The sequence below is a fragment of the Eptesicus fuscus genome, chromosome 14 (assembly GCF_027574615.1).
Source record: "Eptesicus fuscus isolate TK198812 chromosome 14, DD_ASM_mEF_20220401, whole genome shotgun sequence".
Classification (NCBI taxonomy): domain Eukaryota; kingdom Metazoa; phylum Chordata; class Mammalia; order Chiroptera; family Vespertilionidae; genus Eptesicus; species Eptesicus fuscus.
The window spans coordinates 21,445,460-21,733,817 of NC_072486.1; the positions used below are offsets into that span (position 1 = coordinate 21,445,460).

The window sequence follows — 288,358 nt, forward strand, 5'->3', positions numbered from 1 at the left end:
ACCAGGGAAAGAAAAATGGCTGGTTGCTGAGAACTGAGAAAGATGGTAATCAAAAAAATTTTATGGAATCCCTAAGCCAAACAGGTGCAAACTGTTCTTGAAATGTCCAGGAAAAGTGTATAGGGCCCAGTACATAGTAGGTCCTTAGTAAATATTTTATGAATCAAAAGTTATGGCCCTACTTCTGCCACAGAAAATGTTACATCATTTCTTTTTAGCTTTTACCTGCAATCCTAGGATATTAGGTGATATATAAATTTATATATGTTGAAATCAGAAAATGGTCTTTCATCTTGTGGCATTGGTTGATTTTAAGTGTTTTCACGTGCACTTGTTCACTTTTGAACTATGCTGGTTTTTCTTTACAAATTTAACTGGAATTCTGTTAAGGTCCTTGAAGAAGACAACAGAGACTAGTAAGGGGATAAAAGACTCAGTTTTCTTTCAGGTCATTCAGATGTACTAACATTTAGGTTACAGATTAAGTTAAGAATTTTAAAAATGTATATTTTAAAGGCCTAACTTTTATATAAAAGTTTAAATTGCTCTAAAAACATACAAATTTCAAATGCAAGCTCCTATTTCATTTTCAACAACTTTATTCAGAACATTTTGCAGATTAAGATTTTACAATTAACATTTTACAATTAGAAATTTTATCTGCTACTACATAAGTTGCAAACTTTTCAAAACACTACAGAAAATCCTTTATTTCTTTGGATTTTTCTGTTCCATGCTGAGCTCCTGAGATATATTTTTTCTTTCAGCTTCATTTTCATCTTCCTGTGAAATAAATTTTAGAAAACATTAAAATATAAACTTTAGGGCATTTTTATCGGGTATACTTAATACATTTTAACTCTATTTCTCTGAAGAATTGACTATTATGATTCTAGTAATCCTAGGGAAAAGGCTATAACAAAATGCAAAAATTATGTAACATTTAAATATTTATATTGGGTGCTGTTTTATACTACACATTGCCTAAAAATTTCTATATTTTTTAAAGTAACTTATTTTATCAACTACCTAAAAATGTCTTTTGAAATCACACCTGCCACTAAAAAGTGTCCTTTTAAAGGGGGTGAGTCAGGTATTTTTACTTCACCATTTGATGAAAAACAATAAATTTAACTTCGGAGACACTATGTGCTCCAAGCATGGCATTTTTGTGTCATCTAGCATACTTTCTTGACAGGTCTGCCAATTTTCCAATTACTTGCACCACCATATGTTATCTGAAGATCAGTCAGCTCTAAAATAGGAAACATGGGCATGACAGACTAGAGAAAGCTTACAATTGTCTCCAGCTTCGATTCTAGGTGGTGGCCTCATAACTCAGAGCGGGTTCCTGTGGAACATGGTGAATAAATGAAGTGACATCACGTCTGGTTCCATAGGAACAAAGTGTTTCTGGTGTTCATTATTAAACGGCGACCTCCAAAGTATAAATAATGAGAGTCTGGAAAAATATTTCATCTCACAATTTGAAACCCATCTCATCATATCTGTTCCTTCAACAATACCCAAGCACAAAGCAGTCTTGCTTTTCTAATATTTTTTTTATTTATTAAGTAAGATCTTTCATTTTTAAAGAAGTAAAAAGCATTGCCTAACTCTTGACTGAGTTAATTAAAGCAGTAGAAATTTCTTAAGTATCTCTAGATAACAGTAATAATATCAGTATCACCAAACGCATCACCCTGTATCTTGTAAAACAAATTTCAATTCAGTTAAATCATTGTTGAGTTTTGCTTAGTAAACTGATCGTATAAACAAATGCAGATCATGGTATACATATTTGTTTTCCATGAAAAACCACACTTTACCTGTAAACATTAAGTTGGAGAAAGCTTCCTTTATATATTTTATCTCTAAATTCAATAGCATTAGTGATTCAGACTTTGTTGACACCAGGAAAGTAGAGAAATTATCAATATTATCAACTAACCCGAATATTAGAGCTATGTAAGGGATGGTGTTTCAAATGTCATCTTGGCAATGTAATTTTAATATATTTCTCTAAGCATAGAAAGCCACTGTAAATATTATGTTCCGTTGACTCTTGAAAACCTCTGAATGAACCAGTAGTTTCCACTTTTAGACAAAAAATTCTAGAGGTTACATTTTAATTACATCATAATAAAAAGTAACTACTAATCTACACTTTCCACTGCCTTCTTCAGACGAGACACTGACAGAAAGTATTAAATCAGCAGGTAAAAGTGGCAAGAAATGTTTGTTAATTAGCACTGAATTCGTCTATATATTCCTCAAGGAAGGGCTTTATCTTTTTTATCATATATTCCTACCATCAAACAGGGCATATATATATATGAAGCCACGGTCTGTAACATCCAAAATGACTGAATGGACGACCGAACACTGGAAGTCAGTCCTGACTGCGGAGGGGGCTGCGGATCAGGCCCAGAGAGAGAAGCAGGGTCTGATCCCCAGCCTCCATGGCAGCTGTTGATCAGCCCTTGCCTCTCTTTCTCTCCGGGCCTCACTAGCAGTGCAGGGCTGGTGATCAGCCCTGTCTCTCTGATCAGGCCCGGAGATAGGCAGAGAAACCGACCAATCAGAACCAAATCTGGGTGAGCTGTGAGGAGCCAATGGCTGCCTAGGAGGCGGAGCTTTTGACGCTGACTGGCATAGAAACTGACCAATCAGAACCTAATTTGGGTGAACTGCGAAGGCAGAATCTAAGGTGGGGGCTGAGGAGGGGTTTTAAGGGCAACAGCTATTTGGTGTAAGGTGTAAGAAAGCAGTTTAATTTTTTAATGACCGGTTTGGCAGTATAGTGCATATGGCTGCCTATCAGTCCAGATATAGGGATTATGTATTTTTGTCTGCCAAGAGCATCTCCTCCTGATGAAAAAGGCTTCCCCCACCCCCATTTAAGCAATCCTATCCTATATAAGCTATCTATACTAATAAAAGGGTAATATGCTAATTAGACCGGGTAGACCGGCCATCTTCTGGATGTCTGACTGACTTCCGGACAAAGCCATGGTGGCGGGGGCCACGGTAGAGGCAGTTAGGGGCGATCAGGCCGGCATGGGAGGGCAGTTGGGGGCAACCAGGTCGGCAGGGGAAGGCAGTTGGGGGTGAGATCAGGCCAGCAGGAGAAGGCAGTTGGGGGCGAGATCAGGCCGGCAGGGGAGGGCAGTTAGGGGCGATGAGGCAGCAGAGGCAGTTAGGGGCAATCAGGCAGGCAGGCAGAGGCAGTTAGGGGCGATCAGGCAAATAGGCAGGTGAGCAGTTAGGAGCCAGTGGTCCCAGATTGCGAGAGGAATGTCTGACTGCCAGTTTAGGCCAAATTCCACAGGGAATCAGGCCTAAACCGGCAGTTGGACATCCCCCAAAGGGTCCCCGATTGGAGAGGGTGCAGGCTGGGCTGAGGAAGCACCCCACCCCCACCCCCACCCCCGTGCACGCATTTCATGCACCGGGACACTAGTTTAATATATAATTGGAGTCCAATGAATGTTTTCTGAGCTATGTGAAACACCAGAGTAAAAATTGAATAAAAGAAAGTTCTGCCTAAACTAATATATAATTTGGAAAAGTGTAATATTCTTTCTTACCCAGTAGTCACACTGCTAGCTTAGAACAGTACTAAAAGCTTTAATAAGCAAAAATGCTTGAAGCAAAATCAGCCAAGATAGCTATTATCAAGTTCATATCCTTTATTATGTACAAGAATGGAGCCGTTATCATGTGGAGTCTACTAACTTCCCACACCAATAAGACTCACTGGTTTAAGAAGCTTGGTTATCCAGTTTTCCTAGCAACCTTCAATGATGCTCTAAGTCAAAATAAGAATGTAAAGGCTTAATAATGTCCCTGAGGGCTAGGAAGTATCTATATGCTTTACTTTCCTATTTAACTAACTTTCTTAATATAATGCCAGTCTTTTTATTGTTAAATTTCTCTGAGTAAGAAAATATGGCTTGTCAATGCACGTCTCTTCTAGCATTGCCTTCTGTTCAGGACAGGTGCAAAATCTGTTGCACACTCTCCTTTATGCTGAAGACATGTCTTAAAATATCTTGCCTTTCTATGCCTTTAAAACAGTTGTCTAAGTAACAAGATCCAATCTCTGTCTTCCTTTGTACAAGGATAGCTGTGACCTGGATGGAAAAAGAATTATGGAGGGGTGGAAAGGCATTTAACCCTTACTGCTAGAGTATAATTCATCATAACTGCTATAGAATCGCATCATGAAAATGATCAAAATAAGAGTAATAGATGAATTAGAGACAATAAAGCTCCAGAAAGGGTGTTAGAGGTTGCTTTGGCTTCTTCTTCTACTTTTTTAAAAAGTGTTTATTTGTGTTTCCAACATTGCAGATCAATTTTTGTTAAGAAAATTGTAACTCGGGGATAATAAAAAACATTAAAATAGTGCAGGCAGCAAATCAAGTGCCACTGACAAATGGCTGAATAATGAATGATAGTGCAAAGAAAGGAAACGATTTTACCAAAAATTCCTTCACTACTGGAATTAAAGGCAGGCAAACATTTCTCTAATAGATGGCAGGGTTATGTCACTCTTTGTTGAGGAAAGACATCTGTTTGTTTCCCAGGGAAAGACCCTTGCCACACGGATCATTTTCTTGGTGACAGCCCTGACAGGTTTGACATGTGTTTCACGAAGTGTTCTGAAGCAGTCAGCAAGAAAATGTATCCTTTGGGGCTGCTGGAAAGTAGACAGATTTACCTCGTAATGTTTAAGCTTGTTAATTCATACTCCAAAAAAAAAGTGTTGATTATAACATCCTTGCAGATCTGCTACTTATGTGTGGAATTTCAAGAATACCCACACATATAACAATAACATTCATAAGGTCAAGTGACTAAATGTGATCCCTTAGCCATCTTGCTCTTTTCACACCATCAGCATTGTTGTAGTGAGAACACTAATTTCTAGGCACGTATGGGCCATGTAATTATGGTCTAATGCAAGCATGTCAAACTCAAAGGCTAACACGGGCCAAATAAACCAGGTTTAAGCTTATGTGGGCCGCAAAAAAACAAAAGCTTCAATTTTCATAGAAACATATGCTGAATACAAAGGGCTGAAATAAGTAAGTAATCGTTAACATAAAATAATAGAACATTTTAATAAAAATTAATATTTTTTCTTGAACATTAAGTTACCAGACGCTGAATAACTGTGAAAATTAATAAGCGTAATGCAAATAAACCTATTTTTCTTGTTCTATGAAAGCGAAATATTTCCTGCTGCTGCGCATACCAAGCAAATCAGTAGAAGACTAATGATGTGGCAATCGGCTGCTAAAATATTCGCTGCTGGTATTAGTGGAGAGAAGTGGTGCGCCTGCGCGTAAGGCATGTAAGGGAAATGAGTGCCACATGTTTATAGTAATCAGGCAGTAGCAAATGTTGTAGTTCATTATTAATAATTATGTATAATAGGATAGTGTAAAAATTCAGTTACAAAATTTTTATTAAAACGTTTCTTACATACCGTTATATTGGCTGGGCAGCAAAAGTATTCCTGTGGGCTGCATGAGGCCCTTGGGCTGCCAATTTGACATGCTTGGTCTAATGCTTCCAGTGATGTGAGACTAAAATAGTTATTCTAACAGAGAAATAAGTAAAAACACTGCCATGTTTATCTACACTAAATCCCTCTTACCACTAAATAAAACTTTCAAGGTTTTGTTTAAAAGTCATTCAGCTTTCACTTGCACCATCAATTTGCAAGAAAAGTGCCCTCTATTTTTCCTTATTTACAAATTTGACTTATTTCTCATGATAGTTCAAAGAATGGAGGCCAATTAATAAAACGTATCCATCCAGCTTTTCCTTTCTCTTAAGGAGGTAACCAACTCCAGACAAATTCCAATTATTTTAGCAGCTGGAATTTCTACAGCTCAGGTAATATTCAGATTCAAATTCCAGCCTTACCCAGTTTGGCTCAGTGGATAGAGTCTTGGCCCAAGGACTGAAGAGTCCCAGGTTCAGTTCTGGTCAAGGGCACACACCTTGGTTGCAGGCTCAAACCCAAGCTCTGGATAGGGTGCGAGCGTGAGGGAGGCAACAATCAATGTTTCTCTCTCTCTGTTTCTGCCCCTCTCTTCCACTCTCTCTCTCTCTAAAAAAAAAAAAAAAAAAAAAAAAAAAAATCAATAGAAAAATATCCTAGGGTGAGGATTAATAAAAAACAAAAGCATTACAGTCCACAAGTACTGATGACTATATTTATCCTGTAGACTGCCAAGTTTTAAATTATTTCTTTTAAGGGTAAAAATTATACAAAGGGATAACTTTCCTCATTGTTTCTTCATATCTTTAAAGATGGCTTTAAGTACATTTAGAGTGGAGAAACCTGTCAAGCACCACTTTAACCAAGTGATGAAGGTAAACCAGTGATCCATATTAACATTAACCTTTTGGTTGGATGAAGGGCAAATGAGAATTATTTGTATTATTTTGGCAACGTTTCTGTAAGTCTAAAATTATTTCAAAACAAAAAGATTAAAAAATAAAAATGGCTACTTAATGAAAGTTTTCTTAATTCAAAGTAAATACAAAATATGCTCAAAGACTTTATGTAGAGAACACCTGAAGCATCTGTAGCCACTACACTGAAATAATACAGCTAAAATAAATATTTTGTGTTCCATCATTCTACTTAAAATTCCTTTCTTGAGTACTTCAAATGTTCATAGAGATTGTTATTAATTTTTATTTTGTCTGGCTTTCATGTACTTTCTTATTTTTCTACTCTGAGCATGGATTACTTTCTCAATCAGAAAACATAAACTTTCTTTTAATAAATCCCTTTATAATTTGTCCATTTGAACTATTTTTGGAAATAAGTAAGCCTAATGGGGGTCTATGTTTTCAAAGAGAATGATGTCAGCTTTTTTTATTTTACTGAATTTGTTATTCACAGCAGACAAAACCACACAGGGATACAGCAGTAAAGTGAAGTGAGAAGATGCAGCTAAACACTACAAGTATTTCTATTTTCTTTAGATTTTAAATATTCCATTGATGACTTAAAGAAGAGTTATTGTAGTTGGATTCAAGTGAATAGTCATAATCATCTGTATGCTTTAATAATAAACCTTTTAAAATTGTTAGTATACGTATATTTTGGTAAAAAATATGTAGACACACTTAATCTGTAGTTATTGTTCCAACCTGTGGTTAACTTTCTTTTGTTCCTTTAAAACACATACCAGATATAATTCACAACAGCTTTTAAGATTGTGCTTTTAATAGAGAAAATATGCTAGTGATGCACAATGAGGAAAAATTTATCTTAATAACTGGAAAAATACGATAATGAAAATGTTTTAGGCAAAATAAGCACGCTCCATGCTTCAGACTAAAATTAATTAGAGTTTTAACGTTGTACAATTCCACCATAATTCTTTAAATAGTACATTTACTTCATAGTAATAAATACTTGGATCATTAAGTAAAGTGCAAAATGCGTGTGATATGCTACATTTAACAACCTTTGGCCTTTTTTTCCGTACTTCTGCATTCAGTTTTCCAATGCATTGAATAAGCAATTGAAGAACACAATTAAATTTCCTGACTTTGCATATTTGAGATTCTTATTTCATTTAATACAAAAAGCAATTAATCTACCATTTTACAACTGAATTCCAACTTTAGTGGGCCATGATAGATACTGAAATGAACTTACAAGAAATGCTTAATTAAATTTATTGTAAAAAAGCGTAAGAGGGTGTGTTTTTTTTCTTATGACAGGAGTTGCATATTTAATTAGAAAGTCTAGGGCTATACTGTAAAATTAAAGTAACTATGGAGGTTCTTAATAAACCTAGTTCAAATACATATGTCATTAAAACAGAATGGAGCTATTTTATACATTTCTATCTTTTTTTTCTCTACTTGATGATTCAAACAAAAGAGAGCTAATCTAAAAATCTCCCTTTATATAATGTTACAAAATCATATCCTTTATTTTAATAGCAAGTAAGATAAAGGGTGATAATGAATTTCCAATTTCATGTATAAAAAGAATACATGAATAATTCTATTTCATTTGTTGACCAATCACTTATCTCTCCCATTAGTGATTCTGGACCAGATCTAGTAGAATAGGTTTGCTTTTTTGAAGTCTTTAGTTCCTCCTGTCGTGTTTTATTTTTTTGTGGTGGCTTTGGTAGCATGGAAATGGGGCAATTAAAAATAAGACTTTGGATTTCCCAAGTATGATTTGGGATCAAGAGGAAATCTCTTTGACCTGGGGAGAAAGACTGTAAGGATTTGCCCAGCCACTTAGGGCGAGTATAGTTACAGTAAAGGAAATGAAGATCAGTGAGAGTGGAAGGTGAGAGTCTGGCACAACAGGTAGGATAAAAGAAAGGAAGTAAAGTGAATGATGGATGGTGTGTTAAGGTAGACTCTTAAGGAGCATAAACCCAATTCTATAAGCTTATAATCTTCCCATAAACATGAAAAAGCACACCTTTTATATAGCATATTTTATTTATTCATTAATATAAGCAATAACCATGGCACTGGAATTGGTATCTTTCCCAGTAATGTATACCTCAATCTAATCATGAAAAAATGACAAATCCAAATTGAGAGATATTCTACAAAATAAATGCAAAGTACTCTTCAAAAGTGTCAAGATCATGAAAGGCATGACTGTTAGAAACTGGAGGAGACACGATGACAAAATGAAATAGGGGGTCCTGGACCTGAAAAAGGACATGTTTGGCAGAATCAGTAAGACCCAAATGAATTCTATCATTTACTTAATAATGCTATACTAAGGTTTAGGACTGATTATTGTTCTATGCTCATATCCTATCTAATAAAAGAGTAATATGCAAATTGACCATACCTCTGATACACCCACAAGCCACGCCCACCAGCCAATCAGGAGCAAGTACGAAAATTAACCCAACCAACATGGCTGCAGCCACGGAGCGAACAGGAGGCTTGGGTTTCCCTGGCAATGGAGGAAGCCAAGCTTCCTGCACACCCTGGCCGGCCCTGGACTCCACTCAAGGCTACAAAGTTTTAATTATAGAAGATAAATAAATCCCAACAAAAATGGTAGCGGCCACGAGCGAGCAGGAGGTTTGGGTTTCCTTGGCAATGGAGGAAGCCAAGCTTCCTGCACACCCTGGCCAGCCCAGGCCTCCGCTCAAGGCTACAAAGTTTCAATTACAGAAGATAAATAAATCCCAACAAAAATGGCTGCGGCCATGGAGTGAGCAGGAGGCTTGGGTTTCCCTGGCGATGGAGGAAGCCAAGTTCCTGGCCTCCGCTCAAGGCTACAAAGTTTCAATTATAGAAGGTAAATAAATCCCAGATACCAGGGCCTCCATTTGGGTCGCTGGGGGGCATGGCCGGCCTGCAAACCACCACAGGCCCCTCGCCCAAGCTGCCCCACGCCCCAAGGGAACCCCCACCCTGATCCAGGACACCCTTCAGGGCAAACCAGCTGGACCCCATCCGTGCACCAGGCCTCTATCCTATCTAATAAAAGAGTAATATGCAAATTGACCATCACTCCAACACCCAAGATGGCTGCCCCCATGTGGACACAAGATGGCCAGAAGGGGAGGGCAATTGGGAGGGACCAGGTCTGCAAGGGAGGGCAGTGGTGGGCGATCAGGCCAGTAGGGGAGGGCAGTTGGGAGGGACCAGGCCTGCAAGGGAGGGCAGTTGGGGGTGATCAAGCCTGCAGGGGAGAGCAGTTAGTGGTGACCAGGCCAGCAGAGGAGGGAAGTTGGGGGTGATTAATATTCTACATAGTGGTCTATGGAATAACAATAATATACCCTTCTACATACTCAAAGGTTAGTATTATGAATATTTAAAATAAATATTTCATAATTATTTGATTAAGATAACCAACATTAAGGACTGTATCTTTCAGAAATAAACTTATGTTTGGAAAGTGAATTTTTAAAACTTTACTCCCAAGTGAACAAATTAAGTTGCCTCAAATATCCCTATTTCAAGCTGAATGCTATTTTTCCCAGAGTGAACCCATTAATCTTCATAGTTTTATTGGAAATAAATTGCTCATTAGACGTCTAAGTAACACATCTCCTATGGCACATTAGTTTTTCATGCATGAAAAAAGTTGACTTTGCTTCAAAAAAATTAAAAATAGTATTTTAGAAAATACCACACTATTATTCTCTAATAATGATATTTCATAATCAGTGTCAAAAATAGCCATATTTCCACATCTTAAATTTATATATTTTCACTTAGAGACTATTTTGCTTTCAAGAAAGATGATTAAATATTTTAAACTGTTTCCTTTAAACTGTTATCATGAAACCATGCATTGGTATATCCTTAAATTATTCAAAAGAGTAGGCCACTTTACTTTGCAAGTCCCAAATGACTTACGAAGCTCCCGATAATGCATTCATTTAACCAATATTTTCTATGAATTTATTATTCTATAAATATGAAATATTTCTCAATATTCCATAATCTTGGCTATAGGAAATTAGAAAAATATTTCATATAGTGTCATTTAAAAATATTTTACATGAAGAAAACATATTCAGAGAGCTATATAAGCCATTTATGCATTCCTATGCTGGACTCCAAAGAATTCTCTTTCCAGTATGACATGTGGACAATTAGGATTGCTCATGATCAATACATTTTAAAGCTTCATATACCTTTCCAAAACAATTCAATGTTTGACCACATTAATGACTTAGTTACACAAAAGGGTCCTAAGTCTATCTTGCAGAACTGATCAAATAATCTCATTTTAGAAGAGTCTAGAATACATTAGTCCCTTGACTAATATTAAACATTTAATTGTTTAAAGATGATCTTAACTTTTTAAGTAAACTCTATTGCTAGAATCCATCCTATGTTCCTCCTACAAAAGTTTATTGAACAATGATTGTGTGTCAGACACTGGGCAAAGTATTAGAAATAATAAAGGTGAATAAAATGTTTTGTTGCCTAGAGGAGCCCATGTTCCAAAAGCGGTTTCAAATCCAACAATGCTGCTCCCCAAAGATTACTTACGAGAATTTGGATAAACACACATACTGCTTTTCATTTTTCAAGTATCCTGACAATAGTCAGGATTTGTTGCATTATATTTCCTAAATCTCGTGAGAATACAGAAATAGTTAAGGACAAAAGGAAGTATTGGGAAAATGTTACAAAAATCACTTTCTGAGCAACATAAAATATTGCCATTACCTTGGGATGACTGCTCTTCAAAGAAGCTCACGTGAGGAGGATTTATTATAAAGGTCCATGGCTTCCTCAATTCTTTGGCAGCTACTAACACAAAAACTTACTTTCCCAGAAAGAAAAAAATAGCCTCTATTTTAAGAAGAAGTTTCATAAGGTCCATGAGGGACTCTTGAGGGCTCTTGGGAATGTTGAGAGTTCAAACTCAAGGCTTAGTATCCTATAACATTGTTAATTTACTGTTTTAATGAAATAGGATTATGGTAGTATTACATATATCTACAGTACACACTACTTTTCATATTCATTAGTATAGGTCACAATGATAAAAACAAAGCACATGATTTCTTATTAGAAAAATAGGTCTTTAAATAGTTTGATTAAATTAAGCATCTACACTAATAAAAGAGAAAGATACAAATTGACTGTACCTTCGCGACACCCACCAGCCAATAACGAGTGAGTATGCAAGTTAACTCAACAAAGATGGTGGGTTAATTTGCATATGCTGGCACCAAGCGGCTGGGGGCAGGGCGTTCCGCACCGCCCCAGCAGATCTGGGCCTCTGGGCAGCGTGGGAAGGCAGAAAGGTGGAAAGGCGGCTCCAGCCAGAGTGAAGGCGGTGCCAGCAGCCAGGGGAAGGAAGGCCCATTCTTGCACGAATCTTCGTGCATTAGGCCTTTAGTATTAATATAAAATTGTAACAAAATTGCTATGAAACTATGATAATTGCTTTAGGACAAGAGTAGTGTTAAAACCAGGAAAAATAAAGTACTTCCATAAAATATAACAAGTGAATCAGCAAGTTTATATTATCATAAAAATAACTTGGAAAAGCTAAATTCTTTCCTGCCTATAGGGAAGTAATTGCCTAATAGGCATTTTGGAGATTTCCTCATTTTCAGTCTATTTAGGTTTATAACAGTGATAATGGTACCATAGTGGTTTTTAAAATAATGTGAATTTTTCAGATATGGAGGCTACATGAACACAATAATTGTTTTTCCTCCTAGATTCTCACTGAAATAGCCAATGGAATTTTTAAAATATAAGAAAGGGAAAGAGAGAACATATGTCTATAATAGTACAGTAATCTAGGGAAGACTCTTACCACATTCACAAAATATCAAGAATATTTGCTGGGACTTATCAAACCAGGTTAGCTCCCTGCTTCTGGTTTTAACAGTACCTTAGGTTCTTCTTCCATAGCTTTTATCTCATGTGTCTCTCTGATAGACTATAAGCATCAAGAGGACAGGGGTTAGACTATAAGCATCAAGAGGACAGCAGTTATATCCTGCCATGAACACCTTATACACCCAGCAACTGTTATTGGTCTTACCCTTATAAGATGCTCAGTAAATATTTGCTAAATGAAGGCAAGAAAGAAAGCTAACAGTGGTAATCTCTAGGAGGGAGGTTAGACTTTTGTTTTCTTTATCTATTTTTCTACTTTTTCCAAATGATCTATAAAGAACATGTATTACTTGCATAAGGAAAACAAAGTAATTAATAGATTTTTAAATGCAGCTCTTAAATTAACCTGCTATTTAATTCCTTACTGAATATACAATAGATAAGTAGCAACATGAAAAAAGTAATAATTAAAATAAATTTATACTGCATGGTTATTTATAAAAAACATTTACACTAAATGAAATTTATATACCTTATTTGTAAATTACTATCGCATATAATCTTCAAAAATTGTTTAAAGCATATTTTAGTATATAGACCATAGTTCCATAAAGTTTTATTTTTCATTGTTGGAAAAGGCAATATCTAGTCAAAGTCAAGAAATGTAAATCTGGATTCCCGAAGCATGTCAAACATTTCTAACATAACTAAAACGCTTTTTATCCCTAATTTTTAAGTAATACAGATCAAATGGTATATTGTTAGCTTGTTTCTATTCTATGCAAATATTAAACTTTGTAAAAAAAAATACAAGCAATACTAAGTCACAGACCACATTTTATGTGTGAGAAGAAAATTAAAATCTAGATTTTTTTTTCAAATTGACAACTTTTATCAATTAGCCATTATGTCATTAGTTTATCACTATATTTATATGGGATAATTTTTTTGAGAATTAAAGTAGAAAACTATGATCTATTAACAAGTATTTTTTATATTTTAGAAGTTTTTTATGATCTTGCATATATAGTGAGAAAACTATGATCTATTAACAAGTACTTTTTTTACTTTAGGAGTTTTATTTATGATCTTGCATATACAGTGAAAATGTGAATAAAAACATTTTTACCATTATTTTTTCCCTATCAAAAATAACAGAATCTTCTTTAAGCCTAGTTTGAGATCCTGATAGGTTAAACTTATCATACTATTTTTAATAAAATAATGCTCCCTTACTTTAATATATGGAAAACACATATCTTTTCCTTTAAGAAGGAAAATGCTGATGTTATCTTGGTTATAAGCTTGCTGCTGAAATGATTTAGGTAGTTTTCTCTCCCATACAATACCAGGATAAGGCCTTTCTTTTCAAGCCATGAATTATAGGTGGTATTTCAAACCTATTTTATCTGAATCTTTCTCAGAAAAATGAGAAAACATAAATATTTATTCTATATAAACAGACACAAGATGTAGATAAAAATGAACCAGTATGTAGTAATGAATAATTGCCATGAGTACAACTATAAAAACACAAAAGGGCATCAATTATTTAAATTTGAGGATTCCTTAGGTTCATAAGAAAATTTTAAAGCTATAATTTTATGTGTTTGGGATTAATTAATTTGCATTGATAATAAATTTAACATTGTTGTCTACAGTACACTTTTGAGAAAACTCAAAACTATTTGTTTTAAAAACTTGTCTAAGAAAGTTTAATGTAAAACTAATAATCAGTAAATCTGCTTAAGCAATTTATTCATTTTATTTTGCTATTTCTGATATTAAATATTCAAAAGGTGGCTACCTAAAATTTTGTAGGCAAACAATTCTCAAATTGAGGAAAATATGCTAGTATTCTTTTTCTTTCATGAAGAAGTACTTTTACAGGAGACTCATGATAAGAAAAAGCAAATATCAAGTAGAAACAGAAATATCACTACTAACATGATAATAAGCATAAAAACTTACAGGTGCTAGAAACAAACAATTTGAAACTAGGTTTAAAAAAATCAAGCACACAGGAGAGGAGGGGTAGAGGTCAACCAAAGGACTTATATGCATGCATATCAGCATAACCCATGGACACAGACAGTAGTGGGGAGAGGGCATGTGCTAGGGGGTGGGAACAGCTGGGGAGAGGTCAGTGGGGAAAAAGGAGGCATGTAATACTTTAAGCAACAAGGAATTTTTTTAAAAAATCAAGCACAAGCATACAGGAGATTCACATACACCACTGATGCAAAATGAAGTTGGTAATATACAAAAATCTGTATATAGATTAAACCTCCTTATGGGAAATATATTTTAAAAAATTATGCTCTTGATGAAACAGACTATTATATAATGCAATGCAAAGAAAAATTTAAAATAACTTATTTTATATCAAAATAAGGAAATATTTATCTACATATGTCAAACAATAAGCCAACATTTCTATGTTGTATAATGATAGAAATTATACAACATAAGGGGAATCTGAGGTTAAAAGGGATTTAACCAGTAATGTACATAAATGAGCACTGGAGATCAGTACAACATGGGGGAAAGACCAATGGGCTTGGAGACAGATTATCTGGGCCCTGGTACTTAATATGGGTCTTGGACAATTTCTTCACAAATCTTCTGAAATTCTAGGTTTCTTTCTCTTTTAAAGTTTTATTTATTTTGGTATTTTACTTTATTTTATTATTTCCATCACCATTTATCCCCCCTAAACCCTCTTCTACCTCCACTCATTCCCTTCCCACAATCACCAGGTTTCTTAACCTCAGATAATCTTGAGAGGATTGAGGTCTAAGAGAATGTAACCAATTGATTTATAAAGTCACTTCTATATTATTTAAATTTTGATTCCAACTACTCCAAATGAATAAGTACACTATTATGAATAAAATTTAAGGTGAAACTGGTATTTTCCTCAAATAACCTTGGGAGAAAAAATTCTCTCCCTGTGTTAACTTTATAATTATAACAAACTGATTTTTTAAGGGAGACATTACTTGTTTTCAGGTAAGTCCAAGCACATAATGCCTATCTACTGACTTCTGTTATTAGCAATAATTAACAACACCAAGGGCATGATTTAAAAGATGCTTAGAAAATACAGTATTCATGTAATCTTTTGTTGAAAAAATTGTGAAATTGTAGTATGCTTTAATTTCATATTAATCCAGAAACAATAGGTTAAAAGAGAGGGGAAAAGTGTCTGTAATCAAATTTATACATGATACAACTGTTCTCAAGAAATCTTTTTTGCCGGTAATAATGATATAAAGAGCTACTATAAATTTTTAGGCATTTCTTATTCTTTGGATTATGAAATATCAAACATACATTCAACAAAATAGCTTGACTTTGCTCATAAGTCAGAATAAATGTGATATTAACAGCACTATTAATAACTATAATTATCATAGCATGTGTTGCCATTCATGGAAGATTTAGTGGCTTTCTGCATATGCTATGCTCTGATCTCCAGAACATGCCTATATAGAATTATCTTTACTAATGAGGAAACTAAAACTGGGAAGGGTTAAGGAATTTGCTCAGAGTGGCACGGCTACTAAGTGCAAGAGTAGGTATTCAAATCCAGATCTGTCTGACTACAAACCTCATGCTTCTCAGGTATATTTCACTTAATTTCAATTTTATATAAATAGACATATAATAAAAGAGGTTACCTTACAGATAATAAGTATAACAGGAAACAATAATGGCTTCTTGACATTTATGTGACAAGGCTGACAGTGTATCAAAAGATATTTCTCAGGAACTAAACATTTCTCAGTGTCAGCAAGTAGTTGGGAATAATTTAAGATAATGCCAAAACGTGCAACCTACTGCCATTCTACTGGCAGGAAGCCCTTCATTTTAACACAAAGTATAGAAATTTCAATTTTATATTATATGAGCCTCTTCCAATCCTATCATTTGAGCATCTTAGCTTCAACTTCTAGTTTCTTTACATATGAGAAGGTTGCTATACTGAGGTATGTATGGAGTCATGTATAAGAATGTGAACAGGGGCATATATAAGGATGTGTGTAGGATGATATGTAGGAGTGTGTAGGGAATTGTGGGTCCCAGTCAGAGATCTTTGAAAGTTACTGCTCCAAATAAATGGCCTGATATGCCAGGTCATCTCCACTACCCTGCTATTATTATGCGGACTTGCTAATCAAAAAGATGTATTAGTACATTATTAGCAATAGTCCATTAAGTATATCCTGTGGAATATTTTACTCAACTCTCATTAATTCTAGAAATATTTACTATGCTTTTTGTATACCTACTATACTTGAAGGGTACCAAAATTACCTATATACATTTCATTTTTGTAATTTATTTCTTTCTTTCAGAGACAAAGCTAAATGCTTGGCACACTCCAAATATTTGTCTTAACTTTTAAAATTGCCTATAAGGTTAGTGTAAAATAGATATTCTTCATTTAAATACAATACAACTTTTTAAAATCCTTTCAATTTGATTTCTAACCAAAGGCTGATGATTTCTATTTGTCTTTAATTTCCTCTCAATATGAAGTTCATCAGAGTGTGACAATTAGTTAACTAATTAGGCAAACTTGATTAAGCTATTTTTCTAGGTCAATATGTAAAGTTACTCAAATTGAGAGCTGTTTGTAAAATTAATGTTCCTCTGTAATGTGCGTGACACTGAGTCATGTATTAAATACTTTCCAAATATCAGAACAAGTGAGAATACATTGAAATTAATAGTGGCTCTAAAAGGTTTAATATAGATGTCTAATTTTAATAGAAAAATATAAATTATTTACTTTTAAACATTTAATCACCTTTATTTATTTTTTGTTTGTTTGTTTTTGTTAATCCTCACCCGAAGATATTTTTCCATTGATTTTTATAGAGAATGGAAGAGAGAAGGAAAGACAGAGAGAGAAACACTGATGTGAGAGAAACACATTGATTGGTTGCCTCCTGCTTGAGCCCTCTGACTAGGGCCCAGGCCACGGAGAAGCCTGCCACCAAGGTACGTGCCCTTGACTGGAAAGGAACCCGGGACCCTTTGGTCCGCAGGCTGATGCTCTATCTATCCACTGAGCCAAATGGGCTAGGGCAAAAATATAAATTATTTAAATATTTTTTTAAAATAAGTCTTATTAGTAAGTCTATAAATTTATAAAATAAATCAATTCTGTTCTAAGGACAAAGTTTACTTTAAATTACTCAAAATTAACTGCTTCCTATTATCAATTCCAGTAGGACTGAAAGAACATATCTAAAAAATTATCTGCTATAAAACAAAATTTTGCTTATGTATATAAATATTAACATGAAAAACAACACATACTTTTTGCATATATCTCTGCTCGCTGAGATTTTTCTAGTAAGAATATCTCCACAGCCTTTGCTTTTATTAAATTTTTTAAAAAATGCATACAAGGACAAAAGTAAAATATTTGTCCCAAAAAACAATACCTTCTTCAAGCTATAAAAACAAGAAATATATAACAACCACATATTTGTGTTTGGGCAGATTACTTGGGTTCCAGAATCACTTGTTACATGGGCTCCAAATTCACATAAAAAGGAGAAAAAAAATTTTAAATAAGATTTTATATTATTCAAGTCAAGGAGTTTAAATTTTACAAACAGTAAACTAAATGAAAATGAGAGCTGAATATAAAAAACAGAAGTCTTCAAGCTGTAAAAATAAGTTCTCTGTCTCCATCAATCACAAAGTGATCCAGTACTTTGTGGATATTTGTAGATTGCTAGCATTTCTGGATTATCACCACAAATGAAATCGCAAATGAAATTGATTATAATGACTGATGCTGGTAACACAAGGGAATCTACTTCTTAATTTAATAGTATGCCCACGGGCTTTGCTTAAAAGTAATTTTTAATACTTACTATGTAATATTAAGAGAAAAAGCAGGATAAAAGTCGTTTATGCCAGTGTTTCTCAACTTTTTTATAAACATCCCCCCCAAGAGTCTTTTTAGAACTTTTTTCCTAAATTCTCCATGAAATTTTAATGCCACATATATACTGTGTATCTGTTTATGTGCTTATGTATACTTGTATATAAAAAGAGTAAAAATAAAGCTCAATTTTTTATTTGACACAGATTATGACTAAATATAATTTAAATCAAAAATTAAAAGCTATTAATATGAACAACTTTATAACCACATTTGCTGAGTAATCGTTAAGGGGAAAATAACCATGCAAAGATTTAAACATAAAGAAGGAAAATGTAATCCATGTTTTGCTTGTGAATGCTGACATGAAATTTCTGAAAACCTGACTTCTTTCATAGTACAGAATACTTTACTATGGTAGTTGCATTATTTGTGGGTCAAAAATGAATAAATATGCTAGAATAAAGAGATAAAACCAGCCAACAAGGCAAAATTGAAGAACTCTAACTCCTTTCGACTTGCACCCTGAGAAAGATTATTTGTAATTAAAATGCTGACAGGACTATTTAGCAGCAGCATGCCACCATGGCAGACAATATATCTGGCACTGTGGAAGCCACAGCAGCTGCTAACTGCACCCAGCCTCACACTACCTTAATATGTGATGGAAAATGAAGGGCTTTAAAATATAAGAAATGCAAACAGAACTGATTTTAGAAAGAAAGGCCAAGAAGCTAGGCTTGAAATAAGATGTTGGAAAATTTAAACTGCTGTTAACAATGTTACTTAAGTGCACCAAAAGCTTACTAATTATTTTTCCTACCATTCCCCACCACCTGTTTTTTTAATGCCAGTTGACTTTAACAAGACAGGTCTGAATGTATCATAAGTTAATTCTTTACCAGTTTTCATATATCATCCTTTACCTTGGTCGGCCAGCTGTAAATTATGCAAGCCATAAATTAGCTTTAAACAAGCTGTGAATCAGGTTAGAACTGGTTTTCGAATTAAAGAGCCTTCAGTATATTACAAGGTGCTGTCATTTTATTACCTCAATCAATTCTGTGTGGCCTGAGGTGGAAGAAAATGAATGCTGTCTTCATTTGCAATGGGTTTATCTCTTACAGCAGGCTCTGGAAACATAACCACAGCAAGGAATTGAGAGCTAAAGTACATTTAACATGACCAATGCAGGAAATTGTTACTCCTTCACAGAGATGGAGTTTCAATGGGGAAAAAAACACACATTTCCAGAGTGTTTTAAAAAGTTATAAAGCCGACATTCTATTAAAATAATTTTAAGTAGTCCTCAAATATGGGAAAGAATAACAACACAATAAATGTGCTATTCTCAGTATTCTGGAAGTAGTAGACATAAATATATATTTCATTTTTATCTTTGTGAAAGCCATTTCATTTCTGTTTCCTGTGGCCATGCAATTAAGTAGAAAAGTGAATTAACTATTAGTTAGGCTTAGCATCATTGTTAACAGACTCTAAAACACAGATAAAATAGCAAAAAATAAATAAATAAATAAATAAATAAATAAATAAATACATAAAAGCAAATAAGGAGGTATTTATTACTGAGGAAATGAGGCACAGAGAGAACAAGTCACCCCCAAGTTTATACAGCTAACTAGACAATTGGATTCTGAGTCTGTATGCTTGTAGAATATTTGACTAAGAGTACAGGAACATTGAGTACATCTAAGAGACTGATTTTTTAGAAAACACTGTTTGTACCAGAAGTAGTAATGAGGAACATCGATGAGAGAAGGCATACAGTCAAGTTTAGAGGCCTTAGAAGGGTAAGTCAAGTGAAGAAAGAGCTGGGTCCCCATGCCAGGAGACAAGGAACTCTGAATGTTCATGTGCAAGTCCTCATCGAACACACAAAGAACACAAAAATACTTTCAGTCTTTTGACAAATTTTGCTTAGAGGAATAAATGTTGCTCTACCTAATCATTCATGTGTATCCTTCTACAACTTTTTACTCATGTTTATGAAAAATGATTTTATACATCTAAATTTGTTTTTAATCACTGAATAGATTTAATGTTAATATACAATATTTCCAAAGTGCTCAATGATAGAATAACAAATGACTATAGAAAGAGCACTGATTAGCGCTACCCTGGTCATTAACTAACTGTGTAACCCTAAGCTTACTTCTCTGGGTATCACTTTCCTTTCTACAAAATAAAGCACTTCGACTATATCAAAAGTTTTTAAATTGTTTAACCCGGTAGTGAAATCAACTTAGTGGAGATTAGTCAGCATTTTTTAATCCAAAAAGAAAAGAACAGAAATTTTAAGCACGGTTTTATTCCATGAAATATTTTAAGTTATACGTAACAAAATATATAGAATAAATCTGATTGAAAAAGTTTGCAAATCACTGGTCTAAATGATATCTCCTCTTCTTCTCATCCTTAACTAATCTTTTGTGTGTCTTTTTTTCATCTTAAGGGATCCAAACAGAACTTCAGTAGTTACAGATTCATGACATAATATTTATAATCCATTATAATATGGTCTCAATCTACTGGTAAACTCCCAATGAATTGGCTTTACTCTTTTGTTAAAAGTTGATTATGTGTGTGTGTGTGTGTGTGTGTGTGTGTATGTATTCCTATTCTGCTTCTGAGCTCTCTATTCTGTTCCAGTGATTTTGATGCCTATTCTTAAATATATATACATATATATATATATATACGTATATATATATATACACATATATATATATGTGTGTATATATATATATATAATAGAGGCCTGGTGCACGAAATTCGTGCACGGGTGCGGTCCTTAGGCCTGGCTGGTGATCAAAATGTGAGCATCTGGCATGGAAGGGCAGGTCCCAGCTGACCTCTGGGCCCTGGGCAGCACCTGGGCCCCCGGGTCCCCACGCACCCCCCTCCACCTGAGTCATGGCGCCCGAATCCCCATGTGAAGATGCGGTGAGCATGGCCAGACATCGCGGGCTGTGGCGCACCATGGGCCCCTGGGCCACCCAGTGGCACCAAATGAAAGCTGGCTGCGCACACCGGCTCCTGTGTGAACCCACAGGGAGCCTGACTGGCCCCTACGGTCCTGGTGGCTGCAACCTGGCTCACCCGAAAGAGGCTGCGGGGATGTGGGGCAGGCTCTTCGCAGGGGCCCGGCACCTGAGCGCCTGCTGCCAGTGCCATGCGGCTCCCTGGTGGTCAGCGCACATCATAGCAAGTAGTCGAACTCCCGGTCTCCCGGTCGAACGGCAGCCCAAGGGGACAATTTGCATATTAGGCATTTATTATATAGAATTTTTTATTTCAAATCAGTTTTATTAATTTGAGAGAGACTCATTTATTGGCTGCCTCCTGCACGTCCCCTACTGGGGGGGTGCGGGTCGAGCCTGCAACCTGGGCACATGCCCTTGGCCGGAATTGAACCTGGAACCCTTTAGTCCACAGGTCGACGCTCTGTCCACTGGCTAGGGCTTTATGCCTGTTCTTTAGCCAATACCACACTGTCTTGATTACTAGAGCTTTATAGTAAGTCTTATAGTCAGATAAGTTTTAGTTTTCCAACTCTGTTCTTCTCCTTCAACATTGTGTTGGCTATTCTGGGAATTTGGACTTTCCATATAAACTTTAGATCAGTTTGTTAATATCCACAAAATAATTTGCTAAGATTCTGATTGGAATTGCACTGAATCTACAGTTCAAGTTGTGACAGTATTGAGTCTTCCTATCTTTGTACATAGAATATTTCTCCATCTAGTTTTGACTTCTTTAATTAGAATTTTATAATTTTCCTCATATAGATCTTACACATATTTTATTAGATTTATAAAATGTGCTAATTAAAATCATATTGTGGTTTTGTAGCCTATTCCAATCGTTCATTGCTGGATTTTAAGAAAGCAATTGACATTTGAATACTAACAAATTCAAAGCTCTGAAACACTTGAACATCACATGAAAATCTATGCAGAGACCTTACACTTTTCACAAAAATTAACTTAAAGTGGAGAAAGTGGCAGCTTCTTACAAAACTAAACATACACTTACCATATGATCCAGTAATCATGCTCATTGCTTTTTCCTAAATAAGTTGAAAACTCATTTATGTCCACATAAAAACCTGTGCATGCATGTTTTTATAGCTGCTTAATTTATAATTGCCAGAACTTGGAAGCTACCAAAATTGTTGTACATACAACAAACTAATTACTCACATACTCTTTCTCTCTCAACTTCAGTAGGTGAATGGATAAATCAACTGTGGCATTCATACATATTGTATGATTCCAACTATATGACATTCTGGGAAAGGCAAAACTGCGGAAACAGCATAAGATCTGTGGTTGCTATGGGATTGGGGGAAGGGACAGAGGGGTAAATAGGTAGAGCACAGTGGACTTTAAGGGCAGTGAAACTATCCTGAATGATACTGCAACGGTGGATACATGACATCACAATTTTTAAAAAACTCACAAAGTATTGTATATCACAAAGAATGAATCCTAATGTACATTATGGACTTCAGTTAATAATAATGTATCAAAATTGGTTCATCAAGTCTAACAAATGTACCACACCAATGCAAGATGTTAATAATGGGGAAAATTGGTGAGGATGTGTGCAGGAATTGGGATATATGAGAACTGTGTACTTTCTACTCACTTTTACTATAAACCTAAAACTCAAAATAAAGTTTATTAAAAATCGAAATTTTAAAACACATGATCAACAATTATTATTAGAACTTAGTGCTTTTCAAGCTATTATGCAGTTCCCCCCATACCAATTATACACATACTCTGTTTTTTATTGTTTAAAGTATTACATATGTCTCTTTTTTCCTCGATGGACCACCCCCCCCCCCCCGTCCGCTCCCACCCCTGCGGGCAAGCTCCCACTGCCCCAGTGTCCATGTCCATTGGTTATGCTAATATGCATGCATACAAGTCCTTTGGTTGATCTCTAAACCCCTCCCCTCTCCTGCCCCTTGTCTCCAAATCTATTTTTGTTCATCAGTTTATGTTGATCATTATATCTCACATATGAGTGACATCATGTGATATTTATCTTTTTCTGACTGGCTTATTTCGCTTAGCATAATGCTCTCCAGTTCCATCCATGCTGTTGCAAATAGCAGTGTAGTATTCCATTGTGTAGATGTACCACAGTTTTTTAATCCACTCATCTGCTGATGGGCACTTAGGCTGTTTCCAAATCTTAGCTATGGTAAATTGTGCTGGTATGAACATAGGGGTGCATATATCCTTTCTGACTGGTGTTTCTGTTTTCTTGGGATATAGTCCTAGAAGTGGGATTACTGGGTCAAATGCAAGTTCCATTTTTAAATTTTTGAGGAAACTCCATACTGTTTTCCACAGTGGCTGCACCAGTCTGCATTCCCACCAGCAGTGCAGGAGGGTTCCTTTTTCTCCACATCCTCTCCAGCACTTACTATACTCATTTTTCTTCAAGGATTCCCCTGTGATGCTTCAAGTACCAGAAAGGCTTATGGAGTATAGTAGCACATGGTAGCATTATACTTTCCTGGCTTCTTAAAGTTAGGTTTAACTATGTACTTTGTAGAATGTAAGCTGCAATGGCATGTGTTAACTTCCACGTATGGTTTTAAAAGTCATTCTGCAATTTGCCATGTTTCCTCCTACAGTGCCTTGGACCTATACTGAAATAAAACTGTCATCAGCTTGGGTCCCCAAGTAATCAAATGTGCAGACTTGCTCTTCCAACCTGTACTGACATGTTACTAGCATGAGAAATCAACAAGTGTTAATCCACCAAAAATTTGGTATTTTGTTTGTTTGTGCTGTATACCCCTGGTAACCTACCATGATTTACATTCCTATCAAACCCGATCTAGTTTTTGTAATCCCATTCCAATGACATATTATTCACAATCTCTTTTTTGATTCTCGGAGCTGAAAACAATGTTCCTAGTCTCTCAATTACCACAGTAGCTTATCTGCATCTTCTAATGACATTTAACACTTTAAACCTTGTATTACAATTATATGTTATACATGTCTTACCTGCCCTTCCAGAATATAAGTTTTTTAATGACCAGATCATGTCTGATTATTTAAGTATACCTCAAGCACCTACTGGAAAATGTGCCATAATTTTTGACTACTATACAGATTTTTACTCAATAAAATGAGGTTCCTACTACAGACATATTAGTAGGCCCATCAAGAAAAAGAAAACACCTACACAAGTAAAAGAGTTACTGTTTCTTCTCAAATTTTATGTACGAAAAATACAAAACAGACATTTTCTTTAGGATTAGTTCTACACACTTCGACAATCCCAATATTCTTCATTCTGGAGAACACAGTTTCTTTTTAATTTAAAACTATATCTCTACTTCAAAGAAACCTACTATAATCAACAGATACTCTTAAATGTTAACAGAAATGCTGAGTGAACTAGACAAATGCTTCTAAGAAAGAATATTTTAAATTTCCTCAAGAGATATTTTCCCATGTCTCTTACTCTCAGTCTTTCCTGCATATTTGGGTCACGGCTGGCAGGCATTTATGTTTCAGACATCACTTGTTATTTCAACAAACAGCCTTGGGCATCTAGGTCAAAAACTAGAACTTATATCCTTCTGTCATTCAGTAAAATAAAGGTTTAAAAAATAATTTCAATAACAACTAACAGGAAACAGGCTAGCAGTGAACTACTAAGAGCAATTTTAACTCTACCTTGAAAAAATTATGTATAATATTCTGGTTCCCTGTTGTCAAGGAAGTATGAGAGAAATGAGAGTTTATAAGCTATCTGGTAAAAAGGATCTAGACATAAAAAGATGAATAACAATACAAAGAAGCATCTACCAAATGCCAAATGAACAATCTAGCAAACAAATGCAAGAGAAATTTATTCCTAAGTACTGTGGAGAAAACCAGGACTTAAGCTGGACATTTAATTTAAAAACAAAAACAAAAACAAGCCTGCTGATATTTGTGAGAGAAGGAAGAGGGAGGAAGTGGAGAGAGAGGGGGAGCGAGCAGCTTGGGGCTATATAGATGGTCTTGGAATTCAGGGATAAAGCCCTGACACCTGTCCCATGGCATGGACAATGGAGAGCTCCTTCCTTGAGTTTTCTAACCTGGAAAGATATGTGAAAAGTCACCTTTCAAAAAGATTGACTTGTAAAAAACTTCTAACGTGGCTTAATGAGAATGGAAACAGATTCTGAAGAGAAAGATTTTTTGGAATAAAGAACAAAAGTAATAAAGAACTGGTTCACTAAAGACTTTTTTTTTCTTCTTCTTCTTCTGAGACAGGGAATAAGAGATTGAGATAGGGAAAGTACAAAGGCTATTTCTCAAGTTGAGAGGAGATAAGATGAGGATATGGCCCCTTTTTCCTCAGTGAAGTAAAAGACGGAGTCCTCTTGATAAATGGGAGTGCTGGAAATAAAGCTGAGACTTGAGATATGTGGCAGAGATTTGAAATAGCTGCTATAAGAAATCTGATAAGGAGCTCACATGATGGCAGTGAGGCCCGGTTTAACTTAGGAGGCATACAGTTGTAGTGAACCTAAGTTCATGGTTTTCTCCAGTTACGTATTTCTAACCAGAAAGAAACAGTTGAGATGAATCAATACAGTGAATCCAGAGAAAGTTGACAAATTGTAATAAAGGACTCTAATGTTTTGTAAAGTGCACACTAAAATGCCAAATCATAGTTTAAAAAAGAAGGAAATGGTTAAGTCAGAAGGAGAAGGATGTCCTGGAGGTCTTGAGAAGAGCTGAGGAACTGGTAGAAAGTATTTGAAAAAGTGGATGTCCTAAAAAAAAAAAAAAAAGATCATGAGTTGAGTCACAGAGAGGATATTTGACATACTCACTTTAGAGGACTCATGGGGTGAGTGAAATTTTCTCTCTCACCCTCTCATAACTGGTCTAAAATTTCTTTTAAAAAAAAGTTATGCACTAATAAAATACTTCAGGAAGTATTTCCTCTGAAGCATTTCAAACCAAAAAATGGTCTAGTAACTCAAAGGGGAAGAAGCCTGAAGAACGAGGAGAGGAGAAACTGGAGAGGAGGGATTTCTTTAGAAGAGGTACGTTAAAGAAAGTCCCTAGATGAGGGGGGTTTTCTGAAAAGAACTCAGAGAGTGTGTGCCCCGGAGGTTGAAGGGCACAGAGACTGGGTGGCGATGCAAGTCTGTCTGGCTTTAGTGACAGAGCAACACAGAGAAAAGCTGCAGGGCTGTGAGGAATGACTGCTCTTCTGAGCTTGCAAGGCAAGGGTTCCCATGTGCTTACTTAGGACAAATGACACCCCGTGGAAGACAGCAAGACTCTGGTTGTCTAGAAAGGTATCCAACCAAAGAGGACAGCCTAGTGGGAATGAGGTGATACCAATCAAAAGGAGGAAAGGAACTTAAGTTCTGAAAATGAGTTATAAGTAACCCACAGGAGAAGGCGTCTCTCACATCAAGGGAACTGCAGGTAGGAAAACCCTAGTAATGACAGACAGCAAGGTGCAAAAGAAGCAGGGACAAGATCAAAGCCCAGGGGGCCCTTCCAAACTCCAGATTTCCCAGCCTGAAGTAGACCTGATGAAGCCCTGACATTAAACTGGGCTAGGTTATGTACTTAAAAGACTAGTAATATCTCAGGGAGACTAAAAAAAAAAAAAAAAAATGAGATATGCCCCAGCGTCATTGGAGAAAAATATCCAACAGGGCTTGTTTAAAGACAGTGAACTGAAAGTATTAAGTTGCTTTTTATTTGCATCTTGAATTCAGGAAAAGTTTTTATTTATATCTGAATAAAAATTGAAGATTAGTCTTTTAAAAATAGGAATCTGGATAGTCATTAAAGCATTTCATACAGAGAATAGATAAGACCACTTCTATTGTCTCCTTTTGTACCCTTTATTTAAAATTAATTTGAATGGTTTTTTGTTAAAGGTGTCAGTTTCAGACTGCAGGATTTGTAGACTGTCATGTCTCCAAATGCTGCTTTCATAAATTCAGGGAAAAATGAGAAAGAGTAGAAAAGAGAACAATTGGGGATTCAGGAACAATCATGAAGACAAAGTTTACCTCACCCAAAAATTAGACACATGAGTAGTAGACTCAGGAGCACAAACAAAGAAGTGAAGACAAGGCAATACTTAATATAGTTTTTATGCTGTAAACACGTTAAAACTTCCACACTGTCACTAAATGTCACAGGGAAAAGGTAGAAAACTGTCTAAATTATATAGCAAGTTACCTGCTTGTAAAAGAGAAAAGAATGCTTTCTAAAAATATCTACTTCATTCACAATCTTAAATAACTTGAAGTGGGGAAAAATTAGTGATAAGTAAACTAATAACTGGGTAATGGAATAAATGTTGAGTTATTAAATTCTGATGTTTTTATATGTTAAACTGCTGTATTAAAATAAAAAAAAAACAATGCTTAATTATCTTATCTTTATGACTTGCTTTAAGCTACTTATATATCTGTGATTTGGAAACAGATCCACAAACACCTGGTAATCTAAATTTAGATACCTGATTTTAGAAGAAACAGAATACTATTCATCTTGAAAAGTTCAGGAAATAATCCAGTCCCTCAGGAACACAAAGGGAACTAATAAAAATGCTCTGATGCAGTCTGAACTTTTCAAAGTGATTCTTAAAAATTTTAACCTCTATAAGCATACTTTAAACAGTTTTCAAACCAGTGAAGCAGATAATCATTTGTAGGCATTATTGAAGGTACATTTAACAAAAAACCAACTTAACTTCAATGAAGGTCTAACACTACAACATAAACCTTTAAGAAACCTTCAGAGAAAACATAAAATAGATTACATCTTAGGTGACCAGAGTTTAAATTTAGCATATGAATATAATTCAAAGGAAAGAAAGGGAACAGTATCATAAGGCTAGAACAACTTGTAGAAGTCTGAAAGCACAAAAGAACCTAGATGGTTGAGCGAGGTCATGGGTGGAAATAGAGTAAAGACAGTTAAATACATGAATTTTTATCTATAAAGGAGGAGGTAACTATTTTTTAACTTTTTATAGGAGAAGTAATTTCATACAAAAGAATTAACCCAAAATGAGTATAAACTGCATTATAATTAGTATCTGGTCCACTGACAAACAAGGTATTGTTTTAAATAAGGGGACTTTCTACTGCAAAAGAATGCTGATATTGAAAAAATGTACAAAATCTTCTAGTTTGTACATAAAGTGGCTGACACTTCACAAATCAGAATATTCTTAAACTGTCTTTGCAAAGAGACTGAATGTGGTTGGTTTTAGTTTCTTTTTACAAAAACAGGTTTTCAAACTTCCCAACTCATGACAATCATTAAGAAGAAATATTTGACTCAGCTAAAATACAGCGCTCGGTGCCTAATAAGAAATTCACTTTTAGATCCCTTTCCCTCACCCTCCCTCCAAGTATAATAGATTAGATTTGGCTGGCTCTACATAACTCATCTATATTGTCAAGTGGCAGCTCTCTTAACACAGATACTTATTTCACTGAATTTTATGAAGAAAAAGCCTTGAGGAGTTATCATCTATCTTCTACTCCTTACAGTAGGACCATCTTTAATCAATCTGTTTGTTTTAAGAATAACCCCCAGTTTTTATTCTCCTATTCATTAGAAAGCCCAAAACAGATCCTTCTTAACAAAAGGTATTTTTCCTTTTCCTAGTGTTTACTTCTAATAGAAAAGTTATCTGAGTTTCTACATTATGGAAATCTAAAATGGCTTCAGGACAAAACCTAATTTGAGAATCTCTTATAACAAAGAAATAGAAATACTTATTTGAATATATGTATAAAAGTAAGTTTCTAAAACATAAGTTCTAAAACCAGGCAGGCGTGGGTTCGAGTCACTGTTGCATCACTTATTAGCTGTGTAATTCTTTTTTTTTAACCCTCAAGAAGGAGATAAAAGACATAAGGACTATCGTGAGGATTAAAAGGGATGATATATTTAAGTGCTTAGATAGTGCTAGCACATAGAGGTACTCAATAAATGTCCATTGTTGTTGTTACTACTATGGCACTTACTTATTTAAAAGTTTTGTTGTGTGGTTGTTTTTTTTTTTGATCCAGCAATTACAATAAGAGTATATGTGTCTGCACAGTACTTAAAAATCTGGTTGGAAAAGAGTATTTAACATGAAAAATTGTTATATATAAAATTACATGAAAAAGGCCATTAAAACAGAATGTATATGATTATAATTTTTAAATGTTTTCAATTCCAGTTGACATGCAGTATTTTAATAGTTTCAGATGTACAACACAGTGATTTCTCTGTATCTATGATTTTGTTTCTGTTTTGTTTGTTCATTTATTTTTTTAGATTCCACATATAAGTGAAATCATAGGTTACTTATCTTAGTCTGATTTATTTCAATTTCACGTAACATAATTCCCTCTAGGTCACCCATGTTGTCACAAATGGCAAGCTTTCACTCATTTCTATGGCTGAGTAATATCCCGTTGTATATATGCACTACCTCTTCTTTATCCATTTGTCTGTCTTTGGATACTTAGGTTGCTTCCATATCTTGGCTGTTATAAATGCTGCAATGAATATAGGAGTGCATATGCTTTTTGAATTAGTGTTTTGGATTTCTTCAATAAATACCCATAAGTAGAATTGCTGGGTCAAATGGGAGTTCTATTTTTAATTTTTTGAGGAAACTCCATACTACTTTCTACAGTGGCTACACCATTCTGCATTCCCACCAGCAGTGCAAGAGGGTTCCTTTTTCTCCACATCGTCCCCAACACTTGTTGTTTGTTGATTTATTGATGATAGCCATTCTGACAGGTGTGAGGTGATATCTCATTGTGGTTTTAATTTGCATTTCCCTGATAATTAGTGATGCTGAGCATCTTTTCATACATCTATTGGCCAGCTGTATGTCTATTGGGAGAAATGTCTCTTCAGGTCCTCTGCCCATTTTTAAATCAAATCTTGTGTGTTAAGTTGCATGAGTTCTTCATAAAATTTTGGATGTTAACACATTATCACATCTATCATTGCTCAATATCTTCTCCCATTCAGTAGACTGTCTTCATTTTGTTAATGGTTTCCTTTGATTAATATGATTGCAATTCTTAAAAAGTAGCTTGCAGTAAAATATACCAAAACATGAGCAGAAATATCATACTTTTAGGTGCTATTATTACATATAATTTTAAATATTTTTATTTTTTGAATTTTTCAATTATTCTACAATGACCATGTATTACATTTATAAACAATTTAAAAACATATACACAAAGTAACTTATTTTTCTGACTCCAAGTTTCTCCAGAGAGGTAGAATCAGAGGAAAGAAGTAAGGAGAAAAATAGTGAGAAGCACTTATATTTTTTTAAAGCCAGATTTTATATAAGGTTATTAGTTCTGTTATATTAAAAATTACTGTTTTGAATTATTACTTTCTAGCTTTAAAGTTAAACAAAACTTACAGTGTGACACCTCAGTTATAGCACATTTAATAATATCTCCAGAATAATATTTCATTTGGAGATCAGTTGATATGTATTCTCCTGCTAAAGTAAATACTAAACTTTGTAGTAAAAAGAGACTATTAGATAATGGAAGTGGCCAACTAGAGCATATGCGTAAATTTATCACTACATTATGTCATAATTAGACCACAGGTTATTTAAGAAGGCAGAAAGTCTCTCTTTTGATGAACATTAACTCAGAGAAAGTAGATGGATCATTAAATCTAAATCCCAAATTTCCTGTCACAAAACTGCTATGGTACTGAGCTTTGGGTATGGATATTGTCACCTGCAGAATGAGAAAAGAAGTCTGTGAAAATAAGCCAGAGAAGCCTATCAGAAAGACAAGAGAAAACCAGGAGAGAACAGGTTCACTAAAGGCAAGAAAAGAGTTTATAAAAAGTGGGAAGTTATCAACAGTGTCAACTACCAAAAGGAGATAGCAAAAAGATGAAGTAGAGTAATGAGGAAGATTTTGTTGTTAATCCTCACCTAAGGATATTTTTTTCCATTTATTTTTAGAGAGAGTGGAAGGAAGGGGTGGGAGTGGAGAGAGAAACATTATCACCAATTTTGAACTTTTCTCTTTGACTTAAAATGCTTGCTTATTTTTAAAAGTATGCCATTTATTAAGTATTGCCATTAAACTTTCCACAAATGAGCAGGCTGAAGCTCACTGAAGTGAAGCTTGCTGAAGGTCACAGCATTATAGTTACTATATGAACCCAGTTTATTTCTTCTGAAAACTCATAATGCTATTCTCTCCATATCATATTGCATACTTCGACTTTCTGAGTATTTGAAATTATTCTATTTCCTTATTCAACAATGTCTCAAATTATAAGAAATTCCATACATTTAATGGCAAATTTTTATGAAAAAAGTATTATCACTTAAAGATATAAACTGCTTATAGATACACATCCGAATTTCAGAAATGTCAAAAATGTTAGTAGTAACATGGTATAACACACTTTCACTATGTCCCCAAAGCCTAGTCTATAATTTCTTATCAATCTTGGTAAGGATTCTATCAGAACATCAAGATTAGAATGCTTAAATGTGTTTAACTTCAGAACTCAATTCTATTAACTATCAGAGTGCATTCTTTGAATTTTCTAGCTTAGATTTGAAGAAGTCTATTTTTTGTTGTAGGCAAAAAGTCCATATTCTTAGTAGGGGCCATTTTTTCTCCAAAATAATAATTAAAAAAAATTTAAGTCACAATATGTAGGTTAATTTTTAACATAATTAATTCTATAAAATGATGAAATAGTTAAACTAAATGTTTAATAAATTAGAAGGAATAAACTAACTATCTACATCTAGCATACATGAAATCTCTCTGTTTTGAAACCAGAATTTGAGTCTTATTCGGGGGGTTACTTTCACAGCTCTGAGAATGCGCTAGCTTATGTCAACTAGGACCATCATTTTGCAATGAACAATGTCTTCTCACACTTTATAGACAAATACTGGAATAACAGTTTACATAATTAATATAGTCTACATTATCTCTGAATTTTTACAATGGCATATTATAAAACCCCATTTTAATATTTCAAATACTGGGTCTTACTAACTTTTGAAAAGAGCTAATGAAATACCTTTCAGCTTAAGTCCATATTCTTAGTGGGGGCCATTTTTTCTCCAAAATAATAAAAACAAAAAAAAATTTAAAACTACAGAATAATATTAAGTTGGTAATTTCTGAAAGCTAACTCTATGTATGGCACCCTAGTGTACTCTGCTTAATTATCTCAGTTGTGATTTAGTTTCTCATCACATATGGCAATCCACAGCATGCTATGGAAACACATCAAGTCCACATGCCATCCAAATTAGAAAACGGCTTGGTTTTTCCAGTTTGTAGTAAGTGTAACTTAATTTAGTTTTTCAATTTTGCATGTTATTAATATAGAAAACATTTGTCTAGTTTTAGAGGTCCCAAATCATTTTCTTTCTCTATGAATATGATGCTGAAATATATAAAAATGTATGTCATAGGCACTGATAAATTTTACAAAGGAAATAAATCATATATTTTAAAAGGTTCTTAAGGAATACCTGATCATAATTTATTGAAGTAAACCAATATGCTTAATATATATTACATAAGCCCCATGAAAACTCTTTTAAGTTACAGAACTAAACACATCAGCATAAATTCTAATTCTATTATAAAGAATAACCATAAATAATCTTTGTTTTGCTGAAAATTGTTACGTGATAAAAATATTACCTAGGGATAGGTTTCAGAAACATGTCTGGGACAATGATATAAGCAACCTCTGTGAGCAGGCTCTTATGACAAATAAATAATAAGTTCAGTTCAGTGTAAAAACATACTCTTAAAAAAAAGCACAGTGGAGTTGTGAATGGCTATTACTTTTCATTGAATTCCCAAATCATGTTGCTAGTCTGAAAGTATCTTACTTCTTTAGGAACTAAGGGCTTAACAGACATACTAGTACAATTTTGCCTGCCAGGGAAAATGCCAGAGTAACGGGCCATAGTTTGAACTTAATCTAGGATAAGGTAGAGCATCATTTGGAGTTTGTGGGTTTTATCACACACAGTAGAAAAGAGGAAATCTAAAGTTTAAATTTTTAATTATAGCCACCATCAAGGAGAACCACCCCAGAGTTTTAATTCTCAGACTTTGAGTAAGTCTACAAACCACAACAGATTTGTTCTATGGGATTGTAATGAAGAGCACTGCACACAACCTTTCTCCAGATTTTTACACGCCTATATCAGTGAAAAGGCCAATCAACACTCAGTAAAGCTTCATGAAGTGCATTGTTGTAAGCCTTACAGCTTGTTACACAAGTCCGAGAAGAATACTGAATTAAGATGGTTAAGTGGTATAAATTTTACCTTTAAATGACTTCTCTGTCAACTGTGCTAAATTCAAAGAATTAAAATTTAACCTAATGTCAGAAAAAATCTGAGAGGCCAAATGAATAGTTAAAATATTACAAAGTCCTTTTCCATGAGTCAGTTATGTGCTTCAAATTTCAAAGGGCCTTAAAGGATAACTCATTTTAATTTTATATTTTTCACAAATCTTCATAATACATAAAATTCAGACATTCAATTTATAATATTTCTAGGGTTGAATTAAATGTGCTTGCTTAATGTATTGTAGCAAATACTCCTTGGAGATTGTTCTGTTCCATTCTTAAAGAGGCAAAATACTCAATGACTATTTTACTTGAAAATAAATATTTATATATGTCATTTCAACATAAGTATATCAGTTATAGGATTCTAGTTCAATGCAGAAAATTTAGAAAATAAAACAGAAATGAAAAAAATATCATACTTCCCTTACTCAGGGATTTTTTAATACAATGATTATCAAAAAGTGCCACTTGTCTCATTTGGCATTTGTAGTTCCAGAAAATCTTCCATAGGAATTTGGATGAGATTTCTATGCATATTTATGACTTATAAAGAGTAGCATACTGGAAAGATCAAATACAAGCAAACCACATGCAGGTCTCCATGCTAAGACAGCTCATCTTGTACTAGTCAGATAATGACCTGTCATGTTTACTTTATGGCTTTTCACAAAACAGAGCTTAAACAAGGATGAAAAGGTAAAATCGTAACTGGCAAAGTCACTGTAAAATATAGGATGTAAATTTAAATTCTCAGTGGCACTTGTGAATATAAATGACTTGGATGAATCACTTTTAAAATAAATATTTATACATGTTCATTAACCATGTCAAAATAAGTTGACTTCATTTTGGGTGTTTCAGCCACAGAAGTTGTTGAGATCTATATTAAGTACTAGAGGCCTGGTGCATGAAAATTCATGCACTGGAGGGGGGATCCCTCAGCCCGGCCTGCCCCCTCTCACAGTCCGGGAGCCCTCAGGGGCAGGAGGTGACCTGGCGATCAGGGGAAGGCGACGCCCCATCATACCTCTGCTGCTGCCACTGCCAGCAGCACAAGCCTTGGTTGGCCCTGGTTACCTGAGCCTTGGGCGGCCCTGGGTGGCTGGGCAGCCACCATCTGAGGCTTGCCTGCACCTCAAGCCAGCCCTGGTCGGCTGGGGGGCTGAGGGGACTGGGGGACTCTGGAGGCAGGCACACGGTGCGGCCAGGCCCGCCTGGGGGCAGGCCCGGTTTTGCCATGCACTTGTCGCCCCGGTGGGGCTGAGGGAACTGGGCACCACCATCTTTGAGGGCATGACAGTCAATTAGCATATTCCCTCCTTATTGGCTGTGGGCGCCGCCATCTTTGCGACCACATGAGGGTCAATTAGCATATTCCCTCTTTATTAGATAGGATACCCTAGAAAAAGACTGAATAGTGAACTGTGCCCTACATCAAAGAACTTGTATGCATATATGCATAACCCCTGGAAACAGACACTAGGGTGGTAAAGGTCTTGGAGCAGGGGCAGGGGCATGCAGGGGCGGGGGTGCGCTAGAAGGGTCAATGGGGGGAAAAGGAGAAATAGGTAATACTTTCACCAATAAAGATTTAGTTTTTTAAAAAGTAAAACCTTTGCCTGAGATTATACTTTTCAATACAACTTTTAAATTTTAAATAATAAACTTTATTAAAATAGGTTAATTTATTACCTAAAAGTCTACCTCATATCTTATATGTAAATATACACTGTAATTTTAAGTGTCAGCTAAAGTTTAATTTGGGTTTTGCATTGTGTGTATTTGTTTTACAATTCTAAAAATGTTAATTTTTAGCTTGAAAACTTTAATAACTGAATTCATAAAATACATAAAACAGTTCTTATTCCTGACTGCTTTTAATTTGAGGAGCTTATAAAAAATATAAACATCCACCCTTACTCCCTATCTCTCTCCTTCCTGAACAATTCAGTCTAAAAGCCATCAAGTTATGGTAAGCAAAGTAGGTATCAATGTAGGGTGGGGGTAAAGGCTGAAAGATATTAGTTTTGTATCAGGGGATTAATCATGTAAGACTATACAGGGTGTCCCAAAAAAATGTATACACAGTGTATATACAATGTTTATTAAAATATATTTCATTTTCAAAATGTAATAGAATCTAGAGCTATCAGCTGTTAAGTATGTGACAGCATTATGTCTAAAAGTACATGTATATACATATGTTACCAAAATGTGTCAGAGACACAAAGTGAGCAAATGCCAATAGATTGGTTCAGTGTAGGGCAAACCTTCAATTTGTAAAAAATACAGTATCTGTGAAGAGCAATAAAAAGAGATATGCCTGTACACACATCTAGTCGTTGGCATTGTCTACTGAGAAGAGCTAGTAGGAACAACATCCCAGTAACAACGAGCACATCTAGTACCCATATCTTGGTTTCTAGATACCATTCTCTATTAAGAGGAACCAGAGTTCCTTGGAGAAATAGTTGGTTCTAGGAGAAGGGGAATGGGAAATGCAAGTTGAGCCTGGAACATTTTTAGTAAGAAAATACTCAAAGACTGCTGATCATGTCAAAAGGACACAAATGCCAAGTTGAAGAGGCAGACATCAGCCTAAAGTGGCTCCCATTCAACAAATCTGGGACAATTTGAACATCAAAATCCTATCTAATAAAAGATTAATATGCAAATTGACCATACCTCCCACACACCCACAAGCCACACCCACCAGCCATTCAGGAGCGAGTATGTAAATTAACCCTACCAACAAGGCTGCAGCCATGGAGCAAGCAGGAGGCTTGGGTTTTCCCGGCAATGGAGGAAGCCAAGCTTCCTGGCCTGCTTTGGCCTTCACTCAAGGCTACAAAGTTTCAATTATAGAAGATAAATAAATCCTAGATACCAGGGCCTCCACTTGGGTCGCCAGCCTGCAAACCACCACAGGCCCCGCGCCCAGGCCACCCCATGCCCCAAGGGAACCCCCACCTTGATCCAGGAGACCCTTCAGGGCAAACCAGCCAGCCCCCACCCATGCACCAGGCCTCTATCCTATCTAATAAAAGAATATGCAAATTGACTGTCACTCCAACACACAAGATGGCTGCCCCCATGTGGACACAAGATGGCCAGCAGGGGAGGGACCAGGTCTGCAAGGGAGGGCAGTTGTGGGTGATCAGGCCAGCAGGGGAGGGAAGTTGGACGGGAACAGGCCTGCAAGGGAGGGCAGTTGGGGGCGATCAAGCCTGCAGGGGAGGGCAGTTAGGGGTGAGGAGGCCAGCATAGGAGGGAAGTTGGGGACCACCGGGCCTAAAGGGAAGGGCAGTTTGGGGGGACCCAGGCCTGCAGGGGAGAGTAGTTGGGGGGCACCAGGCCTGCAGGGGAGGGCAGTTAGGAGTAACCAGGCCTGCAGGGGAGGGCAGTTAGGGGCAATCAGGGGGGCAGGGGAGCAGTTAGGCATCAATCAGGCTGGCAGGGAGTGGTTAGGGGGTGATCAGGCTGGCAGGTAGAAACAGTTAGGGGCAATCAGGAAGGCAGGCAGGCGAGCATTTGGGAGCCTGCAGTCCTGGATTGTGTGAGGGATGTCCGACTGCCTGTTGTGTGAGGCAGTCGGACATCCCTCGCATGGTCCCAGATTGGAGAGGGTGCAGGGTGGGCTGAGGGACATCCCCCCACCCTCATACACTGGGCCTCTAGTAATGAAAATAAAGCCACAGGGGGGGGAAACATAAAATGAAAATTTGATGAGAAAGGGGAAGAGAGTGGAGAAGACTTTCAGATAACTCCTTGATTCAAGTGATTAAAGTTAACATCACCATTTTTGGCTCAAATCAAAATCATGTGTCACCTGATAGAAAGTATACTGCATCACATCAGTGTTATTCTTATCAAAGATATATAACTGCTCTGTAATCTTAAAAAGTGGCAAGATAATAAAAGTCAAAAATTGTCAAAGATTAGAGACTAAAGAAACATGAAAACTAAATGCCACAAGTGATTCTGTACTGGATCCTTTTGCTATAAAGGACATTATTGGACAAATGGCAAAACTTGAATGGGGTCTGAGGATTAAATGGTAATAATGTATCAACATTAATTTTCTGATTTGGGGAGGATATATTTTTGATATATAGGAGGATGAAAACACACTAAGATGTAAAGCAGAGGTGTGACAAATACACTTTCTGAAATATTACTCAAGTACCATTATTAGGACTATGGCCTTCATATATTAAAAATATTTAAATAGCTTTTCAATCACTGGTCAAACAGTTTAGCAAATACAATGCAAGTTTTCTAACAATGTGCCATCCTAATGGATTTCCATTCAGAGTTCAAGACCTACTTAATCCCTAGTAGAGAGGAAGAAACAAAAACAAAAAATACCTTACTCTTTTCAATGGCTACTGGCACTTACTGCATTTACAAAATGTATGGTGCATTCCCAAACTATGTGAAATATGTCCCCTTGCATTTTCAATATTTGTTACTATATCACTTCACAAAGCCACTCTTTGTGTTTAATATAAAGCTACGTATTTATGGTAGTATAGAGCCTTTCAAAAGAATGTATGCAAAAATACATATTTATAAAAGGCAATAAATTATTTTTCAAAAATTGCTTTCCTAATTTGCTTGTTAAGGTTAGGAGGAAACCCTAAACAAAAAAACACATTTAAATAATTGTTTTAGACTACAAAGAGTCCCATAAGAAAACTATTTAAAATATATAGTGTGCCACTATTTGTTCATTTAAATTCAATTTCTGGAAAGCATTTTGAAATTATGTAATAAAACCTTTTGCTGTTAAATATGCTCCCTCTTAAATCTGGGTCTTAATAAAATTAATGGAAAATAATTCTTGATATTGTATAGTTTAAAACCTTGTGCAAAATGTTTTACTTATTAAATAAAATGCATTCTATGTTCTATGTTAATAATTATTGTACAAATATATAATCTTTTAATAAATGTTACTTTATAAAACCTTTAAATATTTTTTCTGTATAACTATTTTTAATAAATAAACATTTACAGATAGCCTCTGTAAATGTCTTAATTCAAATATATTCAATATTTCTGTCAAATGAACCAAAGCATTAAGAGTCTAGCTACTCACACACTTTAAAGAAACACAATAATCTTAAACTGTAGATTACCACCACTTAAGGGTATAATAATGATATACAAAAGACATAACTTTAATAGTTTATTTCATGAAATAAACTATTAAGTGACCTTATTAGAAATGCCATCCTTCCTACTTAGCTAAAATAAATATCAGAAATGAATTTTAGAATATAAAAACTAGTTTAAAAAATACAGATCATATAAACATTCACAATATACTTATTTATGTAAAAATGAGTCATCTACAAAATAAAATTGGATTTTACTGATTTTGCTTTTAGTTAACATTTATACATAACATTTATGACTCACGTCAGAATTTCCCTGCTAGTCCCTACTCCCCAGGCGTGGTAAATTAGCAGAGGGTGACTTTTTTGGCTACCATAGCACTATTTAATATGTTACAGTAATATAGAGAACATACAAAATAGCTAAAATATTTCATAGAAGAAATTTATATAATTTAGTAGAGCTATTTATTTCTTAACTTAAGGGCAATAAAATCACTGTGGCAATATATATATTTTTTAATTGCATTAGACTAAAATGTTAACCCTTCATATTCCAATTCTCTTTAAAGTTAGGAAGCTGATGGTAGATATAGAAAAGCTATCAAAATGAAGGGAAACAATACTTTTCCTTACAGGCTTTCCCCCTTACCTTAGAAGATGAAGAATCACACTCCTGACATATCCATCCATAGCCTGTTTGTTTAGGAGACTTTTTCAAAGGAGGATCCAAACATCCAAAATGGTAGCACAGTCTGCATTCATCACATCTGCAGGGTAAACAGATTTAAGGTATATCTAAATAATATTTTAGAAAGCATCTTTTTCAAAGACAAATAGCAAACAATTGCCCATTTGAACTTTATTATTGTTAATTCTACCTTTAGCTCAAAGATTATTAAATTAATGTTTATGACAAAAACAATCTAAACCTAAAATAATGATAGTAAAAACAAAATATAACAAATGATAAAAAAAAATATCATTCAGAACACTTTGTAATAGAAATGTTAAGGTCATATGAATGAATATATGTGTTTAAAACTAACACAATTTTGAACTTCAAGAATTAATCATTTTCCCATTAGATAGCTTAAAAATATATGATATGATACATATAATTCAAGATTATGAATTCAATTCACTACATTGTGATTATTCTAAAAAATTTTAGAACTCGAAGGAATTCTACAGGCTACATACACCAATTTGTAATCATTCTATACAATTTATATCTCATCACTCTTTCTCCAAGTTAATGTAGAGTATAAACTTTCCAATTTTATAGAATGCTATCACAATCTATAGCAAATAAAAATCATTCTAAGAACTAGATATAATTTTCTCAAAATTTACCTGTCACTTTTTCTCAGTGTATTTGGTTTTCAAAGGGCCTCTAGTACTTTTTAAATCTTATTAATAAATGTTTTGATAGTGTCTTTGCCACCTATGATGTACAAAATCTAAGAAAACTATCATACCTATTCTTCGTTTCAGACAATCTCATCCTGCTGACAATGAAGAAAGATCTGTATTATTTCAGTGTCTTATAAAAATAATTTTTTATCAGTTGGAATAACATGACCAAAATTTAACAACAAATAACAAAGATGTATTCATCTTACAGAAAGACTTATATTCCTCCTTTTCTTTGTGCTCTCTTTTTAAGTAAAAAAAAAAATAAAATACTTTCTCCAAATCAATCTGTCAGATTCTCTTCATATATTGTTTCTCTTACTGATTTAAAACTTTAAAAGTTGAGATATCCACAACTAAGAAACCAAGGGGAAAATTATAGGACCCACATTACTTAAATATATGCTAACTACTAGTTAATAACCTTTCTTAGAAAAAAGGGGAAGCAGCTATTGTTACACACAACACACAAAAACTGATTTTTTTTATCACAATAGGATTATAAATATACATTTATACTAAATATTTCATATAATGCTACAAAACTCAATCTCTCAAAGACCCATTTTAGGAATCAAGAGTTTTCAGAAAAGTTAGCAACTTAGCTAAATTATTCAGGTATAAAGGAGCTTAAAACATGATGTCATAAGCTTATGCATTTCTTCCTCTACAACATTCTCATTATTAGACTCAAGAAATGCAGTTGGGGTGGGGGGAGGGGGTGAGTTTACTGTGATAATTCTAGCTATGGAAAAAAATAAAATCAAATAAGAATAACAGTACTTTATTTACTATGCCAGTATTATAAATGAACCATCCAAAATCACATTTGAAAGCAGTTAAAACTTTTAAATATCTGTGTTCTGACATTAAGAAATAATAGATAATACTAGCTAACATCAAATGTAATACAGACTAAATGACAAACCCACACAATTTTATGTTCTTTCTCCTCAATTCAATTTATTTAACTTTCAATAGTGAAAAATTCAGTTAAGCATATAGATAGTTATGAGAACCTTTAGATTATAAACATTTCTGAGTTTATGAGAATGGAGAAATTTCCAAAGAGCTGAGGCCATATTCCTTAAAGCAAACTAGTATTTCAATCATCTTTGAAAGGGAAATTTTAAGAATCACATTCTTTACTTCAAGAAAATACATTAAACATAATTTACACGCTTTTTGTCATCTCAGGGTCATGAGTATGGGTAACAGATGTTGCTATGTGTCTAACAGTGTGCCAGCCTTTTGTGTTTGGAGTGAGTACCATCAATTTGCTGTTCTGTCTGAATTCTTGTATTCAACATTTTTATGTTTTCAGTGTCCTCGCTTGCTTGAAAAGTTTCAGCCACTGTTTTCTGATATTGTCACTGTATTTGTCTAAGCAACATTTCCCCAACAGTCATTTGTTATGGATTCAGAAACCAGACCACTAACCTCATTAAGACAAATTGACAGTAAAAAGACACAAAAATGAGAATTTCTATTGAGCTAAGTATATGGACACAATTTTCAGTAACTATATTTTTTGCTTAACTTTAGGTTTTTGGGCAATGTTCCTTACAGTTCAGAATGCCAATAATCTGGGCTCTTGATAGGTGAAGGGTTAGGTGTTAATGTCTTCCTAGTTCATATCAAATTACAACATAATTACTGTATATTTACTTTATAACTCTGTCATAATAACTTATAAATTAAGATTTTCATTGTATAATTCGAGTCAAACACCATGATGAATATAAAGGTGAATCTTAATTTATTATTTTTTTACCTTCATGTACGCAGGTGATTCTTGTTGGAATAGCTATGAATTTCCAGCTAATAAACTAAGAACAAGTTTGTTACATTGATATAGTTCCAATTTGTAGATGAATTCAGTTAATAGTAAAATCAAGTTATCTTTCAGCTCAAGAATAAATGCAAAAGGGTAAAGAAAGGTTTATATGCTAGATTTGTTAGAATATAATGTTGAAATGTACGCCATTTGGAAATGACCTAATCCTTACTAATTCTTTCATAGTGACACATTTTAGAATGACTTAGTCTACATGTGGAGCTCTGATGTATTTGTGACGGGGCCCAGAGGTGAGGAAGAATTTGCTTGTCTGAATTAGGGGCGATACTTATCTCAGGTTATAGCTCACTCACCAGTAAATAAAAAACTGCAACTATAAGACTAAATTTAAAAAAGGAGTATTTAATACACTTAGGAACTGCCAAAATCCAGGAGAGGAAAAAATAAGAAATAACTCAATCTTAAAATCATTAGCTCTGTTAATAAATAAATATTCAAATGTAAGCTCTTTCTAGAAATGACTACAATTATTTCCATGAGGAAAAAAATCTGTTTTTTTTTTCTACGTTAGAATATTGAATTGAAGAAATCTTTATGTGCTGATAACAAAAATATACTGAATGACACAGTGAACTTAAGCAGAATTTGCAAGAATATACCACAGACCAATGTAAGAGATATCATTAAGAATCCTAGGAATCAAAGAACAATGTAAATGGTGAAAATAGTAGGTTTCTTATTTCATGCACACACACACCATTTTGTAAACCATAGCAAATTCTGTCAGAACAAATTCTGGCTATGTTACAAATTTATATCATTTTAAAAACTCAAAATTTAGAAACTCATAAAGGCCTGCAATCATTCTGCTACCTAAAAGCAAAGTTGAGTTGAAGTAGTTAGTGATGAAATTATTATTGTTGGTCTTTACCTTTACTTCTTACAAATTCTTGGAAATACATAATTACAGCACATATATAGTACATATTTATCTAAATAAATAGTGAATAAAATGTTTTTAAAATCTTTTGCAAAAGCAGTCATTGACCCACAAAAGCATAGTGACATAACAATATACTTTATTAAATAATGCAAATGTCTATGTAATAAAAACAGACTATTATACCAATAGCACATATGTTGAATAGGAAGGAAATGTCTTAAAATATTCAAAGAGAATATAAAACAAACCTGTAAAGAAATACTATGAAATTTTTAATAAAATGCAAACTAGATGCTTAAAGAAGTATCCTTTAAACATCTAATAAATAATGTACACATTAACACTATAGGGCACTCTAAAATTACAATTTTAAATGAGATTAAATGAATCCCATTTATAAAAGGAAAACTGATTATTTAATTAGATTCTTATTAAATACAATTTCCTTGGCATCAGATTAATAATGGATCCAGATAATAAAGCAGCTATATATATGGCCTTTTACACATTGATTTAACAAAATGCAGTGAGCAAATAAACATATTTCTATATGTATTTAAAATACTTACTTAGCACATGGTTAAGTATAGCACCCTAGACAAAGAAGAGGAAGAAAATGATTTATGTTCATATGTCCTATGATCCATATAACAAGCAATCGATCACGTTTATCTGATTGCTGAGAATATACATACAATTCAAAGAGAGACAACTGATTTATTTCCTCCTGTGCCCAAGAAACAGGCTAAAAACCAATGTTCCAAAGGGTTTCATTAACTCCCCTAATATCCAGTTGATAATTTCACTAGTAGAGTACAATAAATAACTACTTTTTAAACTAACAGAAACAATTAAGTGCATGTCCTATGCATATAATTTGTGGCCAGATGCTAAAATAAATGTCAGGAAGAAACAATATCCCCAACATGTGATTTGAAAAGGAATGTATGTTTTTTTATGATCAAGTTGATCCATAATCAAGCTATTGTTTTATGTCATGAAACATTTTATTTAGATCCCTTCCAGGTCTATATGGAGTAAAATAAAATACTAACTCTAAACATAGATACTATTACATCTGTTCACTTAAAAAAACACACACCCTAAATACTGAGAGAATTCATAGATTGTTTTTTTTACTTTTCCATCATTTCCATGTAAAAATTCTATACAAGTAAGATAAAAAGAATTGGTCTTGAATATTAACATTACTTAAACAAAATCTCACTAGCAGCTTAAACACCTACACAGATCTGTCAACCAGGAGGGAAAGATTCTTTCATTGAATAGTAACCAATTACTGCAATTACTCGTTTTAAAAGATGGAGAAGATGCAGGTCTGTAGCCCATGAGTAAAACGACTTTTAACATAATACAAACATGCACAAAGTTCTGCATTCTACAATATTAGAGTAACATTTAATATCAATAAAGACATTTTTCCTATTATTTTACAATCTTAGTGCAAACCACTTATATAAGCATTTTCTAAACAAAATAACTAGAAAATGTCTTCATAGCATATTTCACAAATATAAGACTAATGTGAAGGCCTTACACATTTTTTTCGTTAATGCCACTATAGACTTTTATCACAGCCAGTAATGAATGAAAGAGTGGTAAGAAAAACAGAACTATTCTTTATACATGAAAGTATATTATTGGAAAAATATATGGATAATTATTGAAATCCTAATTCATATTTAATGATCACTTAAATAACAAGATCACTCCAGTTAGCTACATCTGCACAACCAGGTTACAAGATTAAAGGTGAAACAAAAAAAATGAAACATGAAATCAAAGAATTCATATAAAAATACACAGTGAGGTCAAGTACCTCTTCACAGCATGAGAGAATGATTCAACATTTCCATACCTGAAACACGTCTGCTTTGTTCTTTAATAAACTGATCTCCATCTGCTCATGCCCCTGGAAATGTTTTAGCAGTACAACCTGCTGTGCTCAAGCCCCACATAACTTTGTATTTACCTGTTCATAATTAACTAATTATGCCCTAATCAATAGTGTAGATCTTCATTTTACAATGTAAATCAGATAAATGAGATAATGGCTGGGGGTCAATCTCATTTTATTTACAAAGCCCAGCGTGAACATCCAATTTCATTATATCTTATGTGCCTGAACAGCAGTGAATCTTATCAGCAGACCTGCAGAAAGTCTTAGGGGGAGTGCTGGGAGAAAGAGGTCTACATTTTTATTAAGAATGTATTTGCAAAGCATGTCCATCTCAGAAATATTTTTATGCACAGTCCTTAGTATATGTAAAACTTAACAAAGTGCTGACTCAGATTACGGAAAAAGATTTCTGCCTTCATATGCCATACAGCACTAAAGCTGAATCTCTTATACAACCATCAAAAACTATTTCAGAAAATAAAATTAACAATGTTAATACTTCATTCTGCTGCAGAGAGTCCTTCTAAATTCCTTGAATAGATTTTGGTGAAATATTCATAAAATATGCCCATATTGTGAATCAAGCAAAACAGGGATAACTTGTCAAATAAAGAATATTAAGTGTTTAAAAAGGGGGGGGGGTGTGGAACAAAGGGGAAATCTTTAATAGTCTCAACAATAAAAGATTAAAATTAAAATAAAAAGAGAGTGGTCTCATTAAGCAGTAGAATATAAAACCATGTAAATACGATAATGGGTGTGAATATTCTTATTTTTATGGTCAGTAATCAGCTTTTAATATCATAAATGTAAAGTTAGATAAAAATTCAAGAAACATAATTAACAAAGATATTTAATGATACAGAAATATCATTTCTAAATTTAAGATGGATAAAGTTTAAGGCTAAATTTTGTTTTCATGTTCAAATATAACCCTAATTTCAAATCTTTTTTCAAAAAAAATTAGTGGATTATGGATGAAGATACATGTTTTTTTATTCATTTCTGAATCTAAAATATTGCTTCCCTCATAATAGGTATAAAATAAAATAAACATTTAACTGAATTTATGAAAATGAGGAAATTATATTGTTGTAGATGAAACTACCACAAAGATTTTTATATGGCAGTGGTCGGCAAACTCAGTCAACAGAGCAGCAAACCGCGGCTCGCATGTGGCTCGCAAGCCACAGTTTGCTGACCACTGTATATGGAAACAAATATTTTTTAAAATGTAAGGGCCTTTTAAGGATATTAAAACAACAATCAATGTCAATCACAACACAATGATTCTTTCAAAAATATATACAAATGGTTCTCAAAGGGGTGTCCCTGGCCAGCAGCATCAGCATCACCTGGGGACTTGACAGGAATGCACATTTTGAGGCCTCACTGCAAACCCACTGAATCAGAAACTGATGGGAGCCAGGAGGAGGGAGTAAAGCAGGGAGAAGGAAGAGAAGGAGGGAAATATGGCAGAAATCCTGATGCACTGTTAAGGCTGAGAATCACTACTATATACCTCCATGTCATTCTTCTATTTCAGTCATTTAATTTCCTTTCTGATATTTTATTGTTTTTTCTTTCCCTGTTGCATAACAAACAGCCATAATTTACCTATTGTGCAGTTTTCTCTCACATTGTCTGTGAATTGGTCCATATTTTATTAAGCACCTATTAATATTTCCTTTGAATAGCAACTGGACCATTATGGGAAAAATTAATTGTATACTGTGATAATGTGAAAGCATTTAGGAGATTATCTGGAGAAAGTGTTTTCTACTCTTTTCAGAAGTACTCTTATTCCAAATAGCTGTTTCTAGGACCAATAATTATGACTTATGCAGTTTATGTTTGTAATGGGTGACAAATATTCTTAGGGCTAGCCTATCTACCATTGAAGGCTGCAAGACAGAGAATGATAATGTAGTATTCTGATTAGAACCAAGGTAGAAGGGATTCTGATTAATGGTTATACCAAACCCACAAGGCTTAATGATTTCTAAGGAAATCTAAAATTATCACTAGCAATTTCTCACCATATATCAAAGGAGGGCCAGGATATAACACATTAGCACATTCCCTTAAGAAAATGGCAATGTGTAATTTTTCTTAAAATCAGCTGGAGTCCAGGCAATACTACTAATTATCAACATTAATAAACTTATGTAGTAATAAATAATAAGTCCTTTCTTATTCTTAAAACAAAAGCTTACTGGTTTGCTATAGGTTAGTAATACTTTTCCTCTAAATTATCTTTTGATAATCCTTAATCTCAATTTATATATATATTTTATAAACATATTACTATTAGTAAACATCTTATCCAATAATATGGTTGCTTACTATAACTATAGATTACTAGTAACTTTATATTTACACTTTCTTTTGATTATCTATCACATTGCCTACTCTATTCCTAAAGTTTAAACTATTTTCAGTTGCCACTATACCTGAAAAGATGTCCAAAACCACATTTATAGATCAAGAAATTCCAAGAAGCAAGTTGACAATTTACATGTATATGTGCATTTCATTTTCAGCAAAGAGTCTCTTCTAAATCAGTTCAAGATGGAGTGATGAAATATTCAACAAATTTCTGTAGTTGCCTTAAACCTCGATCATTAAAGCTTGAAGATCAAAATTTAATTCTGTAAACCTCTGGAAAGATAAAGATGTTGATGAAGATCTTTCAGCTGGCGACTTGTATAGTCAATAAGCTTTGTATCTCTCTCCTTATTTCTTAACCTCATCCTTAAGGTTGAAAAAATAAAATTATACTGAATACAGAAAGTTTGTATTATGTCAATAAGGGCTGAATAAATTTGGGCATTATTTAAAAATATCTAGAGATCAACACAGACATACTCTTACTTGTGAGCTTCAAATCTGAAGTTGTAAAAATTTCATGTTAATAATATCAGTGCTTTCACACAATAAGTCAAAACTAGAATACATATGCTTTACAAGTCTTTCACTCCTACTGAATATTATAAATAGAAATAATGTTTAATGTAAGAGTTTATAGTTGTTTCTCAATGTAGCATTTCATATATGAATATATGTATTGAGTTGGATGAAGCAGAATAGCAGACTAATGGAATGCATTGTCTTTCTTGTTAGTTACTGGTAGTGATCAACAACAGTAATAGCACATTGCAGTTAAGTCCCATAGGCTTCCATAGCTCTTCAGTAAGTCCAAATACTGTATATCATCATTTGCCAAAGAAGCAAGAGGAAAAACATTACTTAATAGGACAATTCTGACAAGACATTATCTAGTATTTTTCAACAATGCACATATCAAATATTTCTGATTAGTGCCAAAAAAAAAAAAAAGAAACAGAAAAAAAAATCCACACAGGCAAATTAAATGCCTTGTCAGTCCAGGTAACAAACCAATCAATTACATTCTATCCAAACCTGACAAGCAAAGGCAACTTTTTGCAGTGATAAGCTTATGGGAAGGACAAGATAGCTGTTCTCCTTTACTTTATGTACTCTATTGAGAGTGTTATCCACATTTTTAAAATCACACTTATAAAAGAGGTTTCCAGGATTGCCTCCGAGGATGAGCTGTGGCAGAGTTGGGTCTCATGAAGGGTATCTACACAGTAAAGTGATAAGAAAAGAACATTAACATTTAAAGATCATAGCACTCTGCACTATGTCTTATGAAACATACTAACAACACCACAGTAGATTCAAATAACATATGATCTGGTCCAAAGAGATACATACCCTAAACCTAAATGCCAAGATCTTGTGTAGGGTTCTTACTAGTTAAAATGGAACTAATTTTTCACTTGAAACATTGAGTTGCTTCCTCTTTAATTATTATTACTTTTAGTTGTCAGAATAAGTCTATCTTACTAAGACAAAACAAAAATAAATCTGATGAAGGGTTTGTATTTACATAAGCAAACATGTATTTGCTTAATAAATGTCTTGAAAAAATAGCAGTGTGCTATTTTTTTCATCAAATATGATATTTTAACAATCCTTGAGAAAGCATGTAACTAACTGTGCTGAAAACAAGCACACTTAACCAATATGTACAGGGCTGGTTCTACCCAACTCTAGAGTCTCAGGGAGGAAATTTTCAAGTGATTCTTATTCCCTGTGCCAACACTGCCTTCTATTTAAAAAAAGAAAAAGAAAAAAACTATACCAGAAATGTTTGGTTACAATTATGAAAATCATAACCCTAACTAGCTATTTTAGAGGAGTGTGCAATAAAAACAACAGAGAATACACCATACTGTAAATACCTGGTCACTGATTATAAATGCACCAATTTTAGCCAGATTTTCAAAACTCATACACTTGCATTTATTTCTCAAGACTTACTCTAGTGTTTCTTGAATTGATTTTCCCCTATTAACATATATCCGTTTGCTACCTTTGTTCCTTTATTTTCAGAGAAGAAATTTTAGGTGCTTAGTGATTAGAATATTTTTTTTTACTATGGTAAACATACAAATTTGTCATTTTATTCAGGTATTTATGTTAGTGTAGATGAGGGGAAATTGGCAAGTAGTCACACATCATAGAAAAAGGTCATTTTAATATTTAACTATGAGAGAGATGTGTTTAATGCTTCCAAGTTCCATTGAGAAAAAGAAAGTGAAAAGTGGCACAATCACAGACAAACACAGCACTACTGAGAACAGCTACCATGCTGAGCTGAGTAACCGCCAAAGAAAGCCAAACCAAAGTGTACAAGGAAAAAAGAATATAATGGGAGAGTTTTCAGAGAAATGTCCTTATCCACACCTGAGAAATAGAGTTGAATCCACTTGCTGAATAACAGGGAAATAGATAGGAAAAGTTTAATTCCCTTGTTGAATAGTTACATGTGCTAACTTTTCTCAATGCTTCAGTCTTTCAGTGAGAGCTTTAGGCACATCCTGAATCATATATTCTGAGCATTGCTTTGTCTATAGGTTAAGCACTACCAGGTCAGCACAATGCAAGAGGAAGCAACCACATCATTTACTACAGAAGTGCAATGAACTCTTAATTATAGGCACAAATGATGAAGACTAGCAGACAACATAAAAGATATACGTGTATTTAATTTTGATAGGAATATGAATATACATGCATTGGGTAACAGGAAATCTGCTTTAACCACCAATTAAATATAAGTTGATGTTTAACTTTGAAAAAAATAAATAAAAAGCTATCACTAGTATTCTTCCATCCTAAAATTTCACTTAATATTCCAAATCTCCTTAAAGCCAGAATAAGCAATGTGACTTGGCTGCTGTCATCTTAGGATAAAAGACTTGCGGGCTTGTACTTCAGAGATCAAGTTTTAGCTTTGTCTTCATTCCCTCTGAACCCAGTATGCTTACTTACAAATTAATGCAGAAAAAAAGAAATTAAATAATTTCAAAGGACTTCTCTGATGTATGCACATGTAGTCTGTACCTTATATAGTTGGAATTGCCTGCTAGGAAGAAGCATCTACTTCTTTTCTGCCCACAATGTCAAATATGCTAAAGCAGTCTAGTTGGTGAGGCAGTATGCCTTCAAGAGCATGAGCTACTCAGTTAAGACTGCCTAGACTCACACCAATTCTGCCATTTTTTAATTGTGTGATCAAGGACAAGTAATTCTTCTAATTTTCCTCACCCATAAAGTAGGGATTAAATCAACACCTATCTTATGGGGTGGCTGTGAAGATTACTTGAGATAAAATACAAAAGGCACCAGCACATTGGCCCATAATAAATAAGCACTCGATAAATCTCAGCAACCAATATGAAGAACAGTAGATTTATCAAACACTACAGTAGTGTTCAGTAGAAGGGGAAAAACTATATTCTAATACATAATTTATATAGTATAATTTCAATATATAATTGGAATAATTTCTATTTCATGATGCTTAGTGTCTATGTACCTCAGTTACCTAATCTCCAGTTGATAAAGTCTTTAAAATAATATGTCTAGGTTTAATTATAATTTAAAATATAAGATTGTTATACATTATTACCTAGATATCAAAATCTATCAAGTCCAAAATGTTTATCCAATCTTATTTTCAATTTCTGTTCACCTTTAATTTTATTTCATATGTCCAAAACTATACAAAAATAATACAAATCAAAACCTTGTTACAGGAGGAACAGCTAAAAAAGGATGTTTGATTTTACAAAAAGAAGAAAAATAAGAAAAGAATATACTGCAGGTCATCTAAAAACATTTCGTTCAACATAGTTTCATTATAATGTTGTTAGGATGTGTGGGAACTTAAATCTTGTTTATATCAATTAATCCATGGTAAAATTGGTTTTGCTTTCATTTAAAGTCGCAGAAACTATCCATGGCATTATTGAGGACTTACTGCAATTGGTTTCTAATGCTAGAAGCTTGATTATGCTTGTTTTGTATTACTCCAAGCACTGAAATTATTGAGAGACCTGTCAACTCTCTTGGAGAGAAAAACTGCCCATTGTCAGAACTGCTTCAAGATGGAATATGTTACCTACTTCTATCCCCGGCAGAAGCTCCTTCCTTGTTGTTTAGTAGTGATACTGGGCAGATGGTTCAAGTCTCAGATGCATAATGGAATAACAGAGCCAGAGAGCATTTTCAGGACTGTATATAGTGTTTGTTTTGGCATCTCTTTGAGTTATAAAAGTTACAACATTTTAGAAAAAATGAGGTTGAGACCAAATTTCACAAATGAGAAAATAAATTTAGAAGTAACTTAATTCAAGGTCATTCATCTAGCCCAGTGGTCAGCAAACTGCGGCTCTGTTGACTAATGAGTTTGCCGACCACTGATCTAGCCAGTAACAGAATTGGGGCTACTGTGCAAGTCTTTCCAAACAACTGAATATATAAGTAATCCCTTCTTTAAAAATTAGCAATAGTAACACACTGCAATTAAAAATAATTTTTAAATTACAAAAGCAAATTTTACTAAAAATAAATGAGTGAAATAAGAAACATTTCATTGCTATATGTGCTTGAAATTATGATGTTTACTACTCTAAAATTGTATACTCCAGAAATACCACACTTCACTATGTAATTAATATATACTATGTTCAGGCTTCTGTTTTCTTTAAAGTACTTGTCAATAATTAACTTATTTTTTTTATTTTAAAAATTGAAATGTTAACACATAAGATGAAAATAGTAAGGAGGGTGTTTTTTCTTGAAGGCTGTTTGTTGGGTTCTGTTCTGAAAGAGGTGCATTCAATACCAGTCTTTGCAAGTGACACTCATCGTGATCTCCGCTACTCAAATTAATAATCACTGGGCCTGGTTGCGAAGAATAATGCAAAAAGGATATTCAAGTAGAATCTGCAGATGTTTCGTGATTATTTCTGGTATTACATTTCTCATCGTTCATAACCTGATGGCCATTTATGACAGATACTGGGAGTCACATGGGCCACGATCCAATGAGAATTATCAGGGTGTTTCATTAGCAAGGATCAAATTGATGCCTCACAAAAAGAGAAATCAATGGACACCACCTCAGGATGGTCTTCAATTAAATCTGGACACCTTTGTGCTTTTGGGCCTTTTTAAGGTTTCTTGAGCATTTTTTAAGTAGAAATAAATTCGGGCTTCCAAAAAAAAAAGAAGTTATGAATCATGCAAAGTTATTTAAAGATTTAATGTTTCAAAAGATTTTGAAAGTCAAGGAATGTCACATATTAAATACTAAATTTGTGAGACAGGCTAACCATTCCACACATCTAACAAAATCATCAAATCAACTTAATCATAAAAGAAAAATTACACTAAGTAAACATTTCCTTATTAACCCAAATTTTATCAGAATACCACCTTAATAAGAAAAATTAAGTGGCAGTTTGGCTATTTTCATTATATAAATACAAATATTTTGAAAATTAAACATCTCTTCCCCAATTTTTACTAATAGAAAAGCATTATTTAAATATAACTTTTAAGTAGTTTCCTTCACAAGACCCAGTTTATTTTCTAATTCCCCTTTAGAATCTCTTCTCTTCATGATGTACAATACAGCCTCAGTTTAGGTCTAAAGACATTAATTTAAATAAAGTGACCATAGTTTTTATAAAGCCAGATCTATGGCAAAAGGCCACATTCTTGGTGATAGATATGGCCAAGTAATTTATAAGAACAGTTACGTAAAGCATTTGATTTTAGATTTTAACTGTTCTGTGCTCTAAGACTTCTCTGTTACCCTAAATTGCTTAGTAAATGCTCAAGCCAGCCTTGGAAGGATGGTTATTTGGAAGAAAAAGGAAAGAACAGCTGAGTCCAGTGAAGAATGAAGAAGCAGAGAACATATGGCCTTCTTTGAATATTGGGGAGAATACCAGAGGGCTTTCCACAATGACTGGAGTTCCAATTTTGATCATTTTATCAGGCAAGAGAAAGACCCAGAGGCTGTGGAATTAAAATATATTAGGTCTACAGAATGTGGTTATACATTAGCAATAAAAATAAGGAAAGCCAAGGCAAACAGGTCCAAAGAGGGTGAAGCAGAAGTGAGAAAAACAGAAAGAAGGCAAGAGGAAATAATGAAGCAGCTAAGGTATACAGAACAATGTGGTAGAGAATAGTGAAACAAAAATTGAGAAAGGCCTCAAGGAAGCCACAGGAATGGGACAGAGGGGAAACGGATATCAAGAAATGTTATGATGGAAAATTGTTCCCAAATTATTATGACATTTTTAGTTTTCAAATAATACAGAACGGCCATATGTTTTGGAAATTTTCAACATGATCATTAAAATTGCATGGATAAAAATATATGAAAATACTACAAAATTATATGGATTTAAACATATTTTATATTTTAGAAATTTTTGGTATATATAATTTTATAACAAATAAAAATTTTAAATATATGTTTTCACTTACCTGATTTTATTTTTGTAAAAATAAATGTTATTTTTTAGAACAGTTGTAGATTTACAGAAAAACTGAGCAGGTATACAAAGATTCACAATATACTTCTTCCTTGGAGAAACCAAGATGGCGGCATAAGTAAACACCTGAACAGCTGCCTTGCACAACCACTTCAAAACTACAACTAAAAGACAAAAAGGACATCATCCAGAACTACAGGAAGGCTGGCTGAGTGGAAATTCTACAACTAGAAGGAAAGAGAAAAGCACACTGAGACTCACAGGAGCTGCGCAAGTGCAGAGGTATGGAGGCATGCATGCGAAGAGGGCTGGCAACTGAGTACGCGCTGGCTTTCTCAATCAGGAGGGAGACAAAAGCTCCCAACTGCTCTGAACTCCAGTCCCAGAGGAGACTCTGGGGACCCAGACTCATACGGGGAGAAACTGGACTGTCTGGCAATGGGCTGAACTCGAGGGCGGCTTTCTCTCAGAGGTGCTTGCAGCGATTACCGAGGGACACTGAGACCCAGGGGCCTCTTAGGGCAGGGCTGACGGGAAGCCATTGCTGTTTGCTCTGCCCTGAGACTCCGCCCCATCCAAGCTGAGCGCAGAGGCTTTTGCATATGAATGGCCTGGTCCTTTGAATTCTAAACTTACCTAACAAACTGCAGATGAATCAGTGAGACCCAGAACATCCAAAAGAAGGCCCAAAGCCCCACAGCAGCTTGCATTGCTTCAAAGCTGGGCCTCATCTGGGCACCTCCAAAACCCAAACAAAGGGGAATCTGCAGATCTCTCCGTAGCTCCTGCTGGGTGGCCTCAGGCAGAGGCTAAATTAGCACCTCCTTCGAGATCCAAGAGCCAGTGAACCCAGGGGTCAGAGTGGGACCATCCAGATTACAACTCCTCAGATCCATAAGGGACACACTCAAGGGGCAGACTCAGTGAGCACCAAAGCCCCACTGAAGCAAGTCTTGTCTCATAAGGGTGTCTCCAGCACAGAAGTTCTCCCATTGTAGACACAGCTGATCCTCACAGCCAATTGGCCTGGAGGTCAATTCCTCCCAGTGATACCCAACAACAATCAAGGCTTAACTAAAACAAGACTGTGCACACAGCCCACAAAGGGGTGCACCAAGAGTGTCCACCTCAGGTAACTGGGGAGGCTGAGCCACTGGGCCCTATAGGACACCTAGCACACAAAGCCACTCTATCAACTCAGGGAAGCAGCCAAAATGCGGAGACAAAGAAACAGGTCACACATGAAAGAAATCGAAGCAATCAAACTGGATACCAAGTTCAAAACCATAAGTATAAGGTTACTCAAGGATCTTCATGAGACTTTCAAGGATCCTAGTGAGAATATCAAAGACATAAAAAAGGACCAGTCAGAAATTAAGCATAAACTAACTGAAATAAAGAATAATTTACAGAGATTGAATAGTGCAGTAGAGGATTCCGAGAATCAAATCAACAATTTGGAATATGAGGAAACAAAAAACACCCAATCAGAAGAACAAAAAGAATCCAAAAATATGAAGAAAGTGTAAGAAGCCTCTGGGACAACTTCAAGCTTACCAATATTCGCATCATGAGGGGTCCAGAAGGAGCTGAGCGAGAGAGCAAGATATTGAAAACCAAGATATTAAAGAAATAATGATAGGAAACTTCCCCTACCTGGTGAAATAGACTTTCAAGTCCAATAGGCACCTAATCCCAAACAAGAGGAGCCCAAAGAGGACCACACCAAGACACATCGTAATTAAAATGCCAAGGGCTAAAGACAAAGAGAGAATCTTAAAAGCATCAAGAGAAAAGCATTTAGTTACCTGCAAGGGAGAGCCCATACATCTGTCAGCTGATTTCTCAACAGAAACTTTGCAAGCCAGAAGGGAGTGGCAAGAGATATTCAAGGTGCTGGATAGTAAGGACCTTCAAGCAAGATTACTCTACCCAGCAAAGCTCTCATTTAGAATTGATGGTCAGATAAAGAGTTTCACAATCAAAAAAAAGCTAAAGGAGCTCATCACCACCAAACCAGTATTATATGAAATGTTGAAGAGTATTATTGAAGAACAAAGGAGAAGACAGAGGAAGAGGAAGAAAAAGGAAGAAGGACGAGGAGGAGAAGGAGGAGAGGAGGAGGAGGAAGAGGAGCAGGAGGAGGAGAGGAGGAAGGAGAGGAGGAGGAGGAGGAGAAGAAAAGTAGAAGGAGAAGAAATAAAAATATGAACAATAAAAATGGCAACAAATACATATCTATCAACAATTGAACCTAAAAATCCAAATAAATGAACAAGAAATCTAATGAACAAAATAAACTGGCGAATAAAACAGAATCAGAGGCATGGAAGCATGGAACAGATCGAGGAATTGAAGAGGGAGGGGAGAAGGGGGGGACAGGAAGAGTGAGTATGTCTGTGGGACTTATCCAATCAGTTGAAAGCCTTAAGAACAGAAACTGATTTTCTGGAGAAATAATTACCTATGGACACAGACAGCAGGGTGATAAAGGCCTAGGGTGGGGCAGGAACTAGGTGGAGGAGAGTATGCGGGGGGGGGGGGGGGTAGGGGAGGAGGGGCATCTATAATACTCTCAACAATAAAGATTTTTAAAAAGAAAAGAAAAAATAGGGAAAAATTGATTTTATGATTTCTTTACAAATGAAAGCTTCAAAAGAACAAAGAACCTTTGGTCAGAGTGCTGAATGCTCTACATGAAATTCAACTTCTCTTTTAAAAAAGATCTACATGTAGGCCATATCACAGAAGGTCCTTGATATAATCAGGGAATTTTTCAATTCTTTAATAATTGACACAAATAAGTAACCTGACGAGAGAAATTTGCATCTGGAAGTTTCAGTCAGTTATTGACTGATGTAATTCACTTGGATGGGACTGAATCCCATTGATTTCGTCTCTGGTAGGCCTATCTGCCTTGTGCAGCTGTCTGTGTCCATCTGATTTACTGAGCAATTACAGGGAGTGCCTAACAGTTTCATTCAAGGAAGAACTCCTCCTCCACTTGCGATTATTTAGAGGGAACATACTTAGAGTTACTTTTTCCGTAGTTCAATCTATCAGTTCTCACAGTGCTCAAGTGGCTGCTCTTTGTGAACTAAAACACAGAGTTCTTGGCTTCATGTATTTAAAAAGGACATACACAGAATATATGGACAATTTTACACTAAAGTCAAATCATACAGTTACATTCTTAATAGTATAGTCATGAAGTAATATTCAACCTCTAACTTGTCACTTTTCACCCATAATACTTTTCTCAAGGTTAATTTTCCAGAGTATTCATCTGCAGTTTAAAGGAAAACCATAAAGTATTAAACAATATAGGACCTGTGAAAGAAAGGCTGAAGGAACTGTGTTATTCACTTTTTAATATTTGTTTAAATTTCTTTCTCTTTCACCAAAGAACTAAAGTAAGGGTATAATAAAACAAACTTTTGTTAGATAACAGCATACCCTTGTCTAAGATAGAATTAAATATCATAATAACCAACGTGGGTAAATAAGAAAAGGTATTGTTTTAGAGAGAAATGATAAATCCTGGAATCGATCATTTAGTTTTCAGATAATAATACATGCAAGGAAATAAAGATCACAAGAACCTTTCTAACATGCAAGGTTTTAAAGAGAAAAATCCAGATTTAACAATAAATAAATCTTTTGAAATACATGATAAGGCATGTCACTTATTTGTGTTCTAGTTTCTAATTCCAGTTCCACTAACAAAGTTAGAGTAAATAAAAATTGTATTGATAAAAATAGCAAATGGCCCTAGCCAGGAAGCTCACTTGGTTAGAGCAAAGTCCGGATATGTCAAGGTTGTGGGTTTGATCTCTGGTTAGGGCACATACAAGAAGCAAACAATGAATGCATAAATAAGTGGAACAACAAATTCTCTCTCTCTCAAATCCATAAATAAAATTTAAAATAAAATAAACAATCAAGAGGAGGACTTATAATCTAATTCCAAGTCTAATCTTATCTTAAAGTATTATAGGTCAAGCAATGAAGTAGAAAGTAATCAATGTCATTATTTATATACATATATATTTCTATATTATATATTGAGCTATTGTTATTTGCCAGTATAAAAAAAAACAACCACCAGGCTTAATGACACTGAAAAACTTGCCTATAGACAGCAATTTTATCTGATATCAATAAATTATACATTGTTACCAAAAATTCTTTTCAGAAATTTAAAACAGCCAAACATCAGACCAAGAAGATGTGGGAAATGTATAAAATGAACAGTTTTATATATGAGATATAATATCACTGGTATGCTGGGTGCAGAATTTAAAAAGATATGACTGTGAAGATTAAAGCTTAAGAATTGATCAGCAATTACACTGAAGTGACCAGACTAAATAAAATGTCATAGAATAAAAATATGTGATAAATTCATTTTTTAGAAAGCAAAAACACCTCAATAAAGAGGCAGAGGACATGGAAAGACAACACATGGATGAGAAAATCCAGATGGCAAATCAATATATGTATAAATGTTCCACCTCGTAGGTAGTCACAAAATATAATCAAAATGCCAATTTCTATCCACCAGAATTGTCAAAATCTGTGCTATGATATCATCACATATTTGGGTCTGTTGGGAAATGAAATAACATTATCTATTAAAATGTAAAATACACATATACTCTGTCCTAGCAAACTCACTTTGAATAGAAATCAAACAGAAAAAAAAAGCCCGGCTGGCATGGTTCAGTGGTTGAGCATCAACCTATGAACCAGGAGGTCACGGTTCAATTCCAGGTCAGGGCACATGCCCAGGTTGCGGGCTCAATCCCCGGTGTGGGGCATGCAGGAGGCAGCCAATCAATGATTCTCTCTCATCACTGATGTTTCTATCTCTCTCTGTCTGTCCCTTTCTCTCTGAAATCAATAAAAATATATTTTAAAAATAATATAGTATTAAGGACAGTTTTATCCTTAATATAGGTTTACAGTCAATATTGCTAGTACATAGCTTTGTACTAGTTTTATGTGGGACAACATGATGACTTGATTCCCCATAGAAATGTATCCTGTCAAAGTTAACAGACATTAATCTTTTGGACCTCTGAGTTTATTCCTACTTTATTTTCTTGCATAATCAGCTACACATACAAAGTGACAGTAAAAAGTAGGGTACTACTGAGTTACATGTAGTAGGTGAGGTCTATGTAATTACTAAACAAAACTTTCTTGATTTATTGACATGCCATTTATAACCAGGGGGTTACTAGGAAGAAAAAAAGAGAATGGAGAAAAAATTAACTTTAAAGAAAAATAACATCATTGTGAAGATACAAATAGAAATAAGTGATTTATTTATCTCAGTTAACATACAATGTAAAGAGGGCAAAGCCATGTTCCTACACATATTTTATTTATTTAATTTGAAAACAGATTCATATAATAGAATTCAGTACTTGGTCACTCTTCCCCTACATTCCTATCCTAAGTTTGGCTTCTTTTTAATGAAAAAAAGGAGTCAGCAAAACAAAATGCCACCATTAAATCATTTTGCAACATTTTGTGTCAAAAACGTAATGGGAAATGCACACATCAAGGGAAAGGTTACTGTTCTTCCAGAACATCTTTTCACTTGGTTCATGGCTCATTCTTCTACATAACTGTGCGGGCACTACTGATGGTTTTCTCTCTCGGTTTAATGTGGCATTTGAAGGATTATGGCATTTTCAGAAAACCACAGTGCAGTGATTTTAGTGGTTATCTGGCTGAAAGTGATACTGTGATTGAGAATAAGTGCACTGTTTATGTGCGATGGTAAAAGTCAGCTACCAAGTCATCTCACAATGTCAAACCAATTCTTGATTATGTATTTTCTTAATAATATATGAGATCAGTCTAGAAAGTGAGACAGAATTAGAGGACACTCCTTTTAAGTGAGAGAATGCTTTATGTATAAGTACATTATATTTAACTTTAAATCCTATTGAGTACAGGGCAATAGAAAAAGCTAATTCAGAAACTGATAATCTTAATTCATTTCAGTTTAGGATAAATGTAATTGATCCTTAAAATTGTTTCACAAAAAGGATTACAATGAATTAAAAATTTTAAAAAATTATTAAGAATTAAAATGAAAAGAAACCATATATCATATATGCAAAACAAGTGAATAAATGAGAAATGCTATACATACTCAGCTATCATGTCATCTACAAATATATTTTAGCCTATTTAAAAGCTCAGTAGCCCTGACCGGTTTGGCTCAGTGGATAGAGCGTTGGCCTGCAGACTGAAGGGTCCCAGGTTCGATTCCATTCAAGGGCATGTACCTTGATTGCGGGCACATCCCTAGTAGGGGGTGTGCAGGAGGCAGCTGATCAATGTTTCTCTCTCATCGATGTATCTGACTCTCTATCCCTCTCCCTTCCTCTCTGTAAAAAATCAATAAAGTATGTTTGAAAAAATAAATAAATAAAAGCTCAGTAAATATTTTGTTTTATAGAATTAAGAAGAAAACCAAAAACTTTTCAAAGTAAATTTCTATAAACCATCCCTCACAAACCTACATCTCAATTAGTAAAAAATGAAAAATGACTGTCTAATAATTAACTCACATATTTGTGATAGGCTATGATTTTATAAAATATATAACTGAAATTGAAATTAGAAAAAATATTATGGGCTAAAACAATTAACAGCATTGTTGGTGGGAGATTTGTGCAATAAATTATTCAGAATTCTTTGCACCTCGATACCATTTTTCATTTCCAAATTTCTCTTTTTCAATCCCATCCTTTATAATAAAAGGCTAATATGCAAATTGACTGAATGGAACGACCAGTCGCTATGATGTGCACTGACCAGCAGGGGGCAGACACTCAACCCAAGAGCTGCCCCCTGGTGGTCAGTGTGCTCCCACAGGGGTAGCACCACTCAGCCAGAAGTCCTGAGCCGGGCTCACGGCTGGCGAGTGCAGCGGTGGTGATGGGAGCCTCTCTCACCTCTGCGGCAGCACTGCGAGAGGGCACAGGCCAGGCTGAGGGACTTCCCCCCCTTCCCCAAGTGCACGAATTTCGTGCACTGGGCCTCTAGTCTATATATATAAAAGCCTAAGCGACCAGCTGACTGGCTGGTAGCTATGACATGCACTGACCACCAGAGGGCAGACACTCAATGCAAGAGTGGAAACCACAGGCATGGACACATGGAACAGACTAATGAATCTCAGAGGGAAGGGGGGAGGGGAAGTGCAGGAAGAGATTAACCAAAGATCTTACATGCATACTAGAGGCCCAGTGCATGTATTCATGCTCCAGTGGGGTCCCCCTGCCTGGCCTGTGCCTTCTTGCAATCTGGGACCCCTCGGGGGATGTCGGAGCCAGGCTGAGGGACCCCACTGGTGCACGAATCTATGTACCAGGCCTCTAGTAGTATTATAAAGTCATAGAATATGAAAATTAAAGGGATCTTCAAATCAACTTAATACATTACTTGTGTTATGAATGAAATAACTGATTCCCAGAAAAGTTACCTACATACCTCATGGTGATACAGCCTGTTGTTTAAAATTCCAGCCTTTCAATTTCAGTCCTATGCCCTCCCCATCATTTTCCTGGTTAGGTACTTAAGTTTTCAAGGGAGGCTTACTTTTTGAGCCTATTAAGATAAATATTAAATGTACTATTACTGCCAGAGAGAGAGAGATAGAGAAAGAGAGAGAGAGAGAAAGAGAAAGAGAGAGGAGAGGAAGATTGTCCCTTAACAAGCAAGAAAATTATCATTATGGTTTTCCTAATCAATAACCTCTCCACATACAACAACAATATTCAGTGGGAAATTAGTTATACTAATGACACATACCAACTGGAGAAAATGAAGGAATAAAGTAAAATAAGGAGAAAAATGAGAATGAATAAAGTAAAATAAGGAGGAAAAAAAATTTGATAGCTTCTCTTCTCTATCCTTAATCATAAAATACAAAAGTGAAAGCATTCTATCAAATATCAGTTAACTAAAACACACACACTTTAATACTGAACAAGATCACCTTAAGGTTATGTAATTCTGAGTTTATGTATTTCTGAGGTTTAACTCTCAGAAATGTATACTAAAGTTAAATGTACTTAACAAAGAAAACTCTGGTCCACATGTTTTCATTGGGGAATTCAACAACAATGAAGAAATAATATCAATCTTAAACAAATGCTTTAAGAAAGAAAAAAAAAAAGAGGAGAGAGGAACACTTTCTAAGGCCTTGTAGAAGCCCAGTAAAACCTGATGACAAAACTGGATAAAGACTTTACAAGAAAAGCAATTAACAAAGCAAGACTTTTATGAATAGAAACACAAAGCCCTTATCAAAATATTAGCGAATAAATTCCAAAAATATATAAAAGAGTCCATGCCTCACGATCAGGAGGGATTTATACCAGGATTGTAAGGCCTCCTTTTGTGGGGGGAGGAAGAGCTAGACTAAAACATTACTCTTGCACCTTCCCCAAAACCCCCTTGTTGAGGGAGCGGTCTTAAAGACACTTTTATCCACTGACTCAGTTCTACCTCGTTACCCTTCCCTCTCTTTCCCCCACCTCCAGCAAGATTCTTTTGTTCAGGGCTCTGTCGGCAGAGACATTAATGCCCCATACCTCACCCAATGTCTGCAGTGATCCATTTGACCTTACCAAGTTCTATTTAGTGGGGGAAATGGAACATTTGGAGAGCTAGCAACCATTCCTATTTGGCCTCTTGCTTATGATTCTGTAATAAGTAATTTTAACTGTAACTTTCAATTTGGTTTGACCCCTCAACACGTGGCAGTTCTCAACACTTGCATAAGCAGTTAAAATTTATATTTAGCCCTAGCCAATTTGGCTCAGTGGATAGAGCCTCAGCCTGAGGACCGAAGGGTCCCTGGTTCGATTCTGGTCAAGGGCACGTACCTCAGTTGCAGGCTCCTCCCAGGCCCAGGCTCTGGTAGGGGCTCATGCAGGAGACAACCAATCGATGTGTTTCTCTCACATAGATATTTCTCTCTGTCTTTCCCTCTCTCTTCCACTCTGTCTAAAAATCAATGAAAAAATATCCTCGAGTGAGGATTTTAAAAAAATGTATTTAAAGTTTTCCTATACTACAGCATCAAAAAATGTTAAATACTTTGGAATCCTACCTAATAATAGAGTAATATGCAAATTGATCTACTTTCGCTACACCCACAAGCCACGCCCACCAACCACGCCCACCAGGAAACCGTTGCAGGGACGTTGGGGTGTGGCGGAGCCCAAGGCCGGGAAAGCCTCCGCCCGGAGGCTTTCCAGGCCTTGGGCACCAGCGGGGAGCCTGCACGGATCTCGGGCAACGACCAGGGGGTCGGCTCCTACGATCCCTAGCAGGGACGCTGGGTTCGGCCGAGCCCAAGGCCGGAAAAGCCTGGAGTGGAGGCTTTCCCGGCCTTGGGCACCAGCGGGTAGCCTGCACGCATCGCAGGCAACCACGGGGGCTGGGGTGCAGCAGAGCCAAGGCCGCTGCCCGGGGCCAAGGCCCGACCGTGAAAGAAGGCAGAAGGTGGTGGCGACAGCCAAGGCATGGGTCCCCGGTGCCGGCAGAAAACTGGTGTAGGCAGCCAGGTGAATGAAGGTCTATTGCACGAATCTTCGTGCAAAGGGGCTGCTAGTACATTTAAAAATAGACTTGAAGATTTCTACATGAAAATTACAAAAACACTGATGAGGAAAAGAAAAGGATATCTGAATATATGAATAAACGTAGAAATATACCAGTTTCGTTGATTAGAAGGCAAAATTGTTAAGATGTTAGTGCTCTCCAAATTCACCCATGTATTCAAAACAAAGCTAACCATAACCCAAGTAGGCTTTTTTCAAAATTGTGGTTAGATACATATAACATAAAATTTACCACTTTAACCATTAAGTGGACAGTTCACAGGCATTAAGTAAATTCACAGTTGTGTAACCATCACCTCCATCCATCTCTAAAACTTTTTCATTTTCTCCACCTGAAACTCTGTACCCATTAAACATGAACTACTCAGTCACCCTGTCCTTGGCAACCACCACTCTACTTTGTCTCTATGAATTTGACTATTCCAATTCCCTCATATCAAAGGGAATCATACAATATTTGTTCTTTTATGACTGGCTTATTTCACTCAACATAAGTTCTTCCATGTCATAGCATATATCAGAATTGCCTTCCTTTTTAGGGCTAGATAATATTTCATTGTATGTATTTATCACATTTTGTTTATCTATTCATCCACCAATGGACGATAGGATGCTTCCACCTTTTGGCTACTGCTAATAATGCTGCTATGAACAAGGATATACAATATCTCTTTGAGTCTCTGCTTTCAATTCTTTTGAGTATGTACCCAAAAGTGGAATTGCTAGATCATATGGCAATTCTATTTTTAATTTTTTGAGGACCTGCCATACTGTTTTCCATAGTGGATGCAACATTTTACATTCCCACCACAGTGCAAAAAGGTTCCAATTTGTCTGCATCCTCACCAACACTTATTTTCTGGGTTTCCTTATTTATTTTCATTTTTGTGTTCTAATAACCATTCTAATGGTTTGAGGTGGTTCCCCATTGAATTTCCTTAATGATCATTGATGTTGAACATCTTTTCATGTGTTTATTGGTTATTTCATATCTTCTTTGGAGAAATGTCTATTCAAGTCCTTTGCTAATTTTTAATCAGGTTTTTTTGTTGTTGATGTTGAGTTTTAGTTCTTTATATACTCTTGATAATCCCTTTATATACTCTTGATAATCCTTTATCAGATATATGATTTGCAAATATTTTCTCCTATTTTGTGGGTTACCTTTTCACTTTGTTGTGTCCTTTGCTACACAAAAATGATTCCAATTTATCTATTTTTGTTGTTGCTGCCTGTGCTTTTTTTTCTTCTGGTGTCATACTTTCTTTTATAATGAAAATAGACAAGCTGTTTTTGACACTAATATGGAAATACAAATGATCTGGTATAACAAAAGAGCTTACTCTAGCCACCAACAATCAAGGTAATTGATACATAGTTTAATGGAATAGAATACAAAGTCTAGAAATAGACCCACATTTAAAAAATCAATTTATTTATAAGCAATGTCACCAAAGCAACTTATTGGGGGAAGACAAGTATTTTCCTCAAAGGGTGCTAGAAAACTGGAAAGCCACATGGGATAATAAACAAAGCTTCCTTAACTCTACCTGAGCCCATAAACAAAAATTAATTTCAGATGAATCACATATCTCAATATAGAAGCTAAAATTATAAAGACTAAGAGAGATTGGAAGTCCTTGGGTCTTCTGAAACATCTGATATGCTACTTTATCTCTGCCGTTTTATAAAATTAAATCTAACATAAAAATTAGGAAGATTTAATATCCTCCCAGTGATTCCTTAATGCACCTTCCTATAAAGTGTGTGAGTCACTAACCACCAGGATGGGGCTCTTTGTTCAGTGAGTTGAACAACATAGAGCTATACAAGGATAAGGTGGTTATACTTTCAAAAGAGAAAAGCAAGGTTAGACATACACCAACCTATCTAATAAAAGAGTAATATGCAAATTGACCATCACTCCAAGACACAAGATGGCTGCTCCCATGTGGTCAAAGATGGCTGCCCCCATGTGGACATAAGATGGCCGCCACAAGATGGCCTGCAGGGGAGGCAGTTGTGGGCAGTTAGAGGTGACCAGGCCAGCAGGGGAGGGAAGTTGGGGGGGAGCAGGCTGGTAAGAGAGGGCAGTTGGGGGGGGGGAACCCAGGCCTGCAGGGGAGGGCAGTTGGGGGGGACCCCAGGCCAGAAAAGGGAGGGCAGTTGGGAGGGACCAGGCCTGCAGGGAAGGGCAGTTGGGGGGGACCAGGCCTGCAGGGGAGGGCAGTTGTGGGGTGGGCGGGACCAGCCACAGGGGAGGGCAGTTGTGGGCGATCAGGCAAGCAGGGAGGGCAGTTAGAGGTGACCGGGCTGGCAGAGGAGGGCAGTTGGGGGGGGGCACCAGGCCTGCATGGGATGGCAGTTGTGGGTGATCAGGCCTACAGTGGAGGGCAGTTGGGGGGAACCAGGCCTGCAGTGGAGGACAGTTGGGGGGGGACCCAGGTCTGCAGATTAGGGCAGTTGGAGGGAACCAGGCCTGCAGGAGAGGGCAGTTTTGGATGATCAGGTAAGCAGGGAGGGCAGTTAGGGGTGACCAGGCCAGCAGAGAAGGGCAGATGGGGGAGACCAGTTAGGGGGCACCAGAACTGCAGGGGAAGGCAGTTGGGGGGGGGGGGAACAGGCCTGTAGGAGAGGGCAGTTGGGAGGGACCAGGCCTGCAGTTGAAGGCAGTTGGGGGGGACCCAGGCCTGCAGGTTAGGGCAGTTGGGGGAGACCAGGACTGCAGGAGAGGGCAGTTGTGGGCGATCAGGCAAGCAGGGAGGGCAGTTAGGGGTGACCAGGACAGCAGAGAAGGGCAGTTGGGGGAGACCAGGTCAGCAGGGAGGGCAGTTAGGTGTGACCGGGCCGGCAGAGGAGGGCAGTTGGGGGAGACCAGGCCTGCAGAGGAGGGCAGTTGGGGGGACCAGGCCTGCAGAGGAGGACAATTGGAGGGGATCAGGACTTCAGGGGAGGGCAGTTGGGGGAGACCAGACCAGCAGGGGAGGGCAGTTGCAGGGGACCAGGCCTGTAGGGAAGGGCAGTTGTGGGTGATCAGGCCAGCAGGGAGGGCAGTTTGGGGTGACCAGGCCAGCAGGGGAGGGCAGTTAGGGGTAACCAGGCCGACAGGGGAGGGCAGTTAGGGGCAATCGGGCCAGCCGGGGAGCAGTTAGGCATCTATCAGGCTGGCAGGGTAGTTGTTAGGGGGTGATCCGGCTGGCAGGCAGAAGCGGTTAGGGGCAATTAGGCAGAGGCAGGCGAGCAGTTGGGAGCCAGCAGTTCTGGATTGTGAGAGGGATGGGCAGTCGGACATCCCTCAAATGGTCCCAGATTGGAGAGGGTGCAGGCTGGGCTGAGGGACAATCCCCCCCCCCACCCCCGCGCACGAATTTTGTGCACCAGGCCTCTAGTATATAATAGTAGCCAAACTTGAAGAAAGAGGTATATTACACAGGGTGTCAGGGTGACATGAGGGGTACTTTACACATAAGAAATATTAGAAATCCAAGCTTTAGAAACAATCCTTTAGAATACAGTAATTGCACTATACAATCACTGACTCAGGAATACAAGAATAAACTAAGCAAGACAAAACCCTGAAACCTATCCTTGAAATTGCTCATAGAGTAAAGAATAGAAACAGAAGTTTATCCAGAAATGTCTTTGTGCAGAAAATGTCTGGTTTTAATACATTTGAAATTTATTACAAAACACAAATCATTTTAAAACTTATAATTCTTTATAAGTTTTAACTTTTATGCATCCAAATAATATATATTTGCACCATCACTTCACAAGCATATGATATGCAAATTTTATTAATAATGATTATGTGATAAACTGCACAAGAAACAATAAAGTAACAAGTATATAAATATAAAATTCTATTTGAAGAAATACATCAAATGAGTCTTAATTGATCTTAATAGAGATAAAACTAGGTTTTATCTAGTTTTGTTGTTTTTTAAAATAACAAACCATTTTAAGTGATCTGATGTTCTATGAATACAGTAACTAAAGTTACAACTGATCTTAGCTTCACTCTCTTAATCTAATCAAATTTCTGGGAGAAAAACACCGCTCCAACTATGATCCAGGCAATCTAGAAACCTCTATACAAACTATGGACAAAAGAGGTAATTAAAAATTAAAAATCCGAATAATCAAAGGGACTAACATTTTAAATAAAAATATAATAAATATGAATTGTTGCTGGTACTCCTATTAACTGGTGATATAATCAAATTTGGTTTTAAGTAAAGTACTCATGTTTAAAATGTGAAATAAATAAAAATGGTAATAGCTTTGTTAAGAGACTAAACAGACATCTAATCTTTTAAATAAAATGGTTCAATACCTATATAATTTGCCATATACTCAAATAAGGAGGATAATATGACAGGCATTTAATAGTTTGGATTTAGCTATAAAAGTGATATAGCACCATAGATCATTTCCCCTCCTCTGAGTACTGGCCACAATATAAAATAATATTAAAGACATTAGGTTCTTAGTTGTAGGAAACACTTTTTCTCTCCCACATCTCCCATTAAGAAAATGTGTTGCAATGAGTTTACATAGCTAAGATAAAATTTGAGTTCTGAAATGTTGGTCTTATTCCTAGTGTGATAGTCTGATAAAGATTTATAGAGAAAAAAGGCTCACTATCTTTAAAATCTATCTTTTAAACATCAAATATGTTCAAGGAGAGGAATCATTTCATTTCTATTTTACAATGAAGAATTAACTAACTCATCTCAAATCTGTGTATTTCCTTACCTAATATCCAGAAAAAAATATCCACTATTCTTTAGTCACACAAAAGGAATTCTCCTTCATTAAACTTTTTAAACATCTTCATCAAATACTTATATTTAGTGACCAATTTATTCTAGGAATAAATTATATTAAAATTTTTGGATTAATTCACCAAAGAATAATCACTTACTACTTTATGTGGAGCAATCATGCATTATCAAGTATTTATTTAGTATATGTTTTTTGAACAAGACTGAAATGCAAATCAAGGCTAGAGTTGAAAATTGATTGTCTATTCAACTGCCATTACTGCCCACTCAAAGGCAATTGACTCTTTTTTTTTTTGCTAACAAAACAAAACTTGCAAAGCTATTTAGGTACCTGGAGACCCAAGTGGTTTGTAGGCCTGCCCCTATCCTCTCCCTGGTTGAGAGAGAGAGAGAGAGAGAGAGAGAGAGAGAGAGAGAGAGAGAGAGAGAGACATTGAGATATTGAGATTTTGAAGAGACAGACACTAAATTTATCAGGCACTAGTGATCAGAGTAGAAAAATGGAAAGAAAACAAGTCCTTGAGAACATGATTGCAGTGCTAACCGATCTGACTTCTTGTTATGTGAGATAATAAATCGTAGGTTATTTCAAACACTTTTAGTTAGGTTTTCCATTATCACAGCCCAAAGGTACCTAACTTTACTTGAGAAAAAAGACAAATTAAACTCAACCTGGACAGAAATAGTAATAAACCTAATGGAGCTGTGGCATTTTTAACCGGTTAATAGTTAATCCGCACTATTAACCAGTTAATAATTAATCCGCATTATTAACCGGTTAATAGTTAATCCATATTTTTAACCCATTAATAGTAATCTGCATTTTTAACCGGTTAATAAGTGATCCGCATTTTTAACCGGTTAATAAGTGATCCGCATTTTTAACCGGTTAATGGGTAATCCACATTATTAACCAGTTAACAGGCAATCCACATTATTAACCGGTACACCTAGTAAATGTGCTAGGAACTGTGCAATAAAAACAAATAAGATGACAGACACTAAGTGGGCCCATAACTACCTCCAATAAACAACATCCATCACAAAGAGATAAATACTAAGTAACATAAAGAAATACATATTTTAATTGGAAACTTCCCAGGTAATTTTTAACTAAATTTTAAAAGTAAATGGCAAAAAAAGGAAACACTATTTTCAAGAAGTCCATAAGATGGTGTAAAACCATCTTCTCTTTAAGACTTAGGCAATTTTTACATTTCTTATGTCTAATGGAAATAGTTCAATCTAATCACTTCAGAAGAACGAGTTTCAACAAATTCAATTTTTTTGTCCCACATATTCTAGAATTATATACAAAAACAGAACATGCACATTCTCTGAAAGGTAAAAAAATTAAGCATTTATTATTACTGGAACATATTTACCAAATGGAACCTTTATATCAAAATCCAAGTATAAGTATATGTGTATCCTTTGTATTACTAAATTATATCACTGCTGCACCATTTTATATGGAAAGAATTTACTAACACTCAGCAATTATTAACAGTCCCTAATGGAGCAGAATGTGATTTTTACCATGTACAATAAAGGGAAACACTGAAACACAGAAATTGCTAAATTACTTGCCATAAAAAGACCTAAGGAAAGCTAAAGAGGCAAAACAAAAAATAACAGTTGGAATCTACTATTACAACTGACAAACTAAATGCAATTTCCCAGTAATAGTAAAAAATTATACATGTAAATTGACATATACATATATACAAAGTACCAAAAAAGCAAGGAAAATAATTAAGAAGGAATTTTTATATAGCCTGAATTACATAGAGAAGTGTGGTTTCAAAATCATAGCTGCTAAACAGCAGGTTCTAGTGAATCATATTTGCTTGTTCAAAGAAACTTGAGAAATAAATGTGGTGTATTATAAGAGATTATTAATTAAATTATGACCCAAGAAGTTTAATTTTATGAGAACCTAATAGACATACATATAATAAGTATAATGTAATCCTAACCATGCACTGAAATATATCCTTAGAGAAAATAAAGTCTTAAAATTAATGTTACAAAAAAATTTCATGTGTACATAATATTAAGATGAAACTTAATCATAAATGTGTGGACTTTTTAAAAAATCTGTAAACAATGATGGTGCCAGTTACAAAACAAAAGAGATGTTAAGGGAAATGGCAGATATTAGCTTATACGATTACCTTTTTAAACATATTAAATGCTACATGAATTGTTATTCTTCTTGAACTCAAGAGCAATAGTGATTAAACTCAATGTGTATTTTTTTATTTTCATTTTATGGAGCAACCACATTATAACCATAAAACATTTTATGGCATTTCTTTATATCCAGTTTATTTTGTTCTCAAATACATTAATATATAATATTTATAAAACTTTTTAAATCCTCTTCATTATCTCTTTAAATCCTTTGAAGAAAATCTGTGATGTTAACTTCTTAACAAGGTAAAACCATGGAAGAAGGCTTGTATACCCTTCATTTCTATAGTAACAAAAATATCTTTACCTTCTAAGAAGTCTTTCACAGAATCCCAGACACTGGCATGCTATAATAATGCAATTAGGAATGAAAACTTTATAACAGAAACTAATTAAATAAGTGAGATGAAAAACTAATATTATTCAAAAATATCAAGAATAAAAGAAAAATGGTACCTATTTTTTTAATACAACTAAAATATATATTAAAGAGCTCTTGTTGTAAAGTAGTTTTTTAAATAAAAGTTGTATTTCCTAGATTATTTTTTTAAAATAAAAGTTGTTTTTATTTCCTGGATTATTTTTTTTAAATAAATGATCAAATAAATAAATAAAAAGCTGGTAAAAATATATAGGTCTTATAGTAAAAAGGCCTGAACCTACTAGTTAATAAATAAATACGAGAATAGATATTCCTATAGGTTCAATTAAAAAGGAGATAACCAGCTCTCTATGTTTTAAATGATTGTTTCAAATTGATCATGCACAACAATGCCATCCTCAACCCCAAGGAAATTTCCCCTAGAGTGAATTTTGTCCACTATATAAGATTGTTTTTATGGGGTATTTTTCCCCTTTTGTTTATTTTTTTTTTGTTTTTTGTTTTATTGTTTCATACATCCATTATGTTATGCTTTGCTTGGATTTTTTTTTTTAATAAATTAGAAAATTGCATTGTGGTCAGAATTATTCATGGGTATCTACTATCATTAGTACTACTTTACCCTAAATTTAAATGAGTTTAACCTCAAGGAGAGCTCTCATGACATTCAAGAAACACTGGCCACGTGTTACAGACTTTCTTGACTTTGTTGAAGCACTTTGTATTTTTCACTATAATTTTAATTTTCCCTTTATCTTCCTCAATGACAGTATAAAAAACTCATAAATTCAAAACGTCTTGCCTTTTTATGAGGAATTGAAACAAACAGAAATTATAATTTTAATGACAAATAAATGACATCATTTTGGAAGCAAGTATTTAAAATCATATAATAGTACTAATACATGTTTTATCAATTTACTGCTTTGAAACTTTAATTTCTGGGCCCTCATGTAATTTAATAGACAATTTTGCAAGAAATCAGAAAGGGTTCCCTTGACATACTAAAAGATTATTTATGTCACTGTCCATTGAAAAGGTGATAACTCTTTTAAATGAGGTTTCCTTAGTTCACCCACCTACTCCTCCATCTCACCCAAGGCTTTGAGCAATTTCTTCATCTCAGAAAAAAGAGGCAAATGGCTAAATTTAGAAGTGTCTGGACATCAGGAATAGCAATATCAGCTGAGATTCCTAATTAGCATTATGTCTGCTAAAAAAAAAAAAAAAGTACCAAAACAAAACAAACAACAAAACAAAACAAAAAACAAAGTAAAACCTATCTAGGCCATCTTTTCACCTTTCTTTATTTCACAAGAGAGAAGCATTCAACACATTTGTTTTGATAAACAGTAAAGAACTACTGATGGAGCTCTTATCAATAAAAAGTATCTCTACCTTATCATTATTGCTAATAAACTTTAAGTTCTATAACATGCTAAGAGAACTTAGTAATCTCAGTATTTAATGAGATAAAACAATCTTAGAACAAAGTGTTTCTGTGGCCTCTATAAGCAGAGTATTGTCAACTTCTCTTGTATTCAAAATTCAGATTATCGCTCCTAATTACATCTAACTCCAGAGAATACCCAATGTGTGGCAGGTTTAATAAAAGGTTTTATAAAAGGTCCTGCACTGTGCTTTTCCCCCCATTATATCTGTGATGAGAAAATGATGAAAATGCAGTCTTAAACCCCTAAAGACAAAGGCTCAGAATCCAACTTACCTGACAAGATTTTCATTGTCTCCAGTTCCCTTGCAAGTTGCACATTCAGTTCGTAAATCTTCAGCCTTGGGCTTCTTCTGTAACACAGACTGCCTCTGTCTTCTCTCTCTAGGAACTCTTTCCTGCCATCCCAGGAGAACAATACAAAACATAAAACAAAATCAGGCTACGAGGAAAACAGAAATAATTTTTAGCAAAAAACTAAAGTTTAGACTGTATAAAAAATGCTTAACTTATTCCAACCTCATGTTTTTCTTCATCAGGAATGAAGCTTCGTTTCCGTCCTCTGGTTCTCTAAAGAAAAAAAAGAAATCCACAAAAATATCTAATGTTTAATTAATGATAAAAACATTTTTCTCTGTTAAATGTTACTGCTTAGGTTAAACACTTAGAAAAATAGTATTTCTAATTAATGCTGTATAGCTCTATTGTACTATTTATGTCTCAGGAAAAAAAAAACATGAAAAATTAAACACTTTTAAATAACACAGGTATCTGAGAGGAAGTTATCCAAAATTAGTCTGAATATTTTTTAAATAATTCATATACAATTATGATTTATGCAGAAAATTTAAATTTTCATAACTTATACGACTTCTACAGCTGAAATGCTAAACCTACACTCATACTACATCGACTGTATGCCCATGTATGTGGGTATGCATGCATGTTTGTGCAATATACATAATCAATTTTTAAAAAATATATATTTCTTTACTGATTTCAGAGAGGAAGGGAGAGGGAGAGAGACAGAAACATCAATGATGACAGTATCATTGATTGGCTGCCTCCTGCACACCCCCTACTGGGGATCGAACCCATAACCCGGGCATGTGCCCTTGGCAGGAATCGAACCTGGGACCCTTCAGTCTGCAGGCCGACGCTCTATTCACTGGGCCAAACCGGCTAGGGCAGTGGTCGGCAAAATGCGGCTCGCGAGACACATGCGGCTGGTGAGACACATGCGGTTCGCGAATCATGGTTTGCAGCTCTGCTGACTAATGAGTTTGCCGACCACTGGGCTAGGGCAATAATCAAATTTTTTAAAAGTGGGAGGAAAAGATCTCAGATGTCCCCAAATTCTAGTTAGAATAAAACTAAGTAAAATGTTAAATAAATGACTTATTTTAAATTCATTTACTATGTATTTCAGAACACATTTACCATTTGAAAGACAATATCCAGAGGTTTAAGAGTAATAAAGTATGAACTACAGAAGTATTTACAACCGATATGTTAAAAATCTCCACCCACATAACACAGCCTCTGTGGACCTACAATTCCATGTGCAGATCACTGCTCTCCAGAGAATGGAAGAGAAAGGCGGCACCACTCCCGGAAATTACATTCCCAGATTAGTTACCAAATAATTCTAAAAAGAATTGCTATTCAACATAATACACTGATGTTTTCCTAAAGTACTGTCATTTCTATTCATAATACTGAGTCCCTTGTTATTGTAATATCATGGCTCATTGCATCATTGCATACTATTTAATCTGCCTCTAGATAACCAATACTTGACTAGTCATTTAAAATAAGTAAATTTATAAACTATGTATTCATTTACATTTGTACTGCCAATTAGTACGTTTTAATCACATTATGTAAGGAATTAGGAAGAAAAAGTAAGACGGTATCAGGAAAAGTCTTTAAATGCAGACCCTACATCTATTCTTAATCCAAAAGAAGAGTACTGAGCCTTGCTCCTCAAAATACCATTCATGGCTCATAAGCACTGGCCTTCCCTATGAACTTGTTAGAAATGTAGAGTCCTAATTCTCACTATATACTGAAGTGAAATCTGCCTTTTTAACAAGATCCCCAAGTAAGCCACACTCACATCAAAGTTTGAGAATATTAGCGCAAAAGAGTCCCTAATATTGACAACACTTATCTAAGTTCTAACTAAAACTTTATGCCTATCTCTTTACATATCCATCTTTCCCTTCTGTGACATGCCTATCCTTTATGCTTCAATTTCTGTCCTCCACACAGTTCATCTCCAAACTGGTAAGGTCATGTAATACTCATCTTTCTAAACCAAATTAAACTTAATACAATACGTATTACATAAATTTGTTGGAATAAAATAAATAATAAGTGGTTGGATTGAAACTCATAAATGATTATACTAGAAAATATAAATGATAAAATAATTGTCAAAAGGGTAAATTATTGCCCGGCTGGCATGGCTCAGTGGTTGATCATCAACCTATGAACCAAGAGGTCACAGTTTCATTCCAGGTCAGGGCACATGCCCAGTTGCCGGCTCGATCTCCATGGTGGGATGTGCAGGAGACAGCGATCAATGATTCTCTCTCATCATTGATGTTTCTCTCTCTCTCTCTCTCTCTCTCTCTCTCTCTCTCTCTCTCTGTCTCTCTCTCTCTCTCCCTCTCCCTCCCTCCTTACCTCCCTTCCTCCCTCTTTGAAATCAATTTTTAAAAAGGATAAATTATTATTTCCTTCTCTAATAAGCTATTTTCTTAATTTGCATAATTTTTGTATATAAGGTATTTCAATTAAGGTGACCAGAATAACCAAAATCAAAGGGAAAATATTCAAATTACTCATTTTAGTTCTATAAACATGTTAGAATGCCAGAATGCTCAAAACGCCTTCACACACTGCCATATTTCTTCTCTTCATTCAACCCAACTTTTAGGTAATGAAACAGCAAGTGAATCATTTAGTTTTTGAATCATCTAATCAGTGAAATGATTTTTGAAATATATAGGTGAAAGCTCCAAGTTCACGTTTTCAATTCTTTAGAAGACATACAATTATTACAATTTATAATTCATACTTTAAATCTTCAAGCATCTGGAATAACTCCATCAACTGGAAGTTTTTCATACTCATACTGCAATTAGTATCAAAAGGCACAATAATGCCAATAAATAATCATAACAAATGATGGCATAGTTATACGTCTCTATATTTATAACTTCCTTCTTATATAAATATGTATATATTTAATTAAATGCTATTTTAAAAATGAGTAAGTGTATTTATAAGTATCTAAAACAGTTATTTTACATTAAGTGCATTTATTACTAAATAACAATCATTGCTGTATTCCTGTAGTAATTTTAAATAACTAGCCATAAGCAACAGAAACAATTTCTAGTCAGAAAAATATTATTGTAAGAATATGAAATGACATTGTCTTAGAGCTTTGAAAAAGCAGTCCAGGGAAGTGACTTAATGATCACACAGATGATAATTAACAGAGCTAAACTTCCAATCCAGGTGTCTCAACTCCCATTTCAGTGATTTTTCTTGCATGCCAAATCCAAATTAATAAATTTAATCCCAAATAGGGATAAGCAAAATTATCATGAGAAAAGAAATATCTAACTCTCACTTGAATACTTAAGCTGTAACTTCATAATGCCTAAATGAATTCTTACATTTTGAAACAAATAAGTTAGAGAATTGTACCCAATGAAGAGAAGACCTTCATATCTCAAATTAACACTCTATTCTACCCAATTTGCTATCCTACACAGTACAGTGACTACCATGATCCATTACCAAAGTAAATTATAACAAGCTTCATCAGCATTTATCACATCACTAATATTCACAAAGAAAAAAATATAAGGTGATTTAATCCAAACACAACTCTTGACAATACCAACTCCTCCAAGAAAATGCCGAGAGCTATTGGTTTCTTTCTAGTTTCAATGAAATAGTCATGACAACTCATAATTGCCTCTGATCACAACAGAACATATTTTACACATGGTGCCCCTGAATGAATTAGAAAATGTAAGGGGAGTGAAAAAGTGGGAGAAAATATGCAAAAAAGTAAAAAGAAAAAAAAAAAATCATGTTTGGCTTATCCAACAAATTTCAATTATCAAAGAGCTTGCCCCATCTTAGATGTATAGAAGTATTCAAAACCAGGTGATAATTTTATGATATACATTGAGGCTGACACTATTTTAGAAACAAAATAAAGCAATGGGGTGTAAATAGAATTTTGTTTAACAATTATGTGCTTTAGAACTTAATACAGACACATTATCTAGAAGTTCCAAATGATCTAGAAGGTTCAATTCCAAATTGTGGTTCCTTTTGCAATTATTAAGCTATTAAAAGCAAATGGAAAGTTTGAAACTCACTCCAAATCTTGACACATTACTATTTTTTTTTTTTTGGTTTGTTATATTTTAAGAACTTTATTTGCCTGAAGAACAATTCAACCTGAGCTGCTTATATCACCTGGCTCTTTATCTGTGTATGGTACATTTACTTGAAAACAGGAGGTGATAAAAACATCCACAAAGAGAATGAAATGGTATTAGAATATAATAAAGTATTTTTAGTAGCTTATTCATCTGGAACAAATAATTAAATGTTTCAATAATTTCATTTGGACTAGAAGACATGTAACAAATTTAAATTAATTCTTTAGAACTGGGGTTATTTTAATTTGCAATTGTTTGATGCATGATGATTTTCCCAAGGTTAGAAGGATTCATTTGACAAATAAACTAACTTTAAAGCTAGAAGACAGTACCTCCATATCTTCATCTTTAATATCATAGGATGGGTTTTACACATTTATACGTGCAGTTTTCTCTGTACTTAAATATTTACCTTTTTTATGACAAATCAACATTTACACAAACAACAATTAATAGGTAAGCCATGAGCATGGCCAGTATGGCTCACTGGTTGAGCGTCGATATATGAACCAGGAGTAGGTCATGGTTCGATTCCCAGTCAGGGCACATGCCCAGGTTACAGGCTTGATCCCCAGTGTGGGGTGTGCAGGAGGCAGCAGATCAATGATTCTCTATCATCATTGATGTTTCTATCTCTCCCTCTTCCTTCCTCTCTCTGAAATCAATAAAAATATATTATAAATAAATAAACTATGATGTAGCCAGATAAAATATAAGGAATGACTCACTATGTTAATTTATATATAAATGCTTATTCTTGAGCAAAATTTCAAATTCAATGTTAATTAGGACAAGTAAATCAAACCTTGAAAACCTAGATAAAACCAAATATCTTCAGATTTATACTAAGGACTAAATGCCAGTAGCTATCTGGCAGCTGTTCAAAATGCTTCTATATAAATTATATATATGTGTATGTGTATACATACATACACATATATATAAAGTTTACATATATATTCTAAAAAATAAGTATCTTTTCCAATTATAGAACAATCTATTGAAAACAATCACACATTGTATAAAACTCATGAAATAAGCAATAGAAAAATGTTAGTTACATATATAAACAAGTTTGAACAAACTGCCATCTGTCTCTGTTGGCTGCTGGCATCCAACAGATGGAGTAGTGAGCACCGAAAGTGAGTGTTTTCCCTTCTTATCCATTGGCTGTAGGGTTTATTTTTATCTAATTTGATTTATATTAACAGGGTTAGGAAAATACGTGGAAGAAGCAAAAGAAAATCATGACCAGGTGGGTTAACACTATAAAATAAAACAACTACAAACCTAAAAATATAAACTAAAATATACGTTTTATATAATAGGTAGTCCTGTAAAACCCTTCTCACAGATAATGGTGTATTCAAAATAAATAAAATCCTAAAGCTTTGCTATTCTTTATTCTCTTTATTCCATACTCTTGGAAATAAAGAAAAATGATGGATTTCCAAGAGGCAAAAAAACACAGTAGAAGCCTTTGGGTTCCAAATAAGATTCCGTAACACCCACAATGAATCTCTTCCAAGTGAGCCAAAGTGAGTTAAGTATGGTCCAGTTCCACCACAAAAATTTTGCCAGGATTTCTTCTAAGAATGAGAGACAGAGGTTATATAATCTGTTTAGTGTCTCAAAAGCCACCTTGAGTCTCACAATAGACTCAATAATAACTGATAGCCGAAGCCGGTTTGGCTCAGTGGATAGAGCGTCGGTCTGTGGACTGGAAGGTCCCAGGTTCGATTCCGGTCAAGGGCATGTACATTGGTTGCAGGCACATCCCCAGTAGGGGGCGTGCAGGAGGCAGCTGGTCGATGATTCTCTCTCATCGATGTTTCTAGCTCTCTATCCCTCTCCCTTCCTCTCTGTGAAAAATCAATAAAATATATATAAAAAAAAAAATAATAATAATAATAACTGATATGTAAAGCCTCCAAATAAAACTTTCTTCACAGAACTATAATAATTTAATTAAAACAGTATAAAATAATAAGTAAATTAAGAAAAGGACACAAGACATAGTAACCTTAGTCATTTCAGTAGGGATGAATCCATAAAAAGTGTATGTATAATTAAGTAAAAATTAAATTTAAAAATATATAATAAACATATTCCAGATTTTCAAATTCTTAGGACTTAAGCTCTAACCTTATTAAAAAGGATGCCACTGTGTATCTGTAAAACTAATTTAACAACAAATGTAGTAAGAGTAGACTCTAGGATATTTGATTCTCAAGTGAATACTGCCACTTGGAACAGTCTATGGACTTACACTGTTAAGTAAGGTCAAAAAGAGATTAACCAAGTGTTCAAGTATATTTCTAAATAATGATTTATAGGAAAAGGTACGTCTTGGAAAACAACATGGTTTCAGTCAAAGCTGCTAAAAAGTATTTTGACTTTTTATTGTATTTATTTTCCAAAAAAGGATACATATAAAACAAGAGACAAAATATATGAGACAGGAAGAAAGATCTGACAACTTCAAAGGGAGCAGAAGATGATGCATGTGTGTAAAAGACTATGGAAAGATAGGTCCCAATAAGTCCTTTGGCACTTGTATAAAAGATGAAAAGTTACCACGTGACACAGAATGCAAAGAAAATGAAAAGAAAACCTGAAAGCTTTCAAGTTACATTAAAGTTGTTAGAAAATATGCCCAAAAGTACAAACATCAATTTTAAAGTAACTTCAAAGGGGACATGTGTAAGCTAATTTGTATTTTCTTCAAAAGTAATTTACTTGCCTAAAAGCAAGTGAAAAGCTTCCAAATAAAAAATACAGAGAAAATGTCTAAATAATGGGTACTTAATCGGAAGTATCCCAGACTGCCTTTTACAGTAATTCTCTAGTTTTACCAGTGAAATATGATTAACATACAAGAAGAAAGGGACCAATTTCCTCCTAACAATAAAGGGCTAGAAAAAAAGTCTTCACAGTACAGTGGCTTTAAACGCGTAGCCATGGTGGAAGATGGAAGAATTTATTTGTGAAATACTAAGTACCTGCTGTGAACCAAACCTTGTGGTAGTTCATGGATAAAGAGTGATAAACAGGACAGCTCCTGTCCATGGAGTTTCAGGTCTATGCATCTACACAGATACCAAACAAATAATTACATAAATAATTACTTATAAATATCATAAATACAACGAAGGTGAAATAAAATCACACTGCTCAGATCTTTCAAAATCACAACTACAGTAAAAATTGTTCTTAAATTTAAGAATCAAATTTTAATACCCTTCATAATGATATAAAACTCTACATTCATCTTAAAGATGGATATAGAAAATATGCCTAATAAACAAAATAAATCTCAAAGGAACACATTTCAGTGTCCTCAAGCAGGAATGGAAAAGGAATGAGTTTGGATTAGCAAGAGTATGAAAAAATCAAGGATGGTAGCAAAAGCATTATTAAAATGATTATACAGAGGATCCATATAAGATACTAGAATTTTAAGTGATAGCAATGGGTACCAGGATAAATAGGTTGCTGGGTAACTATGAGAACAAAGATGGCTATTGGACTAGAAATTTAAAGAAGAACCCACAACATCCTGAGCTCAAAGGAATCTTGATTTCTATCAAGGTTACACCTTAAAATTAAAATTAAAAAAATTTATTTCATCTAATCTTCTCTTCCCAATGCAGAAAACCCTTCAAAAAATATCCCTTATAGTCATATAGCTTAAACTATTCCAAAGAACAAGCAGCATGTTCCACTATAAGATAGTTCTAATTGTTGGGCCCAGTTTTACTGTCTGAATTTATCCTAGCATTCATGTAACAAAGATGGGCTGCCTCTTGCATGCCCCCTACAGGGGATCGAGCCTAAAACCCAGGCCTGTGCCCTAACTGGGAATTTAACCAGCAACCCTTTGGTGTAGGGGAGGACACCCAACCAACTGAGCCACACAAGCCAAGGCTAAATTATTAAGATTTAATCCCATTAACATCTTCAAAATTTTGCCAAGATAGTAATGTGAGAGGCTGATGCCATCAAAATGCCTATCATAAAAAAAGTTGTAAGAAAGATGGCTATAGGTTCAGAATTTTTACACTAAATTTTATGCTAAAGTTTCCAATGCTTTTACAAGTGTCTGGCTTGCTGTTACTTTAAAAATGTCAGCTTACTAATACCCAGGCTTTGGGCAATGATAACAGTCAACTAGTAGTCTCTGTGGCTCACCTCAATCTTATGTCTTTTTGCTTCTATGTCAGTACTATCATGTTACCCATTAAGGAATTTAACTATATCTCTCATTATGGACACTGTACTTTCTAATTTACATTATATTTACTTGACAGTCAACTTCCTATCAACTTTCTATTTTCTAGAAGGCATAGAGCATGTCTTCATTTTGGTATTCTAGTCATCATCTGTTGTACAGTGCCTTACATTATTATAGTTCCTCAACAGAAATATTTTTTAAAAAATTAATTTGATCATGTTTCAAGAGTAGGACAAGCAGTCACAAGCAAAGATTACAGAGTATATATAATGACCTGGATTCTCAAGCATCCAATTTTTACTACTTAACATAAAGAACTATTATTCAACTCAGGAATAAATATGACCAAAGCACCCAGACAAAAGATAATTGCCTACAATTTTGACAATTGTGAAGAAAACATAATATAAATCCATGTTTCTATCTATTATAAACAAAAGTTCACCTTCAAGTACTGTCTTCCCTTTACTGGACTCTGAAGGTTTATCCAAGAGGACAAAATACACTAACGATCAAATCAATAAAGCTAAGAATTATGTTGCATGCATCAGAAGTCATGATCTACCCTCTAAGTACTGTGAGATAAAGCTGAAAATTTGCAAAAGCAAAGTACATGAAATAACTGTAAAACTGCTGGAATCTCCAAAGATGTGAAATATAAAACAATTAAGTATTAAAATTAGAATATTATAAAATCATAAAATGGACTATGTGATACTAGACAGTGAGTGCTTCACAATTCAGATAAATAGCAACCTACAAGATCAATGGGGTTACAGCGTTGTTTTGGCTGAATGCCAAAGAAGCAACCTGGAAAGGTGGAAGGAAAAATACACTACTTGAAACTAGTGGAATGGAAGTACGATAATAAAAATTCATAGTTGAAACATGAGAACCACATAACATTTTAATCATTTCAAGAAAAGGTTTTTCTTAATCCAAGTAATATATGAAGTATGGCAGTAATTTTCAACTTTTTCCATCTCATGGCACACATAAACTAGTTACTAAAATTCTGTGGCACACCAAAAAATATACTTTTTGCCAATCTGACAAAAGAAAGAAGTATAATTGTGACTCATTCACACTGCATGGCTATTGTTGTATTGGCTGTTGTCATTTTTTATTTGACAATCTAAAGGAAAAGAGGTCAGTGACCCTGACTAAATAGTTAGGTATTGCATGTTTTAAAAATTCTTGTGGCACACTGGTTGAAAATCGCTGAAGTATGGTGATTGTATATTTGAAGGTGGGCTAGGTATATAAATTAATTCACTGTCCTATAAAAGCTCTCATGCGGGAGAAGAAAAGCAATTCTCCCAGTACAAAAGAAGTTGAATTGTATTATGATAAATGAGATTCTAGTCCCAAAGACTAAACATTTTCATTTCTATAATAAATGAAAAATGTATTAAAAAATTATCCCCAGTTGTTATCAATGCAGAAGTTAAAACTACTAGAGAAAACTACTAGTTTTCTCCAGAATGTATAATTAGACATATGAAATTTATTATTTTATAAAGTGGTATTACTATATCAACTGATGTAGATTCAAAGTATCAGCTCAACCACTAAAAATAAATTATACCAAAGCCAATTTTTTAAATAAACACTGGCAACCGATGGCATAAGTTATAGGAATTGGAAAGGAATTGCTTAATGCAGTCAAAATAAAAGGGACTCTCTCTGCCAAAGTCTCTAATGAGAAAAGTCCTAAACTCATTTGTGTAACTTCTATAAATAGGAAGAGAGAACGAAAGTCACTGGGGTAACAGAAGCTGACGTACCATCTATCACAAGAACCTTTATTTTTAAAGATTTTTTACCTCATTCACGTTACTCCCTTTTAATTAACTTTTTCTAAGAAGAAAAATGAGGGAGAGAAAACCTGTGATTCAGTCATAAATGAATGGCAAACATTGTGAAGGCTCAGCTGGAAGGATATTCAGCAAGCTAGGAAATGAGTTAACCCTCTCTCCATTTTAAATACAGCTGAGCTTATAAAAAGCCCAGGTTCACTTCCTTTGGCTTACACTCAGGTAACATCCTCTTGCTATTTCATCACTCTTCAATTCACTGTCTGCATTCATGCTGTCAGTGATTCATTTAACCACTTTATCAAGAACTCACTGCTTGCCTTGCACAATGCTCAGAGCTGGGACAATATGGACGAAAAAGACAATATCGCAGTCCTCAAAGAGGAAAGAGAAGGGGCGGAGGAAAGGAGTCTGGAAATGTCACTATTCAGGGCACCTACCCATGTGACGACAAGTAAGCACTACATTAGCGACTGCTGAAAACGGAAGTTGGGTGCTAGGCTAGATTGCCTGTGGTCAGTCTGGCACACATCTCCACCACGACCACAGCCACCTTACTTACTCTGAGCCTGGAAATCCCATTTCCCGGAACTCCCTTCCTTGTGTAGTCCCATGTTAGTAAGTAACCTCAGATTTGAGACAGATATGAAAAGTGAAGGTCACTTTTCTCAGGAGGTCATGGGACTCTCCGATGCTTGGCTTTCTCAGATGCCGCAGCCTGTGGACCTTTCCATTAACTTCCACATCGCAGTCCTGGCCAGCTTTGCAGACTTCCCCACAAATTCATTTTTCCACCAGCTCACCAGGGCTCTTCAGGCTGAGATCTTCACTGTCAAGTTCTCTGACCTAATGCCAGCTCTCACCACTTGCTCAAAGCTTCAGGATAAATATTTCATCCACGATTTCTCTGGTGTTCAGCAGAGCTCCCCCAACTATGGTGATAGCTTTCTTAACATCCACATTAGCCCCTAATTCTCCACAGCGACTTTTCATTTTCCTGACCAAACCCTTAGTCACTAAGCTGCTGGAAGTGTGAGGAGCCTCTGATTCTGGCCCAGGAGAAGAGCTAGTTATTTTATCTAGAAAGGCAGCACAATAAAGTAGTTAAAACTAAGTCTGACTTATGACTAAGAAGCTGCATGTTTTTAGACAGTTAGTTATTTAAACTCTTTCTCAGTTTCTCAGCTATAAGGAATTGATATTAGTAACTACTTCATGGGGTAGTTATGACACATGGATTAATACTAAATAACAGATAAAGGTAAATAAAATATGCTTTTCATTTTTATCCTTCTTTAGACTCAGTCCTCCTATTTGTATCCAGTAATAAAAATGGAGAATAATTGGTACTGAAATACCGGAGATGGGGTACTTTCGAGCCAATCTAAGTAGATGATACGGAGTCATGTCTCCAGCGCAGGAAACAATATGTGAAAAAGTTTCTGAAACCAGATCATTCCTCTTTTACTTATAAGTATTTCAATATTTCTGTCTCTTTAATTATTCCCACACTACTTTTCCATATGGCTCATTGATTATTTCTTTCTTATTTTTTGACAAATATAACAACAAAAATATCAGATCATCAAAATTCAAAATACTAGTATGTGGCCTTGTATTAAAGGCAGATTTGAAGCATGTGAATTTGGGTTGGGAGAGGAGATGCTCACAGGAAACTCAAATGAGATTTAATTTTGTTTTAAATTTTTTACAACTAAAAAGTACTTTTATAGTAAAAACTTTAAAAATAATTCTAACATTTGGAATAATAAACTGCCAAAAAATTGGCAATTAATTATTATTGACAAATAATTAAATATAACATTAAAATATGATCAGAGATGAAAAAAAAAAAAAAAAACAAGATGGCAGCCTGTACGTACTGCCTCTCACAACCACACCAAAACTACAACTAAAAGACAAAACGACTATCACCCAGAATCACGGGAAAGCTGGCTGAGTGGAAGTTCTACAACTAGAAGGAAAAAAAAAAGCGCATTGAGACTGTGTAGGACGTGCAGAGCCCCAGAAAAGCAGAGGTACGGAGGCGCGCAAGAAGAGGTCTGGCAACTTGAGGACGCGGCTGTCTTTTTCAAGTGGGAGGGAGACACAAGCTCCCAACTGCTCTGAACTCCAGTTTCCGGCGAGATTCTGGGGACCCAGACTCCTATGGGGAGAAACTGGACTGTCTGGCATCGGGTCGGAAAGTGAGGGTGGCTTTCTCGCAGATGTACGCACAGGAATCATTGTTTACTGCGCTGGGGCACAGGACCCTGGGACACGGAAATGCGGAGACACAGGGAAGGCTGACTGGCAGCCATCGCTGGTTGCCACGCCCTAGTGATTCCCTGAGACCCCGCCCCACCCATATGCAGCTTTTGCATATGAATGGCCTGCCCTACCACAGCTTAACCTAACAAATTTGCAGCTGGGTCAGACAGCTCCAAAACTTTCAAACCCCAAACAAAGAGGAGAAATTTGCAGATCTCCCTGTAGTTCCTGCTGGGTGGCCTCAGACAGTAACTGACTTGCACCTCCTTGAAGATCCAGGAGCCAGTGTACCTAGTGGTCAATGTGAGACGACACCAGATTTCAACTCTTCACATCCATAAGCGACACACTCAAGAGGCAGACTCAGTGAGCACCAAAGTCCCACTGAAGCAAGTCCTGCACCATAAGGGTGTCTCCAGCACAGCTATTCTTCCATTATAGTCACAGCTGATCCTCACAGCCAACTGGCCTGGAGGTCAATTCCTCCCAGTGTACCAACGGCAATCAAGGCTTAACTACAACAAGACTGTGCACACAGCCCACAAAGAGGTGCACCAAGAGTGTCCACCTCAGGTAATTGGGGAGGCTGAGCCACTGGGCCCTATAGGTCAACTACCACACAAAGCCACTCCATCAACACAGGGAAGCAGCCAAAATGTGGAGACAAAGAAACATGTCACGAATAAAAGAAATGGAGGAAAGCAAACTACTGGATATAGAGTTCAAAACCACGGTTATACGGTTACTCAAGAATCTTCTAGAAACCGCCGAGAAACTTAGTGAGACCTCCGAGGAACTTAATGAGACCTTCAAGGATCTTAATGAGAATGCCAAAAAAAATGGAAAGGACCAGTCAGAAATTAAGCATACATTGTCTGAAATAAAGAAAAATATACAGAGATCCAACAGTAGACTAGAGGACCCCCCAAGAATCAAACCAAAGATCTGAAATATGAGGAAGCAAAAAACACCCAACCAGAAGAACAAAAAAAAAAAAGAATAAAAAAATATGAAGATATTGTAAGGAGCCTCTGGGACAACTTCAAGCGTACCAACATCCGAATTATGGGGGTGCCAGAATAAGAGAGAGAGCAAGATATTGAAAACCTATTTGAAGAAATAATGACAGAAAACTTCCCCTACCTGGTGAAAGAAAAAGAGTTACAAGTCCAGGAAGCGCAGAGAACCCCAAACAAAAGAAATCCAAAGAGGACCACACCAAGACACATCATAATTAAAATGCCAAGAGCAAAAGACAAAGAGAGAATCTTAAAAGCACCAAGAGAAAAACAGTTAGTTACCTACAGGGGAGTACCCATACGACTGTCAGCTGACTTCTCAACAGAAACTATGCAGGCCAGAAGGGAGTGGCAAGAAATATTCAAAGTGATGATTAGCAAGAACCTACAACCAAGATTACTCTACACAGCAAAGTTATCATTCAGAACTGAAGGTCAGATAAAGAGCTTCACAGACAAGAAAAAGCTAAAGGAGTTTATCACTGCCAAACCAGTATTATATGAAATGCTGAAGGGTATTCTTTAAGAAGAAGAAGAAGAAGGAAAAAAAGGTAAAGATAAAAATTATGAACAACAAAGTGACAACAAATACATATCTATCAACAAGTGAATCTAAAAATCAAGTGAATAAAAAATCTGATGAACAGAATAAACTGGTGAATATAATAGAATCTGGGGCATAGAAAGGGAGTGGACTGACAATTCTCGGGGGGAAGGGTGCATGAGGGGTGCAGGAAGAGATTGGACAAAAATCTTAAACCTATGGATGAGGACAGTGGTGGGTAAGGGCATGGGGGGGGTGAATCAGGTGAAGGGGAGCTATGGGGGGGAAAAGAGGAACATCTGTAATAATCTGAACAATAAAGATTTATTAAAAATAATAATGAAATAAAATAAAATAAAATATGATCAGAGATTATCTCCATGTTTGTATAAGAAGGGTATTTTCTGCCCTGGCTGGTGTTGCTCAGTGGTTGGAGTACAGACCCATGCGCTGAGGGATCAAGGCACATATCTGGGTTGCAGGTTCAATCCCAGAGATGTTTTTTATTTCTCTCTCTCCCCTTCACTGCCTCCTTACCAAGCTCTCAAAAAAATCTAAGGAAAAAATATCCTCGGATAAGGATTAACAAAAAAAAAAAGAAAGATATTTTCTGAAAGTATAGTATTTTCATTTTTACCCTTAGAAATAGGTCTTTTAACCCATTATTTTTAAACATCTAATCTTTAGTGCTATAATTTTTTTCAAGTAACTTTTCTGGCTAATCTTTTTATCACCTTCAAGTAGAACAAAATCTAAGAGAAAAATGTAATTCTGGGACAACTCACTTTGAAGAGCACCTACATCTTAGGGAATTGGATGTCTCAAAATATATTGTATTCATTCAGGTTTCTACAAATCCTTATTAAGGAAACCAGAGTAAAATGAAATGAAAATTGACTTTCCTCTGTATCCGAATAATAAAAATATAGTAAGGCTTACTGAAGTTCCCCATTGTACTCTCTGGCCATGACAAATGGAAACTGCCCATCAGCAGGAAAAAGTGGATGCCATTCTTCTGGTAGCAGCCTTGTTTGGCACAAAGGAGGCATTGGAGCACAAAGATTGACTCTGTGGGCCCAGCTCTCTTAACAATGATCAAAGCACATGATCAAATCAAAAAGATATTCGTTGCTTAATCAAAAAGCTGAGATTCAATAAGCTAAATGTTTTAGATAAATTGGAGTGACTACTTAGGAAAGAAAAAAAAAATAGGACAGAAAACCATGAACTTTTTCAATTTCACTCAGTACAATAGCACACACTCTTCCCCGCCCCCCCGCCCCCCACAACAGGTTTCATAGTATTCACAATTTCAAGAAAGCAAGAGCAAACCAACATACAACAACAGAAAAAAAAACATCTACTTGTGGCTCATCTATATGCATGCTGTCAGTGTACTTAACTGATTTGCTGCTTCTAAATGTTTTCTTTTCTTTTTGTTTGATTTTTTTTAATGTCAGTTTCCTCAAGGTAGAATACCTTCATGCATTTTATTAACTTCAACACCACTGCACTCAGATTGACAGGAGTGATGCTGATGCTCTTGAGCAAAGCTTGAAAAGGAAAACGGCTCATACTCAAGAGTACAAAGAAAAAGAGTATTGAATCTATATTTAATGTGAATGAACTCAGTTACACGGGACAGTAAGTTGATATGTGCCTGAATTCCTATGACACTATGCTGTGGAAATACACATGAGCATTCTGCTGTCAGATTAGAACACCACATTCCCAACTATGCTACGTAATAACCAAGTATTTTACAACTCTATTTGTACCTCACCTAAATGTTCTACAGACCTCAGTAAAGACATGCGTTCTTAATCGGGCTATCTGGATTCTATTCCTATTTGCTTACTATCTATAAGATGACAGGTTAATTACTCGGGCTTTCTATCCTTAGTATGATTTTGAGTAAAATAGTGGTTATAATAGTTAAATACGAACTTATTTTTTAAAAGGGAATAGAACAAGGAACCAAGATGGCGACATAGGTAAACGCCTATATTGGCTGCCTCCCACAACCACATCAAAATTACAACTAAAATAGAAAACAACAATCATTCAGAACCACCTCAACACTGGCTGAATGGAAGCCCTACAACCAGAGAAGTAAAGAAGAAAGCACATTGAGACTGGCAGGAGGCAGAGAGGTGCAGAATGGGCTGGTCCAGCACCCAAGTGTGTTTTTTTTTTTTAATCTGGAAGGAGATCATCCCTGTGGAGGCTGCCTGTGAGGAACAAGGGGTCCCAGCCCCACACCAGACCCCCAGCTCAGGTTTCCAGAGCTGGAAGGAGAAGTCCCCATAACTCCTGGCCTTAAAAACCAGCAGGGATTGTGGCTCAGTGACACAGAGGCTGCTGGAATCCCAGGTGTCCCTCTTAACCCTTTGCACTCGCTTGCTTTTTTCTCGATTCCTTTATTCTACTCGGGATTTAATTTTTTAAATACCCCAGATTTTACAAAGCGCGGCAGTAGAATAAAAAACTGGAGTTTCTTTTCATACAAACTTATTTATTTGGATTTTTTTATATTTCAAATTATTGATACATTCAAAGAGTAATTTTAATCTCGACATCCGAGTGCAAAAGGTTAAAGGGCCAGTGCACAAACTTACACGGTCCAGCTTTTTCCAAGCTCCAGGTCAGGGGACCCAGACATACTGGGAGGAACTGGATTGTCTGGCACCGGGGCAGGAACTCAGGGGCAGCTTTCTCCCAAAAAGATGTGCTTGCAAGGGTCATTGTTCCTGAGCTAAGACCTCCCCTCTCCCAGGGTTGACTGGCAGCCATAACAGTCTGGAACATACTATTTGTTCAGAACTGGGGATTCCCTGAGACCCCACCCCATCCAATTTGCCGCCCCATCAAGCTATTTGTAGCAGCTTTTCCATATGAATGGCCTGTCCTGGCTCAGGCTTCAGACTTTGCTGAAATCTCTCAAACAAGCTGCAGCTGTGACAGCTCGTCCCAAACCTATCAATAAAAGACCCAAGACCCTGCACTAGCACCAGCCTGCTTGCTTCAGAGCTGGGCCTGGCCTCTGGCACAGCAACTCTCCCACTGTATTTGCAGATGGTTATCAGGTCAACTCCTCCCCAAGAAGCCAATAGCAATCCAGGCTCAACTACAAGACTATGAGCATAGCCCACAGGTCACCTACTGCACAAGGCCACTCTACCAATTCCAGGAAACATAGTGTTCTACCTAATACATAGAAACAAACACAGGGAAGCAGCCAAATTATATAAATATATATATTTATAATATACATTGTATATAAATAGATGTTCAACATCATTAGCATTGAGGGGAATGCAAAATAAAGCGATGATATACTATTTTATATGTATAACATTGAAGAGCACTAAAACAAGTTTGAGAGCAATAGTAACATGTGGCTGGTATGAGTGTAAATTGGTTTGGGAAACATTGGAATTAACTTGCAAAACTGAAGGGGCAAATATCCCATAGTTAAACAAAGCCACATCCTAGTATATACTCTAACTCCTTGTTACCATGCTGCAGGAGACATTTACAAAAATACTTAAATACTTTTTTCTGTTGATAAAAGGAAAAAGACACAAACAGCAAAACTGGCAATCTACAGAACAAAAGATAAAATAAATAATGATCTATTCTTTCAAAAAAGAAAATCACACCTTAGTGAAAATAAATGACCAGCATATATGAATCAAATCAATATATTGTTGGTCAAAGTATCAATAACAGAAGAAAACAGTGTGACTCCATTCGTACAAAATTCAAAACCAGAAAAACGATTTATTATTTATGAATACTTACATTTGGAGTGTAATTTTAAAAAAATAGATGAGAAATATAAATTTGAGGAAGGGGGTGACTTCTGGGCTAAATGGATGGGAATGTGATTACCCAGGAATTCACAGTGGACTCCAAAGGCTTTAGTAATGCTCTATCTTTGAAGTTGCTTGGTATGTTCATTACATTAATAATAGGTGTTCATTATTATTATGCTTTAGGTGGAATATATAAACTATAAATTCTCAGGTATGTACGGTATATTTCATAATGTAAAACAATATGGTCCTAAGAATGACCAATAACAATATACATGTTTCTTTCTTTGCCTCCTACATATATGTTAATCCTTTGTCTTTCTCACCTTTTCAGTTTTGGCCTCAGAATTTTGTAATAATTACGATAATTAGGGAATAAATTACCGTGTTTCTTATTGGAATCTTCTTGGGTTCTGGAGGCATATCCTGTGGAACAAATTTCACTGGTTCCTTAATCTGCCTCCTTGATCGTTTGGTCCCATCTGGTAAAGTTTCCATGGCCATCTCTGCTTCCATGTCACTGCTCCCAGCCTGGTCACATTCTGAGCACTGCCTATATAAAGGAAAAATTTAAGTTCATACCTTTATTTTTACCTCCTAGTGTTAGCATTGGTTTCTATAAATATAAAATTCAGAATATATAAAAACATACATTGTGAAGAATATATAAAAATGCACATTGGTATATGTGACCACAGGGTATACAATGACTATACATACAGAAAGGCATATACATACCAATAAGAATGGCAACAGTGTGTGTGTGTGTGTGTGTGTGTGTGTGTGCGCGCGCGCGCGTGCATATTATCCTACCTAAGAAAATAGTAATATGCAAATTGACCGCACCTTCGCTATGCCCAAGCCACTCCCACCAGCCAAAGCCACACCCGCCAGCCAATCAGGGCGAGTATGCAAATTACCCAACAAAGATGGCGGCTAATTTGCATATGCTGAGAGAGGAAGGAGTGAAGACTGAAGACAAATTAGAAGGAAGAGGGAGGAAAAGCGGAAAGCAATGTGGTTGCCAGAGGGAAAGCCCGGGCGGGGCGGAGCGGGGTGGAACGGGGCGGAGCGGGGCGGGCGGCAGTGGCAAGCGGGTGCAGGCGCGGTGGCCGCAAAGGCAGCGGCAGCAGCAGCGCACGCCGCAACAGCCGCTTGCAGGATATATACTAGTAGCCCATTCCTGCAAATGGGCTACTAGTATATATATATATATATATATATCTTAAAGTAATTCCATGTACCCCTATAAGTGTTATAAGAACATATGTAATAATGCTGCATGTTTAAGTGAAGTAACTAACATAAGAAATTCAACATTAATCAAAAATATTTCCCTTTGGAAATCATGACTTTGCCTTAAGTGACATGTACTGTGATACCTGCAAATCAGTCTTTTATTAACCCTGGCTCTACTTCCATTATAGCAATCATATCCTTTAATCTTAATGGTAAGCCATGATGAGTATACCAACTAAAAAATTCTGTAGAAATCATTTCTAAAAAGTGTTGAAAAAATGAATGGGTCTTTTTATTAGTGATCCATACCATTTATGAAAGAGGAAATATAAACTTACTCATTAAAATAATTTAATGAAGCATTTTTAAAAATATGGGAATGGGGAGAAGATGGCAGAGTAGCATGCAACAGGAATCTGTTTCTCTAGCTGGAATATAACTTCACTAGCCAAATCTAAATGATGTAACTATTTTGGACTCTGGAGTCTATAGAAGACTTGCAACTTCCAGGGAAAGGCTTGCGCAGGCAAACTGCTGTTAATTTCAGTCAACTTCAGCTCTTGCCAAATAGCAGCTAGCCCAATGCCCATCCCAAGCCACATGGCAGGCAGTTGTGCACATATTCCTGCACTACCTTACACACAGTAGTTAGAATCCAAGGTGGGCAAAACAAACCCTGACTTCAAATACTGGGTTCTGTGCTCTGTACTTTTGATCATAGAAGCATGGACAAAGAGGTGGGTGACCTCCCTCTATTATTGCAAGATACTCCCCCTCAGTCTGAAGTGACTTCAAGAACTTAAAAGACTGGCATCTTTTATCCCTCCACCTTCATTTTTCTCTTCTTCCCCTTTTGGGAACCATACATTAAAGACTAGGTCATTCAAAAATAAGAGCAAAATAAAAATTAGAAAGTGACCATGCTTACCTAGGGAAAAGTTCAGGAAAGACATAAGACCATAAGTTTATACCTCAGGCAGAGACAGCCCACTATAATCCTATATAATAAAAGGCTAATATGCAAATTGTCCCCCTCGACCAGGAGTTCGACAGGGGGTGGGGCCGGCTGGCCAACCTCCCGTGTCCCTTCTCCTCCTCCCCATGCTGGGTGAGCTGCCGGATCCCACCCATGCACAAATTCGTGCACCGGGCCTGTAGTAATAAATAATGATAACAAAACAGCAAACCCTGGAGATAGAGGAGAATTTCATTTCCAGAGTTATCACATTATTACATTTAAATATCCAGTTTTTGACCAAAAAAACAAAGCTTACAAAGAAAGGCAAAAGTACAGTCCATTTAAAGAACAAAAACTAAGTAAACAGAAACTGTGTCAGAATACTTGATGGCAGATCTATAAGACAGACTTTAAAACAACTATTATAAAGATGCTCACTAAGCAAAAGGAAGTTTTGGAGAAAGTCTGGAAAACAATGTATGAACAAAATGGAAATATCAATAAAGAGAAAGCCAAAAAAAGCAAAAAGAAATCTGGAGCTGAAAAGTACAATTGAAATGAAAAACTCACTTTTCATGGGAAATAAGGCAGCGTTAAGCAGGCATAAGAATCAGTGGGGATTATCAAGTATGTTGAACACAAAGAAAAAGACTGAAGAAAAGAGTAGAGGCTAAGGGACATGTGTGACATCGGCAGGCGGACCAACATTTGCATTGTGGAAGTCCCAAAAGGAGAAGAGAGAAAGGGACAGAGAGAATGTTTAAAGAAATTACTGAAAACTCAAATTTGATGGAACTACATGAGTATAACTATCTAAGAAGCTCAGTGAACACCAAGTTAGATAAACTCAGAATCCCACACTGAGACATATTATCATTAAATTTTGCAAAGAAAAAAACACAGACTCTTGAAAGCAGAAAGAGAAATTCAGAATCGTCACATAGAATCCTCAATAAGATTATCAGTAGATTTCTTACCAGAAACTTTGGAGGCCAGAAGGCACTGGGTCCATGCTGAAGGAACTTGTCAATGAGGGGATTTAGTCCCCTATGGGCCTCTGGTCTCAGAGGGTAGTGTCATTTATGGGGGTATCCAGCCATTTCTTTCAGTTTAATTTATACAGGGGGTACCTGGGTGGCCCTTCCAAGTAGTTCCTTCTCCCAGACTATTGGGTTGACAGCAGAGTATATATGGGATGGGATAGAATCTAACTGAGGGTTGGCTGAGTCTTGGTTACAGAGTGGCCATTTTTCTGGGATAAACTAAGAAATTGGATATTAATACCTAGGGCCATCATTAAATCACTTCCCATTAAGGGAGCAGGACATCCTGGCATTACCAGGAATTGTTGAGAAACTAAACAATCTTAAAGGTGGCAGCTGAGAGGTGGGTTAAAATATTGTTTTTTAGGCCGCCTGTTTTCCCCCATATTGGTACAAGCCAAGGATGTCAAAGGTCTCATATGTTCTGTTAAGACTGAGTAGGTGACTCTTGTGTCAATTTAAAAATTAACCTTTCACCTGCTATGACGAGTCACCTGGAGTTCTTTTATAGTCACAAGATATCTTTCATATGGAACCATCAGTTGGGCCTTTTTAGTCTTTTTCAGATAGGGCTATTATGGGTTCTGGAGTCCCTCTCTCCCTTTGAAGCTGCAGACAGTCCCTTTCTTAATGTCCTAGCTGGTTGCAAAAAGAGTAAAACCTGGAGGGCTCGGTCCTGAGGAGTGAAGCCAAGGTCCCAGCTTCTGGGGACATTGTTTGCCTCAATGACCCAGCTCTTTCATCTAAAGTTATTCCAGAAACTCTCACCCACTAAAACCAGAGCCTGCAGACAAGTTCCTAACCCCACTTGAGGAGAGAACGATACATCTCCATGTCCATGATCATGGCTTAAGCACCCTGGCCCTGGAGACTAATAAAATGGCTTTCACTTTAGAAACTCACTTAGGATATTTAGTAATACTACTGGCGTTTCGATAAGATATAGCAGTATCTTCTTAAATTCTGGTTTCAAAAGCACATAAATATCAAAAGAAATACAGTCCACTATATTCGAGAAGGGCAGACAGGTATGAGTGTCTCATGACAAACTGACAAAAGAACATTATGAAAATCAATCCTGTATAGTGGTGAGAAAAAATGTAAGATTCCTAATACAATGAAACAGAGGTAGCTTCATGAGATACAACAGTGAGGTAAAAAACATGTTTAATATGTTTGAGAAACACACACAACTTTTTGTATAGACTATCACTTAAGAATTTGGGGTTCATTCTCTTCTAAAACTAGAAAGGTAGTTTGTATTAAAAAAATATCATGTCCATTCCAAAGTTTTTGTGTCCCATATTCTTCCTATATAGAATCAACCTATTAAAATCTTAACATCTGTCTCTCCCTTGGACTAAAATTAAGAAAAGGATAGAACTCAACATAGGTATCATAAACTTTTATCAAACATCTGTAGTGATTCAATATGCCCAGGTTAAGGAAAAAAATAATTAAGAAACATGTCAAATGTTTCTAGATTTGCAAAGAATAGTTTAACTTATATGTAACTAGCACAAATGACAAATACCAGATGTAAAGCCTTCAGTGACACTAATTTAGAAATAAAATAGAAAATTACAAATAAAAGCATGAATATGGAGGCAAATTCTTGATAAATAATTCCATTTCAAAACAAATAAAGCATTTGAGAAATTCTTATAATAAAAGAGAATTATAAACACACTATAGACAGAATTTATGCTTTAAGAATCCACTAAAATACCAAAACAGCCTCCATTAACTTAAAATTCATTTCTCAAAAAAAAAACTATTACTGTGTTATTCATATAATACTATTATAAACATGTATATCAGAAGCATTTTTATCACAAAAACAGAAAACAATAACAATGTGAGGTTATGAATATATTAATTAACTTGGTTGTGATGATTATTTTACAATCAAATCATTGAGTTGTACACCTTAAAGTATATATTCTATTTTTGTCGTTATACCTCAATAGAGTTGAATAAAATACTTATGAAAGTATCAACTTTAAAATGTGCCACACACTTTATTATGAAGCAATATAACATGTCATCTTACACTGTTGAAATGAAGCCAACCCAATTTTAACATCTAAATCCTCTCCATTGTACTTACCAATAACTGTTTTTGGTCTTTCTCGGCATCCTTGTAAGAGGAGGGTCCAGACATCCAAGATGATAATGGAGTTTACAGGTATCACACAGCAAAAGAAGATGCTGATCATGGTTCTTCTTACAAATTCCACAACTTTGAATAGAGGCAGCAAATAAAGTATTAGAATAATAATTATCATAGTAGAACAGTTAATTGATAGCAATTTTTTTTAATTTCAAAATTTTGTACTGATTAACTTATTTCTTTTTGTTGAAGTCAAATATTTTTTCAAAATAAAACTTTGTAATGTCAATAAGTAATTATTAATTCTAAATACTTTTGAGAAAATAGAAAAATAGCATGAGTCTAGTATAAATTTAAATAGTGCTAGAGACAAACCTTTTGGAGCAGGGAATATAGGAGATATTTATTCTCAACATCTTTATCTTAATTTTATCACTTAAAAACCATTTAACATTAGCTATATTTTTCTCTAAAAATGTACATTATTAAACAAAAATTTTAATTTTCTACCTCTCTAAAACTACAAAGGAAGTAACGTTACAAAAAAAAATTCATTTTCTTTCCTACCATTAATTATAAATCTTTCAATGAGCCTCCAACATGTAAATAAGGTACATATATACATGTCTCTTTTCAAAATCAGACTTTGTATCTTAAAAATATACTATATATATTTACTGCAGAGAAAGGGGAATTTTACTATTGGTGTTACTGTTATTTTGGATTTTTGTTTGTTTTTAAGGAATCTAACTTTTCTTGTGCAAAAAGGCAACTACTGAGAGCACATGCACCATGTCCTCAAAATCTAGAGTATATTTATTAATATTGGGAATGTAAAGACTAAGGGAAGAGAATCTAAAAGAGCTATCCATGTGCAGAAGCAGCATGATTTTTGAATTTTTTTAAATAATCCTAGAAAAAAAAAAAAGATCATACACACACAACAACTAACACCACCACCACCACCAGTATTTGGTCTCAAAATTGTTCAGAGTAAAAAAAAAGAAAAGAAAAATCACCTATATAGTCAAAAGTAAAAATTAACTGAAGAGATAAAACTTAAAAGAATACTTCTAATTGAACAAATTTTGTTTGGAAAAAGCTGGATTGAGAATGTGTTAGTCTTCACACAGTACACGAAGACACTAATGGGGCTTTTTCCACATTTCAAGGAAGTTATTTGCTATTACCTATGGAGGGAGCCTTCAAACAGGAATGGAAAATAAATATAAAGATTGATACTGTGGCTATAGCTACTACTTCTGTAAAAGGAAGAGGTTGTAGGCATAGTTATGTATTACATAAGCATATACGCAGGTTACATGAATATTCACATTTGTGTATGTATATATACACACAAATAAATCTAGCATCTTCTAAACTTTTCTCATTTAATCAATTACAATTAAAAAAATCCCAGCCTGTGTCGCTCAGTGGTTGAGCATCTACCTGTGAACCAGGAGGTCACGGTTACATTCCTGGTCAGGGTACATGCCTGGGTTGTGGGCTCCATTCCCAGTAGAGAGTGTGCAGTGGGCAGCCAATCAATGATTCTCTCTCAACATTGATGTTTCTAGCTCTCTCTCTCCCTCTCCCTCCCTTTCTGAAATCAATAAAAATATATTTTTTTAAAAAGATCCTTTGAGCTCTGGCCAGTGTAGCTCAGTGGATAAGAGTATAGGCTTGAGCCCCAAAGGGTTGAGGGTTCGATTTTCAGTCAAGGGCACATACCTGGGTTGCAGGTTCAATCCCAGACACCGGTCAAGGCATGTGCGGGAGGCAACCAATCCATATATCTCTCTCACATCAATGTTTCTCTCTCTTTCTCTCTTCCCCTCCCTCCATCGCTCTGAAAAGTATATCCTCGGGTGAGGATTAACAATAAAAAAAAATCATTTGGGACGGTGAACACAAATACAGTGTACAGATGACATGTTGTGGAATTGTGCACCTATATAATTTTCTTAACCAGTGTCACCCTAATAAATTCAATAAAAAGGGAAAAATGAAAGGAAGGGAGGGAGGGAAGGAGGGAGGGAGGGAGGGAGGGAGGGAGGGAGGGAGGGAGGGAGGGAGGGAGAAGAAAATATTGTAACCTATTAAGGTATGGTAAGAAGTCTTGACTATGTAAAATTACTATAATGGTGGACACTGTAAAATATTAAGCAAAAAAAGAACAACAAAAATACGTCTGGAAACAAAATTATCAAAATTATTAAAGATTAGCTTAAAGAGAGAAAAATGTAGACAGGTTCAAATTTAAAACCTATCTTCATTACCCACCACTGTACAAAGGCAATAATTCAGGATATATATATATATATATATATATATATATATATATAGCCATCAAAACCTAAAAACACATGCAGAACTCTAAAACTTACTCAAGTAAAATAAAAATGCCTATTTATCTAATGTATTGTTTAATTATTTATAAAAATAATCATCTACATTATTTTAAGTCACTTTCCAATTCCTCAAAGAGGACCGTTCATTTCCATAAAGCTTATGCACATATATCCTCAGTTATTTAAAAGATACAAAGAGTCATTTCATTTATCTTATTAAACGAGGAATAAAAATCTCTTCTATCATTACACTTGAAAACATTTTTGATTAAGGTATTAATAAAAATAATTTAAATGCATTTAACTTAAATTCTGGTGTGGACATAATTCATTCTCAAAATACTTGAAGTATTTTGTTACTAAAAAGTATTAGCTTAAAAACACACAATATTAATCTGCCATAATTTCATTACTTGCCTATAAAGTACTGTAGGAAGAATAGATGTCTTTTGTGCGCCTCCTTCTTTTTTACTTGGTTTTCGCTCCTTGGGTGCCCGCAAAATTGCCGGTATGTTCAACTTCTATTGGTTTGAACAAATACAGTTTATTGCAACATTTCCCCCTCTATGCCACTCAAGTCAACTGAAAGTGCTAGGATTGTGAGGGGAAATGTTTTACCAGCTATTACACAGGAAAAAGAATTAAAATGAGTTTTTGTTTCACAGCTACTTCCATCATTTTCAGGGGAACACTAAAACATTATGAAAATTAAACTTCTACTTTAGCTTTAAAAAGTGAAAGACAAAGACAAGCATTTAAGAACATTTAAAAAAAATACACACAGTACATTGACAAAAAGAATATTGAAGCCATTTTTTTCCCTCAATATCCCAACTACACTGGTGCTCCCTAGGTTAATTAGAAAAATTATCTTATTGGACCAAACTCTCCACAAAGTGAATGAGAATCTCTTTGGGTTTCTACTAATCTGTAGTATGCTGGCTTCTCAGACAGCAACCATCTATCAAAGTCATTTCTCAGTGGCCCAGTGGGCCGGCATCTGTTCAACCAACTGGAAAAAAAGTGTCATGCAAGCAGTACAAATGAATTCTACCTCTGCTGTGCATTTTATATTTGCACAAGGAAATCGCAGCTTCTGTTGAAAGTCATTTAATAAATGGAAATGCCCTTTTATAGCAGATTCTTACGAAACTAACTTGCAAATCAAGCCAAAAGATAATGCTAGCTTGGCAAATAAACTAATAATAGGCTTGTACTCAACATTAAATTCTCTAAATATAAAATACAAAACACCAGCCCTGGCCAGGTAGCTCAGTTGGTTAGAGCGTCATTTCATCCTGATATGCCAAGATCATGGGTTCTATCCCCAGTCAGGACACATACAAGAAATGAATGCATGAATAAGTGGAACAACAAAAATCAATGTTTTTCTCTCTCTCAATCAATAAATTTCCTATATAATAAAAGGCTAATATGCAAATCGACCGAACGGCAGAATGACCGGTCACTATGACACACACTGACCACCAGGGGGCAGACGCTCAACACAGGAGCTGCCCCCTGGTGGTCAGTGTGCTCCCACAGGGGGAGCGCCACTCAGCCAGAAGCTGGGCTCACGGCTGGCAAACACAGCGGTGGTGATAAGAGCCTCTCCCACCTCCGCGGCAGCGCTAAGGATATCTGTCAGTTGGACATCACCCAAGGGCTACCGGACTGTGAGAGGGTGCAGGACGAGCTGAGGGGACCCCCCCCTCACACAAGTGCACGATTTTCGTGCACCGGGCCTCTAGTATATATATAAAACTCCATAATCTTCAAAAAATCCATCAACAACCTATTGATAGAAACAAAGGTCAGTTCTGCATAAGCAAGTATTCATTCTCAGCTTTTAAACTGTATTCTTCATTGCTAGAGGCCAGGTGCATGAAATCGTGCACGAGTGGGGTCCCTAGGCCTGTCTGGCAATCAGGGTCGATTAGGGCCGTCTTGCCCAGTCCCGATCGGGGCTGAGCTGATTGGGGCCAGGCTGATTGGGGCCTGCCGGCCAGGGGGAAGGGACCACGGGAGGTTGGCGGGCTGGCCGGGGAGAAGGACCATGGGGGGTTGGCTGGCCATGGGAGGTTGGCTGTGGGAGCGTACTGACCACCAGGGGGCAGCTCCTTCCTTGAGCATCTGCCCCCTGGTGATCAGTGTACGTCAAAGCGACTGGTCGACTGGTCATTCCTGTTGTTCTGGTCATTCGGTCATAACAGTCGCTTAGGCTTTTATATATATAGATAAGCCACATACATCCTATTCACAAATGCATTCCTCAAAACTAGCATGTCACAATACATATCAGTGTGTATTGCTTCCTTAAATAATATGTCTACACACATTGTACGATGAATTTGAGTCTTTGTAAACCTGTGAAATGAGTATAATGAAAAATATATTTTCTTTGAAAATCATTGTTCACAAACAAAACTACTTTCAAAATGAAAGGACCACAGTGAGTCTCCATCATCCTTAAAAAATATAACTGAAATTACTTGAATGAATTCTTAATTTATGAATTATATACACTGTACTTAAAAAAAAAGAACATTCAAAGAAATCCATTTGGCAATGATTCTTCTTTTCAACAAAAGCACAGGCTAAAAATGTTCAAGGGTAAAGTAATTTTAATACCTGCTAAAGGGGAAAAACTATATTTTAAAGTTTCACAAATCATTTCTTACACAGCTCAAAAGCAAATCAATATGAAAATGAATCTCATCTCTCCATTAGCCTTTTAAATTTTACATTTAAAAAATTCTTACATCTATGTTTCTTTCTCTCTCCCTCTTCCTTCCTCTCTCTAAAAAAAAAAAATCAATAAGAAATATTTTTAAAAAAACACAAAACAACAATATAAGAACACGTCAGAAGAAAATATGACAAAGAATTTAAAACTGCTAAATTGAGGTTGGGGGTGAGGAATGTGGTAGGAGTTAACTCATGCTTCAAATCTTAACTTCATTACAATCCCAAGTCACTCGGTTAGAGCAAATGAAAAAATTTTGCAAACGAGACAGCTGTTAAAACAACCAAATTAAGCTACAGGTTCTATGGAGGCAGATTTTAATGCTCTATATGTATTTCAGGCAGAAATCATTATCCAAGAGGATTAGTTGGCCCTAATTAAATAGAATTCTTCCGTTAGCAAAGTAGCAGTTTTATCAGAGATCTGATTTTTGAAAATAAAATGGAGAACAAGAATAGAAGAAGATAGCAAGTGAAAAGAAACTAACCTGCCCTGTAATTCTGCCCAGTAAGGCCCATATTCCTTGTCCTTCACTTCGAAGTTTCCCATTCAGGTTTTGTAGTTCTTCTAAAGATTCACATAGCTACAATGCAATAATTCAAATTAGCAAACCATTAAAATGTAATTTATCAATATCAAAAATATTTATATTTATATTCCATATAGTTTTAATACATTCAAGTCACATACCACTGAGAGATGTATCCAATTAGTTAAGAAGACTCAACAAAATGTAAGCATTTTTCCTAATGACAATGATACCTACATTTATATATTTCTATAGTTTACTATATAATTTCACACACATTTTGCTAATTAATTCTTGTGACTATCAAAAAGCATTTCTACTATATCCCAATGAGAAAACCAAGAAACATAGTGTTTTGTTGACTTGGCCAAGATCATAGAACTAGCAAGAACCCCCAGGTCTCCTGAATCTAATTTCACTATTGTGTGGTTAATTATGGGATATTTCTTCCTACTAATTTTTTATCACTTAAAATGTTACCTAACGATAAGTCAATACCAAATGTTAATGTTACTTACTACCTAACATTTTAGCCACATCTTGCTTTTATATGATCTTTCTTTTTGAGCTCCCTCATCATTAGAATGAGGAGTTAGAATAAAAATTTTAACCGGGAAGTTTTGTTTTGTTTTTTAATCAAAAATAACATTACAATTCAAGATAAAAATAGTTATTTAATAGTAAGTTTCCAAGTTTTCTACAAACTTAGAGAAGTTCCATATTTCAGGGATTAGGAATAAAGAACGGAGTCAGACTGCTTGGTCTCAAACACCACTCTATGACTTGAAGGCCTGCGTGAGCCTACGCAAATTACTTCACCTGTTTAGGAGTTCCCTTCTCTGAAAATGGGCATAATCCACATTATACAGTTGCGTGAGAATTAAATGAACGAATACACGTGAAGTTCTCAAAATTGTGACTGGCACATAACATAGCAAGTGCCCAATAAGTGTTAGAGAAGATAATGAGGGGTGGGAGTTGTAGGAAAGGTAAAACTCCAGAAGAATTTCAAAATGAAAGGTAAGTAGTAATGCTGTAAAAATAACCAAAAAAATCATCAATGAGATCTATTATATTATTTGTCCTGCAGCCAACTTACCTTATTATATTCCACATGAAGCTTTTCTTGTTCATTCTCTAATTTATCCTTTATATTCTTTTGTTCAGCCATGTTTTCCTGAATTTGAATCATGCGCATATTTCTCTCTATTTAAATTAAATATCCAATTTTACTTTAGTAGAAAATAAAAGCTGATATACAAAATACACAAAGGAAGAAGCTAGCCATAGAAATGTCACATGGATAAACCTACATTGTTTAAAACACTTTTAACTCTATTCACAAAGATATGAACCTAGCATTTTACAACAACCCACAGATTATTAGGAAAATAAACATGCTTCTGTTTGATACATGCATCATGACTAATAAATTAAAAATTGACAGCATATCAAATATTTTCATTGAAAATGTGCATGCATCCATGTCTATACTGACCAAAATAATAATTCACAAAGTCAGCAGTGAGAGCAGGTTGCTTATGCTTTCTCCTTCCATCCACACTAGAACTAGTATCTGAATTGTCCACTGGGAAGATATCTGTGCTGATCCCCATTAGTTCTGCTTTCCGCATCAGTTTCCGAATGGCTGAAGCACTGCTAGTGAGTGGTCTGGGCAATTTTTCCCTTGGAACCCAGGCCTGGGGTCTGGTAGATCGAGCTAGTTCTGCTTTGGCACGATACTGCTGAAGCCGGGCATTGATCCTTGCCTATAAAAATATGTATACAAATTTTTAAAGATATTAAAACGGAATGTACTCCTTAAAATTTTTACCTCCATGCTTAGAGAAAGTAAAGATACTTGAATTCCCTATGTCAAGGCAAGTAATAGCTATCCATGGTCCTTGAGGTATACTGGTCCTTAAGATATACTGTATAATTCTTGGGTTACAGTAAATTATGTCTACCCCTAGTAATAACTGTCCTACTCTATGATCAGAGTTGTCATAAATTAATTTCATTAAGCTGAAGTTTTCTCTTCTTAATAACTGCAATAGTGTCCATAAATTTACCTAATTTACACAGAAATACATTTTAAATGATGGGCAAACTGATCAAATCCTTTGCATAAACATCAGAACAGACTGAAAAAGATGTGATGGACATATTGCATGAATAGAATAATTTCTTCTAAGCCATGTTTCTCAGTGTATTTGGAAACATGCTTTATAAATGGATGCTCTGTTGACTAGATGAGGAGCAATATATTTAGCCATAAACTATACTCGCCATTTAACTTAATGACAACCCATTCCTAAGTAACTAACCAAATTTCATCACTATATTTCATATGCCATTGGCAAACACACGTGAGATCTGAAATACATAACCTCAAATAAACATTAGTTTGGCATAAATTCCATACCTGTGCTTCTGGTGATAGCTGCTTCTCTCTTTCTTGTAAAGACATTTTACAGTAAGATTGTAGAGCCAAGTAATTTTTTCTCTTCCACTTTCTATCTAACCTATCTGCATGTTGCTTGCAATAAGCAAAAAATGGATCTGCTATATCCTGTATCAAAAAAACAGGGAAAGAAAGTAAACATTTTTTACTCCAAAAGGTTATAGGAAACCTAACACAAGAGATAATTTTTTAAAAACTCACCAACAGTATTATTTCTAAAATAAATTATAAAAGTAATTTATACACAGAGTGATAAAAACTGCTTCTTTAGAAACTTAATTCTGCATGTCAATGTCAAATTAACAATTTTTTTCTTAAAAGTGCCTTATGGATTTAAAAATACTTAAGTCAACTCTTATGTTGTATATTTAATCCATAAATTAAATATTAAAAGTTCTGTTTAAAATAAATAGGATTTTAATAACCTTAAGTAGAAATTATCACTAAACATCAAAGTTATAGATTAAGATGGTAAAACAGCAATATATTAAGAAAATACAGAACTAGCCAACAAGATAAGTGTGACATGTCCAACTAGCTACCAATGCATGGACAGATTCTACCCAGTACAAAAATGGATTAGGAAGACCAGGCCCTGTCAATAAAACACTTAGGTATCCCCTTTAACTCTTTATATAACCCTAAAACCTCAAATGGAAACACAATGCTCTCATAGCCATCTTTCATAGTACTAGCCTTTCCCCCCCTAATTTAAGGAAAGGAAGGAAGGGAGGGAGGGAGGGGAGGAGGGATAGAAGGGAGGGGAGGGAGGTCGTGTGGAGAGGAAGGAAGGGAGGAAGAAAGAAAGAAAACAACTTACTCTATCAGAAACAGAACTATTTTTTAACTACATAGCCTAAAAAAGTAATCTACGATGTGACTGCTAATGAAATAACAAGACATTGTAAGGAGGAGAAATAAAGATAAGCTACCCATAAAGTTTTTATCTAAGTTATAGTAAAAGGGTCTATTAGTAAGGTGGGGTTTTACAACCCAAAGAGAAATGATAACACTAAAGACAAAAACAAAAAACAAAACACACACAAATAAAAATAGAAAGAGAAATAATAATTAAAAAAGAATCTAAGGTGTCCTTAACATAGAAAAAAACATACAATGTAATTCTATAGGGTGGTATCCACAGATGTCATACTATAATGCTGTGGATAAGGTCACAGAATTAGAAATATAAAACCCTAGATTCAAATTTTAGCTCTATCATTTACTGGTTTTGCAGCTTCACACAAGTTGCTAAACAATTCATTAGTAAAATGGACTTAATAATAACTACTTCATATGGCTATAAAAATAAAATACAAAAATGTAGCTATAAGAGTGGATTCAAACACACACACACATACACACACACACACACACACACACACACACACCTTTTTCATGACATGCTTTAAATCCTGGTGACAGAAAATGCTAAGTGGAAATAAAGATTATATTGAACCTTAGCCACATGTCTAGATCTAAAGTATTATTCTATTGTTTTAAAGTAGGGAAGGTTGAAATTGAATTATCAGGTAGGATTCATGTTTGCATGGGTGAGTTAAGATCAGTCTTCTCTGTTCTAAAAGATATCTGAAAATGAGTAAGTAGCCCAAATAATTTTTGTTCTGTTTTAATCAGTTAATTTTGGATTGAGGGGCAATAAACCCTAATTCTAAAGCTAGGATAACTGAATATTGTTTAGAGAATGAAACAGATATATCAAGCAAATATTAACTACTATAAAAACCACTGCTTTCTAATATCTATTCTCCCCTTTTCTTCAGTTAGTATTAGAACCCTCTGAGTTTTTACTGCATCCATGGCTATCAGGTTGGAAATGCTCTGCTCCAGCCTCCCTGCAGATAGATATAACCATGTGATAAGATCCAGCCAATGAGGTGTGAAATTTCCATGCCCTTGAAAGAAAGCTGCCCACTCTTACTCTCCTTGTTCCTCCTTCCAATGGAGTGGAACCCAGTCAAAGTGGGGATAAACTATCCTGATCATATTATTATGTTATATTATCTCTGGATATCTCCACTGTTGCTTGTGAGAGAATTAAGAAAACAGTATATAACATTTTCATATTGTCATGAAAATAGCTTTAACCTCACAGACCCCTTGATAGAATATTAAGGAGCTTCCAAAACACACTTTTAAAATAACTAATTGCTTAATCTAAAAGCAATAAACTTAGAAGAAAAATTATAGAATTAAAAATAACTGTAAAGAGATAGAAATGCAGATTCTAAAGACAAGATAGTGATTTTATTTAGAGAGTAACAGAGCAAGATTATTACCCAAATACAATTTCAGACTCTCATATAAAACTAGAGGCCTGGTGCATGAAATTCGTGCAGTTGGGGGTGGGGGGTCCCCTCAGCCTGGCCTGCACCCTCTAGCAGTCTGGGAGCCCTGGAAGGATGTCTGACTGACGGCTTAATGGGCCTAAGCCGTCAGTCGGACATCCTTAGCATTGCCACGGAGGCAGGAGAGGCTCCCACCACTGCTGCTGTGCTCACCAGCCGTGAGCCCGGTTTCTGGCTGAGCAGCGCTCCCCCTGTGGGAGCACACTGACCACCAGGGGGCAGCTCCTGCATTGAGTGTCTGCCCCCTGGTAGTCAGCGCACATCATAGTGACCGGTCATTCCACCATTTGGTCATTTGCATATTAGCCTTTTATTATGTAGGATATGCTGACATTTTAATGCTTTAAAACACTTTGGATTATGTTTCATTTCATCTCTTAGACTACCAAAATTTTAACAAGTTTTCCAAGCATCTGACTTGCTTTAAAACTGAAAAAAAACCCATATACTGGTATATTGTTAACTCTTTAAGTTTTAGACCAGTGATCTAGGCAAATCTTTTAAGTTTAATTTATGATGATACCTGATGTAGGATATAACAGTCATGAGAAGCTTGATGAACATATTCATCAACTATAGGTTTAAATAAACCTACCTCTTCTGCTGCTGCCTCCGAAAGCAGGCCTTCCTTCTGGGCGCAAGTCACATGGAAATAGGCTCTGCACATCCCTGCATCACAGCTAATGCAAACTCCAGTTCTAGCAAAACGAGGGTCTTCACAGAAGCTACACTCCTACAATGGAATAACAGGAAAGAGCTCAGAATACAAATATTTCTAGAAGATTGCATTCTCTTACAAAGCATCCACAAAATACAAGTAGTGAACCAATATTATATCAATACAAACAACAGTAGGCAAGCCAAGGGTGTATATGAAAAAAAAATTCTCTATGTGATTCAAATAAACCAAAATTCCACCAACATAATAATGATGATAATATTATTTGAGGGCTTACTATGTGCTAGGCACTATTTTAAGCACTTTGCACATATTAATATCATTGAACAATATTCCACACTAATATGTGAATGAGGTACTATAAGTATTTCCATTTTAGATATGAGAAAACTTTACTATAAATAATGATTTAATGCTAACTGCTATACAAACAGTATGATTACTAACAAGCATCTCTATAGTCAACAATATAAGTAAAAAGCCGTGTAAACTAGTAAGAAAAAACTTTCTATTTTAGACCATCAAAAACATTGTCTCACCTTGGCACCATATTTGGAATAATTCATTTCAGTTAGTGTTACTGGTCGTAATTTGTCAATATCTCCAAAGGCTACTCCAGGAACATAAAGGGCACAAACAATGTGAACCCATCTATAAGGAGAAAACATATGATTTTTCTATCAAGCCCTTTTATAAAATGTCCATGTGGAAAATAGACATAAAATATACACCATCTCGAATAACTACTGAAAGATTTCAAAATCTCAGACATACACCTGAAGAATATGGAACATGTATAGAATGATATTTAGTTACAGAAAGAGTGAATACAATAAGCACTACTTGTCCAGCCGCTCAGCCAAAGCTGAGAGTTAACAACTATAATTGCCTTGCACTTAAAATTCACTACATTTGGCACTTATCTGTTAGTCTTAAATATTTGCACAAAACCATTACTCAAATGAAACAAAACATCATTTTCATAAATGTGAAAAAGTATTCACATTCATTATTGTAAGTACTCTGAGAATTAAGGATACTAATTGAAGAACTGTGAAGTTACTCTACAGTAATTAGGTAAAATTATTCTTGTTACTTTTTTCTAAAGGCTGTTGGATAATCCTCTGAGGACATATTTTAAAACAATTTTTGATATGCATCTTGACTCTCTTCCCAGTAAACTGTACAGAACAGTTATAATAAGATAAGGAGGTCGTATCTCTCTCACTCATCTCTTCACCATACAACCTATGTATTAAAATTTATATCCCCCCACATACAAAATTTTTTTAAAGTCTGAACGATGCTGCAACACTAAACAAAGAATGCTCGAAGTTTCAGTACACTAAAAATAACAAATAAACACAAGTTGATTATAATTCTGTTGTGTGTGTTTTAATTGCTCTAAACCTTTATAAAAAATATTTTTTTTATTGATTTCAGAGAAGAAGAGAGAGGGAGAAATAGAAACATCAATCATGAGAGGCAATTATTGATCGCCTGCCCCCTGCACACCCCTACTAGGGATCGAGCCCACAACCCAGGCATGTGCCCTGACCGGGAATCAAACTGTGACCTCCTGGTTCATAGGTCGAAGCTCAATCACTGAGCAACACTGGCCGGGTTGCTCTGAACTTTCTAAATTATATTACGCTCCATTTCTGTTTGCTTACAACCAAACAAAAGATGGATCACTGGATTTTGAAATTTAAACAGATCTATATCACTTCTGTAAGAAAGAGGGTAAAAATGAGATGGCAAATCTCTCTTAACCTTGTGAATATATTAACAATAAATTCTGCTTTATCACAGCATAAGAGGCTATGGTTGCTACATGGTTCTGTTTTGTGATGCACTATGAGTTTTAAAGAAACAAGACTAAGAATCATTTTATAGAGGTTCTGGGGAAAATAGCTACAAATCTTTAAAAATTATCTTTTTTAGTGGAAAAAAATCCAAAGTTTGGAGATTTTTCTTGATATAGTATTTTAATCCAACCTCCCCAAATGCATCCTGTGGAGTTCAATATAAAGATACACATCTTCGACAAGCAGCTTTCTCAATTTAATTTGCACAGTTCTTTCATGCTCCACTGATGTGTTAAATGCTGCTGTACTCTACAGGAGTTTATCTTTGATAAACCTAACAGCTGGCTGCTTGCTTCAGACTGACCTTCTTAAAATGTCTTAGTACAAGTCACACAAGTACTACAGATACAAACTGCCATTTCAGTATGATTGGCACACAAGTGTATCATTTTCCCCAACCACTCATGAGAGGACACTAACATGAGTCTTTATTAAAATGCATATCAACAAGCTGAGGCAATGTTGGTCCTTATTAATACCTGCTGTGAATAATTTTTTGTTCACTTGTTTAGCTGCACATGCTTTAGAACTTTGTAATTAAGGCAAGTCGAGAAATCAAAAAGGAATAATCTTCCGTGTTACTTTACCATCCATTTTGCTTGGAGCTATGATGACAGATGTCGATTGGGGAAAGGAGCAGAAAACAAGCACCACATAAAACCACCAAAAAACAAAGAGTCAGAATTGTCATTCTAGTATAGAAACTACTACTAGGTTCTTTTAAATTCACATAGTTTAATAAATTAAACTAAGTAGAAAGATGCTTTCTTTCAGAATAGGAACTACATTAATCAATCAAATTTGATTCTTAAATGCCTTGAACTTGCAGTGCCTTTACGACACAGGAAATCCACTTTCAGTATGTTCTTTTCAGTCCTTCATCTATTCCTTCACTAATCAATTACTAAGTATCTATCAGGAACAGAGCACCTCAGGTAGTTTGGAAGTCATAATAATGAATGTGAAGTGCTTGCAGCATAGTGACTAGCACACTATCTCTAGTATGTCTAATATGATCCATAATCAGGTTTATTAAACCACTTAAGACAGAGTAAAATATTCTAAGAAATGAAATAAGAATTTAATGACAAGAATATACTGATGTTTTTCTCACATTCAATCACATCATTTTCTGCGCAGAACTGGTGGCTACCATCAGAAACAAGGAAATAAGTCTAGTTAGTCCATGTGATAGAGGTCCATTTCAAAACCTTTTTTATTCTTTCCCCTGTTTTCCAGGTGAAGCTAAAATACTAAAGGCCTTGTCAAATCTTCCTGGCTTTTTTATTTTCCCCCTTGAATCAAGCTAGTGTTACATCCCTTAAACTTTATCAAGACCTAAAATTTTCATTATAGCCTATAGATGAGTATGGACATAAATAAATTGTCCAAATAGTATAAAAGAACTTTTGCCAGACTGCACGATCAAGGGAGGTGCCTATATATGTAAGGTCCACAGAAATCAATACAGATATCTCTCAGTAAATCTAAATGGTTAAAAAGGCCTCCCTTCTCTTCATTCAGAAACAACTTAACAGTTGCTTTGTGGATTGTCATACCATGAAGAGACAGCTACTTTAAAGTTTTCAATAGAACTTTCAAGTTATTAACAAAACAACAGAAAAATTATCCTCCCTGAAAGGAAGCTCTGTGTTTTCCAAAGTTGCTTCCTTATTCACCACAATTTGCCACCATAAACTTCAACTCTCAGAACTGAAGAGTTACCAGAAAGAATTTAAGAAGCTGATACTCTATAATTACCTTAAAAAGCAGAATAATATTTTTAATGAGAAAGTATTAGCTGCAGCAGCAGCAGCAGCTAAACCAAGGAGGCATTTAATGAGTACTTAATATGTTTCCAAAACTGTATAACTGATTTACATGAATCATCTCATTTCATCTTCTCAAAAGTGCTAAGGAAACTGAGGCACAAAAAGATTAAATAACTTGACTAAAATCACAGTTACTAAGAAAAGACAAAAATCCATATATAGGTAGTCCAACTTGAAAGCACAGTTTAAATGCAGTACTAAGCTTCGTAATTCTAGGCCAAAGTCAGTCCAAACATAAAATAATGCCCATGTCTATGATAGACCACAGACTCATGTTGATACATCAAATCCTTTGTTATATATTTCTTTAGTTTTATATTTTGAATGTGTAATTAGGAAGAAGAGGTAAGAAGTTTAGCCATTTTTTCCTAGACATCAACACAAACAGGGTCCTCCAAGAGTTCATGGTAGAGTATGTCCCAACAATGTTAGATGGCAACATTTCTCTAGAGCAGGCGTCCTCAAACTACGGCCCGCAGGCCACATGTGGGTGTTTTTGCCGTTTTGTTTTTTTACTTCAAAATAAGATATGTGCAGTGTGCATAGGAATTTGTTCATAGTTTTTTTTAAACTGTAGTCCGGCCCTCCAACGGTCTGAGGGACAGTGAACTGGCCCCGTTTAAAAAGTTTGAGGACCCCTGCTATAGAGCCTGTGTACCAATGAAGGCAAAAATGAGAAAAATAAGAAAAATACTTTTTACTTTACTAAAGTAACATTTATTAAATTTAAAATCCTATCCTTTATTTTGGGACAGAATGTATCCTATCCTTTCCAATGCTAAAATATAAGAAATGATGGTGATCACTTATATAGGTTGTTTTATTCTTATTAAAATACTAGCAGCCCAGTGCATGAGATTCGTGCACTTGGGGGGTGAGGGTCCCTCAGCCCGGCCTGCGCCCACTGCCACTGCCCTCGCCAGCCATGAACCCAGCTCAGGGCTTCTGGCTGAGCGGTGCTTCTGCCATGGGAGCACACTGACCACCAGGGGTCAGCTCCTGCGTTGAACGTCTGCCCCCTGGTGGTCAGTGCATGTCACGCTGTTTGGTCGATTTGCATATTAGCCTTTTATTATACAGTAGGTCCTTGGGTTACGTCGGAGATCCGTTCCTACTGTGTAATGTAATGCGATTTTCGACATAAGTCAGAACCCACCTACATAAGCACTTACGTTACTCACATGGAGCACATACACAGCAGTAATGAAAGTGAAACAGTAAAAAAAAATTAAAAGAAAGATAACAATTCCTGACCTTTACTTGTGGTAAATAAATAATAAAAAACATAAAGCACATATGTACATACATCAAAATGACAGAATTTCTTTTTTATATAAATAAATGGGAGATGGCAACATAACCACAAAACGATGTACGAAGTAACCCGAGGACTGCCCGTATAGGACTAGAGGCCCGGTGCATGAGAATTCGTGCACTGAAGAGGGTCCCTCAGCCCAGCCTGCCCCCTCTCACATTCCAGGAGCCCTCAGGGGATGTCCAACTGACGTTTTAGGCCTGCTCTCCATGGGGAGCGGGCCTAAGCCACAGTCTGGCCTCCCTCTGCGGGAGGCGACCAGGCCAATCGGGGGAAGGTGCTGTCCCCATCACCGCGCCGTTGCTGTTGCCTCTGCGGGAGGTGACCAGGCCGATCAGGGGAAGGCACTGCCCCCATCACCCTGCTGCTGCTGCCACTGCCGGCCACCATGGCTGCCAGCCCTCCTCGGCCCTCACAACCGCTGCAGCTTTGTCCAGAAGGATGTCCAGAAAAAGTCCAGTCTATCCAGTCTAATTAGCATATCACCCTTTTATTAGTCTATATACTGAGCCGAAACCGGTTTGGCTCATGGATAGAGCGTCGGTCTGCGGACTGAAAGGTCCCAGGTTCGATTCCGGTCAAGGGCATGTACATTGGCTGCGGGCACATCCCTGGTGGGGGGTGTGCAGGAGGCAGCTGGTCGATGATTCTCTCTCATCGATGTTGCTCTCTGTCCCTCTCCCTTCTTCTCTGTAAAAAATAATAAAATATATTTTAAAAAAAATACTGAAATGCCTTTATGTGGCAAAACACAAAATTGAGCACCTCCTCTTATATGGAGGGGTGAAGGTGGGAGGTGGTTTGGGGGAGTAATCCACAAAATACAAAAGGTTAGGGACTACTCTTACATTCCAGTCACCCATCCCAGATGGTAGTCTCTTGAGAAAAAACATGAGAGAGGTCAACATTATTCTGATGACAACGGCTCAGATGTGATCATAAAGATGAGTGTGCATATAATAGTGAAAAGAACACAGGGCTCTGCCTCTCAACACCAAACCCACCTTTCCATATCAGCTCTGCAGCAATGGACAGAAGCCTTCAGGAAGCATTTCTGCTTTACAGTGAGCATGAAGTTCAGCTTTCTTAGAGGACATGGTCAGAGGAAAGGGCTTCTCAGCAGAGATGGAAGACAGACGGAGGACATCTGCCAGAGCCCTGCCCCAGTCACACGCATCACCCTCAGTGACCTTGCAGGCCTAGCCTGGAGATCACTTTTCTGTGGCCCTCGCAATACAGACACCACATATAGGGCCCCAGCTCCCCCTGCTACCTGTGCTCAGCCATCTGTACTTGCTAAGAAGCAGATTAGTTCTGGCCAAGCCAAACCAGCAAACTACTCTGTCATCCAGTAAGCCGCAACTACACCTTCTCTTTCCACAAGGTCTGAACCCCAGCCTGGGAGAAGGAGTTAATCTTCCAATTTTTAAGAATTCTTTTATATCTGATAGTAACTTTTTTTATCATAGCTTAATAATTCTTTAAATTAAACTTCTTTTAAATCCCTATATGGGTTTTGTGATATATTCTTGGAATAAAAAAGACATGAGTTCAAACTTGACTATTCACCAGCTTGTGGTTTTGAGAAAATTAAAATTATTTAAATGATCTGAGCCTTAGGTACTAAGTCAGAAACTTCATAACTTGCCTCACCATGGAGTTAATATAAGGATTAAATAGAATAAAGGGTATAAAGGCAAATGTAGATATCAAAGCATGGTCTTCCCCCCTTTCCCCCCTGACCCTTAGCCTATTGTTGATTTACTCTATGCCAAGAAGATACAAAAAGGTGATCAAATGAAAGGGTGTAACTCAGAAAACCAGAGTAAAAGAATAGTTAGAAGCAGACACATTATAAAGCACACATATTAACCCAACCTTCCAGCATCTGTCTCCTTGAAAATTCCATCCTGGTTAGGACACAGTTCACAGCTAGGGGAAACACCACATTTACAGGCATCGCAAAACCAAGGTTCAGTGGAGTTTTCAGAAGCTGAACTCATAATAGAGTCACTCTCTCCATCAACTCCATAGCAACCTGGAAAAAAAAAGGATGATTAATCATTTATTTTTTAAACGTATATTTATAAATTCACAAAAGAAAAAGAGAAAGGGAAGTAGAGAACATTCTGAAAAATAGTTTATATAATAATGACATGTATGTCAAAATGCAAAGATGAAATCATTTTTAAAAAATACTTTTTCACCTGCCATAGTATATGCAATAAAAAGGTCATATAAAATAATGCCAAAGAAAAGATTTTAAAGAAACTAGACACCAGTATATAAGATAAGCAAAGTAATCAAAATTCATTAATTTCTTTAATATCATTAAATTGTAGTTGGTAATCATCATCCTCATCACTTCTGTTGAGATATAAATTTTTAAAACGAAATATCATAAAATTAAAAGGAAATACAATTTCCTTCTCGGGAGCAGTTATTATTGATTGTCATCAATAAAAGACACTTTTTCAGTAAAGGCAACAGTAAGCAAAATATTGTATTTAAAGAAAAATCATAAAATAAAAATAGCCAATTTGCTTTCTCAAAGGGTTGTGCAATAATCCAAAGGGGGAATCTATTTTCTTTACAAAATAATGTTCCCTATGAAGCCAATTCTTTCATCTGTATTCACACAAAGAAGGCAATTACCAATCTATATATATAAAAGCATAATATGCTAAGTGTCCAAATGGTCGGTCAACCATTCTGTCGACCGCTCAACCAGTTGCTATGACACACATGGACCACGAGGGGGCAGACACTCTGACCAGGTTAGCTTGCTGCTGGGGTCCAGTGGATCGAAACTGGGTCAGATGGGCCAGGCACACCCTGGGGCCCTCCCGCAAACCTGCTCCGACCAGCAGGTCCCCATTGGCCCTGATATCCAGCCAGGCTGAGGGACCCCACCTGTGCACGAATTCGTGCACCAGGCCTCTAGTTACCAAAATAATAAAGCTCTGAAGGGACTATCCATTTTATTCTTTTCATTCACCAAAATCAAGGTAAATCACAGCAGTTCCCTTTTTTAGAATAAAGCAAAATTTCAATTCTATTTTTTGAAGAATATACTACACACATAGCAAACATTTTCCAGAGGGATTTAACCACCTAGGAACAACCTCCAGAATGAATTCTGAGAGCCTTTCCTAGAAAATTTCTAATTGTAAGTTAGAAGATTGGTATCTTGTAAGCTCAAAAAACAATCAGCAAGTGGATCGGTATTTCTCCATCTTCACTGCCCCTGAAAAATAACCCACACTGTGTAATCACCTTTACAGAGTTCTTCCCTTGACTTTCACCTGCCACTCTCCCATACTTCTTTGCCATACCTGTTGGGATTATTCAGCTCTAGACCAAAGTTATAGCTCTTAATATCCGCTCTAACACATGTTAATTAGTGACTAAATACATTTTTAAATATTTGTTCTTTCTTCCATACAAAATAGAGTTTAAACTGTCATAAAAAAATGTTCATTCTCTTTTACCTATCTAATTCTAAGAATATGCAAAAAGTGCATCTCCAGTATGATCATGGAAAAAGTTTGTTTTATATAGGTAAACATAAAAAAAATTATAGACATAAAATACAGTTCAGATGGATCAATCGTGTTTCAACACAAAAACATAGAATACATATTTCTATGGCTATCTAATTAGGATCAACATCTAAGTAACACACACAATCTACATAAATCATAGTTTAGGAAAAATTACATAAAATGTGTTTACTATTGTTTTGAATTATGCAAGCATATAAACAGTCCAAATAAGTGGAAATTTTCCCCATTCAATATGTCACAAGGGACCAAAAAAGACCTGCAGTTTTCTACGTTCTGGTTATATAACTGGGCAAACTGCATCTCTGAGACTGAATTACCTCATCTGCAGTATATATTTAATTATATCTATCCTAATTATTTCTCAGCATAGAGAGGGAAAAATATAGAAACACAAACGTTCCATTTAAAAACTTAAAACAATTCTTAGTTATTTAACATCCTATCACTAAACATCTGCTTACAAAATCCACTGAAAGATTTTAAAGTCAGTAATACATGGTGTCCCAAAACATGTATAGACACTTTAACAGCTGATAGCTCAATTTTGAAAATAAAGTGTATTTTAATAAGCACTGCCTTTATTCAAAGTGTGTGTATACATTTTTGGGGACACTGTATATTGTTATTTATGAGAAAGGAACTTATACATGATACCTGTCAGAAATAGATCCTAACTTCTTATGGGAGGAATTATTTAGAATCATTTTCAATACAGTTTAAGAATTCTTGTATTATTATGTAATGCAATTCATTAGGGTTGTAAAATACATTAAAGTTTTCTATATGAAAGAAAAATAGGGCTTAGCTTTAAAAAAAGAAAAAAAGAAAGAAAGAAATAGATCCTAAAGCATAAAAGAACCAACTTTCCTACCCAGTAAACACTCTGCACACACTAAGAAATAAAAATGGTCTAGGGCTAAGCTAACAGCAGAATGAAAACTAAACACAAGGGAGGAAAACATCTCTTAGCAGACCTGATCTGATTTAATGCACAGCTACTGAACTGAAGAGTAATTGCTGGTAAGTGCACTACCTAATGCTCTGTCACCCACTGACACAGACCTGACATTTTTCTCCAGACATGGTGCAATCAGTGTATCATGATAACTGACAACACAGTCAGGGGTACCCTAGTATTACAAGTCAGTTACAAGATCGTGTCACAAAGGTGTTTACATTGACAGTTTGGAACCCTTCTATTTCAAAAAGAAAAGAGATTTATCTACATTTAGATGAAGTGAGTCTTCTGAAAACTAATTAGACAGTCATACATTTAAAAGCAACATTTGGAGTACTACCTTTTAGCAAAACTTCAACTTAAAAGTCCCTCTTAATTGTGATTAATTAGGAGTGTTTTTAAAAAGAAGGAGAAGGAGGAAAAGAAGAGGGGGAAAAGAGAAAGGAAATACACCAAAACACTAACTACAGTTGTCTGGATATTAGGACTATTAGAAATGTTTTTTCTTCTCTCTGTTCTCTATTTCCCACATTTATTTAATGCTCATCTATATATAAAAAAGCCTAAGCAACCGTTAAGGCAGAACAACCAGAATGACCGGTCGCTATGATGCACATTGACCACCAGGGGGCAAATGCTCAACGCAGGAGCTGCCCCCTGGTGATCAGTGCGCTCCCCCAGGGGGAGCACCGCTCAGCCAGAAGCCAGGCTCACAGCTGGCGAGCACAACAGTGGCAGCGCTAAGGAGTGGTGAGCCAAGTGGTAAGGAGCGAGCAGGCGGGTGGTAAGGAGCAAGCAGGCAGGTGGTTAGGAGTGAGCAGGTGGGTGGTAAGGAGCAGTGAGCCAAGCAGTAAGGAGCAAGCAGGCGGGTAGTTAGGAGCGAGCAGGTGGGCGGTTAGGAGCGAGCAGGTGGGCAGTTAGGAGTGAGGGGTCCTGGATTGCCAGAGGGTGCAAGTCGGGCTGAGGGACACCCCCCAGCCATGCACAAATTTCATGCATCGGGCCTCTAGTATATTATATTATGACTAGAGGCCCGGTGCACAAAATTTGGACACGGGAGGGGGGTCCCTCAGCCAGTCCTGCGCCCTCGGCGATGTCCGACTGCCGGTTTAGGCCCCTTCCTGGGGATCGGGCCTAAACAAGCAGTCAGACATCCCTCTCACAATCCAGGACACTGCATGCACCAGTGACCATACTTTTCATACAGGTGAAAGGCATCTTGCTGTTGTTTGGGCAGCTACATTTTTTTTTGCCCTGATTATAAAAAGTAGTACATAACATGATCCTTCTGAGGCAGTAGTACCATTTTCCCCATCTTATGGGTGGAAAAACTGAAGCAGAGAGAAGTTAAGTAATTGGCATTGTCTATATACTTAAAAGTGTCAGAATCAGGGCTGACCACAAAATGTGCAAGCCAGAGTCCATGCATGTCACTGCTGCATCATCCTGTTTTTTCAGTGTTAGAGTAACCTTGCCAGGTTTTAATTTTTAAATCTAAGAGACTGTCCCCAATATATAGGGTAGGGTTCCTAGGCCTGGCTGGCGATCAGGACTGATCTGTGGGGCTACCAGCAGGTGGGGCGATTGGGGGGCCCCCACTGGCACCCACCTTGGCTGTCAGCCTGGCGCGGCTCACTGGCCAGCCCTGCTCCCACCGCTGGTCGCCTCCCTCCACAGGGCGACCGGTGGGTGGGTGGGGCGATCGGGGCCCCCTGCTGGCACCTATCTTGGCTGGTGGCCTGGCACTGCTCACCAGCCAGCCCCACCCCACCCCCCAATCGCCACCGCCAGTCGCCTCCTTCTCGGGAGGCAGACACTCAATGCAGGAGCTGCTCCCACTCCTGCATTGAGTGTCTGCCCCCTGGTGGTCAGTGCACATCATAGTGACCGGTTGTTCTGCCATTTGGTCGATTTGCATATTGGGCTTTTATTATATAGGATGGGCAACTTGTTTCTCTCTAAAATAAAGCATTCATTCAAGTGTTCATTTTTAACCATGGGATGTTTAAGGGAGAGTTGCATGGATGAATTACAATATGAAAATCTGTCATTTAAGCATCTGAATTTTTAAAAAGCAAACAAACCTTAGCAACACTAGCTTCCTATTGTGCTTTAGAAAATTTCCCTTTCTCTAGATTAATTAATTTTAGATAAAAATTCACTTAAGGACTTAAAAACTAGTAGAGAAAGATCTACAAATGTGACTGTATAAAAAAGAACATTCTAAACAGTGAAAAATACCACAAAGTGAAAAATACAGGAGAGAGTGGAAAAAATATTTGCAAAGATGGAAAATAATTGTAACATACAGCAGGCAAAGGATTAACACTTCAAAAAGAATTCTAATAAACCAATGAGAAAAAGACAAGTATAACCTATTCAGAAATGACAATAGAAATGTAAAGCAAGTAACAAATTAACATGCAAAAGGCCAGTTGGGGAGGGTTTTCAGTGGTTTGACTCAGGAACTGGACCTGGGCAAGTGGGGGCTTCCCACTCCCTCCCCTGTATTTGGAATGTGTGTTTCCTTGCCCTAGAAGCTGCCCAAGGACACAGGCTTGAGATAAAAATGTGCTGATGAGATGATCTGGACTTGGTATGTGACTGACCGCAGTTAAGGCTTCTAAATGTAAACTTCTAAGGTTCTGGCCAGCAGGTACAGAAAACTACCAGTCTTGGGGCTGCCCACGACAAGCCCCCTATGTTCCTTGGCTTAGTAAACCTGCCATCTTACAATCTGCAGTGATCCTCCTGTTTCTTCAGTGGCTCCCTGCCCTCCAGCTGAAGGGGCCAGTTTCCGATTTCACGGGGGAGGCTCTCCCAGGGTTCTCCTACCTCATTAGCCAGCCCTGTGTTCCCCAACCACTGAGGTGCGAGGACCACTTTACTACACCCTGGAGAGCACATCCAGTCTCACAGCTTTAAATAACATCTGCAGCGGATGAGTCCCAAATTTATATCTCTAGTCCCAACATCTTACCCACACCCAGATAGTTTAAAAACCATACTTATACTATCTACCTGAAAACTTGTTCCTCTCTTGGATCACTGACATGGTCTCCCTAAACTGTCCCCTTGATTCCCACCTTATACGTATCTACTCAACCTCCTGCACCCATAACATTCCAAACACTCCTTGTCTTGCTTTATTATCCTCCAGATCACCACCTAATATCTATTTATTTATTTATTTTTTCATTGTTTGTCTCTCTCACCAAACTTTAAGCTCCATGAAGTCAGCAATTTCTATATCCTGTTTATTTTACACTAGAAGCCGGGTACACGAAATTCGTGCACGGCAGGGGGTTGTCCCTCAGCCCAGCCTGTACCCTCTCCAATCTGGGACTCCTGGAGGGATGTCCGACTGCCCGTTTAGGCCCGATCCCAGTCGGATCAGGCCTAAACGGGCAGTCGGACAGCCCTCTCACAATCCAGGACTGCTGGCTCCCAACTGCTTGCCTGCCTGCCTTCCTGATTGCCCCTAACCGCTTCTGCCTGCCAGCCTGATCACCCCCTAACCACTCTGCTGCCAGCCTGGTTGATGCTTAACTGCTCCCCTGCCAGCCTGTTTGCCCCCAACTTCCCTCCTCTGCCAGCCTGGTCACCCCTAACTGCCCTCTCCTGCAGGGTTGATCACCTCCAACTGCCCTCGCCTGCAAGACTGGTCCCTCTCAACTGCCCTCCCTTGCAGGCCTGGTCCCTCACAACTGCCCTCCCTTGCAGGCCTGGTGCCTCCCAACTGCCCTCTCCTGCTGGCCATCTTGTAGTGGCCATCTTGTGTCCACATGGGGGCAGGATCTTTGACCACATGGGGGCAGCTATATTGTGTGTTACAGTGATGATCAATCTGTATATTACTCTTTTATTAGATAGGATAGAGGCCAAGTGGGGGCCAGCTGGTTTGCCCTGAAGGGTGTCCCGGATCAGGGTGGGGTTCCCTTGGGGCATGGGGCAGCCTGAGCGAGGGACCTGTGGTGGTTTGCAGGCCGGCCATGCTCCCTGGCAACCCAAGCAGAGGCCCTGGTATCTGGAATTTATTTTCCTTCTACAATTGAAACTTTGTAGCCTGGAGCGGAGCCAAGCCTGCTGCTCCCTCGGGGGCGACAGCCATTTCTGTGGCAGTTAATTCACCTTCTACAATTGAAACTTTGTAGCCTTAAGCGGGTGAGCCCGGCCAGGGAGTGCGGAAAGCTTTGCTTCCCCTGTTGCCGCCGGCAACCCTGGCCTGCTCTCTCAAGCTCCATTCTGCTGCCATTTGTTTGAATTTGTTTACCGTCTATAATTGAAACTTTGTAGCTTGAGTGGAGGCTTAGGCCTGCAACAGCTATGGAAAGCTTGGCTTGCTCTGTTTCCTGGGAAACCTTGCTCTCTGTGGCTGTAGCCATCTTGGATGGGGTTAATTTGCATACTCACCCTGATTGGTTGGTGGGCGTGGCTTGGATGGTGGGCATGGCTTATGTAGCGGAGTGATGGTTAATTTGCATATTACCATTTTATTCTCCTACCTCATTAGCCAGCCCTAAGGTTCCCCAACCACTGAGGTGCGTTGGGGAATCTTAGGGCTGGCTAATGAGGTAGGAGACATTAAGAGATGTCTCCTCTTTAAACATTTAGAGAGGATGTGTAAAACCTACAGAAAGCCTAGTACATGATAGGTACTTAACAAACATTACTGAAAAAAAGAATGACTAACAGGAAGAGAAGACATTCCAACAGTGAGCCTTAGCAGCAAGAAAGGGCAGCTTCATATAAAGGCAAGAGGATGGGTTAACAGCACAGGCCCCACAGGCCCCACAGGCCCCACAGGTCCAGCAGACAACCAGAACTATTTGGGAGGAGGGCTGTAATAGCTGTAATACCAGAAAGATAGCTAAGGGCAAGGCCATAGAAATATTGTTTCGTGGAAACCATCGCCCTGATAGAAAAAAAATAATAATAATTTTTAACTGACTGGAAAAAAATAATAATTTTACCACAGAGGGACCTAGAAGGCAACTTCTCAACTAAGTAAAGTAACATCACCAGCCACTGGACAAATCAACATTATATGATACCCTGAGAATACAATGTAACTACTGTGACATTCCTGCCTAAAGCACATAAGCTGAAACTAATCATGAGAAACCATAAAATAAATGTTAAAAAACCATAATAAAGATATTCTAGAAAAGAATTGGGCTGTATTCTTCAAAAATACCAATGGCATGAAACACAAAAACTCAGGATATGTTCTAGATTAAAGGTGCCTAAATAGTCAAGACAACTGAATGCAATCCGGGATCCTGGATTTTATTTTGCTAGAGCTGACATTATTGGGATGATTGCTAAAATGTAAATACAGTCCGTAGATTAGATAATAGCATTCTATCAGGGCTAATTTGCTGACTGATAATTATGTGCTTATGTAAGAAGAGAATGCCCTTTTTCTTAAGAAATACACACTCTGGCTACAGTTTACTCCCTTTGATATTAGAAAAAAATGTTATATGAGGGAGAAAATAAAAGTATAGTAAAATATTACATCTATAAAATCTGAGTGAAGAAATTACGGGAATTCTTTGTATTATAACTTTTCTGTAAGTCAGAAATTACATTAAAATAAAAATTTTAAGTAAAAATATATATATAACAAAGAAGTTTCAAAAATTATAATCAGGAAAAATACTTTATTCTCCTTTCAAGTTCAAAATTAAAAATAACTATGAAAGAAAGCATATTAATCGCTAGTCTTAGATTATAACTTTTTAAACACTGCAATGCATTCTACTGGACTAACTTATTAGACTTTTTCTACATCTGAATTTTATTTAAAAACTAGAAATAAATAATGCCATGAAGAAAAAATATAACACTGACCATCAAAGAAATACTGTGGCTTCCACAGCGTAATATTTAAAAACACATTTAGAGTGGTGAGAGGTTGAAGCAGGTAAAGAAGGTCCAATATGTGATGACAAAAAGACTAAGCTTTGTGTGATGAGCACATAATGTAACATATAGATGATGTATTATAGTATTATACACTTGAAGCTTACATAATCTTATTAACCAGTATCACCCCAGAAATAAAAAATTTTTTAAAACATGTTTAAAGTTAACATAATCTGAAAAATAATACTATCATACTTTAAGTATTCAGTATGTCTTACAACAATTGAAACATCATGAAGAAAGCATATTAATACAGGAAAATCTTAAAAATAGTACAAATGTCAAAGAACTAATTTTACTTTTTTAAATGCAGTGTCAATCAGCCATTTCTAAAAAAGAGAAAAAAACAAAGCAAAATTACCTTCATGAACTGTAATGCCACAATTGTCACACTGAATTATTTCATCAGCATCTTCACTATTATCTCCAAGACAAACACAGCAAATCATAATATGGTCCATTTTTTGAGAACTCCAGTTTTGACTCTTCTCAAGAATCAGCGAGTCCTAATTATTAAAATATATCAGAAAATCACATATTTAAATTAAAAGATAATTTTAATAAATGAAATCCTCACTTAAATTATTTTATGCATTTCCACAATTATGCTGCATTCTCCATTCTTTTAGTAATTTCAGGGTATGCTACATTTGAGAAGTACACATCTTTGTCAAAGAACCCTATAAGTGCTCTCTATTTTTTCACTTCTCTTCAAGTCCCATATACTTTCTCCTTAGGAAATGAAAAAGCAAGCATGCAACTAACAAATCTACATCTGCTTTTCCATTCTGAATTACAGTCTAACCCCTTAAACTAGAAGGGAAAATTAACCCGTAAGTATTTATTCATCCTATACATTGGTTTAAAAAGTATACAACATTAGGCTCTTACTCTTTGGAAACTTATAATTCTAGCTAGGGAAGACAAGACACACATATATTAAACAGGAATAAACCAATTCAAGATAACATGTAAGCAACTATGTATGTGATGGCATAGTTACAGGGGAATATCCTGTATATAATCATTACGTGTACAAGGGGAATTCAGAAGCTCCAGGGTCATCCAACTACTGGATGACAGATACATGAGTTTTCTGCATATACAGGTACAGAAAACCATCTAAAAAAAAGATCCAGGTTGACTAATTGCTAGAAGAGGCAGAGCACTCATATTAGTTTTATGTCAAGAAATATTTAGTGTAAACTGGTAAGATACCTAGCTAATTGTAATGTAAAAGGAGAAAGCTATTAATAGATATTAATAGATAAATATAAAAAGATAAAATTTCAAGAAAGGGTTTGTTTCTTTAATTTAAACCTTCTGCATTATGGATTTAAACTTTAAAGGATAAGTTAACAAAGATAATAATTCTTGTCATATTTCATAGATTGGGCTTAGTGTTACATAATAAAAGGTGGCATTTGAGTCTATATATTTTCACTTAAGAACCTAACCATATTAAGAAACAAAATTAATAAACTAGTTCCATATTCTACATTCATTAAATATAGTTTTCATGTTAATTTTTATATTTTTATATTCTTTAAACTGACTAATATTGAAAGGTAACATGTAGGTTATCATTTCAATAGGAATTTGTAACATTTGAATGACATTTGAATGTCACAATTTGTAACAATCTTTCAATATATTTCTGTATAATAAATGTAAACTTGCAATAGATCTGTAAACAAATCAAGAAAAGAGTGCAAAAAAGGTATGCTATATCTCTTGAGAATTCTAGTACTTTACAATTTTATATTTTTATTCTTTTTGTTATAAAAGCAAAGTGGCTTCGGAGCTTTGGACATAGCAAGCAAGTACAGCTAAAACCTTCCGAAAAAGAAACGTGTTTTACAGTACTTTGGTACAGTGAGCAAAATAAAAATATGCTCAGATTCCATCCCATTAGCCATGCTTCAAATGTAACAGCATTTGACTTAGAGTCAAATGTTGTTTGGTTTCACTTTCATCTCTTATTCAATAGCTGTTTAACCTGAAGCTGCAGTTTTCTCACCTGTAAAATAGGATGATAAAAATAATACCTACCTCATGAGCTTGTTGTGAGAATTAATAACATAATGTATGTTAAAATGTTCCCAAGACATATTAGGTACTCAATAAATGTTCATTCCCATTCTTCTTTCCCCTGTATTTCTTGTAGGTGGGTCAAAAGAGAAACATTGAGATGACCTTTTATTACACAGGGGAAAAGTTATAAGCCTCAATGACCACACCTATTATATACTAGAGGCCCAGTGCACGAAATTCATGTACTTGGTGGTGTGGGGTGGTCCCTCAGCCTGGATTGCGAGAGGGCGCAGGCCAGGCTGAAGGACCCCACCGGTGCACAATCGGGACTGAGGAGGGATGCAGGAGCTTGGCCAGCCGAGGAGGACTACGGGAGGGCTCCAGGGCATGTCCGGCCCATCTCGCTCAGTCCCAATTGGCTGGACCCCAGAAGCAAGCTAACCTACCTGTTGAAGGATCTGCCCCCTGGTGGTCAGTGCACATCATAGCAACTGGTCGACCAATCGACTGTCTATCCACTGGTGTTCAGTGCACATCACAGCGAGCGGTTGAGCAGCCTTAGCATATCATTAGCATATTACGCTTTGATTGGTTGAACGGATGACTGGACAACCGGACACTTAGCACATTAGGCTTTTATTACATAGGATATTCTCCCATGAGGAAGTCCAAAAAGACTTTTTTCTCTGCATCAATTTCAAAAAACTTTTTTCTTAGAATACCACATCTAGGTTTTAAAAATCACAGACTAGGAAAAGACCTAACAACCACTTTGATAACTGAGAGGATACTCAAGTTTATGGGCTGTGACAATATTTCTCTCGTGGAATTATAACTAATCAGGCCTTGAAAAAGATTTATCCTTGTGGGAAACAAGTAAATTTCTATAGATCAGAAAAATTAATATCAACAGGTAGCTCTAATTCCATTACCTTCCTATTTTTCTATTTTGCTCAGGAAAACAGTAAGTGGCGAATTTATAACTCTGCACCAATTTCTCTCTATACATATTATCATTTAGAGCCAGATACAACAAAGTTAACTGGTATCTCTGGCCCTCTGTTCCCCATCAATAGAAAGTCTTACTAGCAATGTAATGAAAAAATGAGAGAAAAATGGGGGGAACGAGCGCCCTAAGATAATACTACCAAATCCAATGGTTAACGGCAGGCAATGCTTCAATGGAAAAATCTGAGTAACAGTTTCATAAAAATTATGGTCCAAGTTGTCCTTAATATATCAAACATGGGTTTAAGCACACTTATAATCAGAATATAAAAGCCAATTTAATATCAATTTTTATCAGCATATTTCTAAAGATGTATATCATTTTTTAAGCTTTTGGACAAAATAGTTAAGCTAGAGTTTTCACCACAAAATATATCATTTGAAAATACAATTTTTACATAAAAATAGAAATTGGGAAGGTTGGTTTGAGTGGCACAAGAGTATCACCTAGAATATAACCTTAATATTATAGAATAATTTAAAGGATTCTAATGGTAACTTTAAGAATAAATGGGACATTACAATAAATCATTTCATTTTCCCCTTGAGATTTAAAATTTATTCCAAAAAATGTTAATATTTCCCAATATTCTCGTGGCTCTAAAATATGTTTAGTGTTCATTTATGTGTATATTCCACATAGATGATTATTAACAATATATAAAAATGGTAAATTCTAAGTTATATGTATTTTTAATAGAAGGAAATTCCAGCACACTACATGTAAAACAGAATTTAAGGAATCTATTGCCTTGAAGAAGAGAAAAGAATTAGTATACCAAAAAGTTTGACTAATAGTTCTTCCTCTGTGTTTTTAAAGAAGGTTAAATTCTTAAAAATCTGAAGTACTTTTGTACAGTGTTATAAATTGAATTTTTAGGCCTTGGAGAAATTTATTTTATTTTGAAATGTGTACAAAGGCAATTGATTAATAACTAAAGAGCCCTAAACATAGTGGCTATTTATAAATTGCAGCAAAATTTTTACATTTTAATTAGCAAATCAGATAATAACTGCCATTTCCTCATATAGCAAGACACTAATATCCATTTAATATGAATTTTTATTTTAAAACAAAAAGAGTAACTTCCATCTGAAAATTTCTATTGATATGATTTTGTCACATATTTACCCAAAGCTCTAGTCTTAAAGTCCTAAAAATGGAAACCAGGCTCTGAAAAGACTACACAGCCCTCCCAAAAAGTATACTTCAGAAAACTAAAAGGCAAGATAACCTTAGTAAATTTCAAAGCTTCAAGATAAAAGTTTGAAAAGACATAACCATATTCTGTAGGGATTGTTCAAATAGCACCAAATTCCAAAACGCCATAATACCAATAACAAAGGCAAGTGCCCCTATGCAGAAAATGCCCAATTCTAGAACAGTGATTCTCAAAATGTGGTCTAGGAACTCTCCTTTAGGGAGGTCCACAAGGTAAAGGCTATTTTCATGATCATACCAAGGTTATGTGACTTTTTCACTCTCGATCATGGGTGCAAGGTAAAATTTTTCACAAGCTACATGACAGGGGATGGCATTACTGATCTGACAATTTATGTTCTTCTGTTAATATCTACATATAACCTACATAAATAAAAACTGGTATCCTCAATAATTTTTTTAAGAGTGTAAAGTGATCCTGAGACCAAAATGTTTGAAAACCACTGTTCTAGAGTATTTCAAAATGTTTGAGAACTGCTCCCCTAGCATATATAGATAATATGTTCAGGCCATTAACAGCCAATAGTTATAAAAGGTCCTGCTCAAAGAAATGTCAAAATTATTAAAGTTCTTGGGTATCATTTACATGACACACAACATCTTTCCCTACAAAGCACTTGACATAGAGCCAAGAAAAAATTCTATATGCTTATAAATTAAATATAATTCTATTAGGCATTTCTAAAGCCACATTTTAGCTATCTCTACTACAAAGTAGTAGTTGAAAACTTAAAGTAAAAGCAGAGAAAAATAAAACTTCCAATATAACCAAATATATACTTAGTAGGGGCCCGGTTCCCCCCTCAGCCCAGTCTGCACCCTTTCCAGTCCGGGTCCACTTTGGGGATGTCCACTACTGGTTTGAGCCCGATCCCCGGGATCGGGCAGTTAGACATCCCTCTCACAATCTGGGACCACTGGCTCCTTACTGCTCACCTGCCTGCCTGCCTGATTGCCCCTAACTGCCCCCACCTGCCAACCTGATCACCCCTAACCGCCTCTGACTGCCAGCCTGATTGCCCCTAACTGCCCCGCCCCCGCTGGCCTGGTCACCCCCACCTGCCCCCCACTGCTGGCCTGGTCGCCCCTCACTGCTCCCCCTGCCGGCCTGGTAGCCCCATGCAGCCTGCTGTTCAGTCGTTTGGTCGTCCCTTGCTAACGCCCCTGCCAGCCTGGTCACCCCACACAGCCTGCTGTTCAGTAGTTTGGTCATCCCTCGCTAACCCCCCTGCTGGCCTTGTTGCCCCACGCAGCCTGCTGGTGAGTCATCCCTCGCTAATCCCCCTGCCAGCCTTGTCGCCCCATGCAGCCTGCTGTTCGGTTGTTACTGCGAGGGTGTTGTGACTAATTTGCATATTACCCTTTTATTAGTATAGATTAACTAATGTATACTTGGCAAGATATAAGTACCTACCTACAATAGCCAGGAAGTTACAAACATTGGCTATAAGGCAACAAGGATTACTTTTAGTCACCTTTTTACAAAATCAAAATCATATGAATAGGAAATTTAGAAGCATAAGATAAAATAATAATCTCAATTGATTCATTTTTATTAAAATTTAATATCTAATTTGAGTAATAGCCTTGGGAAAAACAGTTATCAAGCTTTCAGATAGAATATTATTGAGGGGAAATTAACTTTCTATAAGTTCTACATTTCTGCATAGGGTAGAGCAAAGGGAAAATTAACATAAAACAATAGAAGAGGAACTCATTTATTTACTTAAGAAAAACAAGGCACTTTTCCAAGAAATGTTCTGGAATCTCATTTCTTTGGGACTGATAATCTAAATACATAAAGTCCCATTATTTACCCAAGTCTCTTCTGGGTAAGAAAAAAAAAAAAGTGCATGTGGCCTTTAAATGCATCCTAAAAATAGCCTACAACCTCTTAAGCAATATATAATTTATTACAGATTATTAACAAATGGATAATGTGGCAAATTTCTAAACATATGGTATCTCCACACTGCCTCTATCATCAGCCAGCCTACTTTTGTGAATGTCAGGCTAATAAAAATGAAGGAAGTGATGCTGCCAAAAGCAAACTTATTCAGTAAATACAGATGGAATACTAAGTGATATAAAATAAACTGGATACATACCTAAAAATCAAATATGAATAATTGGATTTTCCATACTTCTATCCCCATAAATTGGCATTGAAAATATGGAATTGCCTGTGCTACAACATTATAAATACAGTATTATACTCCAAATGACAATTTTTCTTTACCTAAAGATAAGAATTAAGATAGCACTTGAGGTAAGCAACATCTTCCTATGAAAGTGGGCACACTAGAAGTTAAAAAATGTTTATAATCTAAAATATAAACTTTGTTTCATCTCTACTGACACATAACCCTTATCAACTACTATATATTATTTGGTTAATAAAATCACCAAAATTATAAATGATACTCAGGATGGAAAATCACTGGTATATAAAATTTGTAATCAAAAGAAATGTAAAAGAACAAATAAAGCATAAAAGGACAAATATTCTACCAGTTTAACCTGTCAATGGTATGAAAAAACAACAAAAATAAGTGCTTGATAAAGTGAACGAAGTGAATTTTCATGACTATAAACACACTAACAAAATGACACTTAATTATTCTAGTTCTACATGTGATGTAACAGATACATCTACATGTGAAAAGACAACTCAATCTTTCTTTTGAAGAAAAACATGTACATAAACACACAGACAAAAAGACACAAATGTATTTGACTGAAGAGTCTTGAATGTTGCATCTTGGGCCCAATGGATATAAACCTAACTTTCAGTAGAACTTCAAGTGGAAGAACTGAATCATTACTGTAGTTTTATGATAAAAAACGTTTGTTTTCATTTCTTTGTAGAGAGAATTTATTCACTAAATACATGTAAACATGTAGCTTAGTTTTACTTCCATACATCTAAAACAAAGATTTGGTGGCCATTCAAATGATGGTGCTACAACTGGTAAAGAAATTAACCTTGAAAATGAATCTCTAAAAGTCTGAGACAATCGTTAAGCTGTGTTGCCCTGCTGAAGTATTCTAAAAGCCTAAACTTTTATGTAGATCTGAATATAACTAAGTTTAAAGAAAGATGACCTTTCTCAGAATCCAACTAGCACAATTTAGTAGTCCTATGAACAATGGGGTGAGAGGATAGAAAGGTGAAAGAAAATCCCTACCATTTCCCAAGTCTATGGGTATAAAAATATTCCTCTACATAGACTGTGAGCTCTTGAGAACGATGATTGTAAGCTCCTTGAGAACGGTGACACAGAGCAGTTACTCAATCAAGGTTGGTTGGCCAAATGAAAAAATGCTATAGTTAGGGAGTTCATTCACTCCTACAACTGTCTATAAATAGGATTTCAAGGAAGCCACTTACTATAAGGAGTAGACTGGTTTAGAGAATTCCCTCTCCCCAAACAGACAGATACCATAAAAATTGGGTTGATCTACCTCGTTGCTCTTGCTTTGAGATAGTGTCAGGCTATCATTGGTCAGTTCCTCATCATCAGCACTGTTTCTGCTAAGAACTTTACTCTTCTTCTTCTTGCAACCCCCTTCACTGGCAGGGCTGCTATGATCTTCTTCATTGCCTTCATCATTGTCATCCTCATCACTCCCACTCCCCTCATCTTCATCATCCTCATTGTCTCCATCACTTCCTTCTTTCTGAGACGCAGATCTTCCCTTTCTCTTTACTGCAGTAGGTCGCCAATCATTGTCATCTTCACTGTCATAGTCATCCATGTCATTCAATTCTTCCATGGATACAAAATCCAAAAGCGGTCGATTTCGACGAAGGTTCCACTTTTTTGGCTCACTGACTTGTTCCTCCGTAGTGGCTGTAGTAGGGACTGAAGGAGATGCGTTCACAGCAGGAGGACTTGTGGCCGGTGCGGTGGCAGCAGCAGAAGCAGCCACATTATCAGATACTGTTGCTTTTTCTTTCTCCTTCTCTCTCTCCTTCTCTTTTTCTTTCTCCTTCTCTTTTTCCTTTTCTTTTTCCTTCTCTTTGTCCTTTTTCTTTCTAGGTCTTTCTCCATTTTCTTCTTCCTTCTTTTCCATTTTAATTAACTGTTTTTCTGATGACAGTATTTCTTCCTCTGCAGAATTTTTAAGTGGTTCTTCTTTTACTTTAATATCTTCATTTAGTTCTTCCTCTAAAATATTTTCTTCAGAATCACTACAGGAACCTTCTCCACTGTCCTTTGAGGGGTCTTCACTTCCATTACCACTCCCTTCAGAATCTGTTGAAAATATGAGAAAAAAAAACCACACATATGTATATACATACACACACACACACACAACGCTGACACAAATGAAACCACCAAAATCTGTGAGTAACTTGCAAAACAATATAAACAAATTTAAGTCAAATGATGGTAGACATTACTAACCTGATTAAATAATAAATCAATGAAGTTGGTGTAATGGTTTTAGTTCAATATAGCATTAATGAAGATGAATATCTGTAACTATAAATTAAAATATGCTATAAAAAGAGGAGCACTATTTTGTCATATAGCACATGCTTTATTTGGTACCCTAAAGGCAATTTTTTTCTAAAAGTAAATGTCATTCTTTATAAATTGGGCATGTGGTTTTAACTTAATGATAATAGAATATGCACCTGCTGTTCTTAGTCTTCTCCCCTTACATCTTCCTTTCATAAACTATATGGACTTATAAACATTGAGTCACATTCAGAACAAGAAAATCATGGCCCAAAATACTTTGTTTAATTGTTTCATGCTTTATCCAGCAAAATTAAGCATAGATATTTATGGTAGTCAACTTGTACCACATTCCTACTACAGCCATCAATTTTAGGAGCACCAAGTACATACAGTAGATGAGAAGAGACAATAGCAATGGCACAGAAAATGGAAGTTACAAGAGAGGTTATCAATTTTCCTGCTTATTAGGATATCAATAAAAGAATCACCTAAACTTTCAAAAATTCTGGACAGTAACTGCTATATCTCCTAGAATGAAGAAATTAATAAATTTTTTAAAAACTAAGCCATCTTGGAAATGAGCAACCACAGTAGTCACTAAAAAGATAGGCAAAGGACATCAAATAGTTCACATAGAACTATAAGGCTTCTAGCAAGTTTCTTCCATTCCTGCCTAGCACAGCCCAGGCACTCTTAAGCCAACACTATTCAGTAACCTTCTAATCGTCTTTATGCTGGATGAAATAAAACCCTAAAATATCTGTAGAGAGGGCCACAGGGAGGAGAAAAAAGGAAGTGGGAAACAAAGCAGTCATAGTTAGATCATAGCCAGCAACAGTAAAACCTGTAGGGTGATGAATATTTTGCACCTATAACCAAGAAAAGGGTAATAATAAATTATGAAAAAGCTTATGTTTCCACATCATTTTAATTTCTGTTAACTCAACCAGCCTTAGCCTCTATAATTAATTGGGCATTAGATGTAAAGAAAGTGTCCATAATAAGTATCTAGTATTTAAAATAGCTCAAAATGCTTTACAAATAGCTGATAAAATTTAAATCCTGCTAATTAAATCACATTTTTTTAAAAAAGACTAACATTTAGCAGATGTTGACTGACCTTATAAAATCACTGTCAGTCCCTAGCTTATCCTGCAGGTACTCATAGCTTATTCAAGACTGTTGTGGAAAAACACTCTCATCCTAAAAATTCTTGCATGGGACATAAAATCGTGTAGGTTAACAATCCCTTGTCTGAAATTTTTGGAGACAGATGTTTCAGAAGTTAGACTTTGTTTTTTAGATTTTAGAAGGGGTAGCGTAGTACATGCACAATATATCACACTAGCACCTGCCCTATAGTCAAACACATCATTTTGCAGTAAAATGTATGAATAGTTATGATTATGATAAATATATATACAACAAATAAACTATCAGTACCAATCAGGTTTTACCATCAAACAATTTATGTCAAACTTAGGAAACACCTCTGGATTTGTGAGCTCCTCAGATTTCAAAATAGTGTGTGGACCCAATTTTCACTCACAAGTAGGTGACTTCTTTCAGTCCAATAGCTCTACAAATCATTAAGAAAACTGTAATTTTTTTAGACCGCTCACAATTAAACCCAACTTACAAAAACAAAACAAACAAAAAAACCTCTGGCAAAAAAGAATCTCTATGCCAACTGACTAAAGAAAATTGGAACATCTTGCAAGCAAGCCAATAATTAAGAGAGCTGGCAGGTGGACAAAAGGTACTTTCTCCTGGGTTAATCTTCTAGAAGCCATTTTAGAAATACTTAGAAAGCACTCCTTAGTTATTTTTACCAATGAAAAATAATAATAGATCCCAACCGGTGTGGCTCAGTGGTTGAGTATCGACCTGTGAACCAGGTTACAGTTTGATTCCTGGTCAGGCACATGCCCAGATTGTGGGCTCAATCTCCAGTGTGGGGCAGCTGATAAGTGAGTGATTCTCTCTCATCATTGATGTTTCTATCTCTCTCTCTCCCTCCCTCTCTGAAATCAATAAAAATATTTTAAAAATAAACAAATAAAGTAACAATAGATTCAAATGTAAGATTAACTGGGGCACAAAGTGGGTATCTGATCAAAATGAGAGGAATTTAACTTTGATATTAGTAAATTTTACAAAACATAAAGAATGTTTATAATTTTGGTTTGGTTGTTGTTGCCAATACCAATCAATTAATTATTTTTCAAAGTAGAGGGAAAGTGATACTTTGATTCTGTTTTTATTCTATAATCACACCTGAATAGAAAGCAATTTTGAAAAACTTAAATGCTTTACATTTGTTAATATATCATTAGAAAAATGTGAGTTTTTTCCACAAATACAAATCCTAATAGCTTACCCAACCCATCATTCTCCGAATATAACATATTAGCCATACTCCAACTGCAGCCATCAGGAATATATCAAATTTTATTTTTCTTTGATCTCTGAAAAATAACATCTTCATCTGATTAGTCATCACTTCTTTTTGGTACATATGCACTTGAGGGATGGAGATAAAAATATTTAGTTACAGTGTAACTTGGCAATAATGAGAATGACAAAATCAGAGTTCTTGGCTGTCTATATTTTTTTAGGCTGCAAAGAAATATTTCATGTTACTATGAATTCAAATAAAGACTCTCTGCCATATTCCAAATCTATCACTCTTACACTCTTCAAAGAAAAAAAGAACAGACTAGAGAAATAATCCAAATACTTGAAATACAGCTAATCTTAGGCATAAGAACCAGATAATTCTAAGCATATAATAAAAATTTTTACACTAGAAAAAACTTTTAAAATTGAAATCCATAATCCCTACTCAGTTAAACAAAAAGTAACCTTTCTCAAACATACTCTATCAAAATCTCTCCAATCAATAGCTATTTCAACTTATAGACAGATTTTTTTGCAGTTACAGAATTTTTAAAAAAATCCTTCAAGAATCCCTTCACAATATTCAATGCTTAAGTTTTCCCCAAGATAAATATCAAACAATAAAACCAAAAATGAAACAGAATGATTTAAATCAGAATTTTATGTTAGCTTTGCAATGTAAAGAATCATCTTTGTGCATCAAATCTAAGTATTTATTCTGTTCATTGATGCAGTCCAACAGTGATTAGTATTATAAATACACACATCAGACAACAGATCACCAGTCTACTGGTTATTGTTATCATCTTGTGACCATTTTGACAAATCCTGTAAAGCACTTTTTAAAAAGCCAATCAGTCAACACAACTCACCCTCTATTTCCAGCTGTGACAATTTTGTCCCACAGAGGACACCTGGCAGTGTCTAGAGAGAATGGTGGCCATGAAAGGTTCAGGGGTAGGGGGTGGTAGGTAGGAAAGATGCTACTAGCATTTAAGTAGAAGATAAGGATGCTACTGAACATCCTATAATACACAGGACATGCCTCCACAACAAAGAAATATTCAACAGAAGATGTCCATAGTGCTGAGTTTAAGAAACCCTGGTCTAGCATATAAGGCCTCAATATGACCTCATTCTACTTTCCCAGGCTCATCTCTTCTATTCTTTTATTCAGTCACGATCCAGGATTAATAAACATTTTCCAACCTCTACACTTTTAACACTTAATGTTTCTCCATCTAGATTTCAGTTTCTAATTTAACTCTTATTTCAATGCCTTCTCTAGATCAATCCATCTAAAGTAGTCCTGTATCCTTTGAAAGACTTAATCTGCATAAGTGATCAAGCACGCTTTGTATCATCTATTCATCATTTTATCTAATTATTCTAATATTATCACTATTGCTTAGTGAATTCACCATAACATCCAGAAAAGTGCTTTGAAACAAAACTACAGATGATCAATGAACATATTTTGATCCACTTAAGCTAAAGTCAAATTAAGCACAAAATATTACTAAACCAAAGTATCAGCCTAACTCTTGCAGCTAAATTACTCTCTGACAATTTCACCTAACTAAACTATGACTTAGGATATAAAGTTAACCTTCTTACTTTGGCCAGAAGGTTAGAGACACGGCATTGATTTATTGTCTTATTTAACAAAGGTAATACATATACTTTTCTTCAAAAATATTTCATTTATATAGCAGATTACTCAATGAATCTATCCTAGCCCTAATCTTAGGTCCAAGTCTCAAATATAACCACTTTAACTAGGCCAAAATATGAAATTGATAATATTTGACAGTTTTATTCCTATAAAACTGGTCATTTTATATAGCTTCACCTAACATTTCTACATATGGTTTTTCTGGTGGTATCACCATAATTCTAATACACTTATATCCCATTTAAGGATTTATTAATTTTAAAATTTATTTATTGGCTCTCAATCAAAAGTGAAAAATTTAGGGGTGGGGTGGGGGGAAGAGATTAACCAAAGAATTTATATGTGTATATGCACTGCCCATGAACACAGGGAAAGGGTAAAGGGCTGGGGGGCAGAGAGAACCAAGTGGTAAGGGGCAAGGGGGAGAAAAGGGAGTGCATTTGTAATAATCTCGGCAATAAAGATAAAAAATAGATAAAGAGCCCTAGCCAGTTTGGCTCAGTGGATAGAGCGTCGGCCTGCAGACTGAAGGGTCCCAGGTTCAATTCCAGCCAAGGGCACATGCCTGGATTTCGGGCTCGATCCCCAGTAAGGGGTGTGCAGGAGGCAGCCGATCAATGATTCTCTCTCATCATTGATGTTTCTATCTCTCTCTTCCTCTCCAAAATCAATAAAAATATATTTTAAAAAATAGATAAATAAAATAATTTTTAAAAAAAAGAGAAAACAAGTGAAAAATTTAGGTCTATTTTCACCTTCAAGGTTAAAGGTAATCTATATTCAGTTCATTATTTTGAATGGTAGAGGCTTATAATTATTGTCAATAATCACTGTCAGATAATTTTTGAACAATATTTATCTTTTTAGATTTTATCATCTGAGAAACACATGAATAAAATTATGTCTATGTGCAGGGGTCTTAAATATAATAATCTTTGTCTATAGAATTTTCGATATTTATTCTTAAAGCCAAACAGAAATATGAAGTTTTGTAGTCAGAATTCAGATTTCAAAATGAAGATCAGAAGAAACTGATGCAGAGAATCAGATAAAAATTGAGGCCAATCAATCTAAGCATTTTAACATTAAGTTCTAAGAAATTCAGGAGTCATTTCTAGAAATTGTTTTTGAAAGAAATGGTTTTTATTTCTCCACTTTCAGTTTAATCTATTCATAGATAGGCTGGGATTCTACAAAGTCAAAATGTTTAAAAAGCAGTGGTAAGTTTAATGTCTTATTTCCTGTAAGAGTCCAGCTATCTCAGGCAGAGAAGATAAACGATGCAAATAGGAATCACTGGTAATCTAGAATAAGCCAACATCTCAGTCATGGGAGACACCAATGCACATAATCCAAGAGCAAAAAATATCAATTTCTACTGACTATGAACTATTTTAAAGAAAATGATTTTCTTATTAACTCTCATTTACAATAACATCAAGAACTACACAGATAAATTTTGACCTTGGGTCACAATTTAATCTCCCCAGAGGTCAAGAAAGTAGGTATTATGACAAGAGGGAACAGAAAGTATACATATTTTTAGTGCTTTTAGAATTTTTTTTTAATTATCAGCTAATAAAACTCATCCTACCACTTACCACAAATAATAGATAATTCCCATTAACTCAGTTTAAAATTTAACAAGATCAGGAATCTCTACTTAGTTTGATACCATAAATTATTTTGAGGAAGTAGTTTCTACCATTAAATTGTTTTAAATGTTATAAAAGAGAAGTGATACCTGTGAATGACTACAACTTAATAAGCAAAAAGAAAAAAAAATTACAAAATCAGAATTTATTGCCAAAAAATAATTATGGAATATTTAAAGAAATTAAGCTTTGGAGTTTTTCCCATAATGGTATTCAACTAAGTAATAATTTCTGAGACCCAACTATTTTTATCACACTTTACAATCTGGACTATGACAAATCAAAATAACATTCTAGTCAAGAATATTCTATCTGCCAAGGTTTCACCAAGAGAACTAAAGTAGATTTGGATTTTACCCCCTTGCCCTTCTTTTTCTTTCCCTTCTTTGGAAGTATCAAGCATCAGTGAATCAACTAAATGGAAGGTAAAAGAGCTGAGAAGGTTATAAAACAAACAAACAAACAAAAATCAAGATAAACTTAACAACTTTTGATTACTGGGAGTGACCTGAATTAGTCACCACAACATCCATGTAGTTTTGGTTTAAGATTATATCCTATCTCTGTTTAATATCTAAGCAGAGAAAAAGACTGTAAATTTTGGAATCAAAAGACATGGATGAGAATCCATTATGGCCTGAGTGACCTCATTCAAGTTCTTTAAATTCAGTTCCCCTATCATCAGAAAATATCTCCTCTCCTAAGTTACTTTAAAAATTAAATGAGATTATGGAAACGGAAAGTTCTCAGTAAAACACAAATGAATTCTGATTATTGATGCTATTAAAAGTAATACTAGTAACATAACCTAACTTCATCCCTTCCTTATCATCCTTAGCAGGAAAAAAAACAAACAGAAAGGAGATAGACTAAGCATAGGAAAGTCTATGGAAGAATACTTAAAATCTGATAGAGGAATGCGCTCTGGCCGGGTAGCTCAGTTGGTTTCAGGTTCCATCTCTGGTCAGGGCACATACAAGAAGCAACCAATGAATGCATAAATAGGTGTAACAACAAATCAATGCTTCTCTCTCTCTCTCTCTCTCTCCCTCTCCTCCCCCCCCCCCCCCAATCAATACATAAATCTTCGAAGTATTTTTAAAACCTGTTAAAAGGATGAAACCGTAAGGGCTTTCATTTCTCACTTTCTTTAAATTTCCACTCAAAGGGGGCAGAAGAATAAGTAATGTTTATTGTTCAAGCGTGTCTTGGTATTTTTCACATATTGAAACATAATTTGTATCCATTTCTCAGATTCCTACAATTAAAATTTTATATGTATCTTTATATGAGCTACAATGAACTGAAGAAGCAAAATATACTCTTCTTTCTGTTTTCCAATTTTGTACAATGTGAATATATGACCTTTTTAAAAAGTTTATTGTTTTTTAAATCACAAAACATTGAGCAAGCATGCATGCTTTATATCTCAGAGATTTTTGAAAGGCCCAAACCTCAAGGTCCAGTGGCTACTATGAAACACAATTTTTTTTCTCTGGTCAGCTTTAGTAAAACTCCCCTCAGAGGGTGCGCCAAGTGATTTGAAAAGAGAAGAACCCTGCTCATGAACAGTTCATGGCTTACATTACTCTCAGGACATTACTCTACCTCGTGATATCTCTCATTTCCCCCCCTCTATGCATACAATAAGCATAAATATATTTTCAAGTAAAGAACAGAGAAAATGTTTTTGCATCTTTGGAAAAAGTCCTCTGGCAGGTTCATTATCTAAGTATCAACAAAAACGGACACAATGATAGGACCTCGTGATAGGATCTTAGAGAAATGTGGGAAATCAAATGTACAAAATAAATGAAGTTTATGTGCTTTAACTTTAAATTGGCATTGTCATCAAAACCAATTCTTAAAAAAAAAAAAAAAAGTCTGAAAATAAACCCAACTTCAGAAAGCTGGGAAAGGGAAGAAACATTTACCTGAAGCATCTCCAACTTTAAAATCACTGTCATCTGAACTATCATAATCGAGAGCTTCTAGCAGAGAAGCTGCCAAAGGCTTCACCTGCCTCCTCTTGGAGCTGCGATCCACTGTTAAGAAAGGAAAAAAAAAAATTATAGCGTCATTCAACATCACACAAAGCACCGGGGAGAGCTGAGGTGCTGAGGGGAGGTGCAGGAGACCTCCAGCTCGGGGTCTTCATTTGATTCCGTTCTCGGCAGGAGGTGTTGGGGAAGGCTGGGGTGGGAACGCGGGCTGGGGAGGGCCGGGAAGCAACGTGGGCAGCTCCAGCCACCGGTCGGCGAAGGCGAAGCCCAGGCTGGCAGGCACTGAAGCTGACCCTCTGGCACATCTTGTGATGTTTCTGCGAGTCGGTCCTAATCCCTCACTTAGACACCGTGACAGTCCACAGAGAGAGCACGCAAGGCCCAGGGAATAAGAGAAGTCGCGATCATGCCCGCGGACCGCGCCGGGGAAGCTTCCACGAAGCGCCCCACCCCCGCCCTGCGGTCCCACCGGCTCCGACTCCTACAAGGGCTGACATGGACCTCGCTCCCCGCGGAGGCCTCCGACACTTACTAAGGAATCCGTGAGGCGGTCGTTTGGAGACCTAGGGAGAGGCTGCGAGAGCCCAGGCAGCGCCGAGGTCGGGGACTGAGACCGCGGGAACCAGTCGGAAGATGCTATTTAAAATCGGCGGTGCCGCCGAGCGGATGGGGCGTCCCGGGTGCAGCCCCGCGGTCCCTTCCCGCACCCCACCCCCTGGCCCGCCCCTTAGTCCTCGCAGAACCGGCCCCAGAAGCTCGAGCTTCCCAGGCGCTCCCCGGGCGCGGGCGCCCTCCGGTCCAGGCAGCGCCGCCAACCTGGCAGCCCTGCGGAGTTAGCTCCCTCGTTAAAACTGTTAGGAAAAAAAAAAAGAAAGAAAGAAAGAAAAACTTTATTAGCCTGCACCAGATGCAACAAAAGACCCAGAATTTGAACAGTCCAAGACCGACTGCCTGAGACAATGGGGAAAGCAACGACCCGGATACAGCTCGGAAGACAAGGAAGTAGAAACACCAAGCAGAGCAAGTCCTGAATGCAGCAGAAGCCGACAGCGCCTGCGCCAAACTCGTCCCGCTCTTCCTCCCCGAGAGGAGCCGAGCGGAGCCGAACGGAGCCCGGAGCGGCCGAGCGCCGTGCGGTAAGGCCACCCAGATCCGGAGTGGCCCCGCCCCCCAAACCCCGAGGCTCCACCTTCAGTCCAAATCTGCAGGGGCCAAGTTTTGTTTCCGGTTTTTCTTTTTAAAGGATTTACTCAGAATACGATTTCCACAAAGGGACGTTTGCTAACTTAAGTTACTATCAAAAAACAATAGCATCTCTTCCACTGCTTCTTCCATAAATTGCATCCCTTCAAATATCTTGGAACGTGGGGAAATGTTATTTCCTGGAAGCGGGTGATGTGAGAATAGCATTGGACCTTGTTTGCTGCTTTGATAATTACAACTCTAACAGAGGGAAAAGCATTCATTTAATTATATTGACTATTGTTAGAATGATTGTGCTTCGGACAGACGTTTCCGCGTAAATAAAATATACACAGTATTTAATTCTGCCAAGAAAAAGAGATAATAAACCTAGGGGGAATATTCCCTTTCACAAGTATATTATGCATTAACTTATGATGTATGTCCAATGAATGTAAAATAGTGCCTTGCATCCAGTTAGAGAATTTATTAAAGTGAAATTTTAATACCAGTAAATTCACTACTAGTATAAAAACATGAGGACAGTATGTACAACCAGACAAGGCAGTCTTCTGTCAATGGATGGTCATTGGTGCCAATTCAATCCCAACAGGAATCCCCAGTTTGGGGTGCAGTGAAGAAAGAAATTTTATTCAGTGCAAACAGCTCAATTGTGATACAGCACAGCTGTGAAACTGCCCAATAGTGTATAGCTCAATTACCAAGCAGCACAGCACAGCTGGGAGGCAGCCCCTGGCGCCAGGCCCATCTCTGGCTAGACAGCTCTGCTCCTGGTTTGCTCCTCTCTGCTCCAGTGAGACATCTTCGTGACATCTTTGGTGTTTGAGCTCAGCCAGGGAAGCACTGTCTTAAGTCTCCGGTGGAAAGGGAAAGTGCACTTTCTCAGAGAGAGGAGAGCTGCTGACATATAGACAGAAGTCCCCACCCCTGGGACTTTTGCAAATGAGGGCTCCAAATCTTCACAGTTTGATTGGCCCAGAAAGCATTGTCCTGATTGGTCAAAATGAAGCTTCTCTGATTGGTCAGTGAAGAATCTGATGGGGGATATAGATGTACAGCTGGATTGGATGTGGAAAGCCTCAGTCCTATTGATTGAAATACTATTTCAGGAACTCCTTTATCAGGGCTGGCTCATATGGCAGGAACACTATGCAGGCAGGCAGTTCATTGCAGGCTTCTCCCTGAAGTGTGGTTTGCATAAGAGGCCCCTATTTAGAAGTGGGCTGCTTGGCTCTGCTTTTAAACTTGAGCCCAGTTCACTACTGGAACCCTTTTCTATGGGTATCTTCTTTCTTAGGGGTCTACACCTTCAACAGTTACAAATGCTATGCTTATTTACCTACAGGTTAGGTACTTTTAAAAACAATATTAAAATGTTAGAATCTGAGCAGTATTTATATTTTTAAAAATGTTTATATATCAAGGCTAGAAAAAGATTTGCATGAAACTGGTACAGTTCATTGGTTTATTCTACAAGTATACATTAATAATGTGGCAATGTTTGTAACATGGGAAAATACAGTGTTATGAAAGACTGTAAATTAAATATGTAGGAATCAAATAATGTAATGCAACAGTGGAGCTTACTTTTTAAAGAAACGTGTTTAATGCTTTTTATAAACTGGAATTACATTATATAACATTAAATTTGAAAAAATATTTATATGGTACATATTTATGTGGTACAATGTATGGGAGGATTACAGAGAGGCTGAACTTTCAGAGAGGTGAGACAGTTGTCTTTTCCTTTTCCAGAGCTTAGGATAGAGTTGAATATATAAACCAGTGAATAAACAGTTGCTGTATATTGTGAAAAGAGCTACCAGAGAGAAAGGACACATGCATACAGAAGAGAAGGCACTCAGAGAAGGCTTCCTGGAGAAAGTTCTATTTAGATCCAGACACAAAGTGTCTGAACTTGCCTGGAGAAGAGAGGAAAGGAGACAAAGGTGTTTCCGACCACGGAGAGGACATGTGCAAACACCCAGGTCTAAGAGAGCATGATTAGTCAGATTCCTCAAAAGTTGGGCTTCCTCTAATGCCCTCAGCACATTGCTCCATAACAGTACTTGTACCAATTATTATTATTTTATACTCACCCAAGGATATCTGCATTGATTTGAGAGAGAGAGGAAGGGAGAAAGAGAGAGAAAGAGAGAAGTGGAGAGAGAGAGAGAGAGAGAGAGAGAGAGAGAGAGAGAGAGAGAGAGAGAGAGAAGAGAGAGAAACATCCATGTAAGAGAGAAACATTGATTGGCTGCTTCCTGAACCCACCCTGACAGGGGATCAAAACTGCAACCTTCCAGTGCACTGCAGGATGCTCCAATCAGCTGAGCAACACCAGCCAGGGCTCTTTGGAGGTAAAGAGATAGGGTGCTTGGAGGAAGTCAAATAAAAGAAATGAAAACAAAAATTGAATTGTCTTACCTGGTTTGAGGGAGAAGATGTAGATCCTGATTAATTTTTTAAGCATCCAGGAAAGTGCAAATCAGTTTATTATAAGTGTAAGGATAAATAGAGCCAAAGACATTGAAGCATGGCAACAGAGTGATGAATTTCAGAGAAAATAGAGGGGGAGGGGTGCAGAAAGAGATTAACCAAAGAACTTATATGCATATATGCATAACCCATGGACACAGACAATAGTGTGGTGAAGGCATATGGAGGGAGCAAGAGTAGGGTGGAAGGGGTCAATGAGGGAAAAAAGAGGGACATCTGTAATGATTTCAACAATAAAGATAATTTTTAAAAAAATCTGTCTAAGGATAGTAGGTCTGGTTCACAAAGGATAATTGAACATATGAATTACCTTTCTACCCTCCCCAAATTTCATTGAAATCACAAATATATAAATAGAAATACAACTATAAAACCATAATACTGCTATACACCTGAGAGGAGTGTCACTAGCAAACTTTTGAGGACTATTGTAGAATTTTAACAGTTTATGGAAGTGGGCTCAAATTGCCAACAAAACTCACCAGACTGAGAAGTTAATAATCTTATCCAAGTGAAAGAGAGAACTCACTGAATGAGTTCTTCCATTAAATTCTCTATATAAAGCTCATATGGGAGATAATGAGACCTGTGAGAAGGGCAGACTTGGACAACAGACTGGGTAATTCACTAGAAGGAAAAAGCCACGTAGCAATTCTGTTTTCAGAGGAACTGAAAGCAGTCTTTTTACCCAGAATAACATTTCAAGTTCAGTTCTACTAAGTAGGAAGTCAGACTCCAAAAATTATCAGAATGGGCACCAGGTTTATAGGAGAAAGAAAGAGTGACCCCAGTGACTATCAACTGCCACAAGATATAGGAAGATCCAGTACTAGTATACAAACTACTCATCCTATATAATAAAACTCTAATATGGAAATCAACCAACTGGTGGAACAACTGGCAGAATGACCAATCGCTATGACATGCACTGACCATCAGGGGGCAGACGCTCAACGCAGGAGCTGCCCTCAAGTGTCTGCCCCTGAGAGGGAGGTGACCGGCGGCGGCGGTGATCAGGGGGCAGGGCTGGCCAGCAAGCAGCACCAGACCACCAACGAAGGCGGGTGCCAGCGGGGGCCTCCCAATCACCCCGCCCGCTCGTCACCCCACAGATCAGCCCTGATCGCTGGCCAGGTCTAGGGACCCTACCCTATATATTGGGAACAGTCTCTTAGATTTAAAAATTAAAACCTGGCAAGGCTACTCTAACACTGAAAAAACAAGGATGATGCAGCGATGACATGCATAGATTCTGGCTTGCACATTTTGTGGTCAGCCCTGATTCTGACACTTAAAACTATGTGACAAAGCCAATTACTTAATTTCTCTCTGCTTCAGTTTTTCCACCCATAAGATGGGGAGAATGGTACTACTGCCTCAGAAGGATCATGTTATGTACTACTTTTTATAGTCAAGGCAAAAATATGTAGTTACCCATACAACAGCAAGATGCCTTTCACCTGTATGAAAAGTATGGTCACTGGTGCATGCAGTGTCCCAGATTGCGAGAGGGATGTCCGACTGCCCTGGGGTCAGGCCTAAACCGGAAGTGGGACATCCCCTAAGGGCACAGGCTGGGCTGAGGGACTCCCATGCACAAATTTTGTGCACCAGGCCTCTAGTAAACCATAAAGGAGAGACCTCTCAGGTGCATTTTCCCTATACCACCAACCTTCTTTCCCCACCCACCACAACCATCAGAGCAAGGATATCTATAAACAGAACTTGCATTCATGTCTACCAGGTGAACAGGGCTTCTTATTTAGGCAAGGTATATAAATTCTAGCTACCAATACCACACAATCTATGTATACAGACATATAGGCCAACCGAGAATCATTAAACTTTTAAGAAAAACTAACAACATGAGAAGAACTAAATTTTTAAAGACCTTTAAAACAATTATATGATTCAGATACATCAGGTCTCCTATGTACATCATGAGATTTAGAAGGTGAAAGGGAGGGAGAGACCTTCTCTTAGCTGTAGCCGCAGCAAAGAAAGCTGCATTATCTATGAGAATAGAATCTACCTTCTAGCTTCTACCTTCAAAGGTATAAGGCCATGGTGGATGGTGGAAGAGCAGTTCTGGAAAAGGTCAGCAGCAATAGCTGCACTCGATTTCTGACTTATAGATCACAGCTACATTGTATGATCTTGACTTTCAGTCCCCCAGCCTTTCAGACACTCTTGTATGCACCAAAATTTATTTTCAGTATAAACTACCCAGAGTAGTTTCTATTTCCTCTATTAAATATTTTCTGATACAGTATTTGGTACAGAAAGGTGTTCATAAAATAAAACCTCAACGATAGGAACTTAAGATTTATTATTTGACTTTATGTTGGTCAAAAGAGTGATAATTTCATTACCAGTGGAAAATAAGATATTGGTAGCTGAAGGCATACAATGGTAAAACATTTATTTGTATAGTCACATCTAATCACCTGGAATGAGGTGCCTATTGAAGGCAAGCCTTTGGTAACAAGTGTTTGATAGATACTAAGCTGGCAATAAGAAATACTGAGCAGGGCTAGAGCCAGTAGCTAGCCAAACAGCTTTCATTTATGATCCCTAAAGGATATCTTCTGCAGAAAGTCCATGGCTCATTTGATCTCGCTGTAATTAATATTTTCAAGAGAAAACACTATTGATGAAGTAAGAAAAGGTTGTGCTGAAATTTATGAACTTCATGAGAATCTCAAATGCTCCCATAGAAAAAAGACAGGGTAGCTACAAAGGAATAGGAATCAGGTTCAAATTACAATTCCAAACTGCAACTTTAGATGGCTGGGAACTTCAGCCATCCAAACATTATTAAAAACATTATTAAACTAGAGGCCAGATGCATGAAATTCGTGCATGGAAGGGGGTGGTTCATCAGCCCGGCCTATACCCTCTGTAATCCAGGACCACTGGCTCCTAACTGCCTGCCTGCCTGCCTGATTGCCCCTAACCACTCGCCTGCCTACCTCATCGCCTCTAACTGCTCACCTGCCTGCCTGCTCACCCCTAACTGCTCGCCTGCCTGCCTCATCTCCCCTAACCACTCGCCAGCCTGCCTCATTGCCCCTAACCACTCTGCCTGATTGCCTCATCGCCCCTAACTGCCTCTGCCTCGGCCCCCGCTGCCAGAGCTTTGTCTGGAAGGATGTTCAGAATGACCTTCAGCTATCCAGTCTAATTAACATATTATGCTTTTATTATTATTATTATAGCTTTTTATTAATAATGGGCTTACTGGTAATACCATTTTCAAGTTATATAAAATATACCAACTACAGAATTTTCTTCAAGGATTTAGGCAGTAAGGATCTACTCTAGTATTACATAAGTAAAAACTTTTCATATATATTACAAAAGAATTATACTAAAAAAGTTTAATCAATTAAGTTTTTCATAGCTATATATTGCATAAATGAATATCATGAAAATATATTTTCATCTTCTCTTTGTGCCCTAGCCAGTCAGTCATCTCTTTAGACATAAGAGTAACTTTTAAAAAAAAAAATTACTTAGCTGAGGGCTGAGTTTTCTTAACAGCTTTATTGATATTTAATTTACATAACTTAAAACTCACCCTTCCATGTTGTAAAATTTAGTGGTTTTTAGCATATTCATAATTTGTATCACCACTATTTAATTTTAGAATATTTATATCACCCCAGAAAGAAACACCATACCCATTAGCAGTAACTCCTCATTTCCCCTATTCCTAGCCCCTGGCAATCACTAATCTACTTGCTGTGTCTGTGGATTTGTCTATTCTAGACATCCTACATAATAAAGAGGTAATATGCAAATTGACCAGCACTCCAACACACAAGATGGCCACCCCCATGTGGTCAAAGATGGCTGCCCCCATGTGGACACAAGATGGCTGCCACAAGATGGCTGGCAGGGGAGGGCAGTTGTGGGTGATCAGGCCTGCAGGGGAGGACAGTTGGGGGGACCCAGGCCTGCAGGGGAGGGCAGTTGGGGGTGACTAGGCCGGCAGGGGAGGGCAGTTGTGGTTGATCAGGCCTGCAGGGGAGGACAGTTGGGGGGACCCAGGCCTGCAGGGGAGGGCAGTTGGGGGTGACCAGGCCGGCAGGGGAGGGCAGTTAGGGGCGACCAGGCTGGCAAGGGAGGATAGTTAGGGGTAATCGGGCTGGCAGGGGAGCAGTTAGGTGTTGATCAGGCTGGCAGGGGAGTTTTTAGGCAGGGAGGCAGACAAGCGGTTGGGAGCCAGCAGTCCTGGATTGTGAGAGGGATATCCAACTGCTCGTTTACTCGGACATCCCTCCAGGGGTCCCAGATTGGAGAGGGTTGCAGGCTGGGCTGAGGGACACCGCCCCCCACCCCCACCCCCCGTGCATTAATTTCATGCACCGTGCCTCTAGTTTCATATAAATAGAATAAAAAATGTGTGGTCTTATGTGTCTGGCTTCTTTTGGCTAGCGTAGTGGTTTCATGGTTCATCCATATTGTAATATAGCTTATTTTTAAATTAACATTGTACTGTAAAATGTGATCAATATTTGTTCTGCATGAAGAAAAAAACAAAAATGACAGGTGAATACCTCAATATTTGCCATAGTAGCTGTTTATTAGACAGCTCTCTTAGACAAGCCAAGGCATTTTATCATGTTTCAGTGCATATGAATGGCAGTCTTAGGGGCTGAGCTTCACAAGGGGCAAGTCCCAAAGAAGCAAAGCAGATGGGCAAAGACAGCATCAGTGGAGCAACATCATCAAGTTTACAATATTATATGTTAGACAGACACATAAGGTTGGTTAGAGACAGGAGGTTTCATGTCATCAACTCAAAAGGTGGAAAAGCTTTCAAATAAACAAAAATGCATAAATGATACCTTCTATTCTTTTTAACCCATCAGATCTTTAATGACAAATCATAAGTAAACTCCCTAACATTGTTCTAAATCTAAATAACTTAGTTTAAAAAAAATATTGGCAAATAGAGAAAAGTGAAAAATAAGTAAATGTTTAGATCAAAGGATCATCCAGAAGCAAACACCCTTACAAATACTATCCAGACCAAGACCCAACAAGCCTCTCTTAAGCCCCCTCAATTAATACTCCCTTGGTGCCTATAGAGATGGTCATTATCCTGAGTATAACACTATTTTAAAATTTTATATAAATGGGACTCATACAGTACTAGTATGTGTTTTGTTTTCTGTTTGTTTCTGGTTTCTTTGATTAATCTTTTCTTGTGAGGATCATCTATGTCATTGTGTGTAGCTATAGTTCATTTGCATTATGGAAACACATGCTTGAATGTACCACAATTTATTTACTCATTTACCCTTGATAAACATTTCGGCTCTTTTTCTATCTTGTGCTTCAAAATTCTTCCAACCTCTACCCATTGCCCAACTCCAAAGACATGGCCCCATATTTAGGTATTTATTACAGCAGTACCTCACTTCTTGTACTAAAATCTGTATTAGATTTCAAGGACTGCCACAAAAAATTACTAAAAAATTGGGTGGCTTGAAACAATAGGAATTTATTTCCTCACAGTTCTGGAGGTCAGAAATGTGAAATCAAGGTATCAACAAGGCACACTTCCTCCAAAGGCTCTGTGGAGAATCTTTCCCTGCCTCTTCCAGTTCCTAGTGACTCCTGGTGTTCCTGGGCTTTTGGTAGCTTAACTCCAATCTCTGGGTCCTTTACATGACCTTCGTCCTGTGTGTTTGTCTGTGTGTCCGCTCCTCTTCTTATAAGGATACCAGTCATTGGATTTAGAGCCCACCCTAATCCAGTATGGCATTATTTTAACCAATTACCTCTGCAAAGACCCTACTTCCAAATAAATTCAAATTCTGAGGTTCCAGGTGTCCATGAATTTTCAGGGAACACTGTTCCACCCACTAAACTCTTCAACGTCTTGAAACAGAAAAACAGAGGAGTCTGCATTGTCTAAGTAATTTAGAGTGCCAATCTTGTAGTGAAAGTCTGTGAACAGTTTTAAAATCAAGTAATTTTAAATCAATGTTTTACTAGAGCTTCACAGTTTGAGGGATCTGACATTTATTTGATAAACTGCTCTCATTAGTCTGGTTGGGATTAAAGAAAACATGAGTGGACTATTCATGGCAAGTTTTATTGTGAGGTTAATACTTGCTTCTTAACATGAATTTGGAAGACTCCTTTTTCAATGTTATGGGGCAAATTTAATAGCATCAGAATTATCTATACCTTGAAGCCTTTGTAGATGTTATGAATTGAATGTTTTTATTCTGCATATATCATACATTGATGCCCTAACCCCCAATGTGATACTATTTGGGTATGGAGCCTTTCAGAGGTAATTAGGTTTAGATGAGTTCATGAGGGTGGAGCCCCTATTATTGGATTAGTGTTCTTATAAGTGGAAGAGAGAAAGCCATGTGAGGACCATGACAAGGCTTTCATCTGCAATCCAAGAAGAAGGTTCTCATCAGGAACCAAATCTGAGGTAACCTTGATCTTGGACTGATAAATGCTTTTGTATCTACAGCTGTTATGAAAGACCATCCAAAGTAGTTTGCTTTCTGTTGACTAGTAACATACTTTGACTGTCATACCTGGGATACTTTAACTCTGGAGCCTTCCTGCAGGGTCCTCGATCATCTCTTAATTCCACAGAAAATCATGATGGTCTGTTACATTGCTGGTATAATGTTGATTGGACCTGGTAGGAAAGAAGTAACCAGTACTCTTGACATATCGGTAAGATAATTGTAGGCCAGATGGTGGGAACTAAATCTAATTTTAAAAAATCAGGTTTCTGTGACCTCAGTGATATTTCTAGGATTCCAGTGATCTGGGACATCTATGTGTACAAAACCCTAATATGCAAACAGACCAAACGGCGGAACAACTGAACAACCAGTCACTATGATGTACTCTGACCACCAAAGGGTGCATGTGGAACATGGTGGGCATCAGCAGCAGGCAGCAGAGCACAGAACATGAGCGGGGGCGCCAGACCAAGGTGGGGCACCAGTTGCTGTCATTGGGGCGAGCCTCTGGTGGTTACTGAAAATTCTTTGCTCCCGTGTGCCATGGTCCCACCTGCTGCTCGAACCTGCTGTCAGTGGGTGCAAGAGGTGGCTGCCAGCCCAGATAGCCTCTGAGGGCTTCTCCACCTCCTCCTGCTCCTGAGGGGCGATCAGGGCAGCAGCCACCACTCACACCTGCTGCTGGCACCTAGCAGGGCTGCAGTGGGAGGGGCCGGGCAGGGGTGCGGAGGATGGGCTGAGACCCGCCCCTGTAACCACAGCCTCGCAGCTCACAGTTCCTTTCAAAGTGCACGAATTCATGCACTGGGCCCCTAGTGTCAAGATAAACCTTACCATAAAGATGTGTAATACTATGTGGGCCTCTGAATTTGATAGACAACATTAACCACATCTGGTTGTGCTACTCTGACCTATTTACTGAACAAAATGAAAAGATGATAGTTTGGGGAAAGGCCCTATAACCAGTCTGGGATGCCAAGCAAACTGCTCTTCAACTGCGGTATATAATCTAGCAGGTCTGCTAGTGCTTGAAGCAGATTACCATGCTACCTGAGTTATCTATCATGAACTGGGTCACATCTGACAAAGTCATAAGATTGAGTATGCACAGCAGCAGTCCAAAACCAAATGGAAACTAGGTGGGTTTGAGCAGGTCCTGAAGGCATAGGTAAGCTGCATGAGCAAGTGTCACAGATGCCCATGTTCTATGCCTCCTTCCCTCTCAACCTGCATCTACAGTTATATGGATCATTCCCTATGACCAGTTAACTGAGGAAGAAATATTTGAGCCTGGTTTACAGATGGCTCTGTATGAAAAGCTGTCAATATGCTAAAGTAAACAACTGTAGTATTATAGTCTCACTCTGGATTGACCCTGAAGGACAGCAGTGAAAGATAATATAGGAGTGGCTCTTCTGACTATTTTCCCTAGTGATCCACTAATGAAAATTTGACTTACCATCTCTGTGACTGTGTCTTTGCTGGTCTAGGAGTCTGTTTCCAGGGAAGAATGCTTCTATCAGGAGATAGGGCAATGATTCCATCGCACTTGAAGCTGAGTCTGCTGTCTGGTCACATGGACTCCTCATGTCAATCTATCAACAGGCATATAAGAGGGTTTACCCTAGTAGCTTGCATGATTGATTGATTTTGATTGCAAAGGGGAAATTGGGACACTAAAACTCAATGAGGGTAAGGAGGAATATGTCTGGAATTCATGAGATTCCTTGGGGTGCCCCTTTATATTCCTGTTCTTGCCAAATTACTCCTTTAGTGTCTTTATTCCTGGACTATATTCCATGTCTAATTCTGTGAAAAACAGCTCTCATGTCTTCTGCAGGACACCTACGTCATTGAATTTGAGAGTTTGGAGGCAACAGGAGATCCAGTGGGGTCTTTCTTTCCTCATGGGTTCCACCTATTCTCACAAGTTCTAATGTGTCTTTGCATCCACACTTCATGTCCCACTTCCCTTCCCAACTGCCTCCCCTGCTGACATCAGACTGCAATAAGAAACACTGCTCTGCAATTGCAGAAGGTCAATTCCTTATAATAAATCCCTTATTATATAAACCCTGACTGATATATCTTCCTACATTTCTGACTTATTCTAACTTTTCTGTTCTGACTCCTCCCTGCTGGCCTGGTCCTCATTTTGTTCATGTTTTCTAGGTTTTAACATTGATTCTCTTTTCCCTTTACACTTTCCTGTTTAGACATTCTTTCTAGACAAGCTCACCAATATGCCTTTTCCTTTTAAATTGTACCCCCAGACCAAACTTAACTCTTGTGTGATATTTTCTTCCAGTACTCAGCATATTTCTAATTGGATATTTCATAAGAATCCTAGACTCAAAATTCCAAAAATAAATTCATGTTCTTGATCTTGGTATGGACACTATACACCAAGTAGGTAACCTAAGCCATATATCAGTGTCTATTTAGTACTTATAATAAAGTTTTGTAATTATCCCCCAGGCCCTCTAGACTACAAGGTGTTAAAGAAAGACACTAGTGTGTTATTCTTCTTATCCTAAGCATTCAGTATGCTGAACAATACATAGTAGGCACTTAATACATATTTAATAAATGAATATATGAATAAACAAACAAATGACAGAATGGATGGATTTACAGAAAATAAAGAAATTGCAGAGAGATAATAAATGGCAATATAAAAGAGTAATAGAGCATAGTTCTAAAAAAGCTATAACCTGACAATTTAGGTATCTATACTAATAAAGGGGTAATATGCTAATTAGATCAAACATCTTCCGGACATCCTTCTGGACAAAGCCATGGTGGCAGGAGCCAGGGCAGAGGCGGGTAGGGGCGATCAGGCTGGCAGGGGAGGGCAATTAGGGGTGATCAGGCCAGTAGGCAGGGGAGCAGTTAGGGGCAATCAGGCTGGCAGGGGAGCAGTTAGGGTCATCAGGCTGGCAGGCAGAGGCAGTTGGGGTGATCAGGCAGGCAGGCAGGCGAGCAGTTAGGAGCCAGTGGTCCTGAATTGCAAGAGGGATGTTTGGTAATCGGACATCCCCCAAGGGGTCCCGGATTGGAGAGGGTGCAGGCCGGGCTGAGGGACCTCAACCCCCTGTGCACAAATTTTGTGCACCAGGCCTCTAGTCTCTATATATAAAACCCTAATATGCAAATAGACCAAAGAGCTTAACAACCGAAGAACCGAACAACCAAACAACTAAACAACTGGTCACTATGACGTGCACTGACCACCAGGGGGAACACACACAACATGGAAGGCATTGGCAGCAGGCGGCAGAGCATAGAACATGGCAGGCATCAGCTGCGGCAGGATGGTGGAGCAGGTGAGTGGAGGCACCAGACCAAGGCAGGGTGCTGGTTGCTGTCATTGGGGCAAGCCTCTGGTGGTTACTGAAAATTCTTTGCTCCTGCACACCATGGTACCACCAGGTGCTCACACCTACTGCCAGCACCGGCTTTGCTTGCACCCGCGGCTGGCACCCGGCGCTGGTCCTGATCGCTTGGCACCATCAGCGGGTGTGAGCGGTTGCTGCCAGCCCAGATCTCCCCTGAGGGCTTCTCCACCTCCCACTGCTCCTGAGGGGTGATCAGGGCAGCAGCTGCCACTCACACCCACTGAAGGCGCTGGCCCCAATCGCTCCGTGCCATCAGCGGATGCGAGCATGGCTGGCACTGTCAGCATATGGGAGTGGCGGTGGCGGGAGCGGGGCTGCTGGCAAACAGGGTTCCAGGGCCGTGGTAGGAGGGGCCAGGCTGGGGCGCAAAGGATGGGCTGAGACCCGCCCCTGTGCCCACCACAGCCTCGTGGACCATAGTTCCTTTCAAGGTGCACGAATTTGTGCACTGGGCCTGTAGTATGGTATAATATTCTAAAAACTTCAAAGAGAATTATCCTAAAATATTATTTAACTCTAAGATTCTAGTGACAAGAAGTATCACTTATTTAAAATTGCTAGAGTTTCTTTACTTTTTAGTATTCATTGAATTTTGCACATACAGTGCTTCAGGTATTTAATTTAAAATGATGAGATTTAAAAAGCTTTGAGATTTATAATCATGGAAGTAAACTTTTGCAGACCAAATATGTTTTCATTTTTTTAATAGAAATTTTGTAATTAAATACAGTTTATGCTAAGTAACTATGATACTAATGGAAGAACGTATTTATTTTTAGATTAAGGATAACTGCAGAGTCTTTATTAACAAGTGAAGGTATAATTTGTATTTGTATTATCAGAAAAACAACTCCAGTTATCAATTTACCTACTAGGAAAATAATTAAATGCCTAAATGCAAATAGAATAAAAAAAATAATATTCTGCCTTTAATTTGCATTAATATAATTGTACTCCATGGCTCACTTATCAAATTATTCCTCTCTAAAGAAGCTATTTCTTTACTGTCACACATTAATAACAGCACATAATCACTATACTTTCCAGAAATTTCTAGGCTTTAATATTCAGAGAAACTATGTAAGAGAAATCTTTTTGTGTGTGTGTGTGTGGGGGGGGGGGAGTCCTATTGATAAACTGCATAGATTTTTTAGAGCTACTCACTGTACAACTAACATTTAATTTGGACAACTAATATTTATACTTTCTTTTTATATTTTAAAATTGTCCATAAAATTAAATCAAGCAAAAGAATAAGAACTCCAGAGAGCACAAGTCTCAGAGTGGGATGATAAAAAACAGCTCCAATTCATTTAAGATACTAGAGGCCCAGTGCACAAAATTCATGCATAGGGGGTGTCCCTCAGCCCGGGCTGCACCCTCTTCAATCTGGGACCCCTCGGGGGATGTCCGACTGCCAGTTTAGGGGCATTATCTCCAGACATTAGGAAAATCACACAGAAGGTCCTTGACATACAAAGAGTGTGGTTTTATGAGTTGTTATAATAATAATGGCCATTCCTTTAAATAATATCTGCTTACATACAATACAGCTGGTACTATGTGAATTCAGAATGTTAATATCACAAAAATCATAGAAGATTGTAGTGGAAATAACCTTGAATTGTCTAGTCCAAACTTTTATAAATATTGAAATTCCATTTTCAAAGATTTTGAATGCTTTTTGTCCTAAGAAGCTTAACCAACTTTTGAGGCAACCCATTTTCTGTGAAAGGACTGGGGACTCCGTATGCAGGCAAGCAGCGCAGCGGGTACGGCCACCCTGCTTGCCTGCTGCCCTCTGGGACTGGGGGACTCCGGCAGGGCTGAGGGGACTGGGAGCTGCCATCTTGTGGCTATAGGCACCGCCACCTTTGTGACAGTGTGACGGTTAATTTACATATTCCCTCTTTATTAGATAGGGAATGTAGCCCATGCTTGGGTACAAAACTTTTTATGAGTCTTCACTGCCTAAAGAATAGTTCTAAATCTAAAATTCTTTAAAATCAAATTCAATAAAAAAATTTAAGAAATAAAACCACTGTTACCCCAGTAAATGCATTAAAAATAAAAATAATTTTCTTTAAAATATGGGTAAATCTTTCTCAGTTCTTTTCTTATAACACCTTCCTATTCAACATAATCTCTTATCACATTAACCTCATCTCAGTTCTTTCTACACATTATGTACTTACACTATGTACTTTCATTTTTTCTGCTTTATTCAGGGTATTTCATCTTTATGGAGTGCATATTTTCCTCTTTTTTGGCCTGATCATTCTGCAAAGATCCTAGTCTTCATTAAGTTCTTCGTATGCTCCACAGTCTTCTTTCTTTCTGTAGTATCAGTATTTTTACTTTTGTACCCTTATTGCCCAAATCAAGTCATCTGGCTAAGCTTGAATTAAATGAGGTACAAATATAATCTCTCAATTAGGATGTTAAATATTTATAAACAAAAAGACAATCTACCACAGTCTGCTCTTCCTGATTGCAATCATTCCAGTCTTTTTTCTTCCTGTGTCAAAATAGTATCCCCCTCCTCATGAAGGGAGATAACCGAAAAGTCCTGTATTATCATTATTGCCAGTTCAAGGCCTATGATCTCTGAGCCATGCTGTAGTCTCTGTGTTTGTTCTAGGTATGCTTTCTCTTGATCTGGAGAGCTTTGAGGTAACAAAGTCAGGTTATTTGCCCTCAGAACATGCAACATGCAATGGTGGAACAGGGATTGGAAAACCACAATGAATGATCCTGTTCACAAAGGGAAAGACTGGGAGGCATACACTGGTCCTGAAATCTTGCAAGGCAGAAGTTGCTGCTGACTGGAGGTGGGGAACATGCCTTGCTTAGGCCCCGATTCTGCCATCTGGGGATTTGTTCCAGTCCACTCTTCCCTGTGGCTCCTGTCTCCCGCTCTGGGAAGTCTTGTCTTAGATCCACTGAAGAGGATATTACAGAATAGGACTTCCGTGGAAGATAAGCACATCTCTCAACCTGCTTCTCATCTCCAGGAGACTGAGGAGTCCAAGTGTCTTTACACATCCCCAGCAGTCAGAGACTCTTTATTCCAAGGCTGATGTTCCTTTCAGCAGAAACACCACTTCTCTTTTATTTCATTCTAGGAAACTCCGTCCATCAAAGGCCATACAATTCATTTAGGAGATACTAGTACCTCTTTCTTCCTCTAGATTTAATTTCAGTCACTTCGATCCGATCAGGCTTTGGCGAGAGAGCTACACCTTTATCTATTGGACGTTCAAATCGTTCAGTTGAGAGAATTTACTGAGACACCTTAACTTACTGGCCTGTTTCCATGAAGGTGTGATGGCTACATTCTTGAGTACGTCATGACTTTGAGGTTGGAATTGACCTTTTTGGCCAAACACCTTCTCACTTCTATCTTTTGCAGCTGGAGATGAGAATCCACCCTCCAACTAGGCAAGTCTACAAAGTACTAGGTGCTCTCTTCCCTGTCAGTACAGCTTGCAAACTGACAATTATTTGGAGTCCGTATCTTTTCTCAACTACCGCTAATAACCGGCACATGCTGCCAACATACACCCCTGCCTGCCATTTCACTGAAAGCTAGAAGTTCATCAGGAACATTGACTGTAATGGGCTTGCCAACACTTTTGGACCTTCCCGCTACCACTTCCCTCAGCTCGTCAAAAGTCCTCTCTAGATTCTGGCCCTTATCCCCTAGGACCTCTGTTCTGTCCACCTGCATCCTCGTGTTCAGGGTTTTCAGTCGGTTAACATCTACTCCTCCTTCAGGTCTAACGCTACCTTTTTGGAGGAACCTTTTCCTATTCTTCTCACACCCCATTACTTGTGCGATCCTTTCCTTAATGATTTCCTTCAGGTGATCCCTAGCATCCCTAAAACCTGACCCATGGAAGGCTTTTGGGTTAAAAAATAAAAAGAGAGAGAGAGAGAGAGATAAACGAAATTGCACTGGGAGAGTAGAAAGGATGTGTAGGGCACGATCACTGAAAACACATTTTAAGAACCCAATGTTGGGTCCAGGGAGAGGGCAATGTCGCCAAGGTCCTTTGTGGTGTTGACCATGAATTGAGGTCCGGGACCCGAGGGTTGAGAGCTCACACTGACAGAACGATGGCCCTCTCGACGGCATTTCCAGCGTTTAACCTCTGCCCGAAATTGACAGGAAGCAGCTGCAGTGCTTTTTTAAACCGCAGTCCGTGACCTCAGCCGCAAGAGACGCGACCTGCCCTGCAGGCGCCCGGCGCTCGGGGGCTGCAGGCGCCGTCCGGCTCCCTCTGCGGCGGTCACGGCCTCCCGGCGCGCGCCCGGCACGCGCGTCCCAGAGCCTCGGAGCGCGGACCCGGCGGCGGGCGCCGCGCGAGAGGACCCTGCGCCCTGGGCGCGCGCCGGTCCGTCCGCCGGCCGCCTCCGCCGCCTCACGCGTGGCTTCCTGAGAGAGTGCCTGTCTAGTCGATACAAGTGTTCCAGTTTTGACGGAAAGCAATCACCCTTTGGGAATACACATTGCACAGGGATAAGAATGCTTCCCTTTGAGTGGACGCTGAAGGTCTGGTCAGTTTAGTGCAGCCGCGTGAGGCGCTGGGGGGAGGCAGGCACTGCTATGGACAGCCGCATCCGGGCCTCCTGCCGCAGGGTGCCCCCCGAGCCAGGGGTCCTTCAGGTAGGAGGTCCTGGGTGACTTTGGGCGTCCGCTCACTCTCGGTGCACTGAGTACCTGCTGCCGGCGCTGCGTGTTTGTTTTTTCCCCTGCTTCCGTGCCCTCTGCCGCCACCATGCTCCGCCAGATCATCAACCAGGCCAAGAAGCACCCCAGCGTAAGTTCGTGACCCCTTCCTCGTGGCCTGTCCTGTGTGGGACGGCGGCTGCCTCAGTCCCTGGCAGCTTCCTCCCTGGTCGCCACCTTCGTTCCTTGAGGCTGGGCCTGGCCTCACTTTGCCCTGTCCTGCTGGTCACGCCAGGCCCTTGGTCTCTGACCTTCCACGCTGTGCATTGTGGTTTTTTTTGGGGGAGCTGGCCGGCTGAAGGGGACGGGTACCTTGGAGGAAAGTAAACAGACTAGTGAGTGTGGAATAAGCTGGCGGCCCCGCCCTCCTGCAGGTGGCTGGGACCAAGAGGGATGGTTGTGTGCTGTGTGCATTAGAGACCAGCGAAGCTTGCGTTACCCGTTGTTCTGTGCTCTCTGTGAAGGATCTTGGACACACTGCATTGCGTCACCAGGCCTTGTGGCAAAGATGGGGGCCTAGGATCTTGGAATCCTCAATTTGTCTGGACGCCTTGACCTTGTGGGGAGTTGGAGAACGCAGAGTTTAATTGCAGTTAAATTATTTTGAATCTCATTCCCCCCCCCCCCCCCCACACCCCTGCACATCAGCGTACTGTGGTTTAAAAACTCAATTACACAGTCTTTCATCGTTATCCTAAATCCAGTTGGTAGCAGTATGTTTGCAGAGGCTGTGCCTAAAGCTAATGTTTGTCTCGGTGTGTTGCTGTTTGCTCATCCCGGCTGTTTAGTGTGTTTTTCATAACGTACATATCGAGGCAAGCTTAGGTAATTTGTCAAGAGCTTGTTTTTCAGGCTGGGAAATTTACTAGGAATGATGGATAAAGAGGTGACGTAGACCACATGTTTTTTAAAGACTGAATTGAAAAGTAGCCATTTGAAATTTGGGAATCAACACGTAGAAACTACCGTAGCCTTTCCATTGTCAGTGTCTAGGTATTCGAAGATGACTGTTAATTCTCGTCTATTTTGTGTTTGATTCTAGTTGATCCCCCTCTTCGTATTTATCGGAGCCGGGGGTACTGGAGCAGTGCTGTATGTCACACGGCTGGCATTGTTCAATCCAGATGTCTGGTAAGCACTTAAAAACGTTTGGAACTTGGGTGGTTTATTCATCTGGTTTAGGAGCCACAGTCTTTCTGGGGAGGCAGCCTGAAGTAATAGAAAGAACCTGAGTTTTGTAGCCATACAGTGAGTTCAGATCCCAGTCTGCAGTTGTAATTTTCTTGCTTCATGAGATCATGTAAATTTCTCTGAGTCTCATTTTCTCATTGATAGAGGAGAACTGCTAATACCTATCTTGTAAAGATTGAGATAATTGTTTCTGTAAGATGCTTAATCAGGGTTGCTGGTACATGTAAATGCTTTTAGCCTGCTTTCTCACAATAACATGGTGTTTTTGTTTTTGTTTTTGGTTGGTTTGTTGAAGTTGGAAAACAACAGGCAAGGAAAAAACATCAATTCATTGTTATTTTATGCATTTTTCTATATAACACTTCATTGATGAAATAGAAAACAACCAAGTATAAAGTTTCCTGTGCCAGGGATAGGGACAAGGACAACTGTCCCAAGAGGCTCTGTGTTTATCTTATATCTAATTGATAACATGGGATTGCTTATCACAGATCCAATCACCATTTCAACTTTATAATGAAAACAACACCATACTTCACCTATTAATAAATGAGATCTATTCAAAACATTAGATTTTAAAGAAGTAGGAAACCATTTTAAGTAGTTTTTATTGCTATAACGATTATAATGTCTTATTTTTTAGTTGGGACAAAAAGAATAACCCAGAACCCTGGAACAAAGTGGCTCCCAATGAGCAATACAAGGTAAGCTACAAAATTGTTTCAGAATTGCTGGAAAGTGTGTTTTAGTAAATTTTCTCATGGAGTAGTTGTTTTTGAAATTGGATGTACAACCAAAATTTAATTATAAAGAACTTCGAAGAGCTGCTAGATTGTTCTGTGAAATTAAAATGGCATATTTTTCTAATAAGTATTTTTTGCTAAGGATTTTTATTCACAGACTGGACTCTGGATGTAAAATTAAAATAATGTCTCAATTCTACTGATTTAATGAAGAAAGAAGCGATAGTATAGCTCTTGTTTACCATTTTCATATTTCTTCGTCTAGTGTAGTTTTTCTCAAGTTTCAGTGTACATAGGTACCATCTGGAGAATTTGTGAAAACAGATTCTTTAGCTCCCAACCCCTTCCCCTCCCCCCCCCCCCCGAGATTCTGATTCAGCTGCTCTGGTGTGGTGATGGAGAATATTCATTTATAACAAGGTTTCTGGTGATGCTGACACTGCTGATCCATGAACCACGCTTTGAGTCGCACTAATCTAGTGGATGTTTTCATTAGCTGTTCTTCCTTGTTGATGTGGTTGAAATATTTCATGTGAAGATTAGTAGGAACAAATGGAAGTCAGTTGAAACTGAAATTTTACCATGAACCTTCTAGATAAACTTAACATTTTTTTTTTGGAGAGTGATCTAAAGAATGATTTCATGGACTGAGACCATTTACTTACTTTTTTGAGATATAATTGACATATAATATCGTGTAAGTTTGTATGTGTTAATTTGATGCATTGATATATTGCAATATGATTACTACAGTAGCATGAACTAACACTTTTATGACATCATGCAATTATCATTTCTTCTTTTGCGTTGAGGACAATTAAGATCTAGTTTCTTAGCAACTTTGAAATTTATAATATAGTTGACTGTAATCACTGTGTTGAGCTTTAGGTCTCCAAAACTTACTTATCAACTAGTTTCGTTTATACCCTTAAACATCTTCCAATTCTTCCACCTTTTAGAGACCACCATTCTACTCTGTTTTTATATGTTCCGTTTTTTAGATTTCACATGTAAGTGATATCATATAGTGTTTGTCTTTCTCTGACTTACCTCTCTTAGTATAATACCCTCAGGGTCCATATGTCCTTGTAAATCTGAGACCATTTATTGATTCCCCAAACATAACCTTCCTTATGTGTAAAATTTTTGTATATAAAAACAAACCCTTGCAATGTCAAAGTAACAAAATGAAAAGCCCAACAGCTTTATTAGGGTATAATTTTCATACCGTACAATTTACCTATTTAAAGTATATAACTCACCCATGCACTTTCTGCTATACCAGACTGCTTCATCAAAAGAGAAATAGCAGTTTACTTAAGCATTTTCAAGAAGAGGTACTCTGACCAGTGTGTGTCTAAAACCCCTTAGGAGATAAACCTCCATAATGGAGGTGGATACTATCATTACTGATAGCAGGAACCTTTAAGCTAATTATCACTCTTTGCTGATTCTAAGTTTTGAACTCAGTTTGGCTTCCAAATCTCTTAAAAAAGATCTCCCTTAAAGGAACAAATAAGAGTGCATCGGTGGAGCTGAAGTGAGCCATCTGATCTGTGTGTTAAATTTTGCCTCAATAAAATAATAAACAGGCATCATGTTTTATTTTTCTCTCTTACGAATTGTTTAAATCAAGTCCATTTTAGAGAAAATTGTGTCACACTCAATAAAGTTCAAAAAAGAAAACAAAAAAACACAGGTATTGATCCTTCCACCAAAGAATATATTGGAGTCTCTGGGTATGTGTAGTGCATAAAGCTCCCAAGGTGATTCTGATAATGAAGCCAGTTGCCAGCGTTCTGGGACACGATAACACATGCCAGTATGAGGCCATGGAAGTTTGGAAGTGGAACTTGCTACAACAGAAAGCTATTGTGTGTAGCATAGAATGGGCTGAGAGTGGCTGTGACACTGATTAGAAACTGAAAAGATGAGTCATATAATGGCAAAATATTTGGTAAAGTGTCACCTGCTGTACTTGAAAGGTGGACCACGTACCTGAAGAGCTGCAATAGAAAGATTTTGGAAAACAGGATATTGGTGGGCCATTATTGCTAGCTATATTTACCAAGAGATGAGCATGTAGAAGAATAGGATGATCTGCAAGAATAAATAAAAGGGGACCAGTCCAGAAACTAGTGAGCCGAGAGTGAACAAAGCCTACTACTGTTTCTAAACCCAAACAGTGAGGTAGACTAGATTATTCTGCCATTCACTGCCCTTCACCTAAGAGAATTTGTTTTTATGGTGCGCCTACATTGGGGTTGGCAACATGACTTGCTCTGGCAAATCATAAGTGAGGGGCAGTGTGATATCTGCCACTTCTGAACCAGTGTGTGGTTGCTCTAATTGTTGTTTTCCACTTATCATGAAACCACAGTTGACAGCTAAGGATTACTAGGATTTGAATGAGGAGAACATTGGGGCAGTCAGTTTGTAAGTGATATGAAATGTGAGGGATTTAAAATAAACCATTGTTATAAACCACAGGTTATTTGTTCCACTTTACAATCCAGCAAAAGCTAACTAATACAAACCAGAGAGGGTACTGAAATGGGATTTAAGCATCAAAGGCCCAGCAACACTTCTCAGTTGAATAAAACAGCCAAAACCAAGATCAGAATATGTTGTGCCTTCCCAACTGTTTCAAAGACCTTCATGGTGGCCACCATTAAATTGAGAAAAAGAATGGCGACATGGAAGCTGAAAAATAAAGCAGACTTGAAAATTTCTTCAATGAAATTTTGATACTGGCACATGGAACCAAATAGAAGCCTGCTTAGTTTTGAGAAAATTGGCAACAATACCATGAACTTCCCACTCTGCATGGGTGTGGGAGCTTGATCCTGCTTATTCAGTGTTTGGCAACTTGGTCTTCAATTGCCTCTTTCATAAAGTAAGAATGAGTATGGTTGTGATAATTAACTAAGATAAATAAAGCATTCTGCCTACAGTGCCTGGTTTCTATTAAAAGAGCCCAACAAAAGTTTATTTTCTTCTTAATATATAACCTGCAGTTCCTTTTATAAATGATCCTGTAATATTTTGTTAGGGATAGCACAGCTTTAACTCATTTCGGTTCAGTTGCTTCATAAGAGAATATGTCAACACAAAGAAAACTTTTTAGGGCTCATTCATACTTTTCTGTTTATGAAAGTCTATGTATCTCAAATGTATCTCAAGGAAAAGCTTTACTACATGGGAATTTTTTTTTTTTAAGAAGTCAAATAAGAATATTTCAGTTAGATTAAAAAAAGTTAGGGTATGTTTGGAAAAATAAAGCAAAGAGCTTGAAGAAATAATGGATACAGATTTATGAGCTTCTTGCTTAAAATCCCTGAAGAACATGTTAATAATTCTGTAATTTTGGTTTTTCTGGGGTTTATGTAGTCTTCAAGTAATTATAGCACAACTCTTCAGTGTTTTTGGCACAAGAATGAGTAAACTCAAGATTATAGCCTTATTTTGGCTTACTTACAAATTCTAATGTTTACTCAGTGTGGAGCAGTTAACAACATGAACCATTAAAAAGAAAAGTTATTGAGAGTTAGAGGCTGTTTTTTTTTTAAGCAATCATAGTAAGATTTCTAAAATTAGAGTATAATTATAAAATTTCCAAATATACAATATTATTTAAATACAGTATTATTTAAAAGCAAAAGCACAGTACTATTTAAAAGTTTTTGTACCAGAGGGGGTCAGGGGTCAGTTTGATATTGATGCAGTCTGGGTTAGGAAAGTAATAGAAAAAAAAAGCCATCAAGGCAAACCAATTTCTGTCGAAAAAGTTATGTAAACTATACAATAAAACTACCATATTATTAGTTTATCTTGGTTGTTATGAATCTCTCCGATCTAACTTACAAAACTTTGCTAACCAAAGTAGGGATGATAGGAGATTCATCTGTATACTTAGTGGATATGGAAGTAAAAATTTAAGAATTGGAAGTATGTATCGTAAGGAATTCTTATCCCCTAGGAAACAATTTCTTATGGCTTCTGAATAACAGATTATACTAATACTGCTCTTCTGTGGTAGACTCAATATTTTGACCTTACAAAATCATTATTAAAGAACTGGAGTTTTAGTGTCTTTGAATGACTTTCACATTGTTAAAGGCCTGGGGAGGGGGCGGGAGTAGGGAGCGGGGTAGAGGGGTCAGTGGGGGGAAAAAAAGATCTGTAATACTTTCAGCAATAAAGTTAAATTTAAAAACATTCTTTAAAAAATCATGTCTGTTATCTTTACTATAGAAAGCTGAATAAAAATAATTCTAAAACTTCTGTACCATCTCTGTGTATTTGATAGATTAATGTAAAATATCTTTTTTCTTTTTCAAGTTCTACTCAGTGAATGTAGATTACAGCAAACTGAAGAAAGAAGGTCCAGACTTCTAAATGAAAGGTTTCACTATAAAGCTGCTTAAAATGAAGGTCTTCCAGAAGCCATCCGCACAATTTTCCACTTAACCAGGAAACATTTCCCCTCCAAATGCACAAAATCATGTTGGTGTATTGTGTTGGGGTTTACACTGATCAATAAATATTTGAAACTTGATAAGTCTCACTATTTTGTTGTTGTTAATCCTCACCCAAGGATATTTTTTTCCATTGATTTTTAGAGAGATTGGAGAGAGAGAGAGAGAGGTCAATGGGAGAGAAACACATCAATTGGTTGCCTCCTACACATACCCTGATTGGGGCTGGGGATCGAGTCCACAACCAAGGTACCCTTCAGTTCATGGGCCAATGCTCTAACCACTGAGCACCCGGCTAAGACTGTCTCACTATTTAATGCTGAAAATGTTCTCTGAATTTTATTACTAGGGTATGGGAAATAAATATTAGAATTGAAGGGATTTCTTGAGTTTGTATATCATATAATAAAGAGCTAATATGCTAATTAGACCGAACAGCAGAAGGACTGTCCAGATTAGTGGTCAGCATACTGCGGCTCGTGAGCCACATGCAGCTCTGTTGACTAATGAGTTTGCCGACCACTGGGATAGGGGCTTAGTCACAAGGAACAACAACAGCCTGTAATTACTGGAATCGAGAGTCTAGGCCAGTGGTCGGCAAACTCATTAGTCATCAGAGCCACAGTTTGCCGACCACTGGTCCAGATGATTGTCTGGACGAAGCTGGGGCTGCAAGGGCCGGGGCAAGCCCCTTGTATGAATTTTGTGCCTCGAGCCTCTAGAATGTGTATAATTTGAAAATAAGACTTTAAGTTGCTCAATAAAACATTTTTATTTTTTTGTATAGGCCATAACTTCACTATAGCATAATAACTGCAACTGGAAGTTATACAAAGGCAGATGGGGAAGAATATTTACGCTTCTTTGGCAAAATGGAAACTTCTGGATATCTGTACTGGCTGATATCAAAGCTGTGCGATTGTTAATGTTTACCATGGCATTCTCTGCTGAAGATTTTCAAGGTTATCAGTCACTGTGGTCTAACAGGATTTTAGTTGGATCTGAGTCTATCACTGCTAACCATGGAGCTAGCGGCCAAGAACAGATCTTGGAATTTCTGCTGACTTGGCAGGTTTTCAAAAGCCAGGATGTGTATTAGTAGTAATTTTCAGGTGGGGAAAATGTGCAAGAGTTATCTTTTTCAAAGTGGGCGAATTGGAATTCAGTTGAAGAAAATGTTAATATATATATTGACATTACCTTTTATGCGGCTCAGACCTTTTAGCCAAGTCTGAAATTATCCAATGAGCAGAACATTTCAATGGTGGCTATTCAAGAATTAGCCATATCTTACATATCAAGTTTTCAAATAGGTGTGTGTTTGTGAGTCATTACACCATAGAACATTTTGGATTTTACTATATAAACTAGGAGCTCACTGCCACCCTCTAGTAACTCTCCGCCCACTGCCCCGCCCTCCTGTAGCTCCCTCCACTTCCCTCCCCTTTACTGCCCCCCACCCCCCCACACACACACAGCTTGCTGCCCTGCCTCCTCCTGTAGCTCTGCCGCCTGCTTGTAGCTGCCTGCCCTACCCTCCTGCTGACCCGTGATCTGGTCGTTACGAGGTCCATCGTTAGGCTTCACGGCATAACGACCTTTGCATATTACATCTCTATTATATAGGATATTTTGTTAGTAAGAGCACATTGTACATGTCAGGAACTTAACTAAATGTTTGACTTAACATGGATTATCTCAAATACACATTTTATTTTTTAAAGTTAAGGAAACTAAGATGTGGATTAATTAAATTGCTTCTCTTATTCAAATGTGGATATTTGAACCTAGGTAGTCTTGAATCTACAGTGTAGAGTACATTTCAGTTACTTTAAGCTCATGTGTCTCTTGCATAATTTCAGCCCCTAGAGCAGTGGTCTGCAAACTCATTAGTCAACAGAGAGGCAAACGGCATACGGCTCGCAAGCCGCAGTTTGCCGACCACTGCCCTAGAGCATAGTTTCCAACCTTGCTGCTATTGACTTTCTAAGGCAGATAATTTATAGTGGCCTGTCTGCATTTTAGCATATTAGCAGTAACCATGTCCTCTACCACTAAAGGCCAGTAGCATTCCTCTCTTCCCCTTTCAGGTTATGAAAATAAAAAATGCCTCCAGGTATTTCTAAATGTCCCCTGGTGGGCAAAATTGCCCCTGTTGATAACTGCTCTAGACACATTGGTAAAAATGACCTCAATGTTTAAAACTGTCTAAAGACATGGTGGCCAAAGTTATAGGTATGCAAGTAATTGATAAACATTTTATTTAAAACTAAGCAGTTCTAAATAAGTGCTACATTACTAAAGGAATTAGTAGTAACATTTTCTAGTATTGAAGAAAATTGTATGGATCCTTAAAGGTTCTTAAACTTTAATAGCATCCCCTTTGTGTTCAGTAATCCTGGAATTTCTTATGTAAGGATGAATGTTAAATTTGGCATGAAATGTAGTTTTGAAGGAATTGAGAACCTATTACAACTATTCAAGAAACTACAATGGTAATTAAATAGATTGTCACTTAGGAATGCATCAGGTGTCAATGATACCAGGAAAGATAACTTGCTCTTTTTTTCCCCCCTCAAATGAATTTGTTTAGAATTGTACTTTTAGTGTGCTTATTTAATTAGACAACAGAATGCTTTGTCAGTTCCTATCTTAATGAGGTCACCAGGCAAAGCTGCATTGAAATACAGATGTCTTGGGTTAGTATTTATGTGTACTTGTAAAGTTACAGTTTTAAGAATTTATAAATGCTTCCCAGTAGGTACTTGGGGAAAAAAAACAAGCAAAAATTGTACTAATTTTTACTTTCAGGCTTATTAACCTTCACTCAGGTTTTATACTGTTATTCCACTAAAAATGCTTCTGTTAAGGTCAGTCTATCGAGTCAACTCTCTTTGTCCCAACAGTAACAGTTGACACAGCTCCTCAAAACATTTTCATCCCTTGTTCTGCCATACTGTCTTTGTTTTTTTTTTGTTTTTTTTTACATCACTGGCTTTTCTACTTAGTCTCTTGGTGGTACACTTTCATCTTTGGACCTTTTCACTATCTACAGTCTCTTCACCCAGTCACATATCTTCAAATACCATGCTTTAGATGTCCAAGGTTAATTTTCAGACCAGGTCTTTTTCCATATGTATATGTATATGTATATACACACAACACACACACATTATATATCTCTGTTTACTTCTCCATGTGGATGTCTAATGGTATCTTAAATTTAACATGTCCAATCCTGAACTTGTGAACATCTCAATCACCACATCTACAATCTTAAGTCCCACTGTTTCCAATCATATCAGTTTATAGGAACACCATTCTTGAAGTAATTCAGTCCAGAATCCTTAAAATCTTTATTAACTTGAAAAAATTATTCTTTTTTGTTTATTAACTTTTTAAAACACCCTATATCCAGTCAATAAATGAATAAGTCATGCTTATTAAATCAGTCCATGTTTGCTCTATGTTCAAAATATACCTAGAATATCACTGTTTTTAACACACAATTTCTCTATCATCACCTTGGTCTTAAGCCATTAACCAGGATTATTAAAATAATCTATTAGCTTATCTCCCTGTGTACAATATACTCTCAACACAGTAGCCAAATGATCTTTAATACATAAGTCTCAATATGACATTTCTTTCCTTAAAACCCACCAACATTTCCCCATTACATTTTATTTTTCAAACTATAAGATAAAGTTTTTATTTTTTTATTTTTATTGATTTCAGAGAGGAAGGGGAGAGAGAGAGAGAGAGAGAGAGAGAGAGAGAGAGAGAGAGAGAGAGAGAGATCAATGATGAGAGATAATTATTGATCTGCTGCCTCTTGCCCACCCCACTCTAGGGATCGAGCTGCAACCCAGGCATGTGCCCTTGACCGGAAGCCAATTGGGACCCTTCAGTCCATAGGCCAACTCTGTATCCACTGAGCCAAACCAGCCAGGGTGAGAAAGTTTATTTAGAAAGTCACAGAGATAGAAGTGATCCCTAGAAGAAATAGATTTAGAAAACAAATTACAGAGGCAAAAGAAGAGGCCCTTGGAGCTTAGGAGAGAGAGGGTAAAGGTAACCCGCCTAGAGGGAAGAGGAGGAGAACAGGAAAAGTGGTGTGTTCCAGGAGGGAGAGCACCAACATTTCCCCCTTTTAATCAATAAACTTTCTGACTCCACTTTGTACTATCCTCCACTTGCTCACACACCTCAACTGACTGGATTTCCTTAATCTTTCACAAATAGAAGCATATTCATGTCTCACAGCTTTGCCCTTGCCTGGCTTGGAATTCTCTTCCCCAAGTATTATTGGCATGGCTCACTTCTCTCATTAAGTATTTTTCTAGCTTTTGCTCCAATGAGGCCTTCCATGTCCAAAAGTGCACATCCTACTTCACCCTCATTACTTTTTATCTGCTTTCCCTTCTTTGTTTTTCACCTTAGTACTTATTACCATCAATAAAAATCTTGATGAATCATTTTGTGAATATCAACAAACTGATTCTAAAATTTATATGGAGATGGAAAAAGACCCAGAAAAGCCAACACAATATTGAAGGAGAAGAACAAAGTTGGAACACTAACACTATCCATCTTCAAGACTTACTATAAGGCTACAGTAATCATGACAGTGTGGTACTGGCAAAAAGCAAAGAGATAGATTAATGGAACAGACTAGAGAGCCCCCCCCCCCAAAAAAAAAAGTTGCATGCAGCCACTTTGGAAAACAGCATGATGGATTTCTTATGAAACTAAACATACTCTTAGGTAGAATCAAGCAATTGTGCTTTGTGGTATTTACACAGAGGAGCCCCCACAAAACTTTACATGGGTGCTTATTGCAGCTTTATTCATAATTTTCAAAACTTGGAAGCCAGCAAGATGTCTTTCAGTAAGTGAATGGATAAATAAATGTGGTACATCCAGACAATTGAATACTATTCAGCACTATCAAGCCATGAAAAGACTTGGAGGAACCTTGAAGACATTACTAAGTGAAAGAATCCAATTTGAAAAGGCTTCATACTGTATGGTTCTGACTATATGACATTCTGGAAAAGGCAGAACTATGGAGATAGTAAAAAGTTCAGTGGTTGTCAGTAGTTGGGGACTGGGTGGCAAAGGGTTGAGTAAAAAATAAAATCATAATAGAAAAGAAGGTTAAAAATTGTTTGGAATGTGAATTCCAGACAATCTGCAATTCTTTTCTCCCTTTGACCTCTAATAACACATTGCCATCTATAATAATAAAAGCATAATATGCTAATTAGACCAGACGAAGCTGGGGTTGCGAGGGAAGCCGGGGTCCTGGGTGCCAGAGAGAAGCCGGTGCTGGCAGCTGGGGGAAGGAAGGCCTACTCTTACACAAATTTTGTGCATTGGGCCTCTAGTAGTTTTAATATTTATGATGGTTACAAAAGCTTTATGCATAAATCTACTTCTCCATTTCACATGTATTGAGGACAGCAGTGAAGTTTTCTGTGTATCTATGATAACAGGGCCTACATATGTCTGGTTTGCTCATCATTATATATCTCTAGGGCCTGAAAGTGTCTACAATTAATAGGCCCACAAGTATTCATTGATTCAATACTTAGAACATAATGTGATTGCAGAGGGTTTTGATTTATAGACACTTTCTCAGTATAATTTAATTTATAGATGGTAGCTGAATTTTGAATAAATGTTTAGAATAAAAAATGCAAGTGCTTACAGGTCATTAAAATGAAAATAAAATGCAGTGAAATGTTTTTTTATAAACACTGAAGAGATCATATATAAAACAGTGTTAAAACCACTGTTGAAAAACCCTAATTAGTGGCAATTGTTTACCATGTTGACACCTTATATGACATTTCTAGATGGAAACTATTAATTTGAATTACTCTAGAAAAATAATGTATATAGGCATTTGTAGTTTATCATTATAATATGGTGATATACCCCCTCTTTTTTATTAGAATCCTACAGTGCCTAACAGTCATCAGTAAATTTATAAACTTGTTTTTCATATTGAAGCAAAATGACTATGAGCATGAGATGCCCTCTTCTTCTTTTTTTTGGTTTTTGTTTTGTTAATTCTCACCTGGAGATATTTTTACTATTGATTTTTAGAAAGAGTGGAAGGGAGAGATAGAGACAGAGAGAGAGAAACATCGATGTGAGAGAGACACATTGATTGGTTGCCTCCCGCATGTGCCTCTACCAGATTGGGCATCCAGCCTGCAGCTGAGGTACGTGCCCTTGACCGGCATCGAACCCAGCAGCCTACAGTCCATGGGCTGACACTCTATTCACTGAGCAAACCCACTAGGACAGTGCCCTCTTCTAGTTTCCTTACTGCAGACAAAAAATGCAGAAGGCCTAATAAATAATGAGAATAAATTACTCCATGGAGAAATAACAACTAGATGCCTATTATTAATTTTTAGGTCCATAAATAAGAATATTAGATATTGTAACACATCACCTTTCCTATACTTGGTCAGTATTGTTACAAAAATAATTTTAACTTTCAAATAAATGTAATTTGGGAGTTCAAATAAATATTGTTTTCAGTAGAAGAAAATGAGCATAGTATTTTCTGGATATCAATATATAGACTTGATCAAAGATCATAAATAGTTGCAAGAAATACAGTGCTATTTATTTATTAGAATGCAGTGAGAATTAGTTCACCAGAAAGAAAACAGAAAGACATTTGAGCTAATTTATATTGCTTCTTAAGAGTACACAACTAATAAAACATTGTGTTAGGAAAGAAATGCTTGGAAAGCAAAGAACATGGAAATACATTAAATACTTGGACTGCTAGGGATAAAAAAATAAAGCTTTCGGAATTAAGAGGATTAATTTTGCTTGTGCTTCTGTAATGGTTAGGAAAGGGAGAGAAGAGTTATCTCACTTTTTATCCTTACACTAGAGGCCCGGTGCACGAAATTCTTGCACTTCGGGGGGAGGGGTTCCCTCAGCCCGGCCTGCATCCTCTCACAGTCCAGGAACCCTTGGGGGATGTCCGACTGACAGCTTAGGCCCTTCACTGCCGCTTCACTCATTGGTCATGAGCCTGGCTTATGGCTGAGCGGCGCTTCCCCTGTGGGAGCTCACTGACCACCAGAGGACAGCTCCTGCATTGAGCATCTGCCCCCTGGTGGTCAGTGTGCATCATAGCAACTGGCCGTTCTGCTATCAGGCCAAAACCAGCTCTCTGACATCCCCCAAGGGGTCCCGGATTACGAGAGGGCACAGGCTGAGGGACCCCACTAGTGAATGATTGGGGACGCAGGAAGTTGACCAGCTGGGAGGGGCCATGGGAGGGCTCCAGGGTGTGTCTGGCCCATCTCACTCAGTCCCAATTGGCCGGATCCCAGCAGCAAGCTAACCTACCAGTTAGAAAGTCTGCCCCCTGGTGGTCAGTGCACGTCATAGTGAGCGGTTGAGCAGTCTTAGCATATCATAGCATATTACACTTTGATTGGTTGAATTGCCAACTGGATGACCGGAAACTTAGCATAATAGGTTTTTATTATATAGGATCAGTGCTATTGGGCTGCTATTATTTTACTCATTTTCATATAGGAAAAACAAAGTGCAAAGAGGCTGGTTGAATAAGTGATTCGAAGTCACACTACTAGCTTATTAGAGCAAGTATTTGAATTCAAATCTACATGGCTCGAGAGTTCATTTTCTTTCCAATATACCATGCCTATTGTCAGGGCAAGATTCTACTTGTAACTATGCTTGTCAGGGCAGCTCATGAAAAGTGCCAGTAATTTTGAGTCCTAAAGCCATTTACAAAATGATCTGTCTTTACAAACCTGTAAACCTAGTGGGAGTAGCTAGCTCTTTTCATTGCCTTTGGGTTATTTTTATTTTAACAGATGAAGAATCTGGAGTATTGAGGTTAAGTAGATTACCTCTGGTTACACAGAACACAAATTGCTGAAATGGGATTTGAAATCTGGCAGGGTAACTCCAGAGCACACATGTTTAACCACTGTGCTAAAATGTGCTAAAATGCCAGGCCTCACGGAGAAGGAACTACATAATCCTTCCTCCCTACCACAGGTTTCATTACCTCCTGGTGATTTATACTGTGGACAGGTGCCTGGGGATAAAGGATAAAACTTAAATGCAAGTTTTTAAGTTCCCTTCTGTTTAATGGCTCATACTTGCTCTTGGTATATGTTATGTGAGGGAGGAAAAGAAGAAGTATATTTGAGTAGTGATAAATAGGGATATAAGGTATAAGGTTTATAGCATAGTGTTTGTAAGCTGGCAGTAAGAGATAAGACTGAAAATGTGTGTTGAGGACAGACCAAGAAAGGAAGAAAAGATAAGATTGAATTTTATATGGTAGTTGAAGAGGAGTATTTAAGATCGACATAATAAGAGGCTTGCTTTTGGAATATCAATCTGGTATAACTGTATAAGAGAGAGGAGACATTAAAATCAGGAAATTTAACTAAAGACCATTTAAAAATAATTTACACTACATATATGTATAGGGAAATATTAATTATTAAAATAGGTAAATCCCCATATCTTAGTCAGCTTGGGCTCCCATAACAAAATGGCATAGACTACCCTGACTTTGTGGCTCAGTTGGTTGAAGCATTAGTGCCCTCATAAAGTGAGATAGAGTTTTCTTCACTCTCTCCTCTCTCTCTCTCTCTCTCTCTCTCTCTCTCTCTCTCTCTCTCTCTCTCTTCTCTCTCTCTCCCTCCCTCTCTCTCTCTCTCCCCCATTTGACAACATAGAAAGAAGGTTACAAGTTAGGAAAAGTGTTCTCACCAGAAACAGCCACACAGGCACATTAATCTCAAACATCCAGCCTCCAGAACTGTAAGAAAATAAACTTCTGTTGATTAAGCCACCAGTCTATGGTATTTTTTTTTTTAAAAAGTCCTCACCTGAGGTTATATTTGCATTGCGATGAAGGGAGAAAGAAACATTGATGTAAGAGAGAAACATCGATTGGTTGCCTCCAATACATGCTCCAACTGGGGATCACATCCACCACCTAGATATGTACCCTGACCTTTACTTTATTCTGGTAATATAAATATTTTTATTCAGTAAGTGATAATATCTGTTTTTTTTTGTTTTTTTTTTTTTTTTTGTTTTTGTGTTTTTTGTTTGTTTTTTACAAAGAACAATCTGATTGCTCTTTGGAGAATGGATGAAGAGGACAAGAGCGAAGGCAAGGAGCCTAGTTGGGACCACTTCTTACAATTTTGGTGAGACACAATGAATCTTAGATTAGTTAGTGGCAATGGGGTTGGAGAGAAGAGAATGGATTTTAGATATAACATGGAAATAGCAGCAATAGGACTTGATGATGGATGCAAGGGGGAAGGAGAGAAGGATTAAGGAAGAACTCTATAGTTTTTGGCTTGAGCAACTTGAGTGGATGTACCCTTTACTGACCTATGGGAAACTTGGAAAGAAATAAGATCTGTGGGAAAATAAAGATTTCTGCTTGGATAGATAGTTTGATATACTTGTTGGACATCCAAGTGTTTGTATAAAATAAGCACATGTGTGAGTATGGATACCTGGAGAAAAGGTTGGGCTGGAGATAAACATTTCTGGTTATCAGCATATTGATGGTATTTAAAGATAGAGTGGTGGTTAAGAACATATAGGGATTCCTCTTGTTTGGGGTTCTCTGCGCTTCCTGAACTTGTAAGTCTATTTCTTTTACCAGGTAGGGGAAGTTTTCTGTCATTGCTTCAAATAGATTTTCAATATCTTGCTCTCTCTCTTCTTCTGGTACCCCCATAATTCAGATGTTGGTACACTTGAAGTTGTCCCAGAGGCTCCTTACACTATCTTCATATTTTTGGATTCTTTTTTCTTTTTGCTCCTCCGATTGGGTGTTTTCAAAAGAGGACCACACCAAGACACATCATAATTAAAATGCCAAGGGCAAAAGACAAAGAGAGAATCTTAAAAGCAGCAAGAGAAAAACAGTTAGTTAACTACAAGGGAGTACACATACGACTGTCAGCTGATTTCTCAACAGAAACTATGCAGGCAGAAGGGAGTCGCAAGAAATATTCAAAGTGATGAATAGCAAGAACCTACAACCAAGATTTCTCTACCCAGCAAAGCTATCATTTAGAATTGAAGGTCAGATAAAGAGCTTCACAGACAAGAAAAAGCTAAAGGAGTTCGTCACAACCAAACCAGTATTATATAAAATACTGAAGGGTATTCTTTAAGAAGAGGAATAAGAAAAAGGTAAAGATAAATTATGAACAACAAAGTGACAACAAATACATATCCATCAACAAGTGAATCTAAAAATCAAGTGAATAAAAAATCTGATGAACAGAATAAACTGGTGAATGTAATAGAATCAGGGTCATGGAAATGGAGCGGACTGACAATTCTCAGGGGGAAGAGGGTATGTGTGGTGCGGGAAGAGACTGGACAAAGATCTTATATGCATGTATGCAGTACCTATGGACGAGGACAGTGGGGTGGCGAGGGCCGGGGGTGGGGTGGGAACCAGGTGGAGGGGAGCTATGGGGGGAAAAAAGAGGGACATCTGTAATAATCTGAATAATAAAGATTTTTTAAAAAGTACATATAGGGAGGAGGTGAAAATACAGAAGAAGGTTCTGGATAGATCTGGTGGCACTTCAACATTTAGAGATTTTGTAGAGGAGGCAGAACAGGAAAGAAGACTGAGAAGATGCAGCTCAGAGAGACATAATGTAGTAGAATGGACATGAAGTGAGGAGACTGTTCCAAGAAGTGGTGGTGGTGGTTAATTGAGCTTTTGCTGTTGAAAAGTTCAATAAGTAAAGGACAGAAAATAGCCACCCAATTTGGCAACCTGTGGACTGCAACAAGAGCAATCTTTATGGAGTAGGTTGAGGAATGAGTGGAAAATGAGGAAATGGAGACAGGGGGTGTAGATAAAGATCTCCAGGCCTAAACTAATCAGATTAACTATAAACAGCTGTGACATAATTAAATTGCAGCTTAATATACCAGACTAAATAGAAAATTTATCAGTTTATAATTACATTACTTATCTCTAGATAGAAATTAACCGAAGGTGATAGTGAGCATAGAACCTAGAAAGGAGACACTAAAGTCCAGGAATCTTGTAGTCCAACAGGCTCAAAGGGAGTGTGACAGTGAAGCTGGAGGGAAGAACTGTTGTTATCACAGAGCTGACTATGACGAAGAGCTAGGATTCCTCACATTTCACTGCTGGTGGAACAAAATTTCCTCACAGTTAACAATCTCTCTTCACATTGATTCATGCCTACAAGACATCCTTTTACCATATAAAAACTCGAAAATGCAATATTTATTCAGACCAGAGGATCACTCAACTCTTTTTTTGTATACTGGCACCAAGAAATATTTTGTTGGAAAACAAAATTCTTTTCAAGGAAGGATTGAGACTCAAGACTAGATCTGAGAATTGGAAATATTTTGCTACTTAACATTTTTGTTTTATTTTATTTGTTTGTTTGTTTTTCCAGTTGTTTTGTTGGAGAATGTGGGCAAATATCTGCTACCTAACTTTATAGTTAAGTGAATTAGTAGTCATTGGGACTAACTTTATAAAACCATATTCAATATGAGACTAGGGATCTGTTATAAAACCATGTTAACTGAAAAGGAGAAAGGAGCAGCTCATGTAACATTTACTTTCTTTTTTTATTATTTTAACATTCCAATGAGATTTTAATATAGATGTATACAGATCATGTCATTAATTTACTTTATTAAATTCTTTAGCCTTTTATTAAACTATGTTTGTATCTGATACTTTATATAGGATAAAAATTCAACTATACTTACTATGTAAATTAGTCCCAAAACAATTTGGTTGTTACCTTCAGCTATAAACAGATATGAGAAATTCAAGCTGATTTGGGAAATTATTTAATCAGTGAGAGACAAAATGTGTGCAAATGAAAATGAAATGTCATATTATACAAATCAATTTCAAGCTGAAATACAATTTGAGCTTCCCATAAATATTAACAATGCAAAGTCATTTTTATATTTATATAAAAATATATTTATATTTATATCACACTATGATATCATTTTCAAGGATATGTTAATGTGAGTTACAGAAAATGAGATTCAAGTTGTATAACTTTACCAGAATGAAACTTAGAAGGAAAAACCCCACAAGTTTGTATATTTTCTTTCATTTAGGTTTATTGCATATTGGTGAAGCTGGAGGGAGTCGCTGTGTTTCTGACTATATGACTCATATTCTTATGCTATTATATTCCTGCTGCCTCCCATAATATTCTCAAATTAATTTAACAACATTTTGGAGAACTATATGACTAATAAAGAAAATACAATTTTACTTCAGATTAATTCTATTCTTTCAAATGGAAATTTCATATGATTTTTTTTCAGAGTACATTTAAAAATCCCATTAGATGATTTAACAAGATGTTTTGACTTAAATTTTCCCTAGGAATGTTGAAAACTTTGGTACGTTTGATAGAAAAAGATAAAAGAAGTTGTCCATTCAAATCTAGTAGCTTCCCCCCTCCCCACTCCACCCCAGTTTTAAAATCTACACTATAAAAAGAGGTAACTAATACTATCCATGTCTGTGGCTATGATGATGCCACTATCATCACTATGGTGATCTGCACAGGCCACAGTTATTTTCAGAGGTTTATTCAGTCCTACAGCCAGGCATGAGTGACCCTCAGTTTAGCACTCATGGATGCAGCTTTTATGATTATAAAATGTTACACAGGCATATTGGATAATACAAAAATCAACTAGCATTTCAGACCACTTCTTTTCTTTCTCTATTATTGGGATCTTAGTGTAGCTATTTTTTAATGTTTTGCTATTGCATTTAACATATTATTTACTAACATATGTGAAAAATTCCATAGTTTTGGAGTTTTTTAAACATAATTTTTAATAGTCACAAATATACCATTGTAAGAGTTACCAAAATTTATTTAAGTAATCCCTGATTCTTGGACATTTAGGTTATTTTTGTCACTTCTTCCTTTGAAGTGCTTTTGTGTCAGGATTTTAATTGAGCAGGTGAAGGGATTAAAGAATTGGACTCTTGAAAGGCATCAGATGTGGGCAAATAAATTTAGGTGTGAAAGAATCTATTGCACCGAAATCGGTTTGGCTCAGTGGATAGAGCATCAGCCTGGGGACTGAAAGGTCCCAGGTTCGATTCCGGTCAAGGGCATGTACATTGGTTTCGGGCACATCCCTGGTAGGGGGTGTGCAGGAGGCAGCTGGTTGATGTTTCTCTCTCATCGATGTTTCTAGCCCTCTATCCCTCTCCCTTCCTCTCTGTAAAAAATCAATAAAATATATTTAAAAAAAAAAAAAAAGAAAGAAAGAATCTATTGCATGTGCAGACATTGTCATTAGCCCTGTTATAGCCCAGGTTCTTACTCAGGCCTAGGTGTGGGGACATCATAGAACAGTGGCACCAATGATATGTCATTTTTTTTTTTTTTTTACTTATGTGCTGCTGAAACAACACATGGAGTAATTTAAATTCAGTAAAACCATAACTTTATTGTTTCAAATTCTGCCATGCTACTAATGGCTGCCAGAGGGCAGCAGAAGCCAGGAGCTGGCAAGAAAAGCAATAGCTTGAACCGGCTGAAGAGGTTCTGCCCAGGCCCGAGGAGCCATCTGTTCAGGACTGAGCAGAAGATTAGGTTCAAGAAGTCTGTAATACACGTCTGTTTAGTAACTTGAGAGGCCAACAAAATAAAGAAGTTACCAGAGTGCTAGAAGGCTTAGGTACTCAACAGGCACTTACCTTTTGGAGGATTGAAACAAACAAATGAAGCTAGGAAGTATCACCAAGTTTAAGCCCAAAACCATGGGTTACCAGGTTATCCATTTGAAGGAGAAGGTAGAATTAAAGTTGTGGTAAAGTTTGAAGTGCACGTATCAGGGAAGCAAGATGTCTGTATGTGAGCGAAGGATGTCAGAGGCCCATGACAACGTGGCTCTAACTTCATATGAGCAGGCGGTCCATTGGAAAAGGCCACATGTGAGGGCAACAAATGAGTAGATGTTGGGGCATAAGAACCTATAGGAAGAGGTAACATTTTAGTAAGACTATTTCTAACTTATGGTGGAAGAAAGAACATTCGGCAGGTATCCTGAGAGCTGGATTTAAATGTAGACACTAACTGGTGAGCAGATCACTTTCCTTTGTTGGGCTTCTGATTTCTCATGGATAAGTTGTGGGGGCAGGGTTTGGACTGGATGAATTCTAAGGTACCTAGAATATCTGAAATACTAGGGCTGGAGTACCTGGTGATTAGTTTAATCAAAACCATCACCCAGTTATACTGTGTAGATAGAGTGAGAGAACAGTCTAGTATCAGTCTTTCCTTTCCTTGGTCTTAATGAATTCCATAATTTGCTAGCCAGAGAGTGTTCCAATACTACCATTTCTTGTTTGTACTTAGAGGAACAGAAGCTAGACTATTGGATGTTTCATACTGCACATTCATGTGAAAAAAAAGAAGCAGCAAGGTTTTCCAGGATGAGTTGATCCTGTTTTAAATAAACTGGTATGTATGTTTGTGAAATCTTTAAAGAAATTGTAAAAGAATGCACACACAAAAATCACTGAAGTGCACACTCTTCAGATGTTGACACTTGGAGTCATAGGGTTAGAAAAATTTTAAAGGATCTTTGGGATATTTTAGATTTTTAAAATCAGCTTGTATTTTTGAATTCTAAAGTATTATTAGATAATGGTAAACACATTGTAAAAATGTTTATCATCTCCTTTTCCCTATCACTGTATGATTACAGACCTTTTTCCCCCAAATTTCTTTTTTTTTTTTTAATCATCCACCTGAGGATATTTTTCCATTAATTTTTAGAGAGAGTGGAAAAGAGAGGGAAAGACAGAGAAACATCGATATGAGAGAAACACATAGATTGGTTGCCTCCTGCAACCAGCCCTGATGAGGGCCCGGGCAGGGGAGGAGCCTGCAACCCAGGTAAGTGCACTTGAATGGAATTGAACACAGGACCCTTCAGTCCACAGGCTGACACTCTATCCACTGAGCCAAATTGGCTAGGGCTCAAATTTCTTTTAAATCTATTTGTAACTGTATTTTAAATTAGGAGTTACTCTTGTTTGAATTTTATGGAAAAATTTAGTAAGAAGATAAATCTAAGGAGGGTGTTTATAGTTATTAGAGTACAAGCATTTTTAAAAACCTACTCTCTTGTGAGTATACAAGGGAGAAAGTAAAATGTAGACATTTAAAATTGTCAAGCAACTTTAAAGCAGCTTAGAAATAAAATCTGATCTGCTTTTCATCTAATTTTATACAAAAATTCAAAAATATTAAAAATGATGCATAGCTAAACTGATTTTTAAAGTGGAAATGTATCATCAACATTGTCTGGTATACTGCCAAGAGCTCTTTTAATTCTTTTTTTTTCTCTAGTGATTCAATATTTTGAAATCGTTTGTCTAATTTTCCCCAACAAAAGCATTCCTTAAATTATAATTAGATTTAGCCCTAACTCTATCAGTGGATAGAGCTCAGGTTTGATTCCTGGTCAAGGGCATGTACCTTGGTTGCAGGCTCAATCCCTGGCCCTAGTCAGGGTATGTACAAGAGGCAACCAATTAATGTGCCTCTCTCACATCGATGTTTCTCTTTCTCTGTCTCTTCCCATCCCTTCCACTCTCTCTAAAAAATATCCTCAGATGAGGATTAAAAAAGTTACAATTGAATTTTTTAATTTAAAATTAATGAGAAACACATACAACTGCTATTCTCTTTAGCATGAGTTCAGCAATGACACCATCCTGAGATGATAAATTTCAACCAAATAAAACAAAAATCCTAGTGTGTAGTGCAGACTCACTATGAGCACATACATTAATTCTATTATAGTTTTAAAATATTGAAAAAAAGCTCCAGGACTCCTATGGACTCTGGGGAGCTGCTTCTTTTCCTTACCTCTCTCAATTTTCAGGTAAGTAATTCAATCAGTTGCTTAGAGTCACAATGATACCAGTCCAGTGCTCTATCTACAATGCTGGGTGTTTCTTTTCTTTAGGATTAATCATTACAGCTTAGGATAATGAATAAAGTTAATACTTATCCAAAAAATTAATCTAGAAATTTGGGTTGATTGTTCTTCTGTTTTTTCTTAGATGATATTTAACTGAACAAATCTAACTTTAGGTGGCATCTCAGGTCACAGATTCAAGGTACTAAGTTCTGTATATTTCCTGGAAAATAAGTTCCAAGGTAATGTCTTTTATGTTGTTTTCTGTATAGAATCCTTCAAGAATAAGTGTTGAGGCCGGCCAGCATGGCTCAGTGGTTGAGTGTCGACCTATGAGCCAGGAGGTCAGGGTTCGGTTCCTGGTCAAACCACATGTGATAATTAGCTCACTGAAAATAAATTTTGATCTTTTGCATTGATTTCTAATAATTCCTTATTAAGCCCTCCTTTGTTAGAGTTCTGAAAAGCTAAGTTTCAGTTGCAAGAGAAATAACAATTCATAGAAAAGTACTATTCTTTAATATTCTGAAATCTCATTAATTTCATTTGCTGGCATTTGGGTTAGTGAGTAGAAGATTGGACTGGAAATGACATAATCTAATTTTTTCCCCTCGGCTCCTTGCTTTATTACTGTGAATCTGTTTTTTTCTTGATAAACCTGTGCATTTCTTGGGATCTAGTGGGCGCCATGTATTATGTACTGTTTCTTTGTCAATAAGTAAAATAAATTGTACACCTTTCTGTCTTTGACATCTAACATGACCATAACAAAAAGAGGAATAAAGTTTTCCCTGAATGTATAGTGAAAAATAAATTTTTCTCTTATCCATATTTCTAGTTCCCAAAGGCAAAAATTGTTACCAGTCCCTTGTATATTCTTCTAGAGATATTACGTTATTACTAGAGGCCTGGTGCACAGATTCATGCACCGGTGGGGTCCTTTGGCCTGGCCTGCAGGGATCAGTGGACCTCTGTGAGGCCGCAACCCAGCCTTACCTGCTAGCTTGTGGGAGGGGGGAGGGGCAAGCAGGGGGAGTATCCACAGGAGAGGCTGTGCTGCAGCAGCTGCGCTCACCAGCTGTGAGCCTGGCATCTGGTCCCTGTTGGTCAGCTGAGCCGCCTTCCTGCTGTGGGAGCACACTGACCACCAAGGGCAGCTCCTGTGTTGAGCATCTGCCCCATGGTGGTCAGTGCATGTCACAGCTACCAGCTGGTCCTCTGGTTGTCTGGTAGTCTGGTGGCTTAGAGCTTTATATGTATAGACTAGAGGCCCGGTGCACGAAATTCGTGCACGGAGGGGGGGGGGTCCTAAACGGGCAGTCGGACATCCCTCCCACAATCCAGGACTGCTGGCTCCCAACTGCTCGCCTGCCTGCCTTCTGCCTGCCAGCCTGATCACCCCCTAACCACTCCACTGCCAGCCTGATTGATGCATAACTGCTCTCCTGCCAGCCTGTTTGCCCCCAACTTCCCTCCTCTGCCGGCCTGGTCACCCCTAACTGCCCTCCTCTGTAGGGTTGATCTCCTCCAACTGCCCTCCCTTGCAGGCCTGGTGCCTCCCAACTACCCTCCCTTGCAGGCCGGGTGCCTCCCAACTGCCCTCTCCTGCTGGCTATCTTGTGGTGGCCATCTTGTGTCCACATTGGGGCAGGATCTTTGACCACATGGGGGCATCCATATTGTGTGTTGGAGTGATGGTCAATCTGTATATTACTCTTTTATTAGATAGGATAGAGGCCTGGTGCATGGGTGGGGGCCAGCTGGTTTGCCCTGAAGGGTGTCCCGGATCAGGGTGGGGGTTCCCTTGGGGCGTGGGGTGGCCTGAGTGAGGGACCTGTGGTGGTTTGCAGGCCAGCCACACCCCCTGGCGACCCAAGAGGAGGCCCTGGTATCTGGAATTTATTTACCTTCTACAATTGAAACTTTGTAGCCTGGAGCGGAACCAAGCCTCCTGCTCGCTCCGTGGCCGGCAGCCATTTCTTTGGGGTTTGTGTACCTTTTATAATTGAAACTTTGTAGCCTTAAGCGGAGGCCTGGGCCAGCCAGGGTGTGTGGAAAGCTTTGCTTCTTCCATTGCCGGGGGAAACCCTTGCCTCCTGCTCTTTCCAGCTCCATAGCTGCCACCATTTCTGTTTGGATTTGTTTACCTTCTATAATTGAAACTTTGTAGCCTTGAGTGGAGGCTTAGGCCGCAAGGGCAGGCGGAAAGCTTGGCTTCCTCTGTTGCCTGGAAAACCCAAGCCTCCCTCCTGCTCTCTGTGGCTGTAGCCATCTTGGTTGGGTTTATTTGCATATTTGCTCCTGATTGGCTGTGGGTGTGGCTTGTGGGCGTGGCTTATGGGTGTAGCGGAGTTAGGGTCAATTTGCATATTACTCTTTTATAGGTAGGATTATGTATATATACTGGAGATATTATATTATACATATAGTATATCACATGCATATGATAACATGCATATATTATATATAATTACACTAACATGCACATATGAAACTTCCCCTTTTAAACACAAATGTAATATATAATAGCACAATGTTCTACCCCCATTTAATTCACTTTGCAGTTCATTTTGGGAATGGCTTCATATAAGTTAGTAGAGATCCACATCATTAACAAAAGGGAAAAAAAAAACACCCAAACACTCCTGCAGAGTATTCCACTATATAATTGTTAAATTTATCAAGCTGTATTTATTTAGTCTACATAAATATTTGGGTGATTTTTAAATCATTGTCTAAAATAAAATAGCCCCTTAAATATTTTCTTGTGACTGGGAGAAATTTTTGCCTTGATATTTCTATTTTAAAAACTTTATAGTTTCTAAATTGATTTTTTACAATTTGAAAAGATTTTTCACTTATTTACTTTGGTAATAAAAAAGTTTGCAGGTGTCCAGAACACTGAAATTTTTAAACTTGTTCTAAAAACAGAAGGCTTATAAAAATCCAATTTCCTTCATAAAAATTCTAATTTTTACTGATATTTTAAGTTTTAATATTCATTACATTCTAATATTAATTACATATTTGAATCAAAATATTAATTTTTTTAGAGAAAAAGGATGCACATATTCTTTTTTTTTAAATATATTTTTATTGATTTCAGAGAGGAAGGAAGAGGGAGAGAGAGAGATAGAAACATCCATGATGAGAGAGAATCATGGACTGGCTGGCCTCCTGCAGGTCCCCCACTTGGGGATCAAGCCCACAACCTGGGCATGTGCCTCTGACCGGAATCGAACCTGGGACCCTTCAGTTCGCAGGCCGACACTCTATCCACTGAGCTAAACCTGCTAGGGCAGTTTGCACATATTCTTGTTTAACAAGATAAATATGTGAAGCTTCAGCTCAAACTCTATATAAAATTACAGAGGTCTGGGGCCACATCAGGCAGTGGGGTGATGGGTGCCCAGTTCCCAGGTGGACGCCCAGCATGGCCACAAGCCTGGTGGGTCCTAGGCTCCAGGAGAGGCCCAGTCCTCCTTTCCTCATTATTGTTATTATCTTAATTTCTTAATTATAAATATCAGGCCTCCTTCTCTCCGGCAGGGAGGCCGGGTATGACCAGAATCACTCCCAGCTGGGCTCCAGCCTCTCGGGACAGGGCCTGGGCCTGCTATGCCTGATGCCCGGCCCAGGTACCACTGGTGGACTCCAGGATATCCACCCACCTGCCGAGCAGGGAGACAGGCGGGCAGGCAGGGCAGAGGTGGGGAGTTTAGGGTTTGCTAAGCTGGGGGGCAGGGAGGGGGGGAAAGAGTGGAAAGAGGGGACAGGCCGGGTGGTGACTGGGGCCCCTGCGAAACCCTCCTCACAGGCCAAGGGCTTGCCTTATCAAGTACCCAGCTCTGCACGCGCTGCAGAGCTACAGACGCAGGTGTGCAGGTGTGACTGTGTGCGCGATGTCAGTGTGTGCAACTGTGTGTGTGTGTGTGTGTGTGTGTGTGTGTGTGTATGTGGAGGCATGTGTCATGTGCGTGTGTGCCTCACATGAGCCCCTCTGCTGTACGCACCTCCCCGCAGCCCTCTGCGCTCAGCCTGCCTGCCCGCCTGGCCTGGTCCCCAGGAGTCCCCTGTGCGGCCCCAGAGAGCCGCACCGTCTAGCACTGGAAGTGGTCATGCCGGGGCTAGTGGACCTTGCCCTCCACGTGCGAGTGCGTGTGCGTGTGCGTGTGCGTGTGCGTGTGCGTGTGCGTGCGTGTGCGTGTGCGTGCGCGCACGTGCGTCCGTGTAGAGTTTGGGGTAAAGCTTGGGGCCGGCGGCTGAGCTAGGGCCCAGCAGGTGCCGGAGGGCCGCCGGGGCCCGAACTCCTCACACAGCCCCACGCGGGTAGCGATGCGGAGGGCCGGTGACAGGGGCAGGTCCTTGTTCCCGCGCGCTCTCTGGAGGTCCCAGGTGTTTGGTGTTGGGTGTGCGGGCACAGAGGGCGCGGGGACAGGCGCGCACGGCTTCTTCGTGGACTGGCAGAGCCACAGGAGCATGGTGCCCGGGGTGACCACGGGCCACAGCGGCCTCGTGGCTGAGGACGAGGGGCCACGGGAGGCCCTAGCGGCTTCGGGCATGGCCCCAGGGTGAGGCAGGCGCGGCGGAAGCTGTAGCCATGGTGATGGCGTCCAGGCCGGTGTACGTGCCCGAGTGGTCCTGCTGGGCGCGGGTGATGAGCAGCTCCCTGAGGTAGGAGCCGTCGGGCCAAAATATTCAACTTTGACCCACCTTTTAAGTTCTTAATTTTTGAATGTTAGATCTAGGACCCTTCTGCATGGATTATTGTCCGGAGGTAGAGTACGCTGCACATTTGGTTGACTTCTTTCTGTGTAAACAAGTCACGAGTAATATAAATGAGTTTAGATCGGATCAGATACGATGAGGGCCGAAGAGTGATGGTTGATGCAAACAAGAGGGGTGATTAGTATTGTTCTTGCTGCATGATGAATTACACTACATCATGCTTTAGAACAATGGATTGTCCTTCAGGATATCAAAGACGTTTTAGCAAAGAACATAATGGGAAATATATAGTCCTTTATCATTTTGCAAAAAGTGAGAGTTACAATAACAATCTTGAGAATTCTTTTCAAGTCTCAAAGAATATCATGGTGCTAGCACTGATGAGAATGTATGCACCTTGTCCCCGGTAATGGGCGCAGTGTATTTTATTGTTCTTTTACGCTGCAGTACCGTTCTGGGATGACTTGTAAGATGTTTTGATCTCTGGGTACTTTAGTTTAAAGTGTACCAGGAACTCTGCTACCCTTGGGGGGTGTTAGTAGAATTCTAATGAGTCTGTTTGATCTACCATGTTAAACACAAATGAAATAAATCAGGAGAAATACACATAGTGAGTATATCAAAGAGTTATTTCTACTTCTGGGTATAAGGCAGTTGCTAAGCAACCTGTGTCAGGCTTCATGGTCATCTGTTAGGAAGGACACAAAGTCAATGTTCATTCAAGACAAGTAAGATCGTAAATGAAAAAAAAAAAAAAAAGACCATTTTGTTGGACTCAAGAAAAAGCTGCTTCGATGAATGTATAATGGTTGCAGGATATGAAGCGTCTATTTGCTCATGTGTTTAAAAGAGCAATGAAATTGGCACCAAAAAAAAAAAAAAAAAGGAAAAAAGAAATCAACAAAAACCCTACATTCAATCCAAGCAGGACAAAGAAAATAAATTAAATGTTGCATGAATTGTTCCCACTTTCCAGGATCTACCTTCAGAATACTGGTTATCTTGTGGGATGTAATAGCCTTAATAGGCTGTGCAGCCAACCTTCCAACAACAGGGTAGCCCACAGTGCACCTTTGGGATCTGGAGTTTTACTGATAATAATAAAATCACTTACAATCTTCTTTCACATTTTTTTAATGCCACATTTTAAGATATGATGTCTGTAACTTAGAAAAGATTTTTTTTTTTCCAAAGAAAAGAGGTATGGGGTAGGTTTCAGGCTGAGTTTAACAAAGCTATCTGAGGCACAGAGTGTGGAGGAATTATGTTTTTTGCTTTGTGGAACCTATATGTCCAGTATCTGAAAATGACTGATGAGTTTTCTTCCTTATTTTTTTCTGGCTATATATATTTTTTCTGATATTAGACTATTGCTTGGCTGATCAAAACACTTCATTGTGGTGTGTTCCATAGAGTCATGCTTAACTGCAAGGTACCATTTATAAGCCACTTGGCCTTAGACAAAGTTTTCTTTCTTTCTTTTTTTTTTTTCTTTCTTAACTCATCAGAGTCAAGTTTCTTAAATGTCAAACAGGGCTCTAAACAGTCATCTCATGAAATTATGAGACTCTAATGACATAATATATGTGTGTATACATTTATATGCCTAGTGGATACTATGTTCTTATTTTATAATAATTATTACTACTTATGGCCTAGACCCGTGGTCGGCAAACTGCGGCTCAGACTAATATATTAGGACATAGTATTTCAGGTAGGATTGTTGGAATTTTGACTACTAAAGGCATAAAACAGTTTAATGAGACAGTACATTAATTCATGTCTCTCTTCAGATTTTTTTGATAAATTAATCACATTTAATTAGGATTTAGGTAATTATTAATAGTTTAAAAATATTACACCTGTATTTGAAGTACAAATGGCAGCCCATTTTCTTTTTGTTTCTGCAATAAGTATAAAATACCTGAAGTTCATCAGTAAAGGAATGTTTCTTTCCATAACATTATAATATCGTTAGCATATCCATGATACAGAAAACCTGTCTCACAGAATCATCGATTCTCCTTGGAATTTGAGGCCAGCTTTTTCTTTTTGGAGAACTATTGCATTTAATTTTGTGAGTCTGTTAAAAATCTGTTAACGTTTTCCACAATGTTGAGTTCAGTGATAGTGTGAAGTCAGTTGTGAGCACTGTGATGATGAGGTGAAAGATCAAGAATCTGTCCTTAGGGAATTAAACCTTAACTTTTTAGGGCCAGTCAGGCCTAGGCATTCCCTCTGTGGCAATAGAACATTTGTAAATTGATTTAGTAACTATTTTTTTTTTTTTTTTGCATGGCTACTCTGTGCTAGGCGCTATGGTAGATGCAGGGAATATAACGGTGAACAAATTTGAAGTGAAATCTTCTCTCCTGGAGCAGTGGGGGAAATGGTAAAGTTCTAAGTGTATTGAAGGAAATCAACAGGGTGTAAGGATAGAGGATGTTGCTGCTGGGTGGGGTGAATGAGTTGAGAAGGTTGCCAGGAAAGATCTCTGGAGCAGGTGCCATTGGACTGAAACCATTCAGAACAATGTTGACTCCATGGACCTCAGTGTTCGGTATGGGTACCTACCTCTACCGCAGCTGATGTATCTGTCAATGACCTTTCTTTTGTCTCCAGGACTCATGAGTTTGCATGGTTTTCATCTCCTTTTTTTCTTTATGAAGGCATTCAGCTTTTATCTTTGTTTTCTGAGACAGGTATTTTATTTTACTGATAGATTCGGTGTCATTCTTTAGCAAGCCAGTGCTTCTTTCATTTTATGAAGATGGTTTTCTTCTACACAATTTCATTTCAATGCATGCTTTTTTTTCCATATGAATGATGAGCTCTTTAAAAATAATCTGTTGGTACAAATCAGGAAGGAGCTGTAATCCACAAATTTGAGTGAGGTTGTTCCATTTTGCAGGTTCATTTTTCTGTATCTTGATTTCCACTATCTCATAAACAGTTGAACATTTGCTTAGAAAAGGATTTAGAAGGTCATTTATGTAGTACGAATTACTGCATTTTCAAAGAAGTTTAACTCTTTCAAATTATTACGTTATTTATATTTAGAGAGAAGTCTGGTTTAGCATCAGTAATAAAAGTATCCTTGCATTGGCAGGAATGGTGTATTCAATTTGGTTAGCTTTCAAAACACCCATGAGTTGTAACAGCAAGAGCATATTAATCTACACAATTTAAACATTAATAGACTAGCAATCATGTTTATGCAGTTATATTATTAAAGCCTAAAGTGCACAAATTCTATTTTAATACAAATCAGTGTCTACATGTCTATTTGGATGATTGGGAGTTTTTGAAACTTATAATTAGCAGCTAATAATTGCTAGAAAGGTATTATGAGAAAGGAAGACAAACAACGTGAAACATAAAAGAGAAAGTGACATTACAATAACACCTGTAACCCATGTTTTATCTTCATTGTGTTACATACACTATAGGATGTGGTGAACGGCTTCTAAAACTTGCCGAGGAGATATACACAAATGTAAATATGTTGTGTACATAAAAGAACTGGTTAAAATTTATTTTTTCCTATGGATTTTTATTGTTCACCTTTAATTAAAAAACAAAGGAAAACTAAGTTGTTTTACAGTAAAGTTTTCTATTTGTAAAGATTTGAAATAAGCATAATTATAAAGCATAAAGTAAGGAATTCTATGTTGAACAATGAGAAAACAATTTTTCAGACTGTATGTGCATTTTTATAAATATTTTTTCAGACTCTTTATTTTTTCTAAATCATGCATATATTATCTTTATAAATATCCATACATTATTTTTCAGCCTCTCTCTCTATATATGGTATATACCATACCCATAAGTACTTTGACAGACATCCTACCTAATAATAGACAAATATGCAAATTGACTGCACCTTTGCTATGCCAAGCCACGCCCACCAGCCCCACCCACCAGCCAATCAGGACAAGTATGCAAATTACCCCAACAAAGATGGTGGCTAATTTGCATATCAAGACAGCGTAGAAAGAAGCCAAGAGCTGCAGAAGGGAGCAAAGCTGCGGAGAAGCAAGCAAGCCGAGGGGAGGAGAAGGGAGGAGCGGAGGCGGGGCCGGGGGAGAAGGGAGGAGAGTGGGCGGGCTGGCGGAGAAGGGAGAAAAGCAGGGGGGCTGGCAGAGAAGGCGGGGCAGGGGACAAGGGAGGAGAGCAGGTGGGGCGGGGTAGAGTGCAGCAGGAAACCCTATTGCAGGATTTTTCCTGCAACGGGAACGCTAGTTTATGAATAAACATGAAAATAATTTCATTTAATTTACAGAATGGTTTTAAAGATGTCCTAAATATTTAGGGGAACTTTTGTGGTTCAACTGCTATGGTATTAAGACTTGGACTTACAGCAATAATTCAGTTACCCTTGATTAAAGTGCTGTGTTTATCTTTGACAGACTAATAGGATCACAAAATACTGATATGTTCAACTTGACCCTCTTAGTGATCCAGATCAATTACTCCAGCTATATTTCTTTGTAGTAATTTTCTTAATGGCCTTGCTGACATACCCCCATTTTTTGGAGAATAGCCCCACCTTTACTCAGATGACTCACTATGCCTCTGTTTCATGAATTCATTAAAAAAAAGTTCTGCTCTCTTTAAGAGAATATTTAGGCTGAGGACAAAGCTGTTCCCTTTGTGACTTGGCCCTCATCTATTGAGTGAGTGCATGACAGAGATCTGGCCTGGATAACTGCTCTCTTTTCCTCATAATTCTTCTGGGTCTAAACCTTGGAGTCCTGTCTATAAAATCAAGCTCCAAGTCCAAAGTGGAGGAAACATGAAGGATATTTGCTTTTCCCTTCTATTCTTCTCAGTTTCAAACTAATGGAAAATATCAGAATGTAAGTTTATGCTATCCCCATTTTTGAAGTCAAAATAGGAATTAACAGGGCATGATTAACCAACTATTTTATTTAAATATTTATTTCTTAGTGTGCATTCCTCTCTCAACTCAAAGGGGAAGTGTTTATGTATATACTTTGCTTGTAGAGAATTTCCTATTCTTCTTATATGCATCATCCCATAATAAGGAAGTTGTCAGCATCTACAGTGAGTTGAATAGCACTTGAGCAGGTTTCCTAGCCCCTGTCAACCACCATTCTACTCTTTGATTCCATGAATTTGACTATTTTAGATACCTTGTAAAGTGGACTCATGCAATATTTGCCCTTCTGTGATTGGGTTTTTGCACTTTGCATAGTGTCCTCAAGGTTCATTCATGTTGTCACATATTGCATAAATGTTTTTTAGGCTGGAAAATAGTTCAGTGTGTGTGTGTGTGTGTGTGTGTGTGTGTGTGTGTCACATTTTCTTTATTCATTCACCTGTCAATGAATATTTAAGTTGTTTCCACATTTTGGCTATAACTCTTCAAGATCTTCATTTCAATTCTTTTGAATAATTACCCAGAAGTGGCATTGATGGATCATATAGTAGTTCTATTTTCCGTTTTTTGAATTGAATAATTCATACTATTTTTCATAGTGGCTGCACCATTAGCGCATTCCCACTAACTGAGCAAGGGTTCCAATTTTTCCACATCCTTGCTAACACTTGTTTACTTGCTTTTTAAAAAAATATGTATTTTTATTGATTTCAGAGAGGAAGGCAGAGGGAGAGAGAGATAGAAACATCAACGATGAGAGCAAATCATTGATCGGCTGCCTCCTGCACACATCCTACTAGGGGTGGAGCCCGCAACCCAGACATGTGCCCTTGACCGGAAATGTACCTGGGACCCTTCAATACACAGGCTGATGCTGTATCCACTGAGCCAAAGTGCTCTTTTTTTTTTTTTTTTATAATAGTCATCCCGACACATGGGAGGTGATGTCTTATTGTTGATTTGTAACATTGAGCATCTTTCCACATACCTTAAAATCAACAGCAGAAGGAAGGCTACAAAATTCATAGTTATTGGAAAATTAAACAACACATTCTCAAACAACTAATGGGTCAAAGAAGAGATCAAAAAGGAAATTAAAAAAAATCTGAGACAAATGAAAATAGAGACAACATACTGAAACTTATGGGATGCCGAAAAAAGCAGTACTGAGGGAAATTTATAACAATGAATGCCTACCTTAAAAAAGAAAGATCTCAAAAAAAGGACCTAATTTTATACCCTAAGGAACTAGAAAAAGAAGAAAAAACTAAGCCCAAAGTTAGGAGAAGGAAGGCAATAATAAAGATTAGAGCAAAGCCTGGCCTGTGTGGCTCAGTGAGTGTTGACCTATGAACCAGGAGGTCAGGGTTTGATTCCAGATCAGGGCATGTGCTTGGCTTGTGGGCTCAATCCCCAGTGTGGGTCATGCGGGAGGCAGCCGATCAATGATTTTCTCCCATCATTGATGTTTCTATCTCTCTCCCTCTTCCTTTCTCTTTGAAATCAATAAAAATATAATAAAAATATATTAGAGCAGAAGTAAATGAAATAGAGAATAGAAAAACAATAGAAAAAAATCAACCAAACTAAGAAATTTTTTAGAAAGATAAACAAAATTGACAAACCTTTGGTCGGATTTACGAAGAATATAGACACAATTAAAATCAGAAGTGACAAATTTTTGCTTCTGTGAGAGAGCATGATTTTCTTCAACAAATTACAATCCATGGCTACACATATTTTTATTTTATTTTTAAATTTTATTTTTCAATTACAGTTTACATTCAATATTATTTTGTATTTAGTTTCAGGTATTCAACATAGTGGTTAGATGATCATACACTTTACAAAGTGTCCTCCCCAATATTTTCAGTACCTACCAAGGCACCATTAATAGTTATTGCAATATTATTGACTATATTACATATGCTCTATTTTACATCCCTTGACTATTCTGTAATTACCAATTTGTAGTTCTTAATCCCTTCACTCGTTTCATCCTGCCCAATAGAAAGAGACTCATAGATTCAGAGATCAGACTGATGGCTGCATATTTCTTGTCTTCCATAGTGAAGGGCTGTGGGGAGGGTAGTTGGGAAGAGAGTTGAGCTCAATTATGTGCAGGCTTTGATAGAATATTTGGACTCTGTTCTCAATTCTGAGGTTTTGTTAAACATCCCACACTAAGATTCCCTGAAACTCATTGGAATACATGCCCTATCCATACTGAGGCAACAGGGCAATTGATCATTAACCTGTGTTGCCCTGGAGGTTTTACTTCCATTAGAGTTTCTTAATTTCATTATTCATTTCCCAAACTTTACTTGTTTCTTTCCTGTAGCTCTTTCCACCATTTCCCATCAGAACACCACTCAGTTCATTTTTCCTAATTTGGGGGTATTCAGAAAGGACTCACTATTTGGCTTTTGAGGGAGAGGGCTGAGTGAGAGATTGGGTGCCTCATGAGAAAATACCTCCCACTCTGCTCTCTTCCACCTCTCTTGGCTGCCACTTCGTGAGCTTGCTGGCATTGGATTACTTAGTTGTTCCTGCTGAATTTTTCCTGGGTTTTATTTTTATTTCATTGACTTGGATAATGGGAAAGGAAATTTTGTGCAGCTGTTTTATTCTACCATCTTAGCTCAAAAGTCCTCAAAAGTTTTTATTAACCAGAAAACGTATTTTTATTCATTGTGCAGATATGAAAATTTCAAAGAGACGATTAGGTAGGACACATTATCATGTGAACAAGTACTTAATTACATTAGATATGCAAATGTTTTTTGAGATTATACTTTTGTAAACAAGATGATCTTGTACTAATGGAGGATTTGTGATAACTGCAATGTAAAGGAGTCTCAGAGGAAAAATTAGGGAAACTGAATCTGTGACCTATTATTGCCCGAAATAGTAGTATGCATAAAATCTAGTGAATACCAAAGACTGTGTACAAAATCACAATTCAGCACACGCTATAACACAGTCTTATTCTCTTCTTTTAATTTATCTAGATTACTTTTCCATTTCTTTTAAGTGAGCTAAAGAAATGTTGTCTTAGACTGACACACTTCAGAATGTTTTAAATTTCTAACCATCAAAAACACACTTGGCAGAGAACTAATTTCACACCTCAGGCATTAAAACCCAGGGTCTGTATTCATTGTTTATTTTACATAATGTAAAACAGCATGAAGCATGATATATTATACAATGGATCAATGGGAATTTTAGAAAATAGGGAATCATTTTACATTTACACCTGGTAGATGAAATTTTATATGTTGGAAGTTGTCCTGATATATGAAACATGATGATTTTTTCAGTCAACTGAATTTTTTGTTACTAGCACACATTAAATAGTAAAAGATTTCAGTGATTATTGTTTGATTATATTTTCCTGGAATATAATGGTAATTTATGAGTTATTATGGTATCAATGTTAGTACCTAGTAAGCCAGTCTTAGTTTTAAATATAGGATATATAAAAGCTAGAGGTCACCATAAAATATAGATTAATAAAATTGGGGGGTGATACTGCAGAGAAGTGAATGATTAGAGAGATATTTAGGAGGCAAGATTGATAAGACTTGGTGATATACTGGATATTGGGAATAAGGAAGAGGGTGGTTGCAAGATATCCTTACTGGTTCCTGTTACGAACAACTAGAAGAGTGGTACCAACCAATGACTCTGAGAAAAATGACAGAAGGCCCATATGGAGTTCTAGTTTTGGACATTCTAAGTTTAAAGTACTTTTGTGACTTCCCAGTGAAGATGCTGATTGTTAATTAGATATACCATATTTATGCCTTTATATTGTGTTATCATTTAATATCTCTTTAGAGACTGTGGACTTTTGCAGGCTAGAATACATATTATATCACTCAAAGTTTTATTTTGAGGCAGCAGTTGCTAACTCCAATTAAGTTTGTTGAAAAGATATTGAGTGCCTCCCCGTCTTGATATTGGGCTGGAATTGTAGGAATGAGAAAATGTTTCTAGGAACAACCCCAAAATCCCACATCAGAAGTGGTCAGTGAGGAAGCCATGACGGAAGACCAGGTGCTGCACCTGTACTGCTGCCTCTTTAGGGCTGACACCTCACCTTACCACAGCTGCCACCACATGCCATTTCTGTGCCTTGACCCTGCAGCCTTCATTACCGATACTGCATCTGCAGGCAGGGTTGCTGAGTCAGAGTCAGATATGGTTACAACCTTGCTCACTGGATTATTCTCTGTCTGTAAGAATAACTGGGAATATGAGTGTCTGATATTTTCAGCTCCTATGAAAGAACAAGCTTTTGCCTTTCCACCTAGATAATGGAGTGGAGATCCTGCATACAACATAGAAAGAGGTTCAGATTCTGGAAAGTTTACCCAAATGGCAGATTTCCACACATGTATCTTATTCATCTTTGTTTACTTAGCACCTTCTGTAGCAGCAGTAGCATATATGTAATAACAAATAATTGATTTTGGTTGTTTTAACAATGAATTAGAGTAATTCAGATAATATTTTTCATCAATCTTTCTATGACTAAATTATGTATTATTTCAGTTTGTTTTTGTACACTAATCTCACTGTCATATTCCATACTTATCATTAATTTATTCTTTAGCAAAATATGTATTTTTTTTTTCAAAATAACAATGGCCTTACCTTTCTTATTTGAGGGATGTAGAGCATATTTCAGTGCCCAAAATATTTTAGACATTTTATTTAAAGAAAACATTTTCTTTCCAATTCTCCTTTTCTACCTGTGCCTTATAATGCTAAACAAATCCTATCTAATAATAGACAAATATGCAAATTGACCATACCTCCGGCACATCCACAAGCCACGCCCACCATCCAATCAGAGCGAGTATGCAAAGTAACCCAAACCAAGATGGCTACAGCCACAGAGAGCAAGGTTTCCTAGGTAACAGAGGAAGCCAAGCTTTCCACCTGCCCTTGCCAGGCCTAAGCCTCCACCCAAGCTACAAAGTTTCAATTATAGAAGGTAAACAAATTCAAACAAATGGCGGCAGAATGGAGCTTGAGAGAGCAGGCCAGGGTTGCCGCCAGCAACAGGGGAAGCAAAGCTTTCCGCACACCCTGGCTGGGCCCACCCGCTTAAGGCAACAAAGTTTCAATTATAACCCCAACACAAATGGCTACCGGCCTCGGAGCTTGGCTCCGCTCCAGGCTACAAAGTTTCAATTGTAGAAGGAAAATAAATTCCAGATACCAAGGCCTCCGCTTGGGTTGCCAGGGGGTGTGGCCCGCCTGCAAACCACCACAGGCACCTCGCTCAGGCCGCCCCACACCCCAAGGGGACCCCCACCTGATCCAGGATGCTCTTCAGGGCAAACCAGCTGGCCCCCACCCCTGTACCAGGCCTCTATCCTATCTAATAAAAGAGTACTATGCAGATTGATCATCACTGCAACACACAATATAGCTGCCCCCATGTGGTCAAAGATCCTGCCCCCATGTGGACACAAGATGGCCACCACAAGATGGCCAGCAGGAGAGGGCAGTTGGGAGGCACCCGGCCTGCAAGGGAGGGCAGTTGAGAAGGACCAGGCCTGCAAGGGAGGGCAGTTGGAGGTGATCAACCCTGCAGGAGAGGGCAGTTAGGGGTAACCAGGCCTGCAGAGGAGGGAAGTTGGGGGCAAACAGGCTGGCAGCAGAGTGGTTAGGGGGTGATCAGGCTGGCAGGCAGAAGTGGTTAGGAGCAATCAGGAAGGCAGGCAGGCAAGCAGTTGGGAGCCAACAGTCCTGGATTGTGAGAGGGATGTCCGACTGCCCGTTTAACAGGCAGTCGGACATCCCTCGAGGGGTCCCAGATTGGAGAGGGTACAGGCTGGGCTGAGGGACAACCCCCCTCTGTGCACGAATTTCGTGCACCGGGCCTCTAGTAAATAATATTTGACATTTCCTATTGTTCATGGCATGTTTTTGCCCTAGAACTTATTTCACATTCCATCAGTCCCATTTAAATTAATGGAATGCAATCATTTAGCACTTCTCTTGGCTTCTTCCTTTTTATGTTTGGCCCCCTAAGTTTTATTTTTCCCTTCAAAAATTTGAAAAAAAATTGTTTAAATCCTGCATTGTCTTTATAAGTTATAATAGACGAGCAACAAAGATTCTAGTTGAATATTGTCTAATGATGGTGATGATTAATGAAGAAATAATTTCTTATTAATTTGAGAAGAATAATCTTACTAAAACATTTCTCCCCAGACATGCAAATTAGACAATTTTACTTGCTCATTCCCATTTTACCTCTCAAAGTTTTGGTGTGAAAAGAAGCCTTTTGCTTTTTCCCTCCCATTAATATTGCAGTTTTCCTAGATATTAGCATCTTGATGGTTTTTCTTTCTATAATAGCAAGAGCTGTTGTTAGAAAAGGTATGCTGTATTATAATGCAAATTACCTGTCCTTTATATCCAAGCTCTCCTGGCATGCTGTAGTGTGTCAATTATGCTAGAACCATATGTGTTGGAATGCTTCTCACTGTGTGCTTTTAGGTTAGCACTGGTGGTGGTGTGGGAGTTGAGGGGAAGGGATGAGGAAAGGACTTTACGAAAGATCTGGGAGGCAGAAATGAAGCAGTAACCATTTCCCTAGAAGGCCTACACGGTTAGATGTAGTGGCAGATTCAGAAGTGCAGGCAGGTGTCATAGGTTCCAGCTAGGTCTTGCTTTGCATCCAGCTTTTCTTTCTGATTGCTGATCCTGTTGACCCACAGTGGTTCCAGGCCCACTCCTGGACTCTCTGTGGTGGACTCGCAGAAGTGGCAGGTGCACGGGAGTCCACTTCCCCCAGACCTCACTATGAACTCCTCTTTCACAGCCCTGGTTCAGTGGTTGAATGTGCTTGTCAGATTGCCTGGTTGGTTACTCTTAACTCTGAGCTTCCAATTCCTTCTTGATCTAATTCCTGTAATAAATCTCTTAGCCCATAACTCATGGTGGTCTGTTTCTTCGTTGAACCCTGACTGATTCAATTATTCATGGTGAAACTTGTTCTGATAACTTTTCCTTTGCTGTTTGTTCTTTGTCATGAATTACTATGATTTTTTTTTTTTTGCAAGACATCTCATTCTAAATAAATTTGATTTCAATTATTGGCAAAAAGTCTAAATTAATTTTCTTAGGGTTATGCAGTGTTTTGATTCTAGTGCCTTCTGAGCATCACTAAAACTATAATCATACTTTACCTGCTATTTTTTTAAAAATATATTTTATTGATTTTTTACAGAGAGGAAAGGAGAGGGACAGAGAGCTAGAAACACCAATGAGAGAGAAACATCGACCAGCTGCCTCCTGCACACCCCCTACCGGGGATGTGCCCGCAACCAATGTACATGCCCTTGACTGGAATCGAACCCGGGACCCTTCAGTCCGCAGACCGACGCTCCATCCACTGAGCCAAACCGGTTTCGGCTACCTGCTATTTTTAAAGCTCATTATGCTGATGACCTTGTACAAAGTCAGGTGGGGTTATAGTACCAGAGTAAGTAGTAGTAAGATAATCTCAATCTTATTTGAACGGTATAAAATATATTTTTGTACTGCACCCTTATTGGACATATAGCTAGATTAGTTAATCTAAACCCTTAACAAATGTAAGCATTTTATCTGAATAAGGGTTGATTAAAGTAATCTGTTTTATATTTTTTTAGATCAGTGGGTGATAATGTTGAAGTGTGGCTTTGTTTCATATTTATTTGTTTTTACTTTTTAAAAAATAAATCTTTATTGTTCAGATTATTACAGTGTTCCTCTTCCACCCCCCCGCAAGCTCCCCTCCACACGGTTCCCACCCCACCCTCTGCCCTTACGCCGCCCCCCCACACACACTGTCCTCGTCCATAGGTGTACGATTTTTGTTCAGTCTCTTCCAGCACCCCCCACACCCCTTTCCCTCTGAGAATTGTCAGTCCACTCCCTTTCTATGCCCCTGATTCTATTATATTCACCAGTTTATTCTGTTCATCAAAATTTTTTTTGATTTTTAGATTCACTTGTTGATAGATATGTATTTGTTGTTCATAATTTTTATCTTTACCTTTTTCTTCTTCTTCCTCTTCTTAAAGAATACCTTTTAGCATTTCATATAATACTGGTTTGGCGGTGATTAACTCCTTTAGCTTTTTCTTATCTGTGAAGCTCTTTATCTGACCTTCAATTCTGAATGATAGCTTTGCTGGGTAGAGTAATCTTGGTTGTAGGTTCTTGCTATTCATCACTTTGAATATTTCTTGCCACTCCCATCTGGCCTGCATGGTTTCTGTGGAGAAATCAGCTGACAGTCGTATGGGTTCTCCCTAGTAGGTAACTAACTGTTTTTCTCTTGCTGCTTTTAAGATTCTCTCTTTGTCTTTTGCCCTTGGCATTTTAATTATGATATGTCTTGGTGTGGTCCTCTTTGGATTCCTTTTGTTCAAGGTTCTCTACGCTTCCTGGATTTGTAAGTCTATTTCTTTCACCAGGTGGGGGAAGTTTTCTGTCATTATTTCTTCAAATAGGTTTTCAATATCTTGCTCTCTCTCTTCTTCTGGCACCCCCATAATTCAGATGTTGGTTGGTATGCTTGAAGTTGTCCGAGAGGCTCCTTACACTATCTTCATATTTTTGGATTCTTTTTGCTTTTTGCTTTTCTGGTTGGGTGTTTTTTGCTTCTTCGTATTTCAAATCTTTGACTTTATTCTTGTGATCCTCTAGTCTGCTATTGGATCTCTGTATATTATTCTTTATTTCAGTCAGTGTATGCTTAATATCTAGTTGGTCCTTTTTCATATCCTCAAGGGTCTCACTAAATTTACCGGCAGTTTCTAGAAGATTCTTGAGTAACATTATAAACGTGGTTTTGAACTCTATATCCAGTAGTTTTCTTTCCTCCATTTCTGTCACTTGTGACCTGTTTCTTTGTCTCCGCATTTTGGCTGCTTCCCTGTGTTGATAGAGTGGCTTTGTGTGCTAGGTGTCCTATAGGGCCCAGTGACTCAGCCTCCCCAATTACCTGAGGTGGACACTCTTGATGCACCCCTTTGTGGGCTGTGTGCACAGTCTTATTGTAGTTAAGCCTTGATTGTTGTTGGTATCACTGAGAGGAATTGACCTCCAGGTCAATTGGCTGTGAGGATCAGCTGTGTCTACAATGGGAGAATTTCTGTGCTGGAGACACCCTTATGGGGCAAGACTTGCTTCAGTGGGGCTTTGGTGCTCACTGAGTCTTCCCCTTGAGTGTGTCCCTTATGGATCTGAGGAGTTGTAATCTGGATGGTGCCACTCTGACCCCTGGGTACACTGGCTCTTGGATCTCCAAGGAGGTGCTAATTTAGCCTCTGCCTGAGGCCACCCAGCAGGAGCTACCGAGAGATCTGCAGATTCCTCTTCTTTGTTTGGGGTTTGGAGGTGCCCAGATAAGGCCCAGCTGTGAAGCAATGCAAGCTGCTGTGGGGCCCTAGGCCTTTTTTTGGAAGTTCTGGGGCTCTCTGACCCAGCTGCAGTTTTTTAGGTAATTTTAGATTGCAAAGGGCCAGGCCATTAATATGCAAAAGCCTCTGTGCACAGCTTGGGTGGGGCAGAGTCACAGGGAATCAACAGGGCGGAGCAGACACCTAAGAGGCCCCTGGGTCTCAGTGTCCCGTGGTAATTGCTGCAAGCACCTCTACGAGAAAGCCGCCCTCGAGTTCCGCCTGAAGCCAGACAGTCCAATTTCTCCCCATACGAGTCTGGGTCCCCAGAGTCTCGCTCAGAACTCGAGTTCAGAGCAGTTGGGAGCTTGTGTCTCCCTCCCGATTGAAAAAGACAACCATGTACTCAGTTGCCAGTCCTTTCTGAGTGCATGTGCCTCCATACCTCTGCACTTTATTTCCATACCTCATCTGAGTCTCGGTGTGCTTTTCTCTCTCCTTCTAGTTGTAGAATTTCCACTCAGCCAGCCTTCCTGTGGTTCTGGATGATGTCTGTTTTGTCTTTTAGTTGTAGTTTTGAAGTGGTTGTGCGAGGCAGCAATTTCAAGTGTTTACCTATGCCGCCATCTTGGTTTCTCTCATATTTATTTTTAATTAATGGAGGTAAAGTGTATGTTGTTTATTTGAAAGTATGGAAATATGGGTGATGTGTCAAATTAAAGTTTCTTTTAATTAAGGGTATGGAAAGCTTAAGCTAACAGGTAAAAAACTAATGCAGGTTTTAATTACGTGCTTAATAAACTGAATTTTCTCACTTAATTCTTAAATATTTGCTAGCTTTGATATTTTTATAACTATCAGAGTTTAAAGAATTAGAAACCTAAGGCACAGAGGAGATAAGTAATTTATATAGGATCACATAGAGAATAAAGGCAGAAGTGGGTTCTGGGCCAAGGTTGTTGGACTTGAGTGCTCATGCTTGTAACAACTACACAGTTCATCCTCCCAGCTTCCTGCCCAGAAAATATGTTGAGAAGAGAGTAGCCATTGAAGTTGGAAAAGCCTGGAGTAAAATATCAGCCCTGTGGCTTACTAATTACTCTGCACTTGAGTAGGGCAATTAAACTCATTTGTCTACAATTTATTAATTTGAAAAAGTGAGATAATTACACATCTCAAGGTAGTTATGAGAATGTTAATAAATTGTAAAGCACATTATAATTAGTAATCATTAATGTATTCTCTGTCCTTAGTAATATAAGAACTGTTAAAAGAAAAAAAAAAAAAGGACCTGTTATGTGATTGGGGAGTTGGGTGCATTATCCATTTCTAGATGTAAGAGATATTGCTTAATTTAGACAAAAAAAATTTAAGTAGTGAAAAATGAGCAGTGATATTTATAAGAGTAAATATTGGGTGCTTTCTACATATCTGACATGGACAATTGTTAAGTCAACTTCCTTATGTATTCTTAAGGAAATGATATGTAGCCATTAAAATATTTATGAAAACTTTATAGTAACATGGGGAAATGTTGAAAAATTAGTGGACAAGTAAGACACAGAATACATATAAAAACACATTTAAAAACTGAAAGGAAACTTTAAGATATTAATAGTAGCGGGCCACAAGCTACAGTTTTTTTCTTTGTTTTATTTTCCAGATTTTCTGTTACCTTTAAAATAAAGTATAAGTGTTATTTGAGAAGTTGTGAAGTGCTATTGAGAATGGTACCTGCTGTTTATTCATGGGTGTGAATCCCACAATAGAATGATAGAGAAGGTAATAAATCGCTTTTTATTATATTGGCAATGCTAAAGAGGTACATGACCAAACTTATTTTCTTCAATGGCTTTTATACATTTTCTTTCGTCTTTTTCTTTTTCCCACAATTATTGTTAGATGTAGAGGTGTTGGCACCAGTACAGCACTTCATTTTCTGCAGAGGAGTACATGCAATATTTATATATTATATCTCATTACCCTGAAATCAGTTTATGATAAAGGGAGCCAGAACTCTTCCATGGGGCTGCTTCTTTTTGTTTAAAGAGGCATCTTTTCATTGGAGTGTAGTAATGGCATAGTACTTTAGCAAATAGCTATAAAACATGAAAACGTCCTCCTTTCTTATATTAATCCATCAGGAAGCTTTCAGGGATCCTTCTTGTCTAAAATATTCATAGGCAGCAAAATGTCCTGAATGCCCTACAGAATTTGTGCAGAGCCAGACAGATGATTGATAGTGAAGTTCTGTTCTGAGTCACTCACAGTATGTAATTCTATTTGTCTTGCCAAATACGGGATAGCAGGCAACTTACAAAAGGCAAAGGTAACAGACACCATATTTTCTTACGTTTAAAAAAGAACTTGGTGTCTCCCCTTTGCTGTAATCCACTGAATGTAGCAGATTTTTATTAAATAAGAGAAAAGGCAGGTGAGCTATTCTTTGTAGAGTGCTTTAAACTTTTATTAAGCAAATATTATTATAATTCACAATTATTTTTGGTACATATTTTAACTGCATGGGTATGTCTTAAGTAAAGGGTTTCAAATGTTGTCTAATTAAAGAAAAACGAGTCAGGGTGTCTCATACAAGCAAGGTATGCAGTAGACATTCAATACGTTCCTTAATTAGTAAAAGTAATTTTCATTCTTCCAGTATTTTTAACATTAGTGGCTTAAAGATATTTATTATTCAGTTTTCCATTAAATCGATGTTAAAGCTGAAACTGTTCAAATTAATCTCATGAAGTCAGGTAATGCAATAGATAAGCAATAGATGATATTGCAACTGCTAGCTAGATTTAGCAGTTTGAAACACTTATTTCCTGAGGGCACGAGTCTATCATTTACACTTGTACACAGGTCTCAGAGTTTTGGCTGAGCCAAGACCTTAGAATTAGGTCTGGATGACTTGCTTTTAGTTTACATGCTTCAGTATATACTAGTAAACTAATATTGTTCATGTCACATAGGGTGCTGCACTATATGTAAAATAAATTGCAATGTACAGAAAGATACAATAAATTAATTACAGTATTTTTTTCTGTACTCAAAGGATACTAGAAATATAGCACCACTGTGAAGAAATTCTTGTTGCATGAGATCATTAAAGTTAGTTGGGAACTTCTACCTATGAGGAAGACATATTTAAGCTAAGAGTTGTTTATAAGTGTGTATAATTTGGTAGACTATAATCAATTAAAGAGTAGGGACCATATTTCAACATTATTCAATGTCCAATCACATGTATCACTTTACACATAGTAGGGCATCAAGAAATGTTGCATTAAGCAAAACCTAGAAAAGTCTTAGATTTCAGGCAATAAAAATTTAGGCAGAAATATACAACTGGTGGTTTTAAACAGGAGACTCACTAGTCCTTGAAATTTGGGTATCACTTTGATTGGTTTGCTTTACATTTCTCATTGAGCTCTCTTCCTATAATATTTCATGCTTTAGCATATTCTTTATCTTTAGCCTTGGCATATAAAACATGGCTACCTTTCAATATTTGAGGCAGACCAATAACTTTGCCCAGGAATTTGCCCACTAGGCAATGAAAAATTTGCTGACACAGTTAACCAAAGATGTATACAATGTCTAGCCTATCCTGTAAACATCTTCTTGATTGTAATTTGTTGAGAATTTTATGCCCTTTTCACTGAGGTGGTGAAAAGTTGTTTATTTTAAGTGGTCTGAGAACTACCAGTCAGTGGAATTTGTGATTCTCTACATCTATTATTTTGTGTTTTTGAAGAGCAGAGGTAGATTAGGCCACCAACTTAGACCATACACAGAAATAAACTCAAAATGGATAAAGGACTTAAACGTAAGACGAGAAACCATAAAAATCTTAGAAGAATCCACAGGCAGAAAAATCTCAGACATATGCCGAAGCAATTTCTTCACTGATACAGCTCCCAGGGCAATGGAAACTAAAGAGGAAATAAACAAATGGGACTACATAAAAATAAAAAGCTTCTGCACAGCAAAAGAAACTATCAACAAAACAACAAGAAAACCCACTGCATGGGAGAACATATTTGCCAATGTTATCTCTGATAAGGGTTTAATCTAACATTTATAGGGAACTCATAAAAGTTAGCAAAAGGAAGATAAACAACCCAATCAAAAAATGGGCAACGGACCTAAATAGATTCTTTTCAAAAGAGGACATACATAAGGCCAAGAGACATATGAAAACATACTCAAAGTCACTAATCATCTGAGAGATGCAAATCAAAACAACAATGAGGTACCATCTCACACCTGTCAGAATGGCTATCATCAACAAATGAACAAATGACAAGTGCTGGCGAGGATGCAGAGAAAAAGGAACCCTCGTGCACTGCTGGTGGGAATGCAGACTGGTGCAGCCACTGTGGAGAACAGCATGGAGTTTCCTCAAAAAACTAAAAATGGAACTCCCATTTGACCCAGTGATCCCACTTCTAGGAATATATTCCAAGAAACTAGAAACACCAATCAGAAAGGATATATGCACCCCTATATTCATAGCAGCACAATTTACAATAGCTAAGATTTGGAAACAGCCTAAGTGCCCATCAGCAGATGACTGGATCAGAAAACTGTGGTATATCTACACAATGGAATACTGCACTGCTGTAAAAAGGAAGGAACTCCTACCATTTGCAACAGAATGGATGGACCTGGAGAGCATTATGCTAAGCAAAATAAGTCAGTCGGAGAAAGATAAATATCACATGATCTCACTCATTTGTGGAATATAATGAACAAAATAAACTGATGAACAAAAACAGATCCAGAGACAGTGAAGCATCGAACAGAATGTCAAACCTCAGAGGGAAGGGAGGGGAGGGTGGGGGTATGGGGGAGAGATCAACCAAAGGACTTGTATGCATGCATATAAGCCTAACCAATGGACACAGATGCCAGAGTGGTGAGGGCATAAGCAAGGGGGGGCGGTTTGTGGGGACAATGGGGGAATAAGGACACATATGTGATACCTTAATCAATAAAGATAAAAAAATAAAGTTTTTCAACATTAGTTTTCAATTGAAAATTATTTATAAAATGAGATTATTGGGCTAAATTTATGAGTTTTAGAAAGCATTATGCCTATCTATTTTTTTTTTTTGCCTAGGGAACTGTGATATAAAAAATGCAATGAAATTATGTGATATTAAAATGTACATTGTCTAGATTTAATTTAAAAATATGAAAAAAGATGGCAAAAAGTTTATCTCTAAGTGTTGGACTTTCTACTTAATTAGACATGAACTTATCTGGTAAACTCTATTTTGATCATATAAATTAAAAGAAGGCAGCAAAGTTAGTGGTTATAAGAGCAAGTTTAGAAACTAGACTGCATAGATTGAATCTTAGTTCAATCACATGCTAGTTATGTGGCTTTGAAAAATTGCTTCTCTTTTCTATCTCTCAACTTCCTCATTTGCAATTGTACCTGTTGAGAAAGTTGTGACTAATAAATGAGGCAATTCACCTATTGCAGCTATTATTCTCTAAATAAATTTATTTTATTGTTTTTATTTCTTAGAAAAGTTTATTTGAGCCAAACTGAGCAAGATCTCAAATGCTCTTACTAAAATGGGGAGTTTCAAAAAACAAACTAGATAGTAAAGTAACAAGAAAAGATCATCTCCGGTATCTGGATATTTGAGTTTTCCTGGGGGTGAATTGCCTTAATTTTATTCTACTCAAGTTCAAAACTTTTAGTTATTCATATATTTTTCCCAAATGAGTATCTGCCTTTAAAATATCTTGCTTTCATGAACATTAACACTACACAGAACTGTTTTTATTTAAACCGCTAAATTTACATTGAACATTTGAAAAAAAAAAGTTTTACATGTCCCTAGTCTTTCTAGTAATAACGTATTACTCTCTTGTTTTTTTTTTTACTGGTATTTTCCTGGATAGTCTGATTTCCTAGGCATGGTCTGAGCTGACAACACAGGTTTAAAGGAGGATGATCAGTGCTGCTATGATTATTGATGTTGCCACACGGGAGGTTCTGGCAACAGAGTGGGTTGTTTCTGTGTCTCGGTGGCTGCCCCTCAGAGGGGTACTTAGGAGCAGGAGCCATATCAATGGGAGGCAGCCTCATTAGTGCTGCAGCCATCATCAATTAAAACTTGTCCTTGGCAAGGATAGTCCCTCTTCCCTCCAGTTTGCTTGTAGTGCAAGTGTCTGTTTTTTAAGAGTAACTTGATTTGGCTATCTTTCCCCAGGGTTGACAGAGGAACAAATAGAAATAATATTTGCAACAACAACTGTAACAGCAATGAATACTTATTGAGGATTTATCTGCTGTTTATCAACTTAATATATTCATCTTTGATGACTTGAAAAATTGAGGCGAAATTGCTTCTGTAGGCAAGTAAGCAGTATGCCCCTGCCCTATTTCACTTACTTGTTCAGCTTCTATTTCTCCTAATTCTGCACCTAAGAATAGGGTCCTTCAGAGAGAGTCCTGAACATGCAGCTGGGAAAGTCCGATGGGGTTTTGGATTGAGGAAAGAGTTGTTGGAGGAAGAATGGGTGGAGTTAGGAGGGCTTATGTGGACCGGAGGCTCCACAGGCACCCATGGACTTGTCTGTTTGCAGTCCCAGTGTGTTTGGGTAATGGAGCTAAACAATTTTGACTTTGGTGCCCCAATTTGGACTTCTGCTTTGGAACTGGTTTAAGGCTGAACAGAAAAGCAGAACCAAGACTATATGTAGCCTTGGACACACTCTGTGCTTTCAAGAAGACATTTTCTTTCTAAATTAAGGATTTTTGACCATGTGTACATTTACTCAAGTAAATGACAGGCTGAAAAGACTGCATGAGCCATCAGTTCAGTGGCCTGTGTTAGAAGAAATGTGGTACAGATATAGATAGATACGATACAGATATACAGTTATAGATAATTGGCTTTTTTTAGGGGAAGGAAAATACCACTTACTTAGAGTTGGGCTAACCACTGAGGCTTTGTGTGCTGTTGGGCTCTTGTTTTGCTGAGTAGAGAGTATCAGCTAGGAGATTTTGAGTGTGTCAGTTAGGGTGGTGAGGGGAATAGAGCCAGCAGGGATTGATGCGGCTCTGAGGAGAATTTGATTAAAAGTCTCCATTTTGAGTTTGAGTTTTATTTTGGGAGTATTATGCACTGAGATGGGATCAAGGAATGCACAGGGTGAGAGCTGAAATGGACATGCTGCTCATATGTACATAATTTTACATGGCAAAGAGAAGGGGGGAATGCTGAATACCCACCCTTCATGAGTACAGGAAAGAGAAGGCACCCAGAAAACATTGATCAATGGACTCTAATGCCTTTTCCAATGCCTGACATGTATAGATATTCAAGAAATAGTTGTTGAACCATTTTTATATTTTAGAATGAATGGGGGAAAAAAGTAAGCTGGAGAGAAGACCTGCTGAGAGTCTACTTCCTGACACTTCTCGGTGTTGGGGAATAGAAATGTACCCTTGCTCACTATGAGCAAGTGAAATGCTTAAAGAGTGCGCGTGTGTGAGCGCGCATGCGTGTGTGCGTGCGTGTGTGTGTGTGTGTGTGTGTGTGTGTGTGTTTTAAGGATCAAATGTGTGTAGGTACTGCAAGAAAGTCCACTTTTTGTGGTTTAAACATAAAACTAGCAAGTCAGTACATTTATACTTGAACTTCTAACATTAATAGCTTCTATTTGGTTCCTTAAGAACATTCTTCCCTTTCATGTTGGAGGGACCTGTTTTACTCTGGATGTGGTGATGAGTTACAGTGGATGTCTTTGGTTACAAAGAAGCAGCATAATAACCCATTTAGACTGTATCTTGGTTATTAGTAGATTGCTTTCCTTTGAGGAACATGAAGTGAATTGTGACTCACAACTGTTTCTTTTTTTTTGTAAAGCAAGCTAAGTTTCTTCTCAAGTGAAATTAAAGAAACAAAAAGAAGTAAAACAGAGACTATTATTTTTGTCCTTTTCAATTTTTTTAATTCATACTCCTTTTGGCTATATTGATGAAGTAAATAGATTGGAACCTCCTTGATTCATTAATTTAACCCTGATCTATGTGGATTGCTGTAGGACTAGTTAAGTTGTTGGAGAAAGTGACCATAAAGAATGTGTTTTGAATAGCCAAATCTGCATCGTCCACCTTACCACAGTTTTTTTTTAAAGATTAATATATTTTTATTGATTTCAGAGAGGAAGGGAGAGAGGGAGGGAGGAAGGGAGAGAGAGAGAGAGAAAGAGAGAGAGAGAGAGAGAGAGAAGAGAGAATAGAGGAGAGAGAGAGAGAGAGACTTAGAGAGAGAGAGAGAGATAAAAAACATTAATGATGAGATAGAAGCATTGATGGGCTTCCTCCTGTATGCCACCTACTGGGTATCCAGCCTGCAGTATGATGGAGAATGTACACAGATTAATTGTGTACATTTATGCTTTTAAGGGGAGAAATGCATGCATGTGTGTGTTTATATATATACTAGGGGCCTGGTATAATTTAACCTGGGACCTTTCAGCCCACAGGCCAACACTCTATCCACTGAGCCAAACTGGCTAGGGCTGTCTTTGTTTTAAATAATCGATTTGACAATGAAGTGCATAATTGTAAAGGGAAAGTCCTTTTTCTTATTTTTATAGACACTTTTACTTAAATCTAATTGTCTTTTTTAAAAATATATTTTTATTGCTTTCAGAGAGGAAGGGATAGGGAGAGAGATAGAAACATCAATGACGAGAGAGAATCATTAATGGTTGCCTCCTGCATGCCTCCCACTGGGAATCAAGCCCACAACCTGGGAATGTGCCCAGATTGGGAATGGAACTGTGACCTTCTGGTTCATAGGTCGAGACTCAACTACTGAGTCATACCAGCCAGGCAATTCTAATGATCTTTTTGTGTGCAAAACAGGATGGGTTATTGTTTTAAACTTTTGATTCTCTGAAATAAAGCTAGAAACATTGGGACTGATATGAATGTAAAAGAAATCCAACAAAACTTTAGCAGAAAAGAGCTCTTGAAAATTTCATGTATTATTTTCATTGTCCCTTGTGGAAAACTGTGTGACAGAGAAAGTAGAAAACGTATGATGGAGAATGTACACAGATTAATTGTGTACATTTATGCTTTTAAGGGGAGAAATGCATGCATGTGTGTGTTTATATATATACTAGAGGCCTGGTGCATGAATTCGTGCATGGGTAAGGTCCCTAGGCCTGGCCAGCAATCAGGGCCAATCAGGGCCATCTTGACCAGTCCCAGGGGAAGGATGGGGTGGAGGGGGCACCACAGGAGGTTGGCCAGCCTGGGGAGGGACCGCGGGAGGTTGGCTGGCCAGCCCCGATTGGGGTGGATTAGGGCCACCTGGCCAGGGGAGAGACCAGCCAGGGGGAGGGACTGTGGGAGGTTGGCTGTGGGAATGCATTGACCACCAGGGGGCAGCTCCTGCATTGAGCATTTGCCCTTGGTGGTCAGTGCATGTCATAGCGACTGGTCGACTGGTCATTCTGGTTGTTCCAGTCATTTAGTCTTAACAGTCACTTAGGCTTTTATATATATAGATATATATGTGCATGTACAATAAATACATATATGTGTGCATATATACATATAGACACACAGGGTGGTCTAAAAACAACATTGATTTGAAACTAGTGATGTGGCAAAGGTAAGTTTTCATTTGATGTCTATAATAGTGTAAAATTCACTACTTTTAAATTGTAACAAACAGAAGAGAAACTTACCTATTTATCTTCTGTGGATATCTTCTAATCTGGATATAGCATCTGACAGTATTCTATTCTGATAACCTCTCTTTGATGTTTTTCTCCTTTCCAAAATAGTTTGGTTACAATTTGGTATGACTCATAATAAGAATTTAGTGATGCATTTTTTTCCTTCCTCCCAGGGCATATTGTTATCTTTTAGCAACATTTTTGTTGGATACAACAGAAAGCAACTTGCCATATTTTTCTTTTGAGGTGAATCCATTTACAAAACAGCCTACTTGCGATTTGTAGCTGAAACAAATAAAATCGGAGGAACACATTTATAAAAGCATTTCTCACTCTCCAAGAAAAGGAATCCCACATTTAGTGTGCAACTCCCTCTGGGATCTTGATGTGATATCATTTGTATAGACATATATAGGTATTCTGTTCCTCTTATTAAGTCTATGTCTATGCAATATAGAGATATATTTCTTTTTCTGTGAAAATATAGAAGGTTTGATATAGGGAATTGGAATAATCCTGATATTCCAACTAGAATATTCAAGATAGTTCCAGAATATTAGGAGTTGTACAAAGAACTTGCAAAACTACTTATATTAGTTGTCCCACAAAATGGTCAGGTATAAAATGGGTCTAACAGTGTATTGAAAGGTTATAGATTAACTGATGGGGTCCTCAAGGGAGAGCTGATTCCTGAGACTAGATTCCCAGTCTGCTACAAAATGTAGTACTAATTAAGTAAAATGAGTAATAAGGCATGATGCATTAGGCATGATGCATTAAATAGTATTTGATTAGGGCTTAATGGACAGGTGCATGAAAGGAAGGGGAGAATTAAAGGAAATACAACAGCTTTGTAATTTAGATAAACCTTATTCCTCTCAATTTCATTGTGCCTCAATCAGACTATGGCTGGGTGTGGGCTTCCTTGAAAGGCAAGGGTCTTAAGTAGGAACTCAATTAATTAAATTACTTTTTTTATCATTATGAATCATCTGTCATTATCTCTGGTAATACTCTCTGTCTTAAGGTCTACTTTATCTGATAATATTAGAGCAACTTCAGTCTTCGCATGCTTGCTGTTTACCTGGTATATCTTTTCCGATCTATTTATTTTTAATCTAGTATCTTTACATTTAAAGTACATCTCTTATAGAAAACATATAATTAGGTATTGCTTTTTTTATTCACTCTGACAATTTCTGCTTTTTAAGTAGAATGCTTGCAATTTTTATTTGATCAGATTTAGGTATACCGTTTTATTATTTATTTCAGCCACATATCATTGTATTTTTTTAGTGTTTGCCTTAATGATCTTTAACTTTTTATAGTCTACTTAAAATTTTACAACATATGTAAAAGTGGATTTTATGTAGTTTCCTGTAACAATATTTAAATAAAAAGTCAAACAAGATTTAAAAAGATGATTTAATTAGTCCTAAAGAATACAGTCTAAATATGTAGCCTTTGGTGCTCTAATCTCATCAAAGAATAGAATTAGACTGTTTAGAGGAGGGCTTAAGTCTGCCAACTGATCATTCCGGTCGTTCCAGTCATTTGGTCGTAACAGTCGCTTAGGCTTTTATATATATAGATATATAGGTGCATGTACAGTAGCTACTGCATCAAGCCTTGCATCCTGTTTACATTACTTATCACAAGAAGCCCAAGACCCACGTGGACTCATACTTGGATTCTCATTCCCATGTGCTTCTGTGAAGCTCCTAAGGTGGATCTCATCCCCCTTTTTTACCCCATTTTTAAAACTCAACTTTTCTGTCTCCTAGAATGTATTTGTCACAAACAAATACACCTCAACTTTAAACCTCAGCATCTTCTCTGTCTCTTTTCTTTTTTTTTTCCCATAGCTGAAGTCAAATACTAAAGATAATATATTGCCCCTGTCCATCTAGATGAGTGACTACTTTCTTTCCATACTTTTTGATCCACTGGGCTGGGAAATAGTATTCTCCTTATTGTTGCTTTCAAATTTTTCTCAATAGCCATAGCTTTAAAATTCATGCCATCGGGTCATACCAATCACCCCCGCCCCATTGCATAGTCATCTGGAAGCTCCAAGTTGCTTTTCTTAATTCACTGAAGATGTCAATATATGGATTGCTGTCATTCTCTCTAGATTACTCCATTCACAATTTTGGATAGGCTCAGTATCCCAAGCAGAAGATCTCTTTAGTGCTTTTATGTTCTTCAGTTTTCATTCTCTTATGATCTTGTCTCCTTCCTACTTCAGCTATTTATCTTCATGGTTGCACTCGTGTCTTTGTTACTACCAATGACAGCTTTCCTTTTTTAAATCTTAATTTCAGGCTTTCTGTCTCTTATGTATCCAGCTTGCTCCTTCTAAAATATGATCTCCAAACATAATTTGTACCTACTAAGACTTATGATCCTTTGATTATCTCATTTTTTTATATCTGTTAATGTGGTGGCAATGAGAATTCACCTTGCAGACAACCTACTATAGGGATAAAAACTTCATTTTCCAGCCTTCCTTGCAGTAATACATGTCAATGAAACCAAGTTGCATCCTAGGAATTGAAAATGGAAATTTAAGTGCAGTTTTCAGACACTGACTTTTAAGAAGGAACCTTCCTTCTTTTAACCTTTCTTCCTTTATGTTGAATCAGATATGGACTTTATGGCTGAAGCTTGAGTGAGCATCTAAGATTATGAAGGGAATCTTCTTCATTGCGAAGCAACAAGACAGAAAGAGCCTTGGTCACTGATATCATAGAACACCATACTAGCCTTGAACTACCTCTGCCTGGACTATCTCATGTGTGAGAAAAATAAGCTCCTGTCTTGTTTAAGGCCCTATTATTTTAGGTGTTCTGTCATGTACACCAATACCCAATCCTAACCAATGTGGGAGGAAGTGAGGAAGCAATAGGACCTATTTATGAGATAATTTTAATGACTCAAGTGAAAGAGACAGTGGCTTAGACCAGGTGGCAGCTGTGGAGGTGTTAAAATATTCAGATTCTTAGTATTTTGTAAATATTTCTCTCTTTTCCGCATCGAGCGTGGCTAGAGAGCGGGTCCAGTTTCTGAGTAGGGGCAGCTGGGGACTGAGAAAAATGAAAGCAAGAGACAAGACACAGAGATAGAAGGAAAAAGCTGGGATCGGGTGGGACCGCTTCCCTCTTCTGATGGAGAGACAGTGACCCAGAGCCGATGCAGCCTGTTTATTTTATACCCCCAAATACCAGGAAGTTTTCCTATTCGTTCCTGGTGCTTGGCTGGATTTACATAATAAAACCCACCCCCTGGCACCTGGGCAGAGATGAAGGTCAAGCTGACAACACTTCTGCCTTTTGGCAGAATGTGTTTCCAGGGCGTGGCTTTGCCGACTGCCCTGGATTCAGCTGACAATTTAAAGAAATGCCCATGTGCCTTCCCAGGCGCTCTCGTGCAGTATTTGGTGCAGCAGAACGTTTGTTTATGGTGAGTAAAGGGTAAAAAACAAAACAGTCACAGTAATCCAAAGGTGTGAGCCTGGGTTATTTGTGGTGCAATAAGCAACAACAACAAAAAATGGGAAGAAGAATAGAAAGAAGTTTAGAAGGGAAATTAATGAGCTCACTTTAGACTATAGTTCTCTGAAGTGCTGCTAGGATGAACTGTTTAAGATATCTAAAACATGCAAATGTAGATCTGTGGATTATTTGCATTGAGCTGACAGATGGTCACCAAAACATTCAGGCTAAGGCAAAAGGAGAAAGGAGGGCTCAGGACACAATTCCATGGATTAATTCTATCCCAGCGAACCCATAGTTAGAAAGCTCTTTGTGGTATTGAAGCTCACAGTGCAAACCTTACTTTCACTGACGTTGTAAAATTAGACGTTGGCTGCTTTTTGTTCGGCATTGTTTCCTTACTTAAAAGAAAAGAATATGTTCGTTTTTCCTTTCCTAGGTTTTCTTCATTTATGAAGGACTGGATCCAAATTCTCTTGAATGAAATTATTTTGGTAACTTTGGCTTGGTCTTACATGGCCTAGAGGTTATATCACACAGAATTACCACACATTTGGCACCACTGTTCAGGAAAGCCTTTTATGTGAAAGGCCAAAATTAGCATAGGAAGCAATGAAGAATATAGCATATCCTCTTTTTGTACCTAAGGAGCAGCCTTTCTGTGTAGATATATTGGCAAAATGATGCTTACATCTAGGCCTACTTTGAAAATTAAAGCAAAAAAAAAAAAAGAAAGCTTCCATTTGGGGAATTAAAAGTGCAGCTTAAAGTAATTTTTTTTTCCAAAGAGTTTTCTTGCCTTGAATATAAATGAGCCTATTACACATTGTTTTACTGGCAATATGGTCTGGCGCACAATATAGTGAAATAAGAAGCCTTATTTATACACAAAATTTTTTTGCTATTTTGCTGTTGAGTTTTTAAGTTTTTGAAACAAATTTACAATTAAGAGGTGGCTAATGATTTGCAAGCATTTCTGATTTTCTTTTGCCTTATTTAGCAGAGGCAGCATGTGGAGGTGGAAAGATCATGGACTTGGGTATCAAGCAGACATGGCTCCACCACTTACTGCCTGCGTGACTACTTGAGTTTATCTTTATTTTTTATCTTTTATTATTATTTTTTTAATCCCCACCCGAGGATACTTTCCCATTGATTTTTAGAGAGAGTGGAAGAGAGAGGGAAAGACAGAGAGAAACATTGATGTGAGAGAAACACATCGATTGGTTGCCTCCTGCACAAACCCCAACCAGGACCTGAGCCGAGGAGGAGCCTGCAACAGATGTACATGCCCTTGATCAGATTTGAATCCGGGACCCTTTGGTTCACAGGCCCACACTGTATCCACTGAGCCAAACTGGCTATCTACACTAATAAAAGAGAAACATGCTAATTAACCATCACTCTGCTACACCTACAAGCCACGCCCACCAGCCAATCAGGAGCAAGTATGCAAATTAACCCAACCAAGATGGAGGCCGGCCACGGAACTGGAGCAAGCAGGAGGCTTGGGTTTGCCCCCGGCGATGGAGGAAGCCATGCTTCCCACCTGCCCTGGCTGGCCCTGGCCTCTGCTTAAGACTACAAAGTTTCAATTATAGAAGATAAATAAATCCCAACAAAAATGGCTGCGGCCATGGAACTGGAGCTGAGCAGGAGGCTTGGGTTGCCCCCGGTGATGGAGGAAGCCAAGCTTCCCACCCTGGCCAGCCCTGGCCTCTGCTCAAGGAGGCGCTGAAAAAAGAAAAAAGAAAAAAAGGAGGGGCTAGGACCTTGGGTAGCTGGGGGGTGATCAGGCCAGGATGGGATGGCAGGGGCCATTGAGGGTAAGCAGACCAGCAGGGGAGCCAGTTGGGGTGAGCAGGCCATCAATGGGGATCAGTTGGAGGTGATCAGGACAGTGGGGGGGGGGCATTTTGGTGTGAGCAGGCCAGCAGGGGGGCAGTTGGGGGTGAGCAGGCCAGTGGGGAGGGAAGGTGAGGGCAAGCATGCCAGCAGGGGGGGCAGCTGGGGGTGAGAAGGCTGGCACCGGGGGCAGTTGGGGGTGATCTGGCTGGCGGGGGGGCATTTGGGGGCAAGCAGGTCAGCGGCGGGGGGCAGTTGGGGGCGAGTAGGCCAGCAGGCAGAGTGGTTAGGGGCAATCAGGCAGGCAGGCAGGTGAGCGGCTGGAGACAGCAGTCCCGGATTATGAGAGGGATGTCTGACTGCCGGTTTAGGTCTGGTCCCTGTAAACCAGCAGTAGGACATCCTTTGAGGGGTCCCAGATTGGAGAGGGTGCAGGCCGGGCTGAGGAACACCCCCCCTCCCCCATGCATGAATTTCGTGCCCCGGGTCACTAGTCTTTAAATAAAGATAATTGTCCCTATATTATAATGTTGTGAGAATGAAATGACATAAAGCTTGGAGCATTATGATCATAGCATAGTATTTTATAGTAACTACTGTTGCTGCTGTAATTATTAATAATGATTTCCTTCTGTAACAAACACTAGCTTAGAACTCTTTTAAAGATAAAAAAAGAGATTCTTTAAGATAAACTTTGAGGTCTAAAATAGTCATTATCTTTTGCTTTTCCCTGTTGCAGTGCTTCTGATAGGTGATGTTCACACATATGACATACTCCCATGGCATATGATGTTTCCATGGGTTATAAGAAACTACTGGCAAGCTGGTTATTTTCTCACCCTCTACTACTCAACAAAGTGTATTGGGATATAAGTGGGACTTTATTTTTCATTTAACAACTATTGGATGAAAACCTACTATGTCAGAGGCACTTTCCTGGTGAATGAAAAAGGAATGAATTTTACCCACATGGAACATACAACCTAGTGGGTGTGAGAATTACATGAATAACCTTGAATGTGATCTAATTTTTAAAATGATCATTTACAAAATGATATGTAATGACTTGGGACATCCTTCACAGCTAATTGAGACATTACAGTCTGTTGCAACTTTGGAATTGAAATCTTCCAGTCTAAAGTATCAGCAAGGCACCCATCCCATGATATACACACAAGGGACAGCCATGTTCTATGTCAAATCCATCTAGAACACGTAGCCAGGAAACAGCATGTGTAATATCTACTAGGTATCAATCTAATGGGTAACCACACGATAGATACTGTGTGGTGAGTATTAATCAAGTACTTCAGATAGGTCTGCTTCTTTCATATCTGGCCTGAGAATGTAATCGCGAGAAACCCAACTTGATAGAAGCATGCATCCTTTGATCACTTTGACTTGTGTTCCTCTCAACTCACTGCTTGCTTTGGAGGGCCTCTGATCCCACCTGGACATTGACATACCTTGCTGGGCAGCTGTATCCAAAGGTCATCTTCCTGTGGGAAGCATTCTTCCCTGGTAAAAAGGATTGTCTCTGACCATCCTATCTAATAAAAGAGTAATAAGCAAATTGACCATCACTCCAACACACAAGATGGCTGCCCCCATATGGTCAAAGATGGCTGCCCCCATGTGGACACAAGATGGCCGCCACAAGATGGCCAGCAGGGGAGGACGTTGGGAGGGACCAGGCCTGCAAGGGAGGGAAGTTGGGGTGATCAAGCCTGCAGGGGAGGGCAGTTAGGGGTGACCAGGCCTGCAGGGGAGAGCAGTTGGAGGGTGACCAGGCCTGCAGGGGAGGGCAGTTAGGGGTGACCAGGCTGGCAGGAGAGCAGTTAGGCATCAATCAGGCTCACAGGGGAGTGGTTAGGGGGTGATCAGGCTGGCAGGCAGAAGCGGTTAGGGGTAATCAGGAAAGCAGCCAGGTAATCAGTTGGGAGCAAATAATCCACAAGCTATAACTACATTCTCCCCTAACTGACCTCCCCTGCCGACCTGGTCACACCCAACTGCCCTCCCCTGCAGGCCTGGTCACCCCTAACTGCCCTCCCCTGCAGGCCTGGTCCCCCCCCAACTGCCCTTCCCTGTAGGCCCGGTCGCCCCCAACTTCCCTCTTCTGTCGGCCTGGTCACCCCTAACTGCCCTCCCCTGAAGGCTTGATCATCCCCAATTGCCCTCCCTGCAGGCCTGGTCCCTCCCAACTGCCCTTCCCTGCTGGCCATCTAGTGGCGGCCATCTTGTGTCCACATGGGGGCAGGATCTTTGACCACATAGGGGCAGCCATCTTGTGTGTTGGAGTGATGGTCAATTTGCATATTACTCTTTTATTAGATAGGATGGATATAATACAAGAAAAAGGAACAAGCTATAGACACATGCAAAGCTTAGATGAATTTCAAAGACATCAGGCTGAGTGAGGAAAGCCAATCTCAAAAGGTTACAAATTGTTCCATTTATATGACATTCTTGAAAGGACAAAACTGTGGTGACAGAGAACAAATGCATGATTAGCACAGGTTGAGTGAGAGGTTTGCATGTGTGACTATAAAAGGGTAGCACAGAGAGGTTTTTGGGGCGATGGAACTGTTCTGTCTGATGTGGTGGTGGTTATGTATCTAATGTGAGTATTCACAGAACTATACATCCAAAGATATAAAGTTAATTTTACTGCATGATAACTTAGGAAATAAAATTAAAAAATAAAATTCATTAGAGGAAAAAAGAGATATAGTAATACTAGGCTCATGGAGCAGTTGGTAAGATTAACTCAGATCATGTGATTGTGTGAGTGCAGCCCATCCAGAAATGGTGCTCAGTGCAGATAGTTGTCTTCATACTTTTGCTTTCAGCTAAGTTACCCCTGAGTCTCAGCTTATTATTATTTTTTAATTGAAAAAATAAGTCACACTATGAGATAGATGTATAAAAGACAGTGTGTGTGCATGTTGTTGTATAAGTTGGAAAATTCATTAAAGCATGTTTAGAGTTTTTTGGATAGGTTTGATGTGTAGCAGGGATTTTTATGTAGAATAGAGTATACAGAAAACTCTCAATAAATGATAGTTGCCCGGCTAGTGTGGCTCAATGGTTGAGTGTCAGCCTATGAACCAGGAGGTCATGGTTTGATTCCCAGTCAGAGCACATGCCCAGGTTGCAGGCTCAGTCCCCAGATGATCCGTGATTTTTCTCTCATTATTGATGTTTCTCTCTCTCCCTCTCCCATCCTCTCTAAATCAATAAAAAAATATTTTTTAAGTTAATAAATGATAGTAAATTTGCATTTGAAGCTAATTACAGTACTAGCCATATTCATATCATAGCATTGTGGGAAATATATGTCAGTATGTTGTAAACTGTAAAGCATTATCTGAATATAGTCCCATCTTTGTAACTTATTTTCCTTTAAGTTGTGCAATCCTATCTAATAATAGGCAAATATGCAAATTGACCATACCTCCGACACACCCACAAGCCACGTCCACAAGCCATGCCCACCATCCAATCAGAGCGAGTATGCAAAGTAACCCAAACCAAGATGGCTACAGCCACAGAGAGCAAGGTTTCCTAGGTAACAGAGGAAGCCAAGCTTTCTGCCAGCCATTGCAGGCCAAAGCCTCCACTCAAGCTACAAAGTTTCAATTATAGAAGGTAAACAAATTCAAACAAATGGCGGCAGAATGGAGCTTGAGAGAGCAGGCCAGGGTTGCCGCCAGGCAACAGGGGAAGCAAAGCTTTCTGCACACCCTGGCCGGGCCCACCCGCTTAAGGCAACAAAGTTTCAATTATAACCCCAACACAAATGGCTGCGGGCCTCGGAGGGAGCCCCAGGCTTGGCTCCGCTCCAGGCTACAAAGTTTCTATTGTAGAAGGAAAATAAATTCCAGATACCAGGGCCTCCGCTTGCATTGCCAGAGGGTGTGGCCCGCCTGCAAAGCACCACAGGCCCCTCGCTCAGGCCGCCTCACGCCCCAAGGGAACCCCACCCTGATCAGAGACACCCTTCAGGGCAAACCAGCTGGCCCCCACCCCTGTACCAGGCCTCTATCCTATCTAATAAAAGAGTACTATGCAGATTGATCATCACTGCAACACACAATATAGCTGCCCCCATGTGGTCAAAGATCCTGCCCCCATGTGGACACAAGATGGCCACCACAAGATGGCCAGCAGGAGAGGGCAGTTGGGAGGCACCCTGCCTGCAAGGGAGGGCAGTTGAGAGGGACCAAGCCTGCAAGGGAGGGCAGTTGGAGGTGATCAACCCTGCAGGAGAGGGCAGTTAGGGGTAACCAGGCCGGCAGAGGAGGGAAGTTGGGGGCAAACAGGCTGGCAGCAGAGTGGTTAGGGGGTGATCAGGCTGGCAGGCAGAAGTGGTTAGGGGCAATCAGGAAGGCAGGCAGGCAAGCAGTTGGGAGCCAGCAGTCCTGGATTGTGAGAGGGATGTCTGACTGCCCGTTTAGGGATCGGGCCTAAATGGGCAGTCGGACATCCCTTGAGGGGTCCCAGATTGGAGAGGGTACAGGCTGGGCTGAGGGACAACCCCCCTCCGTGCACTAATTTCATGCACCGGGCCTCTAGTACATACATAAAGTGAATATATCTAGTGCACCCACTATTTAAATGCCTCACAGTGGTTTGTTGTTAAGATATTTTTCATAGTAGCATTATTTTTGTGGGAAACAAAGACCTCAAAAATATACTAGATTAAAATATTATATGTGCCTTTGGGACAAACAATTATGTGATGCTAAAATAGTATAAATAATAAACAATTATTCTAAGCAAAGAAACAGCACCTTTTTGGAGGGTGTTTGCCATCCTCAATGATAAGAATTTCATTGGAAAACTTATAATGGGATTTTAGTTTGTGAGATTGTGACATGCTTCTCTTCTGACCATTCCTTGATTTCTTTTTTTTTTTACTGTTCTATGAAATAAATGACCCTAACCCTGAGGAGGGGTAATCCATCCTTTTCTTGAACTATAGCAATGTCGGTTTGAAAGCCAAGGTTTAAAATTATTCTTTTAGGCTACCATACTTAGTGAAAAAAATGTAAACAAAAACAAGAATCTTCTTTTTAAAAAAGTGTAGTCTGTATTTCTTCATTGCAACAGAAAAAAAATCAAGCTATATTTTCAGAAGCACAGCAGAGAGGTTTCTGTGAGAGTTGGCAAATGCATCAAGGCATTGTTTGTAGATATTATTTTTGATGGGTTTGATATACAGCACAGTTTTCTGAGCCAATGGAATATTGTCTTCTTACAAATCTCATCAGGCCAGCAGTGCTGCTGCTGTGGGCTGGCTTATCAGCTGCAGCCAGAGTCGCCGCACTTGCATGCACCTTCATAGCCTGAGAGGAAAATAAATTGTACCCATGCAGTTAATAAGAAAGAATTATTGTGGGTAAGATGCATGACATTATGAGTGAGCATCGTGTTTTACAGACTAAATGTTGATTTGCCGAAGGGGGGAAAACTCTTCCTATACATGAGATGAAAATTTTATTTTAAAATTGTCATTTTAAGAGTATTGGCTGGTTTCCCAGTTCAAGAACTGAATATTATCTATTTTAGGGGTAGTACTGAAGAGGTAATTCCCATTTTTGTGTGATTTGCTAGTGTATATTTTTATTTATTTCAGCTATTTAATGAGACATCTGTTTTTGCTTATTGAAGAAGATAGATAGTACCTGTAGGTACGTAGAGTATATGTTTTAAGGCACCAAACAGGAGCATAATGAGGAGTCTAAGGTCCTTTTTTCTATTGTTTGGGTCAGCATTTCTAATGCCAAAGAATATGTACGTAAAGAACATGATTAATTAAATTTAATAGGTGGTAACTATTAATATAAAGTATGATATTTGCTAAAAAGAGAAGTGAAGTCTTCGTCCTCCTGTTCTAATTAGTCAGGCAACAGAAGTTTGTTAATACTTGATCACAGTCAAAGAGGTGAAACAGCTTTTGTAAGGCATTGAACTATTACTTGAAGGAATTGGATTTCAAATGGAGAGCTGTCTAGTTCTAATCAGAAAATGTGTATTTTGAGTTAATTTTGCTTACTCTGTATTTAGAAATACAAGAAACAAAATATCTGGTAAGATAACATTATTTGCTGTAGCAAATCAATGTCAAATTTTTAGTCACTTTATTCAATAAAAATACATTTATTTCTTATTAAGAGTTCACTGTGAATCTTCTTTGTCTATGAGCAGCTTTCTTCTACCTGGTGATTCAGGGACTTATGACCTTTTTATTTGTGGCTCAACTATCCATTGGGGCCTCAAAGTCCTTAACATTTATCAGGCAGATGGTGAGAGACATACTAGAGAAGAAACATCTAATTTTTACGATCCCAACCTGGAAGAAACGCACACCATTTTTGCTGACAACCTATTGGTGACAATGAGTCAACACACCAGAATATAAGAGAGGCTGAGTGGGGAAGGCAGAATTTTTGGATGGCTTACCACAGATGTATCACTCTATGGAACCTGTGAATACAAAGTGACATCACTCCCATGATTATGTTATGCTAAATGTCACATTTGACCTTAAGGTAGAAATGATATAGGTGGTTCTGATCTAACACATGAACACTTAAAAGCAGAGTGCTTTCTCCAGCTAATGATTGAAGAGGAAGTCAGAGAGATTTGAAGCATAACGGGGTAGGAGGGGAATATGACAGCTGGTTCGCTTGCATATGGAGGGGGTCACCCGAGAAGGAACGATGCCAGCTTCTAGAAGCTGAGAGAGATTTCAGCTGGCAGACAGTGAAATGGAACCTCCTTCCTACCACTTTTGGAACTGGATTCTGCCAGCAGCCTGAGTGAACTTGGAAGGAGATTTCTCACCAGAGCCTCTGCTTAAACTTTGAGAGATCCTAAGTAGAAAACCCAGACTTCTGATCTGTTCTACAGAACTGTGAGCTAATAAATGGATGTTATTTAAGCCACTAAATTTGTTATTTAGCAATAGAAAACCAATCTACTTTGAAATGTAGACCCTGGTTAGGTAACTGCCTCCCAGTAACAGATTCATGCTATAAAGTATATGCACAAGTATTTGATGAGCCCTAGTAATCTGGGTAGGGAAAACGTAACATTGACATCAAGACATTCACTAAATTTAAAAAGGTGTGAAATTTCTGAGACTTAAAATTTGGAAAAATTAACCAGAAAATAGGGAATATATAATTGCAGTGCTTGGTATTAGTGAACTGAAATGGACAAGAATGGGACATTTTCAGTTAGGCAATTACAGAGTATTCTACTCTGAACATGACAAACTTAGACAAAATGGAGTGGCTTTAATCCTGAGGCAAAATGTAACACAGGCAGTTGGAAGCTACGATGCAAGGTCTGACTGAGTAATGTCAATCAGACTTCTAGGAAAACCTATTAACATAACCATCATTCAAGTCTATGCTCCAACTCCAGAAGCGGAAGAAGATCCAATTGAAAGTTTTATGCAAAATATCCAAGAAGAAATTAAGGCATGCTGGTGATTATTGGTGATTGGAACGCAAAAGTAGGAAATAAAGCAGAACGAATTGTCATTGGAAAATTTGGACTAGGGGTCAGCATGAAACAGGAGATCTCTTCGTTGATTTCTGTGAAGCCAACAACTAGTGTATGGTAAACACATGGTTCAAATAGCCGAAAGACAACTGTGTACGTGGGCATCATCAGGTAGCCACTAGAGAAATCAATTAGACTATGTAATCGGGAGCAGGAGATGGAGAAGCTATTTTCTTTTTGCCAAAACAAGACCAAGAGCAGACTGTGGTACTGTCCACAAACTGTTAGTATCAAGCATTACAGTTAAACTGAAAAAGAGCACTAAAAGAATCATAGTGTCAAAATATAAATAACATTCCTATGGATTTAAAGTCCACATAAAAAAACAGATCTGCACTGTTAAATCTAACTAACCAAGAACCTGCTGGCACTTAAAAAGTGGATTGTTTCTTTTTATGATGCCCTGAATGACAGATTTAGGATTCTAAGTGACCTAAGTCAGGTAAAAAGTGTTTTCAAAAAGTCCTTGTATATTCTACTGAAGAAAATATTAAGTGACAATCAAGTATTTCCTGTACTGGTTTTTCAGCTCTTTGTGGGTGAGGCTTCTTTTGACATTATGAACAGTTGATAAGGAGAGAACTGTCTTCGATGGCTCCCACAGTTTTCTTAATAGGGTGAGCAAGGAGAAATTCACCCACACTTACACTCCACGGACATCACTTAGTCCCACACTCCTTCATTTATAATCGACAGCGATGGCAAGAGCTGCAGTTTCCTAACTGGGGATACTGAGCAGCAGTATACAGTGTGTTGTGATTTATATATATTATTCTAAGGGGTCACATCAAGATCTTGCAAGCCCAAGGTCTAGCCCACTGATGACCATCTGTAAAGCCCATTTCCTCACACGCAGGAAGGATTATCACTTGGAAAATGGCCAAGAGTCTTTGCTTACAAGTGCAACACTTCTCAAGGTTTCCTGATACTTAGGAAAACCTCAGTCATGTGAAAACTTATTGAAGATATTTTTTCTTTACTTTTAATTTAGTAAAAATATGAAGAGAAAATTGTATATTAATAAAGAAATTAACTGTGGAGTGGAAAAAAATAGACAAGGGATGAATGCTTAGCTGGAAGGAACTTAAGGCAGTAATTCTCAAACTTTAGGAGGAATAAGACTAAGCGAGGGTGCTAATTAAAGGGGAGGATTCCTGGATTACACCCCACTGAGAATCTGATCCAGTTGATCTGAAGTTCAGTCTGGAAATGTGCATGTTAAACTACAAGCTATGAATTCTGCTTGAAGATAATACAAGGATCACACTTTGGGGGAAAAGAAAAAAGGCTCTGGCCCTGCTGGTCTGGCTCAGTTGGTTGAGTGTTGTCCCATTGACTAGGAGGTTGCCAGTTTGATTCTGGTCGGAGCACATTGGCCTTGTTGCACGCTGGATTCCCAGTGCAGAAGGCAGCCAATCGATGTTTCTCTCTCATCAGTGTTTCTCTTTCTCCCTTCCTCTCTTTGAAATCAATAATAAAAATATATTTAAAAAACTCAACGGTTTAAAAAATATATACGACATGTGCCTGTAGGCTATCAGAGATTCAGAGGGAGACCTTATTCAAGTTAACATTTTTGGGGAGTTGGCTTCCACAGTGTCTGAATTGGAACCCAGAAATCTGTGCTTTTTGGGTTCTCCCTGGTTGATTTTGGGCCCCTGGTTGATACTATCCTAAGGCTTATCCTTCCTCTGTGAGGCTAGACCTTGGTCGACCCAAATTCCAAAATTTAGGAAGATCTGCTACTAAAGAGTAATCGAGAAGGCATCACTGGAACCATTTTTCCTCCTTTCTGTCCAATCCTGGAGCAGCATGGCTTTTCTTAATTTGTGTAGATAATAAGGACTATGGTTTTGCTTTTGTGAAAAGCTGATTTTTTTCCCCTTTCTGAACCTTCCTAAAAGCATTAACGCTCACCATGTAATGAAATATGCTTTATTTGGAGACAGAAAATGAAAGAAAGAAACAAACAATAATTAAATCCCCTAAATAATGTGGGCTTTGTGGTTAAATCTCCATGCAACTTCTTGAAAATTTAATAAGGGAATAAAGGCTGTTTTCCATTTGTGTAATACAGTGCCACATTTCTCTTCTCTATGAAATTGTCTCTGGCTAAAGAGTGCCTCACAATTTAGGATGCTGAGTATCTAGCTTGAGAGAATTTTATGTGTCTATTTTTTAACTCCAGTCACTCATGTACAACCATATTATCTTACATCAAAGGAGGACATAAAACCAGGAGACTAGGTGAGGGGAAAAAAGTCAGGGATGAATGTCATATTATACGATCCAATTACACACAGTCCCTGACTTGCATATGCCTGACTTATGAATGTCCTTGCAGTTACAAATAGGTTCCCTAGAGAGGGTCAGCAGAACTCCCTCATTCTCTCACCCTTTTCCTTGTCCCTCATTCATAGGTTGAGCATTTTCAGAGCTGTGGCAAAGTCTCTCACTTCACCTTACAGTTTCTTAATACTAACATTAGAAGTAGCAATAAGTAGGAAAAGAAAGCAGAAACTTTAGGGAAAAAAGCCAAACTTCACTTTAACTCTTTTTCTTACTGCCTTGCGCTCTTCCTTATAGTGCTTTTTAACAACAACAACAACAAAAAACTTGAAATAGTGTAATCATCATTGCCAATTGCCTGCTTCTCATATCTGTGTCTCACCTAGAGACTCTCTCTCCGGCCATGGGCACTACATTACCTGGGTCTGGAGGTGATGTGCCTGACGGCCGGACAAACAAGCCTGGAGAGGAAGGAGGTGTAATTCTTGCTCGAACTGGGGAAAATGTGCTTTTCAAAGCCTATATATTTCAAGCTGGAACATGAAATATACATATGTTTTCTGTAGAAACAATGATTTTGCATGATGGTTATCATTCATCCTATTTTGGATGCTGTTTAACACATATTGTAATAATATATTGATAATTATTTTTGGCACCTAACTACAATGTATAACCCACCTCATGAACTATAACTTGCTTCGACAATTAGTGTATCAATGAAATGAAATTAGAAAGTGAATAAAAAGTTCTCATCCCTGTTCTTAATTGTAGTAGACAATTGATTTTTTTAAAAAGATTATTTCTCTTGCTTTTGATTTTTTTCCTGTGAGAAAAAGTTGTATAAATTTCAAGTGAGTGACTCTCAAACTTGTGAAAGGTGTCAGACATAAATGTTAGGTCTTTCTGTACCCATCATGCCCACTGAGTGTGTATGGTCCATGTGAAACCAGGACAGAGCCATCAGTCCTCGGACACCTATTCCATAGGCTGACCAGGGGTTGACACACTGCACTAGTAAAGGCTTTTATTAAACTACTAGAGGCTCGGTGCATGCCATTCGTGCACTGGGTGGGGGGGGGTGTTACTCTCAGCCCGACCTGTGCCCTCTCGCAGTCTTGGACCCTTTGGGGGATGTCTGCCTGCTGCGGAGAGGGAGAGGCGCCTGCCACTGCCGCTGTGCTTGCCAGCTGTGAGCCCAGCTTCTGGCTGAGCGGTGCTCCCCCTGTGGGAGCGCACTGACTGCCAGGGGGCAGCTCCTCCGTTGAGCATCTGCCATCTAGTGGTCAGTGCACGTCATAGCGACCAGTTGTTCTGCCATTCGGTCAATTTGTATATTAGGATTTTATTATATAGGATCTGAGATAGTAGGGGGTGTGCAGGAGGCAGCCGATCCTTCTCCCTTCCTCTCTCTCTCTAAAATCAATAAAAAAGATTTTTTTTTTAAAATAAACTAGCTGGGATAGCTAGCCTGAACCTTTCTAGAAAAATTTGAACTAAGCAACTGTTATTAATCAATGGAGTTTATTAGAGCTGAGGACCATGACAAAGAGTTGAAGCTGGCAGCCATCAGAGGCTCTACACAAGCTGAGTTTTCTGAGGGGGCTGCTGATAGAGAAGTGGGAGTATAGGCACAATCCCAGAGAGAAGTACAGACAGGAGACCATGGGGCTGCTGAGGGACGGGTCGCATAGTCTTGATGCAAGATTTTCCAATTCCCAGTTCCTGTTTGCCTGAAATCTGGCTACATTTTTTATTTTATTCTTGGATTAAGAGCTCATGGCTTCTTCCTGACTGTCTACCTCTCCCACCCAGCCTATTTTTGTGTGACTTTGACTCTAAGATCTTTGACTCAAGCAACCCCTGCTCTATATTTTGTTGAGCTCTCAGTCTTACTTTCTCTGGAGTCTCCCAGTATAACTTTGATACCTGTGGAAAGAGAATGAAGTTTGTAAATCCATGTTAATTATTTGATTGAAAAATGCCAAATATTAAAGCTAGACTTTAACAGAAGAAATAAACATATGTCTTACTTTAAAAATCATGTCTTAATTGTCACCATTCAGTTAAGAAACATCACTCCTCCAGAGCTCACAGTGATTTTGAAGCTCTAAGAAAACTGTGTTTATTAACCCTTTGCACAGTAATTGAATTATTCAAGTCTGTTGTAGAATATATTTTATTTTACTTTTTAAAATATATTTTTATTGATTTCAGAGAGAAAGGGATAGGGAGAGAGACAGAAACATCAATGATGAAAGAGAATTGAACCGTGACCTCCTGGTTCATGGGTCAATGCTCAACCACTGAGTAACACCAGCCAGGATAGACTATATTTTAGATAGCTTATGAAATTAGGAAAATCAAGACTAAATTGATAAAAAGAAGAAAGCATCTCTTGTTACCCAAAACAAGATCACACTATACACATTATTCTATGATATACTTTTATTGATGTGATTTCTAATTGGGTCATTATTTGCTACTAAAAACAATATTGTAATAAACTTCTTTACACATACATTGTTATATACAGGTGCTTTCCTTTTTTAGAAGATACATCCCAAAGTAGGTTTGCTGGATCTAAAGGCACTTTAAAGTTTTCAATAGATATTGTTAGATTACTTTCCAAAAATGTTATAGTAATTGACATACTCACTATCAATGTATGGACTGCCCATTTCTTAAAATGGGAATGTTAATACCTAAGTTATGGAGTTGTTAAGAAGATGCAATTAATCAAGAAGATGCAATTAATCTATTGCTTCCCCTCTCTCTCCATAGATATTCTGGCACATAGTTGCACCAAAAAGCTTCCCCCCCCCCTCACTCCTTTATTCTGTATGCTTTCTTGTTACTAGAAGTCTCTCATGAAAACTGATGATTTTCATTGCCTTTTCCAGTTGCTTGCCCTTAGGAATGTGCGATGCATGGGGAATAGGATCAACCTACAGTCAAATAGTTTCTGGTTATGTAAGTGACTCTTTGGACTAACCTTTAAAATTAGGGGAAAAGCTTTCTGTTGACCAAAAAGCAAACCCTAAGTCGAGGTCACTCTATCTCTCAGTTTTCCCAGAGAGAAAACTCTTTTGTTGGCTGTTGCACTGTCCTTCCTGTTTTGTATATCTTTTCACTTTCAAAAATGGCCCAGTTTGAATCATAATTATATGATTACCCTACCTAAGGCTAAAAATTGCCTAAGCCAGTAGGAAAGGGGCAGAATGGAGCTTAAACATGACATTTTTTTTTTGGGGGAAGAGGACATTTAAAGATTTTTTCATAGAGGAACTAAGTCACCCAGAGTAGGCAGCAAGATCTGAAAAGTCTAAAACATTAAGGAAGAAGAAAAGGGAAATAATCAATTGAACTTTTTTTCTCTTGCTTGAATAGTGAAACGAAGGCTTCTTCTGGTTGAGTATGTCTGAGAGATTATCCGAGTTAATGTTAGGATGAAGATTTATAGTGTGCACATGACTGCTTTGCCTTGGGAACCAGAAATGTGGAGTGTTTATTAAGTAGGTTTCTGTTTTTGTAGAACAGGTATTTTTCTCTTATGACTTGGTTCCACTATGTGATCACATTTCTTTGGATAATTTGTATTTGATATATGTCTGAGTCCCCATTTTGAACAGACCATATGGGAAGCTCCACGAGTGCCCTGGGAACAGGAGTGCGCAGTGATTAACCATGGGTTGTGCTATTTGTGCAGCAGATGAGCAGAGCTGTGAAATAAAAGGCATCACACGATTGTTTCATTGCCCTTATTTTGTCCTCTGTTTGGTCATGCTTTACTAAGGATAAGAAAGTAAAATAAAATAAGGCGAAGTCCTACACAAGCAAGGAAGAGAAATGGTAAAGAGTTTTTCAGAATTCAGTTGAAGAAGGTAGACTATTCATTGTATGAACTTGGAAAGACTGAAAGAGTAAACTATTTTGTGAAAATGAAAAGAAAAGTAAGGTTACTGGTTTCTTAGGAACCTCAAAGAACTTTTAACATGTGTGAGACAATGCAATTGACAGCAGTTGGTTTTATAATGTAATTTGGTTTAATGTGTATTATTTTTTTAATCCTTACCTGAGGATGTTTTTCTATTGATTTTTTAGAGAGAGTGGAAGAGAGAGGGAAAGATGGAGAGAAATATTGATGTGAGATAAATACATCTGATTATTTTCCAGTGTATTGTTCAATCTCATACAGTGTCTAGAACATAGTACATGTTCAATAAATATTTGTCAAGTGAATAAGTAGAATAAAATCCAACTGTGCGAAATAGCATTTGAAACTACTACCAACTTCACATCCTTAAGGGACTGAGACATGTTGAGCAGCAAGAAAATTTTGCACTCTGCTTATGCAGTTATTTTTGGAGTCATAGTTTTTAAAAATAATTATAAGTCTAGCTAAATAAAAATGGAATATAAAGTCATCCTAGTTTTATTGAAAATCGGAAGGACTTTCATTGTTTTCTGGGTTAGATGATTGAAGGAGAATCTGGAAATATTTTCATTGAAATGTTAAAAATATTATACACTTTTTGAGGAAAAACACACACACCTACATCAATAAATACTATTATAGAATTTTTAGTGGTTGAATCTCTTTCTGTGAAGCATCTGGCATGAGATTCTATAAACTACAATGTAATCACAAGGGAGTTCAAGTTTGGTAAAAATTATTCCTGTGTTTCCTTTTTAGGAAAACAAAGTAATTGGGACAAAACCACCAGTGACAGGGCTAGAATATGATGAAGTGAATGAGATTAAGGGATAAGTGTATACATTAGTAATGGAGTATGAGTTGGAGAATAAAAGGCAAAGGGAAGGGAGGCAGGCAAAGCCGGGGAACAAAGACAGCTGCATGGAGGATCTCACTGGGTCAAATGGAAGCTGTTTTCAAAACAAATTAAATGTTAGATTGTAGGAGCAGCCGGTATTTCCACACTCTGTGCTAGAGGATGAACATACAATTGTCTTGGCTTTATTGAAAACTTTAGGCATGATGGCTAAAGGAGAAACAATAGTTATAAACTTTCTGGGGGAAATCCTATATAATAAAAGGATAATATGCAAATTGACCCTAATGGCGAATTATGAGTCACTATGACGTGCACTGACCACCAGAGGGCAGATGCTCAATGCAGGTGCTGCCTCCTGGTGGTGAGTGTGCTTCCACAGGGGGAGCGCCGCTCAGCCAGAAGCTGGCTCATGGCTGACCAGTGCAGCGGTGGTGGCAGGAGCCTCTCCCGCCTCTACAGTGGCACTAAGGATGTCTGACTAATGGCTTAGGACCGTTAGTGGAACATCCCCCGAGGGCTCTCAGGCTGCCCAAGGGATGTCTGACTGCCAGCTTAGGCCCGACCCCCCGGGGAGCAGCCCTAAGTCGGCAGGTGGACATCCCCCAAGGGGATGCGAGAGGCACAGGCCAGGCTGAGGGACCCGCCGCCCCTCAAGTGCACAAATTTTTGTGCACCTGGCCTCTAGTAAGTTATAATGTAAGTAATGCAAGTGTCTATTTAGCCACTATTAAAAGATCTGATTTAAAATAATTGCCTATATCTAAGGTTGAAATTTAATTTGATTACATCACAAAATTACCTTAACAACCTCCGAGTAAAGGTCACTTATGACATTGAGAAGGTATAAATTGCTAATTAATACTTTACGTTGAAATTAAGTTACTTAAGATTTTGAAGAAATGTTCAGTGAAATAGTTATGGGTACTCAGCTTTCAAATTACTCTGATTTGTAGGTAATAGAACTTAAAGAAGGAAATTCCAGCCACAAACTCTAAAGTCTGTTTTAGAGAGTCGTGAGTGTTAATTAGATCAAAATTTCTATTACCCCTGGAAGTGCATTCCTTGATTAAATACAAAGAACTTAAAACCTGGTGCTGTCATGCTTGGCTTTTCCTTGAGGAGTTTTGAGTAAATAAAAGAAACAGAGAGATTGGAATTCTCTGGTTTTTGTAACTTAAAGAGTTTTAAATTCCTTTGCTGGTGTAGTGAAGGAGAGCTAATGCTGGTTGGGGTTTGTGTCAGGGCATGGCACCTGGCTGTTGGCTGTCTGAAGGAGTAGAGCATTTCAGAAGCAAAATCCTTTGGGCTGAAATTCTAGAGCAATCATTTTATAGGTACCAGACCCCAACGAAGCTGGATATACAGAAAAGTATATTGCAGTAAGGGGGGGAGAAATGGAACACTTTTTGATGCCTTATGTGCTGAGCTCTGGAACGTGAACTTCCATGTATTATCTATTTAATATGAACAGCAACCCTGAAAGGCAAGTAAGGAGACTATGCCTATGAATTAGAGACATTTGATAATTTGCTAGAGTCCAAGTTTTAGAGTCCAGATGTGCACTCAGCGTGACTGTGAAATCCTGCTGTTTCACAGCATATTATTCTTCCTTCCTTGAAGAAGTACTAGTGTGAGTGTCTGAGATGTGATGGAGTCAATTATGAGAGAATACTTAAAAAGAGGCAATTTGGATATGACTAATCTATAGTTGGAAGCTATTAACATTAGTAAAAATAATTTCCTGATCTTAATTTATTAAAATTTGTATCTATTCAACAATCCATCTTTATTGAATGTTTCCTATATATTGGACACTGTTTTAAGCTCTGTATGGTACAGAACAGCTACAGTTACAATTTTAAGCAGTAATACTACCTATAATCAGAAGCTGTCTAACAAAATTTCTTTATCAAGAAAAGGCATAAGAGAGTCGATGATCATTGTTAGACCTAAAGGAATAGTAATTTTAAATAATTACAATTATTAGATAAGAACTTAAGAATTCTATAGATCATAATCTCTGATTTGTTTATTTAATTTAAACAGGCTGAGATTTAATTACTAAATGATATCAAAGCCAGATTTTAATTTCCTTCATTAGGCAAGTCTATGGATTTCATAAAAGAAAAAACAAACTCTGGCTCAGCCGGTGTTGCTCAGTAGTTGTGTGTTGACCCATGCGCCAAGTGGTCGCCAGTTGGATTCCAGGTCAGGGAACATGTTTGGGTTGCTGGCTCAATTCCCAGTATGGGGTGTGCAGGAGGCAGCTGGTTGATGTTTCTCTCTCATTGATGATTCTATCTCTGTCTCTGTCTCTCTTCCTTCCTCTCTTTCTAAAATCAATAAAAACATATTTAAAAAAGAAAAAAGAAACTCTAAAGTGATGGTTGTAGAAGGGTAATAGAGACTACGAGACTGGAGAAAAGTGTATCATCAGTTAACAAGTACTATTGATATTTTACTTAAGTGAAATCTTCAAGTTTAAAGGTAATTAAAGATTATTGTTAACTATTTCCAATGATTCATTTGCAGAATTCTATGCATCTTTGCTAATTGGTTTGGTTCGCTTTCATTACCCTATATACCATATGTATGTTCCCAAAGGCAGGGAGAGTTTCCTAATAAGCTGGTCTCTTTTTCCCCCCTTTCAACTTCTGAGGGGTTCTTTTGAAGCACAGTTTGAAAACCATCAATATAGCTAAATGGCCCAGCAGATCTGGATTACACTAGGGTTGATAAGGAAGAAACAATAATAGGTAGAGAACAAATCAAAGAAATAAATATTTGCTAAATATCTAGTATTTGTTTGGCATTGTGCTAATTAACAAAGCTTATAATTTAATTAAGGAAACACCCCATAAACATCTAAAATTATGTAGAGTCAGATTAATTTATAAAGATTGATTAAAAAAACTACTTGACATAGACAAATTTGGAAGAGGCTAGAGACCTCAGGGAAAGATTCATGGAAGGAAAAATACTGATCATGACTTTGAAGGACAGACCAGCTTTTGGTAGATGGGGAGGAGCAGAGACCAATGTCAGGAAACTAGCTTTTGTCCTAAGGACCCATTGACTTTACAGGATATCCAGAGCATCGAGGATATGGCCCACTGGTTAACACATGACACAGAGATTTTTACCTTTTCAGTTGTAGTCTTAGAAGTTTAAGCCAGAAATTCTTTGTGTAATCATCCTTCCAATGTTTAAACTTCCAGTTAGTTAATACCACAGTACCAATGGAAAAGAATCAGGTTTTACTGAATGACATTATATGGAAGGGGAAATATATATTCAATAGGATGTATCTAATTCCCCCCTAAATTTACAATTTATAATTTTTATTTAAAATTTTTCTCCGTAAGTCTTTAGCTCCTCTGTAAGAATTTAGATGAAGGGGGAAAATAGGCAGAGAAACTCCATAAATGTAAGTAGTATTGAGATTTTGCTGACTGCAAGGCCCTGAAATCATGGTAATGATTCTGCAGTGCCAAGGAGATTGCTAATACTATTCAAATAGCTGCTAATTGCAGCTCAGCATGGTTTTACAAAATATTTTAGGGGATTATCTGTATTGGTTTCTTTATTCTTAAAACTAAAAAGTTTAAAAATGAGTGGCACTAAGAGCTGGACATTAGAAATGTTTTAAAATTGCTTTTGTAAATTTGCTCTGAGCCATTCTTGGGAGATTGTGAATTGTGACCATTTCCCTAGACCCATCACTATTTATGTTCAATAGAGACTCCAGGATGTTGTCCAGTGTGGGGTAAAGGTAATTCTGCCATTTACATATTGCTTAAAGAGCAACAATAAAAAAGATCACTCTGCAATCTATTTATACAAAAAATGTCAGCATTTCTTCTAAAAACGTGAAGATACAACTCTTCCCATTTTCCCATAGTATTCTTCTGAGGCTGCAAACTTTGTTTTAAAGATTATCTTTTCCTTCAAGACTGCTCTTGATATCCTTATTCATAAAAAATAATTAGTTTACATTGCACATTAATGGAATGATTTGCATCAAGATTGTTCTTTGCTAAGAATGACCCTATCCCCACAACTCTGGTCCTCAGTTTCCTCGAACTGCTCTTTTGAAGCCCTAAAATACTACTTTAGGATGCCATCCAGGCTTATTCATGCTAGACTTGGTTCTTCCTTTACCTTTATCATTTTATAATTTCTTTCCCCTCAGAAATTTTCCAATTTCCCCTGGTATATTAATGGGAAGACAGTCTGTTTGAGCTAGTTCATACTGAGTTATGAAATACTGATAATCTCCAATCATACCAGGAGTGTTTATATTTTAAACTTTTTAATACACATAAAATCTCTAATTGGTGGAATTTTAGCCAGCTCCAAAAAAATAAAAAATAAAAATAAAAAAACACACACTTTACAGCCAAGGAGAGCCATTGTCTCTATTTAAAAAAAAAAAAATGTTTGTATTGATTTCAGAGAGGAAGGGAGAGGGAGAGAGAGAAACAGCAATGCTGATAGAGAATCATCGTTTGGCTGCTTCCTGCACGTCCCCCACTGGAGATTGAGCCTGCAACCCTGGCATGTGGAACAGTGACCTCCTCGTTCATAGGTCCATGCTCAACTACCGAGCCACACCATCCGGGTCGGTATTCCTTTTTAAAAGTCTTAAATAGAATAACAACTCATTCTGCCTGTACTAGGCTTAATGTGATGTTATCACATCAAAACTGCAGGCCCACTAACTTCATCACAGCTCCACTTCTCCCCTTACCTAACCAGCATCTGACTCTAGAATGTCTTCATCTAGTCTATTCCTCATTTCTCCTGTCTGCTTTAGAACAATCTTTTAAAAACAGAGGTAGGATCTGGTAACGTGAATCTGATAATCCCTCTTGCATGTATGCAACACACTTAAGGGCAGGGTCCAATCTTCCTTTCAGCTTTATCATCCATAGCATCCTCTTCCTCTCCACATCAAATTTAATAGCTACATTCTCTTTGGTCCCTATTATAAATAACAATTACTATATTTTAAATTTTGTTTTGTAATTATTCTTTTGATTTTGTCTTACCTACACTAAACTCTACAAGGAGAAGACTTTGTCTCATTCATTTTTATTTCCCTCTATCTAATAATATTTTGGGCAACAAAGAAGTGATTTCTTAAATTTAGTTTTTTATGAACTGAACTATTGTTATGGCACATGAAAAGACTAGCATGCAAGAAATGCATTTGGCTCTTTGAGGATAAATCAAGTCATGTTTGGTGAATCTTTTCTGGGTTGATTATAAAATGATGAGACAGGACAAAAAGGAAGTAGCAATAACAATTATGGTTGGGTTGGGAGTATTTAAGGAAGACAGCCAAGGTAGACTGACTCAGTGGGAACATTATGGAGAGAGAAGAAACTGGGCTCCATTTAGACCAGAGCAGAGACTTTGGATAAATGCCATGGTCGCATTAGTAATCAGTGAAATACATGTTTATTAATACTATCTTAAATGTTATTTACAACTCAGCTTTCTAGAATTAGAGCTCCCAAAGAGCCAGTCTTAAAAAATGACTATTGAATCCCTCTAAGTCTTTATTTGGGTAGGACTTAGCACTGTTGATGTGTGCAAATACTAGGATAAGCCTTTAGTCCCTGGGAGGCCTGGGCCTAGAAAGTGAAGGGAAATGCAACCCAAGGCATAATTAAGAGAGCCAACATCAAAGAACATTGGAGCTAAATGTTGATGCTGTAGACAGATGCATGATTTTATTTTGCTTTTTCAAGTATGAAGTAAAAAAGTGAATTTAAACTCTTTGTCAAAGGAAACTGCAGACCTGAGATCCCCTGACTTTTGCCAATGGTGCTGACTTCAGGGGAGCATTTCCATTTTTCCTGTTGTCAAATGTTTCTCCCTAACTGTCTCTTGTTACACAGGTCTAATGGAAAAGAAAAAAAAAAAAGAGGTGGAACATAAAATTATGTTTTTTACTCTTTTGAGAATCTATAGTATAGTTTCCTTTAGTGGATGGTTTAAGATTGGCATATTTTCTGATTAGAAATATTATTTAAAAGAAAATGTTAAAATATAAATAAAGTAGTTATTTAAAATAGTCCTTATTTATTGGCTTTTTTCCTTTTTTAATAATTTGAAAATTTTCAGAAAGAGTAGACATTTCTATTAAAATTAGGTAGAGGAAATGGAAAACTGGACCTAATAGAAAGTAAGTAAATCTCATTCTCATTTGGATATTTCTTTTGCCTTTCCTTTGTAAGGTTGAAATAATAGGAACTCTTAGAGATAGATGAATGGAAATATTTTTAGAAAAATTCTAAAATGATGTGGGCTTAGTGGAGCTGAAAATAAATTTTTCTGAAAAATTTTACTATATAGAAATAAAATTGGCTGTAATGTTTTTTCATCTATGGTGAAACTTTTTTACATTTTGTTAAACTTTTTTGATGAGTTATAAAATCTAGAAAGTAAGAAGAACAGTATTTATTAATTTTTTCTTTCATTTATTTTAAAAGTTGTATCAGAATGATAATGTGATGAGTTGAAGTAGGAGATGAGACATCTGTAAGTAACTTTCTCCTTAGGAAATCTGCATGTCTCCATAGTTCCTATTGAATAGGATAATGACCCTGTACATTTTCCCAGACAAGAAAAGAACATTATCACATTTACAATCCCCAAAGCTTCAGGAAGCTTGAGTGAAAAATGTTGAAAATTATTCAAGGTCTATGAAATGCTACATCCTCCATGAGATTTCCTGTTCTTTTCTCGAGGCCTTTACTCCGAGGACAGGATATTCCCTAAAATTAACAAGTTTGCTGTTTTCATCCTTACACTGGTATATATATTCTGTCTTATCCTATAAAACAATTACCTGTGTATTTGTCTGTTACTCTCTATTTAGAATTTATATGCACGTTGAATAAAGACATTGCATCTTAGGGAAATTTGAGCCCAGCTGAAATTATGACTATGAAAAGGCTTCAGGTACATTCCAAATTTGGGATGTACAAAGGTTCTGTTTTCTTCACATCCTCCCCAACACTTGTTATTCTTGTCTTTTTGATAATAGTCATTCAAATAGGTGTGAGGTGATATCTCATTGTGGATTTGATTTGCATTTCTCTGATGATTTGTGATATTGAGCATCTTTGCATGTCCCTGTTGGCCATCTGTGTATCTTCTTTCAAAAAATGTTTATTCAAACCCCCTGCCCATTTTAAAAAATATATATTTTTATTGATTTCAGAGAGGAAGGGGGAGGGAGAGAGAGATTGAAACATCAATGATGAGAGAGAATCATTGATCGGCTGCCTCCTGCACACCCCCTACTGGGGATTGAGCCTGCAACCCGGGCATGTGCCCTTGACCAGAATCGAACCCAGGACTCTTCAGTTCGCAGGCTAACACTCTATCCACTGAGCCAAACCAGCTAGGGCCCCCTGCCCATTTTTCAATTGGATTTTTTTGCTGTTGAGTTGTATGAGTACTTTATATATTTTGGTTATAATTTCCTTACCAGATATGATTTGCGATTTTTTTCTCCCGTTCAGTAGGTTGCATTTTGCTGATGATTTCATTTTCTGTTTAGAATCTTTTTAGTCTGATGTCATCCCACTCGTTAAGACTGGTGTCAATGAGCTTACTACCTACATTTTCTTAGAGGAGTTGTATTGTTTTAAGTCTTATATTCAAGTCTTTAATTCACTTTGAGTTAATTTTTGTGTGTGGTATAAGATAATTTCATTCTTTTGCATATGACTGTTTAGTTTTCTCTACACTATTTATTGAAGAGACTGTCCTTTCCTCATTGTATATTTTTGCTTTCTTTGTCATAAATAAATTGACCATATATACATGAGCTTATTTCTGGGCTCTCTATTCTGTTTCACTGATCTCTGTGTCTGTTTTTATGCCAATACTATACTGTTTTAATAACTGTAGCTTTGTAATATACTAGTAGTTTGGAATCAGGGAGTGGGATGCCTCCAGCTTTGTTGTTCTTTTTCAAAATTGCTTTGGTTATATATGGTCTTTGTGGTTCCTTAAAAATTTTAGGATTGTTTTAATTTCTGTGAAAATTGTCCTTGGAATTTTGCTGGGGATTGTATCAAGTCCCAGGTGTCTACGGCCAGCCTGGGTGAAGCCGCCCAGGGTCCTGGGTGCCGGCCCGGGTGAAGCCACCCAGTCCCAGATGCCTGCAGCCAGCCAAAGGGAGGGAAGCCTGGGTCCTGGGCGTGGGGGCTGAGGCAGAGGCAGTTAGGGAAGATCAGGCAGGCAGGCGAGCAGTTAGGGGCAATCAGGGAGGCAGGCGAGCAGTTAGGGGCAATCAGGCAGGCAGGCGAGAGGTTAGGAGCCAGCAGTCTCAGATTGCGAGAGGATTCAGGCTGGGCTGAGGGATCCCCCCACCCCCATGCATGAATTTTGTGCACCAGGCCTCTAGTATATTCATATTACTTCTGATATGTATTATGTTCAATTTATTTGTTTAAAATATTTCTCTAGTGCCAAAACAATTTAATTATTATAGCTTCATGATATATTCTAATATCTAGTTGTACTATTTATTCCTTATTAATCTTGTTATTCAATGTTTTTTTTTTTCCCCTGGATATTCTCACATTATTTTTCTAGGTAAACTTTAATACTGTTTTGTAAAGTTTACATAATAATTCTGTTAGTGTATATTCAGTATTTTTTATTTTGAATATTACTACCCAAGAATAAAATGCTTTAATAGTTCAGTACAGCCCTAATGGGTTTGGCTCAGTGGATAGAGCGTTGGCCTGCAGACTGAAGGGTCCCAGGTTCGATTCCCCGTCAAGGGCATGTACCTAGGTTGCGGGCACATCCCCAGTAGGGGTTGTGCTGGAGGCAGCTGATCGATGTTTCTCTCTCATCGATGTTTCTAACTCTCTATCCCTCTCCCTTCCTCTCTGTAAAAAATCAATAAAAAAATAAAAAATAGTTCAGTACATTTAAAATATTTTCTTCATATAAGTTTTTTCACATTTTAAAAAAGTTTATTTTAAATATTTTATCTTTTTGCTATTGTGAGAATTTTTTCCATTATATTTTCTAGATGATCATTGATTATACATAGTAAAATGATTAATTTTTAGAATTGATTTAATCAGCAGACATTATTAAATTTATTATATTTATTATAGTTTTATATTGATTTTTTGGGTTTTCTAGGTATAAAAATTCATCTTCAAATTATTTTCTTTTCAATATACATTTCTTTCTTTCTTTCCTTTCATTGATTGATACTTCCATAGAAATACTAAATAATATCAAAGGTGGACCTTCTTTGTGAATGGTGAAGTTTTTCAAGTAGTTTCAATTGACATCTATTGAAATAGACATATTTTCTCTCTTTCAGCCTATTAATGTGGTAAAATATATTAATAGATTTTTTATATTGAATCATCTTTGAGCAAATGGATTTTAATGAAGCCAATTTAAAGGGCACATAACCAGTATCATATCTTAGCAAATGAAAAGGAAATGTTTTAAGAACACTATTCAATGTGGGGCAGGAATGGTACCCTCAATAGTTTAAATTTTAAGCATCCCTAGAGCTATGTGTGTAGGGATCATTATCTCCTCTTTGTTGCCTTAGAGGCATTATGATTAAATCCTGGCCAATTAGTTATATTTCTTTTCTTTTTTTCAAAGCATTTCATACTACTATGTAAGGAATAATAGCGTATATTTTCTATTTGAGTCAATGTACAGACTAAATAATTATATTTTATTTCTGTGCACATAATAAAACATAATCAAAAGATCCTAGTCTCTAGTTTGTTTATTGTGGAAAAGGGATTCTACTTTACTATATCATTATCTTCTTTCTTTCAAGTTAGATATCAAAAGAGTTTTATACAAATAAGAAAGCAAATTTAGGTCAAATTTCACATAAAAAGAAAGAAAAAAAGCCAACTAATCTGTTATGCAAGGAAAAAAAAACATTCAAATGTCTGAATATCATAATATCAGACCAACCTATTTACAAAATAGGCTCTCAGAGCTAGTGTGTCTTCATTTGCTGCCGAGATTTATTAGAATAACAAATATCAGGGTTTTTGTATTGAAGTGAACTATATTTTATCAATTATTATTCTCACCCTTCTTTTGGTAAACAAAGTTAAGTAAAATAGCATGGTATTTCAAGGTATTATTTCACAAAACATCAAAGTGATACCTGTTCTATAATGTGAAGATAGTTTTTTCCCATCTAATTTTAGTCATTTTTTTTCAAGGTTCCTAATTTACGTAGTCAAAAGATGGCTGCACTATAAGAAAAACGTATTTGAATATCTAAATGACCTAACATATAGGTCCCAGAAAAGTTCAGTTCATGGATCCTCAGTTTCATTGTTGGTTGAAACGCCTGGGCAGATTATCTCAGGATTTTTCTCTTATACTTCTTGTTTGGCTGTAAATTGTAGACTTGCCTTCCAGAAATTTGTCTCATAGACTCCTCTATATTGTGAACAGTGGGAAGTCTGAATTTTATATATATTTGTGTCTCCCACAGTCTGTGACTCAGTATATTGTACATAATAGATGCATAAGAAATAGTTATTTGACATTGTGTTTCATTAAATACTGTACTTCTTTTTTTCTCCTAGGAATGAAAGGTCAAGTTTCATCGGCAGTGATGATAAAGGCAACTAACCAGGTAAACTAAATAGGAATTAATTTACAAAATTTGATAACCATGTTATTGACTTCTCTGAACTTTTAAGTAGATATTTGTACTCATCAATACTGAGATCTGACTATGCTCTTTCAGGGTCTTATTGGACTATGGTATTTAAGTAGTCAAAGGGGACCTTCTTGCTTTGAAGTTTTTTGGGATCTTTAGTGGTCCCAAATTATGACCAAAGTTTGGTGAATCACACCTATTTGGGAAATACAGATATGGAGACTTGAATTCAAATGGACCAATTGCAAAATACCTGATTAGGTTCCTTTAAACTTCTTTGTTATTGTTATACATGTTATATGTAAAACTAATATAAAAGTCAAATTTAGCTTGTTATAAATGACAGCAGTTTCTTCCTACATTACCTTCCTTTGTTTCTTGCTCTTAGAAGTAACTAGTTTCAAGTTTTAAAATATTTTAAAGTTTACTGTAATTTTCTAAGTAATGAGTATCTTTAGAAGATGTAGATTCAGCTCATTCTCACAGAACCACCACTGACCTCATCATATACATGCACCTTTTCAGTGTAGTTATATGTTTTGTTCAGATCAGTGACAAGTAATTGGTATTTACCAGTACATACAGGTAAGCCATATAGTATAACCTTACTTTTCTAGTTTACACAATTTTCCTGGAACTAATAATTGCTTTGGTTTTCCATATGCTTATTTTTCTTTGTATTTATCACTAATTCTACCCTAAATTCTTTTCCAAATGTGTAAATCTTCTTTCAGTATATTGAAACTCAAAAGAGAGTATTAATTTCCTCTTATTAGAGACTTCTTACTTGGAATCTTTTGTGCTGTGTCTGGATGCCATACTCTGGAGACCTGATGTACAGTATCATTCTTGGATCTCCTTTTATGAAAGTGGATTTCATTTGCCTCTCTTGGATGGGCTACCGTGCTTTCTGGAGATACTTTTTATTTTTGGTGGAGTGTTTCTGCTAGTGCCTTACTTAAAGGTAGTATGGTAGGAACTTTTTCAGATCAGAAATATATTTATTCTACCTTAACAGTTGAGGGGTGATTTATTTGGGAGGGAATAGTGTTCTGGTTTAGTGTGTGTGTGTGTGTGTGTGTGTGTGTGTGTGTGTGTATGTGTACAGGAGGGTAGGCAAAAGTAGGTTTATATTTGTGAGTATGTGAAAGTTTGTTCTTGTTTTATTATTTATTAATTATTATTTATTTGTATTACAACTGTTAACCTACTTTTGCCCACCCCTGTATACACACATATATATCTGTATATATATTGTCCCTGTCAGCTCAAGGGATAATCTCTGTTTCCAGTGTTGTAAAATTTCTAAATACTCTCATGTTCTTTCTTAGACACTGTCCTTTCTACCCATTATTCTGGGCCCTTCATGGCTACAGAAAATCTGCACATAGACAAGGCAATTAATTCTCGCAATAAAAAATACCCCTATCCACATAGCCAAGGTCTCCATCAGATTTCACAGTGAGTTTATGGTTCTTCACATTCTATGCCACAGGTGAATTTTCTTATGAGTCTGCGGGGTTATGATCAATTCTTTCTGGAAGTATTAGCTTTTCTCAAACTGCCTTCTTGATCAATAAATACTGTGATATTTCATTAGGTTCCATGAAGAGGGAAGGTGAAACATCCACTAAATTAGCAATTTTGCTCTCTTGTGTTGTATATTCTCATAACATATAGGTCTTGTTGGCCTTGTAGTAAAGTCTCCTGTCATTCATTCTGATAAGCACTCCATAAATTCTCCAGAAAAATGGCCAACAGCAGGAAAAAACTGGAAGGCATTATTCTAATTTTCACACTTAGGCTTGAAACTCCATGATCATGAAGTTCATCCTCAAACAGAATTTCAAAAATCTTAATCTGTTCTCTGGCTTTCCATTTCTCTGCATCTATATGACCTGTTGTAGTTACAACCTTTAACTTGAGTGATTCTTCAGGTAATGCTCCCTTATAATCTGTTGTATAGGTGTAATCATATCCTACATAATAAAAGCATAATATGCAAATCAACCGAACGGCAGAATGACTGGTTGGTGGAGGGTGGGGATGGCCAGCTGGCAGCGCCAGGCCAGCCAAGGCGTGTGCCAGTGGGCAGAGGGGAGGAGATTGGGCGGCAGTGATGACCAGTGGTGGTGGAGGGGCGATCAGGGGGAGGCAGGGCTGGCTACTTGCTGGCCGGTGCCATCCCCTGATCGGCCCGCCTGTGGCCTCCCGCAGAGGTAGGCCACTGGTGGTGATGGTGGCAGCTACAGCAGGCCTAAGCTGTCAGTTGGACATCCACTGAGGGCTCCTGGACTGCGGGAGGCCGAGCTAAGGGACCCCCCTTCCCCAGTGCACGAATTTTCGTGCACCAGGTGTCTAGTGGTTTAATAAAGTCTTTGGAGTGTCCACCCTCTGACCTGCTTTCCTGCCACTCTTCCACACAGGCCACTTGAAGCATTCTTGGAAGTTGTTTATACATCTTAAAGCATCTGTAGCATTGAACTCAATCCCAAGGCCAGAACCATGCTGGGTTCTTAAAAATGTTGTCTTCAAACATCATTTTGGGGACAGATGACATATGCAATTCACCAGCGAACTTCTGCATGTCTGCTGACTTCATGATGTGGGTCTTAGCCACTGTCAGCTTCCAGGGCCTGAAGGAGAAGTCCGGTGGCTGCTCTGGAAGCTGTGGATCATGTGGGTCAGGCGGGGCCTGTGTGGGCTGCAGGAACAGGTTGCAGTGGTAGCAGCGGTGGACACAGGTTCCCCTGCCTCGCTGCCTTAGTGGCCTTTTTCAGTATAGATAGTTGTTCTGTAGATTTTCTCAAGTTATTTTGTTGATGATTTCTGTCTTTCATTTTTGGTAACATCTCTGAAATTCCTATTACCACAAATTCATAGGGGTTGTTTCTTTATTTTTATTTTGTTATATTTCTATCTTTGTCTTTTTGTTCCTTTTTCTGAGTGGTTTATTCTATGGAGTTTTGGAGTTCTGTTTTCTATTTTTAACCTCCAAGAGCCATTTTTGTTCTCCGAATGTTCTTTTCTTATAGTTTCATTTCTTTGCGGGGATTGTGAAGTTTATTGGCAACTTTGGCTCAAACAATTGTATAATTTCAGAATCTAAGCTTTATTTGAAAATAATTGGCTAATTTAGTCAAAGAACCTAGCTAGTCCTTGTCTTGAAATATTTGCAATAGCTAACACTCAAATTATGTATTATTACCCTACATGTTTAGGTGTGAATATGAACATTATAATCAAAATTTGCCTCAACTATAAACCGAACCTGTAAGCATCTAACCTTAATTTGCTGAAAGTAGATTTCTAAACATTTATCAGTAATTTATAATCACAATAGTGAATTAGCATACTGCTCTGTTGCTTTATTTACATTTTATTGCGTAACAGTACTTCTTTTGCTAATTTTTGTGAATTTTGCCCCCTTTCATTTCATGGAATACACTGTGTAACTTATTTTCCTCCCTTCTCAGGACTTTAGGAAATACCTAAAATCCAAGGCAGATTTACTCACCACAGAGTTTATTAGTAAATTTATTTAATAGAACAGAATCTATACCTATCTCATATCTACTATATTATGTATCCACTATTAAGTGTAAAAAATTGCAAATAGATGATATGCAGATAATAAGCTTAGAAAACCCTACTCAGTAGGCACCTGCAGTCATGCCCTACTTTGTAATCCAGGCTTTGAAGCTTTTCTGGGATCACAGAACTCTGCCAAATGCATTCCCTTGTTAACCTCTTGGAAGTAGCTATTCTCTGCTGGCACAAGCCAGTACCCTAGTATTTCCTTCCCCCACTTCATAATATTCTTGGTTACACTTCTTTATGGATAGTGACCTTTCATTCTATTAGATGCAGCTATCTTTTTCTTCTTACTCTAATTAGTTTGTCTGTTGATTGAAAGCCATTGGATTCTAGGACCTTTCTGAATCCCAGGCCTCAACAACCTACTCCACACTTCATGCAGTTTTTCGCTTGTTTTAGATAATGGAAGCAGCAGTGGACTATATATTTTGTGGAGTATGTATTTTGAAGCATTAGAGTAACACCCTGCTTTTGTGGACAAGTTGTGTGAGTACTACAGCTGACTCTCAAAGTAGACTACGTTATGAAGACAACATGTGCTAAAATTCTCCTACTGCTTTGCCATATGTCCAGATATTCAGAAGCCCATATTTTCGTATGCTTCACTTGATGTTTATTACTTAGGAAAACTTGCCAGTTAACTGGCCATCAGGGATATCCATAAAGAAAGGCTAGACACCTGTAGGCTAGCCAGTGTGAACTTTTGGTTATTTTAGAGGTCAGGGATGATATCAGTGTGAAAAATGGTAGGCCATTTCATTCTGTGTGCTGTTGAAATTATAGCTCTTTGATGTATGCAAGAACTTTATTCCTTATAGTCATATATGTTAGCAATGTATCGAATGTCTTGGTAAATACAATAAGAATAGATTTGGACCATGAAGTAATTGGCATGTCTGATTAGATAACAGCTACTCCAGTTAATGGATTGGCTTTATTTTGAGAAGCCTTAGGGAATTTATGTTGTTATGAGAGAAGAGGTTTGTCTGTAGGAGAGAAGAACAGTCCAGCTCAAACTCCCAGAATCAAGCCAACATCTCCATCTCCTAAGGGTCTAATATATGATATCTGTCTGAGAGAGTGGATGAAATTTCTCTATTCCTGCCCACTACCCCAATCAGAATTCATGCCATGTGGACTTCTATAGCCAGAATTCACTTAGGATGCTCAGAATCCTGATAGACACAGGCACACTGATTGTATCAGTGGTCAAGCTCCTGTGGAAACTTATTCAGCTTCTTTGACAAAAAATAAATAAATAAATAAATAAATATTTTGGTCACTGTCAGGAAGGTCTGATAGGCAGCTCTGTTACAACACTAAGACCTCCTTGGGGAGCAAACATTCCTCGTCAAAGAAGCTCAAATGGCTTTCACTAAAGCAGATCCCCAGTGTCCCAACCCAATCCTCTTCTCCCACATTTAGCTGTTTATCTCTTTCCCTGATTTTCTTCCTCTTCCTCTTTATCTGTCCTTCTCCTTTTAATTTCTCCCACCCCTTCCATAAAATACTATAAACCATAAGATTTTTACTTTTTTATATTTTATTAACTCTGAAGCTGAAAAAATTTATAATACTTTACTGAACTAGGTACTTTGCAACGTGTTATCTAACTTAATCCTCACAAAAACCTTACAAATGAGCTATTCCCTATTTTATCAAGCAATGATCTCTCTTTTTCCTCCCTCCCTCCCTCTCCTCTCTCTCCTCTCCCTCTCTCTCCTCCCTCCTCTCTTCCCTCCTCCCTCCCCCCTTCCTTCCCTCCTTCTCTCTCCATGTTTAGGAGTGATTTTCTTTTTAATTTGGAATACCACATTTGAATTGGATTGAAAAAGTACATCTACTAGAATATCTTGTGCATTTAGCCTGTAATAATTTAGACTTTGCTTAATTTGTGATTCTCAGAATAATGGGAGTTTTATCTTTAAGCAATAGGTATAAGATGTTTATGTCAAATTAAATATTTCAGAGTGAAGTAAACACAAGATGACAGAGTGGTTCATTAGACTATCTTTATGACTTCTACTTTATTTTGGTAGATACCTCTGTGAAGTAATAGGACATTACATCTACTGTTTTTAGGTAGCACTGCTTATATTATTTTAGTAAAGAGTTATCAGCATGAAAATAAAAAAAAGAAGAGGCATCATTTTAAATCCTGCAATTATTTATATGTTTGTCAGCAGCGCAGTCGTGGCATCTTTGATAGTGCGGGTAATGTGTGTTTTCTTCTCAGCTTGCCGAGGCTGTGGTAATGGAAGCCAAGCTCCAACATCAAAGAAAAGAGGTTTTCTTTTGTAGGAAGACATCATTACATTTTCACACCATTAGGGTGATAGAAGTATAGCATCTCCTCTGCATGAAGTAGATACTTTGATGTTTTTTTAAGCTAATCATAGGCCAAGAAGCATATAATGTTGATCATTACTTGTATATGTATAAATACTATAATGCCCCAAATAATGCCTATTGATTACTTTATTAACATTTTTAAAGAAAGGGGTGGGATGTTAAAGAACTCACTAATTGAAACTCATTTTAATTAATTATTAGCAACTACTTGGGCATATCAGCTTCTAACTTTCTGTTTTTTAAATGACATTCTCTTGAAAACTTGAAGCATTCTTCATGATAGCCCCATAAAAGTCAGCCTCAGCAATTATTAAAGTGAGCACATCAGGCAATTTAATCTCCAACTGAAAGCAGGACTAGATGCCGAGGAATGACAGCAATGCCTATTATTCCACTCTTCTCCACATTGTTAATGAACCGTTTTACGGAGTAAGGGTACATATCCTTATTTCCTGAAAAGTTTTACTTAAATAAAGTTGGCATTGACAAGATGTTATGGGATCATTATAGGTGAACTAAATACACCAGAATTCTAGTGTAGTATTTTAACTGTTGTTCATATAACTTTACCTTAAATAAAGTATTATTTCAAGATAGCAGTGCTAGAGTAATAATAATGGTGACGGCAATGACAAAACAACTTCAAATCCACAAGGATGAAAAAAAAAAATCCTTCATGTACCGTAGTATTTCAAACATCCAAAAGATCTTCGGAAGTAGAATGTAAGCTATTCCATAGAGACCAAAAGAGCAAGAGAAAAACATCTTAATGGCTAAATCATTTTTCTGATTGGTTGCAAACACTACTGAGAAGGTAGAGAGTCGAAAATGGTACCCTGAACAGCTGCCACTTATTTGATTTTTACCTACCAACATTCCTCAGATTAATTCTGTCATCACAGAAATCTTAGTAGCTATCACTTGATAGTCACCTGTAAATATTATTCAGATAACAATTTCAATTACAAAAACTTTGGGGCATATTATAGAAATAATGACATTGTCTCAGTATCTTCAGTCTAAAAAATAAAATGTTTTTTGCTTTACTATGACACTGACTTTCTAAAAATACATCAAATTAGCCCTGATATGTATGTACCAAAAGTAAGAAACCATTTTCTTGTAAAACATTCTCTACTATTATTGATACAAAATAGTTAATTACTTTAGTGTTCTCCTGGCAAGTTGATAAATTGTGCCAGCCACTCTGGAGACAATAGCAGTAAAGCTTGAAAGACAGAAAATGTTCCCATTTTGTCTGACAATGTATGTACTTCGATCTGATTTTGTTTATTTATGCTACTCTGTTTCTCTTTTTAAATTTATTTATTTTTACTGATTCATACAGATTGCTGCTTATTTCCTTCCCCTCTCATTTAGTCTTTAAATAATTGGTGATTACAGTGTTACATTGCACAGAAAAATACAAATAGACCAAGGAAGCAGAATAGTGTCCAGAATATATCCCACCAAATAGGAGAATTTAGTATGTGATAAAGATTTAATTCAATAGGAAAAGCATGGCTTACTTAACAAACGATTCTGGCACCATTGGTTATCCATTTCGAAGAAAATAGTTTAGAAGCCTACCTCAAGTCACATATACAAATAGACTTCAGATGAACTAAAACTTAAACACTGAAAATTTGGGGAGAAAGTATGGATGACTTCATATAAGAGTTTAAGATTGGAGAGCTTTTCTTAGAGATAGGATACTCAGCATCTATAAAGGAAAAGAGAAATATACTCAGACATTTATAAATTTAGACCTTTTTATAAAAATTCCTAAAAAATAAGTTCAATAGAAATCATAGATTTGGGGAAAAAATTAAAATGCAAAGGACAGAAAAAGGACTACTATCTATAATAAACAAAGCTCTTAACTAATAAATAGAGCTATTTAATAATACAACCCTATTTTTACAAAAACTCTATTAAAAACATGCAATTTAAAACCAACTTTAAAAACAGCCCTATTAAAAATGTGAAAAAACATTTTTGACTCTGTAATTGATAGAAGAACAAATCTAAATGGCCGATCACATTTGTTAAGAAGCTGAAGTTTTACTATTTGGTAAATGTAACTTAAAGAAACAGTGAGAAATCACTTTATAGCCATCACGTTGGTGCCATTTAAAAGGGGTGATTTCATCTCCTCTGATGGGTATGGGGAAACAGGGCGCTCTCATACTTTGCTGGTGAAATGTGACTCAGAATGCAATCCTGTATTGTCTACTAAGTACAGAGATACAAATACCCTTTAATCAGCAGGCCTTCTGGGAATCAAGCCCATAGAAATAAAAGCATGAGTCCATAAAGATTTATGTGCAAGGTGTTTACTGCTGGAATATTTATAGTGAGAACAAGATGGAAACAAGATGAATACCCACAAATAGAGTGATGGCTGAATAGATTATGGTACATGCTTGCAATAAAATATTGTGTTTTATTGAAGAGTGTAGATTGGGTCTTTGCCTGTGAACTTGGGAAGATTTTCAAGTGAGAAGAGCAAGACAGCGTAAGGGAGAGGGTATAATTGTCTCACTTTTAGGAAACAAACACCGACCAAACACATGGGTGGCTGTCTTTGTATAGTATTCTTTTGGCATGGAGAAGGTTATAGAAATCACACAACGGGGTGCTGACATTGAGAGGTGATATGTAGTGACTATGAGCATGGACGTTGGAGTTAAACTTTCTATATTCAAATTCTGGCTATGCATTTACTAGCTCTGTGACTTTGGAGAAGATACTTAATTTTTTTAAAAATATATTTTTATTGATTTCAGAGAGGAAGTGAGAGGGACAGAGAGATAGAAACATCAATGATGAGAGAGAATCATTGATTGGTTGCCTCCTGCACACCCCCCCCACTGGGGATCAAACCGCAACCCAGGCATGTGCCCTTGACCAGACTCGAACCTGGGACCCTTCAGTCTGCAGGCCAACGCTTTATCCACTGAGCCAAACCAACTAGGGCAAGATACTTAATTTTTTAATGCCTCAGTTTTCTCTTATGTAAAAGAAGGATAAAGCTAGAATCTACCTGTTTTGGATCTCTACCTGTATAACTTAAACGTTAAGTTATATATATATAAAAGCCTAAGGGACAGTCGCAACTGAAACAATCGAACGGACGACCGAACAGGCTGCGTGGGGCGACCAAGCCGGCAGAGGGGTTAGTGAGGGTGGACCAAACGACTGAACATGGTAGGTAGAATGTACTCACGTAAATTCCTATTACTATGTAAGAATAGAGAATGGGTGTTGGAGTATAACTGGCAATCAAACTGGCTACTTAGGCTATAAATTTGCCCTGTCTTATTTCTCTTAGCATAATACCCTCTAAGTTTATCCATGTTGTTAGAAATTGTAATTTTTTATGGCCCAGCAACATTATATATATATATATGTATATGTGTATATATATATATATATATGTATATATATATACACATATACATATATACATACATATATATATATATATATATATATATATATATATATATATATATATATCCACTTGCCTACTGATGGACATTTAGGTTGCTTCCATATTTTGGCTGTTGTAAATAACATGGCAAGGAACACACATAGCCTCTGGTTTAGGCTCTTTAAGAAAAGCTTCTCAAAGTAATTGGTCTCAGAAGTGAAGTGGCATAGTTGATAGTTGCAGGTCAGTTTGACTCAAGAATGAGAGTTAGGAAGAAGAATGTATTAGGTTATATATGGTATGGTTTAACTGACAAGAATGAGAGGTGTGGCTAAGTTTTGGCAAGAGATAATCCTGGGTAGGTGGAAAGAGAAAACATGAAAGGATTTGAAAGTCATGATGCATTGATGAGTAAAGCAATATCTGTAACCAGAATCCAGTAACACTGTGCTTGTCACACTTCTTGGAAAGCTGTGCACCCAAAAGCATGTGTAGAGATATATCCTTAATCAATCTATAAAGACAGAGGACAGAAGAAATGAGATTGGACCCAAAATGGCCAGGGCAATTACTTCCTCAAGTGGGAAAGCATACACTGAGGTCAGGTTACCTTAGAGAATTTACTCACTCTGAGTCTGGCCCTGACCTGGCAGGTTTAAAAATATCATTTGCCAGTGGATCAGGAGTAAATCTGCCTCAGGGGACAGCCTCACACAGAACAAACTAATAGAGAATAAAAATCAGAAAGCCAATCTATTAATTTACTTTGAGAACTGAATGTGTTGAGAGTTTCCAAAAATCATGTGTGCTGATCAATACGTTTTCTCCCTGTGGCAAATCTTCTCATAAGGTCAAGTTATAATCAAAAGGGTGCTCAGTGAGCCTAGAATAGGATCAAGGAGGGGACAATGAGTGATCTTCAGGCGGAACCTCTGATAGATGGATGGGTTGAGGTGTTCTGTGTTTTGGGGTCACTATACTCCAAAATATGGAGATATACTTTGGTCTTCAGATGCTGAATCCTCTGTTAGAGAGGATGTCTTGACAATTTTCTTCTGTTTATCTTTTAATTATTTTCCAGAGAGATTAACATGAAATTCTACTTGAAATTAAATCGTCTTACTTACAATTCCAGTCTATTTCTGCTTTTCTGAGGCTTGTACCCAAGTCACTTTGACTGATCATGAATCAATTCTACAAATAGATATTCTCTTGCCTTGCATTCTGAGTCTTCCATGACTTGGTGGTGGTGGGAGTTGGGGCAGGGAGGAAATACTATTAGCAGTACTTTTGGGACCTAGAATGTCAGACATGAAAATCTGTGCAAATTAAACTTTAAGAGCTTTTTTATTCTGCTTTCCTCACAACATTTAACATTTAGTTAAAGTGATTATTAGGTGTATTCTTCAGTGGCAAACATGGGATAACGATGAGGAAAATAAGAAGAGAGAGGGAACTTGTTGCTCAACAGCCAATCTCAATCTTGCCTGATATTGTAATAGATTTGAAGTGTTGGATACATGTATATGGGTACCTCAGTGTTTATTTTTTTTAGGATTAGCTCCTGATGTTTTTTTGTCTGCATCCTAGGAGCTCAGGACTCTTCAGTGGAGTATGCTGACCACAATGAGAACTTCCATGTTTTTATGGTGTAGGACAGGTTTAGAGCTTGTGATCCTGAGAATGAGAAATGTAGTTCTGAGTGCTCATGTGGTCTACAAATTGACCAATAATAGACCATAAGAAATGGATCCAGCCCATATTTTTGAAAGACCATGAACTTTGGAGGGTAACACCTTGGTTCAATAACCAGACATGCAGATTACATATCTTTTAGATTTAATTCCCATATAATTTAGTAGGCAAAATAATATCCAACTTGAAAGTTTACAGTCAGAAGTAAATAACATGATAAATGGAAAGGAACTAGCCTTTCTAGTACTGAAAATTGTGACTTTAATTTCTTCTTAATCCTTGCTTGTTATATATTTAGCATTTAAAGCATAAGGTCAACTTAAAAACAAAAAACAAAAGGCTGGTGTTTATCTCTTAAAACTTAATTAATGTGGATAATGGGGAAATTTGGAAAGCAGCACTATTCTCAGGAAGTCTACAGTGACCATATTGCTGTGATGTAGTATTAAAATTAATCAATTTCCATCTGTTTGTGTTTGGTGTTACCACTTGATCGGGCACCACATATTATTTCTGAAGAGCATCCTACTGTTGTTGCACTGTCTGCTGGTTTTATTCCTTGCCCAAGAGTGATAATATTTCCTTTGGAAATGGGAATAAATTGGTTAGAAAAATGATGTGCTTGTAGCTGTTCTACAGGACAAGCTTACCTGACAACCAAATGTTTTTGAATTGCCGGAGTCTAGTAAAAGAAAAAAAAATAAAATATACCCATCATCTTATATAAAATAACCATTTGTCTTATTAAGTAATTTTCCAAATAATAATTATTAGCAACTTCAAAAAGATGTACAATGTTTAATGCTTTTCTTAGCAACTAAAGCATCTGCTCACTTGTATGAGAATTCATGCACTCACTCTTTTAAATAATATTTATTGAGTGTCTACAAGATATGAGTCACTACTATTTCTTCATTTTGTAGAGTAATATTTGAAAAAATCTAAATTGGAATATTGATAACTGATATATATAATCTCAATTAATTTCAATTCACCAAATTGAACTGGAAAATGTTAGATGTGCACACAGATGAAAATTGGATAGCAGCCCTTTCCAATGGAATATTTAGGGGGGAAATGCAGAATACAACACTATGTATAAATTGTGAAATATGTGAGCAAATGAATAAGGACTGAAAAGGAGCTTGAAAAGGGAAATAAAAAATTTATGATATCTCTTTTTAAAAATTTGACAATGATGGTATCATGGACTGACTTGTGTTTTCCCAAAATTCACAATTTGAAGTCTTAATCTTCTGAACCTTAGAAGGTGACTGTGTCTGCAGGCAGAATCTTTAAAGAGGTAATTAAGTTAAAATGAGGTCATTAAGATGAGCTCTAATGCAATATGACTGGTGTCCTTATAAGAAGAGGAAATTAGGAAATAGACATACACATAGGGAAAACCAGGCAAAGACACAGGGGAGATGACCATCTATAATTCAAGGAGAGACCTCAGAAGAAACTAAGTTTGCTGACACATAGATTTTGGCTGTCTGGCTTTCAAAATGGTGAGAAAACAAATTTCTGTTGTTTAAGCCACTCAGTCTTTGGTACTTTGATATGGTAGCCTTAGCAAACTAATACAGATGGCAAAATAAATGATATGAAAAAAATATTAAAAGATCCTTTGCATTGTTTATTAGCTGTTAGCAGCCCTGGGTTTTATTACTAATTCTCTCATGTACTTGCTCTGTGACCTGCAAGTCTTACAGCTTTGTTAAAATCAATTTACCACCTATAAATCTGTAAGAGTAAATTCTACTTAGGCCATCTGGTAGTTTTAAGGATCAAATGGTACTATGATTTGAAAACTCATTGGAGACCATTCAGAACCATACAGAGATAAGAGGTATTGACTTGGTAAAATATATTTTTGAATTTCACATAAATGTGCATATTCTATGCCCAACTCAGTGATTTCATGAAATGACACTTTTCAGGGAAATCAAAGGTCATTAGTAGGTGAACAAACATTAATTTTTAAAATCTTAGAATTGAAATAAAAGTGGTACCCTAATTAATGGTTTATATAATTTTGATTTTCCTATTTATGGGCTGTTTATTTTTGATTAGTGACAATATACATTCTGCAATGAGGTTGTATTACTCAACAGGTATTCTCTTGTTCTTAACCTTCCCATCTTCAAGCAAGATGAAATTTAAAAATTCTAGGCAGGCCTGGCCAGTGTGGCTCAGTGGTTGAGCATCAACCCAAGAACCAGGAGGTCAAGGTTTGATTCCCAGTCAGGGTACATTCCTGGGTTGTGGGCTCAGGATTTCAGGCTCCATCCCCAGTGGGGGGCATGCAGGAGGCAGCTAATCAATGATTCTTTCTCATCATTCATGTTTCTATCTCTCTGTTCCTCTCCTTTCCTCACTGAAATCAATAAAAAATGTATTTAAAAAATTCTAGGCAGAATGGTGCTTATTTCATTTAAAAAAATAAGAAAACAAGCTATGAAAGGAACACTATTGCAAAGTAAAACCAACATTAATTTGGTCTGCATTTCCTGCACAAATATGAGACACAAATGACAGGTGCAAGACATTTTATGAAGTTCAAGAATGAGAGAGAACTAAAGACCTTGCTGCAAGTGTTCGGTCAGTTGATTGAAGTGGTAAAGGACAAGGGAGTACTGGGCAAACTAGAAAGGAGATTCAGTATAGATAAGGAAAAAGGAACCCAGGGCAAAATGAACACTATTTGAATGCCAAACCCAAATTTGAGTGGATAACCTGATCACTTTCTTTGTATGCATTTTCCTTTTAATCTTATATTTTTCTTTTATTCTGTCTCTGGTACCTCTGCTTTTTAATGTTTAAAAAATCCTCACCCAAGGATATTTTCACATTGATTTTTAGGGAGAGTAAAGAGAGAGGTAAAGACCGAGAGAAACATGGATTTGAGAGAGACATCGATTGGTTGCCTCCTGCATGAGCCCTTACTAGGGTCCAGAGCGGGGAGCCTGCAGCCATGGTACATGTCCTTGATCAGAATCGAATCTGGGACCCTTTGGTCTGCAGGCCAGCTCTCTATCCACTGAGCCAAACTGTTTAGGGCATCTGCTTTTTTATTTAAGAACTCTGCAGTTGACCTTCATGACTTCATTTAACAATTCACCTGCAACTCTCACAAATTGAAAGACTGGCCTCTGAATTCTAGCTAACCAGGAAGAACATTTATACTGTAGTAATTCAAATAGAATTTGATGTTATTAATGATATAGCCACTGAGAGAGGTTTCATTCCTTCATGCAAACTGGATAAGCAAAAAAGTTAAGTAGTTTGCTTTCACAAACTAAACATTACCATCCCCAGAGATGACATGGCCTATTAGTGATCTGCAATTTACTTAATAACATCTATTAAATAAATAAATTTAGGAAATCAAGAAATCATTGAAGGCAGAAAAATAGAAGTCTAACGAAGAGTAGATGTATTATCACAGGTATCATCATGGATACATCTCAAAAGAATAAAGCTGACAGACAAACACAAGTTGTAGAATGATACATAAGACATGCTTATGTTTATGAAAATATTTAAAGATGCACAAGCTCTAGCCAGTTTTTCTCAGTGGCTAGAGCATCAGCCAACAGACTGAAGGATCCCAGGTTTGATTCCGGTCAAGGGCACATACCTTGGCTGCAGGCTCAATCACTGCCTCTGCGTGCAGGAGGCAACCAATCCATGTGTCTCTCTCACATTGATGTTTCTCTCTGTGTGTCTCTCTTTCTTCCACTCTCTATAAAAATCAATGGAAAAATATCCTTGGGTGAGGATTATGAAAAAAATAAAAAATAAAAATACGCAAAATATTTTAAAATATCACATGTACATTTGTGGTAAAACTATTACAATATTCATGGGAAGGTTAGCACAGATGTTAGGGTAGTTTTTATTTCAGGGGAAAAAGGACGTAGGGTAAGTGGGGCATTATGTGTTTTATATCTTTGTATATAAGAATATTAATATTTTATTGAGAATCAGAATATTCTAAAGTTATTAACTCAGGGATAGTGATGACTACCTCAATAAACTTTACAAAGTTAGACAGTTTGTGCATTTTAATAAATTATTATTTATTGTACAGAAAGTTACCAAGAAATGTAAAATATCTTTCATAAAAGGCTGTGGAGTAGTTCATATGCCAAAGTATGAAATATGGTTTGTGAACAACACAGTATAAAATTTTCTTATTAGTGATAAAATGTAAAGTCTCCTATAATCAAGCCAGACCCTTTTAGAGTTAATGAAATATTGCTTATGAAGTTCAAGAGCTATTGAACTTCTGTATATAAGTGTATAGAGAAAGCTGGTCTATTGCAAGAAGGAAAAATGAGACCATGGTTGAGGCAGAGGCGAGAGATGAAGAATGCATCCTAATGATACTCAAGCCCCTGGTTCTAATAGTTCCTGGGGCCCAACTTCATCTTTGCTCTTTTCTTGACTTGGTTGTTTTGTAAAATCCCCTAGTGCCCCTGTAATAAATTCCCTTCAAGTCTTAAGGTATTTTGGTTGGGCTTCAGTAACTTGTACCCAAAACAATTCTCATGAATAGTACTTATATAGTACAATGTTTGTAACAAAATGCTTTCTCTTTTTTTATCTATTTATCTATTTCAGATAGAATAAGCAGGTGAGTTAGGCTAAAGCTTACTCATAGTGTTTGCCTAGACAAATAAAGCTGTAGGCAGTAGGAAAGGGTTTCGTTTTTTAAAGAGTTTCATTGTTAAGAATGGCATCTGTTAGTGGAAATGACAGGAGGTGTCTTGGTCAAGTTGGCTAGGACACATGTTGTGAAGCCAGTTACCCTATTGTGGTCTCCCAAATTTCCAAATGTATTTTCTAGGCCATACTCATCTCCACGTTAGATATGAATAAGTAAAAGAATTGGAATTTCACTGCTATCACTCTGTTGACCTGGAAATAAGGTGTGATGTGACAAATTTAGTATAAATGATTTCCCACAGGATTCATTCAGAGGAGCAGATGGCTTTGAGAAAGAACTGTCATCCAACCAGTCTATTCACTGTTTAGCATAGTTGGCAAAGACCATTAAACAAAGAGATACATTCTGTTAACAAAGCATTCTTTGTGGCCTCTTTCTGTCTTTCAGATACTCAAAGTTGATGCACATATGTCTGATATTTCTAGTAGGTGTTCTTTGTTTTTCTTTTTGAATAGAACTGAAATATGTTTTTCATAGGAAAGTTTGCTGAATTTGTTTTTTTGAAAGTAAGAGAATTCTTTGCATTACACATCTAGGAATGAAGAGAAACTATGTAAATGTGGATTTGAACAGAAAAATGTCATCATCCTAGACTAGGTTGAATATCAGTGAAAAATCTATTCAAAATAAACTAATATAGTTTCTAAATTCTTCTGAGAACTCATCAACTACTTATACTCCTTGTAGATATTATCTTGTGCACTTGTGTGAGAGTTTAATTTTGTTCTTAGGGAAATAGAAGTGGCTACCACAGTGGTGGATGCATGGAGCATCAAAGAGCAGAAAGACTGTGTTACTGATAAGGAAGATAGAAAACCAAATTGAGGGCCTCAGAAGAGAATGTTCTTCTGGGAGAGCTCTCTGAATGGCACAGGGACGCCCATTCTAAGTGCCATTCCCTTGGACACAGAGTTTTTTCTCTTAAGTCGTTTGTTTTGATTTAACACACTTATTTAGTATTCAGTATTTTCTAGGCCTGTGCAAAGGTTTTACAAATATTAACTCATGAATCCTCTTGACAACCCTTGAAATTATTCCAATTTTACAGATAGCAAACTGAGACACCATTTGTTAGGGGTTTGACAAGGAATGTGGAACAATGGTCACGAGAGGTGACATTCCTTCTTGAAGGAGGGTACTGAACAAGATGATCTTTAAGGTTTGACAGTATCATCTATTCTGTGGTAAAATATGTGGCAATGTTATATGAGATACTTTCTGAGTGAATTGAAAACTGAAATATTAGATAAAACATTCTAGCTAATATATTAAAACATGCTTGAATTTCTGATTGGAAAAGATTTCCAGCTCTAGTTCTCCTAAAGACCCATTGTTATTACCATCAATGATTAGCTTTTGACCAGTGAATTAAGTGACAATTGAACAGTTTTGCCAACTCTCTCATTATTTGGTCCTGCTTGCATACCTGTCATACTCTGTGCTCCAAGATACAGTGTAATTACAGGATTCAAGTGCTGCTCTCTGTCCAAACGCTTTAAGGCTCTAAGCTTAGGGTTTTGAAAATGCCACCATACTCTCTGAAGTAAAGAAAATGTCTCCTAATTGGGGCCTGACTTTTTTGAACAGAATAATTTGAAAAGAGAGGCCACAAAAAGGAAATAATAAAGGTTATGATAAAGGGTCATAATAAAAATCTCTTAAGAAAATAAGATATATGAATATATATGGTACTGAATTTTCTGCCCCAATCAACCAAGACCTTGGCAAATTAGTGCTCTGGGGACATAAAGGAAGTGGGTCTAACACAAAACAGAAAATTGAAATGTGCTGCTTTATTGAATGTCACCTGTGTGTGTGGGGAAGGCTGCAGTAGATCTCAAAGGACCAGAATGAGAGGAAAGGAAAAGAATTCAATAACTTATGTACGTTTTACTGATAGAATTACATTTATGACAAGATGACCTTTTCCTGTGCCTGGCCTGTGGTTAGCTACTACTGAAATGTGACACTTATTGTCAAAATATTGTCTGGTTTTGGTTCTAATTCTTTGTACTATCTTTTCAGTCAATACCTTCCCTTTCCTTAATGGAAACCATGTATGCTTTGTTGTTGAAAGTGGATGATGTACTGAGGGGATCTGTGGTAGAGACTGTTAATTTCCCCCCCAATATCCAATTCTCTTCTTCTTCCTTTTATCAATTAAATTCCCTGAGTTTTAGCTGATCATATGTTTGCACTAATGGTGTCTACTCCTCTGGCCTACTTTGTAACTCGATGTGACCACATGACTATTCAATGGAAGTTTAGGGAAGTAATATGTGCTCCTATGAATTCATGCCCTTAGGAGTTCATGCCCTCTATTCTCTTTCCCTCCTTTCTTCAGATGGAAATACTAGTATAGTAGATGTGAGACAGGTGAGTCAGCTCAGCTTTTAACATGTGGATGAGGAGAACACAGTAGGTATATCAGCCAGGGTTCAGGCCAGGAAATAGAAACCACTCTAGGTCTCCAGAGCAGACAAGGACCTAATGCAGTGAATGAAATGCTTACAAAATGACCAGAAGAGCTGTCGGAGAAGAAGTCAGAGAGCCACCACAAGAAAAGGTTTAAGTTCACGTCATTGTACCTATGAGGCAGAGGACAGCTACCGATTGTATCCTTTCTGTGATCACCGGGGCTGCCTCCTACTACTAAAAAGTAGTGTTAAGAAAATGGCTTCTGCAAACACTCACAACTCTTGGAAATTGATTGAGAGCCATCACTGTGTCTACTGTTGTAAGACAATATCTGCCTTCCACCTCCAAATCTCTCACAAGTGTATCTCCTTGGCACAACTAGTGTTACAACCCTAGCTGATAGGGAGGCTGGAAAGTATAGATATCTACTCTCTGGCCATTGTGATAAGGAGGTGGGAATGTGCTCCAGATGTCAATAAACAAAATCCAGAATACCAAGTCAGGACAACAAAATAGGAGTCTGGGAACAAACCCTGTGTAGTACCCAGCCAGTCGTGAACTAGACACCAGGAGTTTAAATGAGAAACAAATAAACTGTTACCTTGTTTAATGTACTATCATTTGGGGTTTCTGTCACTTGTAACTTAATCTAATCTTAACTAATTCAAATTTTCTTAAAAGAAATGGATGCTGCAATTAACATGTGGTATTGGGTCAGTGTAAGTTGCCAGGTAACAGGAACTTGTTGCAGGTTGGAAAGCTGGTGACCCCTATTATGTCATTGCAAACATTTGTGATTACCATTCCCAAAGTTCTCTTCGAAAATAGTTCATTTGCCTGCTTATCCTCAAAGCCTTAGGGAAAATGGTAACAATAATTCAAATAAACATTTTTTTTTTTTTGGTTGCTTTCAGCAGGGCTTAGAAGTGAGATGTTCACTTAGAGTTGACCAGGGTGCAAACAGAGATAGTGGAAATATTGTTCTGCTAAGCTCAATATCTGCTTCTAGCTGTAATGCAAATTGCGAGTTTGGTAATTTAATGCCTTGCAGGGTTAAATTAACCAACAGCTTCTATAACCCAAGGCAGCAGCTTTAGCAGGAAGTTCCAAGCAATTTCTAAGCCAACTATGACAGCAAAGCTAGTGGCAAAGATCAATGTAAAGGCCTGCCTTTTTCTCAGGCCTACTGTTATGGACAGAATTTTGTTTTCTCCAAATGTGTATGTTGGTTAGGACACCACCCTTTTTTGGGGAAGGGCAGAGTGTGTTCCACATATGGGAGGAATGAATCTATGGGTAGCCAAAGAGGTGGAGTGTGGCAGAGCCTGCTGGTTGCCCCTTAATATCTGTTGCTCCTTCCATGGTGCCAGAACCCGTTTTTTGGTTAAGCACACCCTAATATTGACTGCATTTCATAGCTTACCTTGCTCTTATATGATTTTATAAGTTCTGGCCAGTGGTTACTTAAGCATAAATATTCTGATGAAACTTCCTTGAAGCCAATGCATATACTAGTATGCCCTTTGCCTCTTCTCCATTTCTCCTTTATCTGGTCACTTGACATGTTGATAATCACTATTTTGAGCAATGAAAACTTTCTTTTTCTTATTAATTACCTTTTTAAAATTCTTTCCTAAGAAAATCTTAGACTTGAAAAAACAGCATATAAAGCTTTAATGATTAGCCTGTTGGCAACATTGTTTGTACAAGCTAAATTTTTGCCAATGTCAGAGAGAAGCACAATTTAGGATTTTCTTCTGAATTTAGAATAGGAGAACAATTTCTTCATATTGTTGTTCTTCTATTACCTTTCATTTTGATTGACACAGGAATCTTAGTTTTATGTATTCTGGAAATGATCATAAATTTTCACTCAAATTCACAACTGGTATTTTATACCTGCCTTGTAAAACATGACTTTTACTCCCAGAGAAGGAAGCCAAATGAATATAAAGGATTTACTTATAATGCAAAATACCTCATTCAATTTTTTCAATTAAGAAAGAATGAATTCAATGTAACTATCTCAACCCCAGTTTTATAGTCTTTGTTTTTCTCTGGTTTTCCTTTTGCCTTAAGCAATGAAAAGGATTAATTCTGTATAGTAATTTAAAAAGAATTACTTGCTAAAAAGCCTTTGCCAAGATCAGTGAAAAAGGATTAGCTTAAAGCTGTCCTAATCAGAATATTTTTAAGAGAAAGTGTATCAAGAAACAACTATTGGCGTTATAAGCACATCTATTTTGCTATCTTTTGAAATATACACATTTTTTTCTTAAAATCAATTGTAAGCAATTACCTAGAGTTTTTGACCAAAGGTTTCGAATAACAAAATGTACCGCTAAAAATACCAAGTTCCTCAACTTGTATGATGGTATTGTAAATCATTATGTAGAATACATCCTTTTTAGGTAAACCCAATGCCTGAAAACTATTTCTTAGTTCCACTTATATTTCCATATTTTTTAATTTTGGGGAGAGACCAGATTTCTGCCTAATGGTCATGATTTTCATCCTTTCATTACAGTGCTGATAAAAGTAGCTTAACACATTGCGGACAGATCACGAGAGTTCTCCCTTCATATTACACAGTGTTTTACAAAGTATCATACTTTAAAAAGATATTAGCTTGTAAGAACATGTAATAAATAACTTCAAAATGCAATGGGTATTTAATTTTAAAGTGTGCCTTTAACATTTATGTAAAACTTTTTTTGTACTCATTCAATAGAAACTTATCTGGCCACTGGGTAAAGCTAGCAATAAAACTACTGGTCCGAAATGTGTTAAGTCCTCCTCATATTTGGAAGTGTCACTATGAGTGTACAAACCTCACTTTCGAGAATCAAGTATATCCTACCCAAAGACAAAACTAGATTAGAGAGAAAATAATGATTCAGCACAGAGGTATCTCCAGTGTATTTCTGGATTTATTAAGAATTTCCAAAAGAAACTCAAAATATCAGGATGTAATTGATAAAGAAACTACTGTTTCTTCTCTTATTCTTTAGGGATTATATCTTGACAGCACTGGTTTTGATTTAACATCTTTGTCCCAAGCTACTATCTCCATATCACACTTGACCCAGGGCTCTCATTCTTTGTTGTTTGCATTGTAGCTGAAATAGTTCTCATGAATCCATGCCTTCAATGGAGTCAGATAAATTAATAGGCTCTTTATATGTATTGGTATGCAGGGGCAAGAAAGTAAGGCTGTGTGGAGGAGGACAATAAAGCAAGTGTCTAGTCTTGAGATTTGAAGGAAAGAAATGAGTGCAGAATTTAGAATCTGGAAGGTCAGAAGGAGTCATCAAGTTCAACAAGTGAATTCTTAATCTAGGGCAGGTACTCCCTGCTTTTTACCCTGTTTTTTATTATTTTGGGTGTGCCCCACAAACTAGAGATTGCAGACAAATCCTTTTTCTGGCTAAGACTAGACTAGGATATATAATTACACAGAGCTAGCAGCTAATAAAACCAAAAGGGGAAAGAAGAATATTTGGGGTGAAGGAATTTATTTTGGGGCTTCCTATACTTTTGAAAATAACATATACTCAGTGATTTACTTCATTAATCCCAGAATTAATACTTTCAGAATTCTCATTTTTAGAATTTCCATTTCCCTATTATATATTTTAAATATTTTCCATTCATAGGCATACACATATGAGGCAGAGTATGAAAGAAATACTGTTTTATAGTATGAATTCTCTCTTAGATTTGGCTTTTTATCACTAACTGAACATTTCTTAAAATAATGATGGAAATGACATTTTATCTTTTGGAGCACCTAGTGTCATGCACTCACTTTGTGGCTTTCCTGAGCAAAAAGAGGGGGACTATGTCTTTTGAAAACACTTTTCTGGAGGAAAAGTAAACTATCATTCATCCAAGGTCATTTTATTGATAATTGAGAAGCCAGTTAAGCTGATTTCAGCTCCTTACTATGCACTGTAAACAGAGTTTATTGCTGTGCCCTTGTAATCCTGTTAGCTACTCAGACAGCCCTTGGTGGGCCACTTAACATGTTCCTTGTCAATAAAATGGAGGTAATAATAATATCTACTATTACTACTGGGATAATTATGAGGCTTCAGTTAATACATCTAAAGTGCTTAGAAGGGTAAATAATTAATAGTAAGTACTCACTAAGTGTTTTATATTATTCAAATCCTGTTTAGGGGTACTATCAGCCTCATTTTATGAAAGAGGGGACTGACCTACAAAAGATTTATGTGACTTACTCAGGTGAGACCATCATTAGGTGGTGGAATAAGGTTTGGAATCCAGGCCTTTGGTCTGTTCAGTTTTTCACATGCTCCAGTATCTTAATGTATTCATTATTAATTTTTAAAAAATATATTTTATTGATTTTTTTACAGAGAGGAAGGGAGAGAGATAGAGAGTTAGAAACATCGATGAGAGAGAAACATCGATCAGCTGCCTCCTGCACGCCCCCTATTGGGGATGTGCCCGCAACCAAGGTACATGCCCTTGACCAGAATCGAACCTGGGACCCTTGAGTCCGCAGGCCGACGCTCTATCCACTGAGCCAAACCGGTTTCGGCCATTATTAATTTTTAAAATCAGCTAAAATTACTACTTTGTGAATGCCAAATGATCATTTTTTATATTATGCCTTTCTAGTTATTTATAAACTGTTTACCAAAAGCCAGTTTTTTTAAAAAACAAAAAACAAAACTCCTGTTTCTTACATTGATAGTAGTAAAAATGGAGTAACTACTTTGAGCGGAAGTATTTATATTAAAACTAGAGGCCGGGTGCACGAAATTCATGCATGGGGGGGTGTCCCTCAGCCTGGCCTGTGCCCTCTCGCAATCCAGGACCCCTCGGGTAGGGTCCCTAAGCCTGGCAGGTGATCAGGGCCTATCGGGGCTTTCCTTCCCCCTGGCTGCCAGCAGCTGGCCCTGCCCCTGCCACTGCCACTGCTTGCCATCTGTGTGGCGCTGCTCCCTCTCCCCCGCCACCGGTTGCCTCCCTCTGTGGGCAACAGGCGTGGTTGGCTGGCCTGGGCCTCCCTCTGTGGGGCGATTGCTGGCCGGCCCTGCACACCTGCCACAGCATCACCGGCCGGTGGCCTGGGCCTCCCTCTGTGGAGTGATCATTTGTGGGGGGCTCTACGATCAATCGCTGTGCAGAGGGAGGCCCCACCCACCTGCTGCATCACCACTGGCCAGGTAGCCTGGGCCTCCCTCTTTGGGGTGATCAATCGCGGAACCCCTCCATCGATCGCCCCGCAGAGGGTGGCCTGGGCCTCCCTCTGTGGGGCAATCATGGGGCATTGGCGGGGCCCCCCAACCAATCGTATCACACCCTCCTTGGCTGGCCTGGCGCCAGTACGTGTCATAGTGTGGTTGTCCGAAAGGTCATCTGGACAGTTGTTCTGCTGTTCGGTCATTCAGTCGATTTGCATATTATGCTTTTATTATTATAGATAAAATACTGTGGCTTGTCTTTTTTTAAAATATATTTTTTATGGATTTCAGAGAGGAAGGGAGAGGGAGAGATAGAAACATCAATGATGAGAGAGAATCATTGATTGACTGCTTCCTGCATGGCCAGGGCATGTGCCCTTGACCAGAATCGAACCTGGGACCCTTCAGTCCTGAGGCCAATGCTCTATCCACTGAGCCAAACCAGCTAGGGCTGGCTTGTCTTAATGATTCTCAATGTTAACCCGTAAGAGTTTTAAAAATACAATTAAATTTTGAACCACAAAAAAATAAAAAAGAATGATACTTTATGCAACTTTTGCTTTTATAGATAATAAGAAAATTCTGAACTCCAAGGTGGTACTGTTTTGAACATTGTTTTTTATTTGTATCACCCAACTTATAAAGACCAAAAAATGTACTATTTGCTGAACCTGCATATATTGGAAACAAGTATACCCACAATATGGGCATTCCAATTTGGACTCCTCCTCTTAGCTCTGCTGATAAAGATGTAGGACTTAAAAAAAAACTCATTCTTATGTATAAAGAAGAAGCTACTAGGTGGGTGTTGCCACAGTGGGTAAAATGGGAGACTACCCAGCAGAATAACTCGTCAGTTAGCATTTACTGAGATCTCACTGTGCTTGGAATACAAAAGGGTAACAAAAACATGACCCTTTCCTTATACATTTCTGAGGTAGCATATAAAGAAACATCTTAAATTACTTAAAAAAATATTTCTAGATGTTTTGAAAACTGAAGTATTGATTTCAAATTAAGCCAAATAGCAAGAGGGGATAAAGTTAATAAAAAAAGTAAGAAAGCTGGGTTTTGGACCAGGTTTAGAAAAATAGAATCATCTTCCATTGATGAACTCTATGTTTGCTTATAGATGTAAGGTCTTGATAGATCTTCTAAAAGTGTTATTTTAGCCTTGCCCGGTGTTGCTCAATGGTTAGAATCAGCCCCCATACTGAAGGGTCTCTGGTTCGATTCCTGGTCAAGAGCATGTACCTGGGTTGCAGTTTCCCTGCCCTGGTTGGGGCACCTGTGGGAGGCAACCAATTGATGTGGCTTTCTCACATCGATTATTTTTTCGCCTCTCTCTCTGCCTCTCTCCCTCCCTCCCCCTTCTCTTCCACTTTCTCTAGAATCAATGGAAAAAATACCCCCCCCGAGGATTAACAACAAAATATTAAAGATAAGAAGCTGTGTGTTGTCTCTCCTTTGAGACTGGGAGCTATTTGAAGGCAGGGACTGTGCCTGAAGCCTCAACATCCAGCACAATGCAAAATAGAAACTGAAAACTCCACAAATATTTGTGGGATTGGTTGTTGAGTCTTAATTTAATTGTAGCAGATACAGTCTTATGTAGTTGTGTGTGTGTGTGTGTGTGTGTGTGTGTGTGCATGGTGTGTGTGTGTGGCACATTTATAACAAGAAGGATACTCTTGTTATATGGTCAGAGAATGAAATCCTATTCATATTATGGCACATTGGAAATTAAAGGAAACTTAACTCATCCCCTTCCCAAGTCCTTATTCTGTACCGATGGTGCAGTGGGAAGAGATAAACTGAAGAATATTTGTACCTAAAGTTATTACTGGAGAAAGACTTGACCTGTATCTTGCAAGATCTTTGGGAGTGAAAGAGTGGCCAGTACAGACTGTGATGCACAGGTGTTCCCTGCTCCGCGCTGGCAGCAGCCTGTTTCCGACAGGCTGCTGCACTGGGCACAATCTGGGGCTCCCAGGTGGTCTTCAAGGACAGTCTGCACTGCACTGCAGCCAACTCATTCTGCTGAGGTCAGAGAGAGGGCTCGGGCACACAACCAAGCATCCACAGAAGGTAGAAGTGAATGACTAGAGGATAAGTGTTGGCACTTGGGAGAAAGGTCCCCGACTAGTGATAAAGAGATGATTAATTCTCTCAGGACAGTTGTGCTCTACTTAAGTCTACGTTAAGGTTAGTGGGAACTTTGATTTATTATCGAAGAGAAAAGATATTTTGCTAACACCTTAATATAATGTTTACTTAAAATTTAGCATGTGACTGAATGTCTGCACCTAGGGATACACCTTTTCTATGGGATCTCACCATCTGCATTTTCTTTGAAGTCTTAACAAAGACCATGGACTGCTGCCCAGACACAAACAGAGACAATAGTAAGAATGGTGACCTTTTGCATCTCTGCTTGTGCTGGGTTCTGCAACTTCAGGCTCTTGCTAGACTGTGAAAATTATTAAACTTAGGCCAGACATTCCAGCCTGGCTGGCACAGAAGGACCTTTAGTCCAATAAGAAAAAGGAGGTCACATTATTGTCTCCAGGCCTATTTCCCTCTCTATCCTGTAATGCCTCCCAATATGCAACATCATCCTAATGACTTAGTCTGCTTTTTAATTGTATCTTCAAACTCTCTGGGATTTGTCTTCTGTTCTTCATCCCAAACACACACACACACACACACACACACACACACACACACACACACACACACATTCACCTTCACCAACCCCTTAGACTTCGTTGTTTGTAATTTCTGATTTTGGAACACAAACTCTACATTTTTAAGCTCCTCAAATGAACCCTCTTTTGTGTCTCAACATAAATGATTCTGAAATTCATAATTTTCGTACTTAACTATCTCTGAAATAGAAATACATATTAAATCCATGCTATTTTACCATTATGATTGGTAACTTAAAAAAATTCTTTGTAGGCATTAAGTCAATGGTGTTTCTACTAACCGTAGACTACTAACGTATGGTAGCTCTACTGAGGAGAATCCTCCTTTCACATTTTCTTGAGTGGAGGCCTTTCACTTTTTCATGGATCTCCCAATGTGCCTGGCTTCCTTATTGGTGCATTTGGTTTCTTCTTTGAGGTCCACAGAACCCTGTGTAGACTCGATACCATCCGTAGGATCACAGTACACTATAAGGATTTACTTATAAATCTGTCTGCAACTCTAGCCTGGGTGTTGGTTTATATGTATGGACCATCACCTATTGATCTATTTATTCTCTTTCAAATAAAATAAGGTTTAGTAAAATTGGGAGAAATAAAAATGTATATTGTGAAAGTCAATGACTTGGAAAATGAGATGGCAGTAAGTGGAAAAGTATTCTTCTTAATGTCACCAGTAGTTCCCCTTATTCCTATTATGGCTCTTCCATCACCAGAGTTGATGTTATATTTGTGGTTCAAAATAAAAAGAAAATTATCTTGTATAAATATAATGGCATCTTTTGTATTCATTATTACTTTAATTCCAATGAAACTTTTATAAGAATTTACTTGCTCATTTATTCTGGTAAGGCTGGTGAATTTACTCTTTTTGTTTTATTTTTTAAATGCTGATAATTCTTACACTATCTTGGGCTTGCTATGAATATATGTTAAGAAGAAGCTCTAGAAAGTGATGCTATAATCTTTTTGGAAGCCTTATTAAATTATTATGATATTACATTAATTCTCAGGCATTCTTTTTATCTTTTCTAATGCCCTATGAGGGTGATTAAAACATAAAACTTACTTTAATGAGAATGTTTATATATGGGGTATAAAACAAATTTTTAAATTGATTCTAACACAAACTATTTTATTTATCAATACAAACACTATAATTGGAAAGCTCAATACTAACTTGTATATCGAAAGAATTAGAAAAATATAAGTAATCAGTAAAAACACTTTAAAAAAATCAATTAATATTATGTTTTGATACTGGAATGTTTACTTAGAGTTTTCACTTTATTCAAAACAAAATGTTCTCTGGAAAAAAAGTAAAGGATAATACTTTTTTTGAACTATTTGTTTAACTCTTGATTTATAAACACAATGTAGAACATGGGTTGGAATATACATAGCTGAAATATCTATATAATTTTTAGAAAGCATAAAACATTTTTCTGTGTTTGGGAAACTTTCCATGTACAATTAAAAACCAATGTATACTATTAATTTTAGGGTATTCTTTCCTACGCTTTACTTTTGCAAGTGATGGAGGTGATGGCTTTTCCCATGCTGAAGTGTCTGATGTGAACAAGAATATTCTTGAGTCAGTTTTCCTTACCCTCCTCATGCTCTGTGGGCTACATCTTTGGGGCCAGTGATCTGGAAAGTGAGATCTCTAGTATTGACGAGGGCACAGTTCGTAATCCCTTGGCAGCCACCCTGTCTTGAGCAAAATGGAAACTTTATGACAGCATCATATGCTCAGACAAATTTTCACAGGTGTTGGCAGGTCCTTTTGACTGTACTCCAGTTAAAAGTTGGATTGTGCAAGTTAGGAAAAAATTGGTTAACACCAGAAAGATGAAAGAGAGTGCTATATTAATTTCCTTGGGGCTACTAGTATTGCTGTTCAAGTTCCATTTAAAGTGTAGAATCTGGAGGCTTACTACCTTTGAGTACAGAACATTTTTCTGAATTAGCATAATGTTTTCAACATTTTATATTTTTAAAAAATGTACTTGGTTTCTCACAGAATTTCTTGATTAAAATTATATTTTTAACTTGGGGTTATTTTTTGAAATTAAATATATATTTTCATTTATAGTGATATTTTGATAATTTATTTTTCTTCCAAAGAATAAAATGTCATATATTTTCTGCCTGGCTCATAGGGATGAATAGTAGGATATAGAGAGTTTTGTTTGGTAGGTTACATATCTAGCTCAAATCCACCTTAGGCTTATAATGATCAAAAGCTTTTACTCACTAATGATTTTTTTCAGTCTTTTCTTTTTTTATATTTTATTGATTTTTTACAGAGAGGGATAGAGAGTTAGAAACATCGATCAGCTGCCTCTTGCACACCCCCTACTGGGGATGTGCCCACAATCAAGGTACATGCCCTTGACTGGAATCGAACCCAGGACCCTTGAGTCCCCAGGCCGACGCTCTATCCACTGAGCCAAACCGGCTTCGGCGATTTTTTTCAGTCTTAAAGGAAAAGAATGGTGAAGGCAGACCAGCTCTTACTTTAATAGTATGTGTGATGACAAAGCAAGCATATTGAAATGTTAATCTCAGTATTGGTGTCTAGAAAGGAAAAGCATTATAGTTCCATTAGACTGCACGTATTTCTGACATGGATATGTGACACATTCAGGTCAGGGCTCAGGGCTGGATTATATGGAACTCTAAGGTCACCTGATGCCTTGGTTCAGTGGAAATGTAATTCAATCATTATGGGAACTTCCTATATAATCCTATTTCTTAATATGGAGAAAAAAGAAAGGAAGTTAATTGTAAGCAGGACCCTGCAAATAATTAAGAAATTTATTGGGCCCAATAATGTTTATTCTCAGAAGAAAATAATGTCACTTGTCTGGCCATGCCTACTCGATCACCTTCAGAAACTCATATTTCTATTTTTATCCATTTGAATCACATTTATATTGCTTCCCTCATATGTAGCGCTTCTATAGAGCCTTCTATTGAACACACTCATTATTTAAAAATTTACATTAATACTTATTTTATGTTGCAATTTACATGATTGCTGGTATTCTTCATTATCTTTTTCTTTTTGTTTTGTTTTGTTTGTTAGTCCTCAACCAAGGATATTTTCCATTGATTTTTAGAGAGAGTGAAAGGGAGGAGGAGAGACAGGGACGGAAACATTGATGTGAGAGACACATAGATTGGTTGCCTTCTGCATGCCCCAACCAAGGGTGGGGATCGAGCCTGCCACCAAGGTATATGCCCTTGACTGGAATCAAACCCAGGACCCTTCAGTCTGTGGGCTGACACTGTCCACTGAGCCAAACTGGCTAGGGCTTTATTTTATTTTTCTTAATGCTTGCATATAGCCAGGTTAGCCCTAAACTAACCTATTATAGATATTCAATACCTGGAGATGACATAATACCAGGTATAGTTTTATTTATTTAAAATTTATTATGTGCTTTTAAAGAAGATTTTCAAATATAAGAAACATACCAAAATTCATATTTTTTAGTCCCCAAGCAATAAAATAAAAAAAGAGTGTGCCTTCTCTGCATTTGGTACTTTTAAAAAGGGGATTTTAATTTTTCTGCATGAAACTTTATTAGTTTAAGGATTAAAAATCTCAATGCTATTTCAATTGATGTGAAAAAATCTGGACATGTTTAACTGAGAGCTATTTATACCTTGGAATTGACTCAATTCAAATAAGTGGGAGGTGTTTTAGAGCCATTCACATACATTTGAATGAGATACCCAGATTTAGATGTAAGTTTAGTGACATTGACTTTCAAGGAAGGAGAAATGGATTTTGACTTATCGTTTTACATGTAGCCACGTAGGCCTCAAAATCTCAAACTAAGACTATAACAAAATCCCAGCCTTCAAGCACACTTTGATCTTTGCTTTCAGCAGTGCTAAATCTTGTTACCTCATACTGAAGAAACAAGAAACAGAAAAGAAAGGGAAAAAGGTTAACACAAAAACTATTTATGTTAAATCATTTGCCACCTTGCTGGTCTTTTGCAATCTGAAATTTCCATTCTTCATGCATTTAATTTATGCACTGAAAACTAAAAATAAAACTTGATTTGTGTGAAGCAAAGAAATAATGCCGGCAAAGGGGGATTTTTATTTGTTCTTTGGTGTGAATTGGCATAGGCATTATGATGAAGTTAAAATGAGAGGTTAATTGAAAAATGAGATAAACAAAGCCCCTTGAAGGTCTCTGAATAATTTCTCCTGGCAGCATTGACAGCCTACAACCATCAGGCACTAAAACCTACTATGAACTGCTGGAGATTACAAAAAAAAAGATAAACTTAATTGTCTTACTGTTCCTTCCACCTCATTTCAGCCCAATTATAACTGGGGAAAGTCATCCTGTTTAATTTGCATTAATTCACCTCCATGGAAAAAGAGCTTAGACAGTAAATTTGATAAAAAAAATATTATGGACATATACCTATTACAATTCCCAAATGTATAAAATTGCTTGTGGAATTCCTGGATGACAATTCTCAAATTCTCCCAGGAGGCCTTTAAATTATAGGTGTTAATAGTCACCATATGTATCCTGAATGCCAGATCCTGTGTTAAGTTTTGCATATGAATTATTTTATTTTATCCTCACAACAACCCCCTGATGTGGACTTTTTTCCACCATCCCTTTTCACAGATGAGAAAACAGAGGATTAGAGAAGTTAAGTAGCAGGCTCAAGGTCATGCAGTTGGGGAGTGTTACAGCTGAAATTTAAACTCATGCTATCTGACCTCAAATTCTTAGATACTATTATAACTTGATGATAATTTAATATACTTATTTTGATTTCACAGATAAGCAAGTATCAATTAAACTGCCATTCTTTAAGTCAATATGAAAAGAGAAAGTGCCAATACAATATGATGTCATCAATTCATTTACTCATGTTTCTTTCATGGCTACTTTTCCATGAGACACATATTCACATTTCTATTATTAAATGGAAATATATTTAGACTATTCCTGATCAACAGTAAACCAGCTGAAAATAAGAATAATGTTAGCTATTTTGTCTCTTGTGTAAAACCAAGCTAAGGGATGTCAGTATTTTCAAGAGGAGATTTCTTGTTCTTATATTCTTGCAACAGATCTGATCACAGTTAGAACATTAGGTATCTCCGGACATGTTTGATGTCTTGTTTTTTTCTTGGAATGGTATATAAATATTATTTTTATTGCTGTTAATTGACAGACTTGGAGCAGAAGCTGAATCTATTCAGAGCCATTTATATTAATAGCTGCATTTATCCATAGAGGCCTTTATTTTCAAAGTGCTGGGCTCATAGCCCTCTTTTGTGCCTCTTTCTGGTGCTAAACTATTCATAATGATGCGGAGCATCTGGCTACAAACTATTGTTTCTCATTAAAAGGACATGTCTCCGAAGCTTTGGGGGATTCTTTGTGCTGAACAATGCAGACTCTGAACATTTTGCCCTTTTCATAATCTGTAAATGTGTGCTGTTGCTATTGCTTCTAGACTAAGGTACATGCTTGCTTTTTTGCTCAGCTTCTGAGCTTCTAAATATGAGATGGGAATGCAATCTGTGACTGCACATCCTTCTTTTGTTTGGCTGACATTTTGGTTTCTCTGTCATTTCTGTTGTCTGCCATCTATAAATATAATAATGAGTGGTAATGACCCGAATCAACAAACATTTGGGAGTAATTTTAAATATTTTGCATATTTAAATTCCCTCTTAGAATGGTGAATTCTTGACTTATGTCAGGTTAGTTCAAGAGATAGAAAAATGAACCGAGGGTACAGATTCCTATTTGAATCATAAACCTTCCTGGGTATTAACTTCCTCATCACTGAGAAGAGGAGAATTATATCTCCCTATTGCTTCCATGGGGCTCTCAAGAGCTACTATCAAGGCATTGGGGAGGATTTGGCTTACTAAATTAGTCTTTCAGATCATTAGAAAAATTCTATTTGGCCTGAACAGTATGCATTACCTTTGGCCACATGTAACTATGCCATCTTGTCATTCTCAGCCAGCTTCCTAGGTTAAAGGAACAGTGAGATCTGCCTAAATGCAACACAGGGTGGGGCGAAAGTAGCTTTGCAGTTCTGAGTACATGAAACACAGTTTATTCTTGCATTATTATTTATTAATTATTATATTCTTTTTCATACGAACAACTTTAAACCTCTTTTTGCCCCATCCTGCATGTTGTTTCTGCACAAAAAGATTCATGTGAAAACAAAACTGAGTGCGTGTGTGTGTGTGCGCGCGTGTGTGTGTGTGTGTGTGTGTGTGTGTGTGTGTGTGCGAGAGAGAGAGAGAGAGAGAGAGAGAGAGAGAGAGAGAGAGAGAGAGAGAGAGAGAAGGTGAAGGCGGAGTATTCTTTCTGAAGACTGGAGCCAATTTTCATTGCTGTAGCTCCTCAGGAAGGAAATCCTTCAAATTAGGATAGTTAGCATGGCTCCTTCATTAAAAGGAGAAAAGCAAATTACTTAGAGTTTAAAAGTTACATTGTTTGCAGTTACAGACAATGGGAGGGATTGGAAATATACCTTTATTCTGATCAATGCCCATTAAATTTCAATCTGTGATGCCTGCAGTTGACTTTCAGAGAAACGAGTTTCCAATAAGAAGAGCAGTGCTGGATATGAAAAGGCAGATAGCAGAAGTGGAAAAGAAAATAGTTTTCTGTGTAGAGCACCGATCAGTTCCTAGGACTCAGTTACTAAAGTTTTTGTTGTTGGTTGTTGATTAACCATGTCTTGGGGCTGCCATAGTGCTTTTCTGTGACGGCACACATAATTGTGAGTTTGTTAGGATAAAACCAGGAAAGTTATTCTCCTGAGAAAATGTTTCATGAGTGAAAGAAGTCTTAATGTGATTCTCGAGGTGGGTGATACAGACTGTGGAAGGGACATAGGCATAATATGGATAGCAAAAAATAGTGACTACCTGGAGATTGGCTTGGCAGGAACAGAGGATGAGACTGATAAACATTGGTAAATTAAGTCTCTGAGGAGGGGGTGTTTGAAATGGGTTAGAATAGAACTGATGTTATATATGTAAATGATTGTCTAAATTGCTCTAACCATGAAGAGATTGAATTTAGGGATTGCATACAAGTTTAAAGTTCTATGAATGTCTCTGTGACGTCCATATAACCTCACCAGGAGACAATGTTGAAGTCTAAACTTCAGGCTTCTTCTGTGAAGTCCAGGGCCAAGTCATCCATGAGGTAGGCCTTACCTGGGACAAATCAGAAGGCTTCACTGTGGGAACAGAGCTTGAGCAGGATTTTGAAGTTTTGTGTAGGAAAGAGAGAAGAGTACTAAGAGGTCCAAGGAAGTCAATAATGGTTGCAGGAAGGCCTGAAATTTGGAGAACCTCAGTAGTCAGGGTTCAGCAATGACCTGTAGTTCCTACTGAGTATGGGTGTGGATGGCCGAAAGGGGAAATGAAAGAAGCCAAAGGCACTTTTACTTACAAAGCAGCCTTGGAGCGGAAATCAAAATATCTCATTCAAATCCATTTGCAGTCCACTTGCCCTATCTGGACCAGCCTCAATTTCTTTATCTGTATAGAGGGAATAGTAATTTTTATCATTTCTATCTCTTGGTGAAGCTTATTCTGAGTTTAAAAAATGAGATGCTATATCTGAAAATATGTTGTAAACATGATGTCATTTATACATGTTCTCAAATGGACATACAGTTCAAAAATCAGATAAAATCCTCATCATCTTAAGGCAAAAAAAGAGTGGTACAACTACAGTCTATAATTATTTTTACTATGAGTTTGACAGTAAATAATTGAAGCCAAAAAATAATTAAAACCTAGTGGTCTTCTTTCTTTCCTTTTCTTTGCTTCAGTAAGAGCTTTATAGAAGATAGCAAGAACCATTCTGAAAGAACATGCAAGGACACTTAAGCTTAAATAGGAATATGATGCCTTTAAAAATGAAACATGAAAACTAGCTTTCCTTTGCCAGCTAAATTCTGAATTTATTACCCTGTGCTTCTTCTATTAGCATTGATAATTAAAGCAGTATAAGGAATGTATTGCATTTGATTTTAATAGTTTCATGTCAGCTGCTGCAGGATCCTGGGCCTGATCTCTATCCCCTCTGCAGGTAAATCTTTGAGTTCACCTTTAACAAGCACATTAAACATTCTGGGAGAGAATCTTTAAACTTGCAGGTTCTCCAGTGATTGCTTAAGTTTCAGGAGCTCAAATTAGAGGATGACATCCTTTAGTCTTCTCACTACCTCCTGACCTGTGTTAGCAATGGAATGGTATAACAAAGCCCTAGGATAGTACACTTCTTATTTTTGCTTTGGCCTGACCTTGGGGATCCACCAGGCCATAAAGAAAAGATGAAAGTGCCAGAGCTATACTTTTTTGCATGATACACTTGCTTTAAAAACCATTTTTGCAATATTTTACAAAGTTAGTATGTAATTAAAATAAAGGCATTTATCCTATATAATCCTATATAATAAAGAGGTAATATGCAAATTGACCATCACTCCAGCACACAAGATGGCCGCCCCCCATGTGGTCAAAGATGGCTGCCCCCATGTGGACACAAGTTGGCTGCTATAAGATGGCCAGCAGGGGAGGGCAGTTGGGAGGGACCAGGCCTGAAAGGGACCAGGCCTGAAAGGGAGGGCAGTTGGGAGTGATCAGGCCTGCAGGGGAGGGCAGTTAGGGGTGACCGGGCTGGCAGAGGAGGGCAGTTAGGGGCAACCAGGCCAGCAGGGGAGGGCAGTTGGGGGGAACTAGACCTGCAGGGGAGGGCAGTTGGGGGTGACTGGACCGGCAGGGGAGGGCAGTTAGGGGTGACCAGGCCGGCAGGGGAGGGCAGTTAGGGCAGAATCGGTTAGGGGCATTCAGGCAGGCAGGCGAGCAGTTGGGAGCCAGCAGTCCTAAATTGTGAGAGGGATCCCAGATTGGAAAGGGTGCAGGCTGGGCTAAGGGACACCGCTTTCCCCCCCCACCCCCCCATGCACGAATTTTGTGCACCAGGCCTCTAGTTGACTATAAAGTAAAATATATATATACATATATATATATATATATACTTCATATGCTCACTATTAAATTTATGTACATTATATGTACTTATGATACATTGCAGATCCTGTTAGTTCATTTAGTTATCATTTTAAAATGTAACTGTAGACTTTATTCAGTTTTTCTGCTAATGTCTTTCTTCTGTTCTATGATTTCATCCAGGATACCGCATAACATTTACTCATACATCTCCTCAGTCTCCTATGCTTTGTGACAGTTCTTCCCTTGTCTCTCGTGATCTTGACAATTTTGAGGGGCATTGGTCAGGTATTTGTAGAATATTCCACAATTTGAGCTTTATAATATTCTTCTTGTAACTAGACTAGGGTTGATTCAACTATCACCTCCTTTCTGCCAAACCAATTTTAAGTGGTAACTGTTGTCCTCTGTATTAGCTTTCTACTGCTGTATCACAATTGCCACAAACTTATTGGCTTAAAATAGCAGATATTTTTTCAGCTCTAGCTCTGAGGTCAGAATTCCAGGCAGGGTTAATTAGCCCTACTCTGCTCAAGGTCTCATAAGCTAAAATCAGGGTTTGGCTGAGCTACTCGTCGGTGTCTCTGGAGGCTCTGGGGAAGAACCCACTTCCATACTGATTTAGGTATTGTTAGCATTCAGTCCCTTGTAGTTGTAGCCACCTCCATTCATTGCCACATAGCCCCTTCTTTCTTCAAGGCGAGCAATGGAAAAACCCTCAAAAACCTCTCATACATTTCTTTCACCAGGAAGAGCCTAGTCACTTTTAAGGGCTCACCTGATTAGGTCAGGCCCACCCAGGATAATATCCCTTTCTCAAAGCTGACTGTGCTGTAGAACATAACCTATGTAAGGGAGGGCCTATCTCATTATATGGCCCAACCTCAAAGGGAGAGGATTAGACAGGGCTTGTACAGTAGGGGGCAGGAATCTTGGTAGCCACCTAAGAATTCTGTCTGCCACATCCACCACACATAATCCCCAGTATTGGTGAATTGGACTGAGGGTATTTTGTTTTCTTAGATGCTCCATGTGGCCGGAACTTGGTAATACTATTCCAAGCTCTTGTGCACTGACCATGAAGATAGCCAGATCCTTGCTTCTGCCTCTACTGAACACATCTTAGACTTGGCAAAACTTTTTCTGGCTTCTGTAATTAAAGATTTTCCTCGCTCTTTTGCTATTTTAACCTTTTTTGTGTGGGCATATTTTATTGATTTTTCATTTTTTATTAAAAAATTCAACAAACCAAATAGAAATTTTCAGTAGGGTTCAGTATTTTAAGTGTTGAACTTTACTTGACAAACTCCCTAAAAAGATCAAATCTTATTTCATTAATCAGTGAAACTAAAGTTCTGGACTTGCTTATACTAGGTGTACTGGTTAATAATGGCAGATTTTGTAATCAAAGAAAACATGATAATTTCAAGAGAAACATCCAAAATGCTTTATTCAAAGTAATGTCCATCACTAGCTACACATTTCTCCCATCTTTCAGGCAATTTATGGATACTGTCCCAATAGAACTTTTCTTGTTTTGAGGCAAACCATTCAGAGAACCAATTTTCCACTTCTTCGTATGTTTTGAAGTGCTGCTCAGAAAGTGCGTGTGCCATCGATCGGAACAAGTGGTAATCTGAAGGAACAAGGTCTGTTGAATATAGCAGTGGGTTAATACTTCCCAGCAAGATCTTTTAACATGTCTTTAACTGGTTTTGAAGTGTGTGATGGCGGGTTATCATGAAGCAAAATTACTTTGCTGTGTCTCTGGCCCATTCTGGTCGTTTCATGATCAAAACATGGTTCAAATTGATTATTTGTTGTCGGTAGCAATCAGTATTAATGGTTTCACCTGGTTTTAGAAGCTCATAATACACCCCACCTTCCTGATCCCACCAAATGCAGAGCATTGTCTTCTTTCCAAAGCGATTTGACCTTGCAGTCGATGTTGATGGTTGACCTGGATCAACCATGATTTTGTGCATTTAGGATTCTCAAAATACACTTTTCATTGCCAGTCACAATTCGATGCAAAAAAGACTTTCATGCCATTGAAGCAACATTTTACTGCTGACTTTTTGGTTTTCCATTTGTCTTTTGTTTAGTTGATGTGGCACCCATTTTCCTTTCTTTAAAGCCTTTCCCATTGCTTGTAAATGATCGGAAATTGTTTGTTGAGCAACGTTTAATCTTTCTGCAAGTTGTTTTTGACACGCATCTTCATCCAATAATGCTTGTAATTGTTGATCTTCAAACTTTTTTGGTTGACCTGGACGTTCTTTGTCTTTGACATCAAAATCATCACTTTTAAAGAGTTTAAACCATTGTTCATAAGTATCTTGAGATGGAGCATGTTCACTGTAAGCTTCCCGAAGTATTCAGCAGCACTTTTCTTCAAAATAAAGTAAGGAATTAAAACTTCCCGCAAATGTTCTCTTTTTTTTTGGCACAAAATTCGACATTTTTAAGCATAAAAATACCTATGATGTTAACACCTTTAGCAAATTTGACATATGAAGTTTTGAAGCTTGCTGTCAATACAACAAAATAGCATACATAGTATTATATATATACATTATATATAGGGATTTGAAATATATATTTTTAGTTCTGAATACATATCAATAAAAACAATAAGAAAAAAGATCATGATTCCTCAGTCATTTTATAGGCAAATCTTTTTACTGGGGGACAAATGCCACCTAATATTTGCACTACTGAAATATACTTAATAAATTGAGGGCTAAGCTATATTGTGAGTATAAATAGGACTAAAATCAGAAGCGCAATTTAAATAAGAAGAATTTATAGGTTGAAGGGAGTAATTTTGTGACATGATCATGGGTGCCATGTTAGTTCTGCGGAGGTTCCTACCACCTAACCCCCTTTCTTCATTTTAAGGGCTCTGGGGAATACCTATACAGCTATCAAAAGCAAATTTCAGGCCCATGGGTGGCTGTCCTGCTGTTGTTACCTGTTACGAAGTCTCAGCTTAAATAATACAAAGAGGTCTTTTTCCATTCACTAATTTTGAAGTGGTTTCCCCATGCTCTTTTCCTTGAGAGACCATGACCTTACATTCCTGAGACACTAAGTTGAAGGGCAGAATTCCAAATCTAAGCCCCTTTTTCTCACCAGGGTGCTTGGTCCCTGGGATCTCCAAAACCCAACAGTGGACTGGTGGCTGAAGCCAGCTTCTACCTTCTCACTACTAGCCTTGCCCTACCCCTGACACCTGGATCTTTACTACATAGCAATTTAATTGATGCCCTTATTTACCAACTGGAATCCATGTCTACTTTATCTACCTCAGCAGCCTACCTTCGGAGACTCCTTCCTTTGTTTAAGGATCTCTTAGACTGAAGCTCCTGCCTGGGCTCTCACTTGACTGGACTCACTCTGTGCGTACTGAGGGCCAACTAGGAGAGTCTGAACTTGGTGAGGTCTAAACATGAAACAGTTTTAGTTTTCCTCAATTACTATTTCAAAACATGTTTGGTCAAATCTTATTTTCCTTGTTACCTTTTATGTCGTTTTGGGTGGCTCCCAGGCTTTCTGTAATTAGAAAATGTAGCCCAGTCTAATTCAACTTATTTGTGTCTCACATCTAATCTAGGCCTCATCTTCATTCCCTCAGAATTTGTGAGGATTCAGCCTCAGGGACTTGGGGAGGGGAAGATTAATGGTCTGCTCTCCCATTTCCTCCCTTTTGTCTCCTGGCTTCCTCTGGTGTATTCAGGAGGAGGAGTTAGAGAGGATTTAAGTCTTTCCATTTATAGAGAGGAGTTAAAAGTCTTCTCACTTACCTGGGACTGGAGGAAATTTCTCTCGACTATTAGGCTTCTCTGGTTAACATTAACTAGCCATCACCACTCTCTGCATAATAGGCATCTAAATATTGTCTCCCAGTTGAGATTCACTTGTGAATTCCTGAGACGGCCCACTGGAGCCTCATCACTGCACTGAATGTAATGCAAGCCAGCCTGCTCTGACTTCCTCTTCAGCACTCTTTCAAACGCCCATACCTTCTGAAGTGTTTACTGGTGTTCTAGGAAGCTCAGCATCTTTGTTATGACAAAAATGCTCCCCTAGCCCATAGGTTCAGAGGGGATGTCAGCAACTCAGGTGCATAACTGAACTTCCAACAAAGGGAAGGAGCTGGTCCTCGTCCCTCCCCCATTTGGTGGTAGTTGTGAAAAGTATTCTCTCCCTAGGCTGATAATTCCGTATTCCAACAAATATCTCCCCAACAGTTTTCATAACTCTATGGGGTAGGGGTGGGGCTGAGGGTGGGGGTGGGTAGGGTATGTGAAAGGTGACTGGGAGTAGCAGAGCCAGCTAGGCTAAGTTCCATTGAGTCCCAGGGAGGACTTTGACCCTCAATTGCTTGTAGATTCTTTACAAAGATGCTATACGAATGATTTGCTTAACTCCAGTTTTGAATGCAACTTGTAGGATTGCCAGATAAAATATAGGATGTGCAGTTAAATTTGAATTTCAGATAAATAAGGGGCAAATATTTCATGGAACGTATTTAAACTGAAGAGCTTTATATTTTGTTTATTGACATTGAACTTTAACCGGACATCCTATGTTTTTATTTGTTAAATCTGGCAGTTCCAGATGCAAATTGACAATACAGAGCAGCAGAAAATCCCACCTTATATTTGATTACTCTTAGGTGCCGGTCCCATGATAAGCATTTAACATAGCTTATGTGTTATTTTGCAGGCAAGCATTATTACCAACTTGCTACAAGGGAAACTATCGAAACTCAGAGAATGTTAGTGAAATACACAGAGTGACTCACAAACACACACTGGCCAAGGCAAGAGGGAGGGTTTGGTTTCAGGTCAGTGATGCTTATGTACACTTTATCGCACTTCACTTTTTTAAAAATTTATTTAATTTATTATTTTTTTGTTTTCCTGCCTACCCTCAGGCCCAGGAATCTCACCCTCTGCCCTCTATTTTGGATTCACAGCAACTTATCACTCCCACTGGTCATGTTCCTCCATCTTGGGTTTTTTGCTCCCACCACTGATGCAGGGCTGTAACTTCCTCCTGGAAGTTACCTCTGATTAAGTGCAAGTGGATAATCTTTATTGTTTAGTAGCCAAAGTTCCTATATCATTTTTTTTACCCTGGTGAATTGATTGGCAGAGGCTTAGAGGAAAGTTGAAGGTCTCCTCTGCCTCTTTTTCCCTTGAACATAAAACAAGCCCTATTTGAATGACATCCTACTTCCTCTCTTCTGAGTCCCACTCAGTGTCTTTTCCAGGGCGTGAGTGTCAATAAGGGAAAGAGCTCTCGGAAAACTGAAGGAGGTGCTTGTCCACCGCATCTAGAAGTACCCAGGGTTCTTCCTGGTTTTCTTCTTGCCAAATACCCCTGCTCTGTGATGCCTCCCATGTCAAAGATAAACGAAAACCGTTTTAAATCAGCAGTACACTGTTTCAAGAGTTGGTTTATGTGAAATTCATCGCGTTTTCTAACTGGCACTTTTTGAAGTTAGGGTTCTACCCTCCCATTAGAGACTGAGACACAGGGACCCTCTCTTCAGATGCTGGTTGGAACAAACAGCAGATTCCTTTTAGAAACCTTGACTTTTCTCAGGCAGGCACTTTAAGGAGGGTAGGGTCATTCTCAGGTCGTGGCCTACAGTTGTGAGAAACTATGTTAGTGTTTGTTCAAGTCAAGGTTGAGGCTTAGTTGAGAAGAGGGCTCAGAGGGGCCTACCTGGCTAGAGTTTGGTCAGTGACAGAATTTGTCACATTTAAACTTGAGCAGAAGGAGGGATGACTCTGTGTCAGGCTCTGTACTTTCTATTTAGGATTTCTATAGTGGCTCGCCTTGCTTTCCTTCACTGCTCATCCTTAACTGTTTCTCAGGGATATTCTTAAGGATTGGGTGAGGAATAGAACATGGGCTATAATATGAATGATGAAGGAAAAATAAGAGTACAGTTTAAGACTACAGCAGACACATTCAAACAGTAACTGAAAAGGAAATTAAAAAATGTAATTTGGAAACGTATGAAGAATGTAACAAAAACAGTAAATGAATGGGGAGGAAAGAAGATTTACAGAAAAATTTTGTAGAGTCAGATCTACTAAAGATTTACACCCATTACCTGTTTTAAACCAGTGTCCAAGTATAATTGAATAAGTGCTATGTAGTAATTTATTGATATTCTCACTACTTTTTCAAGTTGTCTGAAGACTGTTTAGTGAAAAAAGATGCTGTCTTTGGATGAGTATGTGATGGGTCAGTGCTTTTAGGTGTAATGTAGAGGTTCACTATTGATTAACACATTATTTATGAGACCATTTATAAAGGAGGCATGAAAATATATTGCAACATCACAGGTAATACATTATAATATGCTGGACATTATGAGAACGGTGATTAGATCTAACCTAGTATCAAGGAACATGTGATATATCTTAAATCTTTGAAGCAATTTAAGGTAATAATGAAACATCCTTTATTTTTTAATTTTAGTGTTAGACATACCTATAAGGTGCTAGACTGTCATACCAGCTCTGTGATATTGATTAATTCACTTTTCTAAACCGTGGTTTCCTTAAGAAAATGCAAAAAGTAATGTTTCTATCCAAGTGGTGAAAATGAAATGATTTGTACACTGCAATAGTTCAAATGGTACTATACCATCATCGTTGTCATTTTCATCATCGTCATCATGATTATTGTTACCATTGGGACATTTGGGCAATGAGTGGTTTGGGTTTTTTTTTTTTTGGGGGGGGGGCCTTTTGGTAAAAACTGGAAGACCTGCTAGACAAATTCGAGAAGAGATGTAAGCACTGGGTATGTTCTTTCTAATAAGGCAATACTACTGCAGTCAGTATCACTATTTATGGCCTTGTTTAAGAGAACACTAACATGCTATGACAACTATCTTAAATTCTGTTCCTATACTCATTCTATATGATAAAAGCCTAATATGCTAAGTGTCAGACTGTTCATTCGACTGTTCGACCGGTTGCTATGATGTGCACTGACCACCAGGGGCAGATGCTCTGACCGGTAGGTTAGCTTGCTGCTGGGATCCGGCTGATCAGGACTGGAAGAGGCAGGCCAGACATGCCCTAGAGCCCTCCTGCAGTCCCTCCCCAGGCATGATCATGCACTGATGGGGTCCCTTGGCCTGGCCTCTCGCAATCCGGGACCTCTTGGGGGGGATGTCGGAGAGCCAGTTTTGGCCTGATCCCTGCAGATCAGGCCGAGGGACCCTACTGGTGTATGAATCTGTGCACCGGGCCTCTAGTTCATAATAAAAGTCACAAAAGAGGGTCAAACAAGAAGTTAATGAGGAGTGAGCATATCTGAATTTTCATTGTGGTTTGCTACCCTTTGTTCTGGGACTTGGGAAAGGCATTTCATCTTCCTAATCTGAAAAAAAATTATCTTTAAAATGTAACATTTGGAGGAAATAATTGCAGATACCTATTCCACTCTAAAAGATTTATTTTAGCTATGGTTATCTATATTCAGAATGAACTACTAGAGTAAAATTTCTACAGAGTTAAGAATAGTCAAACGTAAGTTAAAAAGTCAACTGTTTATGTCCTTAGCTTTTTCCAATTCATTATCTGAAGTCCTTGGAGTTAGGGTAGAGAAAAAAGTCTAAAATGAGAATTTTATTTTTTTATATTTTTAATAAAAAGTAATTTTTATTATGAAATTTATATTTGTCTATTGTATCAAACTCAGGAAACTGGAAGCTATCAAGAAAAAGTGAAAGTCACGTTATCTATTCTCCCTTACAAATTCTTTCCAGCTTTACCCAGGATAACCATTCTTGAAATTAAACCATGAATTTCCTAGAAATTTAAAATGCATATATAAATACAGTTATAAAAAATAGGACTATGTAATATTTGCCCATCTCATTTAACACTTTTATCCTGGACATTTTTAGAATCATACAACATGATTATATTACCGTTTTTGACAGCTGCATAGTATTCTTTTGTAAAAAAGAATCAATTTATTTACCAAATCCAAAACAATGAATATTTAATGTTGTTTGAAATACTTAATTATAATAGGCAAATGTTACCTAGGAAATGTGTGTGTGTGTGTGTGTGTGTATGTGTGTGTGTGTAAATACATGTAAATATACATATATATTCCTATTTATGTTTTAAAGTGCCTATTTATGCAAACTCAATATTGAGTATTATTATTCTTTTAAATCTGAGTCAAAATGCAAAAAAATCTATCTCATTGGCCCTTTCATTTTTATTTATTTTTATTAGTAGTGAAGCTGAATATATCTTAGTGTGTTTATTAGCCATAATATGGTACTTGTCTATTTCTTAAAAATTGTGTAAGAGCTCATTTTTTATAAGTGTATTGACTACCAGTCTATTCTAAATATTACAAACATTTTTATCTTCGTTTTCTTTTTTTTAATTAGTTTAAGGAATTTAGTTTAGGTAACATTTAGGAATTTTATATATCACATCTAGCAGCTTCTTCTTTTAAGGGTTATGACTTTAATGTCCTGTTTTTCTCCAATCAAAGATCATAAAATTATTCATCAAAATTTCACTAGGTACTTTAATCCATTTGGAATTTATTGTGGTTTCTATAAAATGCTCACATCTACTTTCAATGGTTTCTACCTGGACTACTTGGGTTCTATAGTTACTCACATATGTTGGAGGGGATCTGAATCAATGAAAAACCTGTAATAAGACAGTGACTAGTATTTCAGATGCACTCCTGACAGCTAGCACTAGGCCCTGCTGCTCCTAGACGGCTGCCTGAGTTGTCCACAACACATCACAAGGGGGAGCCTTCGTGCTTTAGTAAATACATCTAATGCTTCCCTGGCCACTCCTCTCATTTGTAGTTTTTTGTCCAACCTCCATAGTTTCTGTCTTGATCATACAAAAAGCTGTGTGGTGAGGTAGTCAGAAAAAAAATTAAAAAACCTGAAAAAATTAAAAATTGAGCTACACAAAACAAAAATCTTAAATATTACTAAATTTGAATTGAAAATATTTTCTTCTGTGCATAGGAAAGAAATTTAAAATTATTCTCTGGTTTCCCAATTATTGGAATACACTTCCTTACCAGTGGTGTTCAGATCCATATTTGAAGTTGAGGACTTGAATGAAAAGTAAAATGAACTGTTATATATTATGGAGATTTTTTCTGCAGTTGTTGCAAGCCAGTATGTGTCAAAGATAACATGGTGGGTACTACCAAGGATTTCCCCATCTTTATTTATCAATTGGTCATATTGTTCATTTAATTAAATAAGTTTGCATTTACCTTCACCTCTTTGTACCATTCCTTTGCAGAACTCTGTTATCTGGCCATTTGGGGATCTAAGGTGAATAGAAAGGGTGGTCCTATTTGTGGCTAATCATCAGTATATTGATATTTTTCTAATACCTTTCCTCGGTAAAATCAGTAATTATATGGAATTGTATCTTGAGTGGAAGCCACTTGCACTAGGCCAGTTGTTTGTACTTAAGCCTAGAAGGAGAAATGAGCGCGCTCCAACAGTCTCTTTCTCTGGCTGATATGCTTTTAAGAATGTTTGGATGATAGGCAGAGTATAAATGTGAAGTCCTCTTAAAAGAGGGTAAAACGGCTCCCAACTACTCTTAGAGTACATATCCCAGGCTAAACATATGGCCCTGTCATCACAATTTTCCACATTCCCTTTCTTGTGGTTTTAACGTTCTACTTTTATTTATTACCAGAAGGCCTTATCTCTCCAGCCTGCTGCTACAGACTGCGAGGCCAGGATGTAGTGAAAGCACAAAGTAATGAAACAGATGATCATAAAATAGAAGGCAAATGGCCACAGCCTCTGTCTGTGTTACAGCTGCTCAGGTTCTATAGCCTGAGCCAAACCGTGCTCGAGAGACATAATGTCACACAGCGCTAATCGTACTTCCATTCCCGTTACCTTTGGTATCACCAGAAGACCTTCAGCTCTGTGAATGTCAAACCTTTCGCAAACTTCCAGGGAAAGTGTCAGCTAATGGGAGAAGGGAAAGAAGACAGCGAGAGGACCTTGAATGCTAAGAGGCCACTTAAAGGGCAAATAGAAGCTCAGGTGAAGAAATGCCATGCAAATGAAATATCTGGTGGGCTCAAGGTGAAGGAAAGTGAAAAGGAAAAGCAGTGAACACTGCTAGATGATATGGTCTTCTGCGATTTTCCCCCTCCCTGTGGGGCCCTTAGCAAAGTTATCAAACCAGAGCCTCATGTCCGGTGATGAGTGACTGACAGGTGGTTGACGGCAGCAAGTTGGAGGACCGTTAAATTAGTACTTTCCAAAAGCTGATCCAGTTTTGGCCAAACCCTGTGAGTTGTAGTTAGTGCCAGGGATTCTCAGGGAGGTCTGCGTCTGTTCCTTCTTTCCCCAGGCAGAGCAGGAGGGGGAGGAAGAAAGAGGAATTTGACTCATAAGCCCAGATGCCATGTACAACCATCTCCAGAAATTTCACATCGTCATAATGCGGCTTTAATATTTCTATCAGTATCTATAGTAAGATATTTTTTTTGTTCTCAGGTTGATAAAGATTTTTAAGTGATACTATATGGTGTTCATACAGGATAAATAACTGAGAACTCTAATATATGATTGGTGGGAGTTTGAATTGATACTACTACATTTTGAAGGACAATTCACTGACATCCGTTATAATAAAAATGTATTAAATCCTTTCACCTAGCATTCCACATCTAAGGATTTACTGTATGGGAACACTAATATAATGAATAAAGTGGTATGTGGCAGCATTACTTACAATAGTAAAACAAAATAACCCAAATGCCTACTAAGATAGATATTATTAAAGAATAAAAATGTTAAGTAGTCATTAAAAAGTAAAAAGTAGAACTATATACATTTCAGTTGCTGGGATATGCCACTTAATAGCCATGCGAACTTCAGCAGATTATTTTATATCTCTTTGTCTCAGCTTTCTCATCTGTGTGACAGACATAATAATAGTATCTACTTCAAAAGGTTTCATGAGAAGCAAATGGTTAATACATTGTAAAATGTTTAGAACATCGTCTGACACAGATCATAAGTGTTACCTCTTTGCAGTTATTATTATTATTTTTGTATTGACATGAAAAACTAGGCAAGATAAAAAAACAAAAAAGGAAAGTTACAAATGAGTATAGATTATATTATTCCACAAATAAACAGTAAAGTAATATTTATTATATTGATAATTCTTGTTGTTTGTGGGGTGTGGGGTTATGATGGGCTTTCACATTTTACCTTACATTTTTCTAAAATGCTTTAATTTTATTACTGCCGAATTTTGTAAGAAGCTTTGTGAGATGCAGTGAATAATCACCTACTCCCTCATTTTTCTTGGCTTCTAGAAGGGGTTACCATGATGTTTCATATAGTCCGAGTTTCTGGTAGAGTTTGGAGCCAAAGAGTAATGAAAGTACAGCAGCCTCTCTCAAACCATCTATGGTGAAGGACCTGATTTTTTTTTTTAGTAGATAATTTTTAGATCAGTTTTAGGTTCATAGCAAAATTGAATGCTAGGTATAGAGATTTCCCACACACTTTCTGCCTCCAGATAGCACAAAATTCCCACCATCAACATCCTGCATCACAGTGGTACATTTGTTACAACCAATGAACCTACAATGACATGTCACTCATCATCACCTAAGGTCCATAGTTCATATTAGGCTTCACTCTTGGTGTTGTATATTCTATGGTTTTTCACAGTTGTTTAATAACTTGTTTGCACCATTATGCTATCATCCAAAATAATTTAATTGATCTAAAAAATCCTTTGTGCTCTTCCTATTCATCCCTCCCTACCCATAACCCCTGGCAATCATTGATTCCTTTACTGTATATAATTTTTTATTTTGTTTTTAAATTTTTTTAATTTAAATTTTTTTATTGTTTAAAGTCTTACATAAGTCTCTTCCCCCGCCCCTTGACCTCTTGCCAGCTGCTCCCACCCCCAGCACATGCCCTCACCCTCCTACTATCTGTGCCCATTGGTTATGCTCGTATGCATGCACACAAGTCCTTTGGTTGATCTCTTACCTCCCCTCTCCCCGCCCCTGCCTTCCCTCTTAGGTTGGACAGTCTGTTCAATGCTTCTGTGACTCTGGATCTGTTTTTGTTCATCAGTTTATGTTGTTCATTATATTCCACATATGAGTGAGATCATGTGATATTTATCTTTCTCCGACTGACTTATTTTGCTTAGCATAATGCTCTCCAGGTCCATCCATGCTGTTGCAAATGATAGGAGTTCCTTCCTTTTTACAGCAGTGCAGTATTCCATTGTGTAGATGTACCACAGTTCTTTAATCCACTCATCTGCTGATGGGCACTTAGGCTGTTTCCAAATCTTAGCTATTGTAAATTGTGCTGCTGTGAACATAGGGGTGCATATATCCTTTCTGATTGGTGTTTCTAGTTTCTTGGGATATATTCCTAGGAGTGGGATCACTGGGTCAAATGGGAGTTCCATTTTTAGTTTTTTGAGGAAATTCCATACTGTTCTCCACAGTGGCGGCACCAGTCTGCATTCCCACCAGCAGTGCACGAGGGTTCCTTTTTCTCTGCGTCCTCCCCAGCATTTGTCGTTTGTTGATTTGTTGATGATAGCCATTCTGACAGGTGTGAGATGGTACCTCATTGTTGTTTTGATTTGCATCTCTTGGATGACGAGTGACTTTGAGCATGTTTTCATGTGTCTCTTGGCCTTCTGTGTTCTCTTTTAAAAGTGTCCATTAAGGTCCTTTGCCCATTTTTGATTGGATTGTTTATTTAAGTTTTTCTTTACCAGAATATCATATAATTGGAACCATACAGTAGGTAGTCTTTTCAAATTAGCTTCTTTCACTTATTAATGTTTATTTAAGTTTCCTCCATGTCTTTTCATGGCTCAATAATTTTTAGCACTGAATAATATTTCACTATCTGGATGTACCGTAATTTACATATATATTCACATACTAAAGGACATCTTGGTTGCTTCCAAATTTTGGCAATTATGAATAAAGCTGCTATAAACATTCATGTGCGGGTTTTTGTGTGGACATGTTTTTCACTCAGTTTTTTAAAACAAAATTTCCTGTATATTACAGATCAGTACTTTAAAAACAAACAAACAAATGGAAGTGAGTTACTAGCACAATGGGATAAAAACAAATAGATACAAAATACAAATCCTGACTTTATATGACTAGATTTAACAAACTTATAATTACTCTGTCAAGTTGATATCAAAATTTTCAAATGCTTGCTTTAATTTTTTTCTATTTACTTACCTTGGACCAGAAATAGTTTGTGGATGGGCCCCAGTCTGCAGAACTTATTTGAGTAGACGTATATAGGGAAACCAGGGTTTATGAGGAGAGGTCAGGATATCCCCTCCTTTTGTCTTGAAAACTCGTCCTTACCATAGCCTTTAAAAATCAGCGTCTTGCCTTCTCTCGCCGGCCCCTCCAGCCTGGCCAGCTGCCGTTCTTTGATTCCGGAAGTGGTGCTGCTGTGCTCTGGCTGGGCTGGTCTGGGCGCCTTTCAGCCCGCGGTGTGCTGACGCCAGCTCCATGGCCCCAACACATAGACGAGGCCAGGCACACAGCAGTCACTCAGCTGAAGTTAGGAGGAAAACACTTCTAACTTTAAGGAAAAATAAGCAGTTATCTTTCCCCCTGCAGATCCCATGAGTCAAATAACCCTTAAGTATGAGTAAAACTTTGTTACTATTTTGTATATAATGCAGATTGAGCTTTACATTGGGTCAGCTTATGTCTTTCACTTTGTATTCAGGTTCATCTTTTTTTATTCATGGGATTTTCTCATCATATTTTATTTTAGCTAGACATTATCTGACACTCCTTGATGCTGGAGTAGCCGTCGTTTCCAAACAGCAATGCAAATAGTTACCAAGGAAGGGAAGAGGTCCCATGTAATTAGGATGCTGGGTCTGTGTTACTTGTCATATGACTGCGCGCAGATGGGTGGG

General features: G+C 37.4%; 2 protein-coding genes, 1 non-coding gene and 1 pseudogene across 5 annotated transcripts; 1 reads left to right on the forward strand and 3 right to left on the reverse strand.

Annotated features, from left to right (window-relative positions):
* Positions 1 to 603: 603 nt before the first annotated feature.
* On the reverse strand, positions 604 to 139,557 carry PHF14 (PHD finger protein 14). 3 transcript variants are annotated; one of them, XM_054726410.1, is made up of 19 exons: positions 139,391 to 139,557; positions 138,790 to 138,900; positions 130,119 to 130,912; positions 122,751 to 122,895; positions 113,813 to 113,972; positions 107,459 to 107,570; positions 106,836 to 106,973; positions 103,833 to 103,979; positions 102,906 to 103,176; positions 102,507 to 102,613; positions 101,366 to 101,461; positions 98,550 to 98,653; positions 95,779 to 95,910; positions 90,813 to 90,981; positions 72,770 to 72,820; positions 72,527 to 72,648; positions 40,295 to 40,324; positions 39,466 to 39,583; positions 604 to 783 (listed from the first exon to the last, which is right to left on the reverse strand). In XM_054726410.1, coding segments are annotated over exons 1-19 (2,883 nt in total). In that variant the 5' UTR covers positions 139,392 to 139,557; the 3' UTR covers positions 604 to 708. The 3 variants fall into 3 exon arrangements, with proteins under 3 accessions (XP_054582385.1, XP_028012235.1, XP_008146897.1); XM_028156434.2 differs by lacking the exon at positions 40,295 to 40,324; XM_008148675.2 differs by lacking the exons at positions 604 to 783; positions 39,466 to 39,583; positions 40,295 to 40,324 and adding an exon at positions 48,445 to 48,498.
* Positions 139,558 to 157,135: 17,578 nt separating this feature from the next.
* On the forward strand, positions 157,136 to 163,700 carry NDUFA4 (NDUFA4 mitochondrial complex associated). The gene is made up of 4 exons (XM_008148694.3): positions 157,136 to 157,290; positions 158,242 to 158,330; positions 159,034 to 159,094; positions 163,475 to 163,700. Exons 1-4 carry the CDS (start codon positions 157,249 to 157,251, stop codon positions 163,529 to 163,531), a joined length of 249 nt encoding a protein of 82 aa, XP_008146916.1. The 5' UTR covers positions 157,136 to 157,248; the 3' UTR covers positions 163,532 to 163,700.
* A 76,916-nt stretch (positions 163,701 to 240,616) lies between these two features.
* Positions 240,617 to 241,811, reverse strand: LOC103294570 (TIP41-like protein; annotated as a pseudogene).
* Positions 241,812 to 281,104: 39,293 nt separating this feature from the next.
* LOC129151528 (U7 small nuclear RNA) lies at positions 281,105 to 281,167 on the reverse strand. The gene has a single exon (XR_008558189.1). It is a non-coding gene; the product is annotated as a U7 small nuclear RNA (small nuclear RNA).
* Between the last annotated feature and the right edge of the window lie 7,191 nt (positions 281,168 to 288,358).

Excerpts from the sequence above, each read along its gene's own strand:
- PHF14 (XM_054726410.1), bottom strand. Across the intron at positions 122,896-130,118 it reads CTCAAAGCAAGAGCAACGAG|GACTCGCTGATTCTTGAGAA; the intron begins GTAGATCAACCC and ends TTTAATAATTAG. Across the intron at positions 784-39,465 it reads GTGATTCTTCATCTTCTAAG|GAAGATGAAAATGAAGCTGA; the intron begins GTAAGGGGGAAA and ends TTTATTTCACAG.
- NDUFA4 (XM_008148694.3), top strand. The coding sequence starts at position 157,249 with ATGCTCCGCCAGATCATCAACCAGGCCAAGAAGCACCCCAGC. Across the intron at positions 157,291-158,241 it reads AGGCCAAGAAGCACCCCAGC|TTGATCCCCCTCTTCGTATT; the intron begins GTAAGTTCGTGA and ends GTTTGATTCTAG. Across the intron at positions 158,331-159,033 it reads TTGTTCAATCCAGATGTCTG|TTGGGACAAAAAGAATAACC; the intron begins GTAAGCACTTAA and ends CTTATTTTTTAG.